This window comes from Hakea prostrata, chromosome 1 (genome assembly GCF_041222555.1).
Source record: "Hakea prostrata isolate BN-2017 chromosome 1, UWA_Hpros_2, whole genome shotgun sequence".
In the NCBI taxonomy this organism is placed as follows: Eukaryota; Viridiplantae; Streptophyta; class Magnoliopsida; order Proteales; family Proteaceae; genus Hakea; species Hakea prostrata.
Window position 1 is genome coordinate 13,340,754 of NC_142600.1, and position 241,185 is coordinate 13,581,938.

The following is a 241,185-nucleotide window of genomic DNA, read 5'->3' on the forward strand; positions in this document are numbered from 1 at the left end:
AGTTAAAAACAAACTTCCTAGTTTTTGAATGTCTGATATCAATACCTCAAGGTTGTATGCAATTGGCTTCATAAGATCATTATGTATTGCACTACAAAGTTGCAATCACTCCCCACCATCAAATGATCATGTCCCTCACCAATTGCAGGTGAAGGAATCCATTTATAATCACCATTGCCTCCCCAATTTCAGCAAAGGGAATGATAACAATTAAAAGATTGCCACTTTTGGGATGCTAGTATAATATCGTAAAAGGAAATTGATACCACCTTTCTTTAAGTGAGCATTGAAAGAGGCATCCATGTTGTTTAGCTTGAAGGTTCCCAACGGTGGTAGCTCCCAATGCCTTTCTTCATGTGGTACAGATCGGCAGGGTGGTTATCGGGTTTCGTTTTTTTCTGCAATTGTGTATTATTTGAAACCACATTCCGCTGCTTCAATCACCCCAGCAATGGTCATCCTTTTTGCATAGAAAAATCTCGCATTTCTAGCCATCCACAGGTGCCAAACGACAAAGTTAAAGAAGGAAATCACTCTTCATTTTTCTTCCTTCCCCAAATATGCTAAGTGTGACCAACTATGGATCTAATCAATCATCGATGGTGAAAGCGGAGGTATAAAAGAAAGTGAGGACCCAAGCCAAACCATTATCGCGGGTCGTTGGTTGATGGTGTTAAGCATTTCACTTATTTTTTTGATGTATGCATTTCTAATGATGTTCCAAGGCGAGCCAATTAAAGTGTAGAGCCATAATTTAATATAAAGGAGGTCAAATACCTATATTTCATACATGAAAATTAGGGTTAAATGAAATTTTCAAAAATCGATAAAGGAAATGAATAAATTTCAAAAAATTTGGGGACCAAATGTTGATACTTTAAAATGGAAATAGGGCCAATGATAAAATTTCAAAATTTTTATGAAGGAGAAGGAAAATTTTAAAAAATTAAAGGGAGGGCCTTGGCCTTGTGAAGCTCCACCCTTGAGCCAACGGTTGGTGATACCTTGACCATGAGGGCACAATCAATTACGGAAACAATTGTTTTGCCAAATTTGAATTATTGTTTTTCAGTCTCTCGTTATGGTCACAAGACCCCGAGCCCCTCCGATTATTCAATGAACTTCACATTCACCCAAAAATGTATATTTAATAGCTCTCAAATTATCAAAAATAATTTGAATTTTAACATTATATGGCTTTAGTATGATGTTATTGTCTTTTTTAGTGGTAGTGTCAATTTACATGTTTGAACAGTGCATCCTTATCTATCTTCTTTGGAACTAGCAAGATACATACAGATAAGAAACAAAGGATCAATGACTAATTCTTACAAAATGATAGAATCAAGCACGTAAAAAAAGGCTAAATAATATTGGTTTCTCGATTTTTGTAATCTTGATGTCTTGCGTGGGTCACGCGTTGATATATAGACCATTTTCTACAAAAAAAAAAAAAAAAAGGGCTAAATAATTGGTGCAGCAAATTGTCTCCCACATATGATGCTCAATTTGAAAGCTCTTGGACCTATTGCTCAACCCTAAAGCCTCCTCCACAATGCTTAAGGCATATCAAGGCATCTGCATATTACCCTTGACCAGCAACACCAAGTTCATCAAATCCGAACATGCAACCACAAGTTGAAGTCCCTCACTATAGCTTCCATCAACCCACACCAAAGACCGAAAAGCTCACACATAATGATGTTATTCTCGGTAGTCCCTCCAGCCATAGCAAATGGAACCACATTGTTGTTGTCACATTTAACTGTACAACTATAGTATATTTTGATAATGACATAAGGATATACCATTTTTTAAATAATTATATAGATAATCTTTTTATACTATTATATTAATCTTAATCCTAAGTGTTTAATGACATATCTGATAATGACATTAGGTTATAAAATTTAAAGTATTCTTGGAGACTATTTCATACTTTTGACTAAACTAGTATGCTTTATGAGGCTTTTTATATAAAATAAATTTATAGAATAAAGCAAAGGGAGATTAAAAGAGTTTTGGACTAGACCTAGCATATGGCTATCATGAGTTGTTTTAGATAAAGATATAAAACTAATAATTTTAAATTGGTTTATCACTATTTTTGTTTTATTGTGTCAACATAGTAAAAAAAAATGATACAATTTGTAATAACTTTTGGAGATTACAACTATAGTACAAAATCATAGAGGCAACTTGTTATATAGAGGTATAAGACCAAGGAAGTTGTGTACATGAAACCCTATGATAAAAATAAGTATTTAGTTTCAAATTGAATGGAAAATAAGCAAACTGTCAATTTGATATCAATGTTACAATGGATAATGGCAACACCTATTTGTGATTCTTTGATGGTATGTTGAGCCATGAACTCCTTAACCTAACTTTCACATATAGTCTCCAATGGTGTTAGTAGTGTTATACCAAACTTGGTTGATTGTCGGTCCAACAGTCTAGCAGCTAAACTGATGGTCGAATTGTCGACTTGGGTTTTCTACTTGGTGAATCATGTTAAAAAAATATAAGATCATATGGCATGACTAAGTATTAGGTTATATACGTCAAATATGTGGCTTTAGGGCCAAGTCCTATGCCAGGGGGTTTATTAATCATACAAAATGTTATAAACTCAAATTGATCACTACATGTTCCACACTATTATTTGATATTTAATTACGAGCAGCATGATCAGTGATGTTCTTTTTTTTCTTCTTTCCATGCAAGTGATCGTAGTTCCTTGTTTGATGGAAAAATATGATTACGAAATGCTTTTATATTATGAAGGGTGTGATTGAGTATGGTTTTAACTAAGAACAATATGAATAATAATTGATTATTCGAGTGATTGATACTAATTCCATGCTAATTCAACAACAAAGTATGAACAACACTTACAATGATCATAACACCTACTTTCAAAGAAGATTTAAGATAATCCCTTTGAATGTTACCAAATATTAGTTTTGAATTGACAAACACTTGATCCAATATAAGATTAAGAATAAGAACACAAAACAAATCTTTATACATTAGGATTTTGATCCTTTGTTAGTTATAAATCTTTTTGATAGTCGCTAACCATTTAGTCTAAACCACATAAATAATATAATACATCAAACCACTAAAACCCAAATAATAAAAAGCCTCCAAAATTTATTATTATTATTTATTTTTGATTTTTTTTCCAAAAATTACATAATAAATAAAAATTATATTTGACAAAAGTAAATAATTTAATGTTTCACACTTTCACTTACTAATAACATTTTGGCCTTCAGATATATTTAGGGTAAAAATGTCTCAAGGAGATGAAAATCATTTGATTAGTTTTGTAAACTGAAGTCAGTTTTGAATTGTTCCTTTTAACTTAAACATTGAATTACTATTTTTGTAAAAGAAAACTTAAAATAACTAATCACGTAATTTTTTCAATTTTTTTTACACAAAAAATAAAATTTCTTTCACCGTTGATGGCTCTGCGTACAATCTCATTCGCCAAAGGTGCCGATGTAGGGTTGACAGCCAGCTCAGCGATCTTTTACCCCTTTGTTTCATTACAAAAACCCAAGAGCTGCGCTTTGACGTGGAGTCCAAAGGCCTGAAGCACTACTGATGTCTGCTCCTCGAATGTGACGCAAAACGTCCGATCGTATATAACCAAGCCTTCGCAGACAGGCAGTATAACTTGAAGCACATTTCTGGAGAAGTGCAGAGGAAATACCAATGGCAGTTGCAGACGCTTTCTTCTCGTCGTCTCTTCTCCCTCGCTGTAAAGTTGATGGGTTTCGTTTTAGTTCACTAATGTTACAGTTGAATCTCGTTAAGGTTCCTCGAATTCGTTATCTATCTGTCGAATCCACTGCGATCGGTTTCTCACGGAGAAAGTAAGAATGATCTTCGATTTCTTCCGCTGATTCTGGCACTTCTTATACCATTTTTTATGCTTGTCTTTCCGTGGACTTCTGTATGGCTTTATGAATTCGTGATTCTTGATGAGTTGATCAAACTACTTATTGTTCTCTATATGCAAATGGAATTTAGGATCGTATTTCTTTAATTTGTTTGTGGTTATTTTGTTTCATATCTTGCTAAGCTTTTCCTCCAATCCAACTGTATAAATACATGTTTGTCTGCTACTCATCTGCTATAGTTTATTCGTTTAATAGGGAAATTCTGCAACTGCAAGCTTCTATTAACTCTACAAGTACAGTGGTATCAGCCTCTTTGGTGAGTGATGCTTTTGCTGGTGGATTTTAGCATAGCCTTTCTTTGTTGGAAAAGAAAAAATTACTTTCTCATGTGTAGCAGTAAGTTTTATTTGTTCTAGTTACTTTATCGGATGTCGTTCAAAAATACAACCTAGAATTTCGTGTGAATGGCAAACATGGAATCGATCTTGATGTTTTAAGTTAATTTGTTCTTGTTATTCCTAGCATTTCATTTTCTAAAAAATCTGTGAAATCTTGTCTCAATCTTAGGTATCCTCGAACATGCATTTTTCTTTTTCCCCCTTATCAGTCATTCTTTGTGTTTTGTTAATGCACCTTCCTGCAGGATGTATCTACACAATTATAGTTTGATAACATGGGAGTTGAAATTGTCCGTACTTGTTTGATCTGCCGGCATGTTCTCTGTTTCAAGTTTCATGATCCATGCTAGAAGTTATAGTTTGAGATTTTCAGTTGCGGCTGGCAACCTGATGGATCTACGACCTCTTTCACATGGTCATGCGTGATGGATTTAGGAGCTCCAACGCAATGGCATATTTAATCTAGGAATGACAAGGACATCAACTCTGAGGCTCTAAGCACTTCCAAGTGTTAGGGCTTAAAACATCAGATCTAAATTCAATGCATGCCAGTCTCAATCCTGGCATCCTATCTGTTATTGCAGAACCGCATTGCACCAGAAAGTCAGGGAAAAAAATGTTAATTGGCTCTGAACTCATACTACCAGACCCAAACAAGACCAATCTTAATCTGGCTCTAAAGTCTTTATTGATTTTAATTTATATAGCTTTATGATTGAAATGAATAAAACAAATAAATAAGACCAATCTTAATCAGGCTCCAAAGTCTTGATTGATTTTAACTTATATAGCTTTCTGATTGAAATGAATAAAACAAATAAATTAGCATGCATGTTCACTTAATTTTCCATGGATTAATTTTATGTCTCTCATATTGCTCACATGGTTGTTTTGTGGAGGACTTTATTGAATTATATCTGTTTACACCTCTGTGTCTTAGATTTAATTCAGGATGGGAAAAAAGAAGTTGGTTTGTACTTATCTTTTTGTTCAGGATTATTGACACATCTCACAGAAGCTTTCTCCTCATTAGTTGGTGACAATACTTAGCTCCCTATCTAGATGTACGTGTCTTGATGGTTCAAACATCAACCACATGGCAGCTTTGTTGGCATTCCATTTTGTAGACATTAGTAATGTTTATATCTATCCACCAAGTTTTCAGTCCAGAACATTTTGTTGCTTGGCAATATAAAGCTTTGGAAATTTACATGATGCAGCAGTTGAAATGCAAAGTTTAAATCCTGACACATGAGCCATAAGGCTGAGATGGGAAACTAAACCCTTGACTATCAGTCTAACCCAGGGAGCCCTCCATATGGTTTGAAATTGACCATCAAGATGAGCTTATTTCTGCAGGTTTAGACATTTTTCTGATGCATGTAGATAAGTTCGGTCAATCATGATAAATTGTTACTGTTATCTGCATGGAATTCCATAGCTTTTCAAATTCTGCACTCTGCAAACTTGTTTTACTATTGCAATTATCATATCCAACTATTTTTATGAGTTAGTTCATCTGCAGAAGTCCGATCAGGATAGTGGTACTGTTCCCATGCCAATGGTTTTCATTGGTCAAGATTCAGATTCTGATGCAACGATCGTACAACTTAGTTTTGGAGATCGCCTTGGAGCTCTTATTGACACGGTGAAGTTACTTTACTCTGTTGTGTTTCTTGATGAAAAATTACAGTGTTTGTAAACGAAGAAGGTTTTCTCCATGTACAATCTTCTTTGTGTATGTTTGTTAATCTCTCAGCCATGTAAATTTTCAATTTTTTTTTGAAGTTTTTCTGCAGCATTTCAGACTTCTGTCCTTAGGATGTGATTGATGCATAGAAAATACCATTGGTGCTCTGGCCTTCTCTCTTACTTTGTATATTTCCAGATATTTTCCAGTCTTCATTGCTCATTATCATAAATATAGGGGAAAGGACACAAACAATGGGGAAGTTCCTCTTCTATGTTTATTTCTTGATTGGTAAAGTATATAAATATTTGATTAGCAATGATATTGTGGGCCTTCCTAATCTCATTGCCTCTGTATTTGTTAAAACTTCTAATCTATTCTATCCCATTACTGATGCTGCTAAAGCTCTATTTTTCTGATTGGTATTGGATTATAAATGTTGAAAGATTAAGACATTGTCAACTGTTGTTGCAATAGCACACTCCAGGATCACTGATGCTATACTCTAGGTATTGCCATTATCAAGGCTTTAATTTAGTTGCCCTTAACTTGCTTCATTGTGGATTATTTGGTCTATATTTAGACATGGAGTTCATATTCTTGATGTATCTTGGTTTACATTCTGACAGATGAAGGCCCTTAAAGATTTGGGCTTGGACGTGACAAAAGGAACTGTTACAACTGAGGGATCTGTTAAGCAAACAAAGTTTTTCATTACACTGTTGTAAGTTCTATTTATTTGTTTTATACTGTAGTATGTTTTCACGTACTAGTCAGAATCTATGGTGCTTTCAGAAGAATAGTGGTGGATGCTTATGCTGCAAACCTCATTGTCATGGCTTGGGTCTGCAGCCTTGCAGATCTAACACCAGTATACTTTATGGTCTATTTCGCTTCTCTTTGTGATGCTTCTCTGTATGGCCAATTACTCACGTAGAACTCTTTCATTTTTCTGACTCCAATACTTGCAATCAAGTTAATGAGAGCATGATATTTAAACCACTTCCATACACAACTTGGTGGAATCTTTCTTTTGATATATGAAAGAAATCCACCAATTAGGCTTGGGATTTATGTGTTAATTTGAATAAGAAATAGATTGACGAGCACCCAACCACTGGTGGATGTACTTGAGGCTGTTTTATTGAATGAGACATGCAGCTGTAATAAACCGAGTTCAACCACATCTCATTTCTTGGTAGAAAAAAAGTTCTCTAACTGACCGAAAAGAGCTAGAGAGGTTGATTTATGTTTTCATCTCATTAATGTGACTCCTCATATTTTTTGGGCATTTGTTGGTTGTGTATATATATATATACATACATGTGTGTGTGTGTGTGTGTCAGTTTCTTAAATTGTTAGTGCGTGTGTGTGTGCATATCATATTCTTAAATTGTTAGTGCTGTTTCTCAATGTGCTTTTGAATCTTTCGACATGCAAGGGGCTCTGGCCGCAAAGTTGAAGACCCTGGTATGATAGAGAGAATTAGGCTTACTATCATTAGCAACCTCTTGAAGTATCATCCGGTACAGTGGAATTTGGGGCTTGCTAACTTTCTTAGTCTTTACATATCTCCCTATATTCTTAATTATGCTTTTGTTTTCCTGATAGGAATCTAGTGAACAGCTTGCAATGGGTGAGGCATTTGGGATTAAAGCACCAAAGAAGGTGTTGATTTTACTAACACATTTCATAGTTCATCTTTCTTGCTTGCTTTGTTTGCCTCTTATATAGTCTATATGATGCTTTTGTTTTCTTCAGCATTAAACTGCTAGGATTTGTCATGTTCTTTCTTAGGATTCCTCATGTTTGTATGTTTATATCTGGACTTTTGGTGACATATACCTTCTATGTATGGTATTAAAGGGGCATTTAACTTATTTTATAAAGAAAACAATTTTGAAGTGTCCAGGGCTCTAGAGTTCTCCACTTTGACGTTTAACTCTAGAGTTCTCTGGTTTGAAAAGGAGAACGGACAGAACATGCAAACCCTGATTCACTGAAATATATATGGACAGTCGAGAGTCACTAATTTAAAGAGTGTGACTCATTTCAGGAAAGAGGCTTTGGTTCCATGTATGCTAGATAACATCAGGAAGTGTTCAGGATATGTTTTGAGAGAGAAATTTAAAATACCAAAGTTTCTAGAAACTTAATGTGAGCCGGCACTTGGGATTAATGCACCAAATAAGGTGTTGATTTTACTAACACATTTCATAGTTCATCTTTCTTGCTTGCTTTGTTTGCCTCTTATTTAGTCCATATGATCCTTTTGTTTTCTTCAGCATTAAACTACTAGGATTCGTCATGTTCTTTTTCAAGATTCTGATGTTTGTATGTTTTATATCTGGACTTTTAGTGAAAAATACCTTTTATAGTGTGGTATTAGAGGGGCATTTAACTTATTTTATAAAGAAAACCATTTTGAAATGTCCAGGGCTCTAGAGTTTTCTGTTTTGAGGATTAACTCTAGAGTTCTTTGGTTTGAAAATGAGGAAGGGGCGGAACATGCAAACCCTGATTCACTGAAATATATATGGACAGTCAAGAGTCGCCAACTAATTTAAAGAGCGACTCATTTCAGGAAAGAGGCTTTGGTTCCATGTCTGCTACATAACAGCGGGAAGTGTTCAGGATATGTTTTAAGAGAAAATCTGAAATACCAAACTTTCTAGAAACTTAATGTGAGCCTGATGATAAATGATAAAGATGATTAATCAAGGTGGTTCAGCCTGTGGCGTTTAACTAGCTAAATAAGGCTCCCATTAGATGCAACCTGCCAACCTGATGTTATTTGAGCATCTCCCATGTTGTTTGACAAATAAAATCTATTTAAGTATGAAGGAATAAAGGAAGATCTGCTTCCTCTATTCTGATAGAAATGTCTATCTTTCATGTACCAATGCATGGTCATGTGCCATTTGGTTTATTTGTACTGCATCCAGTATGCATGTACACACTCATTGATTTTTCTGATTACATTGTAATTTCTCGGAATGCTTGTGCTTGAAAGTTAAGGGATGATCTCCATTGAACATGGAAGCTGTAAGTAATTGATCTGATGTTCTGATGGTAGTTTGACAACAAGCATATTGTATGAATGCTGAAGGAACCTATGTTTGAAATAATTTTCCTTTTGATTGTTTTAACTTCATGGTGCAACTGTATTAGATTGTGAAAGTTCTTATTCAGTGGTTGATACATTTTTTGCAAAGAGCATACTTATGAGATGTCCATCAACAATTGGATCTTGATATTTGTTTTGTCTTTGACAGCTTAATGTTGATATTGCAACTCAAATACAAGTTCAGGATGATGGACCTAATAGAAGGTTCGCTTCCCCCTTTTATTTTATTTTTTTGGATAGTTATTACGATTAAAGAGGATTACTTAAACCATTGTTTGTGGGAGTAGTTGAAGTATTAATCTGTTGAACCTTCTGCCAGCATACTTCGTATAGAGACAACAGATCGGCCAGGTCTGTTACTAGAAATCGTCAAGATTATGAATGATACCAATGTCGATGTGGAATCTGCAGAGATTGACACTGAAGTATGACTACAGTTGCATCTCCTCTTCTTTCATCATTCTCTTGTTTGCATTAGTTATAACACCCATTTCATGTAACAGGGATTGATTGCTAGAGACAAATTTCGTGTCAGCTACAGAGGGGCAGCACTAAACAGTTCCTTGGCTCTGGTAAATCATTGGGATCTAAGGCTATGGCCCCCTGCAACATTTTCTATATGTGAATCGTGACCATGTGACCAAGAGAGTTTTAAAATTGAAAATTATTTGTAAATATGGAGAAAGTAATCAATTTGGAGAGAAAATCATTCTCAAATACTAGAATTTTCGGTAGCATTTCATATAAGATGCTTAAAAAAATCTTGAAATCATGCTTTTGAATTTTCTGAATCTTTCATATTCAGTTGAGTGGCTTTACAAATTTCTACCCTAGAAAAGGCTTTTTGCAAATCGTTACAGGTACCCTCATGTGTAATGGTTTTAACGAGAATTTGATTTCGGAATTTCATGCTTGCTTTGATATGTTATTGATTTGCAATTATATAAATATTAATTTATTGAATGTTGAGTGAATTAACTTGATAAATCTTAATATGGCATCTGTAGATTTCATTTCATTTCATTTCATTGATACTTGTTGCTTCATTTCATTAAGTGAAGCATTGTCGTCAATAAAAGATTCCGCTTGAAAATTTGGTTTTGTTTTGGTCATTTTCATCTGAAATTTGACTGCCCATGATAAAGGTGAAGTTGTGATGCAATGACAGAGAGCTAATATCACAAATTTGCAACTGTTAATAGTGCTTAAACAAATCATTAAAGTTAAAACTGGACTATGTTGGATGTAGTCATGCTTTATCTGAGTGTATAAGTGTATGCTGGTAGACTGAAACAGCCAGCGAAGCAAATTCTAGAATTGGGCAGGCACTACACTCAAGTCGAGTCTAGTAATTCTTTCATGTTGTACCTGAGCACCTGCATGCTCCTTTCAATTGATAGTGTTTCTCTAATGGGTGATGAACATTTATTTATTTATTTTTTCTCTGTGAATGTACAGGTCTTGACAAATGCTCTGCGTTACCACTTTCGAAGGCCACAAACAGATGAAGAAAGTTACTGACTTTTGTAGAAGGAACTCATGGCTAACATCAGGTGTATCATCTCCATCAGAAACATATGCCATCAGTTGAGCCACCCACCTGTTGTCGTTTTCTTGAAGGATTAACCAAAGAATAATATTCCCTGTATTTGAGATTCTCATATTGTTGTTATCCTTTAGGTCTGTATATAGTTATGAATTTTACTGTTGTTGAAAGCTACTGGTTTTAAGAGTGTAATATGCTAGCTAGTATTAGTCCTATGGAAGTTCAATGATTGCTTCAAGAGAGATTTCATTTTTTGAAGTTTCTCTGAGAAAAGTTGTGCCTGTCCTGTAACTACTGATTTCCCTCATCTATTGTCTTGTCAGGCCACGGTTCTCACCTCAGATATGTGGAATTGGTGAGCAGATGTTGTCTTTCCATACGGTTCATGTGGATCGGTTCCCATCTATGCATGCAACTGTTGCGGATCAGCAAGCTCCTAGCGTCTCCGGCCTGTGATGACTTGTCTTGCGCGGTTTCTCTCTTAACTTGCTATCCAGTGGGAAAACGGAAAACCAGCCTTGGTAAATTCATGGTGTCTTGCTTCATTTTCTCCTTGCCTTGACCATTGGGGGCTATTTCTTCAAACCAAAACCTTCCCATCTTGAACTTTGCTTTGAGTGGTGTTTTCAGCTAAAACTTGCTTCCACCCATACCCATGGCTCGAACAAACAAGTACTGGAATTATGAGAACGGCGATAATTAAGGGATGTAACTTGTAACTTGGAATTGCACAGCCTAATTCTGAGATCTTATATAAAACATAAAAAATAAATAAAAAAATAGTAATTTTTAGATCAAATTATATATATATGCCCCTGAGTTTGTAAACTATTATATTTACATTTTTGAAATTTATTTTATTACACTTACATTCCTCATGTTTCTAATTATATATGAAATGGATCCCTATTGAAAATTAAGTGCTGATTCAACATCTACTACAATTTCAATTTCAAAATTCTCAAAGGGCCCCTATCTATGCTCACATTCGTTTTGACTTTCCAAAAAAAAATAAAAATTGCATCCAGAAAATTAATAATATTCGGTTATTCACATGAATTAATGATATTAAAGAAACTTAATGAAAATATAATGGATCAAATTTCAGTCCATGAAAAGAAAAACACAATACCTTTGCAAGGTTGTTCGGTTGGTTCGGTTGGTAAAAGTAATGCATATTAGTGAAGATGTCATAAATTCGATTGTGCCTGATGATATATTATGTAATGCTCTTGTCCCTAGTATATAAAGAATTGTCCGTTCTAAAATGAACTTTAAAAAAGAAGAAATAAAAGTACAAGGTCTATCTCTTGTCCAAGCCCTAGATCCTTGCAAACCAAGTTGTTTTTAATCTTTACCCAAAAAGAAAAAAAAGTTGTTTTGAATCTTACTAGTTAGGCAACAGTCGCTAACAACTTGGTTAGGAAATTTTCAGTTGCCAATTAGAATCTGGTTCTCTTCTGATGCCAACGTCGAAGTTCGGCTTCAATATCACATGTCACATTGGAGGGTCGTGCTTCAGTGCTGCGCATTTAATGCGCAGCACGGTGAAGCGCACGGTCGAGATCGAAATCTCGACCAAAATTTCGATCTCGACCGTCCGTCTCGGTGTTTTGATCTCAAACCAGTTTTCCAAGCAGATTCTCTACAACATGAACATCAGAACTACTGGCAGTATCTCCAACAACATTCTCCACATCCATAAATTATGATCCTATCACACTTGTTGAAGTGAGATGAACATTTCCCCCGAAGCTGAACTGTAGCATAGCGTAGAAGACCAACAGCACCATTTTGCTGATAAACTACAGCAGCATCTATCCATTCCAACAATCTCGTAGGAGCATCTTTTCTATTGAACCCAGGTGAAGATGAATGCAGAGCTTTATGAAGCTCTACAGCATGTCCAATCCAAGAAGCCAGGGAAGATGAAGTTGAGTCAGTGACAATGACTTCAAAAAGTTCCGCAATTGAGTGAAAGATCACAAGATTAAGTGATGAACCAGCTGAATGTCCATAAGTTTAACTGAATCAGTGTAAAACTAAAACATCTAAGAATAAGCAGCAACACAAGGATTATTTATGTTGTACAGCAAAAATAACCATATGGTACCACTAGTTAGAGTCACTGGCTCCAATTCTTTGTCAAGAGTTTGGTAGTAGTTGAGTCATTAATAGGTAAGCGTTAGTTAATAGTTGGATGGTGCAATTAATGTTTATAACTCTTTAGAATAGCTAGATTAAGAGGGTGAAGCCGTGAAACATATACTTATCATTTGAAATCAAAGTTACTGTGTTAGCTTTTATTCTCTATGGAGAAGCCTTGTGTTTGATCAAGGTACGTTGGTGTTCGATCCAATTGATCCACCTTGCGGTGTGAAGCCCAGGTGTTATTTTGTTGTCTTTATTGTTCTCTCATTTCTGTTATAATATCATTCCCTCACTCCTCCGTCTAGCAATAAGCCCATCTAGTTCTTAATATTCGATTTCAGTTACTACCTTACCTTGAAGTACAAATTTTCCCCTCTTTTTTTAGATGTTATCCTAGAGTCATCATTGTGATAGCATTCTAGATTTCAGCTTGCTTCACAGCTGAATTCTGTCTTATTCTTAAGTCTGTCAAAATCTGAATTTCCTTCCTATGAAAAGATCTTATTTGGCTACTGTTTTGATCAATCAATGACAGTACTACATTACCCTTACTCCACACTCAGTGCTTAACACACAAGTACTCATTTTATTCAGAACTTCTGTTTCTGGTATGACACCACCTGTTGCTGATTTTTGGATCCCATTAAAGAAGATGACAAGGTGATCCTTTGTTTTTGTTTTACACACTTATCTTTGAATTATGGAACAAAAAAATACTTAAGTCGGCATTCGGGCAGCAGATGATATTCCCACCTATGGCCACAACAGTGGCATCTGATCATGAGTGACAAATTATAATCCCTTATCCAAGTTACTTCTTTCATATTTCCATTTTCTATGGTTGATTTCCAGGCCATCCCACTTGCCTAAAGTGAGGAAATCTTCTTTATATAAGTAGGAGCTCTCGTCGAGTAGCTCTTTCTTGCTTTTCCTTTTTTAGGTATTTCTAACCGACACGGAGAGGATGAAGAGGGGAGAGTTGGAAAAAGTTGATGAAAAGAAATGGGTTTATGATTCATCTCTTGATCATAAAGGAAGAATACCTACTAGAGATTCCATTGGTGTGTGGAAAGCTTCTCTCTTCATTATCGGTAAGAACCTTCCTTTTCCTATGGAGGTAAGAAAATCATGATCAGGATGGCGGACCCAAAGTTATTCCTTTTCCTATGGAGGTAAGAAAATCATGGTCGGGATAGCGCACCCAAAGCTATGGAACTTGAGTATGGGTCTTTAATCGAAATAGAATGACCTTATTATTTATTATTTTTATTTTTGAGTCACTAGATATAGTTTATCCGGCTCAAATTCACATATTTTTGTGATTTACTCCCCATAACTCTTATTTATATTTTTGAGTCACTAGAAATAGTATGTCGTCCGGCCCAAATTCGCATATTTTTGTGTTTTAATCCCCATAACTCTTATTTTTATTTTTGAGTCACTAGATATAGCATATCCAACCCAAATTCGCATATTTTTGTGATTTACTCCCCATAACTCTTCCTCAGTTGGGTAGGGCAGAATAAGAGAGCCAATACAAGTATTAGTAACAAAGGCCTCTCAAGAGAATCAATGATTGCATTTCACTACAAAAAACGCATAAGTAATATTAATAAAAATAGGAATAGAGGGTATTTTCATTATAACAAATCTTGATTCCGTTTGTTCTTATAACACATTTTAATGAGATAAATAAACATTCTAATAATCTGGAAGCCAAGCTATGAAAATATAAAAAGGAGCCAATTCAGTTGATGTAAACATAAAAAGTAGAAAAACAAGAATAAAAGAAAAATGAATCATAAAATGAAAATCGAAGCCAGCAACTCTCTAAAAACCCCTTTTCCATCTGCCAAGAAACCGGTGTGAACCATACCGGCGCAGACAAATAAGAATGTGACACATTTGAAAAAGAACGTACAATGCAATTATCTTGTAAGTGAAACACACCCAAATCATGCCAAGCTGCTCTCTCACGCTGTGGTGGAGGCCAAATGGCACAAAATTTCTGAAAGTAATCATCTGTAAAATATATAGAGTTCCCCTTAAATCCATGATAATCAAGTGCAGAAACAGAAACACCAGTACTTGTGCCAATAAATAACGCTTGGTCCCCCAAATCTTCAACCTTGATCCAGCACTGGTGCTGTAGATCTAACTTATATACCTCAAAAATGGTAGCTATTGGACGATCACCATCAATATCACATGAACAAGTTTGATCATCATAATCTTTAGTGAATGAGGTCCATTTTGCAACCACTAGCAAGTCCCCACAGCATTCCACCAAATAAAGAGAAGTAAGCTCATTTTCAAGCTCATTTTCATATTCCACCATTAGTTCAATAGGAGGAGGAGCAATGTCACAACTTGTTTCCCTTGGTTGAGGAGATAAATCCAGAAGTATAAGATCAAAGCTGAACTTAATTGCATACAATTTTCCTTGATAGAAAACGAGGTCTTCATATCCAGGACGTTGTGAGCCTATAAACTTCTTTGTGAAGGCAGTCCATGCCCCATCTCCTGGTCTACAGAAGGCTAAATGACGGGTCATAAAAATAGCGACGACCAAACAATCACCAGTGGCCACCGAAGAAGGGTTGGAACCGTTAGAAGCAGTAGCAGTAGCAGCAGCATGAGGAGGCGACGAAAAAATAACCTTGCGAATGTAATTCGGGCTAGGTTCATAGTACAAAGGTACATATTCATCGTCGAGATGAGAAAGTGTAGATTTAGGTGGAAGGTCTATACGAATACGAGTAAATGGATTGAAAAAAAACATGCATCCATCGTGATTACCCAACATTATCAACCAACCCCAGTTAGACCCACAACATCGAGCACCACGGATTTTAGGCAATTCTAACCTAAAAACTTTGTCATGGAAGAGATCGAAAAACCCATGATGATACCCTGACTCCGAGAAGGAAAACATGAGCCATGGGGGGCATTGAGGTTTGAGGGGAATTGAGGTTTGTATTTGGTTGGCAGCAATGGCGATGGATTCCCACCGCCGACACACAGCAGCAAAACGATGGAATCCCACCACGTCTAATTTGTTTAATATCAGAATCTGAATTTCATTGGGAAGTAGGTTAATAGTGCTACTAGGAATATTATTCTTAACACCAGAACGGCAACTTACAGTTGAAATCTTCAACCGCTGATGTCTAGTACTTGAGGAGTAGCAGCTGGATAGGGAATCCATGGAAGCAATGGTAAGTTCCTAGACCTGTCTATCTAAGTCTAACTACGGTAGGGAAAATAACAAACAAAGTAAGGCACTAATTGACGAGGGTACCTGGACGGTAAGGATCGACTGATCGTCAGTAGTCTGATATGAGATGTTGAAGAAGAAGAAGAAGAAGAAGAAACAGCCGCTCCGCCTCCTTGGGCTCTACCGGATTTTATAGCACAGTCTCCGTGTCGGCGGTGCACTCCGACACTCGGTAGTGTAACAACATGACTTTCCTTATTTGACAATGATACTATAATTCTAAACCTTGGGCCCTACTCAACCAAAATTTAATCTTCCTTGGCGAAGAAGCTCTTGCGTATTTCCAATATTACACAATTAGTCCTCTGATCTAGAATTTTACTGATAATTTCAAAACAAAAATAAGAGAAATGTTTAATTTTAATTTTAATTACAAACTTTAGATGTCATCAAATCAATCTGGAATCACTAAGTTCGGGGTAAAATAACTCAATTTTAACTAAAATAAGATCATTCCACTAAAAACGGTGGATTGTAAGATAGCGGGTTGCACGCCTTTTCACATTAGTGAACAGGCTTATGAATAGCCTGGAGGCTAGGCTGAGCTCGCTATTTCGCCTCAAGGGAAGATCAAGGAAATTCTAATATGTTGGTCAAAGCTTAGAAATTTATACACCTAACGTAGATGTCTCTGAATACACATAACTCGAAAAAGAACTGAGGATTTGTGCTCAAAATTGTGAGTCACATTTCAAGCCAACTAATACTTAGAATGCAACCCGTACATTGTGTAATGCTCACCAAGGCATGCAACCCGTGTGTGTGTCCCTGGTTTGCTCGAAACCATCCTATTAGTTACGAATCAGATGTAATTTGGCAAACAGCAAGAAATTATGTGGAAAACCAGGCAAGGCCGAATAAGCCACCTAGAACTAGATGCACTAGGTGTAACAACTCACCGTTCAATTCTTGTCAAGCACACACGAATTCTTCATGATTAAGTACATCAAAAATGCATCAAAGATCAATAGAGTGGTGATCAATCACCCCAAAGCATTAAGAACAAGAGAGAGAATATAGGAATTGAAACTTATGAATTGTAAGAAAAAGAATTAATCAATCATCCATGAAAATAAAGGAATCCATCTACAACTCTGATTGAAAAAGTTTAGAACATTGCCACTAAAAGAAATCTCGTAAAAAATATTATAGAAAACAAAGTTCTCAGAATAGAGATAGAGAATGAAAACTTTACAAACTAGATTCCTGCAATTCAATATAGGCTAAACAGAGGGTTGGGATGAAAAAAGCGACTTGAAGTGGAAAGAAAGGGGTAGTTTTCATAGTGCCAAAGTTGTTCTAGTGATAAACCTAACATCTCTTAGTGAAGAGGTCGTGCACATACCCAAAAAAAGGGTTAATTTTCATATGGACCCTGCAGTTTGGTCTAGGTCACTTTTATTTCAAAATAAATTATTTTTTGCATCTGACTCCCCTGTGATTTTCAAAAATAACCAACTAAGGACAAATAGTATTTTCTCTGACCAAAATACCCTTATTTCTAATTTCCATAGCTGTGAAGATTATACCATATATGCCGATTCCAATCTAACCTTTTACATAATTATAATTGTAAGTGCAATATTTTTATGAGTCTTTTATAGGTGCACACTTTGGTGCCCTAAATTACAGATTGCACATTTTCATAATTATAAGTTGTACACATCTAACATTCCTTTCAAGATTTTGTTAAATCATGGATAAAATGAGATATTACCTTCATTAGAGTCTAATGACATAACTACCTCCATTTAAACCCTCCCATACCCGACCCAGGCACTAGACATGATGGGAGATATCCGGACCATATGTAGTACGAGACTGTATGACCTTGCACTAGGCTTAGGCTTATCATTGACACGCGCCAAATTTCATACCAGACGGTGATGTGAAAGAGTGGTAACCTATACCCCAACCATGGTTCGACAGGACTTTACCCAACCACCGTGGAGAACCCAATAGAGGTCTCTTGTTCAGGGAGAGTGATTGAGACTGCCGAAAGGAGATTGATGTTTATACTTAAAGCGTGTCTACCATAGAGACTACATGATAGAGTTAGGAACATTATATCATAATCATGCATAATTTTATTTATATTATTAATCACATGCTTATATGATGTAGAAATGATGGATGAATGCATGACATGAATGTTAGCTAACCTCACTGAGTTTGATGAACTCACTCATTTATTTGTGTATATTTTTAGACTTCTCTTTACGTTAGGAGGACCCCACTTCTATGGAGGTCCCGTTGGTGGGAGATTTCCACGAGAGCGTGGTCGGGGAAGACGTGGATGCACATGATGCGTCATGCTCCTGCCAGAATTGGTCTTATGGAGTCGCTTTCCATTAGATCTTCCTTAGAGACTTTCCGCTGCGAACAAACTATGAACTTTCCTTTTGAACTCTGATATTTATGTCGTTGGATTTTAAACCTTGAATGATTGTAATTGATATTTTGGATTTTGGATCCTTATACTTGAACTTGATTATTCTTGTCCTTTAATTATGTTATATCATGTGTTGTATAGAATTATCACTGAACCTAGTTCTTGTGGTGTATCATCCCCACGGGTATTCGGGTATAACAGGATCCGACTGGGTGGGGTGTCATAGAATGGATTGAGTTTTTCTTGTTGAATCCTAAATTATTGATATGAAAATATATAGATGATGTTGAATTAAATTACTCCTTTTATTTTATGTTGCCTACTAAGGTTGTGGGTTCACCCATTGCCTTAGTGACCTTATGTGATTGCTTAGGTTGTGATTGGGGAATGGAGATTGCCCTTTTGACATTTTTACCATAGGATACCTGAGGAGGCAGTATGGGACGCATTCCTATGGTGTCCTTGGCACTTTCCCTGATTATTGGTTGACATATTTAGGGCATGTCAAGAAATGTTTGGTTAAGTGAACTCATGAGCACTACTACCCTTTCGGTAGGGGTATTGAAGCTGGTTAACCCATGATGTTAGTGGTTGGGTCGTATGTATCAAGCAGGCTCACTATCATCATAGAGAGGTAGGGGTGCATATAATAGATAAAGGCTCATGGGCGCTCAACATCGGTAACCAACCCGTGAGAGGACATGGAGAACATCCTATCCATTATATATGGATGAACACTGGGTTATGGAATGGGGTCCAACAGATGCCTCCTGTCACATCCCACATTTTCCACCCAGGGGGTACCCTATCTGGATTACCCGAGGAAGTGAATCCACGGTCCCGACGATTCAGTTTAGGAACGATCATAACTACTTAGCACAATAATATAATCAAAAGCAAGAACAAGTCTTTGTTTTCAAATAATTTTAATAATACAAATCAAGAAAGGATCTCAGAAGGATCACAAAAGAACATCAGAGTGCGGAAAATGATACTAATAAAATAAATAGTCAAAGTATGAAATGAAGGGGGAAACACATTCTACAATAACAGCATAAGGTAGATCGAATAAAAATAATGGTTACAATCGATTCCCAAAGTGAAAGGGGAACAAACTAAACTACGGTCTCAACAATCAAATACTAGGTCAAAAGAGAATGGGACGATATCCCATCGCTGGCACACAAGTGCAGAGGCCGAACTGCTCTAGATAAGAAACAATCTCGTACTGCTAGTCTTCACCAACGTAGTCATCGTAACTAGTATTGTACGAGTCACCAACTTGGTCTCCAAAGTGTTGACCATCATAGCCAACAGTAGTGGTACCTGCAGAAAAGTCTAATAGAAGATGTTGCAAAAAGGAGTGAGTTCAAAATAACTCAACAAGACAAGTTATTCCATAATAACACAGATACATGATACAAAACATAGCATGATGCAAGATGATATGAGACAAACAATGCAAGTATGAAACTAACTCTACATATGCTAGTCTCTATGGTAGACATGCTTTAAGTCTTAACAACATACCTCTTTGGGTAAGTCTTAGTCACTCGGCTCCAGTTGGTAATGGGTCATGCATCCATCTCGGACAATCCATGGCTAGGATTTCGGACACGCTCTCTCACATCACCATTTAGTCTAAGTATTGGCGCATGTCAAGGTAAAGCCTAGCCCAATGCAAGTCATCTACTTTGTCGTATCATGTCAGATCTAAATACGTCCATTCCTCTCCTCTCGAGATCCTTTCCAGTAACCTTCACACTAGAGTCAGCGTATCCGACTTTCTCAAATACGGATTCACCAACCCTATTGGTCATCCACAAATAGTAGACAGAAAGCTCTCACGTCCTCTCACGGATATAACTCACCGGTCTCGAGCTCCCGTGAGCCCAAGTCTAGCTATTTGCAACCCTACCAATATATGGCCTCTAACGAGTGTCAGGAATGTGATTTCTGTCCTCTCACGGGTTGGTTACCGGTCTTGAGCTTCCATCAAACCACACTACTACCACAGGTTGTTCGGTCTCAATACCCTTCTGATTCGGGTCTGATACAACAAGGATATCCTAACTAATACCACTAAACAAGTCCTATATATGACATCCAATAATTCGGGAAAGCGTCAATGGGCACCGTAAGAAACATCCCATATTATTCCCTCTGATGTCCAAGGACATAAATGTCAAAATGACATTCCCCAATCCCAGATCATACTTATCCAATCACATTCTCAATTTCATTATATCATACATAAATGATAGTTCATCATATTAAAAGATAAATCATAGAGCAAATTGCACTGACACCCCAAAATGAAGGCTTTAAAACACTGGCACCCCACTTTATGTTTTAAAAACACAAACACCCCATTCATTAAACACACTAGTCCATTCTGTTAATAAAACCATTAACCCACTGTTCATTTTTCTTTAATTCCAATAATGCCCTTACCCTATCTATTCTCTCTCCTCACTCGGATCTCCTCTGCTTCACCCTGTCCGCCTTCACTTCCGGTAGCACCAGCAACGCTGCCGCCTCCTCCACTAATGCCTCCTTCATTGATCCTGTGGAAAAGAAGAAAATCTGTGGCAACACATGCCGCATCCACAGCACAACATTTTTTGGTTCGAAGTGTTCAACATTCAACTAGAACAACGATAAGTACAAGAAAGTCATGATCTGACGAATGACCCTTAGATTTCATGGGTTTTTGTTTATTTAAAACCAGTCTTATGTATTTGAATGTGAGGCAAAAGAGGCGCATAGAGAGAGACATAGAGAGAGTTTGTTTCTTCTTCTTCAGTTCAAATATGACAATGCCCTAACCTGATGGATTCTAGTACTGCTACATCATCAACCGCAACAACAACCGCAGTGCCTCCTCCTCAGACACCCAATAATCCAGCAATTCGATAACCAGCAAAACGGTGACGAAAGCAATAACCAGCAAAACGGCGAAAGAGATTGAAGAATACAACAAATCTAGTGTGACAATGGCTGACAATCCTGAGCCGTGACGACCTCAAGATTCTTCTTCATGTTCAAGAAGTTCTGTTGAACAGCTGCATCAGCCCTATCTTTATTTTGTTTTTTTTTTGTTGAAAAGGTGTAATTGCGATTTCAAGCGACTCGCTTTTCCAATTCAAACATCCAAAATTAGTCCCATGCTTGCTGTTAACTTCCTCTGAAAATCGATTTTAGGCGGAGAAATGCTCTTCAGAGGACGAAGGAGGCATTAGTGGAGGAGGAGGCGGCGTTGCTGGTGCTACCGGAGGTGAAGGCGGACAAGGTGAAGCAGAGGAGATCCGAGTGAGGAGAGAGAATAGATAGGGTAAGGGCATTTTTGAAATTAAAGAAAAATAAACAGTGGTTAATGGTTTTATTAACAGAATGGACTAATGTGTTTAATGAATAGGGTGTTTGTGCTTTTAAAACATAAAGTGTGGTGCCACTGTTTTAAAGCCTTCATTTTGGGGTGTCCAAAATTAGATTTGGTGTATCCTTTAAGAAGATAGGTATTCTTTATCTATGATCTTCAAGGAGATTCAACAAATAAATAAATAAATAAATAAAAACCAAATAGATAAGATCAAAGATGTACAAAATTTCAAAATAAAGATAGAAAAATCCTATTATGTAATTAACGTGAGTGAGAAATAACATGGAAAAATGAAAAATGAGAGAGAACACCCTCCAACTCTATTCATATAGATACCACTAAATGGACATGTAACTTTACTAGTGAAAAAGAAAAGAACTACAAAGGTACACTGAGTATACATAAGACTTAATCAATTATTTTGACTTCAATATCCTCTAACTGTATTCATACAGATACCACAAAACACATCTATAACTTTATAGATGAAAAAAAAAAGCATTACAAAGGTACATCAAATATACAAAAAGATGCATTCGATTATTTTGACTTCAAATCATGTATGTCAAATCGGAACACCATCACCTAAATGGTATTCATATAAATATCACCAAATGACCAAATGCACATATAACTTTACTAGTGAAAAAAAAGTACAAAGGTACACCAAGTATGCATAAGACTTATTCAATTATTTTGATTTCAATATCATATATGTCAAATCCAAAATTAAAAACATATAACCAAATGCAAAAGAAAATGAGCAAAGCACACTTAAAACATAGAGCATACATTAATAGCAGTTATTCATAAACTTCTAGAGTATTTTCTGACAAGTCATATAACTGTCAAAGCTAACCAGCCATTTCCTAATATAATTAAGAAGGAGGTCATTAGGTCATCATAACCATAATAAACCAAGAAAATTTAAACTTAGAACAATACTAATGTATATAAGTTTCATCTAAATGCTAAATATAATCCCACATTCGAATTCCAATGTGATCTCAGCAGAATCAAGGAGCACTGGAGCATCTCCTCAGCCTTCTCAGCTTCTCCTGTTTCTTCTGGGCCTTCGTTTTTGTCAACTCTTTCTGCCTCTGTGTCCGTGGTTTTTGAATAAGAACAATATAGTATGTTTTCAAGAAAAAGAAGTATTATATAAATGTGTGTGTGCTATAAATCACAGCTTACCTCCAGCCACTTCAGCTTCTTCTCAATTTCCAACTATTTCAATTGATTTCAAATACAATGATCAGAAAAGAAAATCTGGAAATGAAGTGAAAAGAAAAGGAGTTATTGTATCATATGTGTTCTTTCTTGTTACCAGATTTTGCTTGAGTTGAGCGTTCTCCTCACTCAGTTTTTTCAGCTCCGTTTCTATCTCCACAGTGTAAGCCTGTGCGTATGGAAATAGAATAATAACAGTAAGAAGAAAAATGTCCATTTTTGCATGGTCATGTGCAGGTTACTGAAAAGTTCTAACAAATCATAAGAATCACCAAATGCATGGAGTCCAGATCCACAATCCCAACAAAGAGCACTTTGTGCTCCCCGGACTACAAAATACAGAAGGGGCACAGATATTGGTGTCGTGCCCACTATGTATTTTTTATATTTTTTTATCTATGGGACTCACTTGATTTTGTGGCTCTGAAGTGCAAGGGGAGCACCCCGTCAGGGATGATGATCCAGACTCCTATGCATGAGCGTAATTCCTGACATGTGGGTCCCACTTGCCATCGAGTCTAAATCTTTATACCCATCAAGGAAAGGTATGCACTCCACTCCACAATAGGGGTGTGTCTCATGTATGACTCATAAGAGATTTATTTTATTAGTACTAAGAGATGGATTACATCCTTATTGTGTGTTGGAGAAACATTAAAGGAGCACATATCTCATTGAGTAGGAGATGATACGAACTCGTTTACCCTTGCTTTTCCCCCATATGATAAAGGTGAAGCCTCTATGAGGCCTCTAGTTCCGAAGTCTAAATAAATCTTGTTAGCATTTAGAGGTGAACCCCACCCACCCAAACTCCTTGTCATTCCCTCCATAAATGGTTTTCTTACACACAAAAAAAAAAAAAAAAAAAAAAAAAAAAAAAGATGTGGTTATTTTGTCACCATCCATCGGGAAATTGATTGGTTTTTGCATATTAAATGTGCAGTACCGTGTAGTGTACGGTCGAGATTGAAACGAAAATCGAGATTTGATCTTAATAGTTCATTTTGTAAAAGTTGTTTTGCAAAACGAACCATCAAAATAAAATCTCAATTTTAATTTCGATCTCTGCCATACGCTGTACGGTGCACAACATCTAAATAATATCCCCATTAATTCGTAGCACTCAACCAATGACCCCATCTATTCACTGTCATGGGATGAAAATCCAAACCTACCTATTTCCCGTTGACTCATCATCGTTCAAGTCAACGGTTTACGGTAGATTGAAAGTGAATGTATCTCTCTGACCCGAAGGAATGGAATCTATTTCATGGACCCCACTTTGCAGATTCCATCAGGATGGCCTAGAAATGGTTCATGGAATTACAGAAACACAATAGAATAGTGAAAGTAAAAATTTACCTGTTTTCGGGCACGGGATCTGGCAGCGGATTCTCGATTCTTGATCATCCGTTTTTGTTTCCTTTCCCCCACCACATCAGCTGCAGATCCATCTTCTATTCCCCTCTTCCTCCGCCCAAACCCTCCCCGCATCTCAGCTCCACCGCCACCAATCCCAATTCGCTCAGAATTTTCCCTGTGTACGCCATCAGAAGACAGTGGACTCGCCGGAGAAATCGTCACCCCAATTGCACCACCTCCGTTTCCGACACCAATTCCGGCATAATTGGACCTTTCCCCTGTAACCCCAGCAAAAGGAAATGGTTGGATGTTAATTCCACCCATTGCAATACCCATACCCCTCAAGGTTGGTGTGATCCCAAAGCCAGTGGGTCCCAATGCAGCAGCAGCAGCAGTAGTATTATTATTATTCATGAACAAGCCGAACTGCTGTCCCTCAGTTGCCGGTGCAACTCGCGGCAGCGCTGCCACTGGTGGCGCTACTGTAACACTCAGAACAGGAGCAGAAGGGGGAATATATGTTCCACTCGGCACCCTTGTTCTCATTAAGAAATCTTCTAAAGTCATCGCAGGAGGTGCATGGCTCTCTCCTCCTCCATTGCTGTCCTCTTCGTCGTCTTCTTCATGATATTCTCTCTGAATTTCCTCCCAAATCTCCTGTCCGGTCTTCCCAATGAAAGGTGACGGAACAGAAAGAGGAACCTGCTGGGGTTGGTGTTGGACATATGGAGAGCTGTCTCCGTCGTCATCACCATTGCTCTCATCGGAATCTGTGGCCCCCGGAGTAGTTCGTAAATTATTAAGAAGCTCGTCCATGTTCATCGACCCCAAGTTCCTCTCGTTCCAGTAATGAATGTTCTGCAATTCTTCGAGAGTGAGGGAGAAGATGGAGGATTGCCTTACCAATGGAACCGTCTCCGAAGGATTTATCTCTTCCTTTACCTCGGTTTCTAACTTCACAGCTTCCGATCGTGAATCAACCATTTTAACCATCAGGGGTTATAATTTTCAGACTAAATTGAAAGAAAGAAAAGATCAAAGATAGAATGAAGTACCAAGAAGAAAAAAAAAAGCTGAGCTAGTAGCTTTTTATATTCTCAATCAGGATCTTTGGACGCGGCAATCTGCAAAAACCAGCACACAGAGATGTGGATAATCTGGTTTTGGTAATAAATACAACAAAAACGGTCGAGAAGAAGAACATTGCTCTTCCTCGTGGAGCTTGGCTCCGGGCCGCCGGGTAGAGTAATACGTCAACAATATTCTGTCTCTTTCGACCTTCAAAGAGTTTTGATATTATATTTTGGACATGGACTGCAGTACAGCCCGCGCTGAGGAGCCACTCATCGGACGGTCAGGATCACCCAGCCATTGCACTCCACTCTTAGGGTTTTCCTGATTGTCAAATGGACGGCTGCTCGCCGCTGAAAATTCTAGCACGTACAACAGATCTATGGACAGTCAAGCAGCTAGTAACATTCACTCTCGCAGAGCCTTTTGGTCATTGCATGTACAAGAGATTGAATTTCCCTTCCTATCAAACACATGCATATACATACACCCCCCCCCCCCCCCCCCCAAAAAAAAAAGAGTTGAATTTCCTTACCCTTGAAAAATAAGCACCATGTATAGTGAGAAATTCTCTTTCACCCAAAAATATACGTATAAATGATTATTATCGAATATAGAAAGATTGTTTACTTGCAAAAAAAGAAAGGTGCGATGGATGGGGTAACCCTTACTTCACAGATTCTGACTCTTGATTCTACCGAGAAAATGCACTTCAAACCTTCGGAGAGAGAGATTCAAGCTTTTAACCTGATCGTAGAAAACTTTCATCCATGTAGACTTAAATTGAAGATTTTGGTTGAATATCTAAGAGATTTGGGAAGAGAGTTGATGATGAATTCAAGTACATTTCTTGTAGAAGTTCATCATAGAATCATACCTTTGAAACCCTAATTCTCAGTTCGACCTGGTGACGGCGGAAAACTTTATCCTACAAAGAACGATACCAATGAGCTGCTTACCAAATTTCTTACAGATCACAACTACCAAAGAGAGGGGAGATACCTAGAACATAAGCACGAGAAAGCCTACAATACTTTGGTAGAAGGCTTCGAACAAATTTCACAAATTCTTTCTTTTGCCATCCTACTTATTGACATGCCTCTTGGTGCTCTTAGATTTTTTGGAGCATCCACAGGTACATGAATGTAGGTTCAGATCACTGCTTTCGTAAAAGTAGATTTGAATAAGAAAGAGTACGTTGAGAGCGTGAGTTTCGGAGAAGTAGACATTAATGATACAACACAATTTGAGAGCGTTAACTTTGGAAAAAGCAAATATTAATGAGATGTTAAATGCTAGATATCAAATCATAATTTTTTTCCGAACAATGAATGCAATATTGGATTTGATGTAGAAATCAAAATATTGTATGGAAATTAAGTTAAGGTCAAATTATTTTAGCTTGAGCCTTTGACCATTAGGAGTCCGGATCATCTACCTGTAGGTAACATCTCGCACCGCAAATACAAGATTGGGTGTCCATGTTTGAGATCAACTTGTTATATGTTAGATGTGTGCCCCTTGGTATTTGTGGTAGGAAGAAATTTGGGGTGGTGGGGGGGGGGGGTAGCACATTAACCTACCTAACGTCTGCAAGTAGATGATCTAGACTCAAATGGTAATGTCACTCATTCTCAATGACAAAAAATAATTTTTTGCTCAGTGTACCTCCAAGTTTGTGCATAGTTACATATCTTTTCTCTATTGTCATGCAACCTTTTGGCAAACCTTGATTTTGAAAGCATCAATTGATGCATTAATGTTAAATAATGTTCCTTTTGCAAAAGCAATACATCAGATTTTCTCCTTTCATTTGAGGTTGTAGGATAAATCTTGTGAAAATCTTAGGATAAGAAAGCATATACCAGGAGGGGTGGATTTCTACTTTCACAGGGTAGGGTGGTCATTTTGCATTTGTTATGGTTGGGCATAGACCTCACACTGATCAAATGATTGACATTCAAACTCGATCTATAATTCAGAATTGCATCAATTTAGAGGTACATAGCTATTGACCATTAGATGGGAGTAAAATCCATTTAGCAGCCTAACAATTGTTTGCAGCACAGGACAGGTGCCATTACCTAAGTCTATAAGTACTTTTAGAATACGGGAGTTAATATGTATAGGATCAAGTACTTTCAAGTCATTCAAAAACATGAACTTGTGGAGAAGGTGCAACTTTATTTTTTTACACTCCAGCCAACACGCATTAAGGTTTGAGCCAGGATCTGGGGTGAGGTCTTGGGCCACCTCAGTATCGTTGAGGTCCCAACAATCTCCTCCTCCCCCCACCCAAGTTACACCACTAAGGAGTCTTGAACTTGAGCTGGGATTTGGGCCACCTCAATACAATCAAGGTCCAAAAAATCCCCCTCCCCCAAATAACGCTACTAGGAATACTCAAACCCGTGACGGCTTGTTCTAATACCACTTATAGGATCAAATGCTTGCCAGTCATCCAAAAGTCCAAACTTGTGGAGAAGGTGTAACTTTATTTCTTTACACTTCAACCAGTGCGCATCATAGTTTGAGCCAAGATCTAGGGCGATATCTTGGGCCATCTCAGTATTGTCGAGGTCCCAACAATATGAATGAGAAATAGAACCCAAAAAAGTTCACACCGTAAGGGGAAATTGAAATCCAAAATTGAAGTACAACAAAGTGTAGCTTACTATATCCTTTGCTTTGTGCTATTTCTAGAGAAGATTCAGATGCCACTGACAATCCAAATCTTCCTCTTTTGAACTAGGGGATGATAAGATTTGTTGTTGATGCACTTTTGGAACTTCTGAGATTCGCTAGAGAGCTTTTGCAATATCAGTTTATTCCCTTCTCCACTGAAGCTCCACTATTAACCATTAGACTTAAAATTCATTTGGCACTACATAGGCTTAAAAGCATTATTTGATGAATAAAATTAATCTAAATGAGAATTAGAACTGAAATTTATCTAGTAAAAGAAACTTATTGTTTGGACCTTGACGGTACTAAGATGAACCAAGATCTCAATTCGAACTGTGATGCATGTTGGTTGAACTATAAGTAAATAAAGTTACACCTTTTCCAAGGGTCCGGACTTTTGTAGCAATAACAAACGCTTGATACTACAAGTTGTATTAGAGTAGATGGTCATGGGTTTGAGTCTCGCCAATGGTTTTATTTGGGGGAGGGGGATTTTTGGGACCTCGACTATATCGAGGTGGTCCTAAGATCTCGCCTCAAATCTTGGCTTAGATTCGAGTCTCCTCAGTGGCGTGACTTAGGGGGGATTGTTGGGACCTTGATAGTACTGAAGTGGCCTAAGATTTTGCTCTAGATCCCAACTCAAACAGTGATGCGTGCTGGTTGCACATTCTCCACAGGTCTGGACTTTTGGAACAATGACAAATACTTGATCCTACACTTATAATCCAACATTGAAGTATAACAAAGTGCACCTTACTAGATCCTTTACTTTGCATCCAAAATTTTCTCCTTCGAACAGAGGATTGATAAGATTTGCCATTGATGAGCTTTTAGAACTTTTGAGATTCACCAAAGAGCTTTTGTAAACAATTTGTTCCCTTCCCTTATTCTAACTCACGACAATCACAAGTGCCAATGGATTCAACAAAAAGTTTCATTCCTTGCTATACTCAGTTTTATTTATTTATAGTCTGTTGTGTTTTCTGACCCTCAAAGATTGGTTTTATTGCTTTTTGTGGTATGCTTTTGTACTAGGTGTCGTTATACACCTAAACCCAATGGCATCTGAATGTCAAAGATTAGTGTAATAACAAACTTTCAAAAGCTCCACCAAAAAGACCAACTCAGACAAAATTCATCAAATATAAGTGATTTCTAATTAAAAAACAACTTAGCACTTTACATTTAAGATTAGTTTTGTCCCTAATTACTAAAGATAGTAATGTAATTTAATATAACATGTAAATAAATAATATAAAATGTGAACGTTATTTTGAGATTTTTGAATAAATAAAAATATCAAATCATCACTAAACTAAATTAGTAAGAAGCATAACAATAATATGCAAATTTAAGAATGAACTAATAAGTTCATAATACAAGGGATATGACGATAATTATGTTATAGTAAAGGAAATAACAATAGTTATTTATTTATTTTTTCCTTCTCTTAATACAATAACTATTTGTATCACTAGCAAAGGGAGGCACTGATAAGTTATAAGCTGACATTTTATTTTTTTGGGGTAAAGAGAGGGAGAGACAATTAAGTGTAAGGTGGGCATTGAATTCCCTGGTTTTAATGTAACCATTAATTGAACATTTAAGGACTGTTCTTTTGGTAAAAATCATTTAATCATTCTAACAATTAGTGATTACTTATTACATTTATTAATGTATGATTTTGTTTTGTTTTGGTAACCCATTAATGTATGATTCAATGGACATCTATTTAAAAATTAAAGGACCATTTAAGTAGTGATTCGAATAAATTTGGGAAATTTGCATGTCACCCTCTTAAATTTATCTCATAAAATTAATGTCAATCCTGAGTCATTTAATTTATCCATTAGACTTATTTTTGTCTTTCTTTCTTTTTTTTTTGGTTGCCAAAACTAGTTTTCGATCCGCGTCGCACATTGGCTGTGGTGGTGAGACTCCCAGTGGGGATTTTTTGCATCCACAAGAATTCGATACTGGAACCTTGCTTAAGCGGATAAAGTTGCTTACCACTTGGACCAACCCCCGTTAGTCATTTTTGTCTTTCTTTATTGTCTATAACCACTCATCTTCTTATATTCTTATATTTTCATGATTTTTACTTTTGTTAGAATATATATATTTATTTATTTTATCAATTTTGTCATCCTCTTTCTATAGAATGTGTGTTCAAAATTAGAAATACATAAATAAAAACTAATTGAAACTAATAGTGTTAGTAATAGACTAATAGAGGATTTATTTGGTAAATTGAATAACTCAAGAGATGATATTAATATTAGGAAGTAACTTAGAAGGTGGCGCTGTAAATTTCTCAACAAATTAACCAAAATTTCTTAAATCAAGAAATTCTACATGACTCTTGAACAAGTTTTCTGACTTGATTTAACTAATTACTAATTTTATATATAAACGCTGTTTTCTGAAAAAAAAGAAAAAAAGAAAAAAAATTCAAATCCGACATTTTTTGGTTGAAAAATTCCACGTAAGTTGGAATATTAATCCTTAAATTGAACCGGCCAAACTGATCAATCCAAATCGCTTGATTACTGGGCCAGGTTTGGGTTGAGGTAACGACTCCGGTTAAAACCAGAAAAACCGAGCCTGATATCAAATCGAAATAAACAAAAACCCAAAATCGGGTCGAACCGAAATTGACAAAAACTGGTCCTTCTCTTATCAGGCCGGCTATGATTTCACCAATTAGCTTCAAACCGATATGCTTGCTGTTGTAGTGGTGTATACCTAACGTTCACGCTTCCTGACTGCATGATCATGGCATCTTCCCTTTACTAGCTAAATGACATCTAGAAAAGAGCAGGCTTAGGTGGGTTCAATCATGTAACGACCCACTTCTCCTGCTCCACCTTCATCTCTAAGCAAAAGCTTACCATGCCAAATTCCCAAACCATCCCTCACTGGATCGAATTCATCCATTAATGAATCTTCATCTCACAGACTCAGAAACAGCACCAGTTCATGATCATTTGTTTACTCTAGCCCTTTCTTGCTTAAACCAGATTCTAATTTTAAATTATGATCCCAAGAACATGATTTGAAAATTTGGTGTAGTTCAATCATTTCCTTAGCTCAAGCTTGAAATCCTATAAAATGCATCTCCAGGAGTCTTGTTACTCCAGACCCAGAAGGATTGGAGAAGTGAACAAGTTCAGGATGGAAGCGAAACTGTCCACTGTATTGGTTACTCTGTTATTCTTCTTGAACTCAAGCTACATAATCATGGCGGCCGACCCAGATCCTATCCAAGATTTCTGTATTCCCTATACAGTCAATCCTGACTCGGTTAGGATCGGTCGACTCAGTAGTCTTCCACGGTGCAAGAACGCATCAGAAGCCACCGCAGACGACTTCATCTTCACTGGAATTAAATCTGCTGGAGATTTCAAAAAGACTGGTTTCTCTGCCTTGTCCATCAACCCAACAGCATTTCCGGGACTTAACACGCTAGGGATGTCGTTTGTGCGAGCAGACCTCGACGTTGGTGGTATCAACGCTCCTCATTACCACCCAAGAGCCACAGAGGTTGCCATAGTGCTGGAAGGAAAGGTTTACTCTGGTTTCGTCGATTCTGCTAACAGGATTTATGCAAAGGTGATTGAGAAAGGGGAGGTAATGGTGTTTCCAAGGGGTCTGTTGCATTTTCAGATGAACATTGGAGATTCGCCGGCGACGATTTATGGCAGCTTTAACAGCCAGAACCCTGGGTTGCAGAGGATTCCGGCGGCGGTTTTTGGGTCTGGGATAAAAGAAGAGCTCCTGAAGAAGGCTTTTGGATTGAGTGGAGAGCAGATTGAAGAGATGAGGAGGAAGTTCAAACCAGCGGAGTAATACTCATCACAGACAAAGCAATTTCATCAATATTGTTTCGGAATTCGTTTTTAGAGTAAATAAATTGACCATTTTTTTGTAATATTTTATCCTAAATTACGAAATAAAGTTTCTAGCACATCAGATTTTTTCCCCATTTCAAGATACACATTACTGAAAGAAAGCTTCATCATCTTCCCCAACAGGTTGTTCGGAAGGAATCTGAACACACATAGCTCTAAAAAGGAACAAGTAGAAAGTAGTTACATTAGGTTTCTCTAGAACCTAAGCTAAAGTAGTGCATTCAACATTTCATTCCAGATATCAGGAACACCAGGAAGACACCAATGGCTACAGTCAGATGTGTAGTCTCTTGGGTGCTGTCTCTCCTGCGGATCCAAAGCCCTGGCATACACAGATGGATGACCATCTTTTCGCAGCTCTGACATTGCTGTGATATCCTGCAAGTAAACTGGAAATCTCATCTGTTTCAGAACCCCTTCAAGTACTTTCACTTGTCCAGGAATGTGCACTTGGTTGGGATTCAAGTGCTCCACAGGCTCTCTTTGATTGTAGCATTTCCAGCCATTTTCTCTGCTAGAGAGGAAACCCATTAATTAATCTTAGTATTATAGTTTTCATTTGTGGATTATATCATCGATTAATGGATCCATTTTACCTGTTATGTCGAGGCGAAACGCTTCTGAAAATGACCTGGGTTTGTCTAGGATCAAGGTTTAGATCAACCCATCTAGCCCAGGTGGTGAGTCCCTTCTGATAAGCGATCATTGGGTTCATCTCTGTGAACATTCTATTTCCCTCCATCAAAGAATCCCACCTGGTAATGTCAAATAGTGTGATTACTAAAGAATGGAAACTAGGAAACAGGGCAAATCAGGTGTCTGTTATCTTACGTGCTTGAATCACTGCCGTGTGTCCACCAGTGAGCTGAATCAAACACAAGAATGTCAACGCCTCTCCAGAATCTCGCGTTCTCCTCAATAGAATCCAAATGTAGAATTTTCTTGTTCTGAGGTCCTTCCCTCTTCAGTTCCACTAGGAAGGGAGCCCAGCAAAACTCAATAGATGCTTCAAAATCCTGCACAGATTGACAGATTATATTGAGATTATGGTCTCAGCAGCAGAATAATCATACTTCAACTTACACAAGAACACAGTAAAGGGAAGATCATACGTACCAAAAGGTGGAAGGCCATGGTTGGACCAGTGTAGGTCACAAGCTTTCTGTCAGTTGGAATGACTGATTCCACAAGGCAAACAAGCGATTCCCACTGGTTCCTGGTTATGGAATCCCCCACAAGCATAACTCTCTTCCTCCTTATCTTCCCAAGAAACTCCAATGCATTAAACCTGAACTTACCAAGAAGATCAAAATTAAGAAATATGAACATTCTATCTAGTGTGAGAAACCTTCAAAGTTACAGCTTGAGATAAGTTTGAAAACTTGAACTAGTATTAATGTTTACTGTCATTTACCTGGGAATTGTACAGCCATGAGGCTTCCACCTCCATTTCTCGTAGTCAGAATCTGGCCTTCCATTTTTCTGACAACTTACAGCAGAACTAAGATAAGGGCAAGTTGAATCATAAAGAGGGTAAGATGGATCATAAACCCATTTGCCAACGGACATGTCACAACTCTGGTGGGAGCTCCACTGACTCTGAACCATGTTAATGTCGTCATCCTTATCTTGCTCAAGCCATGGATCCTCACCTTGCTTGAAGTGGGTTGATTCACCATGGAAGAAAAGGAAGGTCAGGGAAAGGAGGAAAATGAGGTGGAGAAAAGAGCAGAGTGGAGTAGATTCATCCATTTTTGAGGCTGAAGTGAGGTGAAGAAGAAAGGGAAAAACAGAGATGAAAATTATTCAACCAGTGTGAATGATATAAATGCCCCAGGACAGCAAGGCCAAGGGGAAAGGGGTAGCTTTGGCTTTTAAGGTGTGAGACCCAAAGGTTAACTGGATATAATTTCGGCATAACTCACGGTGGCTTTGGCCCATGCAGTGGCCTTCTTTTTTACTCCTTTGTCATGATTTCCTGCAATTGTTATGTCTAGCTCACTTTTATTATGTTGCCCACTTTTGGTTGAGAGATGGGAGAGGTGTTTTTACCATTTGGGGTGTGACCAGTTTGATTTTGGCGTAGTTGAAAAACAAGTGTAACTAATGAAGGGCTCCAGCCACTGGATTGAGGGGTTTAAAGTGTCCCAAGCTTACCTAGCTTTGACATAAAGACTTGCTTTCCAAGGTAGCCAGGGAAATTAGTCAATTACTCCATCTTGCCAAAAAATGGAAAAAGTTTCAGTAGTTTTAAAGAACATATTGTGGGCCTCTTACTACTCTTAGTGGGGCCTGAACTTTTGTCGAAACCAACCGGATGGTTCTCAGAATCTCAGGTGAAATGTGGAGTTATTACAGGGATGAGTACTGCAAGGTCATGTACATAGCCGGTTATCCAAGATACCAGCCCGAGTTGGTTAAGCTTTTGGCCAAATTTAGGCACCTTACCCGTTCAATAATTGAGATCAAGATCAGTGAGGCCCAGTGACGAACACTTTAAAGGCAACTCAAGTGAAGCATAAAAGCAAGCAAGACCCACATGTATTGGATTAAGGTTTTCCTTTAATGGTGATGGTGAAATAGGAATCTCATGAGACTAGTGTTGTATCAAGTAGCTGCAGCAGAGCGAGGTAATCTTCAAAATTTTGATTCGTGTTTTTATTTTGGATTTGTTTACAACGATCTTCACTGGAGCGTTTTTAATTTCATGAAGAAGAAGAAGAAGAAGAAGAAGAGAATAGCATGGGTTCCATCACATTAAGGCCGTGCCGCCGTGGGCCTAACCCACCAAAGTCAAGCCCATTCGGTTCGGGTTATCGGGCGATTAACAAGTTGGATTGATTCAGTACAAAGCTGACCCGTATCTCCTCCAATTATCTAACCGATGCGATTCGATTTCGCGGTTCGATTCGGGAATTGACACCCTATTACCCTAAGCCAGTAAAACACCACCGTTATCCCACGTTCCAACCATATGGGTCGGTGACATGCGTGTCTGAGCTTGCATTGTATAATTTTGGACTGAAGCTCTCTGTCATTTCGTCGAAAAACCTCTTGTTAGATCGAAATCCGGATTCTCCAGAATCGAGTTTCCATTCCATTTTTGCGTTTTTTAGCTTAAATTGCTCGGATTTCGTAATCTCTTCCGAGTAAATTTACACCCAGAGCTTCACTTATCGACGTAGGTCGGATAAATTTCTTTCTTAGCTCGAAATGGCGGATACACCACAGGACTGGGTGTTAATGGTGACTGCTCAGTCTCCGACCAACATTGCAGTCATCAAGTACTGGGGGAAGAGGGATGAAACTCTAATTCTCCCTATAAACGATAGCATCAGTGTTACCTTGGACCCCGAACACCTCTGTACAACGACGACTGTAGCTGTTAGCCCCAGCTTCAGCAGCGATCGGATGTGGCTCAATGGGAAGGTACATTTCATGGATATTTATCCTTCTATACCTGTCTATTGAACTGAGAATTGTTGGTGTAGAGATGATCTCATTTGTCGGTTTTTTGGTTCTTCGTGGTTAGTGTAGGAGATTTCCCTATCTGGAGGGAGATATCAGAACTGTCTTAGGGAAATCCGAGTTCGTGCGAACTCCGTTGATGATGACGAGAAGGGGATTCACATTCACAAACAAGATTGGGAGAAATTGTATGTGCATGTTGCTTCCTACAACAACTTCCCCACTGCTGCAGGCTTGGCCTCTTCTGCTGCTGGTTTTGCTTGTCTTGGTAGGTTTCTGCACGCATTATACTACTATTGCCTTAATTGTAGACCTCTTTTGAATTTAATTTTCCGTTGCTGTTGTAATTTTTTCACTGGAAGAGTTTTCGGCGGTAGGTAAAGTTCAGTGTGGATATTGTCTAGAGATTGTAGTCCAATAAATCTAAGTTATTTGCGAACTGTGGAGCTTCAGGAGCTCTTGTGCAAGTAACCAAAGAATTTATCCCTTCCTCTGGAAAGCGATTTGTTTTGTGACTGTGTCAATGTCTATGGTTATGTGTGCGCTCTGTGCGTGTGCGTGTGGTGGGGTTGGGGCAGGGGGTTGGCGCTGTTTGTTCTGGTTAAAGCCTGACTACTTAGAAATCATCTGGCCTACTGTGTCTCCTATGCATACTGATTCACTAGGTAGTAGGCTAGTAGTCTCTACAATGCCGTTGACAAGAATTGACTAGACATTGAGATTGAGTATTACTATTTGGCTTTCTACACTTGTTTTTGACTTAAGGTAGTAATTGGGTATCATGTTGCTCTTTGTTTGACTACCCTTTTTAAGCTTTTAAGTTGGTAATGATTTAATAGTATTTCCTCGTGTTATTTGTCATTACTCTTCTGCTTAAATGACGTGTCTGTGGATACAGGGTATAAAAAGGACTCTGGGGTTATGAAATTATTTTGGGTTTATTGACTATATCTATTTCAAAGAACAAAAGGGGGTTGAATGAAGTGGATTAGGGCCAATTTTTGTCTGCTTGTTAAGGTTTCCCCCCTCATTTGGTAAATACATGTTGATCATTATGATGATTGTGTGGTCTCTGACTCCTTGTATTTTCGTTCTTTGACTGATCTTCTATTGATTTGTTTTGTCTTGCTATCCTGCATCTTGACTTAAGGATTACGTTTGGAATGTGGAATAAAAAACTAGGCTACATCAATATAACCAGTTACCGCATTGTTGTTTGCAGTCTTTGCTCTTGCAAAACTAATGAATGTGAAGGAAGATCAAGGAAAACTTTCTGCTATTGCAAGGTTAGTTTCAATGGGTCAAGTTTTCTGCTGTCTTTTACCATCTTAATCTTTTACTTTTCATTTCTTTTATTTGTGTGGATGTTCATGTTGCTATCCGTTTGTTTGTTATTACATCTTATATTTGTGTCACTGCTGCTTATATCTTCTAATTTTTTAAAACTATATAAAATTAAAATTATACGTATTGCCTGTGTGTGCAGCTTTGCATTATATAATTGGTTGAAATTTTCTTATGCACTAATTTCCCCCCCCCCCCCATTAAACAGATCTTTAATCCCTGATTGTATAAAGATAAGTGACGTGAATTATTAGTTTTATTTTCTAAACTTTCTTTAAACATGTACAGGCAAGGATCGGGTAGTGCTTGTCGCAGTCTTTATGGTGGATTTGTCAAGTGGGTCATGGGAAATGTAAGGTTGATTTCTTGGTTTATCTTTGGTGCCTTCTATAAGAAAGAATGTCTAATGTACTTGGCATCTTTTCTCTATCGAAGCCTGATGGTAATCTTTATATTTTCACTTGTCAAGGATGCAAATGGAAGAGACAGCATGGCTGTTCAACTTGCAAGTGAAACTCATTGGGATGATCTGGTTATTATTGTTGCAGTGGTATGTTTTATTCAGCCACCTGAATGGTAAAATAGACAAATAGTTTACTTATTATTATTTTAACAGTATGGCAATTTCTACTAGGTGGTCTGCATCTGGTGCCTTTAGGAATTCTTTCTTCATTGTTATCTAATTATCTGATTCTTTTATTTGCTATAGGGGGTTGGTGGGGGTGGGGGAAAGAAAGAAACAACTGTTTGAACCCTCTTTTATCTCTCAATCTGTGGTTCTTTTCTTGTTTTCTTTTCATTTTTTTATTCTTTATAATTATTTAGTATATATATTTATATCATGCAAAGACTCAGCTAGAGAGACTTTCAGCATTGCAAGATTATGTTTCATGAATCATGATGATACATTTAGTGCAGTATCTCTTTGTCATACAGACACACATGGAAACCAAAGATTGATCAAGCATTTGGAAAATATATAATTTTCCCCCCTTTGCCTTCTATTCTGGTTCTCTTGCATTTATCTTCCCTTGCCATATTCTTTATTTTGTTTTGTGAATGATGTATCCGTTCTTGAAAATATAATTTTACATGTCAGCCTTATGTTGTAAACTGGAATTCTGTTGCCAGTTATGTTTACCCGCAAAATTTTCTTTTTACAAGTATTTACCTTTAACTATTCTATAATTTTTTTTAAGTCTTTGTTCATGCTCTTAAAAATATACTGTATTACAGTTGAGTGACTGAAATAATTTACAAATGCCATAAAATCACTTTTTCTTTAACAAGTGACTAACATGCTTATAACTTTATCAAATTTTACATTCTCACATAAATAGCCTGATTTTTCATATATTAGGAATTAAAGGGTTACCTTGAAACTCTAGTTTGAATATCTTTCCTTTTTGTGAGTGTTTTTATCTGTCCCCCCCCCCCCTTCCAAAGTCAATATGGTGATAAGAAGTTGCTTAAAAAGAGTGAATGAAATTGCACCATTGTGCAAAACATAGAACAAATAAAGAAGCATGTCTTTAGAAAACAAGCTTGTTCCTCTCTCTCCTTTTTCCTTTTTCAAATTTGTGTTGTCTTCCATATTATGTGAACTTGGGGAGTATAGAACATAGCTTTTCATTGTCTTGTTTGTTGTATTTTGAGTTATGATATTAGATAGTCTGAAGGCGACCTCTTTTCTGAAGCCTCACTCATTGCTGTTGGGGCATGATCCCGTGTTCCCATTGACTGTATCAGTGGTCTGGTTTCAAAGGGCTATTAAGAGGGCGGAGGAATTGGCCCGCTTTTACTTTTTATCGTTGTTATTGTAACGCAAACTGGAATAGGTTAGGGAGTGGCAGCCCTCTTGAAACTTTCTTCTAGGGCTATATCTTTTTGTTTTGGTAGACTTCTTAATAGGGTTCTGCTATAATTTTATAGCTAGCTTCTTTCTCTATAAGCACTCTGAAAGAGGCACGAGGATGAGTGGCTGTAACTGCATCTACAGTGATGGTGGAGCAGTTATTTCACCATGGATGTATTAGTCTTGCTGAATCACAAACCTTGTGATTTCCATGCAGAAAATCCTTATGGGTTATAATTTTTCAACAAATGCATTATTTGGGTCTTTCTGATATTTTATTCTTTATTTTCGGGTTGTTTGGGTTTTGTATTACCTTTCAGTAGAGCTATTATATTGCTTTCTTTTTATTTGAATTGTATAATTGTATACACTTCACAGGGTTGTTTGTTTGGAAGACTTAGTCCAAACATACTGGGATTTAAAACCCCAAGCTACCCTCACCAGCCTATAGAATTCGATCTCTGGTTTCCACTATCAACAATTGAGAGCTTGGACCTTGTAAGCACCCCAAGTTTGATACCTCAGATGATATGTTTCTTTTCCAAATTATCAGCTGGAATCAATTATGGGTGAAACAGTATTTGGGCTAACCTGAACTGAAAATGATCCAAACGAATACTTGGTTAGTGAGCAAGGGTTAGCTAGGGTTCTTGCATTGTGAACAAGTGTGGGTAGAGAAGCTTGTCTAAAAAGTATGGGACTAGATTAGCATCTTGACATATTGGATCTTTAGCTGGTAAGAATAGAGTTAATAGATATTATGAAGAGAAGAAAGATTAACGTTACCTGTATTCAAGATGCAAGGGTTTAACCTAACCTATGTTTGAGATGCAAGGGTAATAATGTAGCAGTCCAACTATGAACCACTCTACACTAAATGATAAGCCAGAATTGATGCTGACAATTGATATTCAATTGCTTGAATCAAACTCCAGAAACACCACTCAGAATATTGGTTGCAGGGTTTCAAAACAGAATGGGAAACAAGAGACTGTTGATCAAGCAAGGAATAGAGACAGGAAACTGCCTTCCGAAACTCAGCTGAACCTAGAAACAGGTGCAAGGATCTTGTGGTTTGAGTTTGCAGAACATTTTGGCTTGGTATTTGGGCTGTGCTGGTATGCAAGGTAGCTCTTAAGACTTCTGCATTCCTGGAGCTGTCCTTGATGAAGTCTTAGGGCTTATCTGGTCTTCATAATGGTTGTAGCTTTGATACCAAATAGTGTGGTAGTGGATCAACAAAGAACCACCCTAGAGTAGGATCGGTGACAGGTTGCAGCAGAACACCAAACAAATTGATTGGAAATAAAAGAAGATAAAAAGGGTAGAAGATGATGGATAGATAGAAGGTGGATAGGGATAGGAGGGGTTGGCCATCTCAGCCTTGGCTCTTCACCCAAAGCTATCTCAGCCTGGGCATCTCACCTGCTGAATATAGATTCAAGTCCAGAATAGAAACAATGAAACAGAAGTGCATGCTAACAAGTGGCATACAACCTAAAATGAAACTTCATGTATGCCTGGCCGCTATACATGAAACAGAACCTCCTAGCGACAAAATAGTAACAAACTGAAATCAGTAACTACCTAAATAAATTAAAATTTACTTTCTAATACTATAAATAGAAACTAAACCATGGCAGCAGTAGGAATACACTTTCTCCTCTTGGTACTCCCATAAGATCTTTAAACGTCCCCACACTAAGCAAATATATTCTGTGACACTGTTCATGTGAATGGTACCATAAACAGTATTTTCTTCTTCATGTTTCGATCTAAACCATTAAAAAAAATGATAAGGAGTTCGAAAACTTCAAACTCAGATTTATGGGGATTTAAGTAATAGAAGTGGAGTGGGAAATGGGAATAGTAGTGGATAAAGCTGTAAGAATGAAGTAGTGGATGTTAAAAGATTTGGAGACAAGATTATGTCAATCAAGAATGTGTTGGAGAAAGCGTTTAGAATATGGTCAGTACTTGCACACCTCAAGTAGGACTGGATGAAAGAGGTAAGTTATAATTTTCGGAACACATGGGTGGATTAGTTCAAGGTTTTATTCAAGGAGAAAATATTATTAGGAAAGCTCTCAGTTTCAAGAACCAGGCTTGATAGCAGCAAAGTGGGAGATAAAAGTTCTATGCAGGGAGGAGGAAAAGAGGCATCTTTTCAGTTACTTTCAGCAACCTCTATGGATAACATGTGCCTTCAATAATATTCATTAATATCCAATCAAAAACAGCAAAAGAAATCCTAGTTTTTCATGATGGTCCAACTATAGTTTCACCACATAATACAGTACCATAGGTGGCTGCACACCACACAAGAAACCCTAGGATGGCTTTCAAAACGGAAAAAAATGATGTAACACTCATTGATAAACCTGCTCTGATAGACTGATATCATGAATCAGTATCATAAGCAAGCTGTACTCTTATTCAAAAACCAGGCTTAGAAAAAAGCTTAATGCCTAACCATAAGCACGATAGTGTATTTATAATATTTTGAAATATGTGTAATATCAGTTTATATCCCTGAACTTGTGTCATTGCTTATCATAAAAATCGTAAACACGCATAACAAGAGAGGTGCAAATTACTCCATTGGATGACATAATTCTGATCTGCAATTTGTGGTTACTATGTGGAACTGGTGATACTGATATATCTTTTCCATTCATCTCCTGATTATTTGGTTGTAAGCTTGTATTTTATACATACTGTGCTGTGTAGTTTTAGTCTCTTGGATTATTTTTCTATGCAACTGTGATAAGTTATGGATCAGATGTCATTAGGTCTGTCGATCTGGCAACAATAATGGAGTAACTATATTGATAGGAGAGTATTCTTTGTGCTTTGCACATGAAGCGTCTTTAAAGACATCTTATATGCTATCTATATCGATTGATAGGAGAGTTTTCTTTGTGCTTTGCACATGATGCCTCTTTAGAGACATCTTATATGCTATCTATATCGTGAGTTCATAGGGCTCCATAAACTTGTTTTTTGGTTGATTTCAGGTAAGTTCACGGCAAAAGGAAACGAGTAGCACTTCAGGAATGCGTGAGAGCGTTGAAACAAGTGCTCTCTTAAGTTATAGGTCAAAGGTACCTTCTTATAAACTTTTTTTGATCAGTCATTTAGGAATTTAGCTGTCTTATGTTTCTTGGTTGTTTGTAGATGTGAGTTCTTTATGATCCATTCTAAGTGATTGGATTCAGCTTGGAAAGTGTTGCCCAAACTAAGACTCCTTTTTCTGGAGTCCTGTTCCATCATTCACTCTGCCGATATATATCATATTCATTTATAAGCAGTCAAGTCAACTAATTTTTTGGTTTCTTACATACATTTATGACCTACCTATTTGCATCAAATGACTTCTTAATTATTCATTTCTTTGGATCACATGGCCAATGCAACCCACCCCAACCATTTCCATCCCCTCATCTTTTTGTCCTCCTTTTGGATCTGAGGTTCTTCCTGGCCATCATCCCCTCATCTTATCACTTCTTTTTGGACCTGAGATTCTATCTTCTCTTGCTACTGACACTAACCTATGGTGGACCTATTTTATTGAATATATCATTTCTTCTTGATGTTCATATTCAACAGGCATGCTATTTTTCTTTTTCATCTTATAAGATTCTCTTTATTTCTGATCCAAAAATTATTCTAGGTGACTATGTTTTGATTATTTCCACCATCTCTTCCTTTTAATGAGGTTGTCTTGTTAATCCTTTAGAATTTTAAAGGTTGGAAGGAATTGTTTTAACTTTTGCTGTATATTCTTGCTTGATAGGAAGTAGTACCAAAACGGATATTGCAGATGGAAGAAGCCATTAGAACACATGACTTCCCATCTTTTGCAAGGTTAACTTGTGCTGATAGTAACCAGTTTCATGCTGTTTGCTTGGATACTTGTCCTCCCATTTTCTACATGAATGATACTTCACATAGGCAAGTCCTGTTCTTTAGTCTTTCTAGTTTTTATTTTAACACCTCTATTTTATTTGTTTGTTTATAAACAGTTGAATAATTATTTTTTAATTTCTTTTACGTTTTACTTTTCTTATAATTAAAGTTTTGATAGAAAAACTACCTTACAGGATAATCAATTACATGGAGAAATGGAATCGGTTTGAAGAAACACCGCAGGTATGTTTTTTAGAGTGCCATTCAGGAGTATTTTTCAATAGACCGGCCAGAACATTGATTGAATATTACATGTACAAATTCTTTTTCGATTTGGTTATGTTTATCATCAGCTTCTTCATCCGTGGACAGAAGATCTTGTGATATAACCATACCAAGTTTAACATATAATAGGTGGACAGAACATCTGCTAGAGGTCTATATGTACTGAGATGCCATGTCACTGATTGCTGTATTAGTTTGGATGGTTGTTTTGGTAAATTAGACGGGGGGCTGATTTGGGGATAATTGCAGGTTGCATACACATTTGATGCGGGGCCCAATGCAGTTTTAATTGCTCGTAACAGAAAAGTTGCTACACTTCTGCTTCAGAGGCTGCTGTTCTACTTTCCTCCCCTCCCAAACACTGATTTGGATAGGTATGGCATGTTACTGATATTTTAACTGAAAAAATGACCTTTTGGAGTAGACATTTTCACTTGAAGCTGATTGTGTGTGTATTAACAAATTTTCAGTTACGTTCTTGGAGATAAATCAATACTAAAAGATGCTGGCATTGAAGCAGTGAAAGATGTGGAAGCTTTGCCCTCGCCTCCAGAAATTGTAAACAATGTCCCAGCTCAAAGGAATGCGGGAGATGTTAGTTATTTCATCTGCAGCAGACCAGGTCGAGGCCCTATTTTACTTTCTGATGAAAGTCAAGCCCTTCTCCATCCCAAAACTGGGTTGCCAAAATAGTTATGATGGGTCCCTTTTTTTTGTCATTAATTTTTAGAAATTCTAAACTGTTCCCCCAAAGAAAGTGTGTTGCATGTCCTGCCCTGGTAACTTGTTCTAGAATTTTCTGCCTTAGCCATTTAAGATCTTCTTTTGCGTCTTCCTAGTCACGAACTACCAAGTGTGAATGAATGGTCTGCTTTGATAATTTATTGTTGTACTTTTAAAGGTGATTTTTATATGCCTCTTTTTTAAAGGTGATTTTTATATGCCTCACTCTCTCTCTCTCTCTCCTAGTATTTGTTTTTCCTTTTGGGTGAAAGCTTTTGACACTAGTATTACTGCTCAAGTTGTGTTGCAGGAGCCCAAAAGTGCGAATGTTTTAAGTTCTACACTTAATCTATATTGGTGATTGGTTAATTCATCCAGCTGATTAAAATCCCGTTGAACCAGCCAATTCCCCACGTCTCAATAGAGATTCAACTGCAGTCAGACTTGGGAATCAACACTAATAGTGTTAGTCATAGGGAGAAAGAAAATAATACACTTAGTATGATGACCAATTTTCTCCCCATGAAAGAGCTGCTTCAAGTTCAACGCAGTAAAATTGTTGACTTTGAGAGTCACTGGAAGGCAATCGTCAATTTCCCATAATCCAACTCTGCGAAGAACCACTACTAGGCTACTAGCATCCTGTCCTCTTCCTGGATAGCAGGGATTCAGATATGGGCATGCCATTGGTACATGCCATCTTCATGTATTTTTCATTCCTCCCTCCCCCGCTAGAAGGAGAAGGGGTTCACATCGTCAGCAATTCCTTATAATTCCTATATAGGATTGTGACACGTAGCAATTAATTGTCACATTTAAAACCCAACTACCAATTGTCACATTTAAAACCCAACTAAGAATTGAATCTAATAAATTCTTAAAATTACTCTCAATTTTTCGAGACTTGATTTTAGGGATTTATTAAATTTAATTAATAGTTGGGTTTTTCTTATGACAATTAGATAATTAATTGCCACATGTCACAATCCAAGATAGAAATTATAGAAAATTACAGAGAGTAGAAATGGTAGAGATATAATGTGGTCTAATCATATACTTCAAAAGATTTTAATGTCTAAATTCAAGTATCGAGGCGCCTGGGAGAACCCTTGGTGTCACTGCCGGGATGGTAACTAATTAAAGTGGTTCAATAATGTGTATGTAAGAAAACTCAAGATCTTAGTTTACCATATGGAGCCAAAAATTGGAAGATCTTGTGTGTTGTGAGACGGATTCAAACAAAATATTAAAAATTCTCAAAACCAAAGAAGCATTAAGGGCCTGTTTGGTTACATGAATCTGAGAATTATACCCGTTTGGTTGTAAAAATCTCTAAATTCATGAAATCTAGAGATTCATCTTTTTACACTAAAAATGTGAATCTGTAGATTTATGGGTAAGGGGTGAAATCCAGAGATTTCAAAAAAGCTATACATTTGCACATTCACAAAAATCATGTCGATCAAATAGTTTTTTAGGATGAATCCATAGATTTCATTCCACAACCAAACATCTAATTTTATAAATTATAACTCCATAGATTTGAAATTTATAGATTTGAAATCTCTAGATATTTGAAATCTCCAGACTCATGTAACCAAAACAGCCCTAAAGCTCCTATATAACTCCCGTTTGAATATAGCATCAAAGATCTAGTTATCGAAACTTTATCAAGTCAGAAATGAACCATTTATTTTCCACTAGATGAATGTCACATGTCCATCAATCACATTCAAAAGTTGAAGTAATATTTAAAAGATAGAAAACTTTTAATTTTAATCTGAACATATAAATATGCCTGATACACATGCCATTCATCTAGAGGGACAAATAAATGGACCTGATAAAATTCCTTTGCAATGATTCGAAGCACTCCTTTACTCTATTTCGAAAACCTAAGGACTCAAATCTCTATTTTCATGCTTTATTAGTTATAACATACAAACAACTTCAATTAAACAGAGGTCTAGTTAGACAAAGAAGGCTCTTCTCCAAGCAAAAGAGCTCTCAAGACAGCCTCACATAAGCTTCTGTCATAAATGAAAAAATGCCCACCATCATGAACCTCATGATACCGTATCCAAGGGAGCCTGTGAGCAACATAGCGCTGTAATAGGGATGGAACCATTCTATCTTCATGACCCTGCCAGATACGTACAGAGACTTCACCTTGAGGAAAGGGGTTGCTTAGATCAATGGGATCAAATTCCCAATTCCCATAACCAACAATCAAGTCTCGATGCAGAGACTCGAAAACCCCCTGTTGTCGTACCTTGTCCTGCAAACAAAATGAAAACATGAGCTAATTTTGCTTCACAAGTACCACTTGCAAGTAAACAGAAAGCCAACAAACACAGATGCGTTTCGACATCACAGGGCATGAATTGCTTAATGACTAACTTAACATACCATCTATGTAAACATTTGATATTAATTCTATAGGCACAAGGATCTCTAATCAATGCAGAAGATGATACAGAGATGAAGTAAACTCAACTGAAACATATAATTGCACAGGAAGAGAAACTACCTGACCGGGCCTTATGGCATCCGGCATCTTTGTGAATATCTCTATATCTGTACTGCTAAAAACTGCTGGATGACCCTCAAGCATAGGGGATCGAGGTAACCACTTCTGAGTTATCCACCAGTATAGTAGACCAGGGGCATAGTGTGCGATCCGAAAGACCCACTGGTCTGGCCCTGATTTCTCCCTAAAGGAACTTCTCGATAGATTAGCAGGCAAAGAAGGCAACCAGAAGTTTATCATAGGTGATACTAAAGATATACCTGCTAGCCTGCAAGTGTGGATGAGAAAATATTAAAACAGAATGTAATTGCAGGAAGAAGATAGAGAAATCAAATTATAAAATCTCAAGTGTTGTACCTGTGTGGTATGTATTTAAGGCAACCCCAAACAGCATATGCTCCCATAGAAACCCCAATCACATAGAACTTTGATCCAATATCCAACTGATCAGCAAGTTCTTCAATATCAAATGCTTCACTCTTCACGGATCGCCTAGGGTTTGGGTCACTGTCTCCGTACCCAGCCCTGTCAAATGATAGAAAGTATATCCTCAGGTCCTCTATAAGCTCCTGCCAACAGTAAAATTTACATCATGTTAAACATGGTACTGGTATCTCTGCATATCTTAGCTACAAGAATTCATTTATTTTTGGGGTAAAAATATTAGCAACAGAACTAGAGTGAAAGATAATAAACAGATAACAGATCTGGGTTGACATCCCCACCCATCAACCCTTCCAAACTAATTTTGGCCCAGAATGCCATTTTCACTTGTTTGTAAAAGTTGATCATTCAATGAGGTTCCACAATCCTAGTTCTTCTACATCCTCATTTTGATACTTCCATATATTTACTCTTTAAGAACATCCCTATCTGGCACTTGCCCAGATCATCTGATATGAAAATAAATGCAAACCAGACAAAGAATCTCAATAAGTGAGATAGGTAGGTTTTTTTTTTGTTTTACCTGAGATGCAGGTAAACTGAACTCCTTGGAGTTGTCAAAGCCATGAACAACGACGATTCTGTACTTGGCTTCATCCTTGGAGACTCCACTCTCTCTGTAGGCAAGATGCCTTCCATCGCTTAGTCTGATTCTGGGTGAAGTAACAGGAGGACCATCTGGGGTTCCGCATATCCTCGGAGGGGGAGGCTTTGTGCTCCGATAAGCCCATCCCAGAAAACCCACCGCCAACACCGCTACTATTCCAGGTAACATCCCTATAAAAGCTTGACATAACCCATATGTAAGAATTAAAATCTGAATCAGTGGGGTTGAGAATTGAGAAATGAGGATTCTATAGAAAACAAACCCTAAACCCACCTGAAGAAGCACCTTACTGAGCTTGAATCCTACGATCGTCTCAGAGAGTAAATCTAACCAGCACTACCAGGGCACCCCTTCATTCGGATAAATTTTGAAAATGGGTAATGATTTTGGCATCTGTGGTCCATCACTCTGTTGAGACTGTAGAAAGTATTGCTCTTGTGCACCGAGTCTTCTGACACGGTAGTATCAATGTCGTATCACCTATAATGCTCAAGTGGGGACCTTGCTTCAATCCTCGTTTTTTTTATTTTTTTATATGAGGATCATCTGGGCCAGCTTGCAATCTTGCGTATTTTTTTTTTTTTTTTTTTTATATTGGTGCTTTTTTAATACTGGAATTTCAATGCCGTCCGCAAGGGTTGAACCCACGACCTCTCCACTGAGAAGTATGGATCTTTATCACTCAACCAACCCTGCATTGGCTACAATCCTACGTATTTAATGCACATGATCGTCATGCATACATTTTGATTTGTAGGATTAAAATCTCGATCAAAATTTTGGGTTCAATGGTCTGAAATTTCACTTTACTGTATTACTGAAGCAATTTCGCATTTTACGCCAATGGAAGGATAGTGCAGTGGTTGAGAACTCACCTCTCAGTGGAGAGATTGTGGGTTCAATCCTTACCGGGGGCATATATAATTACCCCAACCCCAATTCCCTATTATAAAAGCGATTTGTCAAAAAAAAAGTTGTTTACCGAAAAAAAAAAATTCATTAGGAACCCCCTCGTGGAGAGATCATACTCCCATATGTAATATATCCCTATCCTATATATATTTTTTTAATAAATTTCTTTTCCTTATATATAAAAAGTGACTTTTGTATAAAAAAAAAAAAATTATAATAATTTCAAAAGGGGCCGCTACCGACACGGTATTGCATCAGTGTCGCATGCTAAACGCCTAAAGCATTGAAAGTTTCTCTTCGTCTTAGTTCAAGAGAAGAGCAAGATAAATGAGGAAAGTTCAGGTGAGAGACTCGAGAGACGTCTTAGAGCAAGGCACCTGTTTCGTCTGTCTTCAAAACTCTCAAGAACCATGCATACAAATGAGTCGCTTTCAAATTTCAATGGGTCTTAGAAGTTTGAACAATCTGCGATATGTAAAACAAAAATATAAGGTTGTAACATGTACAATACCAAGTAGAAATCGATGGATACTTGTAAGAGGAAGGTAGAAATCGTGACGGTTGAGAGGGACTTTCCAGACTCAGGTTTTACTCCATTGGGGTCTCGAAGTTCTGGATTCTCACCAACGAAACAGTAAACCCAGCCATTCATTGCATGTAAATAAAACAAAGCATATCAATCAGAAGTGAAATTTCAGATCTGTTTAGGAGCTCAACCCTCTTTGCTCTTTCAGGCTCTGTTTTTTCCCGTAGGTTAGCCGTGTAAAAATTGGAAACTCGGATGTAAAATTAAAACAAACTAACGAAAATATCCTTTTACAGGATATCCTGTTTCAGATTTAGTTATTCATATGCAACTTCATTGATGTAGGAAGCCTGAGGCACAACAGAAAGGAAGTAAAACTAATTTTTTTAAGGTTCTAACACTACATAATAGTCTAAAACCCTAAAACCGTTTCTGCAAGACCATCCAAAACCTAAAAGTACACTCACAATTTGTCAAAATCCCATTCTCATTCTTCAACAGATTGCAGAAGCCATAAATATTAAAACATAATTTGTCAAACCCAACTATGTATAACCTGAAGAGAATTCAAAGTCTCATGCAAGGAAGAAGACACTTGCATCTTCAGTGGTCTACTTCTCCCCAAGTAATAGTGCCTTCACTATGGCTTCTCTCATGCAAGGAAGAAGACACTTGCATCTTCAGTGGTCTACTTCTTCCCAAGCAACAGTGCCTTCACTATGGCCTCATTCATACCATCTATGCAAGGCAACAGGTGACCTGAACCTTGTAGCTCATGATAATGAATCCATGGGAGTTTTCCAGCAATATAGCGCTGCAAGGTAGCTGGTACAAGCCTGTCCTCGTCGCCCTGCCATAAGTGAACAGAACCTTCATTGTTTGGAAATGGATTTTCTAGTTCCATTGGATCAAATTCCCAATTTCCATAGCCAATAATAAAGTCATGGAACACGGATTCGAATTCCCCTTGCTGCCTGACCTGTGCCTGAAGCAATAGAAGTCAATGGGCGATTTAGTCCATGAAAATATACTTGAACACAGATAAATTATCAAAGCAGCCATGACTGGAAAACAAAAGATGCTAAAGGTTAGAATCATCTCTGGTCCATCCTTCCTACAACCCTACGGAAACAGGACTTTAACCAGTTTAGAACTAAAACAATGCAGAACAAAACCTCAGAAGCAGGCTAAATCTTTTCAACCTATTCTCCTTGTTTGATAACTTTAGATTCTGAGATATTCATAGAGGAATCAACCATGTGGTGGATTCCCTAGCCTGGAAAGGCCAGTCAATCGGGTGCATGAATAAATGGCCTTTACCCAATCCATTGAGTGTGGACTTCTGTATCCATCCCATGAGCTCTTTGCCCTCTACTGAATAAATTGACCACTAACCATTGAGGGGGGGGGGGGGGGGAAAGCAGAATCTTCCCATAAATGGCATACCAAGTCTAGAATTGTGGCAATTCTAGATTGCCCCTGTGCCAAATTTAATCTCCACATAGGGCATTTTCCACTATTTTTAACTGTCCTTTTAAAATATTCATTTTGCAATGGATCTTCAAAGCTTTATATTGAGAGAATGTGAAGATCCATATAGGATCAAACCTCACATAGGGACAGATGTCCCCGGGCCCAACTACCTGATCTTCTGCATGGCAGATAATGAGGCAACAGCAACAGTGTGTGGGAATCTCCTATCCTACATCAATCAGCATGTTGGCAATAGTATAATCTAGTAGGAGCTCATATGGCCAGAGAAGAAAGTCAACATCAATATGAGAATATCAAGAAGTATCTGCACAGTGAAAGCATGGAAATTTCTTTTTCTCATAGTTCATATCCATTACCAAAACAATAAAATAATCAATGGATGTTTCTGTCCATGCATTTACAATTAAAAAGAATGAATAAAACCCAAGGGGCTGCTTGGCAAGACAGAAGAGTTCAAATCTCCTTGGGCTGGGGCCTTCCCCTTAATGAGTATCAGTCATGGCATAAGCTGGCAAGAACACCTTGGTTACCAAAATTAAACAAATAAATAAATAAATGTCAGCATCCACTTCTGTCAAACAAGGGTGCAGGTTGCAGCTCCTATTTTTATGTCTTCATGCAAACACAGATGGTATCAGCTCCTATTTTTATGTCTTCATGTAAACACAGATGGTATGCCTCAATCACTAAAACTTGCAAAATAATCTTGAGAACTGGGCCATTAGTTAAGTAAATTGTTGCACACGTTTGTCTAGGTTTAACTAAATTTTCTTATTCTGTTAATGCATGATCTCTGCTAAAAAAAATCCATTAGAATTGTGTGTATCTTTGTTCTAATTGTCAATTTTCTTTACAGGTTGGTTAAATCTAGTTTCACTAGTGAAACATTATCCTATTCCAATTGTATAGTCCCTTTGAGGTTTCTCAGCCTTCATGGTTGGTGCTGTTTATTGTTCTTGTTGTTTTATACCAGCTTTGTAATCTTCTCTCTATCTACAAACCTTGTCACTTGAAAGATCTAATGAGTATTACCAAAAAAAAAAAAAAAAATCTAAAGAGAAAGAAAATAAAATCTAGCAAATATATCCAACTCTTTGCCTGACATACTATGACAAGTTATAAGAATCATTAAAAATAAATCAATAATGTAATAAAGAATGAAGCACAAACAAGGACATTGCCCCCCCCCCCCCAAAAAAAAAAAAAAGGAGAAAGGAAGAAGTTACTGTTCATATGAAGAATGCTGTGCCCTACCTTCATGGTTGGAGGAGGATTGGTGAGATTCCTCTTAGTCTTCTGATTTGATTAATTCCTAATTTCATGTTTAGAAGAAAACTTAATTTTCATTTAGAAGTTTTTGTTTTCCTAAGTTTCTATTCGATGATTTTCATAAATTAGATGTTTCCCTTTTCAGGACTAATCAATTTCTTAATTAGACTGGAATTTGGCTGGTTTCTAATTGGGTTATTATTCATAAGAGCATGAGGCGGAGCAGAAAAGGACAGAGATTGAAGAGAAAAGACTTATGGTTGAAGTTGTGAGACACAAAAACAATGGGAGGTTGTGGGTGTGACTTGAGAGCATGATGGGCAGAGAGAGCTGATGTTAGCCCCCTTTCTTCTTCTTATCCCTTTTATGTATATCATATAATCAACAGATAACAAGCAATATAGTTTCAATTGTCCAATTTGTTCTTCTTTATTGTGTTGATCCTGGCTGCAGTCAATCTGTCATCGGTTTCAAGGTCGAGTTTGCATCATTTGTCCTCAGAGCCAAGGAGAGGTGGCACACACCATTGATGGTTGAAACAACCTCCAACTGAAGATTTATCATGTAAGTTAGATTTCACATCTCTACCAAACATGAGGGCGACTTTCTTCAAGGTTGGAAGAACTGACATAGACTGAAGCATGAAGAATATTTATGTATATTTTTTAAAGAAAATGGGGAAAACAGCTAAGTTGTAAGAACAGTGCTGTGGGCTTGTGTCCCAACTTGGCAGCTGACTTAGAGGAGGATAGCTTAGATTCAATTCATTCTTCTAATTTCAAATTTGGTTCTTTATTTTCTTAGGTTTCTACTTTATGAGTTCAGGAATTACTAGTTTACTCCTGAGGACTATCTAGTTTCTTAATTAAAGCAGGGCTGGGTTGCTTTGCAACTGTGTTACTATAAATAAGAGTACGAGGCTGAGCAGAGAAGGACAGAGAATGAAAAGAAAAGAATTATAACTAGAGATGTAGATGCAGCAATGATGAGAGACAGCGGGTGACAGGATGATGGGATGAGAGAGCAATCTTATTCATCCTTCTGATGTGAACCCAAAATGTAGATTTAGTAATTGATGCAAGCCCCAAATCTAGGGGTCACCCTCAGGATCTTATTCAATCTGTAACAGCATTAAGTTTAGGGATTAGTGCCCTGCGGTTATGGGAATAGGGCTGAATTGAAGGTTCTAGGGTTTTAGAAGGGTGGACAAGGATTCAAGTAGGGCTAAGGAACTAGGGTTTGTAGAACTTCAATTCAAAACCTTGCTGTAATTTAGAAACTGAAATTCTGGTTTTAGGGTTTAAGGTATCAAGGGTTATTAGAAATTAGGGTTTCTAGTGTTCTAGGGTTTCTCGGAGAATGGCTACAGTTACGAAAAGGGTCAAAGGTAGAGTAGGGGAGGGGAAGATGATTCCAAATCGGAATAGGGTTTGGATGATGGGTTTGAATAATATGATTGAAAAAGGGTTAGGGTTTCTAGGGGTTGGTGAAGAAGATGAAGTTTAGGTTTTCCTAGGGCTTGGAGTGAAGGAAGGGGGCAGTAATTAGGGTCAAAGGTAAAGGAAAGGGAGGTATTGGACTCCTAAGGGGGTGGGAAATAGGTGAGTGATTTGGGAGATCTAAGGGATTAGGGTTTATGAAAAAATCAGGTTTAGGAAATACAGAAATAAGAGAAGAAAAGAAAAACGAAAACAGAAAAAGGGGGGGGGGTTGAAGGGATTAGGGCTGGGGAGGGGAAAGATAAAGGAATAAGGGTAGGAAGGTAAAGGAGTGCTGTGGCAGGGGTTGGGGAAAGGGGAGGGAGAGGTTCAGAGATGAATTAGGGTTTGGGATGGGGGTGTGCGGCCATTGCCACAGGCAAGGGGCATGGGAAATAGAAGGGCTGTGACTCTGTGAGTGACACAAGGAGAAGATAGAGGCTGGGATGGGGTTTGTCTGCACTTAATTGAAGATGATAATGGGGATTTGAAGAACTTTAAAATCTGCAGAAAATCTCACACAACAGTAGCGGCAAGTTCCCCTCTTGGGGAAACCCAGGACTCCAATCGTTGCACCTTCAAATCTCAAATTTTATTATTCATCAAATCTGTCTCTTTACAAGCTAAAAGGCTTTATTTATAGCCTTACATTAGGGTACTAACGACTCCAATCCTTGTACCTTCAAATCTCAAATTTATTTATTATCAAAGCTGTCTACAAGCTAAAAGGCTTTATTTATAACCTTACATGAGAGTATTCACACTAGGACTCAAAACAATAGAAGGTGATTGGACTAAGGACTCTCATTCTAACAAGAATACTGAAATAACTCATCCTAGGATAATCCAAGAGGAGGATCCCTCCCTCTCGTCGGAACTTTCCTCTCTTCTCTCACAAGAGGAGAATTTCTTCCGACAAAAATCAAGAATCAAGTGGCTTGAGCTTGGAGATGCGAACACTGCCTATTTTCACCGCTCCCTTAAAGCTCGTCTCAACTTCAATTCTTTCCCTTGCCTCCTCACCAATAGTGGTTCTTGGATCTATGATCTGCCCAATATAAAAACTGAAGTTGTCTCCTTCTTCTCTAACCTCCTTTCTCCGCCTTCTCCCACTCCATTCTCAATAATTTTGTAGATCCCTCTCTCCTAGACTCTCTCTACTCCGTCCCTTCCTCGGAGGAAATCATCTCCTCTATCCAATCTCACACACCCAATCAGGCCCCTAGACCTGACAATTTTAGTATGGGTTTCTTCTTGGCCACTTGGGACTTCATTGAGGAAGACTTGGTGCGGGCCATCCGTAGCTTCTTCCTTAACCCCTCCCACCTCTTGTCCATCAATCCAACCTTCATTTGCCTCATTCCCAAAAAGCGCGGAGCCTCATCCCTCTCTAATTTTCAGCCTATCTCCCTTTGCAATCTCCTCTATAAATTCATCTCCAAGATCCTCGCTAACCGGATTAAACCGATCATGACCTCGTTGGTAAGTGCCAACCAATCTGCATTCATTTCTGGTCGGAGTATTTTGGACAACATCCTCCTCTATGCGGAGATTGTTCGAGGTTTTGATAGAGTTGCCCATTCCCTTGTTGCCCTATTGAAGGTAGACCTCCATAAAGCTTTTGACTCTACTTGCTGAGACTTTATTAGTGAGGTCCTCACTTTTATGGGTTTCCCCCCATCTTTTGTCCACTAGATCAAAATTTGCATCTCCACCCTACTTTTCTCCATCATCACCAATGGATCCCCTCCTGCCTACTTCCCTTCTAGGGTTGGCATCCATCAAGGTTGCCCTCTCTCCCCTACCTCTTCTCCCTAGCCCTTGAAGGTCTTTCCCGCATCATCCAATCTAAAACTGATCAATTCCTTATCTCCCCCATCCCTAAGTGCAAAGCCTTCAAGCTAACCCACCTTGCCTTCGTGGATGAACTCATGATTTTCTCCAAGGTGGATCACTCCTCAATCTCCTCGATCCTTGACTCCCTCTCAGGTCTTTGTGTCAACCTTGAGAAATCTACCATCTTCCTCTTAGGTGTCTCTAAATCTACTCGCTACTCCCTCCTCCCTCCTCCCTCCTCCTACTCTCTGGTTTCAAACTGGCTCTTTCCCCTTCTCCTATCTTGGCCTTCCCCTCATCCCTTGTAGGCTCACCCGACACCACTGCTCCCGATGTTAGATCACATCAGGAAAAGACTCCAACTCTGGAAAGGAAAACTTCTCTCTTTCGCCAGTCAAGTGGTGCTTATTCGGTCAATCCTCCAATCATCTTACCTTTACTGGTGTGGAATTTTCTCCCTCCCCAAATCCTCCATCCACATCATGGAATCCCTTTTTTGTGCTTTCCTCTAGAAAGGCCAAGAATCTTCTTGTTTTCTCCACCTTATCAGCTGGTCCGCCATCTGCCACCCAATTTCTAAAGGGTTACTTGACTTCCGCCGTATCCAAGACGTCAATATGGCTTTCCTTCTAAAGCTCATTTGGAAAATTGCTTCAAAGCAAGACTCCATCTAAGTCTATTCCCACCTTCTCAAATTGGACTTTATTTGAACTACCCCCATCCCCTCCAACCCTTCCTAGGTTTGAAGAAATCTCCTACTCCTCCGTCCCTAGGCCCTTTTTGCTATCTCGATCCAAATCTCCTTCAGGTCATCCACATCTTTCTGGCTCCATTCGTGCCATCCGACGGGCATCTTGTACTCCCTACTTGGCCCTCGTTTGGTTTATGAAACCCGTATCCCTAAAACTGGCTCCTATCCTCATTCATCACTAATGGTTCTTGGTCCCCCCTCCCCCATCCAATTCTCATGCATGTTTGGGACTCCCTCCCTCCCTCCCCTTATACCATTTGCCCATGACCTCACCATTTGGCTCTCATCACCCACTAAATTCTTTATTACCTCTTCAGCTTGGAAACTCATCCGAACCCCCTCCCCTGATGGCCCTGGCCTCCACTAGTCTGGTTCAAAGGCCATATTCCTCGCCACTCCCTCAACCTTTGGAAAACTCTCAACCTTGCCCTCCCCACCCAAACCTTCCTCATTATTCGCCACATTCAGGTAAACCCTAATTGCATCTTCTGTGGTACGGGTATTGAGGATTTTGACCACCTATTCTTCTCTTGCCCCCGGGGGAGACCGCGAGAACCGCCACCGGCGAGACGAGAGGAGGGCGCGAGGGGAATCCCGAGACTCGCCAACCGCCCGGACCCGGAACCCAAGCCTTTTGTGGATTTGGCGAACCACGCACACCAACACACACAACAAGGAAGACAACATCTCACTGTCTAGAATAGATTAAGAAAGAACTCAAGGTTGTATAATTATTTTATCTGAAAATGAGATAGATACCGGATGGAGGAATTGAAACACGAAGTAGTGAGCATTGATATACGCTTTTCATTTATAGCAAGGTCATATTACACGTGTAAACATGCATTCCCTAACCTACTACATTTCGGTTCACACTAGGGAGACTGAAACAACTAGGGTTGTTATGCAACCAAGGCCACCAACGTGTTCAAAGGCCTTAAATAAGCTAAATACCAAGTTTCAACCCAATTGGGCCCTAAACCCACCGAGATGGGCCACCGAGTTGACGAAAATTGTATTCTCGACCGAGTCTCACCGAGATGGCGAGATCTCTTTTTCAGGTGGCGAGATCTCTCCGGAGTGAGATCTTCTACCATGGTCCCTTCTCCTGTTCCCTTTGGACTTCAGCCCTCTCTTCCATCTGGCCTTGTTGACGTTTACTTATGGCTTTGCTCGTGGTTGGAATTGGATCTTGAGAATTTGTTCGGGATTCTCTATTTGTGACCTTGGCAAGCTAGTATTTGGAGCCATAATTCACAACTTGTGGTGGGAGCGCAACCTTAGGAGATGGACCTCCAAATCTCATTCTTTGGACTCCATTTGGGAGACCATTGGCTTTGATGTGTCATCTAGGCTTTCTTCTATCCCCCACCCCCTGTTATTGATTCCCCAAGGACTAGGCTTATTGTTAGCTCCCGAGGTCTCTCCTCTCCTTTCCAGTCTCCTTCTTGGTCGGCTCCCCCCCTTCTTTTCCTGCCCCGCTCTTCTTTGTATCTTCTTATAGTTTAATTTATATTATTAATTCACCAAAAAAAAAATTACAAAACAAGAGGAGATCTGGACTCCTTGTAGAAATTGGATTGCAACTAAGGGAATCCCTCTGTACTTGGGACTCCCAACCTAACTAGGACTCTTCAATAACTAGACCAAAACAAATCCAAACTTCAAAACAAAAGTAGAACTAGTTTCCCAACAAAATTTGGGCTACTACTAGAGGAATCCCTCTCTAATTAGGACTCCTAGCTAGACTAGGATTCTTTCATAACTTAACAAAGGACTTCAAATAACTAAATAAAGAAAGATTTGGACTTCTAAGAAGATTCCAATTTGGGCTAAATCAAATTGAGTTAGACTAGGGGTACCCAAAATGCCCCTAAGTTGGCCGAATTTCCCTGGGTTGCTGGCTGGGCCACAGAGTATTGGCAACCTCTCTGGGCCTTCTTTGGGTGGTCCTGGATCCAGTTCACATCACCTTCCATATTCCCTTACCCCTATCTTTTTTTGTTTCTTCTTTCATGTGACCAAGGAAAAAAGAAAGCAATGATGTTCAAGTTATCAAATTTGTTCTTATTTCTCATCATCAAATAACAAATTAGGAGCAGCTAACACACTCACAACACCAATATTGAGCTCAAGTGCATGAACAGAATAATAGGAAAATTTTATATAGTTTTTAGCTCACAAGAATAAGAACTGACATGATAAGGACACTTCAACATAATTCTGCCATGTTGGACACAGCAGTTTCATGCACTTATCAGTGGACACTACCACCATATTGTTACAAAACTGACCAATTACACAGCTCTTCCCCAGTGTACCGTACCAGTGTTCCATTCCAGCTGATCCAGCACCAGCAATTGTACCAAAACCCTATCCTTCAATTCCCCTTACAACAACATTTTTGTCCTGTTACCACCTCCTTTTGGTCCTTTTCAATACAGCCAACAGTTTGGATTTCAAGTTCACATTAAAGTGGTGACCTATGCATATAAAACTTATCTTTAGTTGGGAAAAAGTCTTAGTGAGTTGAGTTGAGTGCATATTAGACACTGTTGACTGCTATCTCTAGCTGTCAGTTCATTGGTCCTACTACGGAAATTCCATATTCATATTCATCTTCTGAATCGTATCCTCAAAAAGATAACAGCATATAATGGAGGATTTTAGAAAATAAGGAGATACCATGTACTCTTTTCTCCTCGCGAACTTGGGAATGCACTCTTTATCCTGGCGAGAAAGAACCTCAGTGGAATGGGATACAAGACTTACAGCAGGAAACCATTTTTGGGTGTTCCACCAGTGGGTCAGCCATGGGGCATGATGAGCGATCCGAAGTGCCCATTGGTCCTGCAGTAGTTGCTGTTTATATGCTTCCACAGTTAAATTGGAGGGCAAGCCAGGCCACCAGAAATTAACAACTGGAGCAACTAGTGCAGCCCCTGCAAGCCTGCAGAACAAATTCAAACTCAAAATAAATAAAAAACCAATGAAACATTAATATAAACCCAGAAGCAGGTGCAACCAACTTGTACAATACATAAAACAAAAGAGTAGAACCTCAAACATTGGCACAACCAAACACTAACTGATGCGGGCTGGATTCAGGATTAGATCAATATTACTCCTAGTGTCTGTTTGTTAATCTAGGATAACCCTGTTTTCTGCTCTACTTAAGAGGCTTGTTAATAAGTATAAAGAAAAGCAGTGGCTCAGCACCACCTACCTGTGAGGGATGTACTTGAGGCAGGTCCAAACCACTTGGCCACCCATGGAAAACCCAATTACATAGAATTTCGATCCCAATCCCAACTTATCAGCAAGCTCTTCTATATCCAAAGCAGTACTTTTCACTGTTCGCTTTGGATTTGGATCACTCTCACCATAACCTGCTCTGTCAAAAGACAATACGTATATGCCTAATTCTTCGGTTACTTCCTGGAGAGGTACACAAGCAATTTAACCATTCATGCCATCAGAAAAATCAAATTCAATATCAAGCAAGAAAAAAGAATGGAAAGTTAGAAATTGTGGGGGGGGGGGGGGGGGGGGAATTATCTACCGGAGAAAGCTGCATCACGTCATGTCTGCAACTGTCGATGCCATGAACCCAGATAATCTTATACTGAGCCTTAACTCTAGGGACACCATTCTCTCTGTACGCCAAATGCCTTCCATCACTGAGTCTAATTCTAGGAGCGGTAACAGGTGGGCCGTCTGAAAAGCCACAGATCTTGGGTGGTGGAGGTTGAATGGCTTGATAAGCCCATGCCAGAAACCCAATCAACAAGACCAGTGATATTTTCTTAAACAATCCTGAAAATGCCAGATTACGCGAAAATTAATCGCCGGAATCAAGAAGAGTGTGGAGTGTGATAAAACCCAAAGCAGATCCAATCTTCAGACAAAGGTCAATATACCCAATGAATTTTGATTGAATTTGCATAAAAATAAATAAAATTCGACTCAAATCTATTGCAAACTGGAAAAATTATATATTTGATCAGATTTTCACAAACAAACCGAAAGAGAAAAGATGTAACCCGGAACCACAAAAACAACAACCAGATATTAGTATAGTGCACGGGAAGATGATGTGATGAAACCGCAATCAAGTGATGCGAGAAAGCCAACCTGATGGGAGCTGAAATGAGCTGTTTTGCTTTGACTTCCGGGTGTGAGCCCTCGCTGATGCAGCCGAAATCTTCCTGTTAACTGGCATTGCTGCAAGTTTTTATTTCTTACTCTCCTAGGTATTGAGACCCGAGTGGACACACAGTTGCGTAGAAAACCGAACTCGGATAATAGGGGAAGTTTAATTCGATTTAAGAGACGGAGAGACCGAGAGACGAAGAGACAGCTTTCACCTGAAAAGTAAAAACAGAGACAGAAAGGAAGCAACACTGTCTGTGCTTATTTCTTCCAAATCGATTCACTAGTCCTTTTCTTTTTCGGGCCAAAACCGATTCACGAGCCAATACGCTTGAGGATGTTTTAAATGTCTCACGATAGATATGATATGATATGATCATATGAAAATCCATGACAGAGATTCCGAAAAATATAGTATTGGCAGAAACAGTTCAAAATATCTCATAAATGGGCAATTTTTCCTTTTTCGTTAAAATGATAAATTAAATTAGAGAAAAAGACAAATATTTAATACAGTACAGTACGACCTAGCCCGATGGATCGACCAATTTACTTGATTGAAGTTTATAAATGTATTTTACGTTTGTATACGAAGGTCATTGAAAGATGTCTGAATTTTTTTTGTTAGGTTTGGACGAGAGTTCTTGTAGCGTTGTTTTGGTAATTAGTTGTGATGTGGATGTAACACACTGCATTAATGTGCGAGCAATGACAAATCTTTGTATGTTCTTTTCGTTTTCTTTTTGTTTCAATTTATGATTACGTGGCATTTGTTCTAAGAGTATGGTATTGGTACACATTTATCCTAATCAATATTGTAAGTAATATTGAACTTATACAAATATATTTAATATCAATATTGTATCATATTTATTTGGTATAATTTATTTCTACTGAAATATTGTATCATATTTATTTAGTATAATTTATTTCTACTGATGCTAGTATTAAATATCAATACTTAGAAGTATTCATACTGATGCCTTATCGAATTTATTTAGTACGAAATAATAAGGTCTGATTTTGATAAAAACGACATGCAATTTCAGGGGATCCCTTTACATATAGGCGTCCATGGTAGAGAATAGTTCCGAAAACACTTGCTTATCTCCATGGATAGTAGCATATTCCAATAAACATGTCATACCCAAGAAAAAAAAGGAGAGTTCTCTCTTTGTCATCTTTATCCATGAGAGACTGCTTTGAGAGAAGTAGGTTTCAATCGTGAACAACAGAAAGGATTGATCATAGGAGATAGATTTTGCAAAGGTGAAAATAGTCAAATTAATAGGTTTGGATTTTTTTTCCCGCCTCACTGTTGCAGTGCAAGTCTCTGATATGATGGTTAAGCTCTATGCACAGTGGCGAAGAACCGAATAGGAGTCACCTGAAGATAAGATAAGAGAGATTGACAAATGTACGAATAATTAGGCTACTGGCTATAATTTGTATTATTTCATCGCATTTTACTTACAAAGTTACAAAGCCTGTTTGACAATTAGATATAGATCACCAATATTCATTACATGAACAGTACCCATTCATGAAATGATGGAAACGGTTTTGGTCTCTGACAATGAGGTTGCAATTGAAAACCCTAGATACAAGTTTCATGAAGGAGTGACAATCAGAACAAACCCTCAAATTTTTCACTATATGGATGGGAGCCCCTTTCTCTATGCTTATAAGACCAAAAGAAACTGCTATTTTCTCACTGTGGAGTTTAAGCAAACCCTGTTTCTCTTCCTCACCAACATCAAGGAGAACTTGGGTCAGGTCAGGCTCATAGCCCTCTAACTTCAACATGCGAATCACTTCCTCTAGTTTAGAAAGGATTATATTCCCATGGCTTCCATCCATTTCCATCCCCACAAGGAATTCATGAATCTTGCCATTGGCATAGACTCTACTGCAACCTGGAATCTTCTTCACTCCTCTCTCTATCATCATTGATCTAACCTTTGTCACATCATCCCATCTTCTGGCCTTAGCATAGATGTTTGACAAGAGCACATAACAACTAGAGTCATTTGGAGCCAATTCTATTGCATGTTGTGCCGCAAGTTCACCAGTCTCCACATCTCCATGCTTCACACAGCCACTGAGCAGAGCTTTCCATGCTAAATCGTCAGCTTCCATGGGCATATCTTGTATGATTGTTAGCGCCTTCTTTAGATTTCCTGCTCTGCCAAAAAGATCTATCATACATCCGTAATGCTTGATATTAGGAGATATTTTGTACTTCTCCTGCATTAGCTTGAAATACAATTCACCCTCTTCAACTAACCCACCATGACAACAAGCAGTGAGGACTCCTAAGAAAGTGACCTCGTTAGGCTCAATTCCAATTGTCTCCATTTCTAGAAAAACCTGCAATGCATCTTCACCAAGGCCATGTAATGCCAGTCCGGAGATGATTGAGTTCCAATCCCCAATACTTCTCTTATGCGAGATAGTGATAAAGACATGGTAAGCATCCTCCACATAACCACATTTTGCGTACATGTCTATGAGAGCTGATCCAATAAACCCAGTGCTAAAGCTAAACTTGTTCGCATGGAGATATCCATGAACCCACCTGCCCTCATCAATAAAACCCAGGTCTGCAATGGCTGAAAGAACTGATACGACAGCCGCAGAGTCGGGCCGAATACCAGCGTGCAACATTTCCCGGAAGAGATGTAATGCGTCCTTAGGGCGTTGATTGGACGTGTATCCCGAAATCATGGCCGTCCAAGAAACAACATCCGTGCGAGGCATCATGTCAAAAAGATCTCGTGCAAGTTCACATCTTCCACATCTAGCATACCCGTCGATCATCGTATTCCACGAGACCAAATCTCTGTGGGGCATTTCGTCGAACAGCCAACGAGCCAACACAATCTCTCCGGCTTTACAGTAGCCATCAATCATAGAATTCCAAGAAAATACATCTCTGGAAGGCAGAGTGTCAAATGTCCGCTTTGCCATTTCCAACTGGCCGAGCTCGAAATACATCCGAAGCACCGAATTAGAAACGAAAGGATCGAGCAGAAAGCCGGTCTTGAAGATCTGGGCATGTAATTGCAGGCCTTCTTCGAATGATCTCGACCTCCCGCAGGCCTTGAGAAGGGAAGGGAGGGAAAACTGAAGACCATCGAACTCTCCCAGACAATGCAGCAACTGGGAGTAAAGGTGTAAGGATTTTAAAGGGTCTGGGCTGTTAGCGAAGCCTCTGATGATGGCAAAATAAACGTAACAATTAGGTTCTTGGATGCGTTGAAAGACAGAAATGGCGTAGTCGAGGCCACCGGAGACACCAGAGAGAGAACAGAAGGCAACAACTCTACTAATCGCCCATTTCTGATACACAAGCCCCGTCTTTATCATGTAAGAATGAATCTGACGAAGTTCTGTCATTGATTTGCATTTCTCCAAAGCTAGAATTGCTGAAGCTGGAGATGAAATGGCAGCCATGACATGTTATCATGTGTGTCCCTGTTCAAAAGCCACATAGTATTTCAGATAGGGTTCGTAAAGCTGGAAGTTCCAGCTTTCATGGCTTCTCCAATCACGACCAAAGAGATGGGCCAGATGGGCCGATGGCATGGCATCATTCAATTTACCAAAATACCCTTTATCCATTGTGTCCAGAATTTTGCATAGGGAAGTGGGGCCAAACTCCAATCACTATCACCCATGGGCCTAGGCAAACCACTTGGGCTTGGGCAGTAAGGGAATTTTAAGGAATTCCTTATCCTCAAAAAGCCCATTTGTGTACGCTATGTCAGCAAAAATTAAGAGTTTTTTTTTTAATTTTTTTATTTTATGTGTGAGACTTCTTAGTAGAGCACAAACTAATGTTGGATCTTCATAGTACAATATATTACATTTGAGTCCCAACCAAATTAACACCATCTCACCATTAGGGTTTGTTTGGTATTAAGAGAGTTTTTTACGTGTGAGACTTCTTAGTAGAGTACAAACTAATGTTGGGTCTTCATAGTGTAATATATTACATTGGAGTCCCAACCAAATTAATACCGTCTTACCATTAGGGTTTGTTTGGTTACAAGAGTCTAGAGATTTCAAATATCTGGAGATTTCAATCATAATTCACAAAATTAACTGTATAGTTAATATGTAGACTCATCCTTAAAAGTTATTTAGTCTACGTGATTTTTGTGAATGCTCAAATGTTAAGCGATAGTGGAGGTGAAAAGCCCAAATGGGTATAAACTTTGCATTCATGAAGCCAAAGACTTGAAATCTCTAGATTCATGTAACCAAATAGGCCCTTAAGTACTTTTAAATTTTAAGGTGGAAGGACCAATTAAACCACTATCGCAGAAAGGCTTAGGTTGACGATTAAGAATATTCACTGTGAAATTATAGACCATGAAGACAGAGATTGCAATGAAGATGATGAAAAAGAGTCTCAAGAACTCTTCCTTGGTGGTGGTGGGGAAGAAACACGGCAGTGGTTCTTTCAATTACAGAGACAGGAGAATCCTGATAATGAATATACAGTGAAACAACTCGCGTTAGTTTCTTGCTACTATTTTAGTCTCGCTATCATTATTTATTGTTTTCAAGTTTTCTTTAATGTTTTAATGGAGTCTAAAAGTGATACCGAGATGTATCGTATCAATTTGGTGAAATATGGATACGTATTGACTAGTATCGTGGGATATTTTAAACCTTGCTTTGATGTTAGCTTTGCGGCTTGCTGCCAACTGAGAGAATTGTACCAAAACAATTCAACATGTGGAGATGCTTCTGTGGTGGTGTAGAGAGTTTCAAACTTACAATCCAAAGGAGCTTGTCGTTTCTAAAATGGATGGAAATGCACGTAGAGAGTTTCAATTTGGTTTTAGATTCTTTATATCACAGGGGCTATGATTCTGGACATATACGGTCACCATTTTCTTTTGAAGATTCGTTGTTCCACTGGAACTATGTGGTTCATGAGGAGATATAGACTCACAGAAGATTCTCTATATGACAGTACTTGTATGATTTTTAATTTCATACATACTACAAAAGATAACAGTAAATAAAACAACAAGTACCAAAATCCTTCAATCTTGATTTTTAATTTCTCTTTAGCAGTCATAGTAACGAACGTGTTCATCAGCCCAACTTGCACCTTACACCTGAAGTTAGCTTTTTCTGTGTCTGTACTTTGAATTTATGATCTTTTACTTATGAGATATTGGCCTTTTGCTAGCTGAGTCAATTTTGAAAGTTGTTTCTCTTTAATATTGTACGGACGAATGCATCTCCAACTATCAAGAAGGCAGCTGGGTGTTTTAAAACCCTAATGAATAAATCTAATAAGATATCAACTATATGGATCAAATCATCATGTAGATAGTGCCTTGGGCTTACAATAGTGACGATGATCAAGGTCATTAATTAACAAAATCATCACATAATTTTCACTTCCTAAGAACATTCTGGTGAATAATTCTAAAAATTTTCATAGAGGAGTCCTCTTGTTACTCCAGAACTCTTACTGATTCTGTAGAACTACATTTAAATGGAGTTTTCAGGTTATGTAAGGTACATATATACATATTTCTTTTCAATATACCCTTTTGAGACCAAACTGCATGTGAACAAATCTCTTATGAATAGAGATGCAAAATAGATCAGATACAAATCAGATGCGAATGGTTCGGATGTTGGTTGGGAACAAGTTCTCTTCAATGGATTTTGACAATTGATATGATTTTTTCCTGAAACTAGTAGCTTTATATTTGGGGGTGGCGGACGAGTACAATGTACCTTAAGGAGAGTTGAACAAATGATCTTCATTGAGAGATGTTGATCATGGCCAATCAAACAACCCTTTTTCTAAAAACATTCAATATCATTACTTGTTGAACTTTCTATTATTAGTTAGTTTCTATTCAGAGGATATAATATTTTCTAATCTAGACTATTTGAATCCAAATTCTCCAAAAATGAACACAAATGTGAATCGTATTCGAATTTTCAATCAGTCTATATCCCCTGAAGGTCGTTCAATTTTCTTCACACTGAAATCTATTCTGAATAAGCCTAAAATATCTCAAATCTATCTAGGGATGGGAAAGAATTGTTAATCTACCATATACGAAGTAAAGATACCATATTATTAGTGAATTAAAAAGCTCAAGTTCTTTCTTGAACATTGTTAATCCTGATATGATCTTGTAGATGGGATCCATCAAATCCTGGGTTCCAATTGGTAATGTTCTACAGATAATCAAAAGTAGTTTATAATATTCAAAGAGGGTATTAAGTATTAAACTATGTGAAAGTTAGCATTACAAATAAAAGTAGCAACAGATAACAAGAAGTGAAAGAGTGAAGCTAGGTTATCAAATATATGATACATGGGTTCCAGAAGGAAATATTGCTTCCATGTGTCATAACACTGATGGATGCTTTTATCACTACTATTTATTTTTCAAGAGATATGATTAAATGAAGTTTTGTGCGTTAATCTCATACGAGACAGGTGCTCAATGTTGAAGCTTATCCGGAGAATAATTTCTCTATTTGGATGGATTCTTTTTTGGTTGCTCAAATGACTTTGTCAGGAACCTGCAGCTCACTCTTACTAGTTCTTATTACTAAATCAAGAAACCCTCCTTTGTTTCTTTTCATGAAATGACGGCTCAGCACTTGAGAAGCGTTAAGCTAGAAGCATTTTGTGGTGGAGATATGGAGTTGCTTTATGCCTTCCATCCAATTATTGCACAAGAGAATCTTCTGTTGGTGAATTTCTCTGCGTGTATGCTGGAACTTGAAAGTTCTAACAAAAACCCATCAAGAATTCTTAAGCTTTTCTTCGTCTTATCATTTCCTTCTTTGAGTGGTTTTGATAACAATGTAAGCTGTCCCTTAAAGTTAAAGTGGTAATCAGTTTAAATTCATTTCACAACAAAATCATGCATGTAAACCTGTCATCACAACAAAATGCTATATGGAAACATTGGAGAAGATTCCTGTAAATAAGAAGAAGCAAATGGATATATTTTTGTCCAGATCATCTCCACCTTCTAGATTATTGATACATGGCATGCCGAGGTATATGGGCAGTCCAACCCAGAGTGTGGGGATAAGAAACAGCCTAGTGGAGAAGATCTAAAATAGTTTTCACCTAAGTCTCTACTATTCCAAAAAGAGAAGAAGGGGAAAAAAAATAATCTAAGTGAACTCACTTGCTGTGATTTACGTCCTTACTTAGGGTGCATCACCTAATAAGAGAAGACCCAGCAAACAAGGAAAGGAAAAGAAAGATGGGAGGTAGGGGTGGGGTGGAATCCTACATTGCCTAAGTAGATGTGTAGTTGTGTACACGTTCTTACTGCAGGGGAGTGGGAATTGTGGACCCTCAGCTGCTCTCTCTCTCAATCAATCAAGCTTCTAGACTTGCTGGCCCAGATTTAGCTACCCTGCAACTATTCGGATTTTGCTTGGGAGCAGATGTGTACACGTTCATATTTCAGGGGAAGTGTGAATTGCAGACCTCAAGTGCCCTCTCTCTCTCTCTCTCTCTCAATCAATCAAGCTTCCAGACTTGCTGGCCCAGATTTAGCTACACAGAAACTATTCGGATGTTGCTTGGGAGCAGTGCTGCAGTGGAATCCAAATTTACATGCAATTAACCTACATATAAACGGTCTAGATTAAGTGAATCACATATAAATGGTCCAGATGTCCACTGCTCCCAAGCAGAATCCCAACTATTCAGACTGTCCACTTTTTCCTTTTTTAAGTATTTATATTTGTGCAATGAACTGAAAGTAGTAAGTTGTCCCCTTAGAAAACTAGCAGAGAGCAGTACAGTGAGGAAAAAGAAGTCCTTGAGGAATTAATGCTTTATTAATCTGTGTTACAAAAACCTCAGGCACCCCTAATCTTTTCTACATGATATAGATTCTATGACATTATAAATATGAGGTTTCTACTTCCAGCACCAATAAGATAGCCAGAGAACTCCCAAAGAAAGGTTTTCCTACACAAATATTCTCCACCCATCTTCTTCTGTCTTTATCTGTGTCTGACCATGGCAAGAACATCAGAGCCTCTCATAGTGGGGAGAGTGATTGGAGACGTCCTAGAATCCTTCTCTCCAACAATTAAGATGACAGTGACTTATCCTAACGTTCAAGTCTGCAATGGTCGTGAGCTCTTCCCTTCCATGGTTACCTTTAAGCCCAGAGTTGAGGTTCATGGAGGGGACATGAGATCCTTCTTCACACTGGTAGTTTACTTGTGACCTAAACTCTTCTTTGCTCTGTCCAGCTACATGTTTCTCTCCTCTTCTCCTGTCATGAACTTGAACATTTAATGATATATATTCTGGTACTCAAATCCCCTAATATTTTTTTTTTCCTGTTGAGTTTTTCATGCTGATGCTTGTGCCAAAGGTAAGATTTTTGTGTTTTTTTTTTTGGGTAAGAGCCAAAGGTAAGAATTTGAGTTTTCTAAATCTTGTTTTCTTGAATTCGTCAGATATGCTTGGACGCTGTATCATTTTATTTCCCTTTCAATGTATTCTTCATGATCTAATAGGTAAAACCATCATCATTATCGCAGGTGATGACAGACCCGGATGTTCCAGGCCCTAGTGATCCATATTTGAGGGAGCACCTTCACTGGTATATCCTACTGAAACTACTCCTTTATCACTTAAAGCTTTTACAGGTTTAATGTACTAAACTAAAGTGAAGACTACATTAATCTGGGTAGGAGGTAGATGTTCCTCATCACCTTTTCCCTACTAAACAAGGTGGAATGTTCTCACATACCTATGACGTATGATTACAGTTAATCCAGTTTTTAAGTACATGTAGCCTAGCTAGGTACCTATATTCTTGGTTCACACACACTATCAATGAAAGCTTGTAGAAAACCGAAATGATGTTTTGCAGTTCTACTCAGTTCAAACCCACTGGAAATCCCCGATGGTGACTCCATAAAATTATTCAAAGATATGGAGGCCTTAAGGTAGGGTGTACTCAGTCCTAAGTCATCCCTAGAGGTTGTCAGTTCTAGCGAAATGCAAACAGAACTTGACAGAAAAGGCTTACCAAAAAAAAAAAAACTTGGCAGAAAAGGAACCAAAGCTAGAGAAAGACAAGAGAAAGAAAAGAACAAAAATTGATTTTGCTATAAACAAGAGATGTTAATTTACCTGGCAATTTGAATTGGTCATGCTGCAGGTTAGTGACAGATATTCCGGGCACCACAGATGTTACATTTGGTAGGTGTCAATATTTTCTCATTTTCATCATTCATCTTTCAGAGAGAGAGAGAGGGAGAAAGGAAAACTGATCAGTGTGTGGGTTGTGAAAATTCATGTTTGAACAGGGAGGGAAGTGGTGAGCTATGAGAATCCAAAGCCCATTATAGGGATCCACAGGTTTGTGTTTGTGCTCTTCAGGCAGAAACGCAGGAACACAGTCAGTCCACCAACTTCAAAGGATCACTTCAACACTCGAAGGTTTGCTGCTGAAAATGAGCTTGGACTTCCTGTAGCAGCTGTCTTCTTCAATATGCAGAGGGAAACAGCCGCAAGAAAACGTTGAAAAGCACAAGGGATAGATCGTCCATGGCTACCTGGTGCAACGAAACCTTATAAATAAGAAAACTGTAGCATTGAAAGCTTAGGATAATAATGATACTAGTTAGAGTGACCAAAAGGGGTCTTGCTTGGGTTGTACGGTGAAAATCAAAATTAGGATCGAGATTTTGATCTCGACCACTTGCTATGCACAACTCCTAAGCAATTTTCAATCAAAAGATGCCTTTGTACCCCTACGTCTTTCCTTGATTGTCAATTTGCTTTGTTGACACTTTGTTTACCTGGCTGATTATATGAGTAGATGATCCCATGCAAATTTGTTTTCCCATTCATTGAATTCCAATTTTGTTTTCAAAGACGCAGCCACAGAGAGAGAGCTACACCAAACCATCTCATACCATGCATGGTTGTGGACTTGTGGTGCATAAAAACTTTGGCTGCAACCATTACTGGGTTGTCGGTTGAAAGGACCAACACCTATTATTCACTTAAGAGATTAAAAATTTGATTTCCTTCATTGTACGTAATAGTCTCTACTTTTAATATAAAGCTATTAATTCAAAAAATAAAAGAAACTCGGCTGCTGCCAATGAAATAGAATAACTTATATCCTTTGGTCTATAAATACTCGTTTTTATATTTTCATAAGTGTCTTTTTAGATTCTATTTCTTTGGTTGCCAGCGCAGTGATAGTAATGGTCTTACTACCTGCCCTATTCCGTAAAATTAATTCTACTCATTCATACTAATGACTACAACAGTCCAAAGTCTCTCAATACCAACCCCTCCCCCCTCCCAAAAAAAAAAATTATTTGGTACAAAGTTTCTTAAAGAAAAAAAAAAAGGCTTCATTTGTGCAAAAGTAGATTCAGTCACTTGTACAAACAGAGTAAGGTTATCGAGTCCAGAGCTTTCCATCCAGTGCACCACTCTATCCAAAATTTTGTTTCACGAATCATCTGATAATAAACGGCTGAGGAAGTCTATGTCAGATGTACTGTAAAACATAAAATTGAGTGGAGGAAATCCAAACCAAGGTTACAAGGCATAGAAATGGTTCCCTATGATATTGATTCGACGGTTAACCATGCATGAGATTTATAAAATGGAAAGCAAACTAAGAGAAACCACCTAAAAAAAAAAAAAAAACCCATCCAACCTGTCTGGTCGCACCTTGAAGCCAGCGAAGGAACATGAGAGTGGAGAAAGCGCAAAGTGTAGGCAAGAAAGGAAAGGGTGATGCAGGTTTGCAGGAAAGACTTGAAGATCGAGCAGAAATGAAGAATTAGATATAGACTTGAATCCCACAGCTTTCAGAAATACATGGGGTTTGAGAATTGGAGGCTATGGATGATGGAAATCTGAATCCGAATTTATTCAGATATGATAACTATGCTACCTTATCCCAATCCAAGTCAATTTTACACCTTTTGGAATCAATTGAATCAAGTTGAAGGGAAAATGAATTGGGTCCATAGATTTTGTTTTATTTGCACACCGAAAAAGAAAATCACACCATGTCCAATGGGTGTGGGCCTAAAACCATACTGGAGAGGATTCCCCTCCAGAAACCTTTTTCGTGAGAGGGTTTGCTTTTTCACTTTATTTTTCTTTTTCTTTTTATGATAAAAATAACTTTATTTTGGATCATACATGGTTTGGCATAGTATATGAAATACCATGAAATTTTTATACGTCAATGAACGCCTTCTGGAGTAGGGGATGGTTAAAATCATTAATGTCCCGAAAAGCATTGCTGTAAGAATAACATTCTATATCAAGCATAGAGTTATAAATACAACTTTCTATGACAAAAATGCAATGCACCAAACACCATGAACATCTTATTGAACGCCTTGTATATAATCTCCATATCACCCAATTTCAAATACAAATAAATTGCAGTTTGAACATATGCTTTTAAATCTATTGTGTTGGATGAAGCATCAAAAGGTGAAGGAGCATAAAAAGACACCAGAGCTTTGCAATCACTTGAGAATTCGTTGAAAGTGTTGAGTGATGAGTGAAGAATTGTGTGCAGAGATAATAATTTGATGGAGCAAGATTGGTTTAAATTAGGTAAGACATGTTTCTATTACCAACTATTGTTAGAAGACATGCTTCAAGCTGTCGAAGGTCAAGGAGATGGTGGTGGTGAACACACAAATCCACTTAAAAAGACTCTCCAAAGCAGATCCAAAGCTTAGATTGATACTACAAATGAAAGATTAGATTGATTTTTCAATCCAAAATGAAATAGTTTAGAGTTGGTTTGAGATGTACAGTAGAGCTCACAAAATCCAGATATGATTCGAATGCTCATGTGTAAAGAACGTGATAGACATCATCTGAGAATGAAATGAGAAGTTTCAACCCCCAGGATTCCAGCCTCAAACAAATCGGTTCAACTTCAGTATTGTGCATCAAATGCGTAATATTCAAGTCTCGTCCCAAACAAACATAGGAGCAATGTTTCCTACTATCCGGATTCTAGATTCGTAGGGTCACGGCTCGTGTACGGGCACAATTGAATTGGGACGCTGAATCTGGTGAAGCTGGATTGGGTCTAATGATGAGAGATCAGAGGGGTGAATTGTTACTTAGCAGGATCAATTCCTGCCTTCTCTTCTTCTCTACTCATAGCAGAAACATTAGCTCTTAGGGAAGCATTATTATACACAATCGGAGAAGGCTTTGAATCGGATTGCAAGGATTTAATCAAATCTTACACTTGCAATCGGGTAATCATAGTTGTTGTTTCTCGTATATTTCTAGATCGATGAACCCTTTGGCTGATCGTCTAGCCTTTTTGATGCCAAATTGACAGCATCTCCAATTATTTGGCCTACTTCCACTCCTTGGAATCAGTTAGTTTGTAATCCTGTTTCTTTGGATTCGACACCTTTCTAATGAAAGTTTCGTTACCAAAAAATAAAAAAATAAATTGAATTGGGATGCTGTTTGCCCAAATAATAATAACAATAATAATTGAATTGGATGCTCTACCCATAAGGTTAAGATCCTCTTACCCGCAGTGGCCAATGTGCACCACACAACATGCTTTTCAGCTCTGTAATTTCCCCTCCAACCAACCCTAAGCTTTCCAACTGATGTCTTGTGCAGAGGCAGAGCTGAAATAAACCATTCAGAAGCTCCTTCCTCTTCACGTGGTCGAATCCCTCTCTTTCTCTCGGCCACACAATCATGTATGTACATTTTCTATTTCTGGGCCATCCATTGCCGATCTCTTTTGACAAAAATGAAATAACACACCATCCATCCATCTTTCACGTCTACATAATTGGACATTTTTATTTTTTTAGTTCCTGTGTTACTAGCAAAGGCCATATGCTCTCGTGTCTCAGTCTTCTTATTTGTCAAAATCTAGCCCTCCATCGCAAATCCCCTACTCATTGGAGTAAAGACTAAGACAAAGGCATCAAATATAGAAGAGAAAAGTGACCATCATCGCCAACAGAAACCATCCATACAATCATCACAATTAGACGTCTTGCAGGGCCGTGGGATACTTTCAGATCTTGTTGAAAATTGATTCCTCCATAAACTGCAATGACCAAATGAATGAAGTTTAGAAAGTTATGCACATCTACTGTCTTGCTTGCTTTTCATTCTTATTTCTCAAATTTATCTTTTGGATTTGTACTATTTTATTTTCTTGGTTTAAAAAGATATTTTTGGGTAGTAATCAAAACCCCCAAAACAAAACCTTTAGAATATAAGCCACCCTTTTACAAGACCAACGAATGGTAATGAAATTTAACAACATCAAACCCACAATCAATTAGCATTCATAACAATTAGACAAGAATTTTCTTCTATTAGATACCAACCTTGTTGGTAACTTTTGTTACCTGCGAATATCTGGATATATTTGGTTTGAATGAACTCAGGTGCTTCCACCATACCCTTCAACTGTTCGACACCAACGAGTCATGAAAAAACCCTAAATCTTTCGCCTTTTGTTTGTAACTCCCAACCTTGTTTATTCTTTCCTCATAGAGTCACTCAAGAGGATTTGTGGCCAAATAAATGAACAGGACGTTGTTGTATAACAGAGGAGTGACAATTGGATGGACACTTTTGTCCTTGGCTCAATGCCAGTGGATTCGAATGTTCATAAAGAATACCTACATCTAAAGGGGCATATGGAATAATTTCACATCAGTAAAGTTTGAAACTTTGGACGTTTACGTACACAAATAACCAACCCTTTCATCTGATGATTCCAACTTGCAACCGAAAATTTCCCATCATCTTCCCACCTTTAACAGTTTTTTCTAGTTCCATCACACTAAAGCGTGTGCTGGATCTGATAAACAACAAGGTTATAAAGAGATGAATTCAAACAAAGCAGCTCTGGACCTTACTCCCCAACTCATCTACTTCCTGTCAATGTGAATGAGAATAAGATTTGGGTGTTTTAAGAGAAAAGGGGAAATTAGGGTTTAGGGTGAAGGGATAGGGCGGAGATAGGGGATCAAAGGTAGGGAAGGGGAAGGGTATTTTTGGTTCCTAAAGGGGTAGGGTTTGAGTAAGGGCTTAGGGAGATCTAGGGCTAGGACTTTCGGGTGCTGCCCAAGGGAGAAAAGTGGAAGAGGAAGAAGAATTAGAAGACGGGGGCTGGGGAATGGAAGGAAATAGGGGACTAGGGTTGAAGGGGTGAGGAATGGTGCCACAGGGATTGGGGAAGGGGGAAGGGTTTGCAATAGGGAAGGAAGGGGCTGTAGTGCAGGATCAGGGTTTGGAGTTGGGGGAGAGGGCTCCAAGTGGAAGAAAGAATAAGGGGGAGGTTGGCGATGGGGTAGGTTTGTACAAAATTTAAATGCTGTTGATGAAGGAGGGGACATTAAGAACTTGAGTTCTACAAAATTTAATAAACAATCACACCAATCGTAGGCTTTCCTTCTTAGGGAAGAATCCACTAAACCACTCCTCAATATCCTTCAAATCTCAAATTTTTTACCGATCATCAACCTGATTTGTATAGAAGTGAATGTCTCTACTTATAGCCTTTACATGAAGGATTTCCTTGTAGGACTCAACACACAAGGAGTTCTATTTGGATAGAACATACTCACACTATGACTCAACTAGGAAACTAATTAAAGAAAGTATTCCGTTGTAAGGACTCCAAAATAAATAATAATTGCAGAATAAAGAAACTCCTAGCTTAAGAAAGAATCCAATTTGAAATAGAATTCCAACTTGACTCTCCTACTTGGACTGGGTCTAAGCAAGGACTAAAATAACAAAACAAAAATAGACTTGGACTCCCAAAATTATTCTACATTCAACCATACTCAGTAGGACACCAAAAAGGAAGGCAAAATGACCAATTTGCCCCTACCCAGGTTCAGCCTTCCTGGAGGGGCCGCAGGAAAATGGCTTCTCAGGCGTACATGATCTTAATGGCTGTAAGCACAAGAAGCACCAGTTTCCAAGCCATAGAGGATTCAGATCCCTCCATGTGTAGTTCGAGCAGTGCATGCCTGCTAGGTGCGCAAATCCTGGGCCCCAACCACATGATACTGCACTTCAAAATTTTGAGATATAATTTTCTATTTATGATTGTTTGACTCTAAAATTTGAAACTTAGATGTCCAAAATAAGTACAACATCCTTTCATATGGCAACAATCTCTCACTTAAACAAGGACTCTACCATACCTTACTCTAGAGAGACCCAATTAGGATTCTAAAAGTAGATACGGAGTCCTAAAGGAAAATAGACTCAAACTAGTGGATCCCAACATAACTAAGAATCGTACCTAGACAAGGACACTATAATAACACAAGAAATACTAATTCAAATGAGAAAATAAAAATAAATCTAGGATCCAAAAAACAAAATGGATTCAATGGGGGCCAAACCTGGGAACCACAAAATTGGTAAAATTATCACAATACCCATGGTTTAAAAAAGGTTTTTCTAGGGTTTGGAAAGTAACCCTAGGGCCCTGCGAAACATCTAGAAACAATTTACATCAATTCTCCTCTTTTTGAAAGCATTCATCTCCTGATGAATGTTCCTGTCATGTTATTCTCGATCAATCCTTTGCAGATCTTCAGTATGAACTCGTCCTCAAATTTTGCAGTGATGTTGGCTTGGGGGGGGGGGGGGTAACAATGTGTTGTGGCTTGCACCATCCCTAAGAAAAACTCTTGTAATGTAGGAGTGCTAGGAATGAAGTCTTCAAGTCTTGGAGCTTTCTCTTCCAAGAACCTGAAGGGTATGTTGAATTTGACATGCTCAGACTCAAAAGTCAAAAGAAAAGATTCGATCTCGAATTTTTTGGTGGAGGAAACATCTTGTGTGTAATAGCAGGAAACATTCCTAGGTAGAACTCTGGCAAAGTGTTAACGTGAGGATTGAGTCTAAGGCCTTTGTCTTCAAAAACCAGCAAGGGAGTACAAAATTAATGTGCTCGAATCCAGTCATTATGCTGTCGTGGACATCACTAGTGTCTTTTTCCCACCTAGTGATTCTTCTTGTCAAGGGGTTGGTGGTGTATGCTCTACGGTTTTGAGAGCTTGTAAGGCAATGCTCTCAAAGTCTTCCTTACCTTGCATCCAATCAATTTTGATTGCTTTGGTCTCTTTCTCTCAAGGAATCCCCTCTTAGTGTACAAACCCCTGTCATCGTAGTTTCAAAGATTACCTCTTCGTTGGAGCTTGAAGACAATGGCCGTTTAGTCACCCTAATAATGCCGCAGCCCTCCCAAAGACGCCCATGACTTTTCCTCCAAACTCAGAAATTCTATTTATCAATTCAATGTGCAATTACAGATGTTGAAGGATTTATTTATAGCATCAAAATAATAAACAAAGTAACACTCAAACTAGCAAACCTAATTAACTTCAAACTGACTTTCTAATTCTTATTAGGACTCTATCTTGACTAACAACTTCTCACATAAATAAGGACTCTATCATAACTTACCCAAGAGAGATCCAACTAGGATTCTAAGAGCAAATATTGAGTCCTAAAAAAAAAATAGATCTAATGTCCAAAACAAGAAGTTGGATTCAATGGGACCCAGACCTAGGACACCACAAAATTGGCAAAAATATCAAAATACCCCTGATTTGAAAAGGGGTCCAAGGGTTTGGGAAGTAACTCCAGGCCCTGTAGAACCCATAGAAACAATTTACCTCACATTGCTAAACCTCCTGGACACCTAGACAACACCTTGACAACTATGGACCACGAGTCCAATGGAAACCTATAGTGTTCATTGACGATCTCAAGGATCTTATTCAAACAGACGCAAAAGCGCATGATTATTAAAATTTGTAATTAGGCTTTCTTTTTCCTATTTGGGATACTGGTTAGGTAGGAATCCCTTCCTTCACTGGAATCTCCTCCCCCAGTTGGAGCTCTATGAGATTCCCTATCATATATTCTTCTCTTCTTTGATACTATACGATTACATATCAAAGGAAAAAACAACCATAGCATTCAATTCTGAATTAAGATTATCCTATCTGTTCAATCAACTCTTTTCTGTACTTGCTGCTGATAAAAAGGGTGTACCCAGCATAAAGCTCCTGTCATTGTGGGTTAGGGGGAGGGTCATCAACTATGCAGCCACCTCCTGCTTCCACAGAGAGAATATTGCTAGATTGAACTCATGACCACTTGGTCACAATTGAGCAACTTTATTGTTGTACATGCTGCTGATGATTCACCTAATTCTACTTTTTTGACAGGTCCATTCCAAGGAACAATGACAGCACGATTATTAAGAGCCTACATTTTACATGGTTGGGAATGGTTTCTCTTATAAGGTCACAGTAATATACCTGTTCCGTCCACAAACATCAAGGATTTATGTATTTTGCTTCAGTATGAAAAATCTTTGAGGGAGATAGCAGTCAAATAGAAGATCATAACCAAAAGGTGCAGAGAGCATAAACTGTGCAATAGCTGCATAAGCAGGGAACAAGAACAAGCCAACAAGGTTCCACACTACAAAAAACTGAACTCCATTATACCTCAGACTGTTGAAAAACAGATGAAGGGTCATTTTCTTGAAGCATTTGCCGCTTCTTAGTGTTGGGTAGTATAAGAAGGACAGCTCCATTCTAGGGAAGACAGACATTAATAGGAAGGAGTAGACTTAATAGGGATTGCAAATAGAAGACATACAAGTTTAATGGATTAAATACAAAAGGAAATCTAGATCTGGGTTCACTAAAATCAAACAGAATGCAATTTCTTTTAAGTTGTTGATTTACAACACCCCCCCCCCCCCCCCCAAAAAAAAAAAATATAAGTAATATAGCAAATATTTAACCAACTTTAAAGCCTATTGTACAACTTTCTGAGATATCAATTAAAAGCAGTTCAGTTTACCAACTAAACCCAACAAAAAAGATGAATTCAACTCGACTAAGTCAAAATGTAACTGCATGAAAACAAGTTTGAAATACTAATTCGAACAAAATACTGAAGTTTCAACCTGTTATGCTCCCAATGAAGATAACAGAAGTGATCGAATTAAAATAAGACTCAACATAGACCTAGTCAGATTTTTATTTGAAATTCAAAACGAAGAACTTTACTTTCTATCTATGATAGGAAAGATAAAATGCATATATTAAAAAGAAATAACTCACATAATCATAGGGATCACTTGCAGAAAAGACTCGGCTGTATTCTCCAGGAGTCCAAATTTAGCCGGTGGAACAAAGGACCAGGTTGCCCCCATTGGTGTGGCCAAGGAAGCCTTCCCTGCCGTCCTAGTTTCGAGCTTTGCCAGTTTTGTTGGCAGTGGCGGGTCAGACTGATTTGACAAATTCGAGAAGAAATGGATAAACATACCTTCTGGCATGGCCGATTCAACAAGTTGCAAGAACCAAATTCTCCAGGAACTCCAATTTCAGATCATCCAAACAGCAGAAACACAACACAATTAACTCTCAGGAATTCCCTTTCTCTGCTCTGGACTAAACTACGAATAACCATTTGAAAACTGGAGTCCTGCGAGTACAAACCAAACAGATAGTGTTCCAACCTGGCAGCCTTAATCAATCAAACAGATGTTGATGAAATAAGGATAAATTAGCAACAGCCAAAATTAAGAGGTGATGTTGTACTGATATTATCAAAACTGCAACAGCCAAAAATTAAATATCAGGAGAACCGATGAACTAAGTTGACAATTAGCGTTTGTAGTTTTCTTTCCCTTGGAGGGGAAGATCTTTCAAAGCTACGGTACTCACCTCACCTAAGTCGTTGAACCGACAACCCTAACAGGTAATTTCGATAATCTTGTACCTGATATATGAAGGAAATTTCATCAGGATAAAGCCCAACATAGATAATATTGAAACCCTAAACAACGAGATGCAAAACCTGTTATCTCACTATAAAGAACCAGTCAGAATTGACAACTAAAAAAAAAAAAAAAAAAAAAAACACAGAAAAAAATGATCGAAATGCAACGCTAAAAACTGGAAGCACAAAGCATCAAAGCTCAAGAGAACGGAACCTGATCAGATCTTTCTTTGGATCTGATAGTGGGAGAAATGGAGCGGAATTTCACAGAAATTAACGCATTCGGACTATAAACGAGAGATAGTTTCTTTGGTTCTGAGAGTTGGAGAAATTGATCGGAATCCATAGAATTGACGAGTTAGGGCTATAAACGAGAGAGGAGATGTGGAATCGAGCATGATGAACCATAAAAAGAGATTGTTTCCGACGACAGGAAATAAGAAATGGAAGTTCAATTTTTATATTTTTTCGGGTACAAACTACAAAGGCGGGAAATTGGGATGGGGATGTCAGACATGCCGCCGAGTTGAACCAATCATTCCACAGGTTCCTAACCATTGGCTCAATTTTGAAATAGAAGTTCAATTTTATTAGGTTTGCTGACCGTAGATTTTTTCTTTCTTTCCTGTTGTAAAAAATGAAAGTTGAAAGTTAGAGCACTTTCTATCAAGGTTTAAAGTATTTCATGATACCATGTGATACTAGTCGATACGTATCCATATTTGACCAAACCGATACAATACATCTTGATACGTTTCTCTATTGAATTATACTAAAATACATTAGCTAAAACGATACAATACTTGATACAGGACGATACGTCTCTTTAAATTGTCTAACCGATACGATACTCGATACCGATACTTTAAACCTTGCTTTCTATCGGATACCTCTCATTCTCCTTGATATTTTTAAATGCTTAAGTTCTCTTTATTTTTTTGGTTGTATTTTTCTTTAAGTTGAGTTGGTTTACTCTTGACCAAAAAGAAAAAAGATTTGGTTCACACTAAATGGTCTGAGGGGCTGTTCGAATTCATAGATTTCAAATATCTTGATTCATAAATGCAAAATTTATACACATTTGATTGTGAAAATTCCTGAATTTATGAAATCTAGAGATTTATCTTTTTACACTAAAAACATGATTCTTTATATTTATAGGTAGATTTCACCCCATACTATAGAAAAGCTAAAAATTTGCACATTCACAAAAATCACGTCGACCAAATAATTTTTCAGGATGAATCCACATATTTTATTCCACAGATCTTATATTTAAATCCTCTCTATCTTTATATTCAATTTGATTCTATGCCTGCATGTTAGGTTTGCAATCCCAAGGCCTAGACCAAATGATATCGTACTTCAAAGTTGTACGTGCATGACTAAATATAGATGGTTTCAAACATTGATGTGGATACAACCGATATGATAGACATCTATGTCTTTCTCTTTTTTTAAAAAGCACATATTTGGTGAGTGTAATACAATACTCGATATGAGACAATATGTCTCTTAAAATCACCTTATAGATATCATACTCGAATGATATTTTAGACCTTGATTTTAAATTCTAGAGGAAAGAAGGTAAAGATAACATCTCTTCATCCACTATTTAAACTGCAAAACCCAATTTAAAATTTTTTGTCGATAGATGTATCAAAGTTATTTTCAAGTTCAGTAATAAATTTGATTATGGTTACCAAACAATTTATTCTGATAAAAAATAGTTCTCAATACTTACTTTTTCAAATAGGAAATGAAAATGGAAAATGATGTTGGTGATCTTTGAAGCCATGTCCATCATAAGATGGTTAAGAAATTCTATCACACGACTTTAGGTCATCAAAACCATTACAAAGATGATGCAAATATTCCATGAGAGAAAGTGTCCATTTACATATTAGGTCGACATGAAAACTTAATTCGTCACATGCATGAATCTAATTTTTTTCATCTAAAGCCTCTGAATATTTAATACATGAATCTAATTAAGACTTAATATATTTAGTCACTTATGTTTTTCTCTGCACTCTTTTTTATTAAGAAAATTATAAGTATTATTTAAAATTAATTTAAACTTGGACAACGATTTTTACTATCCATTACATTTAATTTTTTTTGAGAAGTATCAAAAAATAAAAAGCACGAGGAATGATCACAAAATTATATGAATAAATTATAAAAAAAATTAAATAAAACATGAGGAGTAAATTCCTTAAAAATCTTTTTAAAAACAATTGTATACTTCACCCGTCCAAAATGTATAAAGATCCTGAAATGCAAACCAGTGCAACAACACAATGCGACATTTCAACAACACAATGCGATAAGTGGAATATGTCAAATAGAAAGCAAAGATTAAAATGCTAAGTTTACATTAAGTTTACATTTCAACAACACAATACCATACAGCTCGCCTGGAAGAGGCTTGAACATAACTTCTCCCTCTTCTAAGTTGTGATCAGATTTTCAATTGTGACACTAATGCCAAACATTACCCCACAAATCGAATGAAAAGTTTTCAGAACAATGGGGGCAGCACATATCCTCATTCTAGACCAGGTGATTGTGACTTTTTATCCCAGTTTCTACCAAGCTCACAGCAATCTTCAGTGTCTCAAATCAATCAAATGCTATGGCATTGTGAAAAATCAGGAACTTTAATAAGTTAGCATCTCATGTTCATACACATTACCCAGATTATGATAAAGAAACATTCCTCACAATTTCAGTTCCATCTACAGTACCCATGCCAACACCTGCAACTATCTGTTCTATCATTATAAAAATCTGGATTGGTGGCAGGAAAAAGAAACCATAAGAAACCAGCCATGCCAGCTACAAATGCAACAATTGTCAAACCTGAAATTGTTAATCACCACATTACTGATATATCTGACCTCCTATCTTTAACAACAAAGATAAATTCAGAAAAAATAATGGATGATACAGTCGAAATATCTGTCAGACAAAAATAATAAGTGGCTTGATAATTTATGAGTAACAGTAACCAGTGTAGAGAAGGGGGTAGAGAAGGGGGATCAAGCTAGTGGTGAAACCACTAAAGGCTCTATGGTATTAAAGAAAATAGGAGGTGTATTAAAGATTAAGAATCAACATAAACCACAAAACTGAAAGATTAACAGTCAACATGAACTCTGACCCTTAAGTCTTAAGCTGTTGAGGAGGACAGGCAGAAGATATGATTTCATGGTGCTCGACTGATTGTTTCTTACCTGTTATTACAAACTTAAAGGTGAAAGGAGCTTCTAAAGGAAATCAAGGAGTAGATGTTGCTGGCGGAGTCACTCGAGACTTCTATGGCAGATGGATATGTGGCTAAAGAAGGAATCAGGACACTACAAGTCTACAACCAACATGGTATTACAAAATGTATTACTTCTGGCTTGGGAACATGGCATATGACAACTGCCACAATCAGTCTGTAGTAGCAATACAAAGGACTGAGGAAATGCCACTGACAGTGATCCCCATATCAAACACAATATCAGATGTATAGGGAATACTAACAGGGAATCATATGGTAGTGCTGACTGAATGGGCAACCTGGCATTAAGTGCAGATGCTGACCTGTCAGTTCTAAGGGAAAGCCCTGAACGGGCTCAAATGTCTTCTTTTGTGGATATTATAAGCCTTTTACTGAAGGCCTATCTCAGTTTGCAATAAAATACTTTTCAGGAAGAAAATGAAAAAAAAGGGGGGGGGGGGGTGTGGGTGTGTGTGTGTTGTGAATCTTAAGATCAAAGTAACAAAATGAAATACCTTTGTTCTGTCTGGACAAGGCAGGCAATCCCATCATATTACAAAATATATGAGCAACTATTGGAGCAAGGAGGTGCCCTGTGAGGAATCACAATGGGTTAAAAGTCATCGTACTAATAAACAAGAATGTATTCAGTGCCTCTTTATCTGCAACACAAGATAAAATTAAAGCATCCCTGGCCATCATACTGCATGAACAAGAGCATACTAAGCAATTTGCTTCAGCAACACCAAGACCTACTGAAGCTGGCCTGGAAGTCAAAACAGCAATCACCGGCCCTGATAAAAGTATTGTAGTTCTGCTAGACCTATAGCTGATAGATTTTATGTTGTAGGGGTGGTTTACAAACTAGCATGTAGACTAATTGCCTCACATTGTAATTTCTTTTCTTATCATTATTGAAGTAATATTGGTGTATGACAAATCACAACACACAACATTCCACCATTTCCTCTTCTCTTCTCCTCCTCCATCTTCTTCAGCCTCTCTTCTCCATGTTTCTACTTGTTTTTTGCATTTGTTAGCTTCCAACTATAATATCCATCATCCTTTTCCTTCAGCCATTAGAACTTTTAGCAATATTATAATATTATTTAATTGCTTTTGTTATGTCACAATAAAAAACTAAATGCCTTGATCATAAAATGTTCAAAAAAGTTCCCCACACAGACAATGTACCACATGGCCTCTCAGCTTTTATAATTATTTTCTCTTTCCTCCTTCAAACATGTAGGATGAATGTGTGTGATGTCATTTTCTGCACCTTCATTGGTGTGGCGGGATATTCCCCCTCCCCCCCCCCCCCCCCAAAAAAAAAAAAAAAAAGGGCATGGGGAAAGACCCTTTTTACAGAAGCTGATAAAAATGAACAACAAAATCTCAAGTAATTTCACACTGATGTAATGGCTACCCACTACTAGGACCCTTAGGTGCTGATGGTAAAGCAGATTAGAAACCATGGAAAAAGTGACCAGTGCCAAGGAAAATCTCTGTTGGATTCTACTAGGAGTTCAATTAGAGTTTGTATTCATGTAAAATTCTATTCCTTGTAATAGTGTACTTTCCACTTAATTATAAATAGAGGGCTTGAGATCATTGATCAATAAGCCAGTCTACCAATATCGTGTTTCAAAACATAGGCATTAGAACTTAAGTTCGATTAGGAGGAGAGAGAAAAAAAAATCTCGCTGAGAAGACCAGACCTACCTCCATTGCCAAGATATCTCTCCAGAAGCTATCGTTGTTGCAATTGTACCATCACCACTGCAACCGAGCATCTTCTTCATTTGCAACATCCCATCACACCTAACAAAGATTTCACTTCAACCTTGCTTCCGCCATCGACCAAAGAAACAAAAAGGGAAGAAAAAAAGTCCATTGACTCTGCTTGCTTCTTCTAGCGAGACTCGGATTTGCTTCTTCCATCGAACCATCGCCATCGCCTCCGCCATCACCATCAACATCGATTTGCTTCTTCCATCGAACCACCGCCGTCTACCTTCCATCGATTTGCTTCTTCCATTCTCGATTTGGGACGATGCTTCTGAAACCCCATTAAGCCCATCGCCTGCTCTGGTTTTCTTCCATTTGGGACGATGCTTCTGAAATCCCATTAAACCCATCGCCTGGACTAAACCAGACCAGACCTCCTTTGGCCGAACCATATTTTATTCCTACGAAATCCTACTTTATATATATATTGATGTTTCAGGAGCTCATACTTTTTAGGGTTTATTTGTAATTTTTTTATGTAGTTGAAAAGGAGAGAGAGAGAGAGAGAGAGAGAGAGAGAGAGAGAGAGAGAGAGAGAGCTCATTACTTAGAATTGTTTGGGTTGTTCGGCTATTGCATTCTGTGACGTTTTTGTTATTTCGAAAGGATGAAGACTGAAGAACTACAGACAATTTTGTCAACATGACAACTATTGATGGTACTCCTGTTCCCACTAACTCCGAACATTACCCCACTCTTCATCCTCTTTTAGTGAGATTTGATGGAACAAATTATTTCATCTGGTCTCGATTTGCTTACCTAACTATTGCTGGAAGAGGACTTCTTGGACACATTACGGGCACCACTATCAAACCTCCTACCATAGGTGTTTTACAGGATAAATGGATCTCGACTGACTCTCTTATTATGTCATTTTTTTTTAATTCCATGAATCCAAATATTGTCCGTGGATATTTATTACTTGATACTGCAGCCCAAATCTAAAAGGCTACTACTGAAACATATGGACAATTGGGGAATGATGCCCAGATTTATGAGCTCCGGAAAAAGCTTCATGAGACTACCCAAAAGGAACTGCTTGTGGCCCACTATTATGTTGAGTTGCGATCTCTTTGGCAGGAGTTTGATCATTATGGAGATTATCACCCCACTAATCTAGATGATGTGGCTACTTATAGGAAGCACATTGATAAGATTCGAGTATATAACTTCTTGGCAGGTTTGAACATGGAGTACGATCAAATCAGAGTGCAAGTATTAAGTCGTTCTCCCTTTCCTACACACTTGAACAGTCTTATGCCCTTGTTCAGTGTGAGGAAAGCTGTTGTTTAGCCACGCTTCATGCTCCTATTGTGGAGAAATCAGCCTTACAGTCTGTTAACACTAAATCTGATTCAGCTAAGGAGATTGTCAAGTGTGCACTATCACAAACCATATCATACCAAGGCAAATTGTTGGAAGCTCCATGGGAAGCCTGCTGATTTTGAGCAAAAAAGAGCACAAAGAAGAAAAGAAACCAAAGGCTAATCTTTCTGAGACAGTTGCCACCACACCCTCTGTAGACGTTGGTTTTTCACAGGATGAGTTCGCTACTCTGCGACATATTCTACAGTCTTCTACTGCCGGTACAGCCTCTACCACTGCTTCCTCTACCAACTCCTACCTTGCTACTTCAGGTAAAACTTTTACAAGCTTCCAAGTTTCTACTCCTTGGATCATTGATACAGGAGCCACAGATCATATGACAGGTTTATCCTCCTTTTTCTTACAATATTCTCCAACTTCTGAAAAGGATAAAGTTCGAATTGTTGATGGCTTTTATTCTTCCATTACTGGAAAATGGACCATTTAGCATTCTCCATCACTTTCTTTGTCTAAAGTTTTACATGTTCCCTCTTTCTCTACTAACTTGCTCTCTATCAGTAGTCTTACACGTGACTTGAATTGTAAAGTAATTTTTTTCCCATCTTACTGTGTCTTCCAGGATTTGGTCATGGGGAAGGAGATTGGACGTGGTAAACTAGACAATGGACTTTATTTGCTCGAGCTGATTGGAGGATCTACTTCCGCTCTGACTACATCTTCTAATCCGGTCCATTTGGTAACATTAGACCTTCATCAGTGGCACCGTAGGCTAGGTCACCCCCCTCTAGGAACTCTTAAGAAAATATTTCCTTATTTGTTTCTTCTTGTAATGAGGTCGATTTTTTTTGTGAAGCCTGCAGTTTTGCGAAGCAGACTCGTTCTACTTATTTACCTTCTCTTCATAATAGAAAATCCATTCCTTTTATGCTCATTCATACTGATGTGTGGGGGCCCTGCCGACGTGTCTATCACTGGCCATAGGTACTTTGTTACTTTTATTGATAGTCGCTCTTGTTCTATATGGATTTATCTTTAAAACAAAAAAATGAGTTTTTTTTATGTTTTCATGATTTTTATAATATGATTAAAACTCAGTTCAATGCCACTGTGAAGATCCTTCATAATGACAATGGCACAAAGTATATTGATGGTGAATTTCAGAGATATCTCTCTGACTCTGGCATAATACACCAGACTAGGTGTGTTGATACGGCTGCCCAAAATGGGGTTGCCGAAAGGAAGAATTGGCATCTTTTAGAGATAGCCCGTTCAATTATGATTGCTATGAATGTACCTGGCCAATATTGGAGTGATGCTATACTCACTACTTCTTACCTTATGAATAGGATGCACAGTAGGATGCTTGGTTTTAAATGTCCTAATGAGATTCTCCAAGGAGTCTCTTCTTTTATTATTCCCCCAAAGATTTTTGGATGTGTGTGTCATGCCAGAATCACAGCCCACCAGAGTAAGTTGGCTCCCCGCGGCCTACGCTGCATTTTTTTTGGGGTATTCTATCACTCAGAAAGGGTACAAATGTTATCATCCTCCTTCCAGGAACACCATTGTATCCATGGATGTAATTTTTAATGAGTCTTGCCCTTACTATACACCTCTCCAGGGGGAGAGTCCTAGAGGAGAGGTGTTCTTACCAACTCTAGATCTTCCTATCACACACCAACACAACTTAAGAGTTCAAGAAGAGTTTCCTGACTTGGGGGAGACTTCGGCCAGTATACCTGAGGACTCTAATCCTCCCCCTTCATTTTCTGAACCATGTGAAGAACCTAGTCAGGGGGAGACCACTCCTGTAAGACAAACTGTTAAGGTCTTTCAAAACCAAATTGACCAAAATAAGGAGGTGGAGACTTATTAGAGGAAGAATTACAACTGGCTAAAGTAGGTGGAGAAAGGTGATACGTTACCACTTTAGTCTCCAGCTCCAAAATCAGATTCTACTGTTCCCCTTAACGTATCTTCTTTTAATCTTCCTATTGCTGTTAGAAAAGGAGTCAGATCTTGTACTCAACATCCCATAGCTAAATATGTTTTCTTATAACTCTTTGTCTGACTCCTACCGTGCTTTTATATCCTCTCTGTCATCTATATCTGTTCTTAAAAGTTGGCAGGAAGTCTATGCTAATAAGAGATGGAAGGCAGCTATGGTAAAGGAAATGCAGGCAATGAAGAAAAATGACATTTGGGAGCTGGTTACAAATCCTCCAGGAAAAAAACTAGTGGGCTGCAAATGGATTTTTGTGGTTAAACAAAATATGGATGGATCAGTCAACAAGTTGAAAGCTAGAATAGTTGCAAAGGGGTTTACTCAGACCTATGGGATTGATTATCAGGAGACTTTGGCCCCTGTTGCGAAACTAAACACTGTCAGAGTTCTGTTGTCTATAGCTGTGAACAAACACTGGAACTTGCACCAACTAGACATAAAGAATGCCTTCTTACATGGGGAGTTAGCGGAAGAAGTCTATATGGAAATCCCAAATGGTTTCTCCGATGACAATACTGCAGGAAAAGTTTATCGGTTGAAGAGGTCAATTTATGGGTTAAAACAGTCTCCTAGATGCTGGTTTGGACACCTCTTGAAGGCAATGACTTCTATTGGGTACAAGCAAAGCAATGCTGATCATACACTATTTGTCAAGAAGTCAGGTACTAACATCACACTTCTCATTGTCTATGTAGATGATATTGTCATCACAGGGAATGATGGTGACGAAATTCAAAAGTTGAAGGATTTTCTTGGCAAAGAGTTTGAAATTAAAGATCTAGGGAAGTTACAGTATTTCTTAGGGATTGAGGTGGCTCGATCAAAGAAGGGTATATTCCTATCCCAAAGAAAGTATGTCCTAAATTTATTATCAGAAGTAGGAATGTTGGGGTGTAAAGTAGTTGATACCCCTATTGAAGCTGGAGCTAAACTTACATAAAAAGAGGGAGAACCAGTGAACAAAGGAAGATACCAAAGGCAGGTAGGGAATGTTGGGGTGTAAAGCAGTTGATACCCCTATTGAAGCTGGAGCTAAACTTAAAGAAAAAAGGGAGAACCAGTGGACAAAGGAAGATACCAACCTTTGGTAAGGAAGTTTATTTACTTGTCCCACACCAGGCCAGACATTGCTTATGCTGTAGGGATAGTGAGCCAATTCATGCATGATCCATATTTAGCTCATATGAAGGCTGTTAACAGAATACTACAGTATTTGAAGGGAACTTTGCAAATAGTCTAGCATTTTAGGCAGCCGTATCAACGCAACTGGTCTGGTGTATTATGCCAGAGTCAAAGAAATATCTTTGAAATTCACCATCAATATACTATGTGCCATTGTCACTACGAAGGATCCTCACAATGGCATTGAACTGAGTTTTAATCATATTATAAAAATCACGAAAACATCGAAAAACCTCATTTTTTTTGTTTTAAAAGATAAATCCATATAGTACGAGAGTGACAATCAATAAAAGTAACAAAGTACCTATGGCCAGTAATAGACACACGTCGGCAGAGACCCCACACATCAGTATGAATTAGCATAAAAGGAATAGTTTTCTATTATGAAGAGAAGGTAAATAAGTAGAACGAGTTTGCTTCGCAAAAATGTAGGCTTCACAAAAAAAATCATCCTCATTACAAGAAGAAACAAATCAGGAAATATTTTCTTAAGAGTTCCTAAAGGTGGGTGACCTAGCCTACGGTGCCACTGATGAAAGTCTGATATTACCAAATGGACCTGATTAGAAAATGTTGTCAGAGCAGAAGTAAATCCTTCAATCGGTTCGAGCAATTAAAGTCCGTTGTCTAGTTTACCAAGTCCAATCTCCTTCCCCGTGATCAGATCCTGGAAGACACAGTAAGATGGGGAAAATGTCACTTTACAATTCAAGTCATATGTAAGACTACTAATAGAGAGCAAGTTAATAGAGAAAAAGGGAACATGTAAAACTTTAAACAAAGAAAGTGATGGAAAATGTTGAATGGTCCCTTTTTCCAGCAATTGAAGAATAGGAGCCATCAGCAATTCGAACTTTATCCTTTCCAGAAGTTGGAGAATATTGTAAGAAAAAAGAGGATAAACCTGTCATATGATTTGTGGCTCTTGTATCAATGATCCAAGAGTAGAAACTGAAGAAACTTGGAAGCTTTTAAAAGTTTTACCTGAAGTAGCAAGGTAGGAGTTGGTTTGGTTAGTAGAGGAAGCAGGGGTAGAGGCTATACTGGCAGTAGAAGACTGCAGAATACGTCGCAAAGTAGCTAACTCCTCCTGTGAAAGACCAACGTCTTCAGAGGGTGTTGTGGAAACTGTCTTAGAAATAATAAGCTTTTGGTTTTCCTATTTTTTTGTGCTCTTTTTAGCTCAAAATTAGCAAGCTTCCAATGGAGCTTCCAACAATTTGCTTTGGTATGATATGGTTTGTAACAGTGCTCACACTTGATAATCTCCTTAGTTGAATCAGATTTAGTGCTAACAAACTGTAAGGCTGATTTTTCCACAATAAAAGCATGAAGCAAGGCTAAACGACAGCTTTTCCTCACACTGAACAAGGGCATAAGACTGTTCACGTGTAGGAAAGGGAGAACGACTTAATACTTGTACTCTGATCTGATCGTACTCCACGTTCAGACCTGCCAATAGGTCATATACTCGAATCTTATCAATGTGCTTCCGATAAGTAGCCACATCATCTGGATTAGTAAGGTGATAATCCCATAATGATCCAACTCCTGCCAAAGAGATTGCAACTCAACATAATAGTGGGTCACAATTAGATCCTTTTGGGTAGTCTTATAAAGCTTTTTTCGGAACTCATAAATCTGGGCATCATTCCCCAACTGTCCATATGTTTCAGTAGTAGCCTTCCAGATTTGGGCTGCAGTATCAAGTAATAGATATCCACGGGCAATATTTGGACTCATGGAATTCAAAAGAAATGACATAATAAGAGAGTCATTCAAGATCCATTTATCCTGTAAAACACCTATGGGAGTAAATTTGATAGTGGCTCCGTAATGTGTCCAACAAGTCCTCTTCCAGCAATAGTGAGGTAAGCAGATCGAGACCAGATCAAATAATTTGTTCCATCAAATCTCACTGAAAGATGATGAAGAGTGGGGCAATGGTCAGAGCTAGTGGTAGCAAGAGTACCATTAATAGTTGTCATGTTGACAAAATTGTCTGCAGTTTTTCAATCTTCACCCTTTCGAAGTAATAGAAACGTCGCAGAATGCAATAGCCGAACAATCCAAACTAGTCTAAGATATGACAAGTCTGAGTAATGATATGAGCCAATTCTCTTCTTCTTTTTTTTCCCCCTCTCTCTCTCTAAACAGAATACTAGATTAGAAGAAAGAAAGAAAAATAATAATAATTGTCACACCCCACCCGCCGGTCTCGGTTACCCGCCCTACAACCCGTGGGAGTGATCCGTCACAGGATCCACGGTTTTAGTTTATCAACAATAATAAATACAAATAAAGACAATCAAGAGCAATAATAGTTCAATTAATGAATAAAAGGATTACAGGAGTCCAAATACTCCAATAAAATAATCAATGAAAGAATAATAAATCAAAATGAATACGAGTTCAGCGGAAGCAATCAAAAGAGTTAAATTATTTTCTTTCCAGTTTCCTTTTCTAAGGCTAAGTAATGTTTTTCATGAATCTCTAGAAAAGGGGTCCTCCATTTCTTCTCCATTCATTGAGTGAACTGCCTGGCAACTTGTCGTCTCTGTCCATCAATGGGTGCGATAAGCTCATTCCATGCACTCGCAGGAGCTCCCGCACAGGCTATCTCCATTTCCCATTGTCGGTGCCACATCTTCTTCATACGGGAAGGTTCCTTCATAGGAAACCAATCCATCTTCCGACACATTTCCTCCATCTGCGCAGACTAATAAAACATATACAAATAAAGGAGTGAGTTCTGGAGAACTCAGTAAGAACAATTACAATTCCCATCCAAATACCCAACAAATCAGAAATGCATAAATGATATGCATGAGTGCAAAGTATGGATGCTGCTAAATCTAACTATGCAAGTCTTTAACAGCTGACATGCTTTAAGATATACACCAGCCCTCCTCTGGGTAAGTCTAATCACTCTGATCCGGCAAGGACTGGTTACCTCTGTAGGGATCCTGGGTAAAATGGAAGGTCCACACCTGGCTCTCAAACCATGGCTAGGGTTTAGTCAACACTCTCTCACCACGACAATTGGTAATGAGTACTGGCGCATGTCGGGGTTTCTAATCCAATGCAAGGTCATAAAGGTAACATGTCTACATGAAGTCCAGATACATCCCCTATGGCACCAACCAACTCGGTTCAGTATCCTTCGCAACCTAGGAATGAGAATCCTCACGGACTGGCTACCGCTATTGGACTTCATTCCATAACCCTATGGTCATCCACATATTGTTGGGGCGGAATGCTCTCATGACTCCTCACGACACCCGATACATCCCCTATGGTCATCCACATATTGTTGGGGCGGAATGCTCTCATGACTCTCTCAAATCTATTACTCCCATAACCAATGGGTGACAAGAAACCTAACAATCATTATAATTGGATTATCCAGAAACCTTCCCTTGATCAGATCAGCCCTTTTTATGAAAGCAGGGTTTCGTTTTCGGATATGATCTAAACAAGATCAACAAAAAGGTAGGCAATGTAATGGAAGGATCAAGAACAACCAAAGATGAATACTAATCTACTTATTCATAGCAAGAGGTGAAACATAAGTGAACAGGGAACCACTTACCTCAACGGGATTGACTATGACTAACAGTAGAACCTTCTGGGACTCCAACAGCACTTCAGATCTGCTTTCAAAACTTCTCCGCAGCCGTCTAACCTCCAAAAATGGTAACCACAAATAAAATATTCGTAAAATAGGCGAGGGTTACTATTTATAGAAGTCAGGGGGCAAAATAGGGCAAAACCCCGAAATCAGAACCAGGCGGTCACTCCAGGCGGTCGCTTGCTTCAATCGACCGCCACTAGCAACCACCCCTATGTATTTTGCCATACAAGGGTGATTTTGCTAGGGGGTTGATGTCCAAGTACAACCTAGCCCTAAAGAAGAGATGGGGGAGATCTAACCTTCATTCTGGACATCTCCAAACATCACTTGACTTCCAGAAGTCCAACTACCAAGCAAGGCAGGCTCTTCAGACAGAGAATCCAGATCCATGGGTTCAGGGTATGGATCATGGACTTCTATCCGGACACTCCACAAATTTACCCGACTAGACCTTCGGGTTCTCGGACTTGCAATACGGATCTCGGGTTAGAAATACGGGGGTTGTTACAATAATAATATGGTTCGGCCAAATATGCAATGGTTTGGTTTGGTCTAAATTTGGAGAGAACCAAAATATGGTTCGGCCAAAGATGAATTGGTTTTAATGGGATTTTAAGAATCCGCTAAACACGCGGAAAACCAAAAAAAACGAAAACAAACAACAAGATCGAGCCCACGGCCGTCTCCTCAGTATCGTCGAGTTTCAGAGGGTTAGGTTACCTGGCTTCGATGGCGATGGTGGGTGAAGTAGACTTGGTCGATGACTAATGGCTGAAGACAATGATGGCAGTGATGGTGGAAGACTATGGCAGCGATGGCTGAAGGCAGCGATGGTGATCGGGATGGTGAAAGAGAGAAGGAAAAAAGAAACTTCTCGGCGGAAGTTTGATCTTGTGCTTACGCTCTGATCGTCGTCCCTCTTTTACTCTCTTCAACAGTCGCTATCGATTATCGTCGATGCAGATGAAGGCAGGAGAAGGACTAGAAGCAGATTCGGAAGACGATGGCTATATATGGTTCGATGATGAAGAAAAGAAGAAAATAATAAAAGGCGATGGCTGCTTGGAGAGACGTCTCGGTAATGGAAAGTTTTCCTCACCGAGAATTTTTTTTCTTCTCTTTTCTTCCCTAATCAAACTTAGGCTCTGATGCCATGTTGAGAAACACGATATTGGTAGAATGGCTTATCAATCAATGATCTCAAGCCCTCTATTTATAATTAAGTGGAAAGTACACTATTACAAGGAATAGAATTTTACATGAATACAAACTCTAATTGAACTCCTAGTAGAATCCAACAAAAGCAATTCACCAAAATTTTATTGATGTAACCCAGGGTCTAGGTTAGATCTTCCAAGACCCTCTTTAATAAGAACCAGCAAATAATTGAGCTCTCAATACGGTTAGGGTTATTTATGGGATGGGTTGGAGAAGAATCTTGACTAATAGTTGGTTTAACAAAGCTGAATGGGTCGGATTTGGGTATGTTTGTGATAATTAAGACTATGGGACACCCTATGGGAATGGATTTGGTGAAAATAAAGGATAATATATTTTGTATCTTGCTTTTAGCAAGGTAACGGTAGGGGATTGGATGAACTAAGGTTTGTAGGAAAAGGGATGGGATGCACTAGGGTTGATAGGAAAAGGGAGGGAATATCCTAGGGTAACAAAATGGTTGGGTAGGGTTTAGGGTGTTTAACAATCAAAAGGGTGGGATAGATTTGGATAATTTAGGGTTTTGAGATCCCCAAAACCATCTGGAAAGGAAAAGGACCTGTAGTTGGGAAAAGAAGGGGGAGTAGAAGCTTGTGGCTAGGTATTGGGTGGGTTCTTGGAACTTCAAGGATACTGATATTTCTATTCAAGTAAAGGGGAGGGGAGGGTCTTCCATGAGAAGAGGGGGGGGGGGGCTGCTGTAGTGAGTAGAGAAGGGAGACAAGAATTGCAGAGAATTCTGAAATTTTGAAAAAGGCCTGCAATGGGATTTTCTTGGGTTCCTATACTGCTGCAGATTCTGGAAAGGGGAAAGGAATTGGGACATAGGAAGGAAGGGGATGTGGAAGGGTTGAGCAGGGTGGGGAGGGATCTTGCTGGAAAAAAAGAAGGGGGAAGGGGCTGTGATTGTACTTACCTGATGGAAGAAAACTGGCTGCTGTGAATTACTTGAGGAAGATGAAGATGCTGCCGGAACTTGGAAATTTCTCAAGATTCACTCTTTCAGCCCAGGCTGTAAGGGTTTCCTCCCCCACAACAGCCCATGCCTCTGATTTATTCAATAACTCCAAACTTCTTTCATTCAATGACAAGGGCTATTTATAGCCTTACAACCTAAAACTTATTTGGATTCAACTTGGACTCTAACCAGGGAATCCACTTAGAATTAAAATTCGCTTTACAACTCAATAACATTCGAAAGGAGTCTCCTAGAAATCGTGCAAAAACAACTTTGTAATTATCCAAAAGGAATCTTTTAAATTAGATTCCAACTGGAACTCTTGACCAGACTAGGACTCTATCACAACTCACAAAATAATAATCCATAGAAAAAAGTAAAGATAGACCTCTTGACCTGTGGATTGAGGATAACCAAAATATCCCTGGGGTATTCGGCCAGCTCTAAGATGGGCCTTTTGTGCTTGGTTTCTAGGGCCAATTATGGGGGGGCCAACCCAGGTTACATCATCTATGCACATCAAATTGTTCTGGTTGAGTTATTCTACTTTCTTCTAATCTGATTGATCCTTCTCCTGCAATCCTGTCACAAGCTAGTCTGCCATTGGAATTCCCTTGTTTGGGATTAGTTTTGCTTAACGATCTCCTCTTTTTTCTTCACAGTAAGGGCAAAGAAGTGCTGGCTATATGACATTAGTGTTCCCTCTCTCCCTCATTGCTCCTTCTCTTCTCTCCTCCTGTGAGAATCTCTTCCTGCTTCCTGTGTCTAGGCATGACTCCTTCACTTTCACTCTTCTCTTCCTTCCTCTTCTTGTTCTTTTCCCAACCTCATACCCTCCATACCCTGTTCCAGGCTTCCAGCAGTATCAGTCTTTCCTATTTGAGATTCGAATTTCTAATTCTTGCAGTGCTGATTACAGAGTGAAGAAAGAGAGTAGTGGAAATAATGACTTGTGTCTTATAAGACCACAACAATGTTCTATTACAAGTACACCCCTTTAAATATACCAAACTTCAGATAAACCCAAAGAGCTCAAAAGCTCACATTACAACACAGAATCTCTATTACTTATTTGGTTGATTCGTGAAGCTTCTGCATGTGACATTTAGGAGGAATATAGGAATCTCAACTCTAAATATGCAGGCCAAAGGAGATAGTGAGGAAGAGACTTTTCTCCCTTCAAATATGGTTCTCAGCAGCTGGTTGTTGTGGAGAAGTTGAAAATAACCTTCTATTGTGGGTGCCTATAGAGCTATAGCCCTCAATGTCTGTGATTTCCGACATTCCCCTTATTTCATTTAACCCCTTTTGACGTTATCTTACCTATACTTGTAATTTGCTCTATCATTCCTCTTTTGTGTATCTACCTATATGCTCCTCACAAATTTCCTTATCGACCTGCAACTCCAATTTGCAACCTTCAATACCTTCATTCAGTGGGCCCACATAAGTGACCCGATCTGTTTTTGAAAACTCGGATTGCGTTAGAGACCCTGTGAAAGCAGGACTTGCACTTCATTATGGAACCTTTTCAATAGCAAAAGATCCACCAATATTATAATGGCTTCCATAACCAATACAATGGTAACTGATAATCATTTTTACTAAACTAAATGATGATGTGAAGGTTCAGAGTAAGTTCCACTTGTAACAGATATAAGAACATTTGATTTATAAAATGCATTCCACTTAATAATTGTAGTGAAGTCGACATCATGAGTAGTCACTGACCAGTTCGCATGAAGAGAAAAGATGCATAACACCCAAAAATCACAGTGTAGCAAAGCTGGAGACCTACAAAAGAGACACAAAAGTTCAGAATAAAATGGAAGCCAACTAGATGCATCAAAATTCATAATTTTCACACTGGAATTAAGATCTAAAATCCAGACATTATTGTTAGGGTTTAGACCCAGGAGGGAAATAAATAGATAAGAAGCTTTAGTTCCAGAGATAAATAGAACAGAATGCGTGCATAACCATTAGAACAGAGCTTTTTCTTTTAAGGAAGAGGAGTTGGGTCTGAAAATTCCATCTGTCATTGATATTTGGCTTTTACTAACATCTTATTTCAATAGGTCAACATATATTACAACCGAGAGTGAGGGCTTAATCAAGAATTTAAATAATAATATTCACTGCAATGGTGCCAAATCCATCATCTGACCATGTTCTGAAAAGAGAATAAGAAAGGAAACCCACTTTGTCAGTTTAAATTGATCATGAGTTTATTCCATGTCCCATTTACATACCAATTCAGTCCTCCAAACATTTGAATGGAAGTAAAAATAACTTGAATCATCTATAAAAATTATTAGTAAATATAAGGGGGGGGGGAATAAGGAGAAAAAAAAGACCTTCATCAGTGAAATAATGATGAAAGCAGTTATGATGGAGCAGTGGTGAAGATGATAATATCAGAGCAAGAGTTAAATCTCCCTCAGGAGTTGGATTCATGCCCCAAGGAGATATGAACTCATGAGCTCTTAATTATGAGGAGTTGAATGCTGCCAACTGAGCTACCTCTTGTGGTTTGCATATCTGTCTCATTAATCTGTATGTAAGGTGTACTGATCCAACCTCATCCTTACTTTTATTCCTAGGCAAAAGAATTTTATATTTAGCAGGCCTCTGTATTATATAAGGCCAGATAAAAGCAATGTGAAAGAGGTCTTTATACACAATTAATCTCCAATTCCTATGGATTATACTTTTGACTTTCTATTTTCAAGGAAATATGTTCCCTTGAATGGTGCACCAAGGCCTTTCAACCAATTAATATGATCCCATAGAGGCTTCCTTCAATTCACACACACCAAAATAATAATAATAATAATAATAATAATAAATATCTTCACACATCACCAGCAAAGGGCCAGTATGTCATCAGCAGACAGAAGTAGCACAAATGTAATGACCAATGGTAAGGTTTTTCTTAATCTAGCAACCTGTGTAGAAAAGTGAAAAACTGAACTTTGGCAACAAATCTTATGGATCCTTGAACCCATACGGCTTTGTGGATAAAAAGGCTATCAAAAGTAGGATGACCACTGAATTGAGATTTGTCATGCGACTCATGCCACAAAAAATACATCTGAACTTTCTAATAACCATATCTTTCCAGTCTCCATTTAATCCACAATATTAATTATTGATCAGTCACCATAATTGTATCCTGTACAAAAACATATGAAATCTCTATTCTCAGTCCAAGTAGTTGCTACTCCAAAATCTGAGGAGCTATGTAAAACATCACCAATAGCAAGTACAAAACCACAATGAAGTCTCCACATAAGAAAGAAGCCCCACTATAGCAAATTTTTACGAGATTCTAAAAGCAACAAGGGAGAAGAGAAAGAAACTACATCAGGGAATTGAATAATACAGAGATCATTTCAACGATTTACAAACTACTCATCTTTCCAAGGGGAATAAAAGGATTTAAAATACTCATCCATGGGAAAATTTTTGGTACCAACAGGGGATGTGGCTAGTGAATTTGCTTCAGCTTCAGCAGTTAACAAAGAAAACCTGTAGTTAATGTCACTGAAAATATTATACTGCTATAGGTACATATTAGGTGTTCTGCGAGGGAACTCACTCATTGGCCAAGTACAATTATCAGCACTAAGTGTTTATTAGAAATCAAAATAAGTAAATCAGCAAGTTTTCTGGGTGTTAAGGCTGCCAAACCCTGCTAACACGGGAGCCTTGTGCACCGGGTATGGGTTTTTTTTTGGCTTTTCTTCAGATGAATAAGTTCTCTGGTCGTTAAAATTGCTACCTTTCAACAATAAACAGAAGACCAGCTACCAAGAATAAATATGAAAACTCTAACAAACAAGTAAGATGGTAACATGATGCAGATCCACCACGAGATTGGGCTTATGTTCCTTAGAATAAGCCTAGGGTTGGGTGATAAAGGTTATAAGCCTTTGATAGTTTGATCCCATGGGTTTAATGGGTAATGGACCTTCTTTAAGGACCTAGAATAGGAATAAAAAGGCTGAGCACAAATAAGGTTTTAGATGTGCATTATTTAGAGGTCATGTCATCACTTAAATTATCAAATGACTTGGTAGTTAGCTTGTAACTAGGACCCCCACAATCTCCATGCACATGCTAGAGAGTTGTGCTTCTTCATTTAATATTAACAAAAAGAAGAAAGAGTTGTGTTTTTCAAATTCCTTATGTTGTAACATGTCCTTGTCTCTAGTAACTAGTTAACTAGCTAACAGGCTACTAATTCTTTGGTAGGTTAGCTAGATTTTAGGAACTAATTACCCTTTGTTTTAGCAATTACTTACCGCCCCGCCCCCCCCCCCCCACCTTTTTTTGTTTCTTTTGCATTCAGTTTTTCCTATTTGTACTTGAACAAGGTCCATTGGCTGCTGAAGCCACTTACTGAATACCCCCCCCCAAAAAAAAAAAATTATGGGAAGAATAATACAGTCAAATTAATCAAATTTTATGCTTAAGCAAGCTGCTTCAGCCTTTCTTCTCTTGCATGAGATTTGTCTAGAGCTTGAAGTCTAGACTGAGTGTGTGCGTGGTGTTTAAAGTCCAAGAGAGTTATTGGTACTTGGTGTTTCAAGTCAAAACTCCAGTTTTAACTGTGGTATCATTGTTGTTTGAGATCTGCCATACAAGCTGGCTGCTGAAAGGAAGACAGCAACAAGCACCCTCTTCGCCCTCTGCTTATGTTTCTTTTGATCCCTTCCAGACCCTATTCTATTCCCCTCAAGTCCAGATCTGCAATTCTACAGATCCAGCTTCTTTCATTCAGTTTATATCCTACTTTTCATCCACAGAACCATCCCCCCTCAAAGGAGAATTCGATCACTGTCTCAGCTCCCTCTCCCCCAACCCACCCCCCTTTTTTCCCAGCCAATCATTCTTTGACCTAAAATCCAACAGGCTACACCTTAGACTGTTTTACATTCAAAAATGCATCACAATTTCAGAACAGCGTCTTCATCACTGGATCCAAAATCCACCTCCTAAATCCCATGGAAACCCTATTGACTTGCAATCCCTGAGTTCTCTCAACTGCCCTAGATTTTAGGAATTGAGATTCAACCATCAGTCAAGGTCCTCATCTGGATCAAAAATAGTTCCCCGTCCAATTAACACATCTCAACCAGCTAGTCCAATTCTCACTGGAAAACCCTAATTCGCCGAAGCTGAAAGCATAACCCGAGTTCTCCCTCTTTAAGGGGTTCTAGAACAGATCCGGGTTTATTGGTTCTTTGTTGATTCTTATCAATCTAAGGCTACATCATAACACATACAAACTATTCATAAGGAAATTCAAGTCAGATCATTGACACAGCAGTACAAGTGATACGTACCTACAATCATAGAAGCTTTCATGAAGCTATACTTCTTATGAAAATAAAGCTCCAGAAAATGGTTTAAATGCGCTGCAAAGTAATGATAATGAAATAAGCACCAGGAATCCAACCAACAGCATATAAATGCTAAGAAAAAAATACAGTAAGATTCTTCTACTTGTGTATGCCTACAACTAAGCAGAAACCAAAGATAAGGATGAAGAATTTGAGGATGCTAAATATTTTCACTTCAACATTGTCTTACTTTAAAAAGCATGATTAAACTTGAGTATACAAATGAACAATCATATTCACTGTAAAAATAAAGCCAAAAAATGACAATTCCTGAAACACAGATATCAGTTCTAATCTGAGAAGAAATTTAAAATAGTGAACTCATGAAGGGCCTCGAACCCAAAGGAGTTTGTCAGAGAAAAGAGAAATATTTGTTGGCAAGCCCGACATAATGCACAACAGAGGACTAACAGTCTGCATGTTGACAAATGAAAAGGTAAAGCAAAGAAATGAACTACATCCATAATTGGAGGAAGGTCACCTCAAAGTTCAAAATAGAAGCTTTGCCAACAATACATTTGATACAAACAGGGATTTCACCATATTTCCTATGTAAGAGCTCATAAAGACTAGGTAATAAACAAATAAAAACCTTTACTGTGCAAGAAAGTAGAAATCATGCAAGACTAGGTTAGTTTAGTGCTCCTGAAAGTTTGTCAGAAAAATCATTTTGTCTTACAACATCAATTCCTCTAATTACCAGTAACTTGAGATTAGAAAACCAGAAAGGGGAAAAACAATTAAAAAGGAAGTAAAAATAAAGCAATTATATTTAAAGACAAAACAAGGTTCCCTTGCCAGAAATTCCTGAGAAACTCAGCAATGAGCGTACAGGCATGGGGTTCCTAGATCAGCTGATAACCCTTACTCCTTTTTACTTTTTCCTTCTTTTTTTTTTTTTTTTTGGGGGGGGGGGTTTGCTAAGGTTGGACCTGTGCTTTTTTCCCTGGGAGGGGGGTCGAGTAGCTTTCTGTTTGGATTCCTCAGGGGCACTCTTTCCCTGCCCACTTTTTCTTTTACTGCACGTATTTCCTATTTCAGTTTTACACTTGTACTCAACAAATCTTTCCAGTTGGAATCCAATCCACTTCACAAAGTATCATAACAATCCCATCAATCATAAGAGTATACACACCAATCATGGCTCCTAGATGACTAAAGGTGTGCATAATACCAAGGGTGAGTTTAAATATATGATTTTCACCCCACATGTAACGTTGAGAAGTTAATTATGTATAGAAATAGAATATTATTTGTGTTATGTATAGAAATAAAATATATATGCCTGCTTTAAATAGGCATGTATCCTTTGCCTCTTTCTTACCCTTTTCCTAATTTTTCCTCCCGTTGTCCCTTCCCTTTTTTCCTCCATGATTTTTGGCCCCTAGATGCCTAGTCAACTTGAGGACCATTGTCTTGGAGACCTAGAAAATTGCCTTGGTGCCACCAACTCAATGCATTGAAGATTATAGCACCAAATAATATCAATGACTAAGATCAAGCAAATGTTTTGTCAAAATTCAGGATATGACCCAAAGTGACAAGCCTACTCATGAACGCAAGTGAAGAACAATTTCTTATCAGACATGATATGCAAAATTTCAGAAAAGGAAATAATCAATTTTACCCAAACTGAAGAAAATAGGACTGAGTAACATGACTTTGTATGTCCCAAATCCGCCACAAAGAAGTAAAGGTATCATGCAAGCCCTGAAAACCACCTCTTCTGTTAACGGTGCCTGTTCAATTAAGCAGTATAAATATTTATGAGATGATATAACATTTAGAAAAAGAAAACTAGATGACCCCCCCCCCTTTTCTCCATCTATCTTTTACCTTGTGCATCTGAGAAATCTAATAAATGCTTTCTAGGTGGAATTGAGCAGGCAGATAGGCAAAGAAACTTTGTTCTTATGGCAGACCACAGTAAAAGAACTGAAGCATGCACACACACACCAGCAGGCAGTTAACAGGCTCAACTAGAAAATGAATATGAAATCAGGCAAGAACAGAACCAGAACAAATGATTTGATGGAGAAAATCATGCAGTAGGACTAATGTTTTCCTAAAGTAAAACTAACAAGAGGATCCATGTAGCTGACTCCATTTAGTTGGGATAAGGCTGAGTTGTTGTTATAAGAAAAGGATTATTCACTAAAAAGGGTAAGCATTAAGAATAAAAAATAAAAAAGATCTAAGAAGCAGAATGTTCACATAAACAAGGTAAGGTTTGACCATTAGATCTAGAAGGCAGAGAAACATATCACACATCATAAACACAAATAGAAGCACGAATTTCCTGCATATTTATGTGTCTATGCCACCTCATCCCATATTCCCTTACTGCAACATAAAATGAACCAACTCCTAAAGCCTTTTTTGGAGCTTCATTTTTTCTAAAAGCAGCCAATTTAATACTAAAATGTCAACTGCTTTTAACTCCAAATGGAACTCAAAACAGAAGCTCAGTGAATAGGGAAGATTTGTGTATACATAATAAAAAGACAAATGTACCCAGTACAAAAGGCTCCCTCCACTGCAGCATCTGGGGAGGGTCATAGTGTGTGCAACCTTACCCTTCGTGGAGAGGCTGTTTCCCTACTCAAACCTATCTCGACTGTATCACAATGTAGCAACCATGGTACAAGATCTCAGTTTTGACTTCATGGCCCACGGAATTGAGATGCCTTGTATACATAAAACATTAAAAAAAAACATCTCAACCCTGAGATCTGGTCCAAATTTCAAACCCGGTCTGTTTAAGTCGAAGCTGGCCTGGTTACCCAAGTATATATACCATATTTCAACCCAAAACTTTAACATATCTCGCTGAACTTGATAGAAGTTGCCTCTCTGGTTTGAAAACCCCCCCAAACTTGGGCTTTTCACTATTTTTGTTGGGAAATTTCACATAAACCACAGGATACTGGAGATTTAAGGTTTAAGATAACAGGTGAATCTCTTAAATCACTGATGTTTGATAAACTTTTTAATTAGACCTCATGGAATCATTGTGAGATATTTTTTCTACAGCTAAATAAAAAAACCATTCATTTAACAAAGGGGAAGAAAATATGTTATTGTGGTTACTCATGTTGACTCTAGACCAAGACCATTCACAAGTGCATTTCATCTATCCCTATCATTGACTACTACTAATAATTGCAAGCAATTATAAACTCTTTATACTAGTAGTTCAGCTTCCTGAAGAAAATCCTGTGCAGCTCATTGAGATTTATGCAGGAAAAAAAATACCGCCTTAAATTTGAAGTTTGATATTCTCATTTTTCAATAAAACAACCACTTGTAAATGTGCTCAGTACAATCATCCATATGGAGTCCTTATGGTAGTCTTTTGGATGGTTATATGATGTATATTTCTGGTTATGCCCTATCTATATTTCCCGAATATCAGAGTCAACAGAAGTTCTCTAATAAGAATTGGTACTTGGGTTATGTCTAGCTCAGTTCTAGTAGTTCAATTTTGGCTTAACTTCATAATTTGGTAGATACATTGATGTGAACAAGGTTGACCCCCCTATAATTGGGCCTAAAAAAGCCCAATACAGAGCTGGCCGAATACCCCAGGGTATTTAGGTCACTTTTCCAGACCTTCTAGGGCTCAAGATGGGTCTGGCTGGAACCACCTCAATCCAAGGGGTTATGGATCTATTTTTATTTCTTTATTTGGGTTAGTATTTTGTGAATTATGAAAGAGTTCCAGTCCATTGTAATTTCTTAATTTGAGTTGTGTTGGAATGGGTTAGGTTATGGATAAGATAAGACTCTTTAACAAAGACGCTTCTTATCTTTTAGAAGTTCTTTAAGATTTGTATTAGTGGTTGTGAGTTACTTAGGTAAGGCATTTTTTTTCCTAAAGAGGACTAATAGATAAGGTAGTCTTTTATTTCAAGAAGAAGTCTTTTATTTAGGTGGTAGTTAAGTTGGTCTCTAAGTCTTAGTAGAGTTTGAGTCAAGTTTTTCTTTCTTTGTAAAGGCTATAAATAGTCAAGTATTCTCTGGAATTCTTCAGTTTTGATGATTAATAAAATTGTTGAGTTTGGAATCAGGGTTTCCTAGTTGAGCAGGCCCTGGTTGAGTAGAAATTGTTCAAGTCCAAGCTTTGTCTTCTCCATTCCAGCAGTCAACAAGCAATCATCAAGCAGCCAACAATCATTCACAAATTTCCTACAAGTAACACCCCCAGCCCCATTTCCCCCTTCCTCCCTCTCACGCAAACCCTTCCACACCCTCCTCTGCCTTGCGTGGCCCCATAAGGACCTCACCACCCCCATTGCACCCTCTCTCCCTTGCTTCCATTGGCCCCTCCCCTCCCCTTTCTTCCCTGCGTTAGCAGCAGACCCCCACCCCCCGTTAAACCCTCTTCCCCAGTCCCTTTAGCCTTCTTTTCCCTTCCCTAGGATCGCACCTAGCCCTAGGTTTTAGTTCCACCGTAATTTCCCCAGTTCAGCCTAGTTTCCTTGGTCTAGAGAAAATTCTGCTTATCTTCTTCTTCCCTACAAAAATTTTGCAGATTTATAAAATTCTGAAATCTGAATCTGCTTAAAATTCTGATCATATCCTATAATCCAGATCACTAACATCAATTCTGAAGTTGCTGAATAGCAAGAAAACCAGTTCAAAAACTGCAGAATAGCAAGACAGATTCCTTTCCTACACTAGTCGAAATTCCCTCCAAGCCCTAGTTTTAATTTTAGTAAAGTGCAGATCTGAATTTCTATTACATCAGGGTTTTTCAAAGCTCTGGAATACCCTAAACACCCGGAGTCATCCCTCCTCTTTGCTGGAATTCCTGGGCAGCCCTTAGAATTAGGAAATTTTCAAAAATACCCTTAGTCCTAAATATGAGTTTACATCATACAAAGGGATAGTTTAACTATATCATTGAAGTTAAATCCTAGCAGGCAGACAAATATAAAAGTGCTGGACATCGAATGGCTGGAATATATGCAATCCTGTTTCCATACACTAGCTTATAGAAACCAAACTTCTCAAATCTACTGGATCTAAATGCAGAAAAAATGAATCCCTTTAATAGAGACTTGAATAATACACCAAAAATATAGTCCAATAACACTGAATTTGACTTAACAATGCAACCCATTAACCAGGATATGAAATCTAGTGAAACTTCGAAGAGATTTTAAGAATCTTGAACTGACATAAGATGGGAGGTTGAAGTGAAAATGTACAAAATTTTGGACCTTCATTGAGATTTAGGAAATCCGAGGGACTAAAATGTAAAAAAGAAAAAGAGAACCATCTCATTGAGATCTCAATCGATATTTTGACAGAGCCCTCATTTCCCCAAGTGTGGTTCTTGGACCATTTTGAGCAAAGTACACCTCAAATCAAGGGGAAGACTCGACAAAGCTCTGGTAAATTAGTGGTCACTGTGGATTGAAGCTCCCAACACCAGGATTGAAGTATTTTCTTCAATTGACCCATATCCTGGAATGGTTTACCTTCCAATACATTGATGATGTGACATACATGTCTATGGTGTCAAATTATGTTCAGTTCTTCTCGAAGTCTATGACGCAGGATTTGTATGTGTTACAATCACAATGCAATGCACATTGACTCTGACAGACTTACAGTGGGATTTGCATGTCGACTCCGACAGACTTACAGTGGGATTTGCACATTGACTCCGACAGACTTACAGTGGAATTAAGATAGCCAGCATAACAGTTTCTATTAGTCTATAATCTTGAGGATTTCTTTGGTTTTCAGTTTCCTATGAATCAAAGTTGTCATGTAAACTCTAATTCTTGCACAGTTTGCACATGAGTTGTATTTAATATTTGACTACTGCATTGGTGTATGTACGCATGTTTTAACTATGTCTTATGCATACTTAATAAAGGTTTACTGTTTTACTTCATTGTCAATTGAAATTGCTTATCATTTATGTCAATTTATAATTGGAGCATGTTTAGATGTGTGAAAATACAATCACCTTTAACAGCATACAATCTAATATTAGTGCGAATCCGAACTACCATTGTGGGTGTTTTTGTTCAAAGTAGCCATGAATCAATGATGCAGACCTGGCACCAAATTGGTCAGTTTCCCTTCAAAATCAACTTAGGGTTTATAGATATGGGTGTGGGGCCTTTGTTCAGCAGGTTTATGTGGTCATGGGCCTATCCTATTGATGTGAAACAAAATCTCCCCTTGTCTGAAACCTTGGAATAGGCACCACGGCCACCCAAAAAGGGCCCACCTAGGGCTGGCCGAATCCTCTTAGAGGGGTATCCTAGTCAGTCCAAGCCCTAATAATTGGATAATTCCAATGTTCAGATTTTTATTTTGAATTATTGAAGAGTTTCAGTCAGTTAGGAAGTCTAGTTTAAGTTAAATAAGAGTTCTTGAGTCTTGGGGCTTTTCTTTAAAGATAAGATTCTCCATAGACGGTTCCAGCTACTCTTCTTCTTAGCTAATATTCCTTGGCTTTGGGTGATGCTTGACTCCCCCTCCCCCTCCCCCTCCCCCCCCTCCCTTGTCGCCGGTGACCTGAGAACCATGTTGTCTCAGTTGCCGGCAATCCCTGTGCTCCTTGCTCCCTCCGTTGACCCCCCCAAATTCTCCCCAGAAACCTTGGAACTCTCTTTTCACCAACAAAGACTCCTCCGTTGAAAATCTAAATCTTTCCTTCGTCCCTCCCCCTCCTCTTTCAACCCCTCCCCCGTTGCTCACTGCCCATCTTCCTCCACTGCCCCTGGTATTGATCGATGGAAAGCCACTATCATCGGCCAATTCCTGGGCCCTCCCCCACCCCTCAACATAATCAAACATTCACTTGCAAAGCAATGGAAAGCTATTAGGCTCATGGATAATTACCTGCTAGAGTCTGGAATTTTCCTCTTCAACTTCTCTTCCCCTGATTGCCAGTTCCGTGCTCTAGATGGATCTCCCTGGTCTGTGGGCATGTCCCAAATTTTCATCAAGCCTTGGTCTCCCTCCTCTCCCCTCCGCAGGGTTGACTTCAACTCTCTTCCCCTGTGAATCAGCCTTCCTGGTCTTCCCCTTGAATTCTGGAATTGTGACTACCTAAGTCGCATTGGTTCTACTCTCGGCTTACCCTTGTGCACTGATTCAAAGACTCTCACGATGGAAAGGCTTTCCTATGCTCGCTTGTGTGTGGATTTCCCTGCTTCTAAACCTCTCCATGCGACTGTCTCTATTGCTGATGATAATGGCATGAAATATGAACAAATAATTGCCTATGATTGGGTGCCTCTTCGCTATAATCGGTGCTCATCTTTTGGTCATGAAGATGCTTCCTGCGCCTCTTCATCTCAAAAATCTGCATCTTCCGAAGTTCAAATTCATCGCGAGAACTCTCCCTCGTCATCTGAGAGAATGGTTCAGGTTGGTAAAGACCCTCGAAGGACAATCAATTTCCTGGAAAAGGTCACTTTGCCGGAAATCCCTACTCCTACTGCCGCCTCCGACGCCATCTCTAAAGACCGTTTGACAGATGATGGTGGTATCCCTGGCGATTGTTTTCTATCGGCTGGGCCGTTCAACAGAGTTCCTCCTCAATCCTTGATTGAATCCCTGGGAATCTCTGTTGAGGACCTTGTTTTTTATGCTACAAGGTCTTCCGTCTCTTCTCCGATGACTGCTCCACCTCCGGTGATTGCAAACACCTACAGTAGAAGAAGAAGTCTCCCCAAAACTCTGCCGTCAGTGGTGCCTGACTCTTCCCACGAGGTCATGAACCATTCCTGCCATAGTCTGGTCTCTGTTGACCCTGCAACCACACTGACGATGCCCTCTGCATCTCTTGGTCCTGTCGTCTTACCTGATTCTAGCTCCGACGAACTGCTACACATAGATCGAGTTCCGCCAAATACTATCTACAATGATCTGCCTCACACTGATCGAGATCCGCCTGACTCTTCTAAAGCTGGTAAAGAGCCTCAGATCCGTGTTGATCACGCCTCCGTTAACCTATCAGCTCCTCCTTCCTTGACAAGTAAAGCCGTGGATCGCGCTGCCTCCTCTCTGCTATCCCTCGTCGTTTCTCCCTCTTCTCCTAGCATCTCTACCCCTCTCTCCCAATCAGCCCTGTTTATCCATCCTCAAGCCATCCCCCCTCCTTGTTCTCTCCTCATTTCTAACTTGCTTGGCCCATCGTCTTCCTTTGATTGTGGCTCTCCCCCTAGCCTAACTCTCAAGCCCTCTTTCTTCTCTTCTGAAGCCCGGACCTTAGTCTCTCCAGCCGACACTAACGTTTCCAACTCTGTGATCTGTGAATTATCCCCTATTGAGCCCGCTCCTGACTCTCCGCTCTCCCCTCCTACGCATGACTTTGATCATGTTGAGTGTAGAAGGAGTAATTGTCCTATTAAAGGGCACAACCCTTTCGGTGAAGACTTCCTGGTTGGTCTCAATTCCTCCAAGAAGAAGAAGAAAAAAAAAAGAAAAATTCTGCAAAATAGTTTCTTTTGGCCTCTGTTCGGCCCATTTTCTTTGGGTCCTGTCCCGTTTAGCTTTATTCTTACTCTTTAGCCTTGCGAATTTTCGGGCTTGATGTATGTGCATCTATTTTTTAATATATTATTTATTCATCCAAAAAAAAAAGATTCTCCATAGTCTTTATTTACAAGAATAGTTCCTTTAGTGTTCAAGTCTTAGGGGGAAACTATTTTCAAGGAGATTCCATTAGATCTCTTAATATTTATTTGGATGGTTGTGATGTAATGTAAACGGATCCTAATCTATAAAAGAGTCCAACTTAGAGTCAGGGTCTTTTAGTAGGCTATAAATAGCCCATTCTTTCTTTGTGTTCCTTAAGTCTGATTATTTGAACAAGAGCTATTGAGTTTAGGACCGTGGGTTCGTATTTAAGGGGGCCACAGCAGATTTTAAATTAAGTTCTTCTTCAAAGATCAGCACCATTCTTCAAGTCTAGCATTCATCTTCCAATCTCCAGCATCTACAAGCATTCAAGCACTCTTCTTCAAGAATTACAGCAGGCTACAAGTAAGAACAGCAGCAGACCCCTTCACCTTCCTTCCCCAACAACACCCATTGCACCCCTCCCCCCAGCCCCTCCCTCCCCTGCCATGGCAAGCCCTTCCCCCCCCCCCCGGTTTGCGCAAGACACCTAGCCCTTCCCCCTTGCTGCCATGACCTGGCAGCAACAATTCCCAACCCCCATGAAACTCCACTCCCTCCCCCTAACCCTTACGATCACCCCTAACTCTACCCCGCCCCTCCCCACCCCCTCCACACCTCTTGGCCCTCTCTCTCTCTCTGCCTCTTACTTCCTTGCGGCAGAACCAGAAAGCAGAGAAGAAGAAAATCAAAAAATAATTATAAAAAAAAAGAAGAAGAAAGATCAAGGAGGAAATATTCCCTTGCAAACACCCAACCCCTATCCATCATTACATCTCTTCTCAAACCCCATTCTGTTTTGAAAACCAAAACTTTCCCTTCTCCCAATTAATCCCAACCTATTTAGATTTGTTAACTATTTAGGTTTTCCCATCATCTCATAAGAACCCATCTATTTTTTTTTTGGGTGAATGAATAATATATTAAAAAACAAAATCGGCACAACAGAAAAATAAAGGGCAAACAAGAAAGAAGAAAAAAAGGGGGGGGGGGGAGGGAACTCAAGAGGGGGAGATGAAGGAGCAGCTGAGGCCCCAGAAGCTAACAATCAACCTATTTCTGGGGCTGTCATCAACCGGGGGATGGGGGAGGGAGAGCAATCTAGATAAAACATCAAAGAAGATGGCTTTCCAAATCAGATCTAGGGATCGCGATTTGGTGGTCCATCTTCTAAGGTTGCGCTCCCACCAAATGTGATGGATGGCGGCACAAAAGACTAGCTTGCCAAGGCGGTCGCAGATGGAGAGACCGGCATAATTCCTTGAAATCCAAAGCCAATCACGATCAAACCCATGTGAACGCCTCGAACGGGGCCAAATGGATGCAAGGGCTCTATCCCAAAGGGGACGAGAGAAGGGACAGGAGAAAAATAGGTGGTCAATGTCCTCAGAACCATTCTAGCAAAGGATGCATCGAGGGTTGGCAGGGATGTGGCGGTTGATGAGGAAGGATTGGGTACGGAGGGCATTGTTGAAGGCTCTCCAAAGGGTGAGGGAATGATGGGGAATGTGACCTTTGAACCAAACCAAGTGGGACAAGGGGACAGGGGGATGGGGGGAGCGGAGGAGATTCCAAGCGGATGAGGTAGTAAATGCTTTGGAGGGAGATGGGGACCAAATGGAGGTGTCACGGGATAGGCTAAGGATCGGGGGGAGAGCATTCCAAAAAGGAGAGAGACTAGGGTGTGGGAGAGGAGCCCACTCCCCAAGGGAGATGAAGGAGTCCAGGGAGGTAGATTTGGGGATGCGGGTATCATAGATTGCGCGGGGACCAAGAAGGTTGTAGAGAATGCCCATCGGATGCCAAGGGTCAAGCCAGAAAAGGGTGGATGAACCATTCATGACTACGGTTGAGATGGCAGAGAGAGCACGGGGTCGAAGGAGTAGGATTTTCCTCCAGATCCAGGAAGGATTAGAGGGGCAGGAAACAGTCCAAAAGGAGTCTTGACGGAGAAAGTAAGAGTAGACCCAGGAGACCCAAGATGGAGGCATGCTTGGACGCAATTTTCCAAATAAGCTTGAGGAGGCAGGCCATGTTAACATCAAGGATACGTCGGATACCAAGGCCACCCTCAGATTTGGGGCGACAAACAGCTTCCCAGGAGATGGGATGGAGGAATCTGGAGATTTCTTGGCCTTTCCAGAGGAAGGCAGCGAAGAGAGACTCCATGGCCTGGATGATGAATTTGGGGATAGAGAAGATGCCACTCCAATAAAGGTAAGAAGATTGGAGGACAGATTGAATGAGCACCACTCTCCCAGCAAAAGAAAGAAGCTTGCCTTTCCAAAGCTGAAGCTTTTTTCTAATATGGTCAAGCATAGGAGAGCAGTGATGACGGGTGAGCCTTCCGGGGATAAGAGGAAGACCAAGATAGGACACAGGGAATGAGCCAGGGCTAAACCCTGAGAGCTGAAGGAGAGAAGCTCGGGTAGCATCCGAGACACCAGAGAGAAAGAGGGTGGATTTGTTGAGGTTGACCCGAAGGCCGGAAAGGGATTCAAACAAAGAGAGGGAGGAGAGGATAGTAGAGATGGATTGGTGGTCAGCTTTGGAGAAGATCATGAGATCATCAGCAAAGGCGAGGTGGGAGAGGTTTGAGGAAGCTTGCCCATCTATTATTCCCTAGTGTTTCCTTTCAACTCCCATTGATTTCAGAGCAGCCCTTAGGTATCCCATATTGTTATTGTTTTACCCTTCGTTTGTTTACAAGATAAAAAGGGGTGCGAAAAATAAACATGTAGGACCCACTTGTAGTGGGGTGGGGGAACAAGAACGGAAAGGAAAGGATTTTGTGGAAAAGTTGCAAATGTGGGTCCCACTTTTATCATTTTCCTCCCTTTCCCACAAAATCCCATTAAACATGTAGAACTTTAAAATGAGATGGGGTGGGAAAAGTGGGATGTCACGTCAGCAGACAAGATTTCCTAAATTAAGGGAGTTTGTCTGTTCATTGTCTCCCATTGTACCAAACAAACCATGATTTAGGATTTAATGGAAAAGTTTACTTTTCCCACCCCACTTCAAATTCTTCAAACAAACAGTGCCTTAGTTACTGGAAGATTCTAGGCAAACCCTAAATTTTAGGGAATTCATCAATAAAACCCTTAAGCATAAAATCGGGTTTACATCACCTATGGGAGCTTAAGTTTAGTTTTTAGGCCAAGTACGAAAATAGGTTTTATTTTGTTCAAATAAAGAAAGGTCTATCAAGGGTAATGTACCTTAACTAAATAGACCTTATTAGGCCCTGATACAATTTCAAAAAAAAAAATCCTTATCAAGGGCCTGATACACATTAGTAAATAGTCCTGCCTAGGTTAGTATGTCAGCAATAAAAGTCCCATTTAAATTCAAGTTAGTTTCTGTTTTAGTACAGCTAGGAAAGTCAATTCTAGGCTATAAATACAAGGCCTGTGTATGCAACAGATTCAGATTTGAGAATATAATTAATGAAGAGACTGTTGCTGCTTAAGAGGAAGGTGTTATAGAGCTTCTTAACAGTGGTAAAGGAACTCCATGTGATCGAGTACACAAACTATGGTTTTCCATTGAAGGATTCTCCCTGGATGCTTGCAGCCTGCCTTCACTACCCCGTCAAGATCTCAGCCATTATCAAACCTGTGTTACAGGCAAGTAACAAGTCAGCACTGATTCCAATTCACCTTCCATATTTTAATTGTTGTTTTTACAAACCCTACCCCATTCATCTCTCTCCTTTTCTCCACAAACCCTACAGTACATAATTCCCAAACCTTCAATCAAAATCCCACCCCACTGCAGGCCCTTCTACCTCCAGCGATACTTAATCCCATTTGCAGCACTATTCACCCCTCCAAACCCTAATTCCTTGCTGCCCTAGACTCCCAAACCCTAATCTTAAAACCCTAACCCTAACAATGTGAAAACGTATCCCTACATCCTTAGAACCCTAACTCTAAAATTATAAAACCCTAGTCCTATACCCTCAAAATGCTAATTCTTAATCTGTAACCTAACCCTAGACCCCTTACAGCCCTAACCTAAGACCTCTAAAATCATTACCCTAGAGGTATTTAGACCCTAGTCCGAGACCCTTGGTACCTAACCCCGAACTCCAACATCCATATGGGAAGAATCCACCATTCAGGGTATCCAAAATATCCACTAACAGGGGTCCTAACCTAATCAATCGGACCTGAATTATATCACTATTTTCACCCTAAACAAGGGCCTGAATCAGTTTTGGCAGAAACCCCTTAAAACCCTCATTCTGAAACAGTAATCTTACACCCTAGCTCCATAACTCTTACTTTCCACCATAACATCCTAATTCTAAATCAGTCCCACCTATACCCTACCCAGGATTTCTAACAACCCCTGAACAGAGGCCCATTTGAATTTCCTTTAAACCCTAACCCTAATTTCCATATTTCAGAAGTTCAGGTCAGCAATTTGTCATATCGGCAAGTCAGAAACAAAGAATATAAAAGGGAAGTCAGTTCCATAGTTATAAATCAGAAAAGAAGCCTTAGTTTGAGAGATCAATTTCAAATTCAGAGTTCTATTTTAGCCCTAAACAGCAACTTGATTCAGTCAACCCTAGTTTATTCACTGTTGATCATTTAAGATCTTGAAAGAACTGGCCCTCATTCACTTGAGGCTACATCATCCAAACATTAAACCATAAATAGCTGACCTGCCACTATATTTTAGGGGGGAAGGCTAGCAAACCTAGTTTTAGATTAACAAGAAAAATAACCTCCTCTTTGTTCCTCACCATTGAACATAGCTTAAAAATTCCTAACTGTTTCACCATTTGTAGAAACCAAAGAGCATGTTTAAACAATTTGGCTAGAAGTTACAACTGGATCGTGGTACAAATTGAATAAACATTTACAATTACACACTCAAATCATATCATGCAGACATAAAAAGAAACAGAAATCTGAGGAGCAATAAGACACAAGAAGAAAATAATATCCTCCTAGCCTACTTAGCCAAAGGTATTTTAGTTTGGGAAACAACTTAGGTACTACAAAGATGTTATAGTGGAAGTAATACAAACCACTAAGCAATTACGCCAAACCAAAACATTGGACGCCATTGCAGAGCATCTCTCAAGAAAACTTCGGGAAGCAATTTTTACGTACTCAGACAAAGAGCCTTCACCACGAACTTCATGTTGGTTCCATGAGAACTCCAGTGACATAAACTTAGAGACGAGAGAACCAGTGTATACCAGAGATGTCAATGAAATAGGAAAGACCAGAGCATGCCACTGTTTCATACATAAAATTGCATTTCAGCAGGCAGATATAGCAATTATTCACCCTTTTCCAATCTGCATACCATAGAAATATGTGATTTGCCAATTATCAAAAACTAAATGTAACCATATCCCTGACTCAATCAATTAACACTACATAGAGAAATTCAAGAACAAAATTGAAACAGAACAGGGAACTTTGGGTACTGAATACTAACCAAATGGTCCAATCGAATGCCATAAGCACCTAGTACAGATGAAGCCTCCAAACTTCTCATCTGGCAATAATCAGAAGAATGTCAGGACTTATACAACAGAACAAAGCTATAAGTAGTGAAATGCATGTATATCAAACAAAAAAGGTTAGGGAACATAAAGTGGGGAGAGGGGGAGGGGAATCATAACCAAGTTGAGCTTTTGTTTGTCCTCTTACCCATTGCCTGGGTAGCATAAGAGATCAAGGAAAAGGGTATTTTGGTAAAAATACTAGTAGTAAATGCACAAAGATAAAATCCTTTACACATTTTTACCAATTAAAGTCATTAGACAGCACTTCTAACACATTTTTATCCATAAAGCAAGATGACAGCGATCAACAAACACTCGACCACTTGTGCAAGCCTAGACAAATTAATACAGAAAATGCATGTACAAAGTTAGATTCTTAGACCTGCTAACAGTGGAATAATATGCTAAAATGAGACAGTGATTGGGGGAGATTAGGGAAGTTTAGACTTGCCAAAGGATGTAAAAATGTTTGAGAATGAGAAAGAATACTAAGCCCATGTTTTCCTCCATATGATTCCACAAGGATCCTCTGGAGCTACCATTTCATGTTTCCGCATTAGGTTGAGCTTTCCCAGGACAACTAAACAGTACTTATAGCTTGGCTTAACACAACATATGGGATCAGAAAGCTCCCTCATAAATTCTCACTTCCAATTATTGGAATTTCAAAAACAGAGAAAACCAGGATCCTTTTAAGGTCTTAGTACATTCCAGTTTAAGAAACTGGCCTCATGTAGGATCAGTATGGTATTGTATGATGGGGCCATGGTTCCAAAATGTTTCTAGGGCTTGAGAGATTATCATTTAGCTCCAATTGTCTATATCCATAACGCTTGATGGATGAAAAATGATATTGTTTCTAGTTAAACTCACTAGCTGTATGGGTAGCCAACACCAAGTGAGTTGCACAATGCATAATAGAGTTGTCTTTGTCAGTAAAGTGTCTGTGGTATACATACAAATTCACTGTGCTAAACCTTTAAACATAACCAGCTATTTTGATCAATCCAATTTTGCAAACTACATACTTGCCCTCCAAAGATAACAGAAGAATCCATAATGATTTTTGTGCAGCCAGACGAACTTTCCAAAAGCTAGAAGAAATAGTTCAGAGGGTAGGCTCTGTTACACGTGTTCAAAATTTCCTCTATGGTTGTTCAGACAAAAGATTGAAAATGAACTAGGTCTTTCATTGATTCCAAGATTTCAAGCTTATGCCGTAAGATTCATCATCTTTAAAATTATTTGCAATTCCATTATAAGACTCACCGAACTCATTTCCCGGGATAAACAGTTCGATCCTACGTAATTATCCGATACTTGGACTCATCCTCCTCGTGCCAGTAGTTAAACAACGTAAATCTCATCTTTATTGTGTAATACAATGCACTAATGCGGTAATGCCAATATCGCATCACTAAATCATTGAAAATTGGGAGAGAAGTAAAAAGAGGGTACAGAACTTACAGGTAGGATAAGCGCACAAACGAAGATGGAGACAATGGTGGATATGCCAGCACAAACGAACCTTCGGATCATGAAATTATTCAAGGATGCAGGATGATGAAGGATAATATTAGGAGCGTAGAGAATCGCAACATAGAAGACAGTCATGGCACCACATGCAAGCACCGCAGCTGGTTTCGGAACGTAGCCCTCCATTTCCGTCGAGTGAAATACTGGCAATTCCCCAAATGGTGATTCATCCATGAAGACGACAGGAACTCGATCCAAAGAAAGAATCAGTCAAGATCCAAAAGATACCTTATCGTTTCTTCAGAGCCAGGGACTCAAGACGTAAGGCAGCTTGCTTGGCTATCTCTCCGGTCTCCGCTCTTTCCAGGTTCTTTGACTATGTACAGTATTGGAGACAGAGACCACTGCAAGTGGGAAAAATAAGATAGTAATGTAGAAAGATTGTCGGAATATACTTTTTATTTTCTTCTGATTGGATGCAAATAATCGTTCAGATCCATTCCCTCTCGACGCGGGAATGAGGAGACGAGCTTCGGCCTACGCAGACGCACGTGAGGGTTTGGGACTTGGGACTTTCCGATGCGACAGGTCCTACGTTATAATAATTCCTCCTTATGCAATAAAAAAATAGAGAAATTTGGATTAATTATGTGCAAAATTCTTCTATAAAAATAAAATGAGCAAAATTCAATGCTGAATTTCCCGCCACGGCGATGATGTTTAGGATGTTCGTAATGACCAAAATGGGCACGGACAATAGGGGGAGGGATATTCAAACAAAAATCATAAATAAATAATTAAGAAAAAAAATCAAATCTAAATATAACACTATTATAATTTATAAGTACATTGAATTATCATTGTCATGGAGAGTGATATCCTATCCAATTTGGTAGCCATGAGTATTGGTGGTTTTTAGACTTTATTATTCTCAGTATGTACCTTGCAATCGATATTACTATATGGTATTATGAAGGCATTGATATTGCTATGTCGCATAGCGAATACACATCGTTTAGATATAAATGATATAATACCTTGCACTAAGCATATAGACTAAAATAAAAATTTTGATAAAAATCTGTTGATCCACTAGGTGCATTGACGACTTATTTAAGAAGTATTTGTACTCACATATTGATAGATGCAAATTATAACAAATCACATACATGCACTATGTTAAAGAGCATTTGCGCAACTAAGGCTATGATGGATGAACATGAATCCCTCCACAAAAGTGCTAAATGGGAATCTGATTGGGCTAGGCATCGTGAAGCCCTAATTTCGATTCTAAATAACCCAGTATAGTCTTTTGATCCTAACCCTACAAGGTAGAGCCAAGACAACTTAGACACTTCATCTTGGATTGACCTTGATTACAAAAGAATGAGCAAAGTCATATTAAGGGCTTAAATATGAGGTACCAAATTGGATCCCTAAATGATTACTATAATAAAGATAGATGCCGTAAGATCAAACCAAATAGTGAAAATAAATAAAATAGTAACTAAGCGATGAGCCCAATTTGCAAACACTAAAGCTTTGTAGACAACAAACAAACAACAACGGATTCACATCCTCTGTAATTCCTTTCCTTACAATTCTTTCGTAGGATTGTGCCATGTGGCATTTAAGTAATCCAACGGTTACCTAAATTAAATTAAATTTAAATTTTATTTACACCACCCATAAATTTGAATTTATTTAAACTCTAGTTTGTTGGTAATCGTTGGATTAGTTGAATGCCATATGACAGAATCCTATAAGGGAATTGTAGGAAAATAAATTATAGAAGATGTGGAGTTTGAATGAGGTTGAAGTGTATAAATTAATATAAATTGATTCTACTCTATAAGACAAAAGTTAGGATCAGATCAGCATAGTTAGGATGAAGATCATGATTTTAGAGGTCCAAACCAACTCAATCTTGTAGGACTTTGTTACGATTCTATGGCAAATGTTGCAGTGATGTTTTGAATTCCAGAGCAGGCCAATGACGCTGTATTGAACAAAACAGGATCATTGACCAGCAGTAGCAACTAGCAGTCCTCAACGGTGGCCGGTTTGGAACTTGGAAAAGCAGCATTTTCCAGTCAACGAGAGTCGAAGGATTTTTAGCCTACGCCGTCTTTTTCTTTTCATTCTTTCTTTCTTGTTGGGTTAGAACTTAGAAGCCAACGCTACCGTTCTCGCGATTTTTATTTTTTACTTCAACCGTGGGTCAAATATGTCTTTTACCAGAAAAGCCGAGATAAATCAGATAATGAGATATTGGCGTAGCTGAAGTATAAAATGTAGACTCCTCTACCATCACCAGGCCAATCAGATCCATGAATTTGGCTAAGGAAGAATTCCGTGGCTGACACGTGTACATTCTGGCGAATATAGCCACAGCAATATTCTTCTGCAAAAAATAAAAAAAAAAAAAAAAAAAATAATAATAATAATAAAATTAAAGCTCTCTACAAATAGTTGTTAGTTTTCGTTACTTATTGATGATTTGCATAAATGCTCTGTGATATATGAAAATTCCTCCGTTTCGTTCAAGGGGAGAGGGTTGCGTTTCCCTAACGAACTATTTGTCAGATTTGTCCATTCCCTCCAAGTTTTCAAGAAACAAGTAAGCAGTTCCTTCTACGCGTCTTTCATATTTCATAGTGCGATGATTCCAAACTATTGCTGCAAAGTGTTTCGTTCCTGATTCCTGCTTGTTTGACCTGTTCCTGTATTCTCCTCGATCTCAAATTTATTTGCAGATCGAGTGATTGATTTGAGCATCTATTGTGAAAGTCTCCCAACTTCTACACACTTAGATCGTGAATCTTCCTGCCGTGTATCACCTTGGATCTTTCGTCCATGGCGAAAGAATTCAAGGTTCCCCCTGTTCTTTTTCCGTCCGGTGGAAATCCAAGCACCGGTACGCAACAGCGCCGAGGTCCTACTGTGCCGTTTCAGCCACCACGCTCCGCCAACCCTAGTCTTCCATTCATGTCCTTCGATGTTTCAGCCGGTGGCGGTGGTGGATCTCCCCCGCCCCCAACATCGACGCACTTCTATCCTCCTCCTTCCTATGGCGGAAATGGGTTTGGAATTGGCTCGGGCTTCGAGGACGAGCTACCTTTATTGGAAGAACTTGGTATCAACACTCGTCAAATCTGGAGAAAGACTATCTCCATGTTCCATCCCCTTAGAGTGAACGCCAGTCTTCATGAGGATGGAGACTTATCAGGTCCCTTTCTCTTCCTCATGGCTTTCGGCCTCTTTCAATTGCTTTCTGGGAAGATCCATTTCGGCATTATTTTGGGTTGGGTTACGGTTGCTGCTCTTTTCCTCTACGTCGTCTTTAACATGTTGGCGGGCCGCAATGGGAATTTGGATCTCTACCGTTGCTTGAGCCTCCTTGGTTACTGTATGCTGCCTATGGTGATCTTCTCGGCGTTATCCTTGTTCCTTCCGCAAGGAGGAGCGATTATTTTTGCGATGGGTGCATTTTTTGTGCTATGGGCGACGAGGATTTGTACACAGCTTCTAGTTGAGCTAGCATCTTGCGGGGATGAGCATCGGGGTTTGATATTTTATGCTTGCTGTCTGATTTACATGTTATTTTCGCTTCTTGTGATATTCTGAAAGTGATTATTGCAAAGTTTACAATAGGAGAGTTCCATTTATTGTTGTTTTAGCTTCCTTCTCATAGTTCTTATTGTAATTCTGTTTTGCCCACTTTGTAAAGGCAACCTGATTTTCAGGTTTCACAACGTATGTGGATTGTTCATCAGTAGGTAACTTGGATGGATTGGCAACGATTTGTTTTATCCTTTATGGCCTTAATTTTGAAGGTGTTGCATTCAAAATGAAATTACTGGCTTCCTTGGGAATATGTAATGTCAGTGAAGTCGTACTTTTGGAAGTTTTTCCTTACAAATATAGTTTGTATGTTTGTGATAATGGCTTCGTAAAGTATTGTGTCACAAGTAGACGTGAAGTCTTCTCTATTTACTCAATACCTATTTTAGAGTAGGCCAAGTAAACAAAAATTTTCTTTCATTGAATGCAACACTACCTAGTCCCTGCATGAAAACATTCAGCATGTTGAGAACATGAAACAATACTTGCATACTGGTAAACAATTATTTTCAGTTCAGGTTTTCTTCCATGCCATTGATTTGGTTAAATTAGTTGAAAATGGCATCCAAGACTGAGGAGGCTGCAAAAAGTTACATGTTCAAGGAAAAGACAACCTATACTGGGCAGGGCAGGAAGGTACTCATAGCATCTTCTTTTTTATAATGTGTTGATGTTGGATTGGCTGAAGATTAATCCTCAGCTGGAAGCAGATGTGGACAGTATGTTCACGATATTTGGTGGCCAACTAACAGTTTCATGAAAAGCCAGTAATCTGGGAATGAACTCATAGACTGCAGGTCTCACTGTCTAAACTACCTGCTTCCCGTATGTACTGTTTAAATTTGTAAGCTTAGCGTCGATTAAAGAGGGAGGAAAATTCTAATGCTGAATACATGTGGTTGGCTAGGAACAGTAATACTAAACTGGTGGGATTGATTGGTGTCTTCATCAATGTATGGTCAAACAAATGCATCCCACTCTTTTTTGGAGATAAATCTTGCTTTTTGTTAAAAATATTGTTTGCCTTCTCTACAGGAGTTCACTCATTTGACTGTCTTAACTAGATTTCCCCTTTCATTTTCTAAATGTGCATTTCTTTTATCTTCTCTATTGATAGGTTCATTCTGGGTGTCACTCCCATGTTCATGGCTACTACTACAAGAACAAGCCTTTTCCCACCTAAATAGGGTCAGCTACATATCCTTTCTCACCTTTCTCTGAAGGTTATCTTAGGTCTGCCCTTAATTCTTCTAATTCTTTCGATCTGAATTAATATTCATGGCTACTATTTGTGTTTTATTAATGTATCAGAAGCTAGGGTTTAACCCAGGTGGATTGTGTCTGTTCTGTAGCACATGTTTGGGTGTGAAAAACTTTGAACCAATTTTAATAGATCATAAAAAGTTACCAGATTGAAGAGCTCTGTAAACAGGAGTAAGGAATTTTACTGCTATCAACTTTATAGAGTAAGAAAAAACAAAATATGATCAGTTTTTGTTTTGCAAGTGCTTGTTTTTGTAAGGTAAAAGATCATTTTGGTTTGGCTGTGCTCCTCATAAGAAGTATATGGTCGAGGTCTTCTTCAATGACTCGTGGAGTATGGCAACGAGGTAAATGAAGAACCTCAAAATGTGATAACATGTAAAAACAACTTGGAAGGAAATGCCCTGGGCTGGTTTATCTAGTCACTATTGAGGCATTTATGATGGTAAGTCATGTCAATTGATTCTGATGTGGATATTTTGGGCCTAAAGGAACAAAGGATTCTAGTTACTGTGGAGGCATTTATGATGGTAAGTCATGTCAGTTGGTTCTGATGTGGATATTTTGGGCGTAGAGGAGCAAAAGATTAATGATTTTGAATTGTGAGATTGTTAAATTTGAAGATATTTGAGGTGAAAGTGATTACATGTTTGGTTTGTTGGGGAAATACCTAGATCCCAAGTGGTTTGAATTGTCTTCTGTCATGTAAAACTATTTGAGTAACCAACTTTTTTAAATGAAGAAGCAAAAGATTATGGGTCAATAAGTGATTATTAGTTACAGATAAAGAGGGAAAGAGGTGAAAATTAGATTCTGTGGTTTTTAAGAACCTATGAAGAAGATTAGATGGAAATGCATAAGCTGCTTCAGAAATTTATTTACCTGCTGCTTCAATTTTTTAAAACCATTCTATAAACAGGCAGAGATACCTAGACAAAGACATGATGCAGCCTCAATTGAATGGGGGGCCAAATAGCCAGGATTTTATTAGAACCAACTTAAATGAGTCCAAGAAAGGGATTCTTGAAATTTTGGTTGGGGTGTATGAGATGCCTCTATGCAGTGTGTTGCTTTCAGATGGAACAGTGCCAACTTTGGTTAATACAATGTGATGGAACGATCTAGCAATCCAGAGGATGGTTCACATGGGATGAACTAGGAATAAGATTAAAAGAAGAAAAAGTTTGTGGGAGATTCTTGATATGGGGTGACTTCCTTGAGATGGGATTTGGGCTTCTAGGTATTAAATGGGCAAAACTTGGAGGGGATGATCATATTAAGTTTGGTGATGATCTAATGGGTAGATTGGCTTGGATGTAGGCTTTAGGGAATCCAAAAACTCAAGAACCTGCTGTTTTCTAGGGTTAGGATGCTGGGATTTGTAGTCAATATTGTTGAAGGCAACAATTTCAAGAGCCGAGCTGACATAACATAAACTAATTGGTTCTTTATTCTTCCTTCAAAGGGAGTACTGATAGATAGCTATTCAGCCTTCCAACTCATAAAAGAAATACAATATTAAATCCTAAAAAGAAATAGAACTTGAAAATCTATTAGACTTGGGACTTGACAATTGAAGCACGAAGTAGTCACTCTTAAGGCCTTTAAAGACTTCAAAATTGAAATAAAAATTATGAGGAAAGACTGTTATGCCCTTATTACTTAAGCTGGACATAATTACATTAAAAACCTAATTGAAGCCTGACATTGAAAAGCATTGGAACAACTAAGTATGGAAATGTTTCCCTCCTAAAGCTGCAGCCTAGCATGCCTAAGGCCCTCATTGTTGTGGCAAAAAATTACTTAGTTTGTCGTATTGAGAAATTACTTAGTTTGGTCTTATCTTATGAGTTTGTCTTTAACTAATTGAAACAAGGGGGAGCAAACCAAATGAAAAAGGGTGAAGTTATGTTGATCAAATTGGACCAATCTTAATGAAGTAAAAGTGGTGGCAGAGGGTGTAGGGAGTGTAGGGATGAAGTACAGAAATTTGAGAAAGTTGACCAAATCCAATCCAACCTTATTGGAGTTGAAGATCTAGAGAACGAGATCTGAGAAGTGATCTATAGTACGGATTAGAGAAACAAATAATTGAATTTAAAGAAGGGCGAGAATTCAAATATGATAGAGAAATATTTAGCAGTGACAAAGAAGTGGTAATGCATCATGCATGTTCTGGGTTTATAATTTGGCAAACTTCTTGTTAAGAACTTCTACAGTCAAGAATATGAACTGCTTTTCAACTAGAAACATTCATCCAACTTCCAGAAATAAAAAAGGGCCACCTAATGTACCCACACAACTTGACATTCGAATGTGGGGACTTCTTGTTCTATAATGGAAATTACAGTTAAAATGACACCTTAGCTATCTCTGCTTCCTACATTTATCCACATAACATATTCAGATGACTGAAACTTTGAATGAAAAACTGCTTGAGATGCTGATGAAAATGCCTTTCCATCAATTCTTCCTGTCTAGAAGTTTTCTTTGTGTTCTATGGATCCACAATTATACGCGGTTAGTAAAATACTGTGATCCTAATCCAACCAAAGATCTTCCAAGTTCCAGCACATGAGTACATGTTTCCAAACCAAGGAAGATGTTCAACAGTGCAACCTCTGAAGTTGTGCGAGTCAAATAGGTTTATGAGACAGCACTGAAAGCTGTGAAACTTCTTTCACAAACCAGTAACATATATTCTTTTGGCTGTTGTTGAGTAGATGGAAACCAGTGTCTATGATTACGAAAATAAGCTTGTTTTGTTAGGTATTCTATACATGTTGGGCATTTGATCCTATGGTTTCCTATATAATAGGTCATTTTTATGAACCTTGAGTATAGTGTTGCACATGGGATTAGCTGTTTTTGTTCCACTCCTAGTTTTATTTTGGTGTTTTTCTTTTAAATTGAACTGGTTCAACCTGTGGTTCAGTTTAAATGACGTTGGTAGTTCTCTTTCAAGCATTCAGATGATGACTTTGTTTAGTCTGATTAGGTTACCAAATAGTTTAAGTATTGTGTTAGGCCTTTCCTCTTTACACTAGGAGTTTACTTTTAAGTCTTTTATATAAGGTTGTTAAGTGAGGCAAGTACTGAAATCAAATTATGAGTAATGAAAAGCTTTTTTTGCTCTTTTCTTCTCTCTGTTGGAGATTCTTGTCTTTTGTTTGATTAAGGCTGAAGGATCAGTGTTTGGCAAATTAGAGGTACACCCCTGGACGTGCAAATTGTTATATTTACATCCCCTGTAACTTATTACATTACAAACTTCCCCTTGAGCTTAACACAATTAGCTTTAAAATGGGAAAAAGCATATTTACCCTTGCTAAATCTTCTTGTTAGTGAGAAAGCTTGAATTAGTCATGGTTGTTCTTTACCCTCCCCTCTTCTTCTATTTTTCTTTTTCCTTGAAAGTTGAAGTGGATTTGAGGGTAAATGAGGGCAGTTTGAGAATTTTGAAAATAAAATAGATGATGATAAGGGAGAAATAAACTAGCTCGAACCAGTTTGGATAAACCCAGATCGGACCAGGTCGGTTAAACCCAGGTCGAACCAGGTCGGTTAAACCCAGGTCGAACCAGGTCGGATACACCCAGGTCGAACAAGGTCGGATACACCCAGGTCGAACAGACCAAGTCAAGGTCGGTTATACAAGCGTAAAGGCAGGATAACAAAGTGAATCCTAGTAAATTGATAACCGAAGACAAAGTATTCGACTGGGACTCAATAACTCATATTTGAGTAGGACTCAATCACTAAAGTTCGTATTGTAGTCCAAGTAATGTTTTAGTTCGAGACGAACTCATACGTGAAAAACCTATAAAAAGGTAAGGGAGCACAAGAGAAAGGTACGCTGAATAGAACTATCACTATTCGAATCATTATTGTTCATTACTTTCTTGTCTTCCTTAGTCGGATTCCTAACTAGATCGTCGGAGGTGAAAACTCGACCTCCACGGTAGAGCTCATTCTTGCAGGTTCAACCGGCTGAAGGGACGAACAGGATTGTGCAGCAACAGATGCCAAGTTATCACCTGACCCCATTATTCTAACAGTAGGGATGTGTATGATATATAAGTTGAAAAATAGGGTAAACATAATTGATTAAATTCCAAAGGGTGTAAACATAGTAGTTTGCAAACTCAAGGGGTGTATAAGTTATCTGCTTGTGTTTGATCTAGTTGACCCCTTGCTGTGCAAAGCGTAGGTAGATCATTTGAAGGTATATTCCAATTGACACCTTGGGGTGTGTTGGATTCTATTAGGAGTCTAATAAGAGTTTGTATAGGAGTTAAATTAGAGTTTGCATTCATGTAAACTTCTATTCCTTGTAATAGTCTACTTTCCACTTTGCTATAAATAAAGGGCTTGAGATCATGGATCAATAAGCCATTCTACTACAATCGTTTCTTTCAACATGGCATCAGAGCCTAAATTCGATTAGGATCTTTTTCTTCTCTTTCCTTTTTTTTTCTCTGCACTATCTTTTTTTGTTCTTCAGTTACTGCTGCAAATTCGATTGGGTTTTTTTTCTTCTCGTTCTTCACGCACTATCTTTTCTGTTGCAAGAAGACCACAGAAAAAAAATATCAAAGAAGAGAAGAACCATCACTGCTGGTTCTAATCCATCGACCTTCTTTTCTTTCTTCTTTTCTGGCAGTTCCGTCCTTTTTTCTCTCTTTGTTCTTTGTTCCGCTGCACTACATAGGCTCGATTAGGGAAGGCCAAGAAAAGAAAAAAAAAAAAAAAAGGGGAAAGAAGAAGAACAACAACCGATTCACAGACTGCTTCCCTCTTGTTTGCTGCTTCTTGCTGCTTCTTTTGATTAGAAGAGAAATCACATCGCACACTGTTGAAGCTCCTAATTTTTTCAAACCCATCGCCTTTTTTTTCTGGCAGTTCTTCAAGTTCCATTGCACTGAGCTCGATTAGAAAAGACCAAGAACAGAAAAAAAAGGAAAGAAGAAGAGCAGAAGAACTCCGCAAACCCATCTTCTTCTATCTTCTTCTTCTGAGTTTTGATCGATCGCTGCTCCTCTACCATCGCCTCTGCCATCGAACCAGGTAAGTCTTCAATTTTTTCAGGTGTGAGCGTGTGAGGAAGAAGATATCGTTGGTTATTTTATTTGGTTGGTTTTTTGGGTTCAACCTCTGTTTCGGTTTTTTTAGCTTGGTTTGGTTCAGTTCTTGGCTCATTATCCAAAATAGACAAACCATATTTTTCCTTTTTGTCTTTGGTTCTATTAGCCAAAAACCAGTAGACCAGACCAGATTTTTTCTCTAGTTCTATTAAAAATAAATAAAAAAAATAAAAAAAAGGAGAAAAATTGTCTGAGTTGTTTGGCTATTGCATTCTGCGACGTTTTTGTTACTTCGAAAGGGTGAAGACTGAAGAACTGCAGATAATTTTGTCAACATGACAATTATTGATGATACTACTGCTCCCACTAGATCCGAATATTTTTCCACTTTTCATTCTCTTTCGGTAATATTTGACGGCACAAATTACTTGATATAGTCTCGATCTGCTTACCTGACTATTGCGCTGGAAGAGGACTAGTTGGATACATTACGGGCACTACTATAAAACCCACTACCGCAGGTGTTTTACAGGATAAATGGATATCAAACGACTCTCTTATTATGTCATTCCTTTTGAATTCCACGCATCCAAATATTGCCCGGGCTTACCTATTACTTGATACTGCAGCCCAAATCTGGAAGGCTACTACTGAAACATATGGACAGTTGGGGAATGATGCACAGGTTTATGAGCTACGAAAGAAGCTTCATGAGACTACCCAAAAGGAACTAACTGTGGCCCACTATTATGCTGAGTTGCGATCTCTTTGGCAATAGTTGGATCATTATGGGGATTATCACCCCACTAATCCAGATGATGTGGCGACATATAAGAAGTACATTGATAAGATTCGAGTATATGACTTCTTGGCAGGTTTGAACGTGGAGTACGATCATATCAGAGTGCAAGTCTTAAGTCATTCTCCCTTTCCTACACTAGAACAGTCTTATGCTCTTGTTCAGTGTGAGGAAAGTCGTCGATTAGTCATGCTTTATACTCCTATTATGGAGAAATCAGCTTTACAGTCTGTTTGCACTAAATCTGATCCGGCTAAGGAGATTGTTAAGTGTGAGCACTGTCACAAACCATAACATACCAAGGAAAATTGTTGGAAACTGCATGGGAAGCCTGCTGATTTTGAGCAAAAACGAGCACAAAGACAGGGAAAACAAAAGGCTAATCTTTCTGAAACAGTTTCCACCACACCCTCTGCAGACGTTGGTTTTTCACAGGAGGAGTTCGCTACTCTGCGACGTATTCTGCAGTCTTCTACTGCCGGTACAGCCTCAACCACTGCTTCCTCTACTACCCCTACCAACTCCTACCTAGCTACTTCAGGATCTGGGGAAGGAGATTGGTCGTGGTAAATGGACTTTATTTGCTCGAGTCGATTGGAGGATCTACTTCTGCTTTGACTACATCTTCTAATCCGGTCCATTCGGTAATATCAGACCTTCATTAGAGGCACCGTAGGCTCGGTCAACCCCCGTTCAAATTTTGTCATTTTCTCTAGATTTGTTTTCCTGATACTTTTATCTTACCATTACAATTTCTTCCTTTTCAAGTTTCCCCATTGGAATTTCCTTTGTTATTATCTTCCCACATGTAACGCTACACGTGAGGGGGAGATTGAAGATGTCTACAATTCAAAGCCTTTCATGTAGACTTCCTTATGTAGAATTTGATCTTTGTTACCTTTGAAAGTTTGTCCCTTACCTTCGCAATCTTCCACTTTGGAGATCTAACATTGCTATAGAGCTATCTTTTTGACTATGCAGAACTTGATCTCTGTTAACCCTGGAGATTTGCCCCTTAACTTGACATCTTCCCTTCGGAGATCTAACCTTGCAAAAGATTTGTCGTTTGACCTTTGCAGAACTTGATCTCTATTACCTTTGGAGATTGTCACTTATCTTGACAAATTTTCCTCTACCTTTGGAGATTGTCCCTTGGCAAACTTTCCCTTGAAAGATCTAACATTGCTACGAATCAAAACTTTCACTTTGGCTGTTTTACCCTAGCTATTGTTACCCCAAAAATATATTTTCCCTCAGATTTGTGTAGAAATTTAGTCTTCTCAACATTTGAAGATTCTACTTTTTTACTTGGGCGTTCTTCCTTGGAGACATAAAGTTGCAGTAAAAATGAGGACAAATCAAATGGAAGTCTATAAGGCAGACGTAATCTATAAGTTTGAAGATCAAATTGCAGATGTTTACCTGGACAGATGTTTTATACTTTTTTGGTCAAGTTGGACATGTGTGATATCCATGCCTCAACTTGAGGGGGAGTGTTGGATTCTATTAGGAGTCTAATAAGAGTTTGTATAGGAGTTAAATTAGAGTTTGCATTCATGTAAACTTCTATTCCTTATAATAGTCTACTTTCCACTTTACTATAAATAAAGGGCTTGAGATCATGGATCAATAAGCCATTCTACTACAATCGTTTCTTTCAACAGGGTGGGAACACAGTGGTTTGTTCAGTTCTTCATTACTTCCCCATTATCATTCTACTCTCAAACAATCTGATGCAAAGGTCCTCTTAATTAACTAGGGAAAGGTCATAGTGACATGATTATTGAGGAAAGAATTGGAACTACTGAAACATGGTAGGCAATACTCTTTTGAAAAATGAGAAACTTGAGTAGTACTTTGATTTGTTACCCTTTCGGCCCTTCCCTTACCTAAATATTTTTAATTCCCATTGTTTTCCTGGAATTCTCATTTGATTTCTTTCCCCATTCCTAACCTTGAATATTTGTGTTCTGTTCCTTGGTTTCCTCATGAGTTTACTCCTATCCTCCATAACCCAAATCCAATAGCCATAATCCCCATGTTTTAACCCTACAATTGATTCACTTTTTGGTAACCTGGTGTCGCTTATGTTTTAACTATTCAAATCTAGGACCACATTAGTCTGAAACGTCCCCGTCAAATAACTGTTTTAAAAGAACAAATTTAACCGTCAGGGGCTATTTTTTAGTGGGTTTGATTTATGCTTCTCTTTTCTGTAGTCCACTACATTTTATTCTTGCTTATCATGAATCATATGGTTTAAGGTCATATATGTTGATAGATCACCTTTGGTTGATGGAGATCCAGTAGGATTAGGTCATTCTGGATTGCATGATCTAAACTAAGGGAATGCTGCTTGAATTGAAAATGTGCCCTCGTTAATACAATCGTAAGATGATTGTTTAGTAATCTCTTAATTAATCATTCTGATTGACATTGATAGGGTATCGGACATACGTTATAATGTTATATATTGATACACCAAGACTTAAAATCCATTGAAACCAAAATTGTTCTGACAGGTTTATAAACTTGATTGAAGAGAAATTCAACAGGGAATTAAAAACTCAAATGGGCTTAAAGTTCTAGTTGAAAGTCAAAAGTATGGCCATGAATAACTCCTTAAAAATGAGTATGTTCCAATGGTCTTATTTTGGAGTTATATGAGTATCCTACTAGGAATGGCGTTCTTTAAGATAGAATTTTGGAAGTGGCTATTGATGGCAGATGGTATGGAGTGCAAAAACCAGCAATTAAAAGAGCATTGAAAGCCAACAGATTTCAGCAATAATATATTAATACTAATCTAAAATCTAAAATCTAAAATAAAAAAGAAAAGTCAATCTGATCTTAATGGAGTTGAGCTAGTACCCTAACTTGAATCAGGACTCTAAGAGATAAATTTTTGAAACCATTGTGTGCTTATGCTTATATATGCTTGTATATGTAAGCAAGAGATTCTCCCGTTGACCCTGCCAAATTAAGGGAGGGGGGGTGTATGTCATCTCAGATGGGCATTTATGCTATAACTGCATTCCCCCCCCCCCCCCCAAAAAAAAAAAAAAAAAAAAAAGTCTGGACTGGATGTACATGCACAACCATGCATGAAAACTTTTGCCCATAGGTATATTGAGACTTTGAATATATTACCAGGGGCAAAAGTCAGGTTATATCTTGAGAGAATTTTTGGTGGTGCTCCGATTAAGGCTTGTCTTGTTAAAGTGGGGATGTTTTTGTATGACTAGTGGAGAGGATAACTTGCTTGCCAATTTTAACCAAACCTTTCATCCTTGACTCTGCTGTTGTATGCTCCCTTTCAAAACTTCAATGTCAAGGGATACTTTGATTTCCTCTACAAGGTTTGTCATCAGTTTGGGGGTGGGGTCCAAGATTTAGATCCCAACATTATGCTGGTAATTTACACCATGGGGTTCAAAACAATAAATAGCTTCAATCAGGGAGTTGTTCCGCCAGAACCCTATATCAAAGCTGAGGCTATGGTGTTTTTTCATGGAGTCTTTGTCATGCTAGTGTGTCCTTGTGGTTGCTAGAAATACTGTAGGTGGACATATAAAGTTAAGTTACTGATTCCCTTCCCCAACTCAGAAACAAATGAAAGTAAAAGAGTTTGATCTTTGTGTCTCTTAGTCTGCAGTCTTTATGATATATTTAGTAGCTGTAATTTGAATACGATCTTCTCCGTTATGCATGTACTTTGACTTTATTGTTGTTGGTCATTTTCTTTGTTAAGTTACTGATCTGCTAAAGAGGCTTTAATCGATGCTTCCAAGGTTGGGGTCATTTTTGTCTGGACAAGTGAAAGGGTGATAGTACTGTTGTAAAACTTATTTGTAGTTACTTATCATGAAAATCCCATTCAGTATAGTTAATGGTCCAAACTTATATTCAATGGTTTTTATGTGCGTCTCTCTTTTAGGTCATTGGTTTATCCTATTATTCCTATGACCTTTTGCTTCTGAGGTTATCTTGCAAGCATTGATATCATATAGAAAATAAATAACTGAACTGTTTTGGTCATCTAATTGCGTCTAATGGTGGGACATTATAAATAAAAATGTAGTTAATATTGGATTTGTTGGTGGATATCCTAACTGTTCTTTCAGGGAAGTATGCTTTCCTTTTTATTTTTAATTAGTTAGAACAATCTTTTGTAGTTTTGTTACTGCATTTGGTAGCTTGAGGACTGGTGGAACTGATTGTTATTTTGATAACCTACTTTATTGACCAACAGTTTTGTTCAGAGCACCTATGTCACATAGGATTTATGTTTTTGTTTTATTTATTTATTTATTTATTTATTTTAACTACTTACTAGCATTTTTACCATGAGTCTGAAAATTTCAAATATCTAGAAATTTCAAATCTATGGAGTTATAATTCATAGAATTAATTGTTTGGTTAACTTGAATTTGTGGAATGAAATATGTGAATTCATATTGAAAAATTATTTGGTCGACGTCATTTTTGTGTATGCGAAAATGTTTAACGCTTTTATGGTAGGAGAGATTACACCCCATACCCATATATCTATAGATTCATTTTTTTTTGTGAATTTCTGGATTTCATGAATCCAATAATTTTCACAACCAAACGGTTATATTTTGCTTTCATGAATCCAGAGATGTGAAATCTGAGATTTCACATCTCTGGATTCATGTAAATTTTTCCCCTTCCAACTGTATTTTTTACTTATTAATCACTTGCTTTTGGGCTTACTTTAAAAGAAAATCCGAGACAAATCATGTAGAATAATCGAATAATCTCGAATACTAATCGGCTGGATATGAGATTTCCAAATCGCTGTCCAAATAATATTCAAGCGGATTCAAATTCTCCTCAGCAGATTTAAATACGAATTTTGAACTTACTCTGTATCCAATAAAATGTCAGAACAGAATTTTTTCTTTTCTTTTTTTTTATTTTGTTTAGATTCTCCTAAACAGATTCAAAGGCGAGTTTCAACCGTTCATTTACATCCATCATTTGCAAAGCATACTAATGTAATAGCAAAAACATTATTTTTTGGTTGTCAACCCAGTTTGGCTTTGCCCTGACTAATCCGTTGTTCAACCCGGGTTGCATACCTGGTTGTCGTAGGTGAGTTCAGCAGGAATTTTTTACATCCACAAGGTTTCGGTTTATCTGGACTAAGCTTCTTACCACTTGGACCAACCTCGTTGGTAGCACAAAGATCTTTAATGAGAATAAAAACTGAAACCACAAAAATGATACCAAAATTAGAACGCTAGTTTGAATTTTAAAACCTTTTGGTATTTTAGGGCGGAGCAGGGAAGGCCAGCGACAAACAAACCATAAAGGGAGTCATGGACAAGAAATGTCAACTCTTTAGAAGTTAGAACACCAACTACCCTTAGGCCTAACGCACAAAACTCTTTAATGCCTACAAACATGTCACCATGCGTTAATGGTAGTTCGCGTTTGAATTTTGGATTCTATCGAAAAAAAAAGGGTTCGAAATTTGGAAACTTTTGAAACTTGCCGTTTCATCGTTGTAGATTTGTTGAAGACCGTTTCACCTACCATCTTCCGCAGATCCGTCCAACATTTATATATGCACATTGAACTGTGTTCGACGTAATTACTGAATGAAGAGAGGAGCGATGGCTTGTTCCGTAGCCATTGTAATTCAAGGTTATCCAGAGAAAGAAACACCTCAACAACATGGTAGATCCGTTTCGGAAATGATGGAGGATGATGATCTGTTTGAGATCGATTTGAAGGCGGTCGAGGAAATTCCACCACCATATTATTGGGAAAGTTACGTGACAACCACGGGAAGCGCCCTTTTCGCCAATTGCCTTCTACCCATTGCAGATGTTTGTAATGCTATACCGTTGATACCCAGAGGAATTCCAATATCCGTGACATCAAATGTTGCTTCTAGTGGTTTTCAGGCTTCTCTCTCTTGACAGAATCTCTTCACCGTAACAGAAATGGTTAAATGGTAGTAGCGGTAGCAGCTTTTGCGTTTGTAACAGAGCAAGTTCTTCATTAATGCTTTGTTTGATATATAGTTTCTGAAATACTCGACAGAGTTGTTTATGCCCTACTGTTTTGGATTGATTATCTGATGAATCTTTTTATAAGTGCAGCTCTACTTAAATCTGTTTTTCTGGAGGTTCAATTTCCACGGGCTCTGAGTAGTCAGTTTTCCTTCTTCACAGTTCTTATATTATTCTTCTGCCTTTCCAATATCGTTCATCACATAGAACAAAAACGAACTAATCCAGGCTCTTGAAGCTAAATCAGTAGCAATCTCTTTATAAACATTGCGTTCTCTTGATAACAATGTGGTCTTGCATCCATCATCCCACGTACATAAAGATTCACTTTTACCAACCAAAAAAAAAAAACATAAAGATTCACTGGAGTGAATTTTTTTTTTTTTAATTTTTTTTATTTTTATAGGTCTTGTGTTTGATCAACAAACCTTCACTCAGATTAAAACTCTTGATTTCATAATACAAAACGCTAATATTGACCGAGTAAGTCAATCCTGGATTTTATTAATTGATTTTTAAAACATATTTAAGGACCACATGCAATTCTTCGACAAAACTTGGTGGCCAAGGCCTACCTTTCTTTCCCTTTACAAATCCACCCAAACCTTGGGCCTAGGACATCATCTCGGACTTTTAAAAAAGACCTTTTTAACTGGTCAAGCCACCTCAAAAGAAGCCAAAAAAAGAATATATGGGAGGGGAACGGAATTATGTATTATGTGAAAGGCATCTGAAGCTTTTGGTGTTGGCATTGCAGGGTATGTAACTATGTAAGTAGTTTAATTAGTTAAGAGATAGGCCATAATGTGGAAGGAATCCAGGAGGAGAAGAGACCTGGACAATACTCCTCTGGTCGTAATATTTTATCTCCTGGGCTGTGTTGGTAGAGTCTGGGGCTCAAAAGCTAGTCATTACTGAACCCCCCCCCCCCCTCTCTCTCTCTCTGTCACTCAACATCTAGTGTGTTTTCTCCTCATAAACTGTGTGGGTGCCTTTCAAACCCATCTAGGTTCTGTCATGGAAAATTTAATGGATTTATTCTATTGTCATTTGGTTTATGAACTTTAAGGTATTTGAGCCTCATAAGCACTCAGCCTAGTCAACATCAGATATAGTTCTCTACTCATATTTCCTGATGCACATTGACTTGCCTAGCTCAAATTGCCGTGAGGTTAGCAGCCCTGTGGTTTATGTAGTGCAACAACATACAGGATGTGAGGAGAAAGAATGAAACTAGACTCAACAGCTGTGGGTTCACGAGTAAAAAAGAAGACTTTAAAAAGAAATAAAGGGGGATGATAGTGGGATTAGTTAAGGCCCCCATGTAGGACTATAGTGAAAGTTTTTATCTTTGCCTTTGCAAAAAGCAGATTGACAAAGAAAGAGGCTCTGAAATGATTGTATCTTCCTTTAATGAACAGTACTCATGAACTTAATTTTGTCTGAGCTTAAAGCCATTTTAACCACCAAAATGTGATAATCACACACCACAACTTGGCCGTCCATGACCCCATTATGATGCGCAAAAAAAATCTTTCTCAGGAATTGAGCTGTTGAGAATACCCTTATTAGGTAAGATGCACGGGCTTGTCAAACCACTAGATTTTGAAAAAAGAAAAAAAAAACCATAATAACACTCGGTTTGAGTCTAGTGTTTTCCAGTTTCACAATATTATCTGAAGTTATAAAAAGAAGACTAGCTACTAAAAGTAAAAGAGGAAATCATCAAGTGTTTGAGTTTTTCAAGGGATGAATGCATCCAGAAAAAGTTGATGAGGCCATAAAGTAACAGACTGTGAAAGCAAAGGGTTTCCTAAATTACAAGACAAATAAGACTCTGTAGAATAGAATAGTATCTAGGCAAGCCCATGAAGTCATGGAAAGGGTTTGATTAACATAGGCCATAATATTCTGCTATAATCATAAAACATAAGGTACTGATGTAGAAAAAAGGGTAAACCTTGTGGAATATAAATAAAAGTGGATCAGCATGCTACGGCTCAAAAGTAAGGAAAAAAAATCATGAAAAAGAAACTCAGAAGAGGTGTCAAGGGTAAACAGTGCAGACCCTAACCAACTACATCATCAAATATTTGATTTAGAGATATAAGTAAGAGAATCTATCTCAAGCTTGTTATAGAAAACTTAGTACATTTGGGAATTGGATGTTGAAAGAAAGAACAATCCATTTATTACATTAAGATTACCTAGTTAGTCAATGAAGTGGACAAATTTTCCCCGTTTGAAAGATTACAGACACCTGATTCTTGGCACAAACCTTGAACCTTCATGCTGCTAAGTTCTTGAGGCTGAAGAAAATTCAGCTACTTCATGACTATGCTTCAAGTTAACACCACCCTACTTATCCAACTTATCAAACTGTCTGAAGTAATTATTTGGCTCATCAATCTGCCAGTGCTCCGTAGCAAACGGCTCTCTCTGTGTTTCCTGCAGTTAAGACACTTGTTGAGAGTTTTTTGTTACTGAGCACAAGCTTAGACAAGCTCAGAAAACTTATACCCTAATTGCAAAATGTAAAGATAAAAGGCTAGTTCATAGAGCTCCAGACATGGTAGACCACTGAGACTTCTATGGCCTTCCTGAACCCACTTCATCTTCGGATCCTGTGACACATTCTTTTTCTTCCTCGAAGCTTTTATGGGAAGGGTGTGGAGAATGGCCCTTTCCAAATGATCTAATATGATCCTTTAGTGATCTTTTATGTTTGAAATCTGATCCACATGTGCAATACCATAGCTTCCCACAGTTCTTTTCATGTGTTCTCCAATCACCCTTAACTGCTAATGGCTTGCCACATTTTCTACACATGAATGGCTTTACTCCATGCTTTCTCTTGTAATGCGTTTGAAGAGTTCTGAAATCTTTCAATGGTTTGGCTCGAGGATGATTGATGTTGTTCTTGCATCCTTGAGCACAACAATAGCAAGGAAGTCTCAACATAGCTGTTGGTTGAGTTCCTCTAAGTGATTCTGGTCCTTTCCTATACTGTGAGCCGTGCCCCCACATATGCATCTGCAACCCCAAAAAGTTCAGCATTACCTGTGGGTCTTGTAATCATAATTGTTAAACTGAAAATCTAATCTTATATCTGATAATGAAGTGAAGAGGAATTATGATTTTTACGTAGGTGGAGAGACCTTTACCGTTTAGGTATGTCACAGGTGAGCTACCAGCAACTACTTGTGAACTGGAGCGGGAAGTACTCAATCAATAAAATGCTACTTAAAGCAAATACTAAAGAAAGTTGGTGTTACATTAATTCACCCCTTACGTGTTCCTAGGCTTGAGAATTGGGTTGGTTTGAGGTACTTTTAGGCACTCTTTAAGATCAGTATGAGATTACAGTCACGCATATATAAATATATGCTGTTTGAACAAATCTTCAGGGGTGCCCGTTCAATCCTAGTTTCAGTGACCATTATTAGCAGCATTGGGCCATGTAGACAGACAAATCCCCAATATAATAGCCAAGATGAGAACACTGACATTTAAGAACTGAAGGCACCTATCCTCAAAATATGTTTGCTATCTCCCACCTGTTGGCTCCTCTTCCCTCACCAATTAATGTAACTCTCTCTGTGTGTGAGAGAGAGAGAGAAAGAAAGAGAGAGAGAGAGAGAGAGAGGGAGGGACTGTTGGATTACACTACGAAAAGAAGTACTCCTGGTGCTTTCAATTGGTCATTACTACTGCCCAAAGATCATGGAGGAAGGCAAAAAAAGCCCCTTGTGTCAAGAATGGTGCAAGTATTCTCACTTGCCATGTTTTTGAATTTTCAGCTTGAGATATTAATGTTTCTACATGACATCTCCCCACCCCAACCCACAAACACACCAAAGAAGGGGAAGAAAATATATCTTAAGTTGGGCCGAAAAGAAAGAAGAAGAATTCTCTCTCTCTCTCTCTCTCTCTCTCTCATCCAAATTGAAATCGACGAAACAACAAATTGAGAATAATCGATTTAAGAAAACAATCTTCATGATCACCCAAAGGAACTTGCAAAAACAACACTAGAAACATATGTCAAGAATATTCAGGCTTACCTGCATATTGTTGTATCTATTAAAGGTTTTATTGCAGATGGAGCAGATGAACTGGGTTGGCCCGATAAGGATCTGTGCTGGTGTGGGTATCCAAAACCTACTTTGAGTACTCAATGGACAACCTTCAAGGTTTTTCTTCATGGAGTTCTCTTCCTTATAGCTTAAGGGCTTCATTTCAGTCACAGAATCTTCCATGCTGGGTAACCCAATGTGCAAAGCCACGGTAACCTTCTCTAATTTCTCCTCTTGCACTTCAACGGCTTCTTCCTTTAAGGGCTTGCTCTCAGTTAGCCTGTTAAGAAGAGGCAAGCATGGGTTATTTTTCTGAAGGAGTTCCTCTTCCTCTTCCTCTTCCTCTTCCTCTTCCTGATAAAAGGAAGGTTGTGCAAAGCAGTTTGTGGGATCTGTGAACTGAGCATGTTGAGTAATTGAAGAAGAAGAAGAGGGAGAAGAGGAAGAAGAAGGAGGAGAGATTGATGGCTTGAGCCATTCAATGAAGGTTGGAGTTTGCAGACAGAAAGACATGTCATCTACATGGTAACTCCTTATGCCCATCTTCTTTGAAGCTTTGATGCTCCTCATCCTCAAAGGTTAATGTAATCAAGACTTAGTGGAAAAGCCTTTCCTCATGGTTGATTTATGAATGACGGTTTTGTTTGGTTTCTCCGTTATTGGAGTTTTCTTTCTTCCTTAAATTATTTTCTTACCTTCCCCTTTCTGTGTTCCTGTAGAGAGAAGGGTAGTAGTCGTTAGTGGTGGGGTTAAGTGGAATGACATGCACACAGATACTTTTGGTTTGTGTTGAATTAAAACCCTAAATTGCTCTCAAAGTCATTAATTTCTCGGTAACTTTCACACGAAGCATGACTACTCGAGGTGAGTAAGTTTCTAGAGTGTAATCCAATGGCTTACAGTCGTTTCCCTGTAGATCTATCATCAGATGTTGGGGTTTTACAGATCCTTTCAATCCTTTGTCTGCCACGTGTCTCTACGCTTTCTTTCCTGGTTTGGCAGTTGATACAGTTTTGGTTGTTGGACGAGTTTCAGAGTTAGGGTTAGGTAGTCCAGGACTTTAACCATGAACAACTGTGATTTGCAGTGACAATCGGTATCAGATAGAACATCTGTATATATACAGTGTACGTGTTTTCCTTTGGTATTCTTCCAATAAACAGCTTGCCGACAAGATGACCTTTAAGGATCTTCATATAGACATCTGTGAGAGAAAGATCTTCACCTTCCTCCCTTTTTGATGTTTTAACTCATTCTTTTGTTTGAGCTGCTGTTTCATGATTCCCACCAGGCCACCATTTTACGTCGTTATCCCTTTTCTTTCACAACCCCTCCATGTTTCTGTTCCTTTACCCACTTTTTCTTTCTTATCTGTTTTTAATTAAGGTTAAGAGAAATTTCTCATCTTTTCACAAGGTTCTTTTCATGGCTTGTCCAGAAGAGCCTGTAGATTCACCTTTGAGGAGCATTCTAGGAGAAGGAGCATTCTAGCATGTAGATTCACCTTTGGTTGAATAATGGCCGACACATCCTTTAACTACAGACGATTTGGATCTATATTTATGAGTTTAATTGTATACAAGAAAAATCTAAACATAAGCAATAAAAGTTACAATTTAAGGTGAAAAGTTATATAAAATGTTTCTCTTAATTTAGTAAAAAATCTCTAATTTTCCGAATAAACACTTTAAATTCCTCATTACCATATATGCTTGCTTTTCAATTTCTTCTATGCGTGTGGTCTCATCCCCTATATGGTTGTAGCAAGAATTTTTTCTCTTGATACAACCGAGCCTTTAGTAAGTAATAATTGAGGAGTTTAACTGTTAGTCTGACTAATAAAATATTAAAGGCGGTATTTGATTTGTTTCCCTGAACCCCTAAAGAGAAAAAGGAAACCTTAGATAAAAGCAATCCTAACTTTTTTCATTGCCCACATTATGTCTCAACTCTTTGAACTACTACTTTTTCTTGATATTGAAGTTCGCACGACTTGAATTATAGGGAAGGTGGGGGTCTACCTAGTTTTTTTCTTTGATACATCTTGCTTTTGATTAGTTAATTTTAGAATAATTTTTATTTCAACATTGTCTAAATTATTTTCTGTCTAAAGATAATGATGTTTTGTATTTAGTTCCCATGTAATGTCCAAAGAAAAATCAATTAAAGGCATATCGTCATTTTTATGACCAAAATACTTTATCATTTTTCAATTTCCTTTCTTCAATTGGTAGCATAATCAGTTAGAAGCTTACTTTACACCTCATTTCAAGATTTGGGTGAATTGAAAACGATAATTCGAAAGGATGTAACGACATTCTGGTCATAAAAATGACCGTCGGAACTTAATTGGTTTTTTTTTTTGGAACACCACAGAGAGATAAATGCAATTACTTAGATCAAACCTTCAAGAGTTCAAATGAAAAGTACCCTTAATTTTATTAATTTATTTTAAAATAATTATTATTGCTCGAGTAATAGAATTAAATTACGACCTTATCCTCTTACCGGAAAAAAAATCAAAACCTTATTTTCAGCATTTTTTGAAACTAATTATTAGTCAAAGCGTGTACTTTGTCTGCTTTGACAATTGCCCCCTTGCCATTGACAAATATTTGTAAATGATGGCTTGACATCTTTCTAATTTTTAAAATGCGAAAAATAACCCTAAATAGTGATTGCTATTGATTTAATATTTTATTAAATTTCTATCTTTAATAAATAATAAGTAAAAAACTTATCTCTTGTGATTCCCCCCCCCCCCCCCCCAAAATCCCACAATAAAATAGATGTTTTGAAATAATAGTTGAATTTAAAGAAGGCTAAAATGATCTATATAAAATTAAGTTCAAGATCATATGTAATTTCACCATCTTGATACAAGAAGACCACATAAAAATTGATTCTAGAAGAGCAACACAATTTTTTTTTTTTTTTTTTGGTAAAAGAGCAACACAAATTTGAGTTCTAGGAATAATTCCATTGCGTCCTCAGCGCGCGAGATTGGAGTAGAACACCCGTGACTGCCTCCGGCCCACAAGGTCCACACGGCCAAAACCCTATTCCTCACTTTCGTACCTGTTTGTTGTGGTTGTATCTATTTGTAGCAAAGCGGATACCTTGACTTCATTAATTCCAAGGATTCAAAGTTTCACATTTTTTTGTCAAAACACGGGTTGCTTACTTGGTTAATCATTGGGCTTGAATTTCCAACTCATATCGATCTATATATCCCGGTCACTTCTTGGATCCATCATCCATGTGAAATCACAGAGTTGATTACAGTTAGGGTTAGTGGAGAAGAGGAGGCAAAACAAATGACAAAGGATCCTAACTTTCGTTTACTTTTTCAATGGATCTCACGCGGTTACTTGGAAAAACCAGTTTTTTCCAGAGAAGATTTCAGAAAAAGAGTCTCTGCACAAAGTCTTAAAGCCTCCATCTTGTTCTTTCTTGAGTCAAGTTCAAGGTGCCAAGTGCTCGAGTCTTCGTTTATAAACATTCCTTCTAGGTTTTCATTATCAAGCAAGGTTTCTCTGACTGACTTTTGCGCATTTCCAGTTTTCCATCACTATCTCTCTCTGATATTTGTTGTTGATGTGGAATTCCACTGCCCAACTACCTAGACATTCTCTCAACCAACTTGCGCGCGAGAGGGGGGAGAGAAGGGCTTATTTTCAAACAGGAAGCCTGCAAGGTCCAAACCCACTATGTCTTCCATCTACCGAGCCCAGCCATTTCTGCTACCTCCATCATTACAACCTTTAACAACTGAGATCTCTCATAAATGGAAGACCCATGACCGAGCAAGTTTTTCCTCTCCAAAGAAAGATTCAACTTCTTTCAGTCAGATAATTACGTAATTATTGCCGCTGACTTAGCCACCTACCAAAGGAATAATATTTTCTCTCCCTCTCCTTTCACACAAAACTATTTTATTTTCCGAATTAATCAGGACTTTTTTTTGGGTAAAATTTTTGTTGAGGAATAGAGATAGAGTGGAAATAACTAAATAATTGTACCCTCAATCAGCTGGGCCTTCTCTTACTCTAATTAAGGAAATGAAGCTATGGATATTGCTTCATGGGGGTGGGGCGTGGGATGTTCTGAGTACTTCCCTCTTTCTGGTTTTCTGGTATTTGAATTTTGAAGAGAAACTAAGTGTGGAACTCAAAAATATTCTGTCCAGCAACTTTGAACTTCCATTTTTACCATATAAAATGGATAATTAATGTTGGCTCCTATATTTAGGTTTTATTACTAACTAAGCCTCATTATTTACAAAATTACCATTGCCCCCTTCCCTTATGATGGTGTTAAATAGCTATTAAGTTTGGACATATAATATATTTTTTTTCCTTCATTAAATTAGGGCCTGTTTGGTTACATGAGTTTGAAGATTTCAAAAATCTAAAAATTTCAAATGTATAGATTTTAAATCTATGGAGTCATAATTTATAAAATTAATTGTTTAGTTAATCGAATATTTGGAATGAAATCTGTGGATTCATCTGTGATTTTCATGAATGCGTAAATATTTAGCGTTTTTATAGTAGGGATGAAATCTCTGGATTTCATATACCCATAAATCTACAGATTCATGTTTTTTGTGTAAAAATATGAATATCTAAATTTCATGAATCTAGAGATTTCACAACTAAACTGGTATAAATCTCGCATTAGTGAATCCAACGATTAACAATCTCTGGATTCATGTAACCAAACAGGCCTTAAGAAATCATGAGCCGATACTACCTATATTTATAAAAACCAAGGTACATACCCGTTTAAACCTTATTTTCAAACTCATTCATTTTGACACCCCTCCTAAAAAATAATAATAAATAGGGATAATTACTATTGGTCCCCTGTACTTTGATTTTATTACTATTGTATCCCCTGTACTTTTCAAAATTACTAATCCAACCCTCAACTTTGTCTATAATTACTATTGCCCCCCTACCATTAAGTTCCGTTAGTTAACTGATGATGTGGCATCTTTATATTTTCTCAAAAACTCCAAAATACCCTTATACTTATCTCTTTACTTATTTACCCTTTTGTAAAGTTACAGTAGTACCCTTAATTAACTGTGGACAAAAAAAATAACTATAATTCGTATTATTCTCCAAAAAAAAAAAAAAAACCACCAAATAAAGAAAGAATGATTGAATAAAACTCAAATAGAAACCGAAGATGAAGGAAAATCGAATTCAACTCAAATTGGAAATTTAATATCACCTAAAATTTTTTCAAAATAAATGAAGTTTAGTGAGGGTGGGAAACCAAATTGGATTTGGATTTTGTTCATTTCTTTAATTCAAAATAAATGAAGATTAGTGAAGATGGGAAACCAAATCGGATTTGGATTTTGCACATTTCATTAATTCAAAATAAATGAAGTTTAGGGTAAAATTGACATTTAATATGGTTTTATAAATGTGGTAGTATCGTCTTTTGATTTCTTAATTTTAATGAAGGGCAAATTAGACATAACATATTCAAACTTAACGGCAACTTAACACCGTTATAAGGAAGGGGGCAACAGTAATTTCCGAAAGGAACAGGGTTTTATTAGTAATAAAATTAAACTACAGGGGGACAAATAATTATCCCTAATAAATAAAAAAGAAGAGAGGAAACCTCCATTCATACTTTGTTCTCTCTCCACCCATCGAGACAATGAATCAAGGCAACAATCCTTGTTCCCTACCAAACCTCAAATTTTCTCCCAAAAAGTTTATATCCTTCAATGTGCCTTCTTCTTCTTCTTCTTAATGGCCACACAATGTCTTGTTCAATGACTCGAGCACCAATAATTTTGACGATGATGAATCGCAGCCACAAACGCTGTTACAATGATAGAGACCTCAAATCATTGCAGAAAGGGTTTTTTTTTTTTTTCTTCTTTCCTTCTTTCAATTTTTTTTTCTTTCTTTCTTCCTTCCTTCTTTCAAAATTTTTTTTTCTCATAGTAACACACTAGCACACATCTATTATTCCTTTCTGTTTGTTGATTCTATTGTTTAACATATTATTCTTTTGCAAATTTCTTTGTAAGACTTCCCGTAGAAGAAAAGAATCAGTTAACAAAATTAAGTATTCATCATCATCAATTGAACTAGATCATATTATTTTTTTCCCCTTTACCTATTATGCTATTCAAAAGTAGCCTTTTTTTCTTTTCTTTTTTTTATTTTATGATTTTGAAACACAAATCAAATTGTGCAATTATCTATAAATATAAGAAAATGTATTTATTTTCCATATCTTTAGTTTCTATTTTGAATTCTATTCAATCACTTATTTCCTCCATTCAATCGTTTATTTTTGGAGAAGAAAAATTATTTATTTCCCTCCACATCAGTTTCTATTTTGAGTTATATTCAATCACTTATTTTGTTTTATTCGACAATTTCTTTGTAGAGAAGAAAATAGATTTATGATTAATTATTTTTTTAGTACTTCTAACTTGACAAAAGGGTAAATAAGTAAAGAGAAAAGTTCAGGGTTATTTTAGTATTTTTGAAAAACAATATAAATATGCCACATGATCAGTAAATTAACGGAGCTTAACGATAGAGGGCAATAGCAATTGTAAACAAAGTTAAAGGTTAGATTATTAATTTTAGAAACTACATGATCAACTAAAGTAGTAATGAAGTCAAAGTACACGAGCAATAGTAGTTATCCCCCCACCAAATACAAAAAAAAAAAAGTTTTTTACTGGTTGCACATTGTATTGGGGCTTAAACTTTGGATTACATGCTTTATTACCCTAAATTATAGATTGCAAACTCTTAAAATAGTTGTACACTCCTAATATTCCATCTTTGATTCTATTTGGTTACATGATTTGAAATTTCTAGATTCATGAATGCGAGATTTATACCCATTTGGTTGTGAAAATCTATAAATTCATGAAATCTTGAGATTCATCTTTTTACACTAAAAACGTGAATATGTAGATTTATGGGTATGAGGTGAAATCCATAGATTTCATCCCTACCATAAAGAAGCTAACGGCTAAACATTTGCACATTCACAAAATTCACAGATGAATCCATTGATTTCATTCCACATATTCGGTTAACCAAACAGTTAATTTTATAAATCATGACTGAATCCACTGATTTCATTCCACATATTCGGTTAACCAAACAATTAATTTTATAAATTATGACTCCATAGATTTGAAATCTAGATATTTGAAATCTTCATGCTCATGTAACTAAACAAGCCCTTAAGTCATGAATAAAATGACCATATTAATGAATCAGATGGCAAAACTACTCTCATTTAAACCCTCCCATACCCAAAACCCTAAGGTGGGTGAAGAGATTTCTTCACCCAATTTCTACCTACATCTCTGTTGGGGTAATTGTATTACAAATTCTTCAAAATACAAAAAATGAAATTGTCAACACAATTGAAAGATGAAGATCCTTAGCCAATCCGGAGAACTTGATGTTGCAACCGAACGAACCACCGATCAATGAGGTTGAGTCACACATTGAGTGTTGTCTTTAAGGTAATTGATGCACCATACTACCAAGGATTCTTTGCACCACCACCTCCAAGATAAAGCAACCTCCAACTAGAAGATAAGGTAGTTCTTATAGTCCATTCAAGGAGCCAAAAGCTAGAACACAACACTTAGACAAATTCATAGAAAAAATTAACTTTGTAACACAAATAATGTGAGAGTGATGAATGTCTCAATTGCACACCACATGCAAGGAAAAGTTGGTTTATATAGGCCCAAACCTCACCTTACACCCCTTAAGATTCTTAAGGCAATGAATTTGATTTAATCCATTCAATAACCTTAACCCCACTCATGGTAATGGCCATGAATGGTCATGAAGTTGAAATGAGAATTGATGGTCAAGAATTAGAATTAAAGTAAATTCTACCATTCAAGTAACCCCACCACACCACCATGATCAAGACCATTAAGACCCATGACCAATGTCATGAAGGGCCTCCTTTACTCATGGTGCCTCATTAGTCATTACCACCCTTACCTCATGGGTCCCACACACTAACAAAACAATTAAATAAAAGAAATGCAAAAACTAATTTTGAAACTTAATATATAAATAATATAGATTTTTAATAAAAAACCTAACAATCTCACCGGAAATTACAAACCATCGTGGCCGAAAACAACCCCAACCCCTCACCCTACCTTATCCTCTCTCTTTGTGCAAGATAGGGAAGTAAAGTTTCCAACGGGCAAACACGTATCTCGGTTAAGTGGTAACATGAAAATTCGGGTTTAATGCCTTCATTCCTACCAGAAATTTTATTTATATATCATACCGTTAAAAGAAAGAATTGCAAGTTTCAGTCGAAACAGATATTAGAACACACAAAAATGTGCTCGATTCCCAAAAGGTTCATCATTTTCTAGTGAAAAATGTTAACAATATTTGCTTGATTACCCTAGCGCAAGAACAAAGAGGGAACGACAGTTCTGATGAGCCACATTTTCAATTTCAAACTGCTTTCAGAGACAGAGACTCTTAATCTGAACTATAAAATCTAAAGAAATCCATAAGAAATCTTCCCATTTCCATTCACACCGAATTTCTGGAAAATATTTCCAGGCTCCTCCATCTTTGATAGTGGAGGTTGGTTATTCCGCTTCTTAGTGGGTTTGCTGCCTAGATTTGCACAGAGAGAAGGGGTGATTTCCGGCATGGGAAGGTGGGGGCAGTGTTTGCCGACAAGGGAAGGGGTTGGGGTGGTTTCAGGCGACGACCGTGGGCAATTTTCAGTGAAATCTAGGTAGAAGATGGTTGGCCTAAGGTTTAGGTAGTGGGAGGGTTATATGGGGGTAGTGATGTCATTTGACTCGAATGAAGGTAATATCGTAATATGGTCATTGTGCAATTTGTAATTTCGAGAGTGTGTAATTTGTAATTTAGAGCACTAAAGTGTGCAACCTAGAGTTTAAACCCCGCTAAAGTTACAACCTATAGGTTAAGTTAAAAAAATAGATGAAACCATCACAGCGGAGAACCGGAACCGACTACAGAAGCAAAAGATAAATGATTTCGGGGCTATTTCTTCCCCTTCAGCTTCTGATCATTGCAAGACCGCAATGGAGATATGCTTGGAGATGAATGAGATTCCTCAAGATTTTGTTCAGAAGGCTTTAATTTCGGTTGGAATATCTGTAGAATCATCCTCAAAGACTTCATTTGATGTCTCTTGTTTGACAAATTCCGACAAGAAAGGCAGAGAGGATTTTTCTATTTCCTCTCATTTTGCCTCCAAAACATCATGAGAGAACAGTCGAAAAATCGATAAATTAGTATTAGCATCATAAAAAATAGTGAAACCACTTAGTGTGGCCAAAACTAACAAGCAAAATGAAACCTTAGATGCTACGTGGAAGATGATCATGAACGGGAAAGAAAAGCCATTGACATGGCAACTGAAGAAGAGAGAGAGGGGGCGGTGGTGGGATTTTTGGCGAGACAAAGGAAGATGCTGGGTGAAGGGGGCAAAATGAAGGGAAATTGACTGAGGATACTTTGTCATTACATAATATCTAGGGCATATTAGACATTTTATAACCTAAATTTAATCATCAAACTAGAGGGTAACTTTGAATATTTGAATTTAAACAAGGAGGCACTAAATTTATAAATTACACAAAAAAAAAAAAAAAACGGCCAGAAAAGTGAAAACCCAATAAAATTAACTTTTATTTCTTATTTGAGGCTCCGACGGTCGGAAACCCAGTATCCTGTCGTCGGAAACAATCTCTTATGGTTCATCATATTCGATTTCAGGGCGACTCTCTCGATTATAGCCCTAACTCGACAAATTCTATGGAATTCCGATCAATTTCTCCAACGGTCAGAGCCAAAGAAACCATCTACCGTTTGTATTCCAAATTCGTTAATTTTTGTGAAATTCCGCTCCATTTCTCCCACTAGCAAGATCTGATCAGGTTCCATTCTCTTAAGCTTTGGTTGCTTTGTGCTTCTACTTTTTAATGTTGCATTTCGATCGTTCGCTTCTGTGATTTTTTCTTTTTCTTTCGGTAATTGTCAATTCTGATTGGTTCTTTATAGTGAGATAGTTCTGCATCTCGTTGTTTAGGATTTGCAATATTATCTAATTTGGGCTCTGTCCTGATGTCCTTCATATATCAGGTACAAGATTATCGAAATTACCTGCTAGGGTTGTCGGTTCAGCAAATTAGGTGAGGTCAGTACCGTAGCTTTGAATGATCTTTCACTCCAACGTTTCCTCTACCTCCAAAAGAAAGAAACTCGAAACCCTAATTGTCAATTTAGTTCATCGGTTCTCCGGATATTTAATTTTTGGCTGTTGCAGTTTTGATAATATCAGTAGGACATCACTGCTTATTTTTGGCTGTTGCAGTTTTATCTTTATTTCATCAAAATTTGTTGATTGATTAAGGCTGCCAGTCTGGAAAACTATCTGTTTGGTTTGGACTCGCAGGACTCCAGGTTTCAAATGGTTATTCATAGTTCATCCCAGAACAGAAAAAGGAAATTCCTGAGAGTTAAATGTGTTCTGTTTCTTCTGTTTGGATGATCTGGAATTCGAGTTCCCAGAAAATTTTGTTGTTGGGACTTGTTGAATCGGCCATGCTGGGGAAGATATGCTTATCCATTCTTTTCAAACAGGTCAAATCAGTCTGACCACAAAGCTGGCATAGCTTGAAACTAGGATGGCAGGGAACGCTTCCTTGGCCACACCAATGGGGGGCGACCCGCTCCTCCATTCCACCGCTAAATTTGGACTCATGGAGGATACAGCCGAGTCTTCGGCTTCAAGTGATCCTATGATGATGTGAATTTTTTTTAAAGAAATTTCATCTTTCATATCATAGAAAGTAAAGTTCTTCGTTTTTAATTTCAAATAAAAATTTGACTAGGTCTATGTTGAGTCCTATTTTAATTTGATCACATCTATATTCATGGGGCGCATAACGGTTGAGACTTCAAATTTTCATTCGAATTACTATTTCAGACTTGTTTTCATGCAGTTACATTTTGATTTAATCGAGTTCAATTTATTTTTGTTGTTTTTCCTTTGTTTGGGGGGGGGGGGGGGTAGTTGCTAAACTGCACTGCTTTTAATTGATACCTCACAAAGTTGTACAGTAAGCTCAAAAGTTGGTTACATATTTGCTTCTTTTTTTTTTTTTTTTTGGGGGGGGGGGGGGGAGTTAATTGACAACTTAAAAGAAATTGCATTCTGCTTGTTTGATTTTAATGAACACAGATCTAGATTTCCTTTTGTATATAATCCATTAAACTTTTATGTCTTCTATTGGCAACCCCTATCAGCCTATTCCTTCCTATTAATGTCTGTCTTACCTGTAGAATGGAGCTGAGTTTCTTATACAACTCTACACTCAGAAGTGGCAAAAAGCTTCAGGAAAATGACCTTTCATCTGTTTTTCAACAGTCTTGAGGTATAATGTAGTTCGGTTCTTTGTTATACAGAACCTTGTGGGCTTGTTTTTGTTCCTTGCATATGCAGCAAGTGCACAGTTTATGCTTTCTGCACCTTTTGGTTATGATCTTCTATTTGACTGCTTTCTTCTCAAAGAATTTTCATAGTAAAGCAAAATACATAACTCACTGATGGTTGTGGACAAAACCAGTACATGAGTATGACCTTATAAGAGAAAACCATCCCTAAGCATGTAAAACCTAGGCTCTTTATACTGAAGTCAAATTCAATTTAGCAATCATTATTCCTTAGAATGGACCTATCAAAAAGGTAAAATTAGGTGAATCATCAGCAGCATGGGCAACAATAAAGCTGCTCAATTGTGACCAAGTGGTCATGAGTTCAATTTAGAAACATTCTCTCTGTGTAAGCAGGGTGGTTGCATACTTGATGATCCTCCCCTACTCCACAGTGGCAGGAGCTTTATGCTGAGTACACCCTTCTATTGGCAGCAAGTGCAGAAAAGAATTGATTGAACAGATAAGAGAATCTTAGTTCAGAATTGAATGCTATGGTGGTTGTTTTTTTTCCCTTCTTTGATATGTAATTGTATAGTATCAACGAAGTGAAGAATGTATAATAGGGAATCTCATAGAGTTCCAACTGGGGGAGGATATTCTAGCAAAGGAAGGGATTCCTACCTAACCGGAATCCCAAATGGGAAAAAAAACCTAATTACAATTTGTAATAAACATGCATTTTTGCGTCTATTTGAATAAGATCCTTGAGCTCCTCAATAAACACTATAGGTTCCCATTGGACGTGAAAGAGCTCAATTTGATATGAAGGTGGTATCAGAGGCTTGATTCTATCTTGGAGCAGTACATGAACCAAGGCTCTGATACCACCTTCATATCAATCTGAGCCTGAGCATATCAAATTGAACATACCCGCAAGGGTTCTTTAAAGAGAAAGCTCCAAGACTTGAAGACTTCATTTCTAGCCTTTTTACACTTCCAAGAGTTTTTCCTGGGAATGGTGTTGGCCGCAAGACACATTTAGTCCCCTCACATCATTGCAAAATTCGAGGACGACTTCATACTGAGATCTCCAGAGGTTTGATCCGAATGACATGACAGGTGCATTCATTAAAAGATGGATGCTTTCAAGAGGTGGAAAATTGATGTAAGGGTTTCGTCTTGAACCTTAAGACCCCTTTTTGAACTTGGGGTATTTTTGTAATTTTCCAACTTCATTGTGTTCTAGATCTGGTTTCATTGGATCCAATTTATTCTCTGGAGCCTAGATCTATTTTTATTTTCTCATTTAGATTAGTATTAGTATTTCGTGAATTCTTGTAGAGTCCTCGTCTAGGTGCGATTAGTAGTTTTGTTGGCATCCTCTAGTTGCAGTCTATTTTCTATTAAGACTCCATCTTTACATTTAGAATCCTAATTGGATCTATCTGGAGTAAGTGCGAGTCCTTGTTTTGACCTTGGATTTATTTTTATTTTCTCGTTCAAATTACTATTTTTTAAGTTACTATTGAGTCCTTGTAAGTGCAATGCCTAGTTGTGTTGGCATCCATTGGTTTGATTATATTTTTCGTTAGGATTTCATCTCTACACTTAGAATCCTAATTGGATCTCTCTAGAGTAATTTATGATGAAGTCCTTATTTATGTGAGAAGTTGTTAGTCAAGTTAGAGTCCTAGTAAGAATAAGAGAGTTAGTTTGAAGTTAATTAGGTTTCCTAGTTTGACTCTTATTATGTCTCTTATTTTAATTCTATATATAAAGTCTCCAACCTCTAAATTTACAAGTTAAATTGATTAATACAATTTTTTATTTGGGGAAAAAGTCATGAGTTAAATTGAATAATACAATTTTATATTTAAGGGAAAAAGTCATGAGTTAAATTGAATAATACAATTTTGGGATAATTAATGTTGTCCCCTTGTACTTTGATTTTATTACTACTTTATCCCCTGTATTATTTTAAATTGCTAATCCAACCTTTAACTTTGTCTACAATTGCTAATGCCCCTCTACCGTTAAGTTTTGTTAGTTTACTGATGATGTGGCATCTATATATTTTTTTCAAAATTTCAAAAATAACCTTGCAATTATCTTTTTACTTATTTACTCTTTTGTTAAGTTATAATACTACCCTTAATTAACGATGGGAAAAAATTCATTTTAAATTCACTTTTCTTTTTTAAAAAGAAACCACCGAAGGAAAGATGTGATCTTTATTCTCTAAAAAGGAATCACCAAATAAAGGAAAGATGTAATTAAATAAAACTTAAATAGAATCAAAATATTAAGAAATATCAATTCAATGTTGGAAATTGAAAATCACCTAATATATGCTGACCATTATGTATGTTACTAAATTTTCTATCAATTAGCATCTTATGTGCTAATTTTTTAAAACTTCCATCATGGTGATTATGAAAAATTTAAGTGGAATGTGAAAGTTTCAACAACCATAAGTATGTGGTCCCACCAAATCCAAAACTAATTCTAAAATATAAGATTTTAAGGATATAATTGATATTCAATATAGTTTCTATAAATGAGGGTAATGCCATATTTTTTATTTCTTGATTTAATAAAGGGCAAAATAGATATTTTATATTTAATGTTAACATAGTTGGGCAATAGTAATTTCATAAAGAAGGGGGTTTGATTAGTAATAAAACCAAAGTATAAGGGGGCAATAGTAATCATCCCTAAAAATTTTTATTTGGGGGAAAAAGTTATGGGCTAACTTGGGAGGGCCATGACGGTATTTGAGTGAGTAAGTAGCCATTGTCTTCAACCTCCAAAGAAGAGGTAATCTTTGAAATTGCAACGACAAGAGTTATAGAATTTGAGGAGATTCCTAGAGAAGAGGAGACCAAAGCAATCAAGACTGACGAATGCAAGGTAAGGAACTACAAGCCCTCAAAGCCCTAGAGTATGGGCCACCAACTGCCGACAGGAAGAATCGCAAGTTGCGAGATGAAACTAGAGATTTCCACGACGGCATGATGACTAATTTCGAGCACGTTGACCTTATCTGGCCTTTATTGTTCTTTGAAGAAATTGCCATACTGAAAGACTACATTCCTCATTGTCTCACTTTGCTAGAGATTTTGCTAGGAATGGTTTGTGTTGTTCAATGCAAGATGTTTTTTCCACCTCACTACAAAATTCAAGGTCGAAGTTTTTTACTGACAATTAGTCTGGGCATATCAAATTCACCATACCCACAAGGGTTTTTTGAAGAGATAGCTCCAAGACTTGAAGACTTCATTTCTAGCATTCTTACTCTACTGAAGTTTTTTCTATGGATGGTGCTGGCCACAACACACATTTTGCTGTCCTCACATCATTGCTAAATTTGAGGACGAGTTCATGCTAAAGATCTACATTGGATTGATCTGGGTGACATGACAGGTACAATTATCAAAAGATGAGTGCTTTCAAGGGGAGTAGAATTGATGTAACTTTTTCCAGGGACCCTAGGACCCTTTTCGACCTAGGGGTATTTTGGTAATTTGGTCTCGTTTTATTGTGTTCTAGGTCTCGATTTTATTGAATCCAGTTTTTGTCTGGAGCCTAGATCTATTTTTATTTCTTATTTGGTTTAGGATTTCATGAGTTATTACAAAGTTCTTGTCTAGGTTTGAGTACTAGTCGTGTTGGCATCCACTAGTTTGGCTCTTTTTTCTATAACGACTGCATCTCTGCACGTAGAATCCTAATTGGATCTTTTTAGAGTAAGTTATGATAGAGTCCTTGTTTATATGAGAAGTTGTTAGTCAAGTTAGAGTCATGATAAGAACTAGATAGTCAGTTTGAAGTTTATTAGGTTTCCTAGTTTGACTTTTGTTTTGTCTCTTATTTTGAGACTATATATAAAGCCTCTAACCTCTATATTACAAGTTAAATTGTTTAATTCAATTTCTTATTTTGGAGGGCCACAACGGTATTAAAGTGAGTAGGCAGCCATTGTCTTTGACCTCCTTAGGAGAGGTAATCTTTGAAACTACGACAATATGGGCTATACACTTAGATGAGATTCCTGGAGAAGAAGAGACCAAAAGCAATCAGGACTGATAGATGCTAGGTTAGGAAGATTTTGACTGCACTTCACTACAAGCTCTCAAAGCCCTAGAGTATAGACCACCAACTGCCAACAGGAAGAATCGAAAGGTGCGATACAACACTAGATATTTCCACGACAGCATGATGACTAATATGGAGCTCATTGACCTTGTCTTGTCTCCATTGTTCTTTGAGGAGATGGCCCCTAGACTAGAAGACTAAATTGCTCACATTATCACTTTGCTAGAGCTTTTGCTAGGGATGGTTCGCTTTGTTCAACACAAGATTTTCCCTCCACCAGACTACAAACTTTGAGGTTGAATCTTTTTTACTGGCTTTGAGCCTAGGCTTATCAAATTCAACATACCCACAAGGGTTCTTTGAATAAAGCTCCAAGACTTGAAGACTTCATTCTAGCATTCTTAGATTGCCGGAGTTTTTCTTTGGGATGGTGCTGGCTGCAACACACGTTTGACTCCCCTCACATTACTACGAAATCCAACAAGTATATACTGAATATCTCTAGAGGATTGGTCCAAATGACATGGTAGGTATATTCATTGGAAGATGAATGCTTTCAAAAGGGGTAGAATTGATGTAACTGTTTCCGGGGTTCCCATATGGCTTAGGGTTTCTTCCCCGAACCATAGGACCCCTTCTTTGAACTAGGGGTATTTTGATTTGTCCATTTTTATGGTGTTCTAGGTTTGGTTTCATTGAATCCAATTCATTGTCTGGAGCCTAGATCTATTTTTATTTTCTCGTTTGGATTAGTATTTCATGAGTTATTGCCAAGTCCTTGTCTAGTTGTGTTGGCAACCACTAGTTTGAATCTATTTTCTATTAGGACTCCATCTCTACACTTAGAATCCTAATTAGATCTCTCTAGAGTAAGTTAAGATAGACTCCTTTAAGTGAGAAGTTGTTACTCAAGTAAGAGTCTTGATAAGAATTAGAAAGTGAGTTTGAAGTTAATTTGGTTTCCTAGTTTGACTCTTTTTTTGTCTCTTGTGTTTAGGCTATATATAAATCCTCCAACCGCTGTGTTTACAAGTTAAATTGATTGATACAATTTCTGATTTTGGAGGAAAAGTCATGGGCTTCCTTTGGAGGGCCATGACACTATTAGAGTGAGCAAGCAGCCATTGTCTTCAACCTCCAAAGAAGAGGTAATCTTTGAAACTACAACGACAGGGGCTATAGACTTAAAAGGAGATTCTTGGAGAAGAAGAGAGCAAAGCAATCAAGACTGACAAATGCAAGGTAAGGATGACTTTAACAGGACTACACTTCAAACTCTCAAAGCCATTGAGTATGCTCCACCAATGGTTTGACAGTAGGAATCGCTAGGTGGAAGACCAAATTATAGATTTCCATGACAGCCTAATGACTAATTTTCAGCACATTTACCTTGTCCTTCCTCCATTATTCTTTGACGAGATGGCCCTAGGACAGGAAGACTATATTCCTCACGTTCTGTTTTTTTTTCCGTCCAAACCTCACATTCTCACTTTGCTAAAAATGGTTCTCGCTGTTGAACACAAGTGGTCGAATCTCATCTAATGACTTTGAGTCTGGGCATATCAAATTCAACATACCCACAAGGGATCTTTAAAGAGAAAGCTCAAAGACTTGAGGACTTCATTTCTAGGATTCTTACACTATTGGAGTTTTTCCTTGGGATGGTGCTGGCCGCTAAAAACAGTTTTCTTTCCTCACATCACTACGAAATTTGAGGATGAGTTTATATTGAAGATCTCCAACGGATTAATCCGAATAACATGATAGTTATATAAATTAGAAGATGAATGCTTTCAAGAGGGGGAGAATGGATGTAACTTTTTTGGGGTTCCCATATGGCCTAAAGTTTTTTCCCCGAACCCTAGGACCCCTTTTCCGAAGTAGGGTATTTTGGTAATTTGACCAGTTTCATGGTGTTCTAGGTTTGGGTTCATTAAATCCACTGTGTTGTCTAGACCTAGATCTATTTTTATTTTCTCATTTGGATTAGTATTTCGTGTGTTATTGCAAAGTCCTTGTCTTGGTGCGATAACTAGTTGTGTTGGCATCCACTAGTCTGAGTCTATTTTCTCTTTGGACTCCATCTCTACACTTAGAATCCTGATTAGACTGCTTTAGAGTATGTTATGATTAATTCCTTGTTTATGTGAGAAGTTGTTGGTCAAGTCAGAGTCCTAATAAGAATTAGAAATTCAATTTGAAGTTAAGTAGGGTTTCTAGTTTTACTCTTATTTTGTTTTTTCTATAGTTTTTCTTGGGATGGTGCTGGCCATAACACAAATTTTACTCCCCGCACATTACTGTGAAACTTGAGGATGAGTTCATACTGAAGATCTCCCAGAGGATTGATGCAAATGACATGACAGCTACATTCATCAGAAGATGAATGCTTTCAAGTGGGGAAGGATTGATGTAACTGTTTCCAGGGTTCCTATAGAGCCTAGGGTTTCTTCCCCGAACCCTAGGACATCTTTTTCAAACTAGGGTTTTATTTATTTGGCCCATTTTATGGTGTTCTAGGTTTGGGTTCATGGAATCTAGTTTGTTGTCTAAACCCTAGATCAATTTTAATTTTCTCATTTGGATTAGTATTTGGTAAGTTATTACAGAGTCCTTGTCTATGTGTGATTACTAGTTGTGTTGGCATCCACTAGTTTGAGAATATTTTCTATTAGGACTCCATCTCTACATGTATAATCATAATAGGATCTCTCTAGAGTAAATTATGATAGTCTTGTTTATGGGAGAAGTTATTAGTCAAGCCAGAGTCCTAATAAGAACAAGAAAGCCAGTTTGAAGTTAATTAGGTTTCCTTGTTTGACTCTTATTTTGTTTCCCATAGTTTTGCCAATTTCATGGTGTCCTGGGTCTGGGTCCCACTGAATCTAGTTTGTTGTTTTGGCCTTCGATCCATTTTTATTTTCTCATTTGGATTAGAATTTTGTGAGTTATTGCAGAGTCCTTGTCTAGGAGTATGATAGACCCCTTGTATCACAAGTCTGTACTCGCTGGCAAGAGAGCCACAAGATCTGATGCACAGCAGCCAATAATGGAAGGAAACTATTGAGGGATATTGGACTGCCTTATATGAATATTACAGCTAAGTATTTACTAATTCCTAATAAAGGGAAAGGAGCGTAAGATGAAGGTAAGCTTTTCAGTTATCAAGGGAAATAAGGGTGAAGGCTAAAGCTCTCAGGTAGCTGTAGGTACACCTACTGCTGGTAGGGTGCTATGTTCTTATTCAGTATTTAATAAGAATTCTATATTATTAGTACTTCCTTGTGTCGATCCACCATTGTTGAGCTACTGCATTTGGGAGCTTAACAGAGTAATTCCTAGTTTTGTTGGCATCCACTGGTTTGAGTCTATTTTTCATCAACACTCCGTCTCTAGACTTGGAATCCTAATTTTACATACAACTCCATCGAAGTGATAGGGGAGAAGGAAGAGAAAAAGAGAGCCGTATAACAACTACTGTTACATATAATCCTAAAGTAATATCTAATGGGGCCCACGACGAATTAAATTTTTTTATTATTGTTTACTTCTTTAGGCCTTCACTTTTTGGCCTTCAAATGCAGCCCATTACAAATATAACCAAAGAATTAAAAGCCCATGCTCCATGGATTGAAATGAGACTATTTTATGGATTGCTTCAGCTTCAAAGGCTTCTGAGTAAATTCAGTGGATGAGTCCTTTGATTGAGCTGATATTGGTCTAAATGTCTTTCAGATTTTTTATTTTATTTTATTGTATATCAGATTGTTACACGCATTTTCAGTAACAGTAATATTGGAGCTTGACATAATCTGTTAGTTTCTAGTATGATATCGGTCTAAGGATGGCAATACAATGACCATAAACTATTTTTCCTTCTGTTATCTAGCGATTTTAGTTTCCAAAAAAAGGAAGGTTACAATCATAAATTTAAAAATTGACCAGACTCCAGTCCACCAGTAAACAACCCAAAACCCTAATTATCTCAAAGAAGGGATTCAAATACCTTCTAAAACATAAACCCCGAGCTCCACTGTGTCGATGTTGATACTTTAGAAAGTGGTGGCGTCCATTCGGCATTATGTGGCTCACATGGTACCAGCCCTATTTTGTATGTCTGCATGATTTGAGATTTTCCTTGAACTGGTCCATTAGTATGATTTTCCCACGTTGAATCTAGGATCTTTTTGTTTTGACCTTTTCCATGATTTCTAATCTGGCTAAATATCAGCGCCTAAGGGTCCTAGGAGTGGGTAGCCATTACATCAGTGTGAAATTATAGCTGAAATTCTGTTATTCATTTTTGTCGGCTTCTGTAGGGTCTTTCCCCGTGCCTTTTTGTTTTTTTGGGGGCGGATATCCTGCTGCACCAATGAATATTCAGAAAAGGACATCACACGCATTCATCCTGCATGATCGAAGGAGGAAAGAGAAAATATTAGAAAAGCTGAGAGGCCACGTGGTACATTGTCTGTGTGGGAACTTTTTTGAACATTTTATGATCAAGGCATTTAGTTTTCTAGTGTGACATTACAAAAGCAATTGAATAATATTATAATATTGCTAAAAAGTTCTGATGGCTGAAGGGAAAAGGATGATGGATGTTACAGTTGGAGGCTAACAAATGCAAATAATAAGAAGAAAGATGGAGAAGAGAGGTTAAAGAAGATGGAGGAGAAGAGAAGAGGAAATGGTGGAAAGTTCTGTGTTGGTGTGATTCTTCATACACCAATATTACTTAATTAATGTTAGGAAAATAAATTACAATATAAGGTAATTAGTCTACATACTAGTTTGTAAACTACCCCTAGAACATAAACTCTATCAGCACCATTACAATGCTTTTGTTATTGCCATTGATTGCTGTTCTGACTTCCAGGCCAGCTTCAGTAGATCTTGGGGTTGCTGGAGAAAATAGCCTAGTTTGCTTTTGTTCATGTACTATGTTGACCAGCAATGCTTTAATTTTATCTTGTGTTGCAGAAAAAAAGGCACTGAATACGCTCTTGTTTATGTAGTACGATGATCTTTAACACATTGTGATTCGTTACAGGTCACCTCTTTGCTCCAATAGTTGCTCATGTATTTTGCGATATGATGGGATTGCCTGCCTTATCCAGACAGAATTAAGGTATTTCATTTTGCTACTTTGATGGTAAGATTCACACCCCCCCACCCACCCCCCCCCCCCCCAATTTTTTTCTCTTCTTCTTCTTCTTCTTCTTCCTGGAAAGTATTTTATTGCAAACTGAGAATAGGCCTTCAGTAAATGGCTTATAATATCCACAAAAGAAGACATTTGAGCCCATTCAGGGTTTTCCCTTAAAAGTGACAGGTCAGCATCTGCAATTAAGGCCAGGTTGCCTGCCCATTCAGCCAGCATTACCATATTCCCTGTTTCCATTCCCCATACATCTGATAATGTTTGATATAGGGATCCCTTCACTGGCATTTCCTCAGTCCTTTTTATTGCTACCACGGATACTGATTTTGGCAGTTGTCCTATGCCATGTTCCCAAGCCAGAAGTAATACATCTTGTAATGCTCTGCAAGTCCAGCCACCATGTTGGTTGTTAGCGTGCTGCTTCCTTCTATAGCCACATATCCATGACTCCTTAATTACCTTTAGAAGCTCCTTTCACATTTATGTTTGTAATAACTGATCAGAAGCAATTAGTCAATCAACATGAAATCACCTTTTCTGCCTGTCCTGCTCAACTCTGTCCTCTGTGGATGAGCGAAAAATTGCTAGCGTAGACATGAGAGTTTTTGGAATGTTAAACTGCAACAAAATTCCAACAGCTTACGACTTAAAGGTTAGAGTTCGTGTTGATTGTTAATCTTTCAGTTTTGTAGTTTATGTTGATTGTTAATCTTTAATCCACCTCCTATATTCTTTAATACCATAGAGCCGGCCTTCAGTGGTTTGACCACTAGATTGACCCCCTATACATTGGATGCTAATATTCATAAATTATCAAGCCACGTTTTATTTGTCTGACAGATATTTCGACTGTATCTTCCATTATATTTCTGAATTTATCTTCTTTGTTAAAGATTGGAGAGCTCAGATCTATCACTAGTGTGGCGGTTAACATATTCGGGTTTGACAATTGTTTTGCATTTGTAGCTGGCATGACTTTTTTTTTTTTTTTTTTTTTTTATTTTTTTTTTTATATGGTTTCTGTTTTTCTTCTGCCAACCCGGATTTTTATAATGATAGAACAGATGGTTGCAGGTGTTGGCATGGGTACTGTGGAAAACTGAAATTGTGAGGAATGTTTCTTTAACAAAATCTGGGCAGATCTGTATGAACATGAGATGCTATTTATTTAAATGCATGATTTTTCCACAGCGCCATAGCATTTGATTGATTTGAGACACCAAAGGATTGCTGTGAGCTTGGTAGAAAATGGGATAACAAGTCACAACTATCCAATGTAGAATGAGGAAACTACCCTCATTGTTCTGAAAACTTCCCATTCGATTTGTGGGGTTGAGCTTTAGTGTTGTGCATTATATGCGCTGCACTACTGCTGACGGATCTCGACCATCCATTTCGGTTTTAAACACCTCCAAAATGGACGGTCGGGATCAAACCGTTGGCAGCACATGCTGTGCATTAAATGTGCAGCATTCAAGGTCGACACCCTTTTGTGTACCTTATGCCTACCTGCCTGTTCAATGAAAACTATCAAGAATTGCAGCAAGCAGCACCAAGCAGCTCACCAATTGGATTGAATTTTCTTCATCATTTATGTGGTTGAGACTCTGCATGTCATTAAGCTAAGCAGATGAGGCCTTTTGGCTTTGCTTGGGTGTTGTGCAATAAATGTGTAGTATTGTGTAGCTTGCGGTTCGGATCGAAATTTGTGGTTGAGACCACTCATTTCGTAGTTAAACTTGACCCAAACGAAATTAATTTATGCAAAACGAGGTAAAACGAGCGGTCGAGATTTTGTTTAGACTGCAAGTTTCGATTCAGACCGTAGGCTGCACAGTGCTATGGCAACACCGAAGCAAATTTGGAGGCGTTTAAGGCAACCTTATTCTTTGATTTATCATAAGTATAATTGATTGTACTTTAGGTAGTTACAACAAACGTTGTATTTCTCTTTAAAACAGTCCCCCATCTATTTAGGATGAAATTTGACCTACAAGCAGCAGACCCCCGTGGATCTATCTACCCAAGCACAAAATTTCAGCTCTATCACGTGGTAGTTATTTCTACTGTTCTAGCAAAACTCTCTAAAACACATTTAAAAAACAAAAGTTGTGGAGAGAGATAGACACATAAATGAATGATTGTATGAGTGTCTCCGTGCGTTCCGTTTATCTCATTATGTGTTGGCTTCCAACCATAGCCAAATTGTATTAGGTTGCATACAGGGCTTCACAAAGCTTCAGTTTATTATTATTATTATTTTTTCTGAATAAGTGATTGGTATTTTGGACAAGGCAGCTATACAATTGTTTTTAAGGGTAGACAAAAATTTCGCTCAATCCTTGTGCAAATCATGGTATAATGATTTGATAAAATGCATAAAAGTCAATTTCTATCTAGAGTCATATGTCTTGAAGGAAGCAAACAACATGGCAGGTCATTGGCGAGTCTCACAGCTCATCTAGCTGGAATGAAGCTATGGAAAAAAACATCCTCTACCGTGTACAGTTCTCTATTGTGCACAGCAATGCACATATATGTCAAATAAGTGGCTGAGAAAGCAAATAAACTACAAGGTTATGTTGGACTTTTCAAATTTGAAATCAAGCTTTAAATCTCAACCTGTAATGTGGTATAAAAAGTGCACTACTATGCATAGCAGCTGATTTTTCTCCTGAGGTTATGATGCTGTTGAACGTGTATAGTTTGATATTTGACACTAATCTCCACATAAAATTTGCTCATTAAATTTGCATATAAAATGTGAAGAATCCTTCGTACTACTGCAGCTCTATGATTTAGGGCTTTTAGATCATATCAGTAAAATTTTACATGGAAGCAGTCATTAACAATAACAATGCAACTTTTGTTACCTCCTATTTTTTGAATTTTTCTATGAGTCAGGTGTTTAGTATACGTGCATGCATTCAGGCGGTTGCCCTGTAACTTGCCAACCGCTTTCTTCATCTTCAGGTCAGCAATATTATTTGTTGTTGTAGGTTTTCAATCCAACATGCAATTAGCCTGCAAAGACAGGTTCTTCATGCGTCTAATGATATGTGCAAACCTTTAAAACCGTTGCAAGCTCTTTTTTTTCTTTTTTTGGGAATAGGTATTTCTATATACGAAGATGGGAATGAGAATATTAGTGCCACTGAATGGATGTGAACCCAAGACCTAACCGTGGGAGGTTGGGCTTATAACCGCTTTACTAATCCACCATTGGCAAAGCATTTAAGTATTGATAAGGTGCTAGGAATGTTATCATAAAAAAGAAATAAGATGTGTACCGGGGGTATTTTGGTCATTAACCAACATGAGGTGTATTTTGGTCTTTTCGGACATTAAATGATAGTGTTAATCTAGTTGGGACCCGGTAATATATTGTACTAAGAAGACCCAACATAATATATTACAATAAGAAGATCTAATATTAGTTTATGTTCTAGTAAGAGGATCCATGCATAAAAATCTTTAAAAAATAATAATAAGAGATTATTACTGTTACCTCCTACACTATAGCTTAATTACTAAAAAGACCATGTTCTTATGAAATTACTGTTGATCCCCTCAATTTTTATAGTGTTAAGAGGCCATTAATTTTAAATGTTTAATATATATTTTGTCCTTGTAAAATTTGATAAGTCAAAAGACAATACTATTCTCATTTAGAAAAAATCACACTTGAGTTATAATTTTATAGTTGTATACTTGTCATTTTGAATTCTAAAACACAATTATCTAAATTTTTTTTTCAGCTAAGAAAAATGAACTTTCTAAAATTGATACACCAAATTAGATTGTAAATAAATGAAACCTAATGGAAGTAGAAACTTCTTAAAATTAATAACATCAAATTGAAAAGTAAATATAAAAAAATTCAAAAATAAGGAGCTATCAAATTAGGGTTAGTTTTTTCTAATTACTAAAGTAATAATGTAATTTGATATAAAGTGTAAATAAATAAAATAAAATTTTAGGGTTATTTTGGGATTTTTTAAATAAATAAAAACTACCGGATCATCACTTAATTTATAAGTTTAACAAAGGTGGACACAGTAATTACGAGTAAAGTTTAATGTTAGTAATTTCAAAAGCATAGGAGATAAGATAATAATTAAGATATAGTACATTAGGACAATACTGATTATCAATAATAATAATGTTGACACCGCAAAAGGTTCAAATCCGTTGATGGATCAAGTGGTGAAAGGTGAAATCGGGCCCAGGTACTCCCTTAAAATGCCAATCTGATGCAAATCGTTTACTCCCTCAATCAATGGCATTTCGTAGTTCATGAGAGTTGAAGTTGAAAATTTGGAATTGAACCGTCGCGAGAAGGAAGCCTATCACTGAGAGTGGTCTTCGGCAAAGGCCATGAATCGTCTGCATCTCCTGAGACCTCCTCCGGCGGTGACGTCCTCCTTATTGTTACGAAACCATCACCGTTGCGCCACCTTCCAACCTCCACGTTTCAGTGGGAGCCGTCTTCGTGGATTCTCCACTACGACTCTGCTCTGCGCCAAATCGGATGGAGCTGTTGAGGTACCTACTCTGTACTCACTAGAAACCTACGCTTCCAATTCCTAAATTTAACTTCTCCCTTCTGATGACTGTCAAGTGTCATCTCTGTTGCTGTTAGACTGTTTTAGTTTTATTTGATGCTGTAATTTTTCTTCCAATGGTATTATGAATTGAATAAATTTGTCCTTCATTCATTCTGTTGCCATACAGAACTCAAATGTTGCTGGAAGTCCTTCTATAGTTGGAGATCTTCTGAATTACCTGAACGAGTCTTGGACGCAGTTTCATGCCACTGGTATGTCCCCCTTTAATCTTGGGTTACATTTTTTCATTTAATTAAGTATCGTTTCTGAGGTGCTCAATTTCCCATTGTGACGGGAATTTCATAATCTTCTTGGTCTGATAATGCTTCGTGCCACTAGGTTTCGATCATTACTTCCCAATGGCTTTGTATTCAGATTGATCTTTGTCTTTTGGTTTTGAAGCTCCTGTTTTATCTTTTATATTTTTTTTATTCTGTTGACAAGTTATGGGCTCAGAGAGAGTAAAGCCCATTGCTTCTCCCTCTACTGTTTGAATCCTCTGAAGAAGTTCACATAGTGAGAAAAAGAGCCAAACACCACCTCCCTCCCCCTAGAGAGAGTCTTAAGTTTTCTGTTACTCCACTCAAAATAAGTATCACTGCTTATGGAAATTTGATTTCTTTATTATAGTATATTCTAAATGATCATTGTGTATGGTAGTGAGCTTGTGATTACTTGGATAACACTGATGACCTATCCGATGATCGAATGCCATAATGGGAATTCTTCAACAAGAAAAATAAAAAGATCATTTTATCATGTCATACTTCTCTTGGTTATGACTCATAAATTCATGTCTTGTTGTAATCACCATCTATCCATTTTTTTTCAGCTGAAGCAAAACAACAACTTATTGCAGCTGGATTTCATTTGCTAAATGAGAATGATGAATGGGACCTAAGGCCTGGTGGGCGCTATTTCTTTACACGGAATATGTCTTGTTTGGTTGCTTTTGCCGTTGGTGAAAAGTGAGTGAAAGATATTCTTGTACTTATCAAGCAACTTTTTAGTTTTGTTTGGAAATTGGGCTTCTCAATAAGCGGACTAGTTAAACCTCAGCTCTGTAGTAGGAAAAATTAGCAAAACCAATTATTGACAATAATCTCCACTAATGTTTCTTTCTTTCCCCCTAATTGGGTTAGTTCCTGCTAGTCCTAGGCAATTTAGGGGTTTTCATCGGGTTTGATGCAGATATAAATCCCTTTCTCGAGCCTTATCCCAGTTATGCTCATTGATCAGTAACTGGTGAAGATAAAGAATTTAGCCAAAGCATTTCTCCTCTCATCAATTTTCGTAGTTGGTACTAGTAATATATCTTTTTCAATCATCAGTCATCTCTGCTTAACTTCTTTTGTTGTAAAAGTTTGTGTTACTTCACTCACTTCCGTTGCTTCTTTTTTTTTTCACCACTTCAAAAAATTCGTGTTCCTTTCGTCATTGTTCCACCGTTTGTATTGATAATTAGCAATTGCCTCTCCTGCTCCTTTTGTTCTTCTCTCTCTTGGTAATTTTGCTAATACTTTCTTGGTAACACAAGCTAATCTGGTAATATGCTTTCAATTTGTTTTGCAGGTACAATGTAGGCAATGGTTTTCATGTGATTGCTGCACATACTGATAGCCCATGCCTAAAGCTTAAACCCAAGTCTGCTTCATCAAAATCTGGATACCTTATGGTCAATGTACAAACTTATGGAAGTGGTTTATGGCACACATGGTTTGATAGGGATTTAACTGTAGCAGGAAGGGTTATAGTAAAGGCTGATGATGGATCCTTTATGCATAAGCTTGTCAAAGTGAGGAGACCTTTGTTACGAGTACCAACATTGGCCATTCATCTTGACCGGTTCGTCTTAGTTCTTGATGACTTCATTGCTTATTTTCTGATAGTATGCTGAAAGTGTAACAGAAATTTATGTTCTTGGTACTCTGTGGGTCAAGGTTGAAGTAGTTGAACGGCTACACAAAAAGTTGGAAGCTACAACTCACAAGTCACCCCAACCTATGTGACATCCAGAACTTAGATTGTACATGGTTCTATTTACAAATTACAACCACATGCCTGTAACAGCATGACCATTGAGGACTCCTATCATTTTCTTTTCCATCTGTGCACCAAAGAGCAGTGTCATAGTTAAGACCCACAATATTTTACCTCTCTCTCGCGAATGCTCCACATACTAGAGTTGGAGAGAATAAATCCCTAGGAGGAACCTAAGCTATAATTGATGTATATAAACTCTTTGGCGAGAAATATGATATCTGCAAGCTGTGCAAGGGGACTTGTTCACTTCATCAATTGGTGGACCAACCTAATGAACAATAGGACAGTCCACCCTTAATGGCTGAGACTTGTTGGGTCCCTCAAACCCAAAATCATGGGGGCATACTTGTCTAATTTTCTTGTCTTCTCTAAGTCAACAAGCTGGCTGATGGTGGCTAATGGAATTGCTTCACAAGGTGTGAACCAAGATGCTGCTTTTAAAATTGGGGTTATTTTGTGTTTCTATTTTAGAATCCTTTTGAAGCTAAGCTTCTAATTCTATGCTTACCCTTTTTATTCTATCTAAACCTGAGGGGCAAAATATTGCTGCTTATTTATGTAATGGCTCTTAGGATTCTCACCATTATTATGTTTGCTTTAGGGGTGTATTGATCTTTTGTGCTGCAACACTGTTAATGTGAACAATATCCTAGAGGAATAGGGGTTGTTCTGGCCTTTGTACTTTGTTATTTTATGATTCAATATTGAATATGAGGAAGCAGTCTTGCGTTAAGTTATTCTATTTCTGCCACTAGCCATCTTCTTGACTACTCGGTTTCTCCTTCTCTTCTTCTATTTTTTCCCCAGTTTTAAAGAGGGGGGGGGGGGAGCTGGAATCTCCTTCTCTTCTTTCTTCCTGAGCTGTACAAGCTTTCTGATATTTTAATAACGTTAATGGGTGGAACCATGAATTTGAGCATTATTATTGTTCTGGTGAGAGGATAACGGGCTGAGAGAGATACAAGGCAAAACAAAGAATCGAATTTCTGGTTTTGCCACAGGGGATGTGGGACCACAAGGTGCTGCATGTATGTACATGAGGAAATATGCCATTACAATCTAAGACCATTCCATAGATACCCAACAGTCAAATTGCCATCACCCTCAAATGGTAGAACTAGGTGTTGCCTATTAATAAGATTCCATGCTAGATAGTCATTTGGAAACCTTTTGCTTTTAAATAGGTATCCAATGAGTCTGCTTATAGATAAGAGATATCATATGGCATTGTGGGGCAATTCAGCTGGTTTATATTATTTATTTTGAAGAGGGATCCATGTAGGCTACATTTACCTTCTGAAAGCATCGTTGTGGATGCATAGTATTAAATCTTGTCTTCAAAGGCCAATTGGGTAGACTGAAATTTACCAAAATTTCGCTGAAATACTGATTTTTTTAATTTTTTTTTTCTTTTTATGAGTTTTGCTTGGTCATTTTGGGAAATACTGAAATTTCAACGAAGTAGGGCATTGTTTAGAACAAAACAGCATCCCATCTCAGCCTGACCAAAATATCCTAAATTTCAGCAAGATTTTGAACTGTGTGAAAGTGCGGGTAAGGTTGTGTACATTATGACCCTCACTAGACCATGCAGTGGCTGGGGTCTTGTGCTATGGGTACACCTTTCTTTTATAGGTCACATTTTACCTTTTGATTCTCTTCATGTTTGGCTTGAGTCTGCAACCATATCTTGGTTGATTTTTCCATTATTGCAAATCTAGGGTTATCAACTTCCACAAGAAGAACAAAAAGTGAATTTCAGAGAGCAGGCTAGCAAAATTCCACTCCAAAAGTTCTGAAACTCCATTTTCTGTTGAGAAGGGTGATCTGGAGGTTTTAGTCTCTCTTCTTCATCATTTCATTTTCTTCATGTCTGGCCTGAGTTTTGGTGGTGTATTTGCTTCAGCTTATTCTGAAGCTTGGGTACGCGATTGTGGTTCTTGGTTCTTGATTTCAGGTCCTTTTCCTAATCCACTGCTCCTTGTTTTCTTCTTGGGTTTGATCCCCTTAAGTGGATTGGATATGGATGCTGGGTTTTTATTTATTTATTATTATTACTTTCTTTTCATGTTCTAGGTTCACTGGGTATTACTAAGCTTTTCTCATTTTCCCGGTAAAGAAGGACCTGTTAGGATACCCCCATAATATCATTCTATAATTGGTTTTGTGCTAAAGATAACATTGAATGCTGTGATTACCAATTGAAATTTTTTTTTAGTAGATCTGCAGTATAAAAAAAGTGTTTGTTATTGATCTAGGTGATTGAAACAAAAGAAATGGTAGAACTAGGACACTGTGTACAATGTCTTTCATATCCTAGATTAGTGTTTGGATCAATAGACAACCCTTCTCTTCTCTATGAATCAATATTATTAATTCCCAATTTCTTCTTCATGCTTTTGTAAGTAAAATTCAGAGATGGGGTAGTCTGAGCTTTTTACGTGATTTTGTCTCTCGTGCTTTGAAGTGTCATCTGATATCCTTTCAGTGACCCATCTTATACACTAGTATTTTGTCTGCTACAGATGCTTTGCTCTAATTTTGACATTGTGTAGGTTCACTTTTTGAGAGTGATACCATCTCATTCATCTTCTGTGTGATAACCTTGTACCCTTTGGTTGTTTTGTTCTGCCTCTGTCTTCCCCAGTACCTCGTCTGTTAATCTTTTTTTAAAATATTTGCATGGATTTTTTTGTGTGGGTTTTTGTGCTTCCCATCTAGTTTTGCTTCGTTGAGCTTTAATTATTCTTTTGCTTTTTTGGTTTGAATTTGCTTTGTACTAGTATTGGTTTGTTTGGTGGGATTGGCTCTTATTTGTTTGATTATTGTCACTGTTATGCTACAACAATTGTGGTTTTCCCATTGATCCGTAGAAGAAGTTGTTGGAACCTACTTCAGATCTCCTTGTTTTGATATATAGCTATTTATAATCACGGGTTCATGTATAGTTGTGGGAACGAGGCCCCAAAACCATCCCGGTTTAATTGTGGGATTGAGCTGCTGGGGGAAACAGCCTTTTTTGATGTGTGGCCTGGTTCTTGGTTGGTCCATCGGATGAGATCTTTAAGTTTAAGGATAATATCATAAGGCATGAGCAAGAATGTTTGTGTTTCCAGCTTTTTCTTCCTGTTGTCCAGCTTGTTTTTGTGGAAGATTATCTTCAGATCAGATTTAAATATTTTTTAAGCCAACATATTTCCAGATTCAAAGAGGAATATTGTCCATTATGTCAATCGAATATTCTGCCTAGAGTATAGGGATTGACCAGCTTTCCATTTAGGAACTGATTTGTCATGTTGATCAACCTTATCTAAAGAGATTGTTCCTGAATTAATTCTGCCAAAGTTTGTCCATCATACTACCTTTCTAATAGAAAACATTCCTCAGATTTTAGTAGGCGGTAGGCCTGGTGGCCATTTCGTGGAGAAGTCTTTGGATTTTCATGGATTATGGCAGCTTACAATCAATCTTATAATTTGGGCAATTATGGTTTCTTTCGTGTGTGTATGTTGCGCCAGGGGGGGGGGTTCTGTTGACAATCCAGTAGTTTCTATTTTAGGTCTCTTTTGTTTGTAAACTAATTACCTTGCATTGGATTTACTTTGTAATTGTTTTTATTAAGGAAATTCTATAATGCTGCACTAGATTTGAAGCTTCTAAGTAAAGCAAAATGGCTGAAGCAGCCAAGTTGAGTTGGATAAATAACTAACTTAATTAAAGCAATTAACACTGTGAGGCAGATATCAAAAGGCCCATCTCCAGCACCATTCTATTTATCCATCTTCTGCATTTCTATGTCTGGTTTTTTATTTCAGTTCCTGCAAATCTGAGATAAGTGAGGTTCCAAAGCTGCTGCTATTCATTAAAAGGATAGAAGATTTCATGCTACTATAGTTGCTGATTGAAGAAGACCTCAAAAGTACCCTATGGTGCTGTTTTTCATTTAGGAGTTTATGTCCCTCCTGTAAAACTTGTTGCAACCGAGCTGTTCTACATTAGCTATGCTTGAGATGTGTGCACGTGGATCTATTAGTTTGTCTTCTTTCTTGGAGATGATAAGTTTTTGTTTTCCTATTGTGCTCTATATTTAGGTGTTGAGGTTGATTGTTTATTCTAGTAGGATTTGCTCTATATATTTTTGAATTTATTTAAATAGTTTTTATTTATATAGGGGTAGGCCTTGGAGCAACGGTTGGTGGACCACAAGTTTAGCCCTGAGGTCAGGCATCGAAATAGCCTCCTAGCAAAAATTGTTGGGGTTAGACTGTGTAGGAAAATTGCCCCCCCCCGACTTTTCTTGTGTAGAAGCCTTTGGCACTGGCTTTGCCCTTTTTAATAGTATTATTTAAGAAAATTACATGGCACCCACTATTTTTGGGTGAAACTAGTGACCACCCACTATTATCTCCAAAATTACATGGCACCTACAAGCATAATTACAAGTTACCCACAGTTAAATTCTGTTGTTAAATGGGTAGTAAAATTGCCGAAATGCCCTTACCCTTATTTAAGTCTTTAAAATTTTAAATTTTAAATTACCCAAATGCCCTTACGGGCAGGTAAATGACAATAATGCCTCCAATTTAATACCTTCCCATAGCCAGCTAGGTGAAGGGAGAATTCTTTCACCCATCTTCCACCTACACCTTGCCGGAAACCAACCACCACCTCCGGAAACCACCCCATCCGCTCCCCCTGCCGGTGATCAACTGCCCCCACCTTTCCCTGCTGGCGACCACCCCACCCCCTAACTTAGATGTGTTTTTCATCAATTAAAACGATTTGCAGACCTACTTGTTACATCCATTTTTAAGGCAAAGTTATACACTGATATGGCCACTCTGTTCTTCAATTGACTGAGTCAGGATTGAGTTTGGATTTTCGATTCTTCTTCTAAATTGGCATTACTCAGCGAGAAGACGTTGCTGTTCTGCCATCACGGCACACATAGTTTGGCGACCCATAACATTTTCTTCGAGTAGATACAAGGGAGTCTTATTTTGCTCTGTATTGGAATCTCAATGCGCCGCTTAAAGGTGTAACCCACAATAAGCAGACAGTAAGCACTGAGCAACATCCAACAAGTTGCTTGCATTAATTGTATCTCTTGAACTTTCCCCAACCCTCCCATTTGTTCTTCAAATTGAAATTGAAACTCCAACAGTAACATAAAACCTTCTCTCCCTAGATTTCGAGATTGGAAGAAGGGAATCCATTAATTAAACGCCTATATGGGGTTTCGCATCTCTTTCTTTGCTTCTTCACTTCCTCTGTTCCCAAAATCTCTTCCATGGTTGTTAACCCAACAATCTATTTTCAAATTTCAAATTTGGGTAAGGGTTTTGCTACACTGGACTTTGGGGTTTGCCACACTTATTATAATTGATCTCTCTGAGAACCAATTCAATGGGCTCATGACGGTAGACATTGCAAACGCCAGATCCCATTTCCAATTATCAGTCAGAAGAAACAGGTTTTTTGGGGAATTACCCCCAGATTTCTCAAAAGCATCATCTCTGTTTACGGTCAACTTGAGCTCTAATATGAAAATTTCAATCTGAACCAGAAAGCCTTCTCTTTTTTTGTGATCTTGAAATCAGGAGCCCTTCCGTGGATCGTCCTGTAAAAGAAAGTGTGGAGAACAAGTCATTATAGAGATCAAACTACATATTGAGTAGGTTTCTATGAGCTGATTTTCCTATACAATTCCAGTTATCCATGGTTTTCTGGCAGGGGGTGGGGGTGGGGTGGTTTCTGGTGGCGCTGGTGGTGGTCAGTTTCTAGTGAGGTGTAGGTAGAAGATGGGTGAAGGGATTCTCTCTTCACCTTGTTGGGTATGAGATGGTATTAAACTAGGGACATTATTGTCATTTCCCTGCCCAAAGGGCATTTGGGTAATTTGAAATTCAAATTAAATGACTTAAATAAGGGTAAGGGCATTTAGGTAATTTTACTACCCATTTAACAAAAAAATTTAACTGTGGATAACGTGTAATTATGCGCCTGGGTGCCATGTAACTTTGGAGATAGTGGGTGCCGTGTAATTTTCTCTTTTTATTTTATATCCTTTTGATATGGCATGGGCATGTTCAAGGTACATCGTGGGAAGCACCAATATGGAATAGTGTGATTTGATTAAGACTGAAAGGTCTAAAAGAGCTAGGTGAAGGCTAAAATAACCTCAGGAAAAGAAGTGGGGAAAGATATGCATGGTTTAGGCCTTGTCTCAAGTATGACATCAAATATGGCTGATTGGAGGATCCATTTAGCTGACATCATTTTGGTGGGATAACCCTAGGCTTTCCCCAATGATGTTGTGCTCTTTTCTTTTAACCAGTACATGTTTTCTTATTTTCTTTACAAGGGTCCATATTGCTGGATAAGGCTTAGTTTTTTTTTTTGGATGAATAAAAAATTATATTAAAAAGCCGAGGCCGAGAGAAATACAAAGAGAACCAAAGGGGGGGGGCAGCAACCAGTCAAGAGGGCAACTGGAAAGAGGAATTGAGACTCCAAGAACTAACAATCAACCTATTCAGGAGAGAGAGAGAGAGAGAGAGAGAGGCACCATTCTGCAGATGAGAAAGAGAAGAGAGGCACCATTCTGCAGATGAGAAAGAGAAGTAGGGGGGGAAGGGAGGGAAGAGGGCAGTGGGAAGAAAGAAGAGAAGAAGAGAAGGGAGAGATGAAGAAGACAGATTTGAGGATGCAGAAGATAGACAGAGAAGTAAAGGGAATAGGAGAGACGCGGTGGCACTCTTGCCTCTGCAATTCTTCCATCACCTGCCTAAGCCTCTCTTCAGCTTCTTAGAGGAGATCCACTGCTGGTGGTGGAGGAGGAATCCTTGTAGAGAAATCAAGGAGGGTTTCAACAGGATAGGCAATGTTGAAACCTCTAGCACGAAGATCTCCCATGGTCGAACCCTCTATGAAAGAATAGTTGCAGTTAGTCCTGAACACTTAGTGGTGCATTTGTTAAAAATGTTCTTGCCTTTTATAATTGGGCACTCTAATCCTTTTGGATTATCAAATGGGATAAGAGTGTTCTGTGATTCTATTCGTCAGGAGCTGTTTCTGGATTTTGGTTGTTTTTACTTGAGAGATGCTTGAGATTGACCCTGAATTTAAGTCATTCTTTTTAACCTTGGGATAAATGTCTCTGCTCTGAGCACCAAAGTTTAGAAGATTTCCATGAGGAATGAAATGTATGCTCTTGTCATTGCATACTCTAGAGGATCAATTTGTGCTTTTTAACATTTTTGGTTCAAGCCCAACTGTAAACTTTTTTTGTATTTCTCCCCTGTTATCTGTTGTTGGTGTCTTTAACGTTGACTCAGGCATCCTTATACCTTTTTTATTATGTATAGCACAGTGAACAAGGATGGCTTCAAACCAAATCTAGAGACCCATCTTCTTCCACTTCTTGCAACAAAACTTGATGAGGCATCCATGGAATCCAATGAAAGAAGTTCTCAATCTTCTAAAGCTTCACATCATCCACTTCTTATGCAGGTGAGATCATGAGTTCTGACCAGTTCTCCTTGGGATGTTTAGGCTTCAATCAAAAGTTCAAGCAGTGACTGGTTACTGTCCATCAAAGCAGGGTCGATTTTGGCCAGTCTAGAAATATTTAAAATTTTAGTTCTCTTCCAATGTTGAGGTTAAAGACAATTTCCCATTCATGATGGTGCAATTGACAAGTGGAGTGAGATCTTCCATTTTCAAGAGTTGAAATTGGAAGTTGGAACCGACCATGCTCTGGATTTCTTCTGGAGAACTATATATTCTCTGACTGTTAGTTTTTGTCACCAGAATCTTCTTCTTATTTCTCTCCCTTTTTCTTACAAATCTACCAAATCATGGGTATGCCTCACCTATGCACATCTAGCATGTGGTAGGTGTAATGGTTGATGTAATGCTGTATTTGCCTACTAATTTTCCACTTCAGGTCATCCCTTAGCTAAACCTTAGGTGAGCTGTCAGAGGTTTAATCCCCAGCCTCTGGTCATAGGGTTGTCTTGGTCTTCTCTGTAAGTTGTTCTTGTAACCTTCTCGACTTAATGTTGTTTTCAGGTTTTATCAGATGAGCTCAATTGCAGCATTGATGATATAGTGAGCATTGAACTTAATGTTTGTGATACCCAACCCAGCTGCCTTGGAGGTGGAAATAATGAATTTATATTTTCCGGAAGACTCGACAATCTTGCTTCAAGTTATTGTGCTCTAAGAGCTTTTATTGATTCATGTGAGTTGGATGGAGATTTATCCAGTGAAGAAGCTATCCGGATGGTTGCTTTATTCGATAATGAGGAGGTAACATTTTGTTCTACTTGATGTGTCTTGTTGGTGTACTTTTTTCTCCATTTAATATGAAATCTTTTGGTTTCCTTGCATGAGGAAGGTACTTGAATGTAGGTTCCTTCCTTATAGACAAGATTGAGTAGTGACCAGAACAATGGAAATTAGGAATTAAAGATGATTTTTCCTTGAGGTTTCATTCTTTGCCTTTGTTTTCCAGCTAGATTCATCAATCGTGTATTTTTGAAGTTTTATTTATTCATTTTGGGGAAGTTAAGTTATAGCTTTTGATGAGATTAGAGGCCTACTTGGGCAGTCACTCCCTTTCCTCCACCAGAGCAACCCCCTACCCCCAGGAGAGAGAGAAAAAAAAAGAAGTAAGAATTTTTTCAACAAAATTTTCATATCTATCAGCTCTACTAGATTGATTTATTGCATATTGTTTCTTTGCTGATGGTTTGACAGGTAGGGTCTGAATCAGTACAGGGAGCTGGTGCACCTACCATGTTTCAGGCCATAAGACGTATTGTTGACTGCTTAGCTCATGAGTATGTGGGTGAGGCTGCTTTTGAGCGTGCTATCCGCCAATCATTTCTTGGTATGATTCTCTGTAACATGGTTATTAATCTGTCAAGTCTTTTTGCAACATAATTTTTTAATCTTTTATTTGATTTACTGAGTGATTGTTGATATGAACTATGATGTCTTCTGAATGGCATATACTTATTCATCTGTTAGCTGAAAGATGTTTAATTTGTGTGAATAATTTAGACCTAAATTTGGAAAACATATAGGTAAACTTGTTTTGATTACTTGGCATTCTACAGATGAGATTGACATAGTGGGGTATGTCTCTGTTTGATTCCCCTCCCTCAAAAAGAAAATTCACAGAAACATATTTTGCATATTAAAAATAAATCATGTCAAATGTGTACAACTAATTCCTTGCAACTAAAGCTGAGTGAAAATAAATGAAGGTTCTGTTTTTTTTATTTTTTATAATGATTTAGTCATCAGTTCTATTTATTTGAGCTATGGTTTCATGGGTGGCCCACCAAGCGAGGCCTTTTCGATAGGAAACTTCACATATTAAGTTTCAGTCAAATGAAAGTAGAGATGGTTCCTACAGACTTTGAGTGGTTAAATGAATTAACTTATTATTATCAGAGTATGTGGGCGAGAGTGGTTGCTTGTGCAACCTGAGCAAACAGGGCTCTTCTTTCTTCTCTTCCTTTTTTTCATTTTTGGGTTCAGCAGGTGGGAGGGTGAAAAGTAAATGGTACTAACAGAAAATTAATTGATTGTAGGAGGAAAGATAGCATCTCTTCTTCATTATTTTTTCAGTGGGTAATGGTTGAATGTGAACTGGAAGTTTACCAATAATGACAAGCAAAATACAGCCGAGAATGGATGGGATACATTACCTCAACTAATTATATATTCTTGCTCTCTCAAACCTTTCCCCTTCCTGGTCAAGGAAATTAAGGCTGTAGTTTGCATAGTTCCACCTTATTGGCTTATTCTCCAGACAAGTTCCTGAGTCAAGAAAACTTAGACCAGTCATTAGTGAGTTTGTTGGCACCCTGCCTTTTTTCTCAGAAGTTTATCAATTTAAATAGCATGCCTTACAGTTCTTTTAACTTCTTCGTTAAGAATTATTTTTGTTTTGGGTGGATTTTTGCATATAAAAGTTAAGTATAGCTTGAATCTTATCTGACTTCCATCTTTGTGAAATGCGTTGTATTTTTTACAGACTTACAAATCCATTTCCAGACTCCCAATACTGCAATTAATTAAAATAGGTATTCTCTCTATCTTTTTTGGGTATTCCTGTAGTGTCTGCTGACATGGCTCATGGGGTTCACCCAAATTTTGCGGACAAACATGAAGAACACCATCGCCCACAGATGCAGAAGGGGCTCGTCATTAAGCACAATGCAAACCAGCGTTATGCCACCAGTGGAGTGACTGCTTTTCTTTTCAAAGAAATAGCAAAAATGCATGAGCTTCCAACCCAGGTAATTGCCATATGGATAGAATAGCATTTCATAGAACACATGTGTGGATAAAAGCCCTAACCCAACCATTCTGGATCTGCTACATGAATCATGTTGCACCAATCAGTTTGTCCAGTGACATACCTTCTGTTTGCCATATGTCATCTCTTACTACTTTAATCCAGGTAATTTGGGATAGGGATGGAGCAGGTTAAGTGGGTTGTTACTCCTTTGCCCATCCTGACTGCTGGGCTGGTTTGGTTAGGACAGTCCTAATCAGGTTTTCAGTTGGGTTCAGGTTTCACTTGGTAGTCCGGTGGCAAGGTACCTGGTATGCTAACATTTGAATTTATTGAGGGGCACTGAGCATTCATAGCATATTATTTTCCTGTGTCTATCTTATTTTTTGTCTAGAGAACGAAATGCTGAAGGAATAGAACGAGTTTAGTCAGTTCATATTTGGGTTAAAGTAACTCGGAAAAAGATACTGACTTCAAACTTCAAAGATGAGTTTTAAGTGTCATTGAGAGCCTATATACTTTTGCAAAGACCTGACTTCCACAGTTTTTGTTCTTTTGTAGACAAGTGTTTACTGAACCTGTGTGTCCTCATTGTTTAGTTGCAAAATTTCAACAAGTTGTTTACATGAGCTTTTGATGCCAATTGGTTATTATCACATTTAATTCACTTTGGGGGGGGGGGGTAATATGCAATCTGATTGGCATATGCTTTTAGTTTGGCGGGCACTTAGTGAGTCAGTGAACTTCTGAACTTCTGGTTGGAGATCTGATCAGAACGTTTTCACCCCAGTTGAACCCAGAAAAATCATCATGTTAGTTTCAGGATGGCTTGGTGTTTGTCAAACATTTTATATCCTCTTTGTGGTATAACCCTTGTTTCATAACAATGGGAAATTTAATGGAAGCTGGTCAGATTCTTTGTTTTTGGACTGTAGGAAATATTAGGAATCTACTAAAATTAAACATGAACTTCGCTAACAAAGTTATGATTTTCTAGGAATTCGTAGTGAGAAACGATATGGGATGTGGGTCTACCATCGGTCCCATACTTGCTTCAGGTGTTGGTATTCGTACAGTGGATTGTGGCATTTGTCAGCTTTCTATGCACAGGTATCCGTTTTCTAATCTACGTGAAGGGTGTTCATATTTAGTAATAACAGCATTCCTAGTCCCTACGCATTTGGCTTATTTGCACAGATACATATGTGGATTGTTGCAAGATTTATCTACTTATTCATTAGGGTTGCCAACAGAAAAAATAAAAAGTAAAAGATCTACTATTCAACGATATTATATGATGGGATGGTTGCATCATTTATTGGATTGATTCATGAACCGAAAATTTTTCTGGTGGAACCAAGGCACTAAGGTTCTGCCATTCTTTATTGATCTTTGCAAAGCATTTATCCTTGCAGTTTATAAAACTGAGGTCATGGTTTATGAAGTTTGTGAACTTGCATGAAATTTCTGGTTTTGTGTAATATTGTCACCCGAAGATGTAAGCTAGTTCTATTGTTGAGCTGTATCCGTGGTTTAATGTCTGTCCTTTTGACTTCTTTCGTTTAATTGGAAAAAATTGGGTAGTGCCCAAATATGCTAGTTGTGTTTTGTTTCTTGCTTCAATAGTACCCCATTAGAACTAGATCATTGAACGTTTTCTTAATGGCTGTACTTGAAAAGCATTTGACACCCAAGGAAGTACAGGTTGTTGACAGAAGACACCTACTCTATTGTTTTTACTGTAGCATTACTGCTGAAATTTTTTCACATTTGCCTTTGTTTCATGAACTAACTGACCAGAATTTGCTGTCCAAATATATGGACTTTGTAGGAAATAATGAGGAAGAATGTGAATACCAAAACAATTATGGAGACATTTTCCTTTATGTGATATTCAACATTTAGATGTATTTGATTTGGGGGGGGGGGGGGGGGGGGGATCCTATAGATAAAGAAAACTTGCTTTTAAATCCATAAAGGCATGATAGCATTTCCTAAATTGTTATCATTCCATTGGAAAAAAAAAATTTAAATATTGTGTGCAATAATTTTCTGATAAACCAAGTTGGTCCTGAGCGGGAAGTCCTTGAATAGATTTGTAATCATTTGACACATGTGGTGTTATTATTGCCACCAACTCAAGGGGGAAGATCTTTTCACCATGACTAAAGCTTCCAATGCTCTTCCATGTCCTCAAAATTGTCATGCAAGAGCCTTGAATAAATTTTTGATTTTGTTCTAGTAAACTGTAAAAGTACTCTCAACTGGAGGGCAGGGCGAAAGGGAGGGACTATGTGGAAGGAAGTAAAAAGCACACTTCATGTTAATCACAGCGGTAGAATCCTTTATCGCCACTAGAAGCTAGTGAAACCCAGACTACCTAGTAGAGTAGAGTGAGGCTTGCTTGAAGACTTTAGTGACTTACTCATTTCTTTCCTGTAACCTCTGAGAGATCAGAATTCTACCAGGGAAAAGGAGATGCGAGAGGTAAGAATTTTATCCTGGGGGCCCGTTAGTAATTTCATCTTCCATGGGAGAAGGCCTGAAGGGTGGACAAGATGATGCACTTGCTTAGTTAAGCACGAGCTACTTGATACTCTTTATGTTAGCTTTCTTTCCTTCTACTCTTTTTGACTTTGCTCACTCAACAGCTCTATCTTAGCTTTGAGGTATTCGTGTGTTGACACTGTGACTGAGGTGAGGTGGGTTCCCTCGTGTTATTATACTGATACCAAAGAGAATACAGTCACAATTCACAAATATATTTTATAACTGATGAGACGTTTTTGTTTCTTTTATAGGATAAGATGATGGCTGATGATGGGATGGGGTCTGATGGTCAACTGGAATCATAGTAAGAGTTAAAGCCTCTGAGAGACCAAAATAAAGGACCATGTCATGGTGTCATGTTCCCCCAGCCTAGGGGCCCTACACTAGGCCCCCCCTAGCTAGCTAGTAATGACCTTAGATGCTTCCTTTCTGTCCTTTACTTCCTTCTTTCTGAAACTACATGAACCCATATTGACATGTTGACTTTATGCTCTGAAACTATGACGTTCCTACTTATTAGATCCTCTCAGTTATCTGATTAGATCCTCTCGTCACTCAGTTCCCCCAACATAATCTTAGAGCCAGAAAACCCTTTCTGTTGAAAATTGAGATCCTATGCCCCCCAATTTAGATTCCATTTGTTTGGATTTATATCTTGTAGGCATGGCTCACAAATAACCATTCAAAAAGACTTGGGGAGGAAAAAGAAACTTTGGTTGGTGCTGTTGAGCCCACACACAATCTTACAATGGCCCGTCTTTCTATTTGATGGGTCCAAGTCTGAAGTCTCCGGTATACAGCACACTCCCAATTTTGCCCTTGCTTTGAGGTAAAAGCTATCTGCCTTAGGCAGATTTTATATTATTTTCTTTCCATTTTTAGGAGTAAGCATAATCTTGAACATGTGTGATGTATTGATAAATTCTGGATTGAAGCATTTTTCGGGTTGGATTAATTTTCGTTGGCATATTGCTAGAGATCCAATAGTGATGTGAAAAATATACCTATCGAGTGGATGATAAGAAGTGGATCAGAGTATTAGACCAGCCAGCATCGGAATTAGTGGACTGCTTTGGGCATTAGCATTGGTAGTTTTCATTATATATGTATCTTCAAAATTGCTCTATGCATATTTCTGGTATATCCAATGGTATGATGGGTAGACATTGTTTAAGCAGAATTGCTAAATGTTTCTGAAATGAGCTGCCTTTTTAAAAAAAATTGGGTAAAACAAATATGGACTTTGGTTCATTTGTTACTTAATTGCAGTGTGAGAGAGATATGTGGCAAAGAAGATGTCGACATTGCGTACAGGCATTTCAAGGCATTCTACCAGACATTCTCAAGCATCGACAAGAAGCTAAAGGTGGACTATTAGATTATTGGTCGGAATGTTCTCTTCTTTTTATTTTATTAGATATTAATTGCATTTATTTTGAGAAAGAGGGCAGGAGATATGATCGAGAAAAGGAGGAGAGAGAGAGGGGGGAAAAAGAAAATCAAGATTATAAACTATAGGAGATTATATTGCATTTTTTTTCGCTTTTCAGAATACAGCTTTGTAGTTCACAGAACTTCGTTTCCTGAACTCCTATATTTAAGGAACTAATCTAGGTAGAAAGGTGGATTCTAAGTACACTGACCAAACAAAAAGATGTTACTGCCCTGAAACAGAAAACTTAAAACTGAGACTGGACCTGCTGCTACTTTCTTAACTCATATGGTGTTTTACACAAATAAAGAGGTGTACTCATAGGACTAAATATGCATCAGAGGATCAGGGCTGGCTGGAATTAGTAGGGTTTTGGTTGGAGGTGGAGGTGGAGGTGGAGGAAAGGTTGAGGTCAGGGAGTGTATTTGGGCTAGGTTTGTTCCCTTTGGAGAGCTTCTGCTTCAGGGCTTGATTCTCTTGGTTGAGAAGCTGAGCTTTCTTCCTTAGCCGTTCATTCTCTTGGATTATGTAACAGTTCTGCAGGTACAATTTTGAGTTGAGCCTTTCCATGACTTAAGTTCCTGTTCACGGCAAAACAGAAACAGAGGAGAAAGCATCTCAGTTACTCGGTGTTCTTTGCTTCATAATAATTACTTCTGCTGTTACAAATACAAAACATAAAATAAAACAGAAATTTTGAAAAGAACTTAAAAGAGTCCTTGTACTTGGCCAACCAGAGCCTCATTTCATTTGCTTTATAGAGAAGAATTGAAACAACACAGAGATGAACAAAATCAGAGGTTGAGAAATCAAGAAGCTGTTCACTGTGAGATACAAGGACTTCCATCGAGGTATGTATTTCTCTTCTGCTTTGTCAAATGGATAAGAAAGGAAGAAAATAAAGCAGAAACAGACTGGCGATTAAGTTCACTTGGTTACCGAAGAACAGGGTTGTTTGGAAACAGAGAAAGGAAGGAAATGATGTGATCACGGAACTCTTGGTCTCTTGCACTTGTACGTAAATGTATCGCATGCTATCTTAGTGCATAAGGGCAGACTAAAGTGAAACTTGCAGGGAGAAAACAGAAAAGAGAAACGAGAAAAGCAAGAGTTAATGCATAAATGGAAAGAAGAAGACAAGCACCAAAAACTCCAGATTCATTCAACACCAAGAACTCCTCTTCAGCTACCTCTCCCGTATACCCTCTTGAGCGATAACCGAAAGAAACAAAGACAAAGAAAGAAACCTTGGAAGAAAGGAGAGAGAGAGAGAGAGACAAAGAAAGTAGAATATATAAAGAACATGTAGAGATAGTGTGGGGGCCTTCTATAGCTTTTCGAAAAAGATTACCTTTTCGGAGGTGGTTAGTGCTTACAGTCGATGGAAGTGGGTACTGTGCGTAAAGTAGTAAAAAAAAGAGAAAGAAGGGAGTCTTCTTCTTAAGATGCTTATGAGAAGACTGGAGATTGTGAAGATGTTATGCAAGAGCCCGAGGTGTTCATACCATATATATATCGGTAGCTTTGGGGGGTGAGAGAGAGAGAAGGTGTGAGAGACATGCTGCTTCTGGCACAACAATCATGCGTATGTAAGCACGGAAGGCGGCCGGTAGAGGTGAGGCTTTAATGTGTTTTGCATAAACGATGATGATGATGATGAGGTACTGCACTGCACTGGAGGGGTAGAGAGAGAGAGAGAGAGAGAGAGAGAGAGAGAGGGTGGTTTTGAAGGTTTTGGTGGGGTGGGGTGGGGTGGGAATTGAACTGAAGATGGCGTCATGTGATGATGGGGTTATAGGGGTAACTTGGTAACTAAGAGGGGTAATTATGTAACTTGAGATGTTTCTCTCCCCACTCAAATGATGGTGGGCTTGGCCGTCCGAAGATTCGCAATGATGGTTGGGTTGGCTCGAACCGACGCAAGCCCATCATCACTTCCACCCTCAATAAAAACGCCCCCATCCCTCTCTTGAAGTGAAAGTGTGAAACACCCTCTTTTTCTTCTTCTCCTCCTCCTCCTCCTACTACTCCTTCCTTCTTCTCTTCGTCGTCGTCATCGATGCTCTTTTGTTTTTATGTCATCATCATCATCATCAGATGTATGCTCTCTCCTGACCTCTTCCTGGTTTTACGTTTTGGATCTCCACTTACCATTATTTGATTTATTATTTCCGCCTTTCTCCTCCCTCCACCATCATCTCTATTCTCTAAAAAGGATGTCTGCTTATTGACGGTTTTGCCCATGTAGCTTCTCCTAGCCCGGAGGGTAAAGTGGGTATTTTCCACGCCATGGGTTACAGCCTACAGTGTGTACAATAATTTGTCACTTTGGGTTGGATAAGTGGAGTGGAAGGGCGGTTAAAGTCATAATTGGCAAAAGCGATGTGTATTCTCAAAGAAGAGGGAGGCGTCTCCTCCTCCTCTCCACTCCATGCCTACTTCACCTCGTGAGACTCGTTTGATTAATCATAAGGAGAGAGACAGCGAGTGGGGTGAGGGGCTCGTAATTTTGTATTCGAAACGGGGTGTGCGTGCGTGTTAAAATGACCATTTTACCCCCACGGTTTCCAAAACTTACACCTTCCATCGATGCTCTTTTGTTTTTACGTTATAAGAAGAATTAAAACAAAAATTAAAAAGAAAATCATCATTCACCATAATAATGATGCTTTTCCCTGTGCTTGCTTTTGAGTAATAAGTGTGAGTTAGGGTAGGCGAGGGCGAGGATGGTTACTTGAGCGTTCACATTTAATGGGCTGCGTTATTGGTTTTTAGTGGCTAAGGTTTAGGTTGAGTTGGGCCTCATGGGCTACATGAGTGTTCTCTGTGTTCGAACGTGAACGCACAATCTTCTTTCACATGTACGTTGTTGGGTTTCTCATGAGGTTTGGATAAGGAGGCAGCTTCGTCCATTTTTTATTTTCAAGTCTTGTGTAGCACGTTTTTAACTTTCTTTCTATAATAAAAATGGTAAAGGCATGCTTACTTCATGACGCTTTTGTCATTGTGGGGTCTGAAATGGGTAATAATGTAATTTGGATATTATACCATGACGATTTACCCCAACATACATTCAAAGAGAGAGGTGTTGTGCCGCCCCCACGCAAAAAAAAAAAAATTCCGAGACGTGGAAGTGGAACATTGAAATTCCGACTCCCTCTGAGGATGATTAACGCGCATAAGCTGGCCTGGATGAACCTCAGACACCAAAAAAAATTCCGACTTGAATATAGCGTGGTGGATGTAATGCTATTCTTTATTCTTCACATCCTATATTCAGGGAGGGGTCCCACCTTATTAGGTTTTTGAAATAATACCCTACATGAATATAAAATGTTGAGGTATAAGGGTCTTACCTTATTAGTCCTCGGAGGTGAGATTCCACTTAAATATATAATATGGTGGATACAAAAGGACCTGATCCAAGGATTTTTTTTCCATCAACTTAATGGTTTTTCATTTCATGGCATGTCCATGCTGTAATATGGTCATTTGGTGAAGCGGGTATCTCTTCAGCCATAATAGGCTAGTCAGACCCTCTCATTGTATCTGCGAAAGCCATTATCTACCTCATAAAGATTAATGATGAATCCATGGATCAATCATAACACCACATCACCAAGGGGAATTTGTTCATCATGGGTGAGGAAGAAGTCCCTCCAAAATCTTTACATGCATCAACCACTTCTTTTACATTGAGAAGAAACAATATGAATCTTGACCATTTTGCCCTCTATACATATTGTAGTCTTGCACTTGCTTTGCATGTGGTTTTCGTATGATACATGTCTCTCCTTAGCATTCCTTCCATTCCATTTAGATCATCAAACAAACTAACATTTAGGACAGGTTGATTATATATATGTGTGTGACCATGCATGGAAATAACATACATTACCAACCAAAGAGACAGGTACCCATGAAGTCTTATTTTGGCCAAAAGGTACCCATGAAGTCAAGATATACGAAAAGAACATCAGAACCCTATTGCCATTTACAGGTGTAATTGATGATAGTTTCAATCTTGGACAGAAATTTGATGCTAGCTGAGAGACCATGATGACTCCCTCTCTCAGAGATAGCAATCAATCTTCCGTCCACCCATCTTAATTATATTTTTGCTTTTTGCAGCAAAAAATGCGTTCTGCCTCAAACTGAGAGGATATTTTAAGGAGGGTATAGCCGTATAGGGTGGTGGGTTAGGTTTTGTATCATAAATGTATTGGAGGACCATGGTGACGGGTGTAGGGAAGGGAAGAGACCTTATTTCATGATTATTTCCTCTTGATTTTAACATGGCTTACTGTAGCAAGCATTCACTCAAAGTTATCAAGTAGTCAACAAGGCATCATTTTCTCCCTTCACTTCTCCATTGCCCCATATCACAAACCATAATGCAAATAACTGAGAGCAAGTGATGTTTTGATAACCCTCTCCCCCTCCATTTATTACTTTCCTTTCACTTTTTTTTTTTTTCTGGGTTTAGATTTCTTTCACAGAAAAATTAAAAACCCACTAACAAAACACCTGTATGGTGAAGACTGAAGAGAATCTTCTTTTAGCTCAGATGAAAGAAATCTTTGATACCAAAACTTTTAGAGGGGATTGGATTTTGAAGAAAAGCTGATCAGATCAGATGAGTTGAAATGAGTGAATCTAGGTGTGGCTGGGGCAACACATCGAAGATCCTGCCTTTGCCTTTTGATGGGTCACCAGAATCATATCACATTATGGCTGATGCTATTATGCATGCCTTGTTGCAAGGGTGTATGATGGAAGCTCATGATTATGGTGAGTTACCCTAAAACCTCTAATCCTAACAACACACGTGAGCCTTTGGCTTCGTGTAACCAGTTTCATTATCCAAAGGTTGCCACCATATTGAGTGCCACCGAAAAGAAAAAGGGTGGGGAAACTGGAAAAGTAGCAAGTTGAGAGTTACATGCATTTGCCATTTTGCCATTTTGCCATTTTGCCATTTTGCCTTAGAGGAGTACAAGGCCCTGTTTGGATTCGTCACAGGTAAAGTGAACTAATTAAGGTGTGTCGACAACTTTATCTTGAAGAGTAAAAAATGAGACAAGCGAATGATTGCAACGGGGCAAAAGCGAAGCAAAGACGGAACACTTTAAAACTGAGGGACCATTTCAATGTCTTCCTGTGGGCCCCACATGTTTGCCTTTGTTGGCTAATATTTTTTTCACTTGTTATGTTTGGTTTCCATTTATTCTGCTATATATGGGAGGGAGATTGTTCTAGAGGTCTACAAGCAGTTCAGTTGATAAAAAAAATTCTCTTTTCTTTTTTTAAATCAACCCTTCCAAATAATATGAGACCCCTCCAAAGAATTGGCACTTAGACAAATGACCTTTCTCCCTAATAGTATATTTAAATTATATATAAATATTAAATTTACCTGAAGATGTAATCTAAATGTAAGTAGACTGGCCGGCCGGCTGAAACTCAGATCTGCATTAGTTGATCGATTGAGTTATCTTATGGTCGAGGTTTACGTCAATTGGCATTTGGATTACTAGATCAAAGAACGTATATTGAGAGGATCCTCTCCAATTATGATTTTGGTTGGAAGCAGCGCTGCTCCAAGCAATCAAAGGCCCAAATGCATTTTGGAATCTAGAACAAACCTGGACCCCAAAATGCATCTGAACTGTGCACTGCTCTCAAGCACGATCCCTCCAATTAGGGTCAATCTGGCCTGACCATAAGGGCAAGTTAGAAAAGGAGTTCTCTGGTTTATCTCAGGAAAAAAAAAAAGAAGAAAAAAAGAAGAAAAAAAGAAGAAGAAGAAGAAGAAGGCAGAAACAGAGAGAGTTCTCAGGCCCTCATTAGAGATGGGCCTGGCCAGGCCCAGATCAAAGGACTCGAGTTGGTGAAGGTTATAAAAAACCCAGCCAAGCCAGTCTATTGCAGCCCTATACCATCTATGATCTTACCAAAAGAGTACCAATATGATTTTATGATGAAGTTGATATCTTGAAATAAGTCATTTCGATGGGCTTTTGAACACGAATTTTGATAGTTGAATTCTCATGAATAGATCGAGCACTAAGTTCAGATTGAGTTGAGTTTCAGATCGATCATAAATGATTAGCTTGTACGAAAGAAAACGAATATTCCTAAGAATTACACTTACTTGGCTTAAGCATTCCTTGTTTCTTGCTGTCTTTCTTGTCTAAGCATGAGCTGCATTTCCGTGCCTCTGTTTTGGGGGTGTGGCGTTTGTGAGAATCCTCTGATATACCTTCGTTTACTCACTTTTTGGCTGGGATTCTGAATACCTTTCTTGCCGAGCCATTGTTCAGATAATTCAACCTTCCATCTTATGGGGGGATTGGCTCATTGAGTCATTGGAGAACTTGGGCAGGTCTAAACTGAAATAAAACTCTATGTAGCTCATAACGATATCAAGCTAAGATCGTTCAACAAGAGAGCTAGCAGGATTTTCTTTTTCCCACTACACATCTCTGGCTAGATCATAGATTTACTAAATACTAATCATCAATGGGAGCAGGCAAGGAAAGCTTTGTGCAACAACAAGAGTACTCCATTGTGGTGGTAATAGATTGGAGACTAGAATAGCCAATCCATAAAGCAGGAAGGCTGCAGGGTATGACCCCCTCCAGAACCTGCAGTGGCTGGGAGCTTCATGCATTGTGGGACAGAAGGGAAGGCATACAACGTTATCCCATTGCACCAGGTCTTACCCACTTTGAGGTTGAAGAGAAAACATGAAATATGAGTAGTGAAAGTAAATAAGAATTATTTATCCAGACATCCCACTGCTATTACAATGTAGAATACACTTCGAATGGACAATAAAGCCAATTGATTGTTACTCCAACTAGAAACAAGAACCAAACCTGTTCAAGTAACTGTCATATGGTAAATTGGTTTGCAGGAAGTTCAACAAAAGCACCTTGCAGAACACCAAAACTCTGAACTTGTTTCCTTGATGACATTATCTGAAAAGATCTAATATTCTGCAAAAGGCTAACACTGCTCTCACATTTAAAGGGACAAATGCATAAGGAATCATTCAGGTAAAATCTGAGCTAAAAGCTCCACTGGATAACGTATCAAGAAGAAGCTTAACAGGTAACACAACCAGTCCAATTTGAATGGTACTGTTTCATATAGTTTTCTGTAACATTATTACAAACTTCTGAAATGGCTCTGGACGAGAAGCTGGAATGAAAAGAGAACTTCGTAGGTTGTCACTAAAGGCTTCACCTACAAACGCCATGACTTTCATTTTGCTTGAGGATGCATTGCAATGTAATCAATGACATGGGATGTGTTAGAAAATTTATAGGCTTCACTGTCAGGGATGTCCACAGCAAATTCTTTTTCTACTGCCATCATTACTTCCGCACTGTCTAAAGTATCCAACTGCAAGTCATCCTTGAAACTTGCTACTGGGCTCACCTGACAAACACCAAAATTCAACCTCAGGAAATATCAGTCGAAGATAAGAAGAACAGGGGTGTAAATTATAATTCATAGTCATACATTTAGAAGATACCAAAACCCCCAAAAAATAAATAAAATCTGAACTATTCATCCTTCATCTTACACCCTAAATATTTATGTTTCATAGATTGGTCCTCTAGCAGTTAAACAAAACATGCAGTAATACTGAGCATTTGCACCCAAAAGAAGGAAACGCATATCCGGTGCTCCATTTTGATAAAATTTGATATGCTGTCATGGAGAGACCCTCATTCAGCATTTAAGCGAAGGGAAACTGTTGTCATCAAGGTTTTAAATAAACCAAGATCTCAAATTTCAGTCCAAGGACCTGAAACAAGATTTAAAATTTTCTGAGCTTCTGAACAACCTTGCTCATGGGAGAACTCCGCGTTTGGTTAAATATCTTAAAAGAGACACCCCCCAACCAAACAACAAAAAGAAGAAAAAGGAAGAGAAAAAAAAATCCATAATCTCACAATCCAAGCCATTTGATGCATCCACATGTCCCAAAAATCTACCTACCTGAGATATCAAGGATTGTGATTTCAGTCACTCGACAAAAACTATAATTTTTCAAACTAAAGTATTTCTCTGAAATTCAAAAAATGGTTGTAGGAAGGGAAAAAGATAAGGCAAGAGCAGTCTCCTGGATTTTAAGGAATTGCTGATAATGAACATTAATGCAGTCAAAAGCATAAACTAATATTTCTTAAAAGTGAAATTCACATATTTGTGTGGTGTGTGGTGTTAGGAGACCATTTGCAGCAGCTTGATGGCAAGTTTATATCCATATCCAGCTCAAAGGAAATGGGATCTCCACATTCTAAATCTTTTCTTGGCTAACTGTTTATTGATTACATTTACTTGTTAACCCTCATTTCGAATAACCTACAGACTTGACATACACATACCTTCTCCAATTACTATGTCAATCCCTGATTTCTGGTACAAGGTTGCAGCTCTAGATGTTGCAACAAATAGCAAATGAAGTAATTGAACGAATTACATGTTTTGTGAAAGGTTTAAAGTAACAGTGTCAAGTATTGTATCGGTGCAGAGAACCCACTTTATAGCAAGGTTTAAAGTAACAGTGTCAAGTATTGTATCGGTTAGGTAATCTTAAGAAACGTATCATCTTGTACTGAGTACTCTATCGTACTTGCCAATACATTTTGGTGTAATCCAATACGGGCCTTGAGAGAGAGAGAGAGAGTAACGATATGTATTGTATCAATTGTATCCAATATGGATTATGTATCTGCTAGTATCATATAATATTGTGGGGTACTTCAAAGCATGCTTCAGAATGGAGCCAACTCCTTAAGAAGAGGATTTCTAACGTAAAGCTGTGCATTGCTCAATATATGATTGGCAGATATAAGGTAGGGGTCTGGAAAATCCATGGCTTAAAAGTAATGGATGCCTTGTTCCTGTACGACCCACAATGGAAGGCTTTTAGGGGGGACCAATTATCTGCCATGTGGCAGCACTGTTTGGTCCAAAATTTGTGGACAGCGAGGACCCTAACACCCTGTGCTCCAATAGAAACTTCAGCACAAACAGATTTACCAAGAGGCAAAACACAGATTTCAGAAAAAGGACCACAGGAAAAATGCAAATAGTGGCTGGAGAACAGTATGGAAATACATGGGAGGATTTAATTGAACAACAAACTGAGATTGCCACAAAGCTAATCCAGACCACATCCTTTTCATCGGTCGGTATAGCCACATTCTCTGTACAAAGGCACAATGATTGGGGGCCATGCAGGAAGACCTTCCGAGATTGGAAGCTCAAAGTAATTATTTCATTATTACAAGTTCTGGTTCAATTGGAAGTAATTTGAATCAAATGAGGAAGGGTTGATTTTCTTTTCTCTTCATATCAGAGACAAAAGGTTTGAGAAGATGAAATTTGGAATTCCAAGGTTAGGTTTCAGCTAAGGAATTGAAAAGGTTTAAATAGAGGCATGATATGAAATGCTTGGCCAGTACTACATCTATGTAAAACAGTTCTTGATTACATACTGGAAACAGCTTCTCTACGCAAGCAGGCGTAAGCCTGCAAGTATTATGACTTTTATTATGACCCTCCCAGACCCCAAAGTGGTGGGAGCCTTGTGCTCTAGATACTACCTTTTTTAGTTCAGTTCTTGATTATGTTAGTCACGAAAAAGGTATTTCAATAATTCCCTTATCCTTCAAGTAGTCTATTGGTGTTAGCACAGGAATTATAATTACTCTACCCATAGTCTAAGATATTGAAATATTTCAGTTTTGGCATTGTCAAAACAAATTGTAGTAAGATACATAAAAATTACTTTGCTTTATTGATAAATCAAATATTTCAAATGAAATGGGTCAATGTTCAACCCATTTTGTCAGTTACAACTGAGAAGGTTGACGAAACTGTGATATTTGTCACTTTTAGCAATTACTCTCATACAAGTGTATAACAAATTGTTGGCCAATAGTTGTCATGATGGCAACCCAAGGTGCATGAGAGGGGCCCAAATCAAGGAAATAACAATAAAATCCGGACTCCAAACCATCACCTTGACAATATGTGTTGGTAGTAGAGTAACAAATTGGGAGTGATGACTTGCAATACTGTCAGCAAATTTGTGCAAGATTCCTAGGTTAAGCTACCTCCAGTATGTTGACGATTCTATTCTTCAGTTTTTTTGTTATGGACTTCAAGCATTTCTTCCACCATATCTTACTGGAAGATAACTTGCTTCAGCAGAAACAGCAGACACATTCTAGTGGTTTTCAACCTGCCAGGAACTCTATGTGGTAATAAGACTCTAGGATAGGTGGACGGATGACTTGCTTGTATTTTTTATAAGCACATCTTTGGCTTTCCAAAATGACCATGTATAACTTTTGATAACATAAAATGGTTTATAATTTTATGTCCATACATTCCAATGCACATTTAGGTTGTTTTAACTCAATTATGTGCCTTCTTCGTGTAAGGCTGGATCATGAAAAACCCAGCCCAGGCAGGATTATCTTGAATACAAAATTTAGGGAGAATTTCTCTCTCCCCTAAACTTACTCTCTATTAACTCTTAGTCCCCTCTTAAAAGTTTCACCTCTCATTACCCCCAAAAAAGTGAACTATTACCTCTCCTTCTCCCCTAATATTTCAAATTGGTCAAATTACCCTTTGTTATGACCTCTTTAATCAATTATGTCGATTTTTTTAATATGCTTTTTCTTCATTTTTTATAGGAATAAATTGTACATGATCAAATTTATTTTTTTATGTTTTTCTTTATTCACCTTTTATAGAATTTTTTTATTTATTTTTCTTTCTCCTTTTCTTTGTAAGAATCCATTAAATGTGATTAAACTTCCTTATTTTTCTTATCCTCCATCTTTAATCATAATCCATTAAACATGATTCGATGTCTTTTTTTTTTTATTTCTCTATCTTTTACCATTACAGGAGAAAGGGAAACATATAAAAATAAATAAATAAATCTCCTAAAAAAGGAGGACAGGAAAAATAAAAATAAAATTACACCTAAGCACATATAACAGAATCCTATCAAGAGAGGGAGAAAAGGAATAATAAACAAATTAAAAACAAGAAACTGCTTTAATCAATTAAATGGGCAAAAAGAGAGGGTCGTTTGGTCGTTCTAATGTATCAAGGGAGAAGAGGTAAAAAATTCATTTTCTTGAGAGAACCAGAGATGAAACTTTTGAGAGTGAAGTAAGAGTAAATAGAGAATAAGTAAGGGGGGGAGAGAGAGAGAGAGAGAGAGATCTTCCCAAATTTTAAAATTAATTTGGCTTTCAAAAATCTGGGACAACTGAAGAACTTGTAGCAGATAACACAATGAAATCAATAGGAGTATAAACAGAACAAGAAATAGAAAATAGAGGAGCAGAAAGGGATTGAGTCTATCATCTTCTGGGTCTCTCATCCATGGACTCTCACTAGAGGGATCTCATCATACTCTTTCATAAAGCAAAGCATGATGCTCATTCACCCCCGGAAAAAAAAATCATTGACCACATTCATGTAAACTTACGTTGCCCCTTGAAACTTACATAAAAGACTCAAAAACAAGCTCAATCACTAATCAGGAAAGGCTTAACCCAATACTTACCTGAAACAGTAACCTAAATTGACTTGGATAGTGAAATATAAAAGAAATCAGACTTACAACAGGAGTTAGCTGAAATAATTAAGTTAATCCCATTTTGTAACTTTCTACTCATAAAATAGTCTCATCAAATCAGCCCAGCTATAAATAAACCATGGGATCAAAAGCCCAACATTAACATAACTCAAAGCTAAGCTTATTTCCAATAAAATAGCCCTTTAGGTGACTTATTTGCATAAATAGTACTGTAACTGTATTGTTAGTTTAATTTAATAAAAAGCCTCCTTTTCTCCAAAAAAAAATCCTAGCACTAAATATTGAGTAGGGTATGCCATATTATAGAATGTATGCAGTAGTGTGAGATGTATACTACCAAACTAGGGATCTAAGTCAAACTACCATTAGTTTTTCCTGGAAAAACATAAAGGTTCCATTATGTCTAGAGGGCCTATAATAGGGTTTCCTAGAAGTTTTGGGACCAAAATTATCTATTTGGGCCTCAAAACCCTCCACCGAACCTTGCAGTCGAAACTTCTCAGATTTTGACAAAAAATTTGCAGTTTTACAAAATATATTGATCTTGGCATGGTCTCAAGCCCAAACAAGGAACTGTGGTTATCTGGCAGGAGATAATACTTAAAAGGGAAAACTTCCCCATTCAGTCAACCAATCCATAGCTTGGCTTGCTGTTGAAACAAGCTGCTGTCACGGCTTGGTCTTTGAGTGTGGTTACAGCACAAATGTCTCTCTCTGCTTCTGTTTTCCCACAAGTTATTAATCCAAATCCACTTTCATTCAGTGCTGTTGAGTTACTTGTTCTTAGTTTCAAGTGTGGTTTTGACTTGCTATTCTTTGATTTGGTCACTAAATTTCTGCAGTTAACAAATCAGTTTCTAACTTCAGAAATTTATTTAATTGTGTATTCTTTCGATTTCTCCAAAACTGACAGTTGGACTAACTTCAAACTTCTGTATCTCGATCTGATTTTCCTTTAGGTCATCTGATTGAAATTTGGACCAGTCCACAGTTATACTAGTCCTACTACTGGATTTTAATCTCCAGTTCAACTATTAACATGGCCTACATTTCTACATCATCAGTTAACATTAATCCCTAGCCCTTAGGTGATCGGATACCTTCTGAAGGAAAGCAAAGAGAGAGAATCAGTTAAGCTAGAACATATTCAGGGTTTAGTGCAACACACAACCACAACAAGAACTTAGAGGGACAACAAACAAGCAGACTTGACTCCAACTTACTAAAGTAATATGAATATCAGCTACTGATCTACCTACATCTTCCCTGTAGGGCTACAGTCCTCAAGATTTACCAGTTCTTTACTAATTCTTAACAATAGTGCAACTTGCTAGCAACTAGAAAACAGAAGTAAAAAATTTAATCAAACCTAACCATGCTACTAAAAATCAAGGTTACTATTTGGAGTTCACTAACAAAGTTCGCAATTCCTATATAAATGGTGAAAATAGGGACTCAACATTGAAGATAGATTCTTTAACTCAAAATTCCGAATGGAATTCAAACCGAAGTGTAACCCTTATTAAATTGGACGAAACTAAGCATAGAATGTCATAGAATTTCATGGCTTTGGTCAAGTTGTATAACTAGCAAGCATTTCCGCTAAAATCATGCAAACGAACTAGACTTGAAACAGTTTCACTGGGAGATAAATGAAAACCAGACCATATAACGATGTAAACAAGCTAAACAAAATCAAAAGAAATTTAACCAACACTTCTGAAAAGATAAGAAATTATGCTTCCACACATCAAAATTTTCTTCCTATGGTTTTGAAGTTTAGTTGCAGAAGGCATGAAAAAAAGGGGGTCAAAACCTTCCCCTCTTACGCTGAATTCAAGACATTTAACAGCGGAAACATTAGGTTCCCGGGGCACGAGGAACAAGATGCGTGAGATCAAATTGGAAGCGGGAGATTCATATCGATGGATAGCCCTACAACCACACTAGGGGAATCAAAGCTTCATTTTTCTCGGTGGAAAGGCAAAAAATTGCTTAGTCCCTTCCCTCAGTATCTTAGAATTCTGAGGCAAGAAAAAAGGGGGGAAAATCTGTCAAACAACGTCAGAAAGAGAGAATAAAAAAGATTGATTGAAAATTCCTCATCAAAAGGTCCAAAAAAAAAAAAAAAAAAAAGGCAGCTACCCGACAAGTGACCGCTCATGATACAACATTTGATCAATGGAAAACGAGGGAAAAAAGAGTACCTTGGCGGGATCAACGAAAGGAATGGATTTGAGAAGATCCACCACACGAGTGGTGACCTCCGGCTTGTCCAAACAAGTAGCAGAGGCAAAAGCGGCTGATTGAGAGAAAGTCCTCGCTCCTGCTATAAACCCGAGAACGGGCACACTGTCTGCAAAGGAACCTCCTTTCCTGCTCGCGGAAATTGCAGGCAAAGCGCCGTCAATGCATCGCCGTAAATCTGAAGGGATAGAAGCAGAAGAAGAAGAAGCCGATCTGAGAGATCGAATTCCAGTTCGTAAGGCCTGCATCTTCTACGTTTCGTTCGGACGTTCGTCGTCTCTGCCTGCCTGCCTGCCTGCCTGCCTAGGCCTTGGGAACGGAAGAGATGGTTCACAAGTCACAACTAGGAGTTGTTTTAGCCTGCCAAAGACTTGGAAAGGAATAGAGTAGAGCACCTCACCAGCTCACCTCACTGCCTCAGGACTCAGGACTCAGGGGTACCGCGTTCAACCAAATCGACGCTGAGCCAACTCGGCTCCCACGAACCTCGCCAAGTAGACAGTGAGTCTGCGACTTAGGGTGGTCTGAATCGATCTGGTTTTCAGTTCCATCTGCATTTTGTGTAAATCAGAGTTAAATCAGATAAAAGAATCAATCAAAATCGTTTTGCGACTAGTCCTAGTGTCCTACTCCTATTTACCATTTCTATTCGATTCATTCAAAATCAAAATCGTTTTACGATTGATCCAATTTACCGTCTTTATCCGCTTAGGAGGGTTCAAATAATGACGGTTAACAAATACGCTAAATATTTATTTTACACTACTTTATATGGTCTTTTAAAGGGTAAATTACACATAGACTCCTATGAATTTTGAATCAATTATATCTACTATTCAAAAATTTCTCTTTTTTTTTTTTAAGGAGTCTAATACTATTTCTTTTATTTCTTTTAAGGAACAAATGTAATTGATTCGAAATTCAGAAATTCAGATGATTTATATATAATTTGTCATTTAATGACACCCAAGAAAAAAGTAAAGTAAGTATTTAATATAAATAATATGTCATTTTACCCGAAAACTTAAAAGGTATTTAAAAAAACTTTTTTTAGAAATAGTATATATAATTGATTCAAAATTTAGGAAATCCAAATATAACTTGCCCATTAAACTACTTTTTTTCTCTTCTTTCACGGGTAAAAAGAACGGATAACTTTATATATGAGATCTGAACTTCTTAGATTATGACATGACATTTTTAAGATCCAACGACTATAATCACAATAATACGAAAATCATATCTACTGAATTTCAACTATGCCTTATATCCCAAACAATTTTTTTAGAAGATTTGTTTTGCAGAATGGCTCAAATAATAAAAACTTGCTTTTAAACAACAAACGTGTGGCTGGCTATGCATTCGTCGACAGGGATTCAAAAAGAAAGAGCTAAAACTATCATTTGAGCCGGGAAAAGAAAAACACTTGAACGCTTTCAGTGGCCTTTATAAAGTCTAAATTATAGCATTCTGACCAAGAATCATACAGGACTAGCGAGAAAATTAATCATATAATAAAACATTATAGATCCAAAAACCACCCCCCTCGAAAAAGAAAAAGAAAAACACTCCTTGAATCGATTCCATACCTTTGTTAAATATTAACTGAAAATAGTACCACTTATTTGTCGTGTATTTTTTATATTTTTCTTGGATATTATCGTGCAGGGAAAAGGGAAAAAAACCTAAGAAATGTACTTTGACGAAGCCGGGTCAGAAAGTCAGACGAGCAACTCTGAAGATAGAAAAGTATGAGATCTTCCACTGGAAACGATACAAAACACAAAGGTATTAACATACAAATAGAGCACTTGCATGATCTAGTCTACGATTCAGAGTCGAAAGGATAGAAAATGCTAGCAGCATCAGAAAACAAAATGGTCAGTAAAAATCAAATCGACAGCCAAACACCATCCTACCAGCCATTTCTTTTTTACATCACTAAGTAGCTTTTGATTTGTCCTTGCACAAGATGTTCAACTAGGGCCCAGAGAGTAGTGGTACACAGCTTTTCTGATTAGGGCAACTGAAGCACCCTTGCTTCCACAGGCCAGTAACTATACAGAACGCTTAACATTATGCTTCTTCCAACCATCAAAAAGTCAACTCCACCTCTGATGCTATACCAATACCAAGAAATGAAATGGAGAAACTCATTTAGGTTTCTGAAAGGGTTAATTAAACTTCGGCACTCAACGGAATAAGAAAAGAGAATGATTGCAATAACATACCTTCACCCCATCAGATACTCCACATCCCAACTCAGCATGCTTCTTTCATTGTTTATTGCATTCATCGCCATCATCATAATCTTGTCACACTATACCTCCAGTGAGCTCGACCAATCCTAGAGGGATTCATAAAGTAAAGATGCCAGACGCATCCATGGAAGCTGAGGATCACAGAGTGGAACCCGCTCTGATGAACCCCAGACTCTCATGCCTGCACCTCTGCCAGTAAAGATGATCAAAATTGTCATAGTTGAGTCAGTTCATGTTCAATTCAAGCCCCGATTTGCACTGGCAGGGCACAGGCATGGCCCCAAGCCCCTCAACGGGGCCGGGCTAATCCAAAACTTGCTTCAGATTGTTGCTGATGAGGCTGCAGAAATTCGACCATTGAACAAATTATGTGATACCATAAACGAAACAGAAATAAGCATGCATATACCAAACAGTGAGATGTCAACTTCAAAGCAAAAGCTATGTTTCTCCAGATTCTACATTCAACAGCTCCTTGGCAAACCTTGTTACCTTGCGATCTCATAGAAAATCCTATGATATGTTGTGACACTTGCATGAACACAACTAGACACTATTTGTCTGTCTGATTGTGAACTTACTTTTTATCTCAATTTATGAGTTTTAAAGTGTTTCCTTACAATACACTTCAATACATGAAACTGTATGGGTTCTCTTAGCTTTTACCTTTTATCATAAAAACATGTCTGCAATGCATGATGTAAATCAAATTATCGTTCTATCTACCATATGAAATACCAAAAGAATAGGACACATCAAATGGTCCCACAATGAGGTTCTTTATTTTCACTTTAGATTCCCAATTTGCCAAGTCAGAAGATAAAAATCATGACTAACTGATCAATAAAATGCCAGTAACTGTTTATTGGATTTCAGGGGGCTGCCTCATATGTAGTTCATATGGTCTGCCTCCCCAAACAGAATTCCTTTCAGGCTTTCTTACGTAGCTGTGTAGCTGTATACAAAACCACTACCCTCCCCCCCCAACAAAAAAAAAAAAGGGGGGGGGGGTTAGGAATAAAGGAGCGTTCAACCATTTATCCTATTGAGTAGAACAATCAAATATGCTCCTTACCATACATGCCACCAGTAGCTACAGTCAGTACTATTTATGTCATCACTCCACACAACTAAAAATGAGAAACAAGGTTCAGTACCCTTACCTGAGCAAAAGGTTGATGCATGTGTTCATGAGGATGGACAAATGGCATTCCTGGGCGAGGGCATGGATAGTGAGAGGATGGCAGATAGATAGCTGAGGTCGAGTGTGCCCCAACATGACTTGGATTGAATGAAGCCATCATGGTCTCTGGGTGACCATAGCCAATTCCTGCAGGATTTGACGGAGCCCATGGTCCACGTACGTGTTGAGGAATTGGCCTAGGTTGGTGATCCATTGAAATCTGAGGCCTGTGAGCTGATCCAAGTTGAGGGAATTCAGTGTTGTAGTTCAGTGCAGGGGAGTAGAGGGGCTGCATGGCATATGGTCCTCCATTGAACCCAAAGCCAGGATCAAATCTTTGAACATATCTGGAAAATTTCGTCATGTCAATATTAATTGTGTGCTACACTAAAGAAATGAATTTCTATGAATTTCGAGTTAGTTAGCATTATGCATTCATCATTTCTCAATCACTGACCCAAGATCCATGCTTAATCCCTTTTAGATCCAACGGAAGTAATGTTTCACATTTCAACAATTCAGCAATGTTTTGCTTATCCAAACTGACTTGGTAGATAGAGATCAACAGCAATTAAGCATCACAATAATATCAACACTATTGTAAAGGAGGAGAAACCCAGACTTGGGTCATTATCCACCTGTCCAAGTGGACAGAAAAACAGAGAGACTGCAGGCAAAAGTCAACCAGATCATCAACCTTGATTAAATAAACCAGTCTGCACAATGGGATTATTAGACACTAGAGCTTATATTCAGAATTCCAGACAACTTGTATAAACCAGATTGCTAGCTAACCAAATCTCAACTAAAAAAACAGAAGAAAAAGAAAGATACCATTTATAATATAGAAACAATACTTCTATTTCCCACACCTTGAAAGAATAGTATATGATATGCCACAGCTACGAAGTCTGACAGAGAAATTAACTCATTCTTAACATATACTTAGTTAAATACAAGAGGTACCTTCATGATACACCTCCACAATACGATCAAAGATATGCTAGAAATGGCAAGGATCTACGGGAAAAATTAAATAAGAAAAATGGAAAGGCAACGTGACAACCCCAAAGAAATTATGAACAGAAACATACCGATCATAGTTCCTATCGTAGTCAGGATCATGCCGCTCAACCTCGCGATCCCGAAAGATTGCTACCCTGTTATTGTTGGTCTTGTACCTACCAACAGGCTCCTTCTCTGTCCTACTTCTACCTGATCTACTACTACTCGAAGATGAATCACTGACAGTCCTACTAAGGTTGGATTCAGGGTATTCAGCAACAGATTTCTCTTCTCCCATCGACCCCATGGAACAGGATTGGAAAGTATCCTGCACAACCGGCTCACCTTCTGGTTTTCCAACAACTGCTACACCACTGTTAGAATTAAATATCCGAGCACGAGCTCTGTTATATTCCTCTTTTCGTTCCTCCACACTTTTTGAGTGGTTTGACCTAGATGAGTGAAGATTAGCACTGTTGATCACCTGTGATCTCTTTTGTGGTCTCTGTTTGATTGCAACCTTAACGTCATTATTGCTATCTTCTTGTGGTAAATTTACAGGAATGTCTGCCAGGCGAATAGGAGGAAATCGGCATTCAGAAGTCTTCCGAACAACAATCCTAGAACCGGAGCTATCAGGTAAATTGTTGTCCAACACAACCATAGACTGCAGGTAGTAGTGCTGAGCCACACGGTGTGCAGCCAAGCGCAAATACGATGTAGGCAGCTGTTGGAACTCCATTTGCTGTTGCGTAGGATCACGAATAAATTTCTCAACATCTTGCTCCATCCTAAGAACTGGACACAGAAAGAGAAAGAACACTTATTTCTAGAAAAGAAAAACAAACAATTACACAATATAACTAGCTAAGTAATAGAGGCAGTTTAAAATTCCTCCCAGAAGGGGAAAGACTCATCTCTGAGGAAGATGTAAAGACATACATAATAACACAGTCAGATCCAGTAAGTTCAACGTTTGAATCATTTCTTCGCCAAAATTCTAAGTTAGGAAGATTTCACTGTTTTAAATACAGTCCCACAACCACCAACTCAACACAAAAGCCTCATAACAACTAAATGGTCAGCTACGTATATCCTGTCTCACCACTCAACTTCAACCAGATTCATTCTAATTATCAACTGTTATCAAGCAGCCATACTTATATCTTGTTTTGAGCAAATAACCTTTTGGTTTTCATCATCAAATATCTAAATTTGCAGGCTAAGCCATTCTCTCTTTCTTATAGTACATTAAATCGATTTATGATGCCATAACTTACAATGCTTCCATTATATCTTACAGAAACTTTGTTAAAATTCACAACAGTGTTATGTCTATTTTTAATGAGTGGATCATAATCATCTGAAGAAGCTATTCAAAGTGTGTGTGTGTGTGTGTGTGTGTGTGCATGAGCAATATTTCAACCTTACCAGCAATTTATTATGAATAAATTAAAAAAGAGGAGAAAAGGTTGAGAGTTCAGGGACCCAAGAGAATAAATAAACAAGAAGTCAACTACCCACAGAATAAAAGAGGAAAGTATTTTAGGCGAACCACCCCTCCCGGTCCATATCCCTGGTCCTCACCCCTCCCACTTGCTTCTCTGGGCCTGCGGGCCTTCGTTGGGCCCTGTGGCCCATGCCCCTGCTCCCAGACACCCCTCACAGCCTAGATTGGCCCAACCCTTATTATTGCCCCCCCCCCCCCCCACAAAAAAAAAACTCCTCCATTCCCCCTCTCTTGACCCTTATCCGACCATCCCTTCCACCTCCGGTCTGAGCTTGAGAACTCTTCCTCCTCAGAGACACCTTCTCCCCCTCTTCAGGATTGCAGTTAAAGCAACCAGTTTAGTAGAGGTTGTCACAATTTGGATCAAGACTTTGTTGTGGAGCCTCGTCCTTCTAAGAAAAAGAAGGAAGAAAAATAGAACGTGTTAGGATGTTCTGTTTGCCTAGCGCTTAGGCCTCAGGTGTTGATTGTCCTTTGGTTTTCCTTGTGCTTCTTAGCTTTGGGCCATTTGGCTTTGTTGGGCATTGCCCTGTTTCTTGTATCTCACCCGCCTCTCTTTTTCCCCTTTTAGTTAATGAATTCTTTCATTCATCAAAAAAAGGAAAGTATAGCGCTCTAGCTCTAGAAGGTAGAGTCAAGAGAATACAGTTCCTTTGGTAGGGTTGCTTTCCAGAAAGAAACCTATTTTGTTGATAAAAAAAACAAACTGGCATATACATCAATCATCAAATAAATAGATTTTAAAAAAATAATAAATAAATAAAAACATTACACACATTCTGATCTGTACTATCTCCCTCGGTTTGCTTAAGCTTGCTCTGGTTTGTTGGATTGTGGGATATCTAGTTTTTTTTCGTCTCAATGTGGTCCTGGACATCAAGGATATAAGGTTTTATAGTATATATGTTTGCTGATCAGGCTTTCTTTTCAGTGTTTCATTTAGAGTTAACTGTTATGGTTTTTCATTTCTCTTCTTCTACTGCCTACTTGATTGTTATTTAAGTCAATGGGTTAACAGATTTCTGTGTTTAGGGAAATTAATTTTTGTAAGAGGAGCGATAACAGTGCCTAAGGCTTCCAAAAAAGCAGAGTCCAGGGGAAAATTAAACTATCGACTCCAAAGGAATGCTAGAAGCCAGCAATTCTAAAGCCTAAAGCAAGTCAACCAACCTACATTCCCCCGCTGATCAAGAAACCATATCTATATATCCCTTCATCCTTACTAAGTATCCAATGAGAGTTAAAATAAATTGTGCGGAAGGGGCAAAGATGACAGAGTGAGAAAAATATAATATAATGCCAAGGAAAACCCTAGAACATGTACTGTGCAACACATAAACTGCTTACATGTCTGTGTGAAACAAGATTGTAATCATCACCAAGCAAAAAAAAAATGCATGACCAGCAAGGAAAGCAATTCTACTGCTTGACTTGATATCGATTTTTAGAGATGTACAACTGATCATATGGTCGTTGCAGACTTGCTGGTTCCTAGAGCTGAGTTGGTCTCAAAGTGAACTCTCAAGCCAGCAAGAGGAACCAACAGGCCTTAATGTTAGAGCATGAAATGGGGTCATGAATACTATGAGCGGGAGGGGTATGTGCATTTCTTGTCTAAAAACACAGGGAATCATGAAGATGGGAAAAGCAGGTACAACACTAAATATAAGAAGGTAAAGGCAAAAGAATCCTAATGGTTGTCACTGATGTAATATGGCGTACGGAATACATGAAATTAAGTATTATCCCTTATCCAGATAAAAATTAAAACCACGGGCGCCTACAAAAGAAAACTAAAATCATATTGGTCAAGAAACCTTAGAAGCCTATTGAGATACTTCAAGCTACCAACACTGGTTACAGACTTACAGTACACATTCAATCTGCAAGCCATCCATAATAATTTCAAATGCAAGAATATGGAAGCAACGCAAGCTACACAAGCAGACAAAGAAGGGTAGGGGCTCACTCGATAGCCGCTCACGAGGGTTTTGTAAAGCTTCCCGGAGGAATTGATCCACCTGAGTGATAACATCTTCAGAAACCCCTCCGATCCTCTCAGAATCAACAGAGGAAGAAGAAGCGGAAGCAGACAACGAAGCTACACCAGCCGCAGTAGCAGCCGACGGATGATCATCGCCGGAAGCGAACTCAGAAGATGAAATACGTTGCAGAGACGAAGCGGTGGATAACTTCTTGGAAGAGACCATCAATCTCCTCATGGTATCGTCCAAATCGGCCACTTCCCATGAATCTGGGGCCCCGATATCCTCCTCAGAGCCCTCCATGGAAGGAAAATTCTAGGGTTAGGGATTCGAAGAAGTCATGAAACTAGGGCAAACTCCATCGCGGAAACCGAAAAGATAATGGGATTCTCATAGAAAAGAGACCACAACCGACAAACAAAAATCAAATACAATGATTAGAGACGTTCGATCGGATTAGGGTTCTGAGAGTTCAGAACAACGACGAATCGTAAAGGAGTATTGGGCACAAAAACGGATCGCCAAGAAAGGGGAACAACACCGTAGGTGTGACCTTTACGGTATTCTCAGGTCTCCTCTATAAAAGTGAGAGGAAAGACGAAGAGCAAAGCAAAGACCCAACCAATCATGTAATTTCACTCGTCTTCCGGAGTGATTTTAACCTTCTCTCGCTATTATTATAAATAAATAATACAAGTCGACAAGGAAAATATATAAAAGAAAAACCCTTAAATACGGCGCATCACATAACCCTCGCAAATAGGATAGGAAGTTTGGGGACATGGGGATACGGCTTGTGTGCGTGGCGTAACTCGCACGTGCCACACTTCCAGCTGTTTTCTTTATTAAAATTTAAAATTAGTTTTTCACATTTTTATTTTTCTTTTATGATAATTATTCCTTCACCATGGTTTATGACTTTTCGTCAGGGATGGGATAGTGGAGTGGACGAGAGGATAAACAAAAGAAAAAAACAAGACAACAGGAATCCATCAAAAACCTGATCGTTCAAACTATGTGCTGTGACCTCTGAGTGTGTGATGCATGTCGGACTTAATCAATGAAGGTTTTAATAAATGAAAATCTCAATAAATATTTGTATCGTTTAATGTCTCTCCAAAAATTGGCGAGAATCGGATATATCGCTCACAATCAATTATGTATCGGATGGAAATTGTTATGCCAAACCAAATTTAAGACTTTTGAACCAGTATGAACCCGTATGAACCATTTGGATCGGGCCGACCGGGTTCGATTTAGTTAGTTGTCTAATTCGGCACTTCTCAGAGCCCGGCGGTTGGGAAAGTCACTTGACGACAGTTGCACTTAACAGACTTCTCGACTCTCTATTGTCAAAATGGTCACTTCTCAACCCTCCCTTCTTGGCAACATCATCATCTGTTATAGAGCAATTCTCATTCAACTATACGAGTATCAAAGCATTAAATTTAGCATAATACACCGTACCTATGCAGTTAATGATATGCACTTATCAAAGGATAAGCTCGTAGGTCAAAATCCCTCTCTATATATCACTTCCAACCGATTTGTCGAGAGTTTAGAGCAAATATGTCACTTCCAGTGTTTGACGTGTTCGACACGTCACATCTAGGATCAGTTTTCACATAAATCTAGCATGGGCCATTCCAAGTGCACCAATAGCAATCTTTCGTCTTAATTCCTTCGAGGAGGATTGTGGGGGGGTCGTATCGGCCATCCGACGGTTAGCATCAATCACCTCTTGATAGTTTATTCTTGTATAAAAACAATCACTCATACCTTCATCCAGTAAGAAGAGGCTAAGCAAAGTTAACTCTACATTACCTTCTAAACTTACCCAAAAAACATTTTATCTCACTCATCTCTATGAAGAATTGTGTTATCTAAAATTTTACTTTGCCATTAGAGGGGGCTTTCCATTTGCAAAGGCTACCCGCTCTCACGTGTTTTCTTTGTGAATAGATCTTCGGTTTGACACACTCCTTCGCTGAACATGTGCAGGCAAATTTTGGATCAATAAGAATGAAGAATTCATCATTATAATTCACAATAAATTGTTACAACAGGGTGAAGATCAAGTTTCTTGCCTATAGCGCCTATCCAACTATCTAGCTCAGTTCCAAAATTGAGAGCTTGACACCATGATTTGAAATATTCCATGATACAATATAATATTAAACTATATGTATTCATATTGGATGCACTGCATACGGTACATTTCAACATGTATTGAATGTACCAAAATATGTTATGTATTGAATTAATACCAAAATATATTTGACATAAACGATATAATAGCATTCGAATTGAGATGATACATCTCTTTAAATCACTGAACCTATATGATACTCACCAATACTTTAAAAACGTTGCTTTACACTCCATGTATAACAGTCATTGTCTTTTTCTTAGCAACAGTCCTAACCTATGAGAAATAAATCTATTGAAATCTCATTTTCTTCCTTCTACAAGGAGACTGGCTTCATAACTGATCTGATTTGGTTCTAAGAAAGTTTCAAAACCCTTAAGAAAATAACTTTCTCGAGAAACCAATTTCACTTTTTTTCCCCTCTTCTCTAACCCATCTACTCTCTTAAGGTTCTTCGTATACCACTTTTCCAAACAAGAAGGACAGTAGCTTAAAGTCATTAGCTGTTATTTCCAACAAGATAAGAGTGGTAACCAAGTCAGGAAAATGATCATTTATAAGAAAGTACAATTTAATCTTTCAGAAAGATTGAAATCCTTTATGAACCCTGGGCAGCATGCACAACTCAACTTAGGATGCACCAGCCTAGCACGATCCAAATTTATCAAGGGAAACAAAGAGATACATAGATAATCTACTTGAACACATCTGATTAGCTGGGTTCAAATGAGTAGTAAACATCACAATGGATTAACTTACTTTATTGTCCCATTTGTACAGAGTAATAGCTAATACCCTTTTTCTCAGTGTCTCATCAGAAGCTCTTCTTTTACAGATTAAACATGCTAGATGCTATATTGGCTACCAAAGATCCAAGAAAAGTAAACAGTCCCCTGATAGAAAAAAGAGAAAGAAGAGGGGGAGAAGGGTGTGTTTGATGGGATGAAGAAGCGTACCGACATGAGCATCTTAATAAGCGATACAATAATGTTTACAGTTAAAATCACACCCGAATATGTTTTACACAAGATTTTCTCTTATACATCTGAAACAGTTAAGTAATCCACTCTGGGTGTTTGAGGGAATATATTTGTCAAGAGTCTACAAACCCAAAAACACTCAAAATTCGCTCACCCTTACCCATAGCTCCAGAATGCAACTTCATGCTGCCAATATGCCACAGAAGACATAAGCTTGATCACTGAAGGTCGTCTCCCCTGCCTCAGTATTGTCTGCCTCATCACCGTGTTGGCCTGCCCCAACACTGTCTATGCAAGGATAAGAGCGCACGGAATTTGCCCCTAAGTGTTTATCCTCTCACTAGCGCTTCATATATCTGCAATCTCAGAGACAAAAGTCAGAACCCCACCTTCAATAGAAGGGTCAAAGTAGAAAATTCAATAAGCACAAGCCATATGGTTTCCCAGGTTTACCTCCAAATTGTTCACTGCAAAATTTTCTTGAACCAAAATCATTCATATCCCTTGCCAATTGAAATTTTGAGTTTAAAGCCTGTAATTCTATTGTATTCAAAGACCAAAACTGAAAACTATTACTAAATAGGTTTCAAACTTTCACACGTGAACCTTAAAACTGTCCCTGAATAGGTTTCAAACATTAACATGTTAACCTTCAGTCCTTCACTATCCACTTCCATCAGAAGTTTTCTCTAAAGGTCCTAATTTGAATGCACATGAAATTTATTTTCATAGTTCGAACCCTCTCTGATATTGAAGAAAAGGCAGGAAGACATGAACTCCCTCCTCCATATATTTACTTTCCCTCCTCCATATATTTACTTTTCCTTGGATCACCTCCCTCCATCTGATGACTGAGAAAAGCAAGCTAAGTCAGATAAAAGTTCATTGGTTTAGCTTGCACAGAATCAGCTAAGGAAAAGTAGAAAAGTAGACACCCTAGGAAACAAAGAGGCAGTTAAAAATCATGGCAATTATTTCTTAAACCAAAATTTTTAGGGATGTTACTAACAAACAACAACCAAAGTGCTCAAGAAGATTTCAATCAAAAAATCGAGTAAGCTAAAAAACATTGAAGACAACAACCTTTGAAACGAATAAGTCAAACAAAGAGCTCAATAGGGTTAGTACAACCATTCACCAACAAAAAAATTAGTGCTAGTAATTTCCACAAAATCATTTCAGGAAAAACAAAAACACCACCAACAACAACAACAATAAGCCTTGTCTCAACTAAATGGGGTCGGCTACATGGATTCTTGCCCTCCAATCAGTTTTGTTCAAGGCCATGCTAGATACAACGCCTAAGCTATACATATCATTTCTCACCACTTCTCCTAAGGTTATCTTAGGTCTACCCCTAATTCTTCTAGTTCCTTCAATATAGATTATCTCACTTCTCTGTACAAGGGCATTTATAGGTCTCCGTTGAACGTGGCCATGCCGCCTCAAACGACTTTCTCGAAGCTTATCACTTATGGGAGCAACTCCCAAACTAACTCTAATATGATCATTTCTTATCTTATCCATCCTAGTTTTGCCACTCATCCATCTTAGCATCCTCATTTCTGTTACACTGAGTTTATCTATATGATTCTTTTTAACAGCCCAACACTCTGCACCATACATCATAGCTGGTCGAACAACGAACCTATAAATTTTCCTTTAAGCTTTAATGGAATACGCCGATCACATGAGACCCCGGATGCACCTCTCCACTTCATCCACCCTATTTTAATTCTTTGGGAAACCTCATCCTCTAAATCACCTCTTTTACTTATGATTGAACCTAGGTACCTAAAACAATCACTCTGAGGAAAAACAAAAACACTAAAGAGAGAAAATCCCACCTTTTTACTCTAGGTGCAATGATGGCCCACAAATTCTTGAAAAGGGAACACATCTGGTAGGACTATGACGTTTGGTGAATAATAGAATTCATTATAATGAACAAATGCCTTGGAAGATTCGGTCTAGATTGGCAGATGTAGGCATTTTCCGGCTTTGTTACCAGATAAAGAGTAGGTTTGATTTAGACAGCAGGAGAAGACAGCAAACTAGTAATACTTCATGTACTGAATAACTTGTAAGCCGCTACTATTCATACTAATGGTTATGATTCCAAAGCTGCATAGCATGCTTCTATGGGACAATAAAAGGAAACAATGCTACCATAGGTCATGATGAATATACATGCAAGAATACTATTCTATATGAACCATTAAAAAACAACTGTTTGTCAATTTCCAGACTTTCAAATTCTATGTTAATGCCAATGATGTACAAGTTAAATCTTATAGGATACTCAATGACTCTGTACCCTATATATTCCACTCACAATATGGTTTCAGACTGAGAAGATTATCAAGAGATCACTAAAAAAAAATTGCTCCAATTTGACCTATAATTCGAACTCATATATGCTGTCATGATCCTTGAGGCCCGCTGGCTCTACAACTTGTTTTCAGATGACAGTAATATAAACTCCACAACAGATGAAAACCTAATTTTTGTGTTTGATTGCTATATTAGGACCCACAGCTGGGAAAACGCCCTTTCATCATGGCTGACAGAACAAGTTTCTATCATAATCTATGCTGCAAGGCTTCCTGATCAATTTCCTTTACAGAAACTCTAAATTATATAAATAAACAAATTCTATTGAACAAAGTACATGAATGATTATAGAAGACATCTCAAGTCAGTTAAAGTTGCAGCATATCAATAAAAGCATCTTTCGCAATACCAGAGAGGAACTTCTGCAAATCTTTTTGCTCGGGTATTCAGTAGAAAAAATGGTTTACAGATCCCAACTCAGGTACTCAAGCTGCATCCACTCCAAAACTTTAACCTACGATTAATGAAGTGATAATCAACTTTGAAAAACTGCAGCTGTGTTGCTGATTCTCAATGTTCTTTTTGGCAGAGAAGTATGTGCATCATTTGGTTTTTCTTCTATTATGTTCTGTTCTGTATTTTCTTTTTGTTTCATGAGGGACATGATAACCATGATAGCCAACCCCATTTGGTTGGGAGAAGCATAGAGATGGCATGGAACAACAATAATAAGCTTCACCACAATCAAACACGCATAGAAGAGTATGCCAGAGCTTGCTGAAATTGTACAAAACTTCTTTCGACAAGTGTAACTGATCCCACCAACAAAACTCATACAGTACTATCAAAACAATAATTAATAATATTCCAGAAACTCAAGATGACATATAAACCTGCATTATATCGACTAATCAATGACCATCAAAAGAAATATTGACAGAAGGTTGGCCAATAGCACCAATACCTCAGTTTGTCAACAAATGGGCGTTAATGCGGTTTCACTTCCTTAGGCATTAGATACATTTAGAAAGATCCCTTGGCAGACAGGCAGAAAGATTAAGGTTATACAAAAGCTTGAGAAACATGAGTAAGCTAATAGGCAAGATAATAGATGTCATACCTACTACACGACCTGCTACTTGCATTAACATTCCATCTCCCAAGTCAAGATGCTAAATGATCAAGTTGAAGCTTTATTAGCAACTAGATGTGGAGCACAAATTGCTGCAAACATTAGTGAGGTAAGTTTACTCCTTACAAAGTTAAAGTCCTTATCATACAAAGCACAGCACACTCTTTTCGACCACACTAAAAATTTGGGAATACAATTGTATGCATGAAAACATCCTTCTAAAAGCTTCAGCCATTAAAACACATCTTCCAATTACAATCTTACAACTAGCAACACCCAGCACTAACTTGGCTAGTACAGGATCTTTTAGGAAAAGTTGAATCCAATTATCCCCTCCCCAGGGGGTCTTTAGGAGAATTACAATTTCTTTTGTCCCATTTTGAGGGAGCAGTGGGAACGTATTGCTACAACAATTACAGAAAAAGTCGAGCTTGCAACCAAATGAACTCATTCCAGAGAACCCAAAAGTTTTAAAGTGGATATAATTCAATTGTACATGACCACAGGAGGAACCTTGAACTTCCCAGGAAGAAACGGTATTACCTGCAGTCTGTTAACCAAGTCATGGTAAAAGGCATACTCTGCTTCGTAATCATGTAAATGAAGTTCAGCCTTCTGATTGCTATGATAATGGTGTGCCGATTTAGCTGACTTTCCAAACCCAAAGATACTAACTCTGTCACAGGTTCCCAATGCTAGCATGATAGCTTGCATACCAGAAGAATAATGGAACTGGCTAGCATCATGGACACGTGGCCATCCATCCAGAGACTTCCCCGTCTGCTCTACAAACCGTTTTGCAGAGTAATACTTGACAATCCGAGCACACAATATATCGAAGCGAGCATCTGTCACTAGCAAAGGAGCCTTGTGAGAAGAATTGCAGATTGTGTAATCGATCAAATGCACAGGTTGGCAAATGTACATAACCATCGGCACCTTTTCCCCATATGGATGGCAGAAGCAGCCTTCTCTGCGTGCACATCGATGCAGGATATGACTGTTTACAAAGGAGATGTTGGTTTTGGATCCAACGTTGCGTTGAAACCCCTCAGTCCTGGCATTGTTCAGACGGATCACAATATCGTGACTGTCAATCTGTTCTCCATGCTCAGACTGAAGTAGAATCCCACTGTTACCAACAACTGCACAAGAAGCATACCGGCCATTGGAAGCGGGCAGTCCATAGTGCCGATCAATAGGAAGTTTGACAAGGTCGATCAAATCTAACATGACATCTGGCTGGAACCGTTTGTTTCGTGACCAGCTGCGAAGAGACTTTCTAAATTCCAACCAAACTCTGTAGTACTTGGGAGAGCGGATCTGGAATGATTGTCTGCCTGTAGAGGATCTCGTCCGAATGTTACGAAAATTGGAGTGCTGCCAAGATGGGAGAGAACGGTACCGCCCTGAACTGCCAATGTTTCCTTCGAGCAAATTCTCGACCTCTTTCTTATCGTTTGCCTCGTTAACATCAATTGCTGCAAATTGAAGCAGCGTTGAATTCACTACCTCCACTGATGGTTCCAGCGAGACATTATTATCCACCTGAGGATAACTGAAGCTCCTGCGGAAAACAGTTCTGGAGCACAAGGTGGAGACAATAACGATAATAAGCAGTAAACTGAACAGTGGGCGAAGAGACCTTTTCATCTTAGTAGTAGTGAAATGTCGGCAGACACCTTGAAGTTCGCCGCTATATTTGGCGAGAAAAAGCGAAAGATCTAAAGCAAACATCTAGGAAAAGAAACCTTCTCATCTTCAGCAGATAATCTCACCGGAACCGTAAGAGAAACTTCAAAAAACCAAAATAAACCAGCCGAAGCTCCCCAAACTACATAACAGACACCAAGGAGCAAATCTACGACATACCGACTCAAAGATGAATCACAGATCTTAAAGTGGAAACCTCGCCAGGAGAAGAGATCCCTGGAAACGAAGCCTCTTCATAACCATAACTCCAAACCAGAAGAAACGAAACAAAAAGAAAAACAAGTAAGCAAACTGCCCTGGCTACTTCCAGGAAATTCACAGGTACATAAAGAATCAAACTGTAAAGAAATTCAAAAATAAGAGAATCTCAGAAAACGAGGGAAAGAGATAACCAGATAGGTTAAGTAGAGAAGCGAGTCAGAAACCGAATCAACTTACAACAGATTCGGAACCGCCGCCATTGGAGCATAGTCCGAGCTTCAGAACCAAAAATGGCGAAATCCCTAAAAACCCGCCGAGAAAACAAAGCTTCTATTAATGGAGCGTCAACTGAGACCCAATAAAGCCAAAACGAGTCGACGGGCAAACGCTGATAAAATAATAAAATAAAGGATAAAACCCAAAAATATCGCTATCGATTTTATGTTTTTTTGGTAGAACTGTAGAAGAAATCGATGTCACGGTGGTCCGTGGTCCACCACTGTTTGCCGTTGGAATGGCAGCTGTTCTTGACTACTTCGAAAGTAGACGGTTTCTGATTATGTTTACAGGAATTTTATCCAGTCATTTTTTTCTTGTGCTTGTGTGTGACACGTATTTAAAAGTCATATAAAAAATTTATAATTAAATTAAACAAATTTATTTTATAAACTTAATTTTAATTTTATCACATACAATTTTTTTTATTTTGTTATTTTTAAATTTTTTGTATCTTAAATACATTCGGATTAGTTTGCGTGCATCTTGCTTAAGATCCGTACTTCTCGGTGTAGGAGTCATGGATTCGATCATTGTAGACAACAAAGCTCCTCCAATACATATTAGTTTGTTCTTCTTCTATTCTTTTCCAATTCTCTCACCCTAGCTCTTATCCTTTTATCTTTTCCACCATTCTTGTTTTACAGACAAGCTGTTCATAAGGGGTTTATTTAAGTAAGGTATTTTTCTTTTTTTTCTAAAGTTTATAAAAAACAGAGAATATAGAGCTTTTTTTAAGCCCAATGAGGTAAAACCGTAAAAGTCACCTGATATGTCCAAACAGATTTGTTAAGGCTTGTTTGGTTATCTAAAACCAAAGATTTAAACCTATTTAATTGTAAAACATCCATGGATTCATGAAATCCATAGATTTCAATTTTTTTCCCTAAAAAATGTGTATTAAACTATTCTTGGATATTGGGTGAAATTCTTGAATTTCATCGTAAGTATAAAGTGGATAAAATTTACAAATTCGTGCAGAATAATTTAACGGAACTCTACAAATTTCGATAGATTTAAAGCTAACCAAACAGTTAAGTTTTTTTACCATGAATCCATAGATTTAAATTTTCATTTTATTTCAAATTTCTTGATTCATGTAACCAAACAAACCCTTAGTTAATTTATCACCTAATGAACCAAACAAAATGAGCTTTTAGAACTTCATTGAAAAGAGTATATTTTTCCACCTATTTTTTGCCAATCTCATTTAATTCCAACAAACAAGTGAAACAAGGCCTTCATTCTATACTCTACGTCCTTTTGGAGGGACTTTCTAATAAGTACCCAATAAGTTTTAGAATCCAATCAGTTGTAGTATTCCATTTCAAGGTTAATTAATTGCTTAACTTCCAGTGATTAGGTGGTAATCTTTAACATGATCACATGTTACTAATTATTCCTTTTCCAGTGATTAGGTGGCAATCTTTAACATGATCACATGTTTGGGCATTCGCGACACTCATCCAAATAGGAATTTTCCTCCACTGCTCTGAACTTAGGCTTGGCCCATGCCTTTACATTTTTAAAATCGTATTGAAATCTCTTAATTCAATATGTAGATCCAAAAATCATTCTTATTCTAAAGAGCCTTCATTTCATTCACAAATTTACAAGTCCAATGACAATATTCATAAAAGCACCACACACAACAAGGCCAATGGTAGTCCCTCATGGGGAATGGAGCTCGCAAAGTTTCTCTACAAAGCAAGCAAAAGGTCAAGTTTACAAGGACACATGAGCTTTATGCCTAAAATTATTTCGAAGGAGTCCAAATTGCATTAGGATTCATTATCTAGTGGCATCGATTATTTTGAGAGATGTACACTGTTGATTTTGTCCCAGATTAAGGTTATAATATAAATATGTAACTCTTCTCTCTCTAGAATTGATTTTAGACAATTGAGATTAGTGGATTATTGGGAGCCATGGTTCTCCCCCGCCCGTAGAGGTTTCCTACTTAAAAATCTTGCGTCTTAGTGTTCATTTTTTCATATTCTATTTCATTATATGATTGTTCATAAGATTCTATCCTAACAATTGAAAAAATTGATTTGTTTAGACCTTAATCCCCAAGGGAAGATCCAAGATCCAAATCCATATAAGTTTTAATTTGAATCGAACAACAGTTTGATAATTATCTCAAAACCGTTAATCAACCAGAACCAAGAGCACACCTAACTAACTAAAAATGCAGTTTTTTCACTTTTTCTAATGTTCTATGTTTGGGCTTGATGCTTTCAGCTCAAAACCGTTAAACCCAAACCAAAATCGCCGTAGATGGAACTGCTGATCTGAACAGTTTGGCATAAGGGGTGTGATGAGACATTCATACAATCCTGACTAGCTTACATTTCTACCTAAAAGAAAGAAAAATAGTTTCTTCTGTGGGAAGTGTTCCTACAACAACAATTACGAAGAATTGTCGGATCAATGAACCCCTTGCAGAAAGATACCCAAAGCATTTTCTATGTGGAGAATGTAATATTAGCTGTATAAGAACACAGGAGGAACCTTGAACTTGGTGGGAAGGAATGGTATTACCTGTGGGTTCACAATCAAATCATGGTAAAACGCGTATTCTGCTTGGTAATCATGCAGATGAAGTTCGCTCATCTGATTGGTATGGTAGTGGTGCTTCGCGTGTTCTGATTTACCGAACCCAAATGTGCTAACTCTATCACAAATTCCTAATGCTACCATGATAGCTTGCATACCAGAAGAGTAATGGAACTGTTCAGCATCATGAACGGCTGCCCACTTATACAGAGACTTCCCTGTCTCCTCCACAAAACCTCTCGCAGAGTAATATTTCACTATTCGAGCACACAAGACATCCAACCTGGGATCTGTAATCAGCAAAGGAGCCTTATGAGAAGAATTGCACACAATGTAGTCGACGAAATGCATAGCTTGGCAAATGTACATAACGATAGGGACCTGTTCCCCATATGGATGACAGAAACAGCCTTTTCTGACTGAACATCGATGAAGGATGTTACTGTTCACAAAGGAGATGTTGGTTTTAGATCCAACGTTGCGTTGAAACCCCTCTATCCTGGCATTGTTCAAACGGATCACAACATCATGGCTGTCGATCAGTTTTCCATACTCATTCTTAAGCAAAATTCCACTGTTCCCTACCACAGCACAAGAAGGATACCTGGCGCCGTTTGAATCTGGCAATCCATAGTGTTGATCAATAGGACGTTTCACGAGATCGATCAAATCGAACATGATTTCTGGTTGGAACCGTTTGCTCTGTGACCAATCGCGGAGGGATTTTTGGAACTGCAACCAAATTCTGAAGGACTCGAAAGATATCTGCTGCAACGATAATCTAACAGGAGGAGAGGATTTCGCTTGAAGGTTAAGGTAATTGGTACGCTGCCAAGATGAGAAAAAAGGGTAACGCTCCAAGAAGCCAAAGTTCCCTTCCAGCAACCGTTCGATAACTTTCTTATCGTTTGCTTCGTTAAAATCAGTTGCTGCAAATTGAAGCAGCGTTGAAGTGGATGGTTTCGGTGAAATGTAATTATCCAGCTGAAGATAACTGAAACTCCGGCGAACCACAGTACTAGAGCTCAGAGTGAACACAAGCACAATAGGAAGTAGTAATCCCACGAGCGTGCGGATCCGGAAAAGCCTTCTCAGCTTAGTAGTAGTAGAAGCAGCGATAGTGGGGATCATATCTGCAGAAATTCACTTCAGAATCACCGAATCGAAGATTTCCAAGTTACATGAGGAGATCATTTGAAGCGATGCGTTTCACAAGAATCTTGGAAAACTTAAAAAGCTACAAATGGAGAAATCCCTTAAAATTGAGAGATTCACTATGGAGGTCTTATTTAACCAGGTAGATTCAAAAGGACTCATCGTCGTCTAGCTGAAAGGTAGATAGAATTAAGATAAACTTGAATACATCAAAATCAATCTCAAGTTGGTTTGTTACTTTTTGGGCATTAGCTGGAGTATCAGTTAATGGCTGCCTCGGAAGAGTACAATTTCTTGATGTTATTGCTAAACTACGCTATGTGGTATGGTGTCTTACTGGAGACGCGCACACGTTATTTGCGTGCCTAATAAACCGTTAAAAAGGATTATTTCTTTGCCAGTTTTGTTTGTTTAACTAACAGGTATTTTTGTGAGTCCAAATCCTCTCGAGTCAGCTGCTCTTCCACTCAGACACTCATGTTGTTAGGGTTTGTTTGATTTCATGAGTCCGGAGATTTCAAATATCTAGATATTTCAAATCCATGGAGTTATAATTTATAAAATTAGATGTTTGGTTGTGGAATGAAATATGTGGATTCATCCTAAAAATCTATTTGATCGACGTTATTTTTGTGAATGTGCAAATGTATAGTTTTTTTGAAATCTTTGGATTTCACCACTTACCCATAAATCTATTGATTTACGTTTTTAGTGTAAAAATGTGAATCTCTAGATTTCATGAATTTATAAATTTTTACAACCAAACAGATATAATTCTCAGATTCATGAATCCAGAGATTTCAAATCTCTGGATTCATGTAACCAAACAGGCTCAATTCTTTTGGTATGTCCTTTCATCCATATGGTCATACATGGGTTATAATGGGAAGCGGTGCTGCTCCCAAATAGTGGTCAAGATGCAATTTGGAGCCCAAAATGCATCATGACCCCAAATTATTCGGAGCAGCGCCGCTCTCAAACAGTTTGCATCACACTTACATGCGTGAATGGATAGACCAGATGGAGAGGATTCAAATTAATTACAATCTCTTTGTCTTTCTTCTATCAATGTCATGGTGGGTGAACAAAAAAAATTCCCCGATGAACACTAGTAACGTCAACTTTTTTTTTTTTTTTTTACAATTAATATTGTCAGCTAGTACAAAATAGGAGTTAGGATCTTCTTTGTGCGAGAGAATAGAGGACTATGTTACCCAAATCGGGATCATCTCCCGGTCGGGGGAGCACAAAGTGCTACCCGACGGCTTCCCAACCATAAAAATACAGTGGGGCCCACAGGTGAAGATTTGATATATTTTTTTAATTTTTTCCAAAAAGTTTTTCACCGTGGCAAGACTTCAAAAGAAACTAAATACATTACTTATATAATAAATTACATGTGTCTCTTTCAAGATACTTACCCATAAAAAACTGGACCAATAACTACCTCCCTAAGATCTAAAATAATCATAAGTAGTCACCTTCCCTAGATATCTCTAATTTTCATTTTGCTGGATCTGGATGTCCATCTATATTAAACAAGCAAACAGCGACATAAAACAAATAATTAATAAATTTCTATTTCACCAAAAAAAACAAAATCAAACATATAATTTCAAATTTTTATTATATTGAAGTTTCTAATTAGTATAGATTAATTGTCAATCACCACACACATCCAAACTGCTAATCATATTTTAATTACAAGAGGGCATAATCCAAACTACTGAAATTAGTCGATGGGAAATTCAATAACAAAAGTTGATCTATTAAGTAAATAAAAAGCATAAGGAACCATTATTTAGAATTTGTCAACTAGATTGGAGACTGGTGCACTATCACAAAGGAAAACATAAGCACTACAAGCATGCAATAGCACAAAATTTAATGTTGACTTGCAAAATTTATTGAATTGTTAATATACCACTTTTAGCTTGTATTAGTTTATATAAAAATATAATATTTATAGAAAACCCAATGACCTAATCTCTATTGTAACCATTATTACAAACAAATTCTAACTGATCATTCCCAGAGAATGCTTATCCTGCAAAAATTGTTTAAGAAGATTTCTTCTTGGAGCAATCTGTCCAAAAAAATTCTGTAATCTTTTAGTTTTCTACTTTTTGCATCCATATGGATGATATATGTAAAAGAATTTGAATTTAATTGTCCCTGAATGGTGGGAAAACTATCGTTACAACAAATTACAGAGAGGAAATGGATCGAGCTTTGCCCAATTAACTCATTCCAGAGAATTCAAGAGTTTCTTTTCAGGTGAAAACGATTTAGTTGTATATGGCCACAGGAGGAAACTTGAATTTGTCCGAAAAGAACGGAATTACCTGCGGATTGTTAACTAAATCATGGTAAAACGCGTATTCGGCTTTGTAATCATGCAGATGAAGCTCTCTCTTCTGATTTGAATGGTAATGGTGCTTAGCTTCTTCTGACTTACCAAACCCAAAGATGCTAACTCTATCACAAGTTCCCAAGGCCAGCATGATTGCTTGCATACCTGAAGAATAATGGAACTCTTTAGCATCATGAACAGTTGCCCATTCATCGATAGACTTCCCTGTTTCCTCCACAAATCCTTTTGCAGAGTAATACCTCACAATCCGAGCACACAAGGCATCGAATCTGGCATCTGTAATGAGCAAAGGAGCCTTATGAAAAGGATTGCACATCACGTAATCGATGAAATGCACAGCTTGGCAAACGTACATAACGATCGGAACTTTTTCCCCATATGGGTGGCAGAAACAGGCTTCGCTAGCTGAACATCGATGAAGGATATTACTGTTCACAAAGGAGATACTGGTTTTGGATCCAACTTTGGGTTGAAACCCCCGCGTCAGAGCATTGTTCAAACGGATCACAACATCGTGGCTGTCAATCAAGTCTCCATACTCGGTGTTGAGCAAAATCCCACTGTTACCCACGACTGCACAGGAAGGGTATCTGGTGCCGTATGAATCTGGCAGCCCATAGTGCCTATCAATAGGACCTTTGATGAGGTCGACCAAATCCAACATGATTTCTGGTTGGAACCCTTTGTTCTGCGACCAGCGGCTAAGGGATTTTTGGAATTCCGACCCAATTCTTTTGTACTTATGAGAGCGGATCTGGAATGACTTCCAATCATCAGAGAAGCTCTTTCGAATGTTATGGTAATTAATATACTGCGATGATGAGAAAAACCGGTTTCGACGCAATTCTGCAAATTTCCCTTTCAGCAACTCTTCGATTTCCTCCTTATCTTTTGCCTCGTTGATATCAATTGCTGCAAATCGAAGCAGCGTTGAATTCCATTCCCTTGCTGCTGCTGATGGTCCCGGGGAGCTTTGGTTGTACTTCTGAACATAAGTGCTTCTCACGCGGATCATCGTAGTTCTGGAGCTGAAAGTGAAGAGGATCACAATAGTAAGTGAAAACGTGAAGAACGCCCGAAAAGGCCTTCTCATGGTAGCAGTAGCAGTAGTCGAAGGAGTTTTGGAGATCATATTGACAGAGTCTCGTTTCCAAGAAGGAGCTCCAACGAATCAACGCACAAAAACTATTCAATCGAAGCTTCCCAAACTACATAACAGAGACCAACGAGCAAAACTGAGACATGAGTACTGATAAATCCACAAGGATATATATAAAACAGTGGATCGAAGCAGCAGCTCGATCATGGCTGCCTAGCTTGCATATGGGCACCCCAGTTTCTATCTAATAAAATAACTCCTCTTACGTTAAGTGCAGACGTCGATTGCGCTATTTATTATATGTCGATGTGCTGTCATCGATTGCGTAACTGGTTACCAGTGGAAGAATTGTTGGCAGGTATTGTTAGTTACTTCTGTAATTGTTTTAAGTTTTAACCAACTCTAGAACTTCAATTACAGATCTCCCCAAGATTGAAATAGACTAAGTATTAGGGATATATTTGGAAAATCAACTAATGACCTATCATCACTTCATCTTAAGCATATGCGGTTAAGATTGCTTCCAAGAGTTCCACAGGTGATCATACTTCCAAGAGTTCTACTACTGATAGAAGTTTCACAGCTAATCAAACATCAATTATTACATACAAGAATAATTCTAAAATTAATACTCACAAAGACATTAGGCAACCCAAATGAAAGTCTGATACTGATTGGTACAAATTTTTAATCAATATTTTATGTAATCTCAAACACTCCGAGTCCTAGTACCACAGCCACAAGACTCCTAGAACCCTACAGAGAAGGACTCCAAGAACACTAAGAAGAAGGACTCTGTTTCTATATAAAGCCATGTACTAAATCATTGTAAATTAATGTGAATATTATTTTTGTGCTCTCTCATACGCACAGTCAGTCTCTCTCTCCTCAATGTCTCTCTCTTCTTCTCTCTTCTTCTCTTCAACTATTATTATTTTCAATACTAAGAGGTGTGAAAGTTGTTTCTCTTGCATTACTTGTTAACTTCAACATTGGTTTTTTTTTTCCATGCCCATTTAAGTTGGGTCTAAACTCTTAATTAGAAATATTATAAAATCAAAAGTTCTGTTAAGTTTGACTTTAAAATTATCATTTTGCCCATGAAGTAAAGAGGTTGAAGGAAAATATACTCCCTCTTCACTTGATTCATGGTGCTTGGGTTAAAAGATTTTGATTTTGTGGTTGTTTATGCCAACCACGCCAATAAGAGCTAAGGCTTATAAAATGCTTTTAGATTGCGGCTACGGTAGATGCTTCATGACTCTGTCTCTATAACAAACTCTTCTAACTAAATAACTCACCTGTAACCATGCAACTAACCATCAGTTATGTCGTGCTAGCCAACGCCTCTCCCCTAAACCCCATTGATTTGACTGTTTGAGGGTCTTCAAATGCTAATAGCTTTGAAGTAGTATGTCTCTCGCAGAGAATTGGCAAGTCTTCACACTAATTGCATATATAATAAATAAAAGCGAAAAGAAATAATTCAGCTAATATAAAAATGACGATATATTTTTTCTAGTTATATATGAATTGCTTACTTGTATTCCATGTATGAGCTTCGAGCCTCCATCCTTGAGAACTACACCGATGGAGTTAGACCCAGCATCAAGGTTGTTCTCCACGAGCTCTTTTACAGTAGAATTGGGGCGTTGATTAATGAGGGCAGCGATCCTATTCAACCACTGACTCAGAGAGATAATGAATCTTCAGTGGTTCTTTTCGTTGAGGAGATCCTTCTTCTTCTTCTCCTTCCTCTTTGGTGATAATGGTAGAATCGTGATCCATGGTGATCATACTCGTTTCTCAACTTAGCTCTTAATTGTGTTCACAATTTCTACTCTGTCGACCTATTTCAAAAAGGCTAAAGCGGGCAAAGAGCCCATGAGAGGTGTTTGTGACTTCACCTGCATATGCAAAGGTTGGTTTGGCCACTAAAATGGCCTGGGTCACATTGGTGCTCCTCTGCAAGCTCTACGTCAAGGCAATACAAACACTCTACTTTAGCCTATCTAATTTTGAACCCAAGGAATTTGTTTTGTAAATTAAAAAAAAAAAAAAGTGATGTTTGACAAAATAGGCAAGGACATTTAAGTCATAAGACATTTCAAAATTTGAAAACTTAGCAACCAAGGTTAAGAAACCAACATTGGGTTTTTTTTTGTAATATTTCAAGTTCATAAAATTGGGCAAATTAAAATATTGGCCAATAATTTGGACCAACTTGAGCGGGCCAAATAAAAAAAATGTATATTATATAACTTTTTCCAAAAGAGCTACTATATAATTAAATAATATTTCATGAGAGACTTCATTCAGTTGATAAAATATTAATGCTCTATATCATGAGGTCAATTTTTTAAAACAAGGGGCAAAGCCACATTGTATATTTAAATTATATATAAGAACTACTCTTCGAATATATATATGAACCAGCCTAATGAAGAAAAATAAATTAAAAATTAAAAATAATATAACCATGGTAATCTTCTAAATAAATAAAAAATAATAATAGTAATGGATAAATAATTTGGTTTTGTTTAAAGGGGGAAAGTAATTTGGTAGACTGGTAGTTGGCTAGTTGCACAAAAATGGTCCACTCTACATAATTTTTTTTTTTTTGTCAACAAATAAAAGTCATATCATTAAGTAAAAGAGTGTAAACCAGAAAACCTGCACGCTCTACATAATTTACTTGTTTGAAAAGTATGAATATTTAAAGTATTTTTAGTACTTCGGAACACACGTGGATTTTCAATAATTATTACTTAATCTCTTTCATGAATCATGTAATGATTCATTGAATTTGAGAGCTGAATTAGTACATTAACCTCAAAAAATGGAAGCAGTTGTATTATTGAGATTCGAATCCATAACAGATATACTATAAAACTATTACCTATTAACAAAAAATATATATTTTGAGTTAAACAAATGTGAACACATACGGAGATTCTTATGAGGCTAGAGTTTGAATTTTAAACAGTTGAATAAAGTAATGATTTGTGTAATTAAAGGCATTTATCGTGGTTTAAAGAAATCAGGAATTTGTACCCAAAAACAGAAAATCAGGAATCATGGTGATTTACTGATTTGAAAGGAATTGTTCTTTTTCATTAATATAAATTAGAGTTTTTACCCCAAAAATATTTAAGAGTTTTAGGTTTTAATCACTTCAAATAAGTCAAAACTAACACTAAACCCCAAGGGGTGGTTTAGTTGGCAAAAGACTAACGCTTCCACATAAGAGGTTAGAGTTCCAATCCTCTTGGGGCCAGGGCGAAGCTCCGCTTATATTAATTATATAAAAACTCTCTGAGAATGTAATCGACATTGATGCCCTTATTCTGTTACTTGGCATTGTTCCCCGGCAAGCATTCACAATTCACTTGATAAGACTTTCGTCCATAACCACATCAAGAAATATGACATTGATGCATTCAGAGTTGTTCTCTTGGATGGGTGATTTCTAGTAGGCAAGGTATAGGAAGGAGATGGCTGGAGAGGGAATTCCTTCACCCCCGATGTGAAGGATATATAAATAAGAATGCTTTATTAGTAATTTTTTTTAAATTTTAGAGGATCTTAATCATTTAACATTGGAAGTTAATTGGGCTTGGTTGTGCAACACTAAGTTATGAAGATCATGTGTAGTTTTTACCACATAATGACTCAACCAAAGTTTTAACCCATTTTAGAGATCATATTGACAGACTCTCGTTTCAGAACCAGAAGAGGAGCTCCAACGAATTAATCAGTAAAAACTACTCAATCGAAGCTTCCCAAACTACACAAGAGAGACCATGCAACGAGCAAGAATGAGAAAAAGACTGGTAAATCCACAACCACAAGGATGGAATTGATTCTCAAAGAGGAAAGGCATATAAAACATCTTAATCGAAGTTGGGTGGAGCAGTTCGATATCATGGGCAGTTTCTGTATATTAAAATAACTCTTCTTAGTTACGTGCAGACGTGAATTGCTTTTCTATAATAAATATCTTATTCTAATATTGTGCCATCGTCAATTGCGTACTACAAATAGATGAATTCTTAGTCGGCATTGTTACTTGTTTTACTTCTACCCACAACTTCAATTACAAATCTCAATAAGATAATTGTGACACGCGTTTCGATTTTGCTAGCCCTGATGAACATCGGATCATGAAAACAATGATCCTTTAACCCCGAGGGATGGCTCAGTTGGCAAAGCCCAATGCTTCCACATAGGAGGTCAGAGTTTGAATCCCCGGGGGCCAGGGGCAAAGCCTCGCTTATATTAATTATATAAAAAGCGCCTGGAGGATGTAGTCGTGGTGCGCGCAAGCTGACTTGGATGAACCTAATTTCCAAAAAATAATAATCCTTTATTATAGAAAAAAATAAAAAGATTAAAATAAAAAATAAAAAGAATAACACACCATAGTGGTAATTTAAAAAAAAAAAAATTGGTAATTCAAGGAAAGTTTAGAAACAATATTAATGACACCTGTCAAAACTCATATCAAATGGACAATGTCCATTTCACCACATTAGACGGGAAGAAAACCAAGTAACTGTTTTGTGTTCAATAATGTTTTGAGATCAAATGAAAATCTTGAAAATCTTACAAAAGTCACCTCTAGAATTAGAGGATTCTCTTCAAGCTCATATGTTAGTTAGGTCAAATTAGTTTTTTCTTTGTTTTGTTTTATGTTGAGTTTTGTCATGGATTCACATCCTCTGTAATTTTTTTCTTTACAATTTCCTATAATTCCCTCATAGGATTGTGCCATGTGGCATTTAAGTAATCCAAAGATTATAGAGGATGTGGATCCGTCTTGTCATTTTTTTCTATCAAATAATAATAACAATTATTATTATTATTATAATAAATAATGTGATTTTTTAAGGAGTTTAATAGTTGGCTTGTTGCATAGGAATGACCCACTTGCCCTCCCAGACCGCACATAAGTTTTCTCTCTTTCTTCCACTTCTTCTTTTGCTGGTCGGGTAAAGAAATCAAATCTTTTTCATGAATCATAATATTATTTATTGAATTGAGTGGATTATCTTTCCGAACTCTGACAGCTGAACTCGATAGCTATTGACCACAAATTGCAGAGGGGCCCACAAGATTAAGGTGATAGTTTTTTTTTATGTTTTATTATTTTTTACTTGTGGGCCCCACATAGTTTGTGATTGTAAAACCGTCGGGAGAGTACAGGCATCAGAGGAGATGATCCACACTCTATTGAATCTAAGAATAATTAGAACCTTATCCATGAAAGTGGAATTAATTCTTATTTTTGAGATTCGAATCTACAATATATATTCTATAAAACTAGTACCTACCCCAAAAAAACAATTATTTTTAGTTAAACCTAAGATGTCATCAAATATCAAATCATTTTGTTTTTAGAAATTTCAGGGATGTTCCAAAGTAATTGGTGAAAAGCATGGACACTCTAAGATTATATTAAAATATCTCTTAAATTTGTACAATGATATGTTCCATTAAAAAATTATATTCAGTCATGATAAGATAATTTCATATTTTTCTAAATTACCTTTAATCTCTTATGATTTTATCATATTCAATGTTCGAAATGTCGACCCATGTAGCCGTGTCGCCCCAGCGACACGGCGACATGGGCGACATATCGCCGAAAGTCGACCGACTTTTAGTAGGGGTTCGATGAAAAATCAAACCCCTGTTTATAAGGGTATTTCAGGTCATTTTGACTTGAAATTTGACGTGTAACATAATTTGAGTGTTATTTTGACATAAAACATCACCTAACCTAAAGTTTATAATTGGCACATGTCCGGCTATATGCGGGCAAAACTGGAAGTTTGGAAAATTCATATAAACTAATGTAAATATGCAAAGAGAACACAAATACACTAACACAATTAGTAAAGAGATGTACTAAAGTTTACAATTCATTATACAATTATGTTGAGTATGATTCATGCTTCACATATTGTTGCCGACGGACACGGGGTACAGTTATATATGGCAAATTTAGCGATATATCGCCGACACTTCGGCGATATATCGACTTTTCGGCGATATATCGACTATGGTAAATGTCGTGTCGATATGGGGGGACGTGTCGCATCTAGCCGACATATGGTAAATGTCGTGTCGCTGGGGGGAGTCGTGTCGCCCCCCAGCGACAGGGCGATATATCGCTCTGTATCGACAATATATCACCGACACAATGAACCTTGATCATATTACACTCAAAAAAATAGAAGCTTTTTTTTAGTATAAATTATTTAGAATCCTAAATCTTATATTAATTTTTCAGCCTTGAATTCTTTATTCTTCTTTCATTCCTCATTATATATTATAAAAAATAGAATAATTATTTTCATCATTTCTTATAATTAACTAATGGTTATAAAGGAAAAGGGGACAAATGATAGGGGGCTTCATAGGCTAAGTGATGGCAAGTGGGAGGTAGATGTGGAATGACGGTGTTTCGAATCCAAAATCTCTTTAGGGTTTCAATAGCGGGTGGCTTTAAAGGCCCAAGAGATGGGAAGAGGGAGGTGGCTGAATCCAAGATCTCATTAGTCTTACAGTCTCCGCATAAGAGACTATCATTACTACACCATAAATATATCTAATGATCAAAATCATATTAGTATTAATTATGTAAAGAAAAATAAACATATTAGTATTATGAGAGAGACTCATTTATAGGGCTAGAGTCAACTCTAACCCATTGAACAAATTAGGGTCTGTTTGGTTACATGAGTTTGGAGATTTCAAATATCTAGAGATTTTAAATTTATAGATTTCAAATCTATGGAGTCATAATTCATAAAATTAACTGTTAGGTTAACCTGAATTGTGGAATGAAATATGTGGGTTCATCTATGATATTTGTGAATACGCAAATATTTATCGCTTTTACAGTAGGGGTGAAAGATTTCACCCCATAATCATAAATCTATAGATTCACATTTTAGTATAAAAGGATGAATTCTTAGATTTTACAACCAAATAGATATAAATCTCACATTTCATGAATCCAGAGATTTGAAATCCCTAGATTCATGTAACCAAACAGGCCCAAGAGAATTTTGTCTAATTAATTGCATTTGTTGTGATTAAAAGAAATTATGATTTTTTTTATATATATTAAAAAGAAAATTTTTTTATTAGTTACACGCTTTAATGTCTTAAATTACAGATTGTACACTCTCAAAATTACAAGTTATACACTTCTAACATTTATTCCAAGATTTTGTTATGTCATGAGTAAAATGACTCTATTACCTTCATTAGAGTCAAATGACATAACTACCCCTATTTAAACCTTCTCATACCCAATATTTAAGAAGAAGAAGACATCATCTTCTACCTATACTTTACTTAAACTGGCCTTTTGAATATTTTCTGCTACTTTCTTCAGGAGCATGAATCTAATTCCATTCAATCCATACAATATAGGTTTCTCTGCAGAGACACAACCAATTTCCGTCTCTGAGTTCCCCTCTATCAAACCTTCGAAAGACCCTAACATCACCATTGCTACTGCTGAAGACCCAAATAGAATTTTCCCCAAAACTTCAAAAGAAATCATAGGTTTCGATTGCCCAATCCTGGAAGAGGTGTTTACTTCAATTAGGATAAAACATGGCGGCGGAGAAGTGTTCTATCATTGGTCAATTGTACAATAACATCAGTAAGTCGAGAAATTTCGAGTAATCATCACAAACATAAACACTAATCTAGTCCTGTTGGTTGACAGGAAAAGCCCAACTAGCATGAAAACCGCAAAACTACCAAATGGAGACATCGGGCCCAACCCACCCGCAAACCGGGGACGAAAGGAAAAAGCCACACCACAACCTCCCCCCCACACGGGACCCCAGCCCACCCACCGCGACAAACGAAAACCGCCGCAACGCCACCGCAGCCCACGGAAGGGCGAGGAAGAGGGACCAGACGGAGGAAAAGGGAGCAACAAACCCGAGAGGGGTCGGGGAACCCAGGGGGAAAGGGAAGGCCAGCCCACCGAGGAGGACCACAGGACAAAGAAACCACCACGAAAAACAGCAGAAACACAACCAAGGGAACATAGCTTAATTTAGACAACAACAACAACAAGACGAACCCAAGACCAAAAAAAAAATATAATGACCACCAACGAACACACAGCAAAGCAACACACAAACAAAAAAAGGCACAGAGAGCAGTTGCACCCCCGGCAACAAAGACCCCAGAGAGAGAACCCCGCCCAGACGCCCCCCCGCACCGCGGGGGCGGATAGTAGGGGGCCACGGGCGAGGAGGCGGCGGCCGGGAGAAGTCGGGCACCCGGGGGGACCAAACGGGTCCGGCACGCCGCCCGGGTGGGCCCAAGCCCCAAAAAATTGTATAAAAATTAAGATCGTAAGACATTTAAGCCGCAGCCCAACATAATATTAATCTCATACAAATATCTTACAAATTTCAACAGGCCCAGCCCATTTTACTATAATCGGACTTGAATCAATAAATCAGATAAGCCCAGAACCAACAAAGAAGCATAGAAGGCTAGAAGCCTAGAAGCTATAGTGTTGGGCTAGGTCAGGAATCGGTCAGTTCAATTGGGCACCCAATGTGATCTACTTCTTCTCCAACTTCCCTTTCCATCTAAATTCATAGCAACCTCATAAGAAAATGAGGTGGACCCTACACTGGTCAACCTACTAGGCAGGGGTAAGGTGGTCACTTCACCTTGCCAGTGGGAGGTACTGAGGTTGGTTGAGTCTAATTCTTTTTTACCCGTTAGCATAGAGGCCTTTGCTCTCTTTCCATCTCTTCACCGCACATTAAGGCTGCGTTTGTTTGCTGTAATAAAAGTGGAGTGGGAAAATCTTGAAAAATTTGTAGATTTCTTATTTTTCCCTTAAATCCCAAAATTGTAAATTGTTTGGTTGCTTGGGGGGAAGTGAGAGACATGTCCACCCAACTTTCCCACCCCAAGCCATTTTAAACGCTCACAAATTTGGTCGGATTTTGTGGAAAAGTTTGGAAAAATAAAAAGTGATCACTTTTCCACAAAATATTTTCCTTTCATTTCCTTCTCCCTTATCCCACTATACATGGGGCCCACATTTTTTTCCCACCCCCCACCTTTGCAAACAAATGCAGCCTAATAAAAGACTTATAAGAGATCTACTACTCTACTAGAGGTCTCATAAGAAAACCTAAAGACGGTATCAACGATCACTCGAGATGATTATTTCAAGAGTTGGATTTGCTACCCAAGAGCTAGGGAGATAGCCTTCGACATAACACCAATGTATGGTTACCAAAAAAAAAAAACATAGAGCCAAAATACAGGGTGGGACCTCACATCTAAATTCATGAGTCCAATACCTCAAGGGGTTTTGGCTCCTTTCATTGAAGGAAGTCTCCAAATTAGTGCCTAATGAGATCTAAGAAGTTGCCTCATGTAATATGTTAATTTAAAGGCAGAGATAAATTCTGAAATGATTTTCACTATATTTTTTTTTGGAAGGGGATTAAATTTTCACTATTTAAAGTCTTTTTTATTTTTGAGGTGGGAAGGGGTTGGAGCTGGGGCTGGGGCAGGGAGGACTTGGGGCAGGGAGTGATGATCATCTCCTCTGACGGAGAACACCGAGTACTTCTCCGACGGCTTTATAACCACATATACTTAAAAGCCGCAGGAAAAAATAACTAAAATAATAAAAAGTAGGACACATTACCAATATTCTGTGATTCCCCCATTCGCTTTGTACTCCTCGTTAAGGATGAAGATCCATACTCGGCGGGAGGGAAACCATTATTTAAAATCAAAATAGTAAAAAATGATGTGTCAAGTCCACGCAGAGCAAAGGCTGTGGGTGTCACGATGGTGTTATGCTGAATTTATTCCTTTTCTTTTCGAAATAAATGAGAATATTTGACCATCCAAAGGACTTTCGTTTTGAATACTGGAAATTAATAAAAATTAGTACCTTCACTTTTAAAAAAATAGTTTCATAAGTATCATATTAAACGTGAGAGTTTTGTAAGTTTTTTAATACTTTTAATTAAAAAAATATGAGTAACGTTTAAATATTATTTTCTAGTTATAGAAAATGTAACTTTGGTCGCATTTTTCTTTTTAGTATTATTTTTCTACCTTGAAACTGTTTTTTTTTTGTTTCTTAAATATTTCATCACATTTGAAAATGTGTAAATGTATGCTATGTGGGGATGTATAGTTTCCATGTTCATACACAATGGATTAAGGGGAGATGAAATGAAAATCCCACCCCCAATAAAAATTTTAAAAAAATAAAATTCAACAATACTTGGTTTATTGATGAATTTTAATTTATGCAAGTGGCTATTGGATTGTTTTATTTGGATTAGCATGGGGTTTTTTAAATCAAGAATTAAATTCAAAGGGGTGGTTCAATTAGTGAAAAAAAAACAACTATTCTAAGTAGGAGATCAAAATTTCGGACCTTTTTGATGCCTTACTTATTATGTAATGTTCTCTTCTCCAATATATAAAATCGTTTGTTAGTTTGTTACTTCTAAAAAAACTAAGGTGCAATTAAAACCAAAAACTTTTTTTGACCAGTGTAGATAAATTTCTTTCCATGCAATGAATCAAATGCCTCATTCTATGAGCTTAAGAATTTAAATCTCATTAAAACCAAGCCGAAGCTCTAAATATATTGCATAGTTCTTCCCCTTTGTATAGGTCTAACTACTCATTTTAAAATAATTAAAACAAACAAAAAAAGAAAAGGAAAAAGAAAAGATTAATTAATATGCTTTGTAACGTATCAAAGACCAGTTTTTATGCAAAATTATTTTTTAATGTTTATGTGCCAAAAGACCATTATTTGCTTGGAAATAGGCACTTGTTATATCCGTTCTGAAAATATTTTCAAAATACTATTAGAATAAGTTGGTGTTTGATAAACTCGTTTTAAGGTTTCAATTTGAATCAATTTTATCACTTTTGTTTCTATTATTTGATAAAAACATATTTTTGTGATATTCTGCAAAAACATTATTTAGAACACTTTTTTGATTGGTCCGTTCTTAAATAACAAAATAACAAATCATTTTTACAAATGCCCCTAACACGCTCTTATGTTTCCAAAAAAACAGAAAAACATTAATAACATTTTTTAAGAACATTATCATTTGCGCCATTTGAAAAAGTACTTAGATAAACAAGCCAGTGACAAAATAGTGACTCAACACCTTGATGAGAACGTGGGAGAGTTCGTTTTCTCTCGTTTCTCTAACCATTGATTATTGCCACGTGGCGTTCACTACTATGTCTAATTTTCATAATCTATTTTTCTTATATGTTTTTCTTTTTCGTTGAAAAGGGCAAAAAAAAAAAAAAAAAAAAAAAAAGTAAATGATTCCCATAACCCAATCAACCCCAAACAGGAGAAAAGGTTTTGCTTGACGCTATCGACTTCCTCTTGCTTGATCATTTAAAAGAAAGAGGAAAAAAAGACGTCCTCCTCTTTTTACTATTTGAAAAATGAAAGCTGTAAACGAGCCCTTCTTTAAATCTCTTTCCCCTACCTTCACCTTTTCCTCTCATCCACCTCAAAAATGGAGAATGCTTGGTCAAGTCTGCGAATGTTCTTCTTCTTCTTCTTCTTAATCTCCTTTGCTCAACTCTTACACTTGCAGGCTTCTTCAGATTACATTCGACCACCTGCTGGGAGGATTTTATCTACTCCACATAAAGGCTCAGTCTCCGACCCACAACAGGTCTCTCTCTCTCTCTCTCTCTCTCTAGAAAGCACACGCGCACACACACACACACTTATGACCTCCTTCTATGTAATATCAGATCCAAGACTCTAAAACCTCTGTACAGGTTCATATATCGTTAGCAGGAAGTGATCACGTGAGAGTTTCATGGGTTACAGAAGATAAAACGGTTCCTTCATTAGTTGAATACGGTAAGAAATCTGGAAAATATGATGCATCAGCAACCGGAGAACATGAATCTTATGAATACTTCTTCTACACGTCCGGCGAGATTCATCACGTCAAGATCGGACCTCTGGTTCCCAGCACCACTTATTACTACCGTTGCGGTGGAAAAGGAAAGGAGTTCAGCTTCAAAACCCCACCTTCTTCCTTCCCCATTGAATTCGCTATTGCAGGTATGTTAATGAACCTGGTGCGTTGACTCAGTGAGTCATGGCCAGATAAACGTTCCGGAAAAGAAACATTTTTGTTTACAGAGAAGTGATTCTTTATTTCTTGCACCCAACCTAACAGGAGACCTTGGGCAAACGGACTGGACGAGATCAACGCTAGCACACGTGGGTGCAGAAGACTATGACGTGTTCATCCTACCTGGAGATCTATCCTATGCGAATGGTCAACAGCCCCTATGGGACTCTTTCGGCCGGCTGGTCGAACCATATGCGAGCCGGCGGCCTTGGATGGTAACCCAAGGAAACCACGAGGTTGAATCTCACAGGCACAGCTCCGATCAGACCGATCCCGTGCCTTTCACTGCCTATAATGCCAGGTGGCGCATGCCCTTTGCAGAGAGTGGGTCCACCTCCAACCTTTACTACTCCTTCGACGTCGTCGGAGTCCACGTCGTCATGTTGGGCTCTTACGCTCCCTACGCCGCCGGTTCAGACCAATACAAGTGGCTTCAAGCCGACCTGGCGAAGGTGGACCGGAAGATAACACCTTGGCTAGTAGTTATACTTCACGCCCCATGGTATAATACCAATACTGCCCATCAAGGCGAGGGAGAGAAAATGAGGAAAGCCATGGAAGGTTTACTCTACAAGGCCAGAGTTGACATTGTCTTCGTTGGACACGTTCACGCCTATGAAAGATTTGTGAGTCCTTTCTTCCTCTCTCTCGATCTAAGTATCCCTTATTGTTCGATCAAATTTTCATTTTTGAGTGCGATTTTGATTTGTTTTTTATTCTGAAAATTGTTGCAGACGAGGGTGTTCAACAACACGGCTAACCAATGCGGTCCTGTGCATGTGACTGTAGGAGATGGAGGAAACAAAGAAGGACTTGCTTTAGAGTGAGTATTTTTTTATTTATTTAATATTTGAATTCTTTAACGTAAAAGTAAAGATAGATTATATACTTACTTTTATGAACTTGGGTGAAGCTTTAAGGAGCCTCCTTCGCCTCTGTCGGTGTTCCGGGAAGCAAGCTTTGGACATGGACGGTTGAGGGTATTCAACCAAACTCACGCTCACTGGTCATGGCACCGCAACGATGATACCGAAGCAACAGTTGCAGATGATGTGTGGCTTCAAAGTCTCAGCGTGTCTAGCGTCTGTATGAAGTCTTCCTCGTCTGCCAAAGATGAACTTTGAAGCTCGAGCAGTTTTTAGTTTTAATTTTCTTCCTTTATTGGCTGGAAACTTACCTGTTACGCCAAAGTTGCTGCTGCTCCTGTTTATGTAATTTTATTTTCTGTAAACTCATTTATAGACATGGTCAGAGAAAGCTATCTTATTGTAGTAAACAAGAAGTAGAACGAGTTCACATGAACGGTTGCAGCAAAGCCTTACTACTGGTTCAAGGGTTTGAATATTACAGAATTCATTTTTTTTAGATGAATAAAGAATTTATTAATGGAAAAGAGAGACCGTAAGCAAACGATAAAGCCTGACGAGGCTAACAAGCCCTAAGCAAAAAGTAAAGCAAAGACAAAAGAACACGGCACTGAAGGTTCGAGACAAAAGCCAAGATAAATCCAAAGAACAAAGTTAATTTTTTCGATTTTTTCTTTCTTCCTGTTTTTAGAAGACTTCATTAATTTACACAATTTTAACTAGTTTGTTCAGGAGAAAGTCGAGTCTTGTCATTTTGATAAGGAATCTTACATTTTCTTATGAAACTGATCTTGACTCATGAGGATTTGTATATAATAAATATTGACATAACAGATTTAAGGTAAATCAATTAATCAAAAATATTTTTTTTCAAATCTTTTATTTTTCATTGATAATCAAACATCATGAGAATTCCTTCTAGTTTTTCTACTTCAAATAATTTGGGTTATTCGAGTGGTTGGAATAAATTAACTTAGAAAACTAATGATGACATTACTTCGAGGTCTATTTATATTTACCCCAAAAACGTTAAATGGTATTGTAGTAAAAATCAAAAAATGCTCACGAGGTCCCGGGTAAAAGAATCAATGAGAGGATAAGGAAGGGCCCCCTTAAAAAGTTGTGCATCGAATCATTTTTAGATCCATTTATATGGACAAAATTGCTCATACTAGAAAGAGAAAAGAAGCATGTCGACAAAATTACAAAAGATAAACGACGATTTCAAGCTAGTAATATGGTCAACGATACAAAAAATAAAAGATGAGAGAAGAGAAGGGGGACATCATCATTGGATAATTCAACATCAAAGAGTTAATGTTTGGGCATCAATGAAAAGCCTACCTTCATCTACATAGACGTGGTAGAGAAAATATGAAGAGATTTAATCATAATTAATTATGGTTCTAAGTATTGCTATCTTACATGTAACCAATAATAATAGTAAGGTGTATCAAATGATAAGATACGTATTTCGTATATATTTAGTATGGTTTTCATATGTAGTACGTTACTTTTTGTTTTTTAGTAAAATATAGTACATTACCTCATATTGATAATACAAAGACATAACATCATTGTCATTTTCATGGTGAGGGCATGGGCATGGACAATTATTGAAGTGTTATTTTTTTCCTCCGTTCCTAGAAATTCTAGATAGCAACTGCAATTCGATATTATCAATAAAAACGAATTACAAGTGTACTCTTAACTCCCAAGCTATATAATAATATGAAAAGCCGACAATTACCTACATAGACATGGTAGAGAAAATATGACAAGATTTATTAATAATTAATTATGGTTCTAAGTATTGGTTTCTTACATGTGACCATTATTAATGGTAAGATGTATCAAACAGTAAAATACATATTTCGTATTTAGTATGGTTTTCATATATAATACATCACTTGTTTTTTAAGTAAAATATAGTAAACTACCTCATATTGATATTACAAAGACATAACATCACCATCATTTTCGTGGTGGGGGGCACGGCTATGGACAAATCTACATTGAAGTGTGTTTTTTTTCTCCTTCGTAGAAAATAGGAGTTGATATTTGATATTATCAATGAAAACGAATTACATGTATACTCTTAACTCCCAAGCTATAGGTTAGTCGGTCTCAGGGTCAATGAGAGAAACAGAACATTCTTGGAATATGCTATTCTATAATAAAGGGACAGCTAGGAATATTTTTTTGTGATCAATCTATGTATTGAGGTTTTTCTTCAGATGACTTATAAAAAATGGTCATTCAACATTTTAAAGTTCATAAAATCCATCAAGATTTTCTGATCTTTTGTTATTGGGTATTTTGCCTTTCAAGTGCTGTGCACGGTTGTGTTGTTCTTCTTTCGTTCTTATAAAATTTAATTGTATTGCTTAACGCTGTTATATTTGTATAGAGAAAATTAATCATAAAAAATTATATTATCAAAGTCTAAAGATTCCCAACACGCCACCATTCGGTTCAAATCTCTTCTCAATTGTTCCAATCATTGTTGAGCTTTGTCCAAGTGTCTATCTGATGATTCTGATGGCGTAGGAAAACCGTGGGCTCTTCTAGACTGGAAGTGTTTTTAGTTTGCATTTCAGCTGGTTAAGAAAATGTTTTCGAAAGCGAAATTTTGGAAGGACATCACCACATATCATATTTATATAATAAATACCCAAAGAGGTTTCCAAATCCTTTCCTTCAATCTATAGTTCTCTTCTTCGATTCTCCAGCAGATAATTAAAATGGAGAATATTTGGTCACATCTGCAACTCCTCTTTTTCTTGTCCTTCTTCGTCATCTCCTTACCTCAACTCTTGCAATTGCAGGCCTCTTCAGATTACACTCGACCACCCCCTCGTAGAATTTTATTCACATCACACCAAGGTTCAGATTCCGACCCACAACAGATTCATATATCTTTAGTAGGAAGCGATCATGTGAGAGTTTCATGGATCACAGATGATAAGAAGGTTCCTTCGTTGGTAGAGTATGGCAAGTCACCTGGAAAATACAAGGCATCAGCAACCGGAGAAAATGAAACCTACACTTATTTCTTCTACAACTCCGGCGAGATTCATCATGTGAAGATCGGACCATTGGAGCCCAGCACCAACTATTACTACCGTTGTGGTGGAACTGGTCAGGAGTTCAGCTTCAAGACACCCCCAAAAACCTTCCCCCTTGAGTTCGCCATAGTAGGTATATATCTCATCTGCTCTACAGTTTCACATTTTAATCTGGTTCTCCGGCGGCCGTTTCTGAATTTTCCGTTTAAATTATTGCCAGCTTTATTGATTTTGTTCTTTTACTGAGATTAATTTCCATGACCCTTGGAGTTGATGGCACGGTCAAAACAAACATAGCCACAGATTATTCGCAAACGCCAAGAGCAAAAGGATAACAAAATTTCGTCCTTTCTCTCCTTTGGCGGTCCTTACTCTTGCTTTCTTGTATTTTTGTTTGTGGACCAGAAATATACACAGAAAGAGGCCTTCACCCAATTCTGTTCTAACGAAACATTTTAGACCATTTCTATTTCTTTATTTTTTTTCTGATTCTCTGCCGACTGAGGGGCCGACTCTATGCTCCCCGACTGCTATTGACCACAGATTACAGGTAGCACACAAGATTAAAGTGATGGATTTTTAAAAATATATATATTTTATTATTTTTCACTTGTGGACTCCGTATAATTTGTGGTTGTAAAGCAGTCAAAAAAGATGATTTATACTCACCGTTGGTATGCTTGTCATGTTTCGTGTTTTTTTTTTTTCTATTACACTTTTTCAAAAGCAACCCAATCATGTATCTGTAATCCTCTTGTATTTTTTTTCTTCTTTTTTCATTTTTAAATGATTTGTACTTTATCATAATTTTGAGGTAGAAAAAATACTTTTCTTAAAAAGGTAGAAGGTTATCTAATCTTTTTTAAATCAAACCATCAATTAACTCCTATGTTGAAACCTTAAAACTCAAGATTTTCACTGTGTCATTTGGTATAGAAATATATATTTTGTGTAACCAGGGGTGATTTCTTCTTCTTTTTTTTTTGGTAGAAAACCAGGGGTGATTTCACTGCTCAAAGACAATTAGACAATGAAAAAATTGTTTCTCACTTAAAACAGCAAAAACACAACAACCACCTAAGAGTGAAAGCACTATTTAACATTTGATATGCATGCCCTATCTAATAGGGGATCTAGGGCAGACGGAATGGACGGCATCGACGCTAAAACACGTGGGCCAATCAGATTACGACGTGTTCTTGTTACCAGGAGATCTTTCCTACGCGGACACCCAGCAGCCCCTATGGGATACATTCGGCCGGTTGGTCCAACCATATGCGAGCCAGCGGCCCTGGATGGTGACGGAAGGAAATCACGAGATCGAAACACTTCCCATCTTCGAGAACAAACCCTTCAAAGCATACGATGCCAGGTGGCGCATGCCCTACGAGGAGAGCGGCTCCGCCTCCAATCTCTACTACTCCTTCGACGTCGCCGGAGTTCACATCGTGATGTTGGGTTCTTATACAGAATTCGACTCTGGATCTGACCAATACAAATGGCTCCAAGCTGACTTCGCTAAGGTCGACAGGAAGAAAATACCGTGGCTAGTGGTTCTTCTTCACGCCCCATGGTACAACACCAACGACGCTCATCATGGTGAAGGAGAGAGCATGAGGCAAGCCATGGAAGGTTTACTGTTTCAGGCCCGAGTCGATATCGTTTTCGCTGGACATGTTCATGCCTACGAACGATTTGTGAGTCTTCTTCTTCTTCATCTTTCTAAGGTACTGAACTCATAAAAATAAGAATATGGAGATCGTGAAGATCGAATTTTTGTTGCAGACGAGAGTGTACAACAACACCGCCAACCAATGTGGTCCCATGTATGTGACCATAGGAGATGGGGGAAACAGAGAAGGACTTGCTTTAGAGTAAGTAGTTTTCAATATTTTTGGGATCTTGAATATTTTTTAAGTTGAGAATTCTTCTCATGTTTCATGCTGCTTCTTGAAGCTTTGCGAAACCTAGTTCTCCACTGTCGTTGTTTCGGGAAGCTAGCTTTGGACATGGCCGGTTCAGGGTCTTCAACCAAACTCATGCTCGCTGGTCATGGCACCGCAACAATGATACCCAAGCGATAGTTGCAGATGAGGTGTGGCTTCAAAGTCTCATCAGCGCGTCGAGCATTTGTACGGGGCCTTCAACATCTCCCAAAGATGAACTTTGAAGCCAATATGAAGAAGAACAACTTGCTGGAATCAATAATGAGTTATTTGGTTTTGTAAATGATGTATCAGAGAAAACCTTTTTTTTGGTAACATATCGAAGATAACCTAAGTTCCTAGAATAGTACTGTTGGAATAAATGCAGAATAATTTTGAAGAGGAAAATATGAAAATATTGGGACCCTTTGTCGTTATGTTAAGAACATATATATCAATAAATTCATACAACTGGTTTTGGGTTTTGATAAAACTTTCACAAAAATGAAATCTACATCAAACAGCACATGTAAAACAAGAAAAGGAAATTTAGAATACTACCAAACATAAGAAGAAAAATAAAAAATAATTATAGAGAGATGTATGAAGAAGTATTGATCTTTTGCCAACTGAAACCAACCCTTCTGAGGTCTTTTCAAGGTTCTTAATCATCTTAACATACATCATAAACAATTCTTACTTTGTTTTCTATATTTGGTTCATGTAAGAAGCTTGAAGTAGTTGCCACTCCATTTATAAGATGACTTGGTTAGATCCGTGATGGACCTTCCAGCACATTATTCAACTGATGGCTAACTAATTGCGAGAGAAGATAATTGATTACGTTTTGACACAAAATCACATTGACTTATTCGACCAGACAGAGAACTTTCTGATGTTTATGTAATAGGAAAGTAGAGTAACTGCAATGACCCTCCATCGGTGATTGAAGAATACATGGTGAAGGGGAAATTTCAGAACCTGATATACGCAATAACTATAGTTATATCATTAATTTGTTACCGATCTTTTTACAGTTTCTGTTTTTTTGTTCTCCAAGGCTTTAAAAACAACCAGCTGTAGACGCATGGTTCTATCTCATTAGAACTGTGATCCACTCATTTGATGTTCTAAAATTTGGACCACTTAATTTGAATTTCTCAATGTGAAAAAAATGTATATGGACCACTTTAGCTAGACTTGTATCACCTAGAAATTCAACACCAAAGCTGGAATGGTCCAAACTAGTTGTCAAATTCATTTCCATACAATGTGACGTGACGGCAATTCTCTCTATATTCCGACAGTGCTTTTGCTAGTCCCAGCACTCCTTACAGATCTTGAGAAGATAGGACCTGAGAACTGGAATTTCATACAAGCATCAAAATCTAGTACTCTTAGATTTTAGAATCAAGCACATGTTGTTGCTCCAAAAGTCCGGACATGTGAATGTTTTACTATATTTTTTTATATCTTAACTAGAAGCACCCCAGTTAGAACCTTGATGAGAGGCAGAACACCTTACATATTTGAAAATACAAGTGGTTAATAAAGAATCAGTGGCTTGTATTCTTCCTTTTTAGAATTTGCAGGAAGCTTCATCAACCTCTTAAGTAATCCTAGCTAAATAAGACTGTTAAGCCAGAAATCAGTTAAACAAGCCCAAGTTGACTGTTGGATTGAATCCCCACAGCTTTGAATAGTTGGTTATGGTTTTTGCTCTTTTGACTGTTTGTTTCTCGGCAAAAATTGGAGGAAGTACCAATGAAACACACTAGGAAAAGAAAGTTAGCCTACAAGGAGCCTTTTATGTACATTTTTCAATAGTTTGATTTGGTACGATGGAATTCATGTAAAGAACGTCAATTCTAATTAGGAGAGTGCATTGGGGGAAGAATTGACTCATCGATCTAATTCTGAGAAACGTTTATCTTGCTTCAATCGTGCACGTTTTCTGCATGCTGTCTTTTTTTGATTTGGACTCCAGAATTAAAATTCTGGTTTTCAAAACCTCCAAAATTTCTAATCTGTTAAGTCTGGTTCATCGTTTTCATCAGACTCTCGCACATTCTTAGAATATCCAGTCAGTTTTTCGTGCCCTTGACAATTGAAGGTTGAAGCTTGAGCATTCGAGTGAGATTACTTGTACCTACTTGTTATTAGTGATCTCGTCATACTTTGAATTTGACTCAGCCATGAGTACTAGATTATTACTGCCGTCCATTGGTTGGTGGTCGCTTCCAGTTTCGTGCCTCAGAGATCAAATCTGCTGCCCATGTTTCTCATGTAGGAATTGTGCTACGTGATCAAGTGAATCTTGACTGTTGAGATACACGATCAATTAAGAAGGAAAAAAGAAAAGAAAAAAAACCCTAATTCACGCCACTGTTGATTCCAAGTGTTGCTTTTGTGTGTCATCATTTTACCAAATAATTTAGTTATTGCTAGTTACATGAATTTGGATCTTCTCTGTCATCAAATGGGTATCCATGAATGGATAAAATTTCTTATTTGCTCGTTTAATAAGCTATATACTTTAGTAGGGAAAAAGAAAAGGTGAATAAAGAAATTTAGACAAAGCGAATTTTTGTACTGGCATCCCTGTAAGGATTCCATTAAACCCATAACTCGCCAATTGCCAAAGTGATGAGAAAGATATTTTCTTGACGCCATCAAATTTCCTCTTTATTCATTTTTTTTGGTAATCCATCAAATTTCATCTTTACGAAGTGCTCTTCCAACCCTCTATTAAGTCTCCTTCTCCTGTCTAGCTACCTCTCTTCACTTAGAAATGGAGAAATTTTGCAGGATGGTACGTCTGCACGTGCTCTACTTCTCCTTCTTCTTCTTGTTCTCTCAACATTTGCAGGCTTCCTCGGATTACTCTCGGCCACCCCCTCGTTGCATTTTATCCACAAAACACAAAGGATCAGACTCTGACCCACAACAGGTCTTTCTCTTTCTCTCTCTTTTTCTTTCTCTGTACAGTGATATATGTTTCACCTGAAAGACCAATAAGTTAAGAACCTGATATGAAAATTTCTGTGCAGGTTCATGTATCGCTGGTAGGAAAGGACCATGCGAGAGTTTCATGGATTACAGACGATAGAAAGGTCCCTTCATTGGTAGAATATGGAAAAGTATCAGGGAAGTACTCGGCATCAGCAACTGGGGAGAATGAAACTTATACTTACTTCTTCTACAAGTCCGGCAAGATTCACCACGTGAAGATTGGACCTTTGGAGCCCAACACCAACTACTACTACCGCTGTGGTGGAACGGGGCCGGAGTTCAGCTTCAAGACACCACCAAACACCTTTCCCATTGAATTCGCCATTGTAGGTATATACATATATCTCAGCTTTACAGTTTTGGTTTTCAACCCTTAAAATTGATTAGTGACCCAAAAGCCTAACAAGCTCTTCAGAGACCACACGTCTTCTGGGATTTTGATGCTTTGAGAAAGGACTAATCAAAGGGACCAAAACCCTCTTTGATTTGGTCTTAGGTTTTGGTTCCTTGTCAATTTCATGCTATAAATTAACCTGCAATCTATATATTTAGGCTTTGGGCTGAAACATGAAAGTGGCCGGAAATTTTATAGAGAGGGAGGGAGGGATAGAGCTCAAGGAAGGAAGAAGAGACGCAAAACACCTAGCTAATCTTGTCATCCCCCAGACACACAATCCGAAATGATGAACAAATGTCATTTTTCTGCAATTCCTTTTTTCTCATAATCTCTCAATTGACATTCCATGTCATCGGAAGAATTTGGGAACGACGACTTGTTAATCGTCCCAACTTGATTCATCAAGTCTTTTTCTTTACCCGAACTTGTGACCAACACCAAACATTGACGGAATTCATTGCAAGAATTTGAAAACATGACGGAAAAGAAATGATAAAAATATTTCCAACCAAGTTAGAACGGGTCAAATTGGATTATAGAAAACCTTGGAATCCCTAAAATTTTCAAAAGTTGATGAAATTAATCAACAATCTTAAAAATAGCTTGAAATATTATACCGTGATAATAGGATTACTCAATATTCTAATTTGTATTCAAAAGTCCTGACTTTCCAAATAAATTTGCCTTCTAATGGGGAGATTAAAGTCGGATCCTTCCGGATGATATATGTAACAGTTTATACCCTCAATTCTCTTAGATTGGCCTAATCAATTAAGAAAACAATTATACACAAAGATTCAATAAAAATATGTCAAACCAATTATTATCATTGTTAAAGATAAAAGAATATCTCCATTTTCAGGTAAGTCTACTACTACATCATCTTTGTTTCGTCTCATTTAGTCTTCCATTAATCAAGAACTACCCTTGTTAGGGTTAGTGTGATATGTTTCCTTTAATCATGTAGTCATAATATTTTAGGAACTTAGGATTTTTATAGGGATTTTTATGTATTCATTGAGTTTAAGATATAATTATTTTCTATCTCTCTAGGGATTAATTTAACTTATTTCTATTTTCTATGTGTTTTAGGGTTTTTTTGAATATTGTCTTTGTGATCTTCCTTTTATTAGAATTTATTTATTTACCTCATTTCAATATACATATTAGAGTTTTGGAAAACTAGGATTTCAATTGTGTATTGATGTGTTGTATTACTTTATGATTTTATATAAACTTATCACAGTGTAAAAGATTAGTTTAGTGTGGTATCAATTTTACTTAATTTGTCATCCATATTGTGTTAGATGTTGTATGTATTATGCAGGGCATTTTAGTCATTTAGGACATATTATTTTCTTGAGGATTACTATATAAGGTTCAGTTAAACTTAAGCTTTAGAATATACTTTAATTTTTATGTCTTTTTAGTATATATTTGATAAAAAGATATTGGTGTGATATCACATGTGTATTTAATTTCAATTATTTTTCTTTTAATTACAAGTGGCTTTTATTTAGATGTTTTGATCTTTTGATATTAGTTTTGAATATTTGTGATATTGTGGGATTTTTTTTTTCATTTCTTGGTAATATTTTTTGATAAAGCATCTAGAGCCTTTCATAATGTTACATACTTCTTGGTGAGGTTGCTTTCATGTTTAAGAACAACATTTTGAGATTATTCTCCACTTTTAATAAAATTTCATTATTTATCTTACTTATGAATACTAATACTAGTTGCAGTGAGGCAATTTTACTTTATTTGTTAATCTGTTTCAAGTCTTACCCAAAAAAAATTATTAATCTAATTCAATTATTATTTATTCCCCCCTTATAATCTATGTGCGGACATGTTGTGATACATGTAATTGATTGTCAGCATTTATTAGTTCATTAAAACGCCAAAATGAATTTATTATAGTCTATTAAAAAAATTTTATTATACATTTTTCTTTGGACGGGTAGAAGACTATTATATATATTACATGACCTATGATCTCTTTACTAAGAAGTGCTGGTCATTATTGAACATTTGCTATTTGTTTATGTAACATTTTCAACAGGCGATCTAGGACAGACGGAGTGGACGAAATCAACATTAGAGCACGTGGGCGAATTAGATTACGATGTGTTTCTACTCCCTGGAGATCTAGCCTATGCGGACTTCATACAACCGCTGTGGGATTCCTTTGGCCGGTTGGTTGAACCATATGCGAGCCGGCGTCCGTGGATGGTGACCCAAGGGAACCACGAGGTCGAAAGCATTCCCATCTTTGAGAACGAACCCTTCAAAGCTTACAATGCCAGGTGGCGTATGCCCTTTGAAGAAAGTGGGTCCACCTCCAACCTTTACTACTCCTTCGACGTCGTTGGAGTTCACATCATCATGTTGGGTTCTTATGCTGACTATGCGGTTGGATCGGACCAATACAAGTGGCTCGAAGCTGACTTGGCAAAGGTAGACCGGAAGAGAACACCATGGATAATTGTTCTACTTCACGCCCCTTGGTATAATACCAATAATGCCCATCAAGGTGAGGGAGAGAAAATGAGGAAAGCCATGGAAGGCCTACTCTACAAGGCCCGAGTTGACATTGTTTTCGTTGGACATGTTCATTCCTACGAACGATTTGTGAGTCGTCTTTTCTTGTCTTTTCCCCTCTCTCTCTCTCTTTTATTTCCATTTTATTTTCTTCATAATTAATTTAATTTGTTCTTAAAAAATTTGTTCCAGACAAGGGTGTACAACAATACGGCCGACCCATGCGGTCCGGTTCATGTGACCATAGGGGATGGAGGAAACAGAGAAGGACTCGCTATGAAGTGAGTATTTTGATTTTAATTCACGTGAAAGTTAAATAATATATTTTATTAATTCTTGAAAATACTAGAAAAAATATTCACTTTTTATATTTTTATTTTTATTTTTATTCCTGGTTTTTTAAGCTATAAGAAGCCGCAGTTTCCTTTGTCATTGTTCCGGGAAGCAAGCTTCGGACATGGTCGGTTTAAAATATTCAACACAACTCATGCTCATTGGTCATGGCATCGTAACAATGATTCCACATCAGCGGTTGCAGATGAGGTGTGGCTTGAAAGTCTCAGCGTATCTAGCGTTTGCATGAAGCCTTCTACTTTTGGTTCTACCAGAGATGAACTTTGATAGATCCGTGATATGATTATTCCTTATTCTCTAAGTATAATTTATTCCTTCTCTCAAAAATAAAGTGATTCAACTCCTCTGACATGGAAGTTAGAACAAACTTGTAAATATAGAAGTGTACCTCTAGATTGTGAAATACAAAAGTGAAAGTAATAAGCAATACAAATTGGAATATGGCAATCTGTCTGTTGTTGGCTTGAAATTTTAATATGATGAACTTTTTTTTTTTTTTTTTTTTTTTGGTGTAGAATGAGGAATTATATATATTTTTAATATGATATACATTTAAAAAAAATTGTTTATAGCAATGAAAACCATTGACTAGTTAATTTCTATTTCAAAGCATGACTTATGTAAGCACTCCCCCAAGTAGGGATGTCAGTTCTAAACCTTAGAGATCTATCTAGTCTAGAATAATAAAAACTCAAATTGGTTCAACGTGTTATCTAATCAAGCCAGCTTATGTGCACATCAACTAATCTTTAAGGAATAATTGTATATATAAGGTGGAGGGACATAAGTGTTAATATATATTGGGATAGAGTCATATTCCCTAAGAAACTCAAACTCTCGACGTCTTACTTCAAATATGTTGGTCTTTGTCAACATTTGATTAGGGTTTGAGACTTGAAATTACTCTCAACATGCCTACTATTTTATTTTATAGAAGGGTTGGTGTATCTTTTTTCAAAAAACATCTAATTGATAATCATAACTATGGTTAATAAACTTGCATTTTATTATATATAACATATCAGAACTCCAAAGGATTGACTCACTTGGTAAAGACTAACGCCTTATAAGTATGAGATTAAGATTTAAATCTAGCTTGAGGCTCAAGATAAAACCCTACTAATATAAAATAATTATTCATTTTACTTGACTAAGAGGGGTGGTAAGTGATATTTACTCTAAAAACCTCAAGTCCTTTGCCGATAGGCTTAGGGAACGGTAGAACGGGAGAAGAAATGTAGAGGCTGGAGGTTCGAATTCAAAACCTTTTCAAATTTACTTGATTAATGTCTCTACATAAGTAACTATCACTATTATCTTAAAGTATACCTTGGCATGATCTACAATTTAGAGACATATCTTCTATAAGGTAGAGATGTATTTATAGAGAAA

General features: G+C 37.9%; 18 protein-coding genes, 2 long non-coding RNA genes and 3 pseudogenes across 37 annotated transcripts; 9 read left to right on the top strand and 14 right to left on the bottom strand.

Moving 5' to 3' along the window:
• Positions 1-3,600: 3,600 nt before the first annotated feature.
• On the top strand, positions 3,601-11,663 carry LOC149027623 (ACT domain-containing protein ACR12-like). The gene is made up of 10 exons (XM_089164256.1): positions 3,601-3,887; positions 4,170-4,230; positions 5,838-5,960; positions 6,632-6,726; positions 7,444-7,528; positions 7,614-7,670; positions 9,278-9,333; positions 9,449-9,554; positions 9,633-9,701; positions 10,588-11,663. Exons 1-10 carry the CDS (start codon positions 3,727-3,729, stop codon positions 10,648-10,650), a joined length of 876 nt encoding a protein of 291 aa, XP_089020382.1. The 5' UTR covers positions 3,601-3,726; the 3' UTR covers positions 10,651-11,663.
• Positions 11,664-22,893: 11,230 nt separating this feature from the next.
• On the bottom strand, positions 22,894-25,453 carry LOC149027624 (protein ABSCISIC ACID-INSENSITIVE 5-like). The gene is made up of 4 exons (XM_089140033.1): positions 24,470-25,453; positions 23,205-23,276; positions 23,072-23,104; positions 22,894-22,977 (listed from the first exon to the last, which is right to left on the bottom strand). The coding sequence occupies exons 1-4, from the start codon at positions 25,451-25,453 to the stop codon at positions 22,894-22,896; spliced, it is 1,173 nt and encodes a 390-aa protein (XP_088996159.1).
• Positions 25,454-31,151: 5,698 nt separating this feature from the next.
• On the top strand, positions 31,152-32,079 carry LOC149027625 (RmlC-like cupins superfamily protein). Its single transcript, XM_089164286.1, has one exon. The coding sequence runs from the start codon at positions 31,340-31,342 to the stop codon at positions 32,075-32,077; it is 738 nt and encodes a 245-aa protein (XP_089020412.1). The 5' UTR covers positions 31,152-31,339; the 3' UTR covers positions 32,078-32,079.
• A 267-nt stretch (positions 32,080-32,346) lies between these two features.
• Positions 32,347-33,993, bottom strand: TBL36 (TRICHOME BIREFRINGENCE-LIKE 36). 2 transcript variants are annotated; one of them, XM_089164266.1, is made up of 5 exons: positions 33,554-33,993; positions 33,256-33,427; positions 32,971-33,155; positions 32,736-32,894; positions 32,347-32,653 (listed from the first exon to the last, which is right to left on the bottom strand). In XM_089164266.1, exons 1-5 carry the CDS (start codon positions 33,889-33,891, stop codon positions 32,347-32,349), a joined length of 1,161 nt encoding a protein of 386 aa, XP_089020392.1. In that variant the 5' UTR covers positions 33,892-33,993. The 2 variants fall into 2 exon arrangements, with proteins under 2 accessions (XP_089020392.1, XP_089020399.1); XM_089164273.1 differs by having other exon boundaries at positions 32,347-32,650; positions 33,554-33,992.
• Positions 33,994-35,099: 1,106 nt separating this feature from the next.
• On the top strand, positions 35,100-43,941 carry LOC149027627 (diphosphomevalonate decarboxylase 1-like). The gene is made up of 10 exons (XM_089164298.1): positions 35,100-35,568; positions 35,677-35,875; positions 36,830-36,893; positions 37,240-37,303; positions 37,421-37,501; positions 41,824-41,910; positions 42,603-42,760; positions 42,910-42,958; positions 43,250-43,374; positions 43,471-43,941. Exons 1-10 carry the CDS (start codon positions 35,353-35,355, stop codon positions 43,691-43,693), a joined length of 1,266 nt encoding a protein of 421 aa, XP_089020424.1. The 5' UTR covers positions 35,100-35,352; the 3' UTR covers positions 43,694-43,941.
• Positions 43,942-45,104: 1,163 nt separating this feature from the next.
• LOC149027628 (uncharacterized) lies at positions 45,105-47,757 on the bottom strand. Of its 2 annotated transcripts, none has more exons than XM_089164312.1 (5): positions 47,578-47,757; positions 47,221-47,483; positions 46,611-46,822; positions 46,254-46,521; positions 45,105-46,001 (listed from the first exon to the last, which is right to left on the bottom strand). In XM_089164312.1, exons 2-5 carry the CDS (start codon positions 47,470-47,472, stop codon positions 45,690-45,692), a joined length of 1,044 nt encoding a protein of 347 aa, XP_089020438.1. In that variant the 5' UTR covers positions 47,473-47,483; positions 47,578-47,757; the 3' UTR covers positions 45,105-45,689. The 2 variants fall into 2 exon arrangements, with proteins under 2 accessions (XP_089020438.1, XP_089020431.1); XM_089164305.1 differs by having other exon boundaries at positions 45,106-46,001; positions 47,221-47,474.
• A 1,348-nt stretch (positions 47,758-49,105) lies between these two features.
• On the bottom strand, positions 49,106-60,067 carry LOC149027629 (uncharacterized). Its single transcript, XM_089164324.1, has 5 exons — positions 59,705-60,067; positions 59,133-59,386; positions 58,797-59,008; positions 58,256-58,520; positions 49,106-49,727 (listed from the first exon to the last, which is right to left on the bottom strand). The coding sequence occupies exons 1-5, from the start codon at positions 59,790-59,792 to the stop codon at positions 49,431-49,433; spliced, it is 1,116 nt and encodes a 371-aa protein (XP_089020450.1). The 5' UTR covers positions 59,793-60,067; the 3' UTR covers positions 49,106-49,430.
• A 1,164-nt stretch (positions 60,068-61,231) lies between these two features.
• Positions 61,232-63,178, bottom strand: LOC149027630 (pentatricopeptide repeat-containing protein At5g66520 pseudogene; annotated as a pseudogene).
• Positions 63,179-67,763: 4,585 nt separating this feature from the next.
• Positions 67,764-69,288, top strand: LOC149027631 (protein TERMINAL FLOWER 1-like). Its single transcript, XM_089164333.1, has 4 exons — positions 67,764-67,961; positions 68,297-68,358; positions 68,923-68,963; positions 69,071-69,288. Exons 1-4 carry the CDS (start codon positions 67,764-67,766, stop codon positions 69,286-69,288), a joined length of 519 nt encoding a protein of 172 aa, XP_089020459.1.
• Positions 67,818-70,671, bottom strand: LOC149027632 (uncharacterized). Of its 3 annotated transcripts, none has more exons than XR_016174775.1 (3): positions 70,444-70,671; positions 68,895-70,257; positions 67,818-68,025 (listed from the first exon to the last, which is right to left on the bottom strand). It is a non-coding gene; the product is annotated as an uncharacterized LOC149027632 (long non-coding RNA). The 3 variants fall into 3 exon arrangements; XR_016174776.1 differs by having other exon boundaries at positions 68,895-70,281; XR_016174774.1 differs by lacking the exon at positions 70,444-70,671 and having other exon boundaries at positions 68,895-69,319; positions 70,161-70,424.
• A 1,048-nt stretch (positions 70,672-71,719) lies between these two features.
• LOC149027633 (uncharacterized) lies at positions 71,720-79,069 on the bottom strand. Of its 2 annotated transcripts, none has more exons than XR_016172018.1 (3): positions 78,799-79,069; positions 77,924-78,584; positions 71,720-72,849 (listed from the first exon to the last, which is right to left on the bottom strand). It is a non-coding gene; the product is annotated as an uncharacterized LOC149027633 (long non-coding RNA). The 2 variants fall into 2 exon arrangements; XR_016172017.1 differs by having other exon boundaries at positions 77,924-78,641.
• A 1,502-nt stretch (positions 79,070-80,571) lies between these two features.
• On the bottom strand, positions 80,572-115,565 carry FACE2 (farnesylated protein-converting enzyme 2). 2 transcript variants are annotated; one of them, XM_089164357.1, is made up of 9 exons: positions 115,324-115,565; positions 115,027-115,238; positions 113,490-113,549; positions 113,071-113,283; positions 101,002-101,113; positions 99,318-99,389; positions 95,698-95,760; positions 82,371-82,448; positions 80,572-81,449 (listed from the first exon to the last, which is right to left on the bottom strand). In XM_089164357.1, the coding sequence occupies exons 2-9, from the start codon at positions 115,219-115,221 to the stop codon at positions 81,316-81,318; spliced, it is 927 nt and encodes a 308-aa protein (XP_089020483.1). In that variant the 5' UTR covers positions 115,222-115,238; positions 115,324-115,565; the 3' UTR covers positions 80,572-81,315. The 2 variants fall into 2 exon arrangements, with proteins under 2 accessions (XP_089020483.1, XP_089020477.1); XM_089164351.1 differs by having other exon boundaries at positions 80,573-81,449; positions 115,027-115,565.
• Positions 115,566-117,511: 1,946 nt separating this feature from the next.
• LOC149027635 (uncharacterized) lies at positions 117,512-124,681 on the top strand. The gene is made up of 2 exons (XM_089164370.1): positions 117,512-117,655; positions 117,792-124,681. The coding sequence occupies exon 2, from the start codon at positions 117,892-117,894 to the stop codon at positions 118,660-118,662; it is 771 nt and encodes a 256-aa protein (XP_089020496.1). The 5' UTR covers positions 117,512-117,655; positions 117,792-117,891; the 3' UTR covers positions 118,663-124,681.
• Positions 124,682-133,150: 8,469 nt separating this feature from the next.
• LOC149027636 (zinc finger protein WIP3-like) lies at positions 133,151-136,562 on the bottom strand. The gene is made up of 2 exons (XM_089164379.1): positions 135,914-136,562; positions 133,151-134,882 (listed from the first exon to the last, which is right to left on the bottom strand). Exons 1-2 carry the CDS (start codon positions 136,493-136,495, stop codon positions 134,439-134,441), a joined length of 1,026 nt encoding a protein of 341 aa, XP_089020505.1. The 5' UTR covers positions 136,496-136,562; the 3' UTR covers positions 133,151-134,438.
• A 9,068-nt stretch (positions 136,563-145,630) lies between these two features.
• LOC149027637 (Zn-dependent exopeptidases superfamily protein) lies at positions 145,631-177,958 on the top strand. Of its 6 annotated transcripts, XR_016174795.1 has the most exons (16): positions 145,632-145,892; positions 146,098-146,152; positions 147,301-147,392; positions 156,542-156,619; positions 157,717-161,197; positions 161,387-161,471; positions 162,092-162,227; positions 162,832-163,104; positions 170,670-170,814; positions 171,376-171,615; positions 172,066-172,198; positions 173,437-173,618; positions 174,615-174,727; positions 176,287-176,319; positions 176,419-176,996; positions 177,437-177,504. XR_016174795.1 is itself a non-coding variant. In XM_089164416.1 (14 exons), the coding sequence occupies exons 5-14, from the start codon at positions 161,030-161,032 to the stop codon at positions 176,106-176,108; spliced, it is 1,509 nt and encodes a 502-aa protein (XP_089020542.1). In that variant the 5' UTR covers positions 145,632-145,892; positions 146,098-146,152; positions 147,301-147,392; positions 156,542-156,619; positions 157,717-161,029; the 3' UTR covers positions 176,109-176,379. The 6 variants fall into 6 exon arrangements, 4 of the variants coding, with proteins under 4 accessions (XP_089020542.1, XP_089020515.1, XP_089020522.1 ...); XR_016174791.1 differs by having other exon boundaries at positions 145,631-145,892; positions 176,287-176,996; XM_089164416.1 differs by lacking the exons at positions 176,419-176,996; positions 177,437-177,504 and having other exon boundaries at positions 176,075-176,379.
• Positions 177,959-184,556: 6,598 nt separating this feature from the next.
• On the bottom strand, positions 184,557-191,971 carry LOC149027638 (uncharacterized). The gene is made up of 2 exons (XM_089164425.1): positions 191,454-191,971; positions 184,557-185,045 (listed from the first exon to the last, which is right to left on the bottom strand). The coding sequence occupies exons 1-2, from the start codon at positions 191,739-191,741 to the stop codon at positions 184,869-184,871; spliced, it is 465 nt and encodes a 154-aa protein (XP_089020551.1). The 5' UTR covers positions 191,742-191,971; the 3' UTR covers positions 184,557-184,868.
• A 1,266-nt stretch (positions 191,972-193,237) lies between these two features.
• LOC149027639 (uncharacterized) lies at positions 193,238-200,097 on the bottom strand. The gene is made up of 5 exons (XM_089164433.1): positions 199,422-200,097; positions 196,032-196,740; positions 194,918-195,284; positions 193,725-194,094; positions 193,238-193,613 (listed from the first exon to the last, which is right to left on the bottom strand). The coding sequence occupies exons 1-4, from the start codon at positions 199,738-199,740 to the stop codon at positions 194,044-194,046; spliced, it is 1,446 nt and encodes a 481-aa protein (XP_089020559.1). The 5' UTR covers positions 199,741-200,097; the 3' UTR covers positions 193,238-193,613; positions 193,725-194,043.
• Positions 200,098-201,891: 1,794 nt separating this feature from the next.
• LOC149027640 (beta-1,6-galactosyltransferase GALT29A-like) lies at positions 201,892-208,309 on the bottom strand. 6 transcript variants are annotated; one of them, XM_089164456.1, is made up of 3 exons: positions 206,021-208,309; positions 205,865-205,935; positions 201,918-203,417 (listed from the first exon to the last, which is right to left on the bottom strand). In XM_089164456.1, exon 1 carries the CDS (start codon positions 207,767-207,769, stop codon positions 206,519-206,521), a length of 1,251 nt encoding a protein of 416 aa, XP_089020582.1. In that variant the 5' UTR covers positions 207,770-208,309; the 3' UTR covers positions 201,918-203,417; positions 205,865-205,935; positions 206,021-206,518. The 6 variants fall into 6 exon arrangements, with proteins under 6 accessions (XP_089020569.1, XP_089020575.1, XP_089020582.1 ...); XM_089164471.1 differs by having other exon boundaries at positions 201,964-202,922; XM_089164443.1 differs by having other exon boundaries at positions 201,892-205,935.
• A 1,778-nt stretch (positions 208,310-210,087) lies between these two features.
• LOC149027641 (beta-1,6-galactosyltransferase GALT29A pseudogene) lies at positions 210,088-214,369 on the bottom strand (annotated as a pseudogene). The gene is made up of 2 exons (XR_016174844.1): positions 214,282-214,369; positions 210,088-211,914 (listed from the first exon to the last, which is right to left on the bottom strand). The product of XR_016174844.1 is annotated as a beta-1,6-galactosyltransferase GALT29A pseudogene (transcript).
• On the bottom strand, positions 214,130-215,598 carry LOC149027642 (beta-1,6-galactosyltransferase GALT29A pseudogene; annotated as a pseudogene).
• Positions 215,599-226,916: 11,318 nt separating this feature from the next.
• LOC149027643 (purple acid phosphatase 22-like) lies at positions 226,917-229,099 on the top strand. The gene is made up of 5 exons (XM_089147183.1): positions 226,917-227,153; positions 227,263-227,554; positions 227,673-228,253; positions 228,362-228,450; positions 228,541-229,099. Exons 1-5 carry the CDS (start codon positions 226,992-226,994, stop codon positions 228,749-228,751), a joined length of 1,335 nt encoding a protein of 444 aa, XP_089003309.1. The 5' UTR covers positions 226,917-226,991; the 3' UTR covers positions 228,752-229,099.
• A 2,013-nt stretch (positions 229,100-231,112) lies between these two features.
• Positions 231,113-234,073, top strand: LOC149027644 (purple acid phosphatase 22-like). Its single transcript, XM_089164490.1, has 4 exons — positions 231,113-231,694; positions 232,690-233,258; positions 233,347-233,435; positions 233,518-234,073. The coding sequence occupies exons 1-4, from the start codon at positions 231,238-231,240 to the stop codon at positions 233,729-233,731; spliced, it is 1,329 nt and encodes a 442-aa protein (XP_089020616.1). The 5' UTR covers positions 231,113-231,237; the 3' UTR covers positions 233,732-234,073.
• A 2,008-nt stretch (positions 234,074-236,081) lies between these two features.
• LOC149027645 (purple acid phosphatase 22-like) lies at positions 236,082-240,060 on the top strand. Its single transcript, XM_089147195.1, has 5 exons — positions 236,082-236,436; positions 236,537-236,828; positions 238,961-239,529; positions 239,632-239,720; positions 239,844-240,060. The coding sequence occupies exons 1-5, from the start codon at positions 236,278-236,280 to the stop codon at positions 240,058-240,060; spliced, it is 1,326 nt and encodes a 441-aa protein (XP_089003321.1). The 5' UTR covers positions 236,082-236,277.
• The last annotated feature ends 1,125 nt before the right edge of the window (positions 240,061-241,185 follow it).

Excerpts from the sequence above, each read along its gene's own strand:
- LOC149027623 (XM_089164256.1), top strand. The coding sequence starts at position 3,727 with ATGGCAGTTGCAGACGCTTTCTTCTCGTCGTCTCTTCTCCCTCGCTGT. Across the intron at positions 3,888-4,169 it reads ATCGGTTTCTCACGGAGAAA|GGAAATTCTGCAACTGCAAG; the intron begins GTAAGAATGATC and ends TTCGTTTAATAG. Across the intron at positions 5,961-6,631 it reads TTGGAGCTCTTATTGACACG|ATGAAGGCCCTTAAAGATTT; the intron begins GTGAAGTTACTT and ends ACATTCTGACAG.
- LOC149027624 (XM_089140033.1), bottom strand. The coding sequence starts at position 25,453 with ATGGTTGATTCACGATCGGAAGCTGTGAAGTTAGAAACCGAGGTAAAG. Across the intron at positions 23,277-24,469 it reads GATCCCGTGCCCGAAAACAG|GCTTACACTGTGGAGATAGA; the intron begins GTAAATTTTTAC and ends CCATACGCACAG. Across the intron at positions 23,105-23,204 it reads CTCAACTCAAGCAAAATCTG|TTGGAAATTGAGAAGAAGCT; the intron begins GTAACAAGAAAG and ends CAATTGAAATAG.
- LOC149027625 (XM_089164286.1), top strand. The coding sequence starts at position 31,340 with ATGCATCTCCAGGAGTCTTGTTACTCCAGACCCAGAAGGATTGGAGAA.
- TBL36 (XM_089164266.1), bottom strand. The coding sequence starts at position 33,891 with ATGGATGAATCTACTCCACTCTGCTCTTTTCTCCACCTCATTTTCCTC. Across the intron at positions 33,156-33,255 it reads CCATGGCCTTCCACCTTTTG|GATTTTGAAGCATCTATTGA; the intron begins GTACGTATGATC and ends CAATCTGTGCAG. Across the intron at positions 32,895-32,970 it reads CACGGCAGTGATTCAAGCAC|GTGGGATTCTTTGATGGAGG; the intron begins GTAAGATAACAG and ends TGACATTACCAG.
- LOC149027627 (XM_089164298.1), top strand. The coding sequence starts at position 35,353 with ATGGCGGATACACCACAGGACTGGGTGTTAATGGTGACTGCTCAGTCT. Across the intron at positions 37,304-37,420 it reads TCAAGTGGGTCATGGGAAAT|GATGCAAATGGAAGAGACAG; the intron begins GTAAGGTTGATT and ends TCACTTGTCAAG. Across the intron at positions 42,959-43,249 it reads GGTTTGAAGAAACACCGCAG|GTTGCATACACATTTGATGC; the intron begins GTATGTTTTTTA and ends GGATAATTGCAG.
- LOC149027628 (XM_089164312.1), bottom strand. The coding sequence starts at position 47,472 with ATGTTACCTGGAATAGTAGCGGTGTTGGCGGTGGGTTTTCTGGGATGG. Across the intron at positions 46,823-47,220 it reads TCAGTTTACCTGCATCTCAG|GAGCTTATAGAGGACCTGAG; the intron begins GTAAAACAAAAA and ends TACTGTTGGCAG. Across the intron at positions 46,522-46,610 it reads CTTAAATACATACCACACAG|GCTAGCAGGTATATCTTTAG; the intron begins GTACAACACTTG and ends CCACACTTGCAG.
- LOC149027629 (XM_089164324.1), bottom strand. The coding sequence starts at position 59,792 with ATGCCAGTTAACAGGAAGATTTCGGCTGCATCAGCGAGGGCTCACACC. Across the intron at positions 59,009-59,132 it reads ACGTGATGCAGCTTTCTCCG|GAAGTAACCGAAGAATTAGG; the intron begins GTAGATAATTCC and ends GTACCTCTCCAG. Across the intron at positions 58,521-58,796 it reads CTCAAGTACATCCCTCACAG|GCTTGCAGGGGCTGCACTAG; the intron begins GTAGGTGGTGCT and ends TTTGTTCTGCAG.
- LOC149027631 (XM_089164333.1), top strand. The coding sequence starts at position 67,764 with ATGGCAAGAACATCAGAGCCTCTCATAGTGGGGAGAGTGATTGGAGAC. Across the intron at positions 67,962-68,296 it reads TGAGATCCTTCTTCACACTG|GTGATGACAGACCCGGATGT; the intron begins GTAGTTTACTTG and ends TCATTATCGCAG. Across the intron at positions 68,964-69,070 it reads CACCACAGATGTTACATTTG|GGAGGGAAGTGGTGAGCTAT; the intron begins GTAGGTGTCAAT and ends ATGTTTGAACAG.
- FACE2 (XM_089164351.1), bottom strand. The coding sequence starts at position 115,269 with ATGGATGAATCACCATTTGGGGAATTGCCAGTATTTCACTCGACGGAA. Across the intron at positions 95,761-99,317 it reads GAAAGCTTCTATGATTGTAG|GTCTCCAGCTTTGCTACACT; the intron begins GTACGTATCACT and ends TCTCTTTTGTAG. Across the intron at positions 81,450-82,370 it reads CTTGTCCAGACAGAACAAAG|GTTTGACAATTGTTGCATTT; the intron begins GTATTTCATTTT and ends TAACAATTTCAG.
- LOC149027635 (XM_089164370.1), top strand. The coding sequence starts at position 117,892 with ATGGCGAAAGAATTCAAGGTTCCCCCTGTTCTTTTTCCGTCCGGTGGA.
- LOC149027636 (XM_089164379.1), bottom strand. The coding sequence starts at position 136,495 with ATGAGGAGCATCAAAGCTTCAAAGAAGATGGGCATAAGGAGTTACCAT. Across the intron at positions 134,883-135,913 it reads ATAGATACAACAATATGCAG|ATGCATATGTGGGGGCACGG; the intron begins GTAAGCCTGAAT and ends TTGGGGTTGCAG.
- LOC149027637 (XM_089164389.1), top strand. The coding sequence starts at position 161,030 with ATGAATCGTCTGCATCTCCTGAGACCTCCTCCGGCGGTGACGTCCTCC. Across the intron at positions 161,198-161,386 it reads AATCGGATGGAGCTGTTGAG|AACTCAAATGTTGCTGGAAG; the intron begins GTACCTACTCTG and ends GTTGCCATACAG. Across the intron at positions 171,616-172,065 it reads CTTTATTCGATAATGAGGAG|GTAGGGTCTGAATCAGTACA; the intron begins GTAACATTTTGT and ends ATGGTTTGACAG.
- LOC149027638 (XM_089164425.1), bottom strand. The coding sequence starts at position 191,741 with ATGCAGGCCTTACGAACTGGAATTCGATCTCTCAGATCGGCTTCTTCT. Across the intron at positions 185,046-191,453 it reads CTTTCGTTGATCCCGCCAAG|GTGAGCCCAGTAGCAAGTTT; the intron begins GTACTCTTTTTT and ends GGTGTTTGTCAG.
- LOC149027639 (XM_089164433.1), bottom strand. The coding sequence starts at position 199,740 with ATGGAGGGCTCTGAGGAGGATATCGGGGCCCCAGATTCATGGGAAGTG. Across the intron at positions 196,741-199,421 it reads CCCTCGTGAGCGGCTATCGA|TTCTTAGGATGGAGCAAGAT; the intron begins GTGAGCCCCTAC and ends TTCTGTGTCCAG. Across the intron at positions 194,095-194,917 it reads TGCATCAACCTTTTGCTCAG|CCTCATCAGCAACAATCTGA; the intron begins GTAAGGGTACTG and ends GAATTTCTGCAG.
- LOC149027640 (XM_089164443.1), bottom strand. The coding sequence starts at position 207,769 with ATGTTTGCTTTAGATCTTTCGCTTTTTCTCGCCAAATATAGCGGCGAA.
- LOC149027643 (XM_089147183.1), top strand. The coding sequence starts at position 226,992 with ATGGAGAATGCTTGGTCAAGTCTGCGAATGTTCTTCTTCTTCTTCTTC. Across the intron at positions 227,555-227,672 it reads CATTGAATTCGCTATTGCAG|GAGACCTTGGGCAAACGGAC; the intron begins GTATGTTAATGA and ends CCAACCTAACAG. Across the intron at positions 228,254-228,361 it reads TTCACGCCTATGAAAGATTT|ACGAGGGTGTTCAACAACAC; the intron begins GTGAGTCCTTTC and ends AAATTGTTGCAG.
- LOC149027644 (XM_089164490.1), top strand. The coding sequence starts at position 231,238 with ATGGAGAATATTTGGTCACATCTGCAACTCCTCTTTTTCTTGTCCTTC. Across the intron at positions 231,695-232,689 it reads CCTTGAGTTCGCCATAGTAG|GGGATCTAGGGCAGACGGAA; the intron begins GTATATATCTCA and ends CCTATCTAATAG. Across the intron at positions 233,259-233,346 it reads TTCATGCCTACGAACGATTT|ACGAGAGTGTACAACAACAC; the intron begins GTGAGTCTTCTT and ends TTTTTGTTGCAG.
- LOC149027645 (XM_089147195.1), top strand. The coding sequence starts at position 236,278 with ATGGAGAAATTTTGCAGGATGGTACGTCTGCACGTGCTCTACTTCTCC. Across the intron at positions 236,829-238,960 it reads CATTGAATTCGCCATTGTAG|GCGATCTAGGACAGACGGAG; the intron begins GTATATACATAT and ends CATTTTCAACAG. Across the intron at positions 239,530-239,631 it reads TTCATTCCTACGAACGATTT|ACAAGGGTGTACAACAATAC; the intron begins GTGAGTCGTCTT and ends AATTTGTTCCAG.